General features: G+C 38.7%; 3 protein-coding genes across 5 annotated transcripts; 2 read left to right on the plus strand and 1 right to left on the minus strand.

The window, feature by feature from the left end:
* The first annotated feature begins 36,258 nt into the window (after positions 1-36,258).
* On the plus strand, positions 36,259-51,287 carry RAP2C (RAP2C, member of RAS oncogene family). 2 transcript variants are annotated; one of them, XM_081041849.1, is made up of 4 exons: positions 36,259-36,503; positions 36,643-37,452; positions 40,153-40,465; positions 48,678-51,287. In XM_081041849.1, exons 2-3 carry the CDS (start codon positions 37,180-37,182, stop codon positions 40,429-40,431), a joined length of 552 nt encoding a protein of 183 aa, XP_080897975.1. In that variant the 5' UTR covers positions 36,259-36,503; positions 36,643-37,179; the 3' UTR covers positions 40,432-40,465; positions 48,678-51,287. The 2 variants fall into 2 exon arrangements, with proteins under 2 accessions (XP_080897975.1, XP_080897976.1); XM_081041850.1 differs by having other exon boundaries at positions 36,304-36,404; positions 37,116-37,452.
* Positions 51,288-115,769: 64,482 nt separating this feature from the next.
* Positions 115,770-177,617, plus strand: FRMD7 (FERM domain containing 7; the record flags this gene model as incomplete). 2 transcript variants are annotated; one of them, XM_081042229.1, is made up of 12 exons in its annotated part: positions 115,770-115,922; positions 141,065-141,169; positions 141,984-142,026; positions 144,818-144,896; positions 149,112-149,209; positions 163,611-163,725; positions 163,916-164,063; positions 165,773-165,868; positions 173,737-173,900; positions 175,211-175,279; positions 175,396-175,471; positions 176,535-177,617. In XM_081042229.1, the coding sequence occupies 12 exons, from the start codon at positions 115,866-115,868 to the stop codon at positions 177,615-177,617; spliced, it is 2,133 nt and encodes a 710-aa protein (XP_080898355.1). The 2 variants fall into 2 exon arrangements, with proteins under 2 accessions (XP_080898355.1, XP_080898354.1); XM_081042228.1 differs by having other exon boundaries at positions 115,866-115,922; positions 144,863-144,896.
* Positions 177,618-179,554: 1,937 nt separating this feature from the next.
* On the minus strand, positions 179,555-243,161 carry STK26 (serine/threonine kinase 26). Its single transcript, XM_081042869.1, has 12 exons — positions 242,986-243,161; positions 242,737-242,885; positions 210,633-210,863; positions 202,597-202,653; positions 194,770-194,878; positions 194,501-194,658; positions 193,445-193,630; positions 185,058-185,206; positions 183,219-183,312; positions 182,683-182,745; positions 182,464-182,600; positions 179,555-181,306 (listed from the first exon to the last, which is right to left on the minus strand). The coding sequence occupies exons 2-12, from the start codon at positions 242,776-242,778 to the stop codon at positions 181,282-181,284; spliced, it is 1,251 nt and encodes a 416-aa protein (XP_080898995.1). The 5' UTR covers positions 242,779-242,885; positions 242,986-243,161; the 3' UTR covers positions 179,555-181,281.
* Between the last annotated feature and the right edge of the window lie 29,475 nt (positions 243,162-272,636).

A 272,636-nucleotide genomic window follows, 5' to 3' on the forward strand; every position in this document is an offset into this window, starting at 1 on the left:
ACCCTGCACGACAAATGGCGCAGCGAGCAGGGTACCCCGCGTGACAGGCAGTTTAATGAACTCAGAAACACAATCAAAGAACACCATGAGCATTTTACAAAAGAGATTGAAATCTTGAAAAAGAACCAAATAGAATTTCTGGAGATTAAGAACTCAATAGAAGAAATTAACAATAAAATATCCAGCTTAGGTAGTAGAGTTGACCAGATGGAGGAAAGAATCAGTGACATCGAAGATAGGAACCTGGAATTTACACAGAGGGAAGAAGAAAGAGACTTGAGACTTAAAAGAAATGAAAGAACTCTACAAGAACTTTCTGACTCCATCAGAAAGAGCAATATAAGAATAATGGGCATACCAGAAGGAGAAGAAAGAGGGAAGGGAACAGAGAATATATTCAAACAAATCGTTGATGAGAACTTCCCAAACTTGTGGACAGAACTGGATCCTCGAATCCAAGAAGCAAATAGAACACCTAATTACCTCAATCCCAACAGGCCTTCACCAAGGCACATTGTATTGAAGCTGTCTAAAATCAATGATAAAGAAAGAATCCTCAAGGCAGCCAGGGAAAAGAAGACGGTAACTTACAAAGGAAAGCCCATTAGATTATCATCAGATTTTTCAGCAGAAACTCTACAAGCTAGGAGGGAATGGAACCAAATATTCAAACTATTGAAAGAGAGAAATCATGAGCCAAGAATAATATATCCAGCAAAGATCTCCTTTAGATATGAAGGAGGAATAAAGATCTTTCCAGACATCCAGAAGCTGAGGGAATTTTCTAATACACGACCTGCACTACAAGAAATACTAAAGGAGGCTATTAGACCACCATCAACAGGGACAACTTGTGGCAACCGAAACATAAAAAGGGGGAGCGTAAAGGCCTGAACTGGAATATGGGAATAGAGAAAGTAAGCGTACTGAAGAAACTGGAATACTCTAAATATCAAACTTTCTTTTACATAAACTCAAGGGTAACCACTCAAAAAACATCCAAATCTGAAATATATCCTGTAATAAAAGAAGAAACAGAGGGAAACATCATAGAATACTACCACACAGAAATAACAGACAACAACAAAAAGGCAAAGAAACAATGGAGACACAGCCTTACCAGAAAACTAAAGACAGAATGACAGGAAATCCTCACATATCAATAATCACCCTGAATGTAAATGGACTGAACACACCAATAAAGAGACACAGAGTAGCAGATTGGATCAAAAAACTAAACCCAACCATATGCTGCCTACAAGAGACACATCTCAGCTACAAGGACAAGCATAGACTCAAAGTGAAAGGGTGGAAATTGACACTTCAAGCAAATGGTACCCAGAAAAAATCAGGTGTAGCCATAATGATTTCCGATGAAACAGACTTCAGGGTGAAAAAGATAACAAGAGACAAAGATGGACACTTCATAATGGTAAAGGGGACTATACAACAAGAAGACATAACAGTCATCAATATTTATGCCCCCAATCAGGGAGCACCGAAATATACCAAGCAACTACTAACAGAACTAAAGGGAGAAATTGACCAAAACACAATTATACTAGGGGACTTAAATACATCATTGACAGCTATGGATAGATCATCCAAACAGAAGATAAATAACGAAATCGCAGCCCTAAATGACACATTAGATGAATTGGACATAATTGACATATATAGAGCACTTCATCCTAAAACATCAGACTATACATTCTTTTCTAGTGTACATGGAACATTCTCAAGGATAGACCATATATTGGGACACAAAATCAGCCTCAGCAAATTTAAGAAGATTGAAATCATACCAAGCATATTCTCTGATCACAAAGCTTTGAAATTGGATATCAACTGCAAAAAGAAAGCAGGAAAAAACACAAATACATGGAGATTAAACAACATACTTTTAAAGAACGACTGGGTCAAAGAAGAAATTAGAGGAGAGCTCAAAAGATACATAGAAACAAATGACAATGAAAATACATCCTACCAAAATTTTTGGGATGCCGCGAAAGCAGTTTTAAGAGGGAAATTTATATCATTACAGGCCTATCTCAAGAAACAAGAAAAATCCCAAATAAATAACCTCATGTTACACCTTAAAAAACTAGAAAAAGAAGAACAAGCGAAACCCAAGGTCAGCAGAAGAAAGGAAATAACAAAAATCAGAGAAGAACTAAATGAAATAGAGAACAAAAAGACAATAGAAAAAATTAATGTGACAAAAAGCTGGTTCTTTGAAAAGATTAACAAAATCGACAAACCCTTGGCTAGACTGACTAAGATAAAAAGAGAGAAGACGCTAATTAACAAAATCAGAAATGAAAAAGGGGAAGTTATCACGGACACCACAGAAATACAAAGGATTATCCAAGAATACTATGAAGGACTATATGCCACCAAATTTAATAACTTAGAAGAAATGGACAAGTTCTTAGAAACATATAGCCTTCCAAGGCTGAATCATGAAGAACTGGAAAATCTTAACAGGCCGATCACCAGTAAGGAAATTGAATCAGTCATCAAAAACCTTCCCAAAATCAAAAGTCCTGGACCAGATGGCTTCACCAGTGAATTCTACCAAACCTTCAAAGAGGATCTAATACCAATCCTGCTCAAACTCTTCCAAAAAATTGAAGAAGAGTCAGTACTCCCTAACTCATTTTATGAGGCCAACATTACCCTGATACCAAAACCTGGTAAGGACAACACAAAAAAAGAAAACTACAGACCTATATCTCTGATGAATACAGATGCTAAAATCCTAAACAAAATTCTAGCAAATCGAATACAACAATGCATTAAAAAGATTATTCATCACGACCAAGTGGGGTTCATCCCCGGGGCACAAGGATGGTTCAACATTCGCAAATCCATCAATGTGATACATCACATAAACAAAATAAGGACAAAAATCATATGATTCTATCAATTGATGCAGAAAAAGCATTTGATAAGATACAACATCCATTTATGATTAAAACACTTACTAAAATTGGTATAGAAGGAAAATACCTCAACATAATAAAGGCCATATACAACAAGCCCTCAGCTAACCTCATAATTAATGGTGAAAAGCTGAAGCCCTTTGCTCTACGTTCAGGAACACGACAAGGTTGTCCCCTATCACCTCTGCTTTTCAACATAGTGTTGGAAGTCCTCGCCAGAGCTATCAGGCAAGAGAAAGAAATAAAAGGCATCCAAATTGGGAATGAAGAAGTTAAATTGTCACTCTTTGCAGATGACATGATGCTATACATAGAAAACCCTAAAGACTCCACCAAAAAGCTATTAGAAACAATCAATGAATATAGTAAAGTTGCTGGCTACAAAATCAACGTACAAAAGTCCATTGCTTTCCTATATACCAACAATGAAATCTCAGAAAAAGAGATAGAAAAAACAATTCCTTTTGCAATTGCAGCAAAAAGAATAAAATACCTAGGAATAAACTTAACCAAGGATGTGAAGGATTTATATGCTGAAAACTATAAGACATTTTTGAAAGAAATTGAAGAAGACACAAAGAAATGGAAAGACATTCCGTGCTCATGGATTGGAAGAATCAACATAGTTAAAATGGCCATATTACCCAAAGCCATATACAGATTTAATGCAATCCCCATTAAAATCCCAATGGCATTTTTTAAAGAAATAGAACAAAAAATCATCAGATTTGTTTGGAACCACAAAAGACCCCGAATAGCCAAAGCAATATTAAAAAAAAAAGAACAATACTGGAGGTATCACACTCCCTGATTTTTCCTTGTTCTACAGGGCTACAATAATCAAAACAGCATGGTATTGGCGGAAAAACAGACACATAGACCAATGGAATAGAATTGAGAACCCAGAAATAAAACCACATAAATATGGACAGATAATTTTTGACAAAGAAGCTAAAAACATACAATGGAGGAAAGACAGCCTCTTCAATAAATGGTGCTGGCAGAATTGGATAGCTACATGCAAAAGAATGAAACTGGACTGCTATCTGTCACCATGTACCAAAATTAATTCAAAATGGATCAAAGACTTAAGCATAAGACCTGACACAATAAACTGCATTGAAGAAAACATAGGTACTAAACTTATGGACCTTGGGTTCAAAGAGCATTTTATGAATTTGACTCCAAAGGCAATGGAAGTAAAAACTAAAATAAACAAATGGGATTATATGAAACTGAAAAGCTTCTGCACAGCAAAAGAAACTATTGACAAAATAATGAGGCAACCAACTGAATGGGAGAAGATTTTCGCAAACAGTTCCTCTGATAAGGGGCTAATATCCAAAATATACAAGGAACTCATGAAACTCAACAACAAAAAAACAAACAACCCAATTGAAAAATGGACAGAGGACCTGAAGAGACATTTCTCCAAAGAGGACATACAAATGGCAAATAGACATATGAAAAAATGCTCAACATCGCTAATCATCAGAGAAATGCAAATGAAAACCACAATGAGATATCACCTCACCCCAGTCAGAATGGCTTTCATCAACAAAACAAATAGTAACAAGTGTTGGAGAGGCTGTGGAGAAAAAGGAACTCTCATACACTGTTGGTGGGAATGCAGACTGGTGCAGCCGCTATGGAAGGCAGTGTGGAGGTTCCTCAAGAAATTACGAATAGAATTACCATATGACCCAGCAATCGCTCTCCTGGGTATCTACCCCAAAAATATAAAAGCATTTCTCTATAGAGACACGTGTACGCCAATGTTCATTGCAGCTTTGTTTACAGTGGCCAAGACATGGAAACAACCAAAATGTCCTTCGATAGATGAATGGATAAAGAAGTTGTGGTACATATACACAATGGAATACTATTCGGCGTTAAGGAAAGATAATATAGGAACATTTGTGACAACATGGATGGATCTCGAGAGAATAATGCTAAGTGAAACAAGTCAGACAGAAAAAGCAGAGAACCCTATGATTTCACTGATATGTGGTATATAAACCAAAAAGAACAAGACAAACAAATGAGAAACAAAAACTCATAGACACAGACAATAATTTAGTGGTTACCAGAGGGTAAGGGGGTGGGGGGTGGGTGATGAGGGTAAAGGGGATCAAATATATGGTGATGGAAGGAGAACTGACTCTGGGTGGTGAACACACAATGGGATTTATAGACGATGTAATACAGAATTGTACACCTGAAATCTATGTAAATTTACTAACAATTGTCACCCCAGTAAAATTAATTAAAAAAAAAAAAAAAAAGAATCAATGGTAAAAAAAAAAAAAAAAAAAAAAAAAGAAATACAAAAAACTATTCCTTTTGCAATTGCAGCAAAAAGAATAAAATACCTAGGAATAAACTTAACCAAGGATGTGAAGGATTTATATGCTGAAAACTATGACATTTTTGAAAGAAATTGAAGAAGACACAAAGAAATGGAAAGACATTCCATGCTCATGTATTGGAAGAATCAACATAGTTAAAATGTCCATATTACCCAAAGCCGTATACAGATTTAATGCAATCCCCATCAAAATCCCAATGGCATTTTTTTAAAGAAATAGAACAAAAAATCATTAGATTTGTTTGGAACCACAAAAGACCCTGAATAGCCGAAGCAATACTAAAAAAAAAGAACAATACTGGAGGTATCACACTCCCTGATTTTTCCTTGTACTACAGGGCTACAATAATCAAAACAGCTTGGTATTGGCGGAAAAACAGACACATAGACCAATAGAATAGAGTTGAGAACACAGAAATAAAACCACATAAATATGGACAGATGATTTTTGACAAAGAAGCTAAAAACATACAATGGAGGAAAGACAGCCTCATCAATAAATGGTGCTGGCAGAATTGGATAGCTACGTGCAAAAGAATGAAACTGGACTGCTATCTGTCACCATGTACCAAAATTAATTCAAAATGGATCAAAGACTTAAGCATAAGACCTGACACAATAAACTGCATTGAAGAAAACATAGGTACTAAACTTATGGACCTTGGGTTCAAAGAGCATTTTATGAATCTGACTCCAAAGGCAATGGAAGTAAAAACTAAAATAAACGAATGGATTTTTATGACACTGAAAAGCTTCTGCACAGCAAAAGAAACTATTGACAAAATAATGAGGCAACCAACTGAATGGGAGAAGATTTTCGCAAACAGTGCCTCTGATAAGGGGTTAATATCCAAAATATACAAGGAACTCATGAAACTCAACAACAAAAAAACAAACAACCCAATTGAAAAATGGACAGAGGACCTGAAGAGACATTTCTCCAAAGAGGATATACAAATGGCAAATAGACATATGTAAAAATGCTCAACATCAGCTAATCATCAGAGAAATGCAAATGAAAACCACAATGAGATATCACCTCACCCCAGTCAGAATGGCTGTCATCAACAAGACAAATAGGGACAAGTGTTGGAGAGGCTGTGGAGAAAAAGGAACTCTCATACACTGTTGGTGGGAACGCAGACTGGTGCAGCCGCTGTGGAAGGCAGTGTGGAGGTTCCTCAAGCAATTATGAATAGAATTACCATATGACCCAGCAATCGCTCTCCTGGGTATCTACCCCAAAAATATAAAAGCATTTCTCTATAGAGACACGTGTACTCCAATGTTCATTGCAGCTTTGTTTACGGTGGCCAAGACATGGAAACAACCAAAATGTGCTTCGATAGATGAATGGATAAAGAAGTTGTGGTACATATACACAATGGAATACTATTCGGCGTTAAGGAAAGATGATATAGGAGCATTTGTGACAACATGGATGGATCTTGAGAGTATAATGCTAAGTGAAGTAAGTCAGACAGAAAAAGCAGAGAACCCTGCTGATATGTGGTATATAACTGTGGTATATAAATTGATATGTGGTATATAAACCAAAAAGAACAAGACAAACAAATGAGAAACACAAACTCATAGACACAGACAATAATTTAGTGGTTACCAGAGGGTAAGGGGGTGGGGGGTGGGTGATGAGGGTAAAGGGGATCAAATATATGGTGATGGAAGGAGAACTGACTCTGAGTGGTGAACACACAATGGGATTTATAGACGATGTAATACAGAATTGTACACCTGAAATCTATGTAAATTTACTAACAATTGTCACCCCAATAAATTTAATTAAAAAAATAAAAAAAAAAGATTTGCTTTCTCAGGCTAAATTCTCTTTACTTGCACATATTTAATTTTTGTTTGCAAATTCACATAATAGACACAGAGAAAATAAAGGACTTATTTCCAATAAGATACCTGGCACACTGTAACCGATGACTACAAATTCCCTTCCTCTTTGCCATTAGGTCCATGGCTCTTGTAATTTTTTTTATACCACTTACTTTCTCTTGGGTGTCATCTTATGTTTCCAAAATATCACCTTCCTCCCCAACTCACGGTTTACAGAGCAATATGTGGCTGGAGTGGCAAGCATGAAAAAGAGATGAACCTCATTTTAATCCATTAAAAATTGTACTGAGTACTTCCTAGGTGCTGGGGATTCATGCTTGGCACAGAGCAATGTTAAACAAACATTTGTTGAGTTAGTGAACAAAGTTCTGCCATCAGGGACTTTGCACATTAGTGGAGGAGACAGACAAACATACAATTAAATACAGTGTGGAAGTACAGTATTCTTTGGGACCACAAATTTGGGGCACCTTACCTTTTCTGAAGAACCCAGGAAGTCGTCATAAAAGAGAAGACATCTAAGCTAAAACTAGGGGATAAGTTGGGGTTAAATGGGAGAGGTGGTGTGTATGGTGGAGGAGGAGTTGTAAAAATACAGAGGCACAAATTCTCATGGTACGTGTAACGAATGACTTAGATATATGGGGTGTTCTTGTTGATGATTCATAAATGAAAAATGTTTTAAAGTCACTTTGCAACCAAATTAAGGAGATCTTTGAATGCCCAATTCAAGAATGTATGCTTCATCTTGGAAGCAATGAGGCCGTTGTCACTTATTTTTGAGTAGGGCACTGACTTACATGTACAAAGTAGTTTTTCAGAACAATAGTCTAGGAATCTGGAGTTGACCTAGAAGGGACAATGTTACAGGTAGAAAGGAGAATAAGGAGGCTCTTGTAGTGTGAGGTGATAAGAAATTTAATTAAGACAGTGAGGCTGAGAATCAGAAGAGGTAGTGGCAAATGGATGCAGGAAATATTTAAGAGAAAGAATCATTAGGACTTGGTGGCTGATCAAGTGTAAGGAAGAAATAGAGATGATCCATAAAACAGATACCCATTAAGTACATGCACTTCATCAGTGGATTTGATTGGCCATGGTCCTCAAACTTGATCTTGCATCAGAATTGAAATACAGTTAGCTGGGCCAATCCCTGAGTTTCTGATTTGGTAGGTCTGTAATGGAACCTGAGACTGCATTTATAACAAGTAATGCTACTGCTATGGGGACCACACTTTGAGAACCATTGGATTATGAAATATATAATATCTTTTGTAGCAAACAGGCCATTAGGATTATGTTTTAGTCTTTTCAACAAATGGTGTTGGAACAACACACAACATTTTGCCACATGCAAAAGAATGAAATTGGACCTTTGAGTCATACCATATAAAAATTTACTCAAAATGGATCAAAGACCTAATTGGAAGAGCTAAAACTATAAAACTCTTTGAAGAAAAAATAAGATAAATCTTCATGACCTTGATTTGGCAAAGCATTCTTAGGTATGACACCAAAAGCACAAGCAACCAAACAAAAAATAGATAAATTGAACTTAATCAAAATAAAAAGCTTTTGTGATTCAAAAGAACCTATCAATAAAGTGGAAAGACAACCGACAACTCTTTTTTTTTTTAATTAATTTTATTTGGGTGACAATTGTTAGTAAATTTACATAGATTTCAGGTGTACAATTCTGTATTACATCGTCTATAAATCCCATTGCGTGTTCACCACCCAGAGTCAGTTCTCCTTCCATCACCATATATTTGATCCCCTTTACCCTCATCACCCACCCCCCACCCCCTTACCCTCTGGTAACCACTAAATTATTGTCAGGGTCGGGCCTGGTTAGTACTTGGATGGGAGACGACAACTCTTAATAATATGAGAGATCACATTTGCAAATCATGTCTGTTAAGAAACTTGTATTTAGAATTTATAAAGAACTCTTAACAACTGAATAATGAAAAGACCAATAATCTAATTTGAAAATAGAAAAAGGATTTCAATAGACATTTCTCCAAAGAAGATATACAAATAACTAATAAGCACATGGAAAGATGCTCAATGTCTTTAGTCATCAGGGAAATGCAAATCAAAATGACAACAAGATACCAAGTCACACCTGCTAAGATGGCTAGAATAAAAAAAGTCAAACAATGTCAAATGTTGGAGAGGATGAAGAGAAACTAGAACATTTATACACTACTGGTGGGAAGGTAAAATGGTAAAGCCAATTGGAAAACAGTCTAGCAGTTTCTTAAATAGTTAAACCTAGACTGATCATATGACAGCAATTCTACTCTTATGTATATATTCAAGAGAAATGAAAACACATGTCCACACAAAAACATGAACACAAATGTTTATAGCAGCATTATTCATAATACTGAAAAGGTAGAAACAATCAAAATGTCCATTAACTTATGAATGGATAAACAAATTGTGGTATATCAATATAATAGAATATTATTTGGCCACGAAGAGGAAAGAAGTACTGATACATGCTACTGCATTGAAAACATTATGCTAATTGAAAGAAGCCAATGACAAAATACCATGTATTATCTGATTCTATATATATGAAATGCCCAGAAGGCAAATCTATAGAGACATAAAGTAGACTAGTGGTTGCTTAGGCTGGGGAAAATGGGGGACAGCAGGACAGTAGCTAAAGGTTTCTTTTTTAGGTGATGAAAATGTTCTAAAATTGATGGTGGGAATAGTGGTACAACTCTGTGAATATAGTAAATACCATTGAATTGTGTGCTTTAATGGGTGAAATATATGGTATGTGAATTATATCCCGATAAATCTGTTTTTAAAAAAAGAGTTCTGACAAATCCATAGGGAAAATAAGGAAAACAAGAAAACGCCTTCTGGGCAAAGGTAATAATATAAAGAGAGGCACATGGGAAAAAATATCATATGTGCAGAATAGCATAAGTAGTTTAATCAATTCACTCTTTAACACTATGCTGCAGGCACTATTTTAGGCACTGGGATATGCAGTGAACAAAACTGACAAAAATACCTGTCCTCATGGAACTTACATTCTAATAAGGGAAATATATCAAATAAAATGCCTAGTTAAAGCATATAGTATATTAGAAGAGGATACATGCTATTGAGAACAATAACAACAAAAATGAAACAAGAGGGAGTAAAGGCATTGTATTGAGGGATTGCAATTTTATATAGAGTAACCTCACTGCAGAAGCAGCTTTTGAGTAAAAGACCTGAAAAAAAGGAAGGGAGCTGTGTGCATCTAGGGAAAGAAATTTCCAGACAGATGGCACAGCAAGTGCAAAGGCTGGTGCCAGAGTGTGCCTATCACCTTAGAGGAGCCAGCTCATGTAGGGCCTTCAAGAAAGTTTTAACGACTCTGACTTTACTTTGAGTGTGGGAAACCACTGGAGGATTTTGTGGCTATAAGAGGATTACTCTGGCTACTGTGCTGAAAAAGACACTAACAGGGAGTAAGTGTAGCAGCAGCAAGAAGCTAAGAGAATATAACAATAATCCAGGAAAGTGAAAATGGTTGTTTGGACGAGATTCACTGCAGTGGAGGTGATAAGAAGTGATCAAATTTTGGTCATACAGTTGATCCTTGAACAACGCGGGGGATAGGGAGTGCCTACCCCCCTAATCGAGTTGAAAATAAGGTATAAGTTTTGCCTCCCTCAAAACTTAAGTTGTCCCTCCATATCTGTAGGGGATTGGTTTCAGGACCACCCCTCGGATACCCAAATCTGTGCATGTTCAAGTCCCCTATATTAAAATAGTTGCTGGGAATGACGTTTGTACCTCAATTCTTGTCTTCTTAAAGAATTCAGTGAAGAGACAGAGTTTGTGCAACATAGTACAGAAAGAAGTTTCTTAGTAAAAGCGAGTACACTCTGAGACACGGAGCTGGCTGACCCAGGAAAGGAAAGCAGCCTCTCCTTATACTGTATGAGGGTTTTTATCTCTATGGGTAGAATTGCCTCCCCCCTCCCTCTCTATCACCTTCCTCTCTCTCTCTGCTGAGGTGTCCTGTCCTCCCCTCTAGTTTTCAAGGTTTTTCCTTGGGGTGTACGTGTGAACCTGTTAATTTCCCATGATTTATTTGAGAAGCTCATTAAAAATGGTCCTGAGATGATTTTTAGAAGATAGTAATGCATCAATATTAATTCCCTGCTCCTGATGGTTGTAATATGATAATTTATGAGAATGTCCTTATTTGCAAGAAAGTATTTCAGGCTGAGAGGGCTTTGGCTCTGCAATTTAGTCTCAAATTGTTTAAAGGGGAAACAAGTCCTATGTATGGCATGTGCAACATTTCTGTAAGTTTAAGATCATTTGTTTTAATTCCTACAATTTATGTGGGAAACCTACATTGCTAAGGTGATTTTACCTTTTTAATTATTTAAATAATTCAATGATTTCAAATTTGCCTTCTTTAAAAGGAATCAGAGTTTACACAGAAGATCCTTTCCAGAGCTATAATCAGGTCAAATCAGTCATTGTGTCGGAATCAGCTCCTTTGCAGGCATAAAGAGAAAAACGGGTATTTACTTTTTCATTGTACTTCTTATTCTTACTACTAAGGATGAATGTATTTTTAAAATATCATTTTGGAAAAAAAATGGTCCTGAGAAGCAGGATGTGTATTCTGATAAGCAGGATGGCTTCTCTTCCTCTCCAGAATTTTTCGTTTTTCTAATAACATATCTTGCTCTCAATATCTTGCTGAGCAAGCAAGGTATTTGTGTCCCAAGTGAGAGCAGCTGCAAGAGGCCTTGACCCAAGTAGGAACAGCTGCAAGGGGCCTCCTAATTGGAGCTAGTTTCTTCCTTCTCTTGCTCATTTCTACTTTTCTACCTATCCTAACAAAATGGCGTAGATCAATGCACATACAGTTAGCCCTCTGTATCCATAAACTCACAACCACAGATTGAAAACAATATAGGTATTTATTGAAGAAAAATACACGTATAATTGGACCCATGCAGTTCAAACCCAAGGGTCAACCAAATAATCACAGTTAAGACCTTCGGTTTCTCCAGATGGATTGGATACAGCATGAGAGAAACAGAAGGCTCAAGGATGAATGTAAGAGTTTGACCTGAAAAGCTAGAACGCTGGAATTGCCATTTACTGATTTACTGAGATTTTTAGGAGTGCAGCATGGATAGCCAGTTAGCTCAGTTGATTAGAGCGCAGTGCTCATAACACCAACATCACCGGTTCAATTCCCACATGGGCCAGTGAGCTGCGCCCTCCACAACTAGATTGAAAACGACTTGACTTGGAACTGATGGGTCCTGGAAAAACACTGTTCCTCAATATTCCCCAATAAAAATTAAAAAAAAAAGTGCAGGAGGAGCACGGGTTTCTTTTCTTTTCTTTTCTTTTTTGTAGAAGATGTGGATAGCAAGTGTCATGTGGGGTCTCTGGTCCCGCTCCCCACATAGGAACACAGGACATGGTGAGGCCAAAAAGGAACATCCACAGAGCCATAGATAGGGGAGTCATACCACTATAGTCTCACTTGCGGCTGGGTTGGAGACACCGGAGGCAGGAGCCACACGATCCACTTGTCTCTGTCAAGCAACCTCACTTGCTAGCTGCAATCCGCCTCTCTGCAATCTGTAATCCACACTCCGCCACGCCACACCAGACCAGGCTGGGACGCCACACCACCATGCTACACCACTACACCACCAGCTTTCTAGCTTAGCCACAGCAGTTATATCAGTGGCTAATGGCTAACCAGTAACAGCCGATGGCCATCAAGTCACAGCTGATAACCATCTACTATCTGAGCCAGCACCTTTCTATGTGAGGCGGAGAGCCTGGAAACTGCTCTCTGGGGCTCTGTCCCCACACTCCACCCCTATAGGGTCTTGCCTCACAATCTACGTGACAAGCATCTTCCGTGAGGGTCTCTGTGCCATATTAGTCTACAGACACCTATGGACTGAAAGAAATAGTAGTCTTAGGAACCAACAATGGCAAATCCCTTCCATCTGGGAGGATACATGCTAGCTTTTTGTCCTGGGAAAGGAGGGTCGCTGCCACTGGCACTTTTCCGGTTTATGGTACCAGACCTTTATGGCAGTGCTTGGGGTCCCTTGCGTAGTTTCAATATGTAACAGAACAAGGGACCCCATAATAAGCCATAGTGAGAGCACATAAGTTCCCCACAAAATCATCCCGATATCGGGACCTCAGTATACCACTGTCACTTGCGGTGGCCACTCAGCCACCACCCCTGGCGTCACTTGCAAATCATGAGTCCAACCAGCCCCCCATGGGGCTATCAGGCCCAACCACTGACTAGGGGGGCTTTTGACCTGCCAGGGCCAAGTCCATTGCTGCTGTTCCCCTGCTTTCAAGCATGTGGGTGCTGGCAGCAAAATGTTTCCATTTCTGCCATAGCCTGGCTTTTACAGAGTCTCACTGGTGCGGGCCCTCCCTTCCGTGGTCTCTCATTTAGGATTCTCGACATCTCATAGACGCGAGGCCCAGTCGCGCATAGTGGGAGGGTGTTTTGACACCCGGAGACCTTGCTTCAAAAGACCGTTGTAGCGTTCAATTATGTCAGCTGTCAGCTGTCAGCTGCTTGTGGGCTATACAGGGTATGAAATAACCATTGCACGTCCATCCTGGCAGCCCAGTGCTGCACCTCTTGCCCTGTAAAATGGGGCAAGTCACTTTCAATGACTTGGGGGCACCCATAAAGGGGTCACGGCCGTGTAAGAGCAACCACTTTATGCCGCTGATCCGCAGCCGGACATGGCCAAGTAAACATCAACCCCGTAGCAGTGTCCACTGCTGTGAATGCGTATATCGCATTGCGGGCCTTAGGCAGGGGTCCAATGTAATCCACTTGCCAGCGAGTGAGGGGCACCCTCCCTCGCGTAATCTGCTGTGTCTCCCACCGGAGCCTCCACCTTTGGGGGCTGTCCTGGGCACAAACGGCACAGTCATAGCAGGCATCTGCTATCTCCTGCCATTTCAAAGGCAGACCCCAGCGTCTGCTCACCTGCCACATGGTTCAGCTTCCAGCGTGCTGCAATTTCCTATGCAACCAATGGGCCACATCAGTGGTAGGGGCCTGTTCCAACCATCGGACCTGTGCTAGGGCATCTGCTTCATCATTATCTGGGGACGCTAAGGGGGAGTGACCTGTGACATGCATTAGGATCACCTCCTTTCTCTGCTCTGGGTCCCAGAGGTCCTGCCACATGGCTTGACCCCACAGTGGACGGTGTCCTACCAACCAGTTTTGGTGTTTCCATGTAGGGAGCCACAACGTTAGGCCCTGGAACACCGCCCAGCTGTCAGTACAAATAACTAGAGGCCGGGGCTCATAGTTGATTATCATCCACACAGCCTGTAATTCAGCCCACTGGCTACTCTGGCCTGTCCCAGTTTAGCTTCACACCAATAGCCATCCAAACAGCTGCAGTTCCTCGGCTACAACCATTGGTAAATCAGGTACTTGGGGCTGTCCTTCTCTGTAGGGCGAGGGCTCCAAGTCCTCCCCCCAGGCAGAGCGCTTCGCTCAGCCTGAGCTAAAAGCTCCACAGGCCCCAGGACCTGTTGTAGCTCTGTGCTCAAAGGGCTTGAGCTAAGGGTGCTACGTTGCTCCAAGTAGGCACCCCACTTGGCGAGGGTGGTGGTGTGTGCCACCCCTGTTTTGGGTCCCTGGGTCCACATATGGACCCACCCCTGGACAGGATAGGGTGTTCGAACCAACACCCGTGCCTTTCCTGTGATGGCTTCTGTGGCCACTAGGGCTGCGTACACAGCGGCCAGCTGTTTCTCTATTAGAGAGTAGCGGACTTCTGCTCCTTTCCACAATTGGGACCAAAATCCCACTGGCAACTGGAGATGCTCCTGTCATTGCCAGAGGCCCCAACCGTACCCCTCTTGGGTAACGTGAACATCAAGTTTGAACGGGGGACCAGGGTCTACTACTTGCAGAGCCTGTGCCTGCTGCACTGCCCGTTTTGTGGCAATGAAGACCTGCTCTATAGCCTCTGTCCAATCCCATGATGCCCCCTTTTTTATCATGTTATACAAGGGCCTTGCCATTTGTGCTAAACAGGGTACAAACGCCCGCCTATATCCTAGGAGACCCAAATACGTCTGCAGTTGGGAGACCTTGGTCGGCCGGGGAAAGGCTTGTATTTTGTCAATAATCACCTCAGGTATGACCTTTGTCTTACCCGACCACACAACACCCAAAAACTTAACAGATAAGCCAGGGCCTTGGACCTTTTCCTCATTTACCTCCCAGCCACGTGACTTCAGGTGGCAGAGAAGAGAAGGAGCTGCTTGCTCTAAATCTGAAAGAGAATCAGATGTTAGCAAAATACCATTGACATAATGAAACAAGGCCACAGAGGACGGGTGATCCCACTGTGCCAAATCCTGGGCTACGAGCCCATGGCAGATAGTGGGTCTGTGCAAGTATACTTGTGGGAGGACTTGAAAAGTCCACTGCTGCCCGTCCCAAGTAAAAGCAAACTGCTCTTGACACTCGGGTGCAATGTCAATGGAGAGAAAAGCATTGGCCAAGTCCACTACATAGTGGTACGTTCCCAGGCGGACAGTCAGACGATCCATCAAATTGTGAATTGAAGGCACTGCAGCGTGCAGAGTGGTGTCACCTTATTTAACTCCCTATAGTCCACAGTCATTCGCCAGGTCCCATCTGGCTTCTTGACAGGCCATACCGGGGAGTTAAAGGGACTGTGTGTCGGCCTCACAGTATGTGCCTTCTCCAACTCCAATATTGTACGACCAATCTCCTCTTGCCCTCCTGGCAGGCGGTACTGTCGCACTGTAACCACACGCCAGGGCTGCGGCAACACTTGAGGAGGGTGGTGAGCATGCCCGCGTGTCACCGCATTCACCACCTGGATCCGGAGATGGAACTCTCCCATCTAGTTCTGTAAACTGACACCATGTAGCACGTCCACCCCTAGAATACACTCCGGAACAGGGGAGACATAAACCTTGTAGGTACGAGGGGGAAGCCTTCCTATGCCCAGTGGTAAGGAAACAGCTTTTACAGTCACAGTCTTTCCCCCGTAGCCACCAGTGCAGATTGCTGGTCCAGGGAACAGTTCTGGGTTCCCATAAACAAGACTGCAGTCTGCGCCAGTGTTAACTAGGGCACAAACCCTCTGCACATTAGAAGGGGACCAATGTATGGACAGTTCCACATGGGGCCTCCGGTCCCTGCTTGTCCCCTCTTACCGGGTACCTTGGTTCCACCTCTAATCAAGCTGAAAGTAATCGGCCTCAAGCGACCGCATGAAGTCCTGGAGGGACATGAGTCATGCTTTCCCAGACTTCTCCTTTAGGCTTCGCCAGAGTTGCTGTTCCGAATGCAACTGTTTCCAAAGTTCCAACAAGAGTGCATTGGGTCATCGGTCTATTTTTTTCCTGATCAATCCCTGCTGCCACAAGATCACGCCACATCTGTGCATGTGTTACTTTCTGAGGTCCACGACCTCGCCCCCTTACTTCTGATTTGGGCTTCCAGGTCTCGACTTCTCGGACCTCCTGTCTTAACTTCCTTTGCAGCTGGCTTTCAACATCCCCTAGGGTGACCATGGCAGTTGTAACTTCATGGATCCGCCGCCCTATATAGGGCGTAAGAATGGCAACCAAGGATCCAAAAGCACTCGCAGGTGCAGTATCCAAAACCAGATCTCTCATGCTGGCTACAAAAAGCTCGTCATCCGGCCCCCGCATATTAGGGTTGAACACAGCATGTCTCATACCTATTTCACGGATTATTTGAGTATGTTCTGTATATGACTGCCATTGACTCACAGTGTCTGGCAGCTCGCCAGCCTGTCCCCACACTGTGCGTACCGCAGCAGTGAGCCACTCCATTAGAGAGTGGTTGCCCTGGTTTTGGGCCAACCTATGGCAGTTCTGTAACCTTTGTCGCAGGGACGGATGCACTGTCACAAAGGCTAGCTTTTCCATTTCGCCTGGGGAGCAGAGACTACTGTCTGACCCCTCATTCCATAAACATAGTAGCCTAGCCAAGATTGGCTCTCCAGGGTGCTGTCGGCACCGCCTCCCCAGCTCCTGCAACTCAGTGGGAGTGTAAGGGGTGTGGGTAGTGAACTCAGTCACAGCTGGGTTTCCAGCAGCAACACCCCGAGGGCCCAAAAGTTGCTCACGTTTTACCTTTTGCTTAAAGATTGGCCCGGCTTGGGGATTGGGAGCTACATTGTCTTCACTCACTACCTCTGCCTCTGCCTCAGACTCCACTGTGGTACCCCTCTTCTAACAGGTGGACCCGAACTTCCAGTGCCTCCAACTGGGACACCTGGTCCAGCATCTGAGCTATTTTATTAAGCTCATCTTCCGTGTTGAGAGTTAAGGCGATGAGGAACATCCAGCCCATGTGGCTGGCTGTACCCTTCGCCTCCTCTGGCAACCGCTCAGCTAGAACCTGCAGGGCCCTCTCTATGCTGGCCGGAGAGCCATCCATGTCCTCCCACCCTTCCTTGGGGGTCCAACTCCTGAGAACAGTGGCCACTGGGCACCACACACTGTGCAGGGGCCACACGTCCTCCTGCCCAGAGTCATATGCCATTTCTACCTCGCCAGAATCTTGCTCACCTCTCCAGGTGTCCGAGAGGGTGGTGGCCTCGGTGTAAGATGTCCATAATCCTCGGAGCCTACAGCAGCAGGAGATCACCAAAAGGAAGGCAACGCCGTCCATGGCCAAGAGGGTGGTGTGCCATCGGGAGGCGTGAGTCTTCCAGGCAGACGGCGCCTCCTGTTCCCAGTGCCGCTCTTCACGGGCTTCCCGAAGCTGAGCTTTCACACACACAAACTGCTCCACCATCCTTTGGAAAGTTTCGGCTGGCACCATACCCTGCTTGCTGAGCCACATGTCATGCAGGGTGTCATGCGGAGTCTCTGGCCCCGCTCTCCACATAGGAACATGGAATATAGTGAGACCAAAAAGGAACACCCACACAGCCATAGATAGGGGAGTCATAACACTATAGTCTCACTTGCAGCTGGGTTGGAAACACAGGAGGCAGGAGCCACATAATCCACAAGGCACCGTCCACTTGTCTCTGCCAATCAACCTCATTTGCTAGCTGCAATCCACCTCTCTGCAATCCATAATCCACACTCCACCACACCACACCAGGCCAGGGTGCCACACCACCATGCCATACCACTAAACCACCACCTTGCTAGCTTAGCCACGGCAGTTATATCAATGGCTAATGGCTAACGGGTAACAGCTGATGGCCAACTAGTCACAGCTGATAACCATCTACTACCTGAGCCAGCACCTTTCTATGTGAGGCGGAGAGCCTGGAAACTGCTCTCTTGGGCTCTGTCCCCACACAAGGTTCAGTGTTGGCATGTTAAATCTGAGATGTATGAATATATACAAGTAGAACTATAAAGTAAGTATTAATCTAGAGCTGAGGGAAGTGGTTTGGACTGTACATGTACATTTGAGAGTCTGCAGTATATAAGGTAGTGTTTAAATCCATGAGAATGGGTGCAAATTTACTAAAACTATGATGAGTTTAGCTATACTTGAACATAAAGTGTGTGAAGGTGGGAGATGTACTTGGAAGGAAAGCAATGATAAGATTATAGAAAACCTTATATTCTATGCATATGAGTCTGAACTTTATCTTGATAAGGAATCACTGAAGTCAGCAGAAAGATGTAGTCAAACTTGCTTCAAATAGACTTGCTGAATGACACTGGCGGAAATTTGAAGGACGGTTTGGAGACCTATAAACCATTTAGGAGGCTATTACAAAGTTTAGGACAGATGCCACACAAAAGTTTCTCAAATCTCTCTACACACTAGAGCAGACATAGGATCAGATAGATGTAAGAAACACTAAGGAGGTTGCATTGGCAGGACCTCGTAGTTGTTCAGTTATGGGAAGCTAGGATTAAGGAAGAGTTAAGGGTGATACCTAAAGTTCTATTTTCCATAACTGGTGGATGGTGGTTGTGGGCACAGAGTCCCAGAGAGCAGTTTCCAGGCTCTCGGCCTCACATAGAAAGGTGCTGGCTCAGGTTGTAAATGGCCATCAACTGTGATTGGTGGTCATCAGCTATAACTAGTTGGCCATCAGGTGTAACCAGTTAGCCATTAGCCACTGATATAATTGCTGTGGCTGAGCTAGCAAGCGCGGATTGCAGTTAGCAGGGTGGATTGCAGTTAACAAGTGAGCTTGGTTGGCAGAGAAGTGGACAGCATGTTGCTAATCGTGTGGCACCTGCTTCCTGTGTCTCCAACCCAGCCACCAGCGAGACTATAGTGTTATGACTCCCCTACTATGGCTCTGTGGGTGATCCTTTTTAGCCTCACCATGTCCTGCGTTCTTGTGCCGGGAGCAGGAGCTGAGACCCCGCATGATACCCGGCACGACACATGGTGTAACGAGCATGGTACAGTGTCGGCCAGAATCCCCTAAGGGGTAATGGAGTAGTTTATACGTATGAAAGCTCTGTTTCGGGAGACCTGTGAGGAGCTGCGCCGGGAGCAGGAAACACAATCTGCCTGGGAGAAACACGACCTCTCAGTGAATTGGTGGGCTTCTCTAGCCTCCAGATGGCACACCACCCTGCTGGCCGTGACGGGCGTCACCTGCTTTCTGTTAGCCTGCTGCTGTTGTAGGCTCTGAGGGTTGTGGACATCTTGTACCGGAGCCATCACCCATTCAGACACCTGGCACGGTGAGCAAGTTTCTGGCCATGTAGGAATGGTGTCTGACTCTGGGCAGGAAGACAGGTGGCCCCCACACAGTGTGTGGAACCCAGTAGCCACTGTTCTCAGGAGTTGGACCCCCGAGGAGGGGTGGCAGGACATGGATGGCTCTCCGGCCAGCGTGGAGAGTGCCCTGAAGTTTCTAACTGAGCAATTGCCCGAGGAGGTGAAGGGGACAGCCGGTCTTGTGGGCTGGATGTTCCTCACCGCCTTGCATCATAACATGGAGGACGCGCTTAATGAAACAGCCCAGGTGCCAGACCAGCAGCCCTGGGGGGAGGCGCTGGAAGCTCAGGACCGCCAGTTGGAGGAGGTCGTCACCATGGTGCATCATAAGTTGGAGGAAGCGCTTGCTGGAATAGCCCAGGTGCAGGACCAGGTGTCCTGGTGGGAGGCGCTGGAAGCTCGGTTCCACCTGTTAGAGGAGGAGCCCCATAGTGGAGACTCTGAGGCAGAGGCAAACAACGCAGTGGAGACAATGTAGCTCCCAACCCCCACACCGGGGCCATCATGAAGCAAAAGGTAAAACGTGAGCAACCGTTGGGCCCCTGGGGCATTGCTGCTGGCAACCCAGCAGTGACTGAGTTCACAACCTACACCCTTTATACTCCCAATGAGTTGCAGAAGCTGGAGAGATGGTGCCAACAGTGCCCTGGAGAGCCAGTCTCGGCTTGGCTACTACGTTTATGGGATGAAGGGTGTCATGCAGGGTGTCACGTGGGGGTCTCAGCTTCTGCTTCCCACATAAGAACGCAGGACTTGGGGAGGCCAAAAAGGAACACCCACAGAGCCATAGGTAGGAGAATCATACCACTATATTCTCTCTGGCGGCTGGGTTGGAGACATGGGAAGCAGGAGCCACACAATTCGCAATCTGCCGTCCGCTTCTCTGCCAACGAACCTCACTTGCTAACTGCAATCTGCCTCTCTGCAATCCGCAGTCCACACTCCGCCCTTGCTAGCTCCCCCATTTTCTGCTAGCGTAGCCATGGCAGTTATATTAGTGGCCAGTGGATCACTGGTTACAGCCGACGGCCAACTAGCCACAGCTGATGGCCATCCAATCATAGTTGATGGCCATTTACTACCCAAGTGAGCACCTTTCCACGTGAGGGCGAGAACCTGGAAACTGCACTTCCTACTCTGTCCCCACAAGGGGGAAGACAACATTCTCTGTCCCCAGGCGAAATGGAAAAGCTGGCCTTCATGACATGGCCTTCATGACAAAGGTTACAGAATTGCCATAGGTTGGCCCAAGACCAGGGCAACCACACTCTAATGGAGTGGCTCACTGCTGAGGTACGCACAGTATGGGGAGAGGCTGGTAAGCTGCCAGACACTGTGAGTAAATGGCAATCATACAGTGAACTTACTCAAATCATCCGTGAAATGGGTATGAGACATGCTGTGTTCAACCCTAATATGTGGGGTCCGGATGACGAAAGTTTTACAACCAGCATGAGAGATCTGGTTTTGGATACTGCACCTGCGAGTGCTTTTGGATTCTTGGTTGCCATTCTTATGCCTTATGTGGGGTGGCGGATCCATGAAGTTACAATTGCCATGGCCACCCTAGGGGATGTTGAAAGCCGTCGGCAAAGGAAGTTAAGACAGGAGGTCCGAGAAGTTAAGACCTGGAAGCCCAAATCAAAAGTAAAGGGGCTAGGTTGCGGGCCTCAGAGAGTGTCATGCAGGGCGGCCTGCGGAGTCTCATCTCCCACTCCCCACATAAGGACGCAGAACACGGTGAGGCCAAATCGGAACACCCACGGAGCCATAGGTAGGGGAGTCATACCATATTCTCACTTGCAGCCGGGTTGGAGACATAGGAAACAGGAACCACACAATTCTCAACCCTCACTGCTCCGCTTGCAGGCTCAGCCACCATCTTCTTGCTAGCCCCCATTTTTCAGCTAGTGTAGCCACAGCAGTTATATTTGTGGCCGATGGCTCACTGGTTACAGCTGACGGCCAACTAGCCACAGCTGATGGCCATCCAATCACAGTTGATGGCCATTTGCTACCTGAGCCAGCACCTTTCTATGTGAGGCGGAGAGCCTGGAAACTGCTCTCTGGGGCTCTGTCCCCACAGAGAGTAACACGCGCACAGATGTGGCGTGATCTCGTGGCAGCAGGGGTTGATCGGGAAAAAAACAGACCGAAGAACGACCCAATGCACTCTTGTTGGAACTTTGGAAACAGTTGCGTCCAAAACAGCAATTCCAGAGAAGCCTAAAGGAGAAGTCTGGGAAAGCGCGACCCGTGCCCCTGCAGGACTTCATGCGGCCCCTTGAGGCCGACTCCTTTCAGCTTTATTAGGGGTGCAGCCAAGGTACCTGGTCAGAGGGGACAAGTGGGGACTGGAGGCCCCACGTGGAACTGTCCATACATTTGTCCCCTTCTAATGTGCAGACGGTTTTGGCCCTAGTGGACACTGGCACAGACTGCAGTCTTATTTATGAGAAACCCTGGCTGTGGCCAGGAAGTCTGGCTGTGCCCAGAAACACTGGTGGTGCCCTGAGAACCCTGGCTGTGCCCAGAGATCCTGGCTGTTCCCAGGATATTGCATTCACCTCCAGGTTCCTGACACAGGGCCCCTTGTGGAAGACGCTTCTGTAGATTGTGAGGCGAGACCCTGTAGGGGTGGAGTGTGGGGACAGAGTCCCAGAGAGCAGTTTCCAGGCTCTTGGCCTCATTTGGAAATGCTCAGGTAGTAGATGGCTATCAGCTGTTATCGGTTAACGATTAGCCACTGATAAAACTGCCGTGGTTAAGCTAGCAAGCACCAATTGCAGTTAGCAAGTGAGGTTGGTTGACAGAGAAGTGGGCAGCAGGTTGCAGACTGTGTGGTTCCTGCTTTCTGTGTCTGCAACCCAGCCGCCAGCGAGAATATAATGGTATGACTCCCCTATCTATGGCTCTGTGGGTGTTCCTTTTTGGCCAGTGTGGGGACAAAGCCCCAAAAAACAGTTTCCAGGCTCTCGGCCTCACAATAGAAAGGTGCTGGCTCGGGTAGTAAATGGCCATCAACTGTGATCAGATGGCCATCAGCTGTGGCTCGTTGGCCGTCAGCTGTAACCCGTAAGCCATTGGCCACTAATATAACTGCTGTGGCTACGCTAGCAAAAAGAAATGGGGGCTAGCAAGAAGATGGTGGCTGGCAAGCGCGGACTGCTGTTAGGCTGATTATGTAGATCCTGCTTCCTGTGTCTCCAGCCCAGCCGCCAGCGAGAATATATTGGTTTGACTCCCCTATCTATGGCTCCGTGGGTGTTCCTTTTTGGCCTTACCGTGTCCTGCGTTCTTACGTGGGGAGCGGGACCAGAGATGCCACCTGCCGCCCTGCACAACAGCCAGTATGGGGACAGAGTCCCAGAGAGCAGTTTCCAGGCTCTCGGCCTCGCATTGAAAGGTGCTGGCTCAGGTAGTAGATGGCAGTCAGCTGTGGATAATTGACCATCATCTGTTACCAGTTAGCCAATTAGCCCCTGATATAACTGCCGCAGGTGCGCTGGTGAGTCGGTAGTCGAGTGAGTTGGTCGGTTGGCAGGCAGAGAAGCGGACAGCAGGTTGCAGGTCATGTAGATCCAGCCTCCAGTGAGACTATAGTGTCACCAGTGAGACTATAGTGGTATGACTCCTCCATCTATGGCTCATTTTTGGCCTAGACATATCCTGCATTCTCATGAGGTGAGTGGTACTAGAGACCCCGCAGGCAGCCCCGTACGACACCTCACCATATTCTGTGTTCTTGTGCGGGGAGTGGGAGCTGAAACATCGCATGACACACTGCATGACAGTGGTACCATTTACTGTGATAGGAAACACAAAGAGGGAATAAAGTTCTAGAGATTAAAAGAAAAAACAATGATATGCAAAATATCGAAAATGTAAGTTTGAGATGCTGTTAGGATCAGCCAATTTTCTTGGCTCTCAGAATGATCTTTTAAGTTAATTTTGTTCATCTTATGCACGTGGGAAGAGTATTCACTGAGTTGGTTCATACAAATGCTATGGTCAGGTTGAAAATTTGATTTCTCTGTGTAAAATAATTTATTATTTAGACTGTTAGAAACTGGTTCACAGGAATGGACTAACCCCTCCACCCTCACCTCCAAACTTCTAACCCCTGAGCTTTCCAGGTGACAAAAAATTGATTTCCAGACCATTCAAAGCTGAAGGTCAAACTAAGGTTTGCAATTCCTTGAGCCATGGTGATCTCCTTAAGGTGCCCACTTTGAGCAGCAGCAAATCAGCCTCTCTCTCACTGACACTGTCATAGCAACAAGGAAGTATGTTGTGTCTTTTTTTAAATCCAGGAAATTAATTTTATTTTTTTATTTAATTGTATGTTTTTATATTAGTGTCGACTGTACAAAACAATATAATGATTAGACATTTACACCCCTCACAAAGTGATAACCCCCCCACCAAGTCTACCATCCCTCTGATATCGTACATAGCTATTACAATACCACTGACTATATTCTCTACACTGTACTTCACATTCCGTGACTATATATATTTAATTATAGTTCACATTCAGTATTATTCTACTTCAAGTGTACAGCACAGTGGCATTTACACAATCTATGAAGTGATCCTCCTGATAAGTCCTGTACCCATCTGACACCCTACATAATCTATGAAACATTAACGATTATATTTCCCATACTGTATTTCACATCCCTGTGACTATGTCGTGACTACCAATTTGTACTTTCTAATCCCTTCACCTTCCATCTCCCAACACCCCTCCCATCTAGCAACCATTACCGTGTTTCCTCGAAAATAAGACCTAACCAGAAAATAAGCCCTAGCCTGATTTTTCAGGATGACATCCCCTGAACATAAGCCCCAATGAGTCTTTTGGAGCAAAACTTAATATAAGACCCGGTCTTATTTTCGGGGAAACACTGTAGTTCTTTCTCTGTATTTCTGAGTCTATTTCTGTTTTGTTTGCTCGTTTATTCTGTTCTTTAGATTCCACATATAAGTGAGATAATATGGTATTTGTGTTTCTCTGTCTGGCTTATATCACTGAGCATATTTTTATTATTATAAACTGAAAATAAAGGAAAAAAGTGTGTGACTCTAATTTAATCTTTTGCTGACACCTAGTGCCAGAACTGTATATTCAGCTAGCTGCTCCAAATTTTATATATGTACACATTAACATGAATTTGAAACATAACGATTTATTTTAGCAAACAATAATATCAATCTTTACATTAAGTTTTCACATCATTTCACACATTTATATATCAACCTTTCAAAGCATTCAGACACCAGTCTTTTTAAATGATTAAGAATTCAATTTTAGGGCTGGCCCAGTGGCTCAGGCGGTTAGAGGTCCATGCTCCTAACTCCAAAGGCTGCCAGTTCGATTCCCACATGGGCCAGTGGGCTCTCAACCACAAGGCTGCCAGTTCAATTCCTCAACTCCCGCAAGGGATGGTGGGCTCCGCCCCCTGCAACTAAGATTAAACACTGGCACCTTGAGCTGAGCTGCCCCCCGGATGGCTCAGTTGGTTGGAGCACGTCCTCTCAACCACAAGGTTGCCGGTTGGTTTCGACTCCCGCAAGGAATGGTGGGCTGTGCCCCCTGCAACTAGCAACAGCAACTGGACCTGGATCTGAGCTGTGCCCTCCACAACTAAGACTGAAAGGACAACAACTTGAAACTGAATGACACCCTCCACAACTAAGACTGAAAGGACAACAACTTGACTTGGAAAAAAGTCCTGGAAGTACACACTGTTCCCCAATAAAGTCCTGTTCCCTTTCCCCAATAAAATCTTAAAAAACAAAACAAAACAAAACAAACTCAACATTTCTCCATCTAAAGAAATGTTAAAAAAAAAAAAGAATTCAATTTTAATGCAATTTTTTTCCAGTCTCAATTTTGGTTACCTGCTGGGGGAATTCCTGAGAGCATATGAAGGCCCCGGTAGGTCAGAATTTCACTTTCTCATGGATTAATAATATTCATATCTACATCTATATCTGTATCTCTATATATATCACATCTTCTTTATCCATTCATCTATGAACACTTAGGTTTTTTCCATGTCTTGGCTATTGTGAATAGTGTTGCAATTAAGATATGAGTGCAGATATCTCTTCAAGGTAATGATTTCATTTCTCATTTCCTTTGGATATATATACCCAGAAGTGGGATTCCTGTATCAGATGGTAGTCCTATGTTTATTTTCTTGAAGAACCTCCGTACTGTTTTCCACAGTGGCTGTGCCAATTTACATTCCCACCAACAGTGTAGGAGGGTTCCCTTTTCTCTGCATCTTCACTAACACTTATTTCTTGTCTTTTTGATAATAGCTAAAGAATGACTTCTTATGGTATGCAATAATTTTGAAGGAACAGGCATTATTTGCATACAAATCATTAAAAACAGGGTTTGAACTATTGTGTGGTAACTAAATCACATAGGCAGTAGAAGCATTCATGAGGATTACATTTGTGTTTGGGACTGTTATAACTACAGAGGAAAAGCAAAAACTTGAAAAGATAAGATTTGTAAAAATGAATGCACCAGTTCTCTGCTTGAATCTGCTTCTGCTAGCTGTGTGATCTTAGGTAAGTTACTTAACCTCACTGAGTCTGTTTCCTCATCTCTAAACTAGGGATGATGACAATAGTACTTGCTACAGGTGCTGTGAGGATTGACATGTTCCACAGAATTCCCAACACATAGCAAGTGCCCAATAAATGATAACTGCTATTTGAAAAGAGTATTAAAAATAATTAAGCTTACCCCCTGCCTCCTCCCATGGAATTCAATATGGTCTTAGTAGCAAGAGAAGGAGGTTCCTTTTGTAAATGCTCCAGGGCATTTTGGGAGGTAATTGTGACAACCTCGGTATCAGAGGCACACACCAAAGACCCAATTTTAATGGCTCCTGGTCAATGGTTCCTGGTGGGTCATGCAGGCATGTTCTCAGAGGGAATATGAAATGAGTAGGAACAAGCAGCCTTACTCAAGGTTAGAGAAACAGGAGAATAAAGCCCAAATTATTTAACACTGTCTTATCACCCATTCACTGTTCTATACTCCAAAGAAACAGAACTGCTTGTTGTGAAACAAGGTGGTTAATACAGTCTAGGCTCTGGGGCCTGACTGACCTAAGTTTGAATTCAAGCTCTGTCAGTGACAAGCTGTACAATTTTGCACAGGTTACTTAACTTCTTTGAGCCTTAATCTCATCATTGTAAAATTGGAAATAACAATAATAGCACTTAACTCTTAAGGTTATTGCAAGAATACAATGAAATGATGAGTATAAATCCCTTTGCACAATGCCTGTCATATATATATATATATATATATATATATATATATATATATATATATATATATATATATATATATATAGTCTGTAACTTGCCACCACATCAAATATGAAGTTCGTATTTGAACTAGCCTGCTAGTTTCCATCTGAAATAATCTGAGGAGCATTTCTTCCATGTCTTGAACTTTCTAAAATTCAAAGCTGATCATAGTTAAACACCTACCATATGGTAGGCATTTAGGTACTTTATCTTTTTTATTATTTATGAAATTTATTGGGGTGTTATTAGCTAGTAAAATCACTTCAAGTGCACATTTCTATAATACATCATCTATAAATCCCATTGTGTGTTCACCACCCAGAGTCAGTTCTCCTTCCATCACCATATATTTGACATTCTTTAGCCTCTTCTACCATCCCCCCTCAGCCCTTATCCTGTGGTAACCACTAAATTGTTGTCTGTGTCTGTGAGTTCTTGCTTCTTAGTTTGTTTGTCTTGTTACTTTGTTGCTTTCAGTTTTATATCCCTCATACGTGGGATGTAAAACTGAAAGGTACTTTGTTTTACTTAATCTTCACAACACCTAAATAAGTTAGATGTTATTTTTCCCTTTACACATGAAGAAAGGGAGGCTTAGAGAAATTTAAGTAACTTGCCCCAGGTCATACGTGTTGTCGTGTGGGGTATCAGGTGGGGTCTCAGCTCCAGCTCCCCATATAAGAACGCAGGACATAGTGAGGCCAAAAAGGAACACCCATGGAGCCATAGGTAGGGGAGTCATACTACTATAGTCTTGCTGGCGGCTGGGTTGGAGACACAGGAAGCAGGAGCCACACTGTCTGCAACCTGCTGTCCACTTCTCTGCAATCCACAACCCGCACTCCGCTGTGCTAACTGCAATCCTCGCTTGCCAGCCCAGCCACCATCTTCTTGCTAGCCCCCATTTTGCAGCTAGCGTAGCCACAGAAGTTATATTAGTGGCCAATGGCTCACTGGTTACAGCTGACGGCCAACTAGCCACAGCTGATGGCCATCCAATCACAGTTGATGGACATTTACTACCTGAGCCAGCACCTTTCTATGTAAGGCTGAGAGCCTGGAAATTGCTTTCTGGGGTTCTGTCCCCACACGTGTATAGGCAGCACAGCCAATATTTGAACTTGGGCTTGGGTGTAGAATTCCCTATTTTTGCTCAAGGCAGTACTGCCCAAACTTTGTATTAATAAAACCACCTTCCATGACTTCCTATGCCTTCAGGAGAAAGGTCAAGCCCCTCAGCTTACTACATAAGGCTTTTTCTCATCTGGCTCTACCCCTACTAAACCTTCTCATCTCCTTGCCTATGGCCCAATCACCTCTTCCAAAAAACTTTTTCTAATGCCTTTCCTGAGTCTCCAAGAGCACCCTGGCCATATCTTTATCATGGCACTTCCACACTGTAATGTAAATATTGATTTAATTATCTGTGTTGTTCAAAAGGCCATGAACTCCTTCAGGCACTATGTCTTATCCATCTTTCCATTTCCACTATCTAGCAAAGTGCTTGGCCTAGAGTAGAAATTAAATCAATGTGTGTTAAATGAATGAATGAGTTCATAAATTAATGAATATTGATCAGGAAAGATCCAAATAGAAAGTCCTACCACTTTTCATAACAGTAGTGCTTAAAAGGTGGTGCCTGGACCAGCAGCAGCAGCAGTGTCTTCTGGGAACTTAGAAATGTAAGTCATCTCCCCTACCCCAGAATCAGGAACTTTGGGGCCTAGCCATCTGTGGGGACAAAACCCCAAAAAACAGTTTCCAGGCTCTCGGCCTCACATAGAAAGGTGCTGGCTCGGGTAGTAAATGGCCATCAACTGTGATCAGATGCCAGCAGCTGTGGCTAGTTGGCCGTCAGCTGTAACCCGTAGGCCATTGGCCACTAATATAACGGCTGTGGCTACGCTAGCAGGAAAAAGGAATGGGGGCTAGCAAGAAGATGGTGGCTGGCAAGCGCGGACTGCTATTAGGCAGATTATGTAGATCCTGCTTCCTGTGTCTCCAGCCCAGACGCCAGCGAGAATATATTGGTTTGACTCCCCTACTTATGGCTCCATGGGTGTTCCTTTTTGGCCTTACCGTGTCCTGCGTTCTTGGGCGGGGAGTGGGAGCTGAGACCCTGCACGACACCATCTGTATTTTAACACCTCCAGGCACCTCAAAACCATGTAAATTAAGAGCATGGTTATACAACAGATTAAAATTGCCAATAAACATGCAAAAATGATGTCACGCGGGGGACCCTGCTCGCTGCGCCATTTGTCGTGCAGGGTCTCAGCTCCCACTCCCCGCCCAAGAACGCAGGACACGGTAAGGCCAAACAGGAACACCCATGGAGCCATAAGTAGGGGAGTAAAACCAATATATTCTCGCTGGCGGCTGGGCTGGAGACACAGGAAGCAGGATCTACATAATCAGCCTAACAGCAGTCCGCGCTTGCCAGCCACCATCTTCTTGCTAGCCCCCATTCTATTCCTGCTAGCATAGCCACAGCCGTTATATTAGTGGCCAATGGCCTACGGGTTACAGCTGACGGCCAACTAGCCACAGCTGATGGCCATCTGATCACAGTTGATGGCCATTTACTACCCGAGCCAGCACCTTTCTATGTGAGGCCGAGAGCCTGGAAACTGTTTTTGGGGGCTGTGTCCCCACAAATGAACAACAAAAAATATTATGGTTATTAATACTAAGTCCTTAAATTTATTTGGTACTTAATAGATTACAAAATGCTTTCCTAACTATCTTAGAAATTAAAGATGAAATGGAGAGTGTCATGCAGGGTGGCGTGAGGGGGCCCAGCCCCCGCCCCCGCACAAGAACGCAGGACATGGTGAGGCCAAAAAGAAACACCCACGGAGCCATAGATAGAGGAGTCATAACACTATATTCTTGCTGGTGGCGAGTTGGAGACACAGGAAGCAGGAGCCACACTATCTGCAAACTGCCGTCCACTTCTCTCTGGCATCCAACCTCACTTTCTAGCTGCAATCTGCCGTGCTAACTGCAATCCACGCTTGCTAGCTCAGCCACCATCTTCTTGCTAGGTCCCCATTTAGCGTAGGCCCCCATGCTAGCGTAGCCAGGGCAATTATGTTAGTGGTCAATGGCTCACTGGTTACAGCTGACAGCCAACTAGCCACAGCTGATGGCCATCCAATCACAGTTGATGGCCATTTTCTACTTGAGCCAGCACCTTTCCATGTGAGGCCGAGAGCCTGGAAAGTGCACTCCTGGCTCTGTCCCCACAGAGAGGGAAAACGATTAAGGAGTTCAAATCTGTTTTAGGTACACTCTATTTAATAACCCACTGAGCTCCGAGGAACTCAGCTGTCACATCTGGAAAATAAGAGTTTTGTGTCTCTGTAGGAATGTTTGCCTGGCCAGGCTTGGGTACTGGTAAGCAGACCTTGCCATGAAATTTCACTGATTGGATGAAGATTCCAGGAGGGCAAGGTTGAGTGTGCTTATATGCTAATTGGAGTTGTAGGAAAGCTAAAGGTATGGGGGAGAAGGCGTACTCAGGCAATGAGGGGTACATGACTACTTTTAATACTTTATGCGGGTATGAAGTGTCAGTCAGTGAAAGAGGTAGCTTACAGAACGATATGACCCCACTTTTAGTTTTAAAAACATTTTTTTACTTTCAGAGAAAAAAATGTGTGAAAGGCACTAAAATATAATGGTGACTTCCTTTAAAAAATATTTTTTTTGCAAGGAACTTTTTTTTATAATGAGGTAAAGATAGTAAAGGTATAAAATTGGTTCTGTGTACCTAGGGAGACTGATATGCAGAGCCAATAGCTGGTGTAGCTTGAAGCAGGATTTGGAGGTTAGAAGGAACTGGAAAGAACACAATCTGCTATCAAGGGGCCTCCCAAAGGCCTGAAATAAGAAGAGAAGATGCCCTGCTGAAGATTTCCGTAGGCAAAGACTGAGGACCCTACTGACTCAGCTTTCTACTAACTCGAAGCCAACTTCAAGCAAAAGAGAAGGAAAGTACTGGGGCATGGAAAGAACAGGGCTTGGTTTTTCTCCCCAGGACCTGGAAGGTGGGTGAGAGGGCTCTCTTGGAGGGTGGAAGTGAGGGAAAATTATCCAGAACAGTTTATGGCTCCAGGGCTCAAAACCGAAGGATGCCTGAACTGGAAGGCTGGGATAAGAGAAGTGAACAACTGGTGCCTGAAGCAAACTATTTAGCAATTTAAACTTGTGCCAAGTTAATTGCATAAAACAAGATTATGTACCTGTAACTTCTGTATTCTGCGTATAGTTTATACCCTAAGATTTCTTCACACTATGGTAAAATCGGCTGTTCTTGAGAATGATTGCCCGAGCAATAATTACTATGGAGTGGAGGTTGACACAAAATTAAAGCAGAAGTTCTGAATCTCAAGGTCATACTCACTAGAGAAGTTACCCTCCCCCCATCTTTGAACCTTGGGAGTGGAAAGTTATTATTTGAGCAGTTTACATTTATTTTTTATTTTTTTAAAATGTCTCTGCGTCATCTACTGCTTTAGTTGTATGTTGATGTTTTTCAGTTTTTTTAATTAAAGTTTATTGGGGTGACAATTGTTAGCAAAGTTACATAGATTTCAGGTGTACAGTTCTGTAATACATATCTACATATATCACGTCGTGTGTTCACCACCCAGAGTCAGTTCTCTTTCCATCACCATATATTGGCTCCCCTTTACCCTCATCCACAACCCCTCTCCCTCCTTACTCTCTGGTAACTGTTAAACTATTGTCTATGTCTATGAGTTTTTGTTTCTTCATTTGTTTGTCTTGTTCTTTTGTTGTTTTCAGTTTTATATACCACATATCAGTGAAATCATATGGTTCTCGACTTTTTCTGTCTGACTTATTTCACTCAGCATTATAATCTCAAGGTCCGTCCATGTTGTCTCAAATGGTACTATTTCATCTTTTCTTATGGCAGAATAGTATTCCATTGTGTGTATATATATATATATATATATATATATATATATATATATACCACAACTTCTTTATACAATCATCTATCGAAGGACACTTCGGTTGTTTCCATGTCTTGGCCACCGTAAATAAAGCTGCAATGAACATTGGAGCACTTATGTCTTTAAGGATAAATGTTTTTAGATTTTTGGGGTAGATACCCAGGAGAGGGATTGCTGGGTCATATGGTAATTAAGCAGTTACTGTTTGGGTGCCTAAGTGCTTTGAATGAAGTGCCTCTTTTATTCTTCAAAGGAGTCCTATAAGCCAGATCCACTAGTATGCCTAACTTTACAAATGAGGGAATGGAGACCTAGTTGGCAAAGGACAATATTAGGCTTGTCTGGCTCTGAAGCCCAAATTCCTTTCATAATACATTTGTTAGTCCTGAAAATATCCTAACGTGAGTAACAGTAGCTATGAAATACTAAAATTAGTAATACCTAGGATGAGGTGATAAACAGTTACCATCATACTGTGTTGGTAGGAATGTGAATCGGTGATATTCCTGAAGGATAACTTGGCAATATTTACCAGAATAATTTAAAATGCAAGTACCAGTTGTTTCAATTATTCAGCTACTGAAAATTCACCCAAAAATTTACTAGCAAAGATATACCAGGGGTGCCAAAAAATGTACACATTTTAAGAGATATTATCTATGTATTACTTTTCGAAGTTGAATGGAATTAGGGTAGCAATGTGTAGTATGATGTTCGCTCAAAAGATGGCGTTAATCAAATGAATGCTAGCGTCATTCATGGTATTACAATTTTAATACAATTTTTTCCTTTTTAAAAATGTGTACATTTTTTTGGCACCCTTTGTATGTATGTGGAAGATATTCAGTGTAAGTAACTAGAAGCAACCAGTGTCCTTCAGTAGGGAACTGGTTAACTAAATCATGGTTCAGCTGTTAAAAAAAACATGAAGTCCATCTATATGTTCTCAACTGGAAAAATCACCAAGATATAGTAAGTGAAAAAAGCAACGTGCAGAATGGTGTGTATTGTCAGATTACTTTTGAAGTAATTTAAAACAAATACATATAGAATACAGATTGATAGATATACTAACATATAAACAACATTTTTTTTCTCTGAAAGGAAATACAAGAAACTTTTAACAATAAATACCTTTAGAAAGAGTAGTTGTGTTATTATTTTTGTGCCATTTGGAGATATTTGGGCTTTTCAAGTTTTGTTTTCCTCTCTATGTGTGCTGATTTTTTTTTTTTTAAAATAACTATTAACTCTTTTAAATAGAAATCAAATAGCTAGCATTTATTAAAGGTTCATAAAGAGCAAGGGACTGTGCTTATATATTTTACATATAAAACTTCATTATATTCTCACATTAAATGATTAGCTCTATTTTACAGGTGAAGAATTAGAGGTTGAGATGGGTGAAATCATTTGCTTGAGGTTCCACAGCTAGGAACAGCTAGGAGGTGGAGGAGCTGCCATTTAAATGCCTGTCTGCCTCAGTTCAGAGCCTTTGGCTTTCAACTGCCAGGCAGTACTCTTCTAATTGGTCTTTACACTCTCGTTGCCTAATAAAAGTAAACTGGTGAACAACTGGAATCTAATAAGATAATGTATGTTAAAATACTTTTCTAAGTATAGATATATTTGGGGAGGAGAATAAAGAAGGGGGGAGGGAGTTTGTTTAAATTGGGCAGACCTGTGCACTGACCCCTAGACAGTCAGGATGTAGAGGAAGTTGTTTTTGAGTAAGTGATCAACAACTTCCTTTTGTTTCTCCTTTAAAAATATTATAAAATTATATTTATTCCCTTTTCCCAATAATACCTGATTGTTTAAAAATTTAAATGATATGAAGGATTAAAAGTCCTTTTATAATACCCCTCACAGATAATGACTGTTTCAGATTTTAATGGCTATATAATATATATTGCACACAGTTTACAAAAATGAGAGCAACTATGTATTTGTTCAGTATCTTGCTTTTTTTTCAGCCTTGCAATATATCATGGTTATCTTTTCACATCAGCACTTCCGAATCTAGTTATCTCTCTTTTAGTAGCTGCATAGTATCCCATTTTGTGAATGTACACACACACACACACACACAATTTTTAATCACCTATTAAAGGACATTTGAATTACTTCTGATTGTTTGCTTTCCTAAATGCTGCTGTAATGTATCGCCTTACCAAAAAAGTTTAGAAGGAGCTTCAGACCGAGTGTGACATTTATCAACACTGTAGTTGCTGAGAGTGACCAAATAGAAATCTGTACTGAGGGGAGGAGTATGTTTCACTGTGTGGAGAAACAAAGAATTCTCTCCCGAACACTTTGGCCAACACATTCAGGACTATTACAGTTGCCAACAGGTGCCACGACCTCAAAAGGAAGAGCTCCCTGTTTTGACAGCTTAGTAACAGAGCAGAGACTTGCTACTACTTTCCAACACTGATTGCTGGATCAGAAGAGGAATTTCCAAACTCAGTTACAAGCAGGGCTGGTGCAGGCTGTGGATTCCACCAGACAGTCTGGAGACAGCTAGACAGGGAGATGGGCAGCAGAGCTCCAAATCAGGCAACAGCACGTGTGGAAAGAGCAATGACCTATGGGGAGACTCATAACTCATAGACCAAACCTCTTCCAGCAGAGGGCAGTGCCTCAGATATCAGGCGGGACTCCGGCCAGCTGGAGCCAGACTGGGGACCTCTCTGAACAGATTGCTCCAGCCCTGGGCCGAGGAGAAATTGAACTAAACTGTACTTTGGATACTGTAAGTGACATTGGGGAATACTCAGGGAGAGACACAGTGGGACTTCACACTACTGTGAGTTAGATCTTTTCTAATATCTAACAATTTGGGTTTCGTAGTCTCTTTTAATACAGTCAGGCCATTAGGACTTGCAGGTAAGGAAATATGCAGTCAGTTTAACTTGACTGGCCACGGAATCTCTCAGATTTTTGGGTGCATGCTTGAATCAAAAAGGGAGTAACATACCTAAAAAATAAACTAGCTTTCTGGGCCTGTGGATCTGACACAAAGTTTACAAATAGAAAGTTAGCAGAGGGAAAGATATGTAAGAAGTAACAATTTTATCTGAAAATAGAAAGTTAATATTTAACACTAGAGTCCTGTGCTTTCGAATTTCAATGACTATGAAGGATGGCTGTTAAAACAAACTTTAACATGGAAGAGCTAGCCATACAAATAGCTGTGCATGCAGATAATGAAAGATTAAAAGAAGTTAGTCTGCAAGCCTGAACAATTTACAATCAACTCTTCCCTGGATGTTGGTTCCCTTTCCCTGCTGTGTAGCAGTTGGAATCAGGGGCAAAGCTGAGTTAGAGTACCTGGAAAGTCTATTGGTAATCCTTTTGTTTTCCAAGCCTGGTGACAAGAAGAAAAGGAGTGACTTTGGCATTTGCTAATGGAATCAAAGCAGATTTGCCAGTTGATAAAAGTACTGTGTTTAATTATGTCAGGCACAGCCAAATAAAACTCACCACCACATACGAAATCAGAGCAATAATGAAGTCTAACGGTAGTTTGCACGCGTTTTTTAGAAAAAGATCAAGTAGAAGAAATACCAGGAAAGAGAATAAACTTTCTTGGCTGTTTCATTTTCCCTGCCACTTCTAGTCCAGGGATGTTGGGCATTCTCCCGGTCTTTAGATCATTACTGGCTGTCCTGCACAGGCCAACAAGCGGATCAAGTCCTCCGGCCGAGCTGGGGGCGGCTGAGACGCTGAGGGGCTTCAATAGCTTTGGGGATGGGACTAGCAGCAGAAGCAACAGCTGCTGCGGGTGGGGAAAAGAACGACACTGAAGGTTCTCAGAGAGGCCCTTTGCCAAGGCCATAGCCCCGACCAAAAACTGTCCCCAGACGTCTCGCCTAGCAGGGCGCGGCCCCAGCGCCACTCCGCTCACTCCAAAGAGGTGGGACTTTCCCCACCGGAAGTGATCCGGTCCAGTCTCAGGGAACTGGGACACCTCAGCCAGTGTGTCAGGGAAACCCTTCCGGGTGTGTAGGGGGGGGGGAGTGAATGAGAAAAAAAAAGAGGTGGGTTCGTCTGGAGTCCCTGCGGCCGCCGCCGCCGCTGGACGGCCCCCGCCCCTCTCCCCTCTGCGAGCAGCAGCGCTGGGGCGGCGGTAAGACTGGAGCCGGCCCGTGGCCATGGCCTTGGTGTGACACAGCCTCCCGGGCGGCCGGGCGGGTGCGGACTGCAGGGTAAGCGGGTTGCTTCGGCTTTGGTGGAGGCTGCCGGGTGGGGGTGGGGGATGGAGCTGGGGGAGGCGGCAGCAGGGGCTGCTGGTTTGGGGCTGGTGGGGGTCAGGCGGGTAACGTGCGCCCCTTTCCCCTATAACAGGCCGGACGACGCCCGTGGGAGCCGCGGCCCACAGACCCGCCCGGCAGCAGTGACGGGAGTGGAGCCCACAGGCCTGGGCCGGCTCAGCGGCGCTAGCAGGAAGCGGGGTCCCTGGGCCCCTTTGTGTGAAGGGCGGGGGAGGGGTGAGGGCAGCCCCTAGCTGCGGGCTCCTCGGACGCCCGCCTGCCTGCCGGAGCCCCACGATCGGCAGCCTCCAGCCCTTACCTCCAAGGGGCGCATTTCATCTCCCTACCCTCGCTTGGCTTCTCCAGGCGCGCCCTCCTCCCCACGCCCCCTGCCTGGGGTTCAGTTCCTATAGGAAGGGCATTACCATCCCATCCCCACCCACCCCGACTCTTCGCTCTCTCCCCTCCCCCGCCCTTAACTTCCTCTTCGTCCCGCGTTGGGCCCTCTGCTTCTCTGCACTCTCCTCCCCAGTTCGCAGATTTCCGCCCACCTTCCGCCTCCCCGAGCGCGCGGCTGCTAGCGGGGCGTTATTTTCCCTCCCTCGGGTAGGAGTTGGTGAAGGTGAGACTCATGAGGGAATACAAGGTAGTGGTGTTAGGGAGCGGAGGGGTTGGCAAATCTGCCCTGACTGTGCAGTTTGTCACTGGGACTTTCATTGAGAAATATGACCCCACCATTGAAGATTTCTACCGCAAAGAGATCGAAGTGGACTCTTCTCCGTCGGTGCTGGAAATTCTGGACACCGCAGGAACTGAGCAGTTTGCCTCCATGAGAGATCTCTACATCAAAAACGGCCAAGGTTTCATCCTGGTTTATAGTCTGGTTAATCAACAGTCTTTTCAGGTAACCAAACCAAGTCTTGTAATTTGTAAGAAGGGGGTGTGGTAATCCTACTTTACTTCTGGTTTGCTTGAACCGTGCGTTAATGACTATGTTTTGCTTTTGAAAGTTAGACATGGCGCATTTTTGAGGTTACTCCTGGCACGGAAAAGTATTGGGTTGTTTCTATAGAGAATACTAAAGTAAAAAGTGTCAACAAATATTTTAAAGTTATTTTTAAGTCGAACAAAAGTGAAAAGAGTCACAAAAAAAGAAATAGTTCAGTTTGTGTATATTTAGCGTGGAATATAACCTTCTGAAGTTGCTTGTTCAGTTCAACAAGTATTGATTAATGTACTCAACAAAACAACATTAACAGATAAACTCGGTTAAATAGAGCACTTTGAAAGGAAAATTATTTGGAGTCCATCATCTGTGCAACTCTTCCCACCCCTGTGTCTGCTTTTCCCACCACCCACCCCCTCTCTGTTCTCACTCAAGTTTCTCAACCAGAATTTTAGTGCTGCAGGATGAAGAATTCAAGACCTGCCTTCTAGGTATTTTACTTACTTGAGGCATGTGAAGGAAGGAAAAGTTACTAATTGAAAAGTCTAGCACCTGGAATTAATAACCAACAAAAATGAAGAATGACTCCTTTTCTGCAGTTATCCAAATTGTTTCTGAAAACACTGACTATAGAAAACACATGGATCTGGGAACATAGAACAAGTGCAGATTTCTAACCCCAGCTGGATAGCCAAACTGGAGATGGTCCACTTTCCTCGGAAAATCTGTCTTGACCTTCATTGGGAGACAGACTGAAGGTTTAACATTTTAAGAGATACAATATATGTTGCTATTTATTCCTTGAAAATAACCTCATATTGACCCATTATATTGACTTCCATTGATTTAGGAAATGGATATTTTTCTGCATTTAAAACTGTGCACTTAACGTTTACCTAAGAGACATTAAGTGCTTTAGTCAAGCCAATGTGCTAATTCCACTTTTCTTCGTATTATAAATTAAAGTACTATAGTGAACTTTTTCAGTAACCAGATACAGCACTTCAGGACTTTTTTTTCTTTTAAACATAATACATTCTGGGTAAATGAATCAAAGTTATACTGATCAAACTCAAGTTTATTTTATGTAGGCTTAAATTCCAAAGCAATAGTATCAGAAAAGCATTGTTCCCCCCAAAGTACCAAAGTACTATAGGTGCTACTTGATGCATTTTCTTATTGAAGGATCCTTGGGAGATTTGTTATTCATTCTATTAGCTGACTCTCTTGAGGCTGGAAGTCTTTTATTTATTTATTTATTTATTTATTTATTTATTTATTAGTTTCAGGTGTACAAAACAAGGTAATACTTAGACGTTCATCATTTATATCCCTCATACTGTGAACCCCCCTCCCCCCATCCACTATCCCTCCGACCTCACACTGAACCATCACATTATATATATAAAATTATAGTTGGCATTCATTAATGTTTAGCTTCTGATGTACAATGAGGCTGGAAGTCTTTTGAATAAGATCTCCATATCTACTTCTGTTGTAGACATAAATCGGGAGTGAAAAAAAAACTATGATTTTAACAGAGACTTAAACTCTTTTAAACCCAAATGCCAGAAATTTGGAATCTCAGTTGAACTTGGGTTCCCATAAAGACACTGGGGAAGAAAAGCTAACCTAGAAGACTGAATTTATACATGATCAAACAAAATTGTTGCAAATATCAATTTTGTTTTTGTAAATTTTCACAATCCCCGCTTTTTCCTTCATTCTGCATGTGAATATTCTGTTTACTGTAACTATTCAACTTAAACACAAGTTTATATTCAAGTTAAGCCTTTTAAGTTGTGAAAAATAAAAAAATTGTAATGTTAGTATACAGTCAGTAATATTGTCTTTAATCAATACTCCCTTCCCCAAAGTTGATGCTACTGGAGAATTGCTAAAGCTCTCATGTTTTGTAATTAATTGTAATTACTTAGAAAAAGTAATACACTTGGGAGAAAATTCATGTTGTAAACCAGAATGTAGGCAAAGAAGAGAATGACTTCTTCCCACCCAGGCTCCCACCTGCTTGTTCCTCCCAGGAGCTGCTCACTGTTAAAGTAGTTTCTAGTGTGTTTAAGTATATTTTAAGGTGCTTGATTTTACTGAGATAAAAGCATACCATTAAATTTAAAATTAATAAATGTGTGAATCTGTTTTTAACTTTGGTCTTCTAGGCATGACGCGGTTTTTTGTTCCCACCTTAAACACTTTCTCTCAAGCACTTGCTGAATGGCTAGGAATGCATAGATGCAAAAATCCTGTGCTAGGATAACAGGTGTTAGAACGAGTGACGATAAGCCAGCAGGTTTGAGATGGTCAAACACCCTTATGTATAAATGGATTCATCATATTTGGGAACTTGCTTTTAAATCAGTATAGACCATGGGAAAGAAATGAGTAAATGAGTTCTAAGGTTAGGGTGCAAACCACATTTTATATTCATGACAGAAACCCAGCAAGTATGGCCTGTGGAAATAATCTAGTTCCTACTTCAATGGAGAAAATGATATTTTCCCTATTTGAGTGTGTGGTTTTATTTTGGATTTAGCTCTCTGTACTCAATTGACGGATGACTTCTTGTGAGATTGTAATACTTCTGTCATGCTTATGCAAATAGCATAATTTTTTTCTTTCTTTTTGTGATTGTTTGAATAGGATATCAAGCCAATGAGAGATCAGATTGTCAGAGTGAAGAGATATGAAAAAGTCCCACTAATCCTAGTAGGAAATAAAGTGGATCTGGAACCAGAAAGAGAGGTTATGTCTTCAGAAGGCAGAGCTCTGGCTCAAGAATGGGGCTGTCCTTTCATGGAGACATCGGCAAAAAGTAAATCAATGGTGGATGAACTTTTTGCTGAGATCGTCAGGCAAATGAACTATTCATCCCTGCCCGAGAAGCAAGATCAGTGTTGTACAACTTGTGTTGTCCAGTAAAAAAGATAACCTCAATCATGGCCATACCGAGCAGGTTAGTCATGGATGGAATTTTATGAGCAGAAAGTGTTTTGTTTTTGATCAAGTGTAACACAAAGCAGGTTAATATTAATATACATTGTGCTACCTTAAATTTATTTTTAAAATAGCATTTCCCTTATTCAATGAAGAAAATCTAAAAAATATGGATAAATGAAACAAAGGTAAGAAATTGCCTGTATTCCCATCACTAAGATTTATTTTTTAAATGTGAGTTACTGTTCTCTCTGCTTCATTTATAACATTCCTCTGTTTTGGGGTGAGTTAAAGGATAATACACCTTTTCACTGTTTTGGTGATTAAGCATCCAGAATGCACAGGAGAGTACCCAGTAATAATTTCAGAAGATGATTAGTTTTATGTTTTCTACACTTTTCTGTCCCAGGCTAGAGCTGCTATAATTGAAATCATCAATTTACTTATCACCCAAATGCTTGATTAAAAGGATGATTATTTAATCAAGTTCATCTGTACCTTGCACTTAAAGGACTTAAGTGACCTCTAATAATAGCAAATTATAGTGCCACAATGTATGTTGACTTTAAATATATGGTCCAAATGAGAATCGGGCAAAACTTCTGTGATGTGTTAGAAGGGATAGTCCCAAGGCCTGGAAACATTTTTATTCATTTTAATAAATAACGAAGTTAATAAACAATTACAAAACTTTCAAACTTTTCATTGAGTTAAATGATAACTTAATAAAACTTGCTTAAATGAATGAGTATTTTAAAAAGCTAAGTTATATAAAACTTGCTGAGCATTTAAAATGAGTTTATTTTATCCATATCATGATTTAAAAATCTAGATTGTAATTGGGCAAATAGACTCACTTAGACAGTGACACCTAAATAATGAGACAAACCAACCAATAGCCAGGATGACTGAGAAACCACAGCAAATGCCAGACTAGCCTGACAGTATCAGGAATGGAATTGATTGTTTTGAGCCAAGACTGACCTCAAGTCCAGGCAGCAGTGTTGGAAATGGCAACAGGCATTTCAGATCACAGTGATGATTTTTAATCAAAGGTCGGGTTTCATGTGTACTCCCTGGAGAAAAGACTAGCTAGCGGTCCCTAATTTATCTTTTCAGACAAGATTTCCTGTCAGGTAGTGTCATCTTTGTAAATGAAGTATGACAACAGTGCTTTATTCAAAATGATTTTACTCATCAGCTCTCCTGCATACTAGAATATGATGAAAACTCATGTATTTTCATATACCTAGCTACTTCTCTTCCCTTATAAAGTCGCTTGTCAGACTGTAGTCCAGCATATGTTTTGTTGATAGTGTTGCACTTACAGTAGTCTTTTGACGCAGGAACAGGCATATGTAGGTGATTGAGTCCCCTGTTCTTGTTTTCATAATCTCTCAAACTGGAAGCCATCTTCAAGTTTTAACAAGTTCTGTGGAGTGATTGCGTCTTCACCATTATGCTCTCTTTCTCTGAGACATTTAACTGGGCAAATGACAGAAGTGTACACATTTTAGTTTTTTTATCATCTTTATAAAAAATTAACCAGCTGAATTTCTGAAAAAGGGAATTCCCTGACCGAGGTCTTTTAGAACAAAGCTCATTATATGCAGTTTTTTTTCCTAACATCAAATAAGATTGAACTGATGTGTATGGAAATCTGTAATCTGAGGTCTGTAACATTTGTGGCTGTACTTGTTTACTGTTTATCTAAAAAAAAATAGGTGATGGATTCTGAATGCTGTAGCTTGAGTCATGGAACTCTGAAGTCTGTCCCCAATTTTGTGTCATTGTAGACAGCTATAGAAAGTAAACTGAATCAAATTGGTCTGGGTAGACAGCCAACTATCTTCAGTCAAATTGGCAAATGGGTAATTTCTAAAGCAGTTTTAAAGTCTTTCTTGTTCTGGGTTATTTCTGACTTTATTTTGCAACTGTTTTGTGACCTAAATTACTTTAAATTCATTTGGTTACCTACAGGAATGATCAATTTTTTTTATATATCTGAAGTCAACTCTTCACGTTTTTGTTAACTAATGTACTAAAAAATCAGAAAATATTAATACCAATAATTGCTCATTTTTATAATATAATTTTTGTTTGTTTTTCATATTTGTAAGCAGAATACACTATTGAAAGTGCGAGCCTTGAATAAAATAACCTAATCAGCTGAATTTCTGAAAATATTAAAGGGAATTCCCTGACCAAGGTCTTTTAGAGCCAAGCATATTATATGCAGTTGTTTTTTTTTCTTTCTGATATCAAATAAGATTGAACTGATGGATATGGAAATCTGTAACCTGAGGTCCTTAGTGTTCGTGGTTGCGCTTGTTCACTATTTATTTTAAAAAATAGGTGATGGATTCTGAATCCTGTAGCTTGAGTCATGGAACTCTGAAGTCTATCAGTCCCAGATCTAGACTGAAGATCAAATTTTGACAAGTAAAGGAGAAATGCTTGTCCTTAATATTTAGAAGAGTATCTTGCCCAAGTTAGAAATAATAAGACTAGAGTAAATCAGAAGGACTGTGATTGTTGTAAATTGGTTTCTTTTAATTGAAAGGGAAATTTTATTAATACTCTAAGAATTGCTTCTGATAATTCCTCACATTTATTTCTTACCACCCTTCAATTTGGGTCACCAGTTCCTTGCCCAACACCTGTTTATCTGCATGTCTCCCAGGATTGTTTCCTCACCTTTCACCCTCCCACTGGCAGTAACCTTAGTGTAAGTTTGGATTCAGGGCCAGATTCTTTATGTGCTGCTTTCGTGGCTGGTTTCCTTACTGACCTGAGGAGTCTCATATACCAACCATAGCAGCAGTATAGTAGAAACACAGGTCAGTGTTGCAGCCCTGTTTTGCTTTTATTAACTACATCATAGCTCCTCTGTATTGGTGTGAATAATTGACAGTTAGCTGCTTTGGTATATTGTTATTGAGAGTGATGGGTGTTTTGTTAATCTCATAATACTATAAAGGAAGTAAATCACAGTGCTGTGGGGGTTTCAAGAAAAGGAGAGACCACTTTCAATTAGAGCAGGTTTCTCAACATTCTGACTCTTTGTTGGGGGGCGGGCTGTAGGATGTTTAGCAGCAACCCTATACTGATGTCATTAGCATCCCCCTGCCCCCCAACTTGTGGCAAAACTATCTCCATACATTGCCAGGTGTCTGGGGGTTGGGGGTGGGGAACAAAATCTCCCTTGGTTAAAAACCACTGATTTAGAGGAATTTCACTGAGAGTAGAATTTGAGTCATACCTTGAAGAATAGGTAGGATATGAGGGGATGGGGAAGGGGTAGAGGTAATTCCAAAGAGAGGGAATGCCAAAAAGAGCAAAATAATATCCTAAAATATTCTGTTGATTTCCCTGAAAGGAAGGTAGGAAGTGCAGTAAAGTTTTCCCTTAAATGTGATAGTTTGGTAAATACACTTTTGGCAAACAGTTGTTTTTAAAGATTGCATTTTGGTGATTCCTGTACCTCAGTCCAGTATTGACAAAAGTTGTTTACAAAAAAAGAGAAAAAGAAAGAAAACAGAAATAAAAAAATGTGTTCTTCACCATGGTTTGAGGATCTGCAAGGTTTGATCCTATTTTTCTCCATGTATTATAGAACGGGTTCTCCCAACAAGAGTAAATGGTGCATAAGAGTACCAAACACCAGGAATGAAGCTGAAAGAACAAAGATCATTATTTATGTCAGCCTCAGTTCATTACATATGTCATCCCTAAGAAAAGGAGATTCTTGATTCAAGACTAGCACATCATTTCACGTGGCAGCAGAATGCCTGGGGTGTTAAAGGCTCCTGAAAAGCTGAACCATCTATGAATGTCATATTAGTCTAGCTGGCCTTACTATTTCTAAACAGTGGAATTGATTAGTATTTTCATTTTTAAAAAAATAAATGTGTGGAATCAGAATTGTTTCTAATCTTTTCTCCAGCTTTTAATTAGATATGATATGTTGAAGATTTAGCAAATATAAGGAGAAAATCATGAAAATTAAATCACAGTGTGTACTTTAAAATGTTGGCGTTTTCATATCCAAGTTAAATGTTAACCATATCAGTGTTGTAGAAGTTACAGTTTTAGATAGATACTTTTTCCCCCGCCCTATTTTGCATATCACATGGAGTGGGGAAAATAGCTGATTTTAAATAAATGCCCATTTTTCATCCAATTCAAATGGAGCCTGTGGCATGGCAGCCCTGAATGGATGAGGAAGCATGCTTTGGGGTAGTGGTGTGCTATAAAGACCTGAAAATGGCCTTAGGGTAAAAGGGGAGAACAGAGATACGTTGTCCTTTCTGCCCCACTAATCCTCCCAAACCTTTACTGACCCCCACAAGGTTCATGGTTTGGGACTGTTCAGAGTAGATAGGTACCTAGTCAGACCTGCTCTGGATGTGAAGGTGTCTGATGGTTAGAATGATTTTTTGTATGTCTGTTCCTTCTTTAACTGCTTCCTTTTAACCTAAAGACTAGGCTTTTATTGCAGAATGAAATGCATATGAGCCATTCAATTTTACTCCATTACCTCTCTGGCTTAAAATGAACCATCAGTAGAATTAACAAAAATTGCATCATGGAGTTGGAGAATTGCCACTGAGGAAGTATTCTAGCCATACTACAGTAAAGATTCTCCTCATGGGATTACTTCTCAGTGGAATACTAAAATCCAGAAGATAATATCATTAAGAAAAACTTAAGTCCTGTCAGCTATTGGGAATACTTAGCCTACCAAAAACATACTCCCAAATTCCTTTGATTAGCCACAGTCTTAGGAATGAATATCAGATTCAAAAAAAGCAATTTAGAGTCTAGGGGAGTAGTACCCTACCTAGTCTAATTCCAAGTCAGCAGCTAAGATCAGGTCCTTGGGCTCACATTCCTGCTTATCATCAATGGACATGGTCATACTATTTGAGATCTCAGAATTGCACTCATCATGTTAAATGTAAATTTACAGAGATTTTTCAGACTAGAACATAAGAAAAATTGCTTATCCCTCCCCTCCTACCCAGGGTTCACCATAAACTTCTAGGGTGCATGTTCTCCTTAAATCATTGTTCCACTGTCATTCAAGGTTTCTATTCCATAGATTTAGCTTTTGCTCTGTATGTTTAGTGGGTGACAGGTGAACACTTTTAATTACCTAGTCCTCCCACTCCACCCCCCCAATAAGCTTCATGAGTGCTATGCAAATTAGGATAAATAATATATTTAACAAAAACATAACTTCTATCAACAGAATTCTAGTCTAGTGTTTTGGTAATATAACTAATATTTAACTTGGATATGAAAATGCCAAGTAAAAAATGTGAAGGGAAATGTATTTTTTTATTTCTTTTTTGTTAAATGCCCAGAATATCATATGTCTTAAGCTGGGGGGAGAAATGGATTGTGATTGCACATTTATATTTCCTAAAAAGAACGCTAGTAAATACCACTGTATTTAGAAATGGTAAATGCAGCGAAAAAGACATTCATAAACTGCTAAGCCTTTCAGGAGCCTTTGTTAGTATTCCAGGCATTCTGCTGCCACGTGAAATGATGTGCTGGTCTTAAATCAAGAATCTCCCTTTTTCTTCATGCTGACATAAATAATGATCTTTGTTCTTTCAGTTCTGTGTTTGGTACTCTTGTGTACCAATTTACCCCACTTGGGAGACCCTATTTCATAATTTCCTGAACAAAAAGTTTGGACTATTGTTTGGGATTTTTTTCTTCTATTCTTCCATAACAAAATCTAATTAGAAAAAAGGGAAAAAGTGAAAACAGTTACGCAAGAGTTGGAGCACAAGCTTTCCGAGTTAAGATTTGTTGGGTTTGTTGCTGGAAACTTGAGTGAGGACAGGGATCACTTGTGTTCTATCTCAGAAGAAGCAAGTTATACTTTTGCAATGTGACTGTGATGTCCTGGGAATTAAAAACGTATGAGTTTGACCAGCTGCCTTTAAAGCTTCTAGAATGTTTTTTAAATGAATGAGAGTTGTTAGTACGTTGAAAATTTTGCTGTCACAGTGAGGAGCAATAACATACATTTTGCATTCTGTGAAATTCTAATCTGGGAGAGACGGTCCTTTTTGCTTAATGCAAGCTTTTGCTTCAGGATTTATTACCGCAGAAAATCAAAATTTATTACTCCCTTGAAAAATAGCTGGTATTAATACTTTACTGTTTGTTTAATGGTATGCCTCCTATTAAGGTTGTTGAGTCTGACCTGGAAATTATCTATCTCTTGATTTTATTGGAGTATTGCCATCCTATGGAATGTGGGTGGACCAAATATTAACCAGGTTTTCAGAGCGTGGGAAATAATGCATATATCACATTTTATTTAATATAGATTATGGTTAATAAGCTGGTTTGTAGTCTCAGTGTTTATTTTGGCTAGAAATAATCACTACTTCCTCAATTTGATTTCAGAGAATATCTGAACTATTAAATCATCACATACTACAAGTCTTCACTATTTAAGAGACATAATTATATTTGAAAATCCCAAATCTTTGTAGTTATTTTGAAAAATGTAAATTTAAATTTATAGCAATTTTGCATTACTGAAAAGTCTTCCAAAAAATTTTACATACATATAAGGAAATACTGTTATGTTCAAATAGGTAGAAATATTCAAATGAAGCTAAAAAAGTAAAACGGTCTTTAGTCTGGATATCAAGACATAATCCTGGTCTTCTAGAAATTTATAACATAGTTGAGAAATGAAAAAAAATTACCTGACATTTGACATATAAGGTACTTTCACATACTACTTTATGATATATCTGGGGAAATAATTTTTATCCTTATTTTAATAATGAGGAAACTGGACTTGCCCAAGCTTAAATTACCAGTGCCCTAATTAACAATTTCCCTTACTGCAAAAAAAGTTTTAATTTTAATTGGCAGAAGAATGTTTCTATAATAATTTCTAAAAAGGCAAAATTTTGTCTCTTTTTTTCTAATGTGTTTAGGTGGCAGAATTGCAATAAAAATGAACAGAGACGTTCTTCAAAAGTAATCATTTTTATGATATAGCTTCTAGTAAAGAGTTCTCAGGCTATTTTAACACTAATGAAAGTATAGCTGTCAAATGAAATCAAAATTATGCATGTGTAAACATTGGTAGAGCCCTTAGATCTTAAATTGTTTTCACTTGGCATTCTTTCATAGTTGCTACGTATTCTGCTCTTTGTTTCTGGCTTTACTTATTTATTTATTTTAGTTTTTACATTAAAACAAATGTAATTCTACTCCCCTGGAAGCTATTTGGTCATCCAGCATAGTTAAAGGACTTTGTGTCTGAATGATAGATTTTTTTCCCCCTGGTATTAATTAGATGGGCAGAAGTCTATCAACTGTAAGAGCAGAGACTGAGACATCCCAATCATAAAAGTTCCTATGGTTGGGAGGATGTCCCAAAATGGGCCAACCAGAGTGGGAACTAGGAACGACTGCTGTCACCTAGCATCTAACCCAAGTCGTGGCACCAACCTAGTAAGTGCTTAATAGCTAGACCCTGATGGAATTACATTTTCTTATTTTAAATTCTCAAAACAAAACCCTAAATTTTGGAAAAGTTTTGCATACTGTCAAGTTTGCTCATAATTAGTATGCATTTAATTCTAATATCATTTTCCATTAAAATAGAAACAGCAAATTCAAAGTAGAAGTAAGATTTACACTTTTATACTGTAAGATCTTTTAAATCAGTAAGAACGTTTTTGATATTGTATAAAGTACACAAATAAAAGTACAGTCCTATTTTATTTTCATTCAATATTATTTTATATTAGTTTAACGTCTACAGCGTAGTGGTTAGACATGTATATAATTTACAAAGTGAACTCCCCCAATTAGTCTAGTGCCACCTGGCACTATACATAGTTACTATGGTATTATTGATTATATTCCCTATGTAGTGCTTTACATACCTGTGACTATTTTGTAACTACGAATTTGTATAGTACTGTTTTAAAAAAAATAAACCAGAGTAGTTGCACACACGCAGTATATTATATCCAATGTGTCACTAGAGTGTTTCTAATTTTTAATGACTTTCTTGGACCACAGAAAATTACTTTTTTTACTTAAACTGATGGTAAACAGTGAAATTACACCTTAGGATACTTATTTTGGTACCACTTCCATGTGTGTACGGATCTGTTGTCAGTTCTTATTTTAAACTGCAATTTGACATTTTTATGACATTTTTATTTTAACTGCAGATAAAACTCAGAGGAAATTTGCACAGATGCTGCTTTGGAGAACATTACAACCTGGGTTGCAGAACTGAGCCTTGGTAAACCTGTCTCTATTACAGCATGTTGCCATACATCTAATTAAGTGCATAAGGTCTTTGGCTTTCAAGATCCATGGACCTTAAACAGGAATGCTTAGCACGTTTACCATATGTTTAAAATCTGTTCTTTATCAATCAGTCCTTTTGTAGCTTTCTAAGTTCTTATTGATGGCTAATATGCAAGAATTAATTTTTAATATTTTAATTGATTTCTTTAATCAGTTTCTCAATTGTATTTATTAAATACTCAAACTCAGTATTACCTACTCAATGCCTTTTAAAAGAAAGTTATAATGGAGAAAAAAAATGAGCCTTAAACAAATGGTTACTTCTGTATATTACCTCGCACCAGTGCTTCATTCAATTTGTAAAATCTTTCTCCTTTAAATAGTTGGTTAATACTTTGAGACTTTGTTTACGTGTGGCAGTGTTGTAAAAAGAAACTAAGGATCACATTTTTACCTGTATGGATGAAATATCCCTTTTCTTCAAGTGCAGTTTGTGATGTGTTTTTGTTAACATGTTCTGAAAGTTACAATTGATATTTGAAATTGTAGAACATTTAGCTGAAGAGTTAAGCATTTGATTCCACTAGGTTTTCACATGTGTTAATCTCATTTACAGCATCAAATTGCAGCAGTAACATTTTCCTTTCTGTGAAGTTCTAAATTTAGTTATGACCTACTTAGCAATGCCTTTGAAAAGGGATATTGTATCCATGGTAAATTAATTGTATACCTAAACAGAGATAGCTCAGCTTTGCCTGTCAGGCTTGTAATTGACATCTAATAGACTTCTGCACATGTAAAATTGAATTCAAGTAAAATCATATATACTTTCTAGTTCTTAATATTTGTCTTTCTGAATAATAGTTTTAAAGCAATATTTGTTAAAGTTTTCTTGCACTATCACAATTGCTTTTTAGTTATTTCTCAAGAAGCATGTTCGTAGTAGAGACAAAAGTCTGTGTAACAGGAGGAAGGATAGCGCCAAGTTTCTGGGCTTTTTTTTCTTTTCCTTGCAAATGTTCTTCTAATAGCCATTGCCTTTCATGTTGTTTACCTAATCAGCACATTTTGTCTGAATACTTGAACATTTTATCAGTAACACAGGTATAGAAATAGAAAGGAAACTTACAAAGAGTAATCTTTTGGTTAAGTTTTAACATGACAATGAGCGCTTTTTCTAGCAATTATTTTAAAATTTTGTAAGTTTGGCAGTATTTTGTTGGGTTTTTATTTGATTTTAGTTGTGTGCATTTAATTTGCAGAAGTTAGTACCTGCAGCTCACCTACTGCACCAAAGTTCTCGATTTTAGGAGCCCAGCTTTAGTCATTTGAACATGCTTCTAAATTAAATAAAACAAAACGAAAAAACCAAAACTATGCTTTTGATCTATAATAATAGCTCAATAACTTTGTCAAGGAAAGCTCTAATATATGCAGTGATGGTTTATGGAAGGGTGTGGCAATTTTAAATTTATATTGTGTGTGATGTTCAAATAAAGTGATATCTACATTCATGTGATTTATTGGTCAGCATGACCATTAATTATTGCATAGAAATTGATTAAACTTTGATTTCCTTTTTTTAAATCGTGTTGCATTTGATTCCTGATCAAATTCCGTCAAAGTGAACTCTTGATCTTAGATTTTGAATTTTATGGTGAGATTGTAAGGGTGGAGGCAATTGAAACATTGTTCCTTATTTATTAACTGCTTGAAATGAATACCTAATTTAAGTTTGCACTTTAATACCAAACTTAACCAAACCCTCAGTTAAAAGTAGGTTAAGTGATTGTGGTTCATCTTTATTAGCTGTGTGAAATTCTAAAGGAATCAAATAATTCATGATGATTTAAATTTTCTGCAGATGGATTTTTTTATACTGTTTCTTTCCTATGGATAGTTCTTGTTCTCATTCTCTCTCTCTCTCTCCCTCTCCCCCCTCCCTCTTCCCCCTTCCTCCTTCCCTCCCTCGCTCCCTCCCTCCTTCTCTTGCTCCCTCCTTCCTATCTTCCCTCCCTTTCTCCTTCCCTGCCCTCCCTCCCTCCCTATCTATCTCCCTATCTCTGTCACTAACCTCAGCAGCAAATTTAACTTTAATTCATTTAGGATCACAGGAATCAGGGGAAAGTGGTTTAAAGTGGTTTCTCCAGCACATTTTAAGAAAAGGGACCAAAAGTTATTTTAGCTTCCTCAATAGATTGCATGTCAAGTTGCTTATTAGGATAATAAATTAATATTAAATGCAATATATGTCTTGTCTTTACTATGGCATCTGTTTAGGAGTTGTTCAAATCACTGCAGTAGGGCTCTGCAAATAAAATCATGTAACCTATTATGGATCTAATGTACTGTAACTTTATCAATGAAAGGTTAAAAATCTCAAGTAACAAGTACAAACATTGAACAATGACCTATAAAGATTTGTAAAAGTAAAATTTTTCCAATAGATTTCATTCTTGTCATTTTGTAAGACGACCGACCCTACAGTCCACCTGTTTGTAACTTTTTTAATAAAATAGACACCTGTATTACTGAGGTTGGTTTCTTGAATTATTTGGTGTATTGCTACTTGTTCTAGATTTGCTGGCTTATAAATCTCTCATAACTGAAAGTCATTACTTTTTATCAAAATGATAATGTGTATTGCAGTACATGTTTAAACAAGTTAAACGTTCACTTGTGTCTTTAGTCACCATTCTGGCAAATGTGGGGAAAAACTGAGATATATCTTAAAATGTAATATTTAATCAATTGAATAACAAATAAATTAGAAATTATAAATAATGGGTAAAAAACAATTATGTATATGACTTGTCCCATATCAAGAAGGCAGCCCAATAAATCTGTTGGCTAGGAATTGTCCATGTATATGAAATTTCAGACAGTATTCATATAATTAAATTTTGAAACACTGAATGAAGAAAATTCAATATAATGAAGTTATTATTTTGTTTTATCCAGTGAAAGGTTTGCCAATTCACTGCATAACCTAATATTTTTAAATTGTTGAACTGAATAGACTCTTTAACCTCAAAGTTTTTTTTAAAACCTTGATTTTATTCTTTAAAGTTGGACACTTCTGTCGAAACATAAATGAACTGGATTAAAATTTTTTTGTAAAAATAGGCATGTTTATATATTTTTTGTAAAAATAGGCATATAATATATATATAAATATTTATTACTGTTGATTATTGGTCTATAGTTGGGCTCCAAACACCCCAAGTATACTGTATCGGATGCTGCCCTTGGTCCACAAACGCTTTTCTACAATACAGGCACTCATGACTTCAGGGCCCTCTTCCTTTTTTCCATTGAAGGAGTAGTATCCCTTCATTGAGCAAGGTCAACTTTTTCTTTTGGAGTAAGGAAAGGTTTATTGATCAAAAAGGTGCCAACTGAGAAGATGGGAAACCTAGTGGTGCCTCATATCCATCTTTTTCTATTTAGTTTCAGGTGTACAAAACAATGTAATAGACATTATACCACTTCACAAAGTGATAACCCCATCCCCCAATCTACATCACACACAGCCGTTACAATTCCGCTGTCTCTTCATATCCATTTTTAAAAAGTACAGAGTTCAGACTTCTTTTAAGGGAAGGGGAAATGGGAGGAGCAACAGGTGATTGATGACTGCAGACATCTGGGCCCTAACAGCAGTCTGAGGAAGATTTTGCAGGAGGTTCCTGCAAATCTTTGATAAACAATCATTTTTTTGTGCATACTTCCCTTATCTCCTAGGGAGAGGCACCTTCTGGTAAGGAGCCTTTTTGTGGAAGTCAAGCCCAAAGCAGAATTCCTCTAATGATGAGCATGTCTATGTGCAAGACAAAGCAGAAGCTATTAGCCTGAAGTCCATGGGAACAAAGCAGGCTTGAACAAGACAGAGTCAGAGAGGCCAGGCATTTCACTCAGTTACAATTCCCCCTTTTTGTTCAGTCTTCAGGGAAATAAGGAACTGGGTCCAGGTTCAATTAAGAGGGAGGATTAGCTTTAAATGGAGTCAGATTTGCCTGCCCATTGTGTCCCTCTTAGGACTCTTGAAATCTCACGTCCATCTCTTCTGTGATGGTCCCTGAGCAAGGTCAACATTTTTTAACCAAGTGAATAACAGAGAGAGACGATAAGAGGATGGAGTAATGTAACAGTTAAGGGATACTACTACCTTGATGAGCCAAGTCAGTGTTGGATATCAGTAGGGTACTCTCTCACTGCCAGATGTCCTTTGCCCTTTTCATGCTGTTCTTATCTGGGGAGAAGATTCATCTAGTCTTCACACTCTTCCAGGATATAGCACCTTCGGTTCCAGATCCAAGTTGAGATTTAAAGCAGGGACCATTTTTGTTGTGTGTGTGTGTTTTTTTTGTTGTTTTTTTTCAGATAGGCTCTTGCTGTCACATATATCTATCTCATTTAAACCTTGCTGCTATCTGGTGTTTGGACTTCATTGTCCCCATTTTGTTGATGAAACCAAGGCTTAGGAAAGTGACTTCAGATCATAAAGACAGGGTCAATGACTAAATGTTGTGAAAGGTTCTTTTGGACAAGTTTTCAAATAAATTCATCTTTGGGTAGAGTCAGATGGGTGCTATTAAAATTATAAAGCTCATGGAAACAAGATAAGCAAAAAGTAATTTTAAGTCAGTGTGATAGTCCATATGTAACAAAATGCGTCCTATTTAAAAGTAATGTATTTGTTATATTACTAAGAATTTGTATAAGACATAAGCTATTTTCATTATAACTATTTTTCTTTGGACAGGGGGTGCCTTAAATCAGGATTTGGCAGCCTGGCTGCCAGTCAGAATCCAACCCAGTTAGCAGTGCCAAAACAACTGTAGTTAGATTTAGCCGCCGTATCCTGCATCCATTGTAGAGCTCAGCTGCACCCTTTTTCTACCTAAACTTATGGTTTGGATGGAGGACCAGAAGTGCAGCTGATCCCAGACACATCCTTTTTTCAGCAGAGACCTACTCTTTTAGCTTACAGGCATTAATCCATGGACCAGGCTGCCCTGTTCCCAAGCTCAGTGGTCATGCTATTATAATTAATGAGTTTTCTCCTATAGATTGTGAGCTCCTAGAAGGTAGGGCTTTACCTAAGTTACTTCTTCATCCTCAGTGCTTACCTGACTTCTAGTGTATTATAGGTGCTCAATAAATATTGTATGAAATTGTAGTCAGAATCAATATGGCAGATGGGTATTCACTCTTTAGAAAATCCTAACCTTGCTATTACCTACTGATCTTTTTCATTTCTAGCAGTTAGGCTACATGGGAAATGCATTTTCTCCCCATCCCCCTTTCTTCATCCACTGTAGCAGTAAGTTTGTTGGTTGTTTTTTTTTTTTTTTTGCTTGCTTGTTTTGTTTTCTGTTTTTGTTTATAACAGAAGCAATGGTTTCTAAACTCACTTCCAAGAGAAATACCATAAATGGTCCATGTGGGCATAATACAAATCTGTACTGAAGGACCTTGCGTCTGAGATTAAATCCTCCAAGACTCTAGGGAGAAGAATACAACCAAGAAAGAGTATTTATTGCCCATTCCTGGATTTCCTCTCCAGTGAATTCCAAAGCTGACCTACACCTGTCCCAGCCTCATTCTTAGGCAAGTCAGAGAAATAGTCACATTGGATCCCAAAAGCCTCTCAAATATTTCCCCCTTTAATGAGGCAGCAATCCAGTTTTCCCTGCCATACCTCAAGTGATTCCCCACCTACACTGCTGAAGTCATCTCCTCCACCTTTCCTTTAATCCTTTCTTGTCCCCTTTCCCTCATTGTATCCACCAACTAACTTGTATCCCATGTAACCAAACCCGTACTCTGCCCCCTCCTTTTTTTCTGTATGAATCTCAAGATAGTTTTATGAGTAATGAAACTAATAGAAGTAAGATTTTTAACTCTGGTTCCCCCAACCCCAAGACTCAATCTCCAAATCCTTTGACACCAATAGTTGGAGACATTTTCAAATTGATCTTAAACTAATGTAAGGTTTGCCCCAAAATGTCAGCCTCATGTATGTGCTTCAATATCAGTGAACTCTGCAGTCTGCCAAGTAACTGGAGACTTCCAGATGCCTTAGAAAGCCCTCCAGGAATTGGCTCTTGAGGCTCTAGATACTTTTACTCATGCTGTAATCCCCAGTGAATGCCCTGGATTTAGTAGTTTGAAACTCCTTCCAGCTGCCATAAGCTTTAAAGTTTAGAGGAGAGGGGGTGGAGAGTGTGAGGGAGGGAGGATTTAAGCCCATGCTGAAGTTTTCTTGGAGCTTGAAAGTGGACAGGTGTTAAACCTACAGTTGAGCAATATAAAGATACCCGAGGGTTCTGACTTTTCAATCCCTGTTATGGTGGTTCATTATTCCTTTAAGAGAATATCCCAGGAAGTCCTGATACTAGTGGACACAATTTTCTCTGGTTTCCTATGGACCCTCTTTTGGACATTTCTGTGGCTATCCTTAGAAGAATCCCCAGTTGAAGTGTAGACAATATGTCATGCTTCAAGATATCTCTACAAGTGTTTTTGGTCCTTCGCTTGGGCTCCAAAATATACAGAAGTAAGTGGGAGGAGTGGACATTTAAATGGCAAATGCAAGGCTTTTATTACACTGATTGGTTGCAAGTGCTTGAGTCCATCTGACGGTCATGGCATTGAGATTGAAGCTTTGCTCTCTACCCAAGAGAAGTCTGAGCTGTTGTTTACTCTCCAGATGGCTTAAAAGAATAGTTGCAGTGACCTAGGAATGGAAATCTGGCACAGAAAAGAGTGGCTTCCCTTTGACAGTAAATAGTTGCTTGGTGAGGAAGATAACTATTCTAGACAAAAACGAGACAAGATCAGTGCCTTCATTTAATTTCCATTTACCTGAGCTTCTAAGTTTGTGAGAGGCACTGTGATATGGACTGAGTTTATAAGAGTAATGTGATATGGCCTTATCCTCTGGTGGAGCTTATATTTTAGCTGGGGAGACACCCTTGCAAGCAATAATTACAAGGCAATGTGATGTATGCTCTAATATCAGCATGTACTACATGCCAAGGAGCCCAGGGAATTGAAGGGATTTCTCCTCTCTGTAGGGGTCGAGAGAAGGTCAGAGGAACTCACCTTGTGAGTTGATTCTTGAAGGCTAAGGAGGAATTTGCAGTCAGTGTATTTCAGATAGATTTTTTGGGAGAAGAGTGCGAAGAGGTGGGGAGCCCTGAATGTGGACCGTTTGGGAGACCTTGAGTGAGCAAGGATAGCAAAAGAGGAAGGCTGGAAAAGGAGTGGGAAGGAGGGATGGAAGATGAGGATGGAGAGCAGCACAGGCTGGAATGTAAGGGTCTTGCATCACATACTGAGCGTTTGAGGGTTTTTCCTAGAAGTGAGGGGGAGCTAATGGCAGGCTGCAGCAGGAGAATGGCAGGAACAGATACATGCTTTAGAAAAATTCCAAAGTGGAGGATAAATTGGAGGGGATTTGTCTGAGCCAGGGAGACCTATTAGGAGACTACTGCAATGGTATAAATGAGAAAGAGCCAGAGCCTTAATAGAGCAAAATCAGGGAGAATGAAGTGATGGTGATAAAGTGGTCCAAAACACAGACTCAAGTCACAAATCTGATCATATCACATTATTCAGCTTAAAACTCTCTCTTGACTCTCCAAGGATTTACTACATAAAACAAGAGCTTTCAGATTCCAACTTCATATTTTTCTATGCCTCCTTTCATAACCTAAACTCTAGTCCCAATGACCCCAAACTTGTTGCTCATTTTCAAATAAGCCTTATTCGTTCACATTTCCATGCCTTTGCAGGAACTATTTCCATCACATGCAATACCCTCTCTCCAACCTCCTCCCTCTAGGGAATTCTTACTCATCCTTCAAGACATAACTCATACCTTGTTTCCGTGGATCCATGATCTCCCCCCCCCCCACTCCTCTTTTCTCCCTTTCCTCTCTCTCTCCCTACCTCCAGCTTGGATAGCACATAGTGAATATTTATCACACTATTTCAAAATTATCTACTTATATGGCTGTCTCCCCCACAAGATAATCAAGATAATCAGCTTCTCTTAGGAGAGAAATGGATTCTTTTGAACCAAGCACAGCATTAGATGCATAGAGGGGTTCAGTAAATGCTGAGTGATGAAGTGAATTTTGGCAGGTGAACTGACAAGACTACATGTGATTATAGGTTATGATGAAGAGGGAGGAAGAGAAACTAAGTTGTTTCTAGTTTGGGTAAATGGACAGTCCCAAATAATCTAGTGTGCATATAGATTCCCTTGCTTCCACTCCTCACCGACTCTAATCCTTCGCAAAGCAGACAGAGTGCTCTTTTACAAATGTAAATGTAATCTGATTCTTCCACACCTAAAGCTCCCCAATGGCTCCTTATCACTATCATATTTAGTCCAAACTTCTTAGCATGACCTGGCCCTTACCTACTTTTCCATCCTTGTTTCCCACCTCTCCTGTCTTCACACTTTTCCCTTTAATATTATATGGATTTGTAGTTTTTTACATATGCTCTCATGCCTTTGCTCAGTCTTTCTTACATCTGAAACTCCTTTTCTTTTCTTCTTTGCCTATTTTCTACTCATATATTAAAATTACTTGTTTGTCTCCCTTTCCTTAAAGGTAAGCTCTGAAAGGAAAATTATGTCTCATTTTCTAGTTACCTCAGTAACTATCAAAAAACAGATGTTTAATAAAAATTTGTTGAACTCAACTGGGTGGATAATAATACTATTGCTACAACTCTCATACAGCAGGAGGAGTGGTTGGGATAGTTAGGAATGTGGTGCGGGGTGTGATTTCAGCCTGGGGCACATGGAATTACACATACCTAAGAACATACAGATGAGGAGGTACAGTGGGCAATTTCCATGATTATTTCCGGGGACAAGACTCTACCAGTGCCCATTTATGAAGTAACATTCAAAGAAGATCCAATCACTATTTCTATTTAAGCAGGGTGATGTCAGCCTCCAACTTATATCAATACCAAATCCACACCCAATGCAGAAAAGTCAGCCAAGTCAAATTTCTAGTCCTCTCTGCCTCTGGCACTGTGCCTGAAGGTGGGGATTGGAATAGGAGGATAAAGACTTGTTTTCCTTCCATCAGCCTCAATTGAGGTTTTAGCCAAAGTCAAGCTAAACTAATCCCTGAAACCCTTGCACACTGTATGGGTAAATTCACACCTCTCTCCCCCAAATCAAGATGCTTCTTAATCTGTGCACATCAGTGCCTAAGTATCTTTCATTGATGTAAGCAGAGTTAAGGACTTCGGCTTCCTATTGAGATTTCCATGGAGGCGTTAGAAACAAATATGTCCATTGCCTTTGGCAAAGAATTTAGGTTCCAATATGTTTACTTGCTATTAGAAAATACTACATGGCGGTGTTACCAAATCAAATGTAGAGTCATTTTTTAGAACACATCTCTACTGTGTAGCCCAAGATTTCATCCTATTGTGTATTGGTCTCTAAATGTGTTTCATTAGGAGACCCAATAATTTACACGGTAGAACTATACCACAGACAAAACAAGGCAGCTACTACTAAAAGACTTTCTTTGACTTGCAGAACAGGACGTCCCTACACCTGCAGTTCTGTACTACCTCAGGACCTTCTTCTATACCTAAGCATCAAATCTGACCACCATCAGTTTATTAAGATCCTAAAAGTTAGTACATGGAAAAAAAGGTCATTTATCTTTCCCCCAAATCTTATGCTCTTCTGGGTATCCTAAAACAAGTAAATTGGTTATATGTTTTTATTCCTACTCTGTCATATTATAAAAGCATCTTAATCATTTTGTAACCCATCTCCTTGATGATCTATTAAAGTTAAATAGAATGGCCTGAAGGTCTAATCAGTCAATGTACTTCTGGAAAACAATTTGCTTTTCATTGTTATTTTCAAATAATTTGAAAAAAGAAGAGTAAGGGAAGCTCAAGCCTTAGCATTAACATTCATGAAAATATACTACAAAATTATAGTACTTAAATAAGTATGACACAACTGTAAGAATAAACAGACAGATTAGTGAAACACAAGGATCATTCCCAAAGATCTCTTGTTCATATAACTTAACATAAGAAGGTATTAAAAATATGTGAGGAAAAGTTATACAACAACCAGTGCTGGGTAATTGGTTAACTATTTTGGTGGTCACTCACTTAGAGCTTCATCTCACAACGTATATCAATGTAAAACCCAGAGGGATGTAAAAAAGAAATATGAAAAATGAAACCAAAAACAATAGAAAAAACAAGACTATTCATCAGCTCCCCTGAGAAAGAAAAACTTTTAAAGTTTAAAAGCAATGGAGGAGGGAGCAGATGGGTGGCTCAGTTGGTTAGAGTACAAGCTCTGAGCATCAGGGCTGCCAGCTCGATTTCTACATGGGCCAGCGAGCTGCGCGCTCCGCAACTAGAATGAAGTCAATGAGCTGCCACTCAGCTCCTGAGTGGACAGATGGCTCCGTTGGTTGGAGCACAGGCTCTCAACCACAAGGTTGCCAGTTTGACTCTTTGACTCCCGCAAGGGATGGTGGGCAGTGAAACCTGCAACTAACAAAGGCAACTGGACCTGGAACTGAACTGCGTCCTCTACAACTAAGATTGAAAGGACAACAACTTGATTTGGAAAAGTCCTGGAAGTACACACTGTTCCCCAATAAAGTCCTGTTCCCCTTCCCCAATAAAAATAAATAAATAACAGCAATGGAGGAAATAATGAAAGATGAGTTTTAGATTTAACTGGATTTTTGAAACTTGGAAAACAATTGTAACAAGTATGAGAGACAAGGAGTTAATAGCGTTAAAATGTTTTTTTTAAGGGCCTGCCCAATGGCTCAGGCGGTTGGAGTTCCATGCTCCTAACTCCGAAGACTGCCGGTTCAATTCCGACATGGGCCAGTGGGCTCTCAACCACGTTGCCAGTTCGATTCCTCGACTCCTGCAAGGGATAGTGGGCAGCGCCCCCTGCAACTAAGATTGAACACCGCACCTTGAGCTGAGCTGCCTCCCCAATGGTTCAGTTGATTGGAGCGCGGGCTCTCAACTACAAGGTTGCGGGTTCGACTCCCCCAAGGAATGGTGGGCTGTACCCCCTGCAACTAGAAAGTGGCAACTGGACCTGGAGCTGAGCTGCGCCCTCCACAACTGAGACTGAAAGGACAACAACTTGACTTGGGGAAAAAAAAAAACCTGGAAGTACACTGTTCCCTCAATAAAGTCCTGTTCCCCTTCCCCAATAAACAACAATGTTTTTTAAAAATTCACATACCGGGGAAAAACTTTAAACCTCAAGAGAAAATTAGACAAAGGAAAATTTTGTAGAAAAGATATATATGTGGCTGCATATAAAAATGTTCAAGTTTACTAGTAACAAAAAATATGCAAATAAAATAATACAGAAATGTCATTTTATTGTATATTGAAATTATCTTGTTTTTTAAACTCCTTGTGATGTTATTATCTTAATGATTAATGATTCTTTATCCCCACATAGTTATCATTTTCTTTGCTCATCAACCCTTCTTGGAATTCAGGCCTTTCTTCTCAAATCATATTCCTTATGCCTAGAATACATATCCTTTAACATTTCCTTTATTGGAAGTCTGCTGATGGCAAAGTTTCTGAATGTTTGGAAACTGTATTTTCTTCTCGGTATTCAAAGATATTTTTGTTGGGTATATAATTCTAAGTTGGTGGTCTTTTTCTCTTACCACATTGGTGATATCATTTCAGGGTCTTCTGGGTTCTCTTGTTGCAATTGAAAAGTCAGTCATCAATCTGTCTCTCCTACAAAGATAATATAATTTTAATCTGTTGTTAAACTCATATGTTGATTTTTATTTAAATTATTATCTTTCTTATTCTTTAAAAGTATTATTTGGTTCTTTTTCATATTTGCTAGCAATTTTTAAATAGTTTCTTGTTTCCTGAAGATATTTTAGAGTTTGTCTTTTATTTCTTCAAACATTTTAAGCAGAATTATTTTATAATCTGTATCTGATAATCCCAATATCTGAAATTTTTATGGATGTGTTCTTCTTGCCTGTTGTTTCTCACTCATGTTTCATTGAGTCTTGTTTCATTGTGTGTGTAGTTACTTTTGGCTCTTAGCTGCTCATAGTGCTTGGGAAATTATTTGTGGCCTTGGATAAAAATGTATTTTCCCAGGGAGGATGTGTGTTCACTTCTGGCAGATGCCTTGGGGGGCAATTCTTCCTAGGACCATATTGGGCTAAATTCATGTCTTGAATTTGTTTTGTTTTCTTGTTTTTTACTACACAGTCAATGTGAATTTGGGGCATTAAATCCACACAAGGGCTGGACTGTGGTTACAACTTCTCAGAGATAGTCACTTGTTCCCCTTTCCTTTCAACTAGCTGTGATAGGTGAGAAGTAAATTTTCATACATTTTCCTGAGAATGGGTATTTATTTATGGTTCACCTTTACACTGAGGATGTAGATTTTTGAGATTCTAGATTTATGACAGTTGGGACTCCTAATAAAACTCCCCATCTTGATAGGGCCCTGAGCCTTATATTCTGTCCTTGTGGAGAAATCACACATACACAAAAAAGAAAGCTCAAGTTGGACTTGTTTGGCAAATGTGTTTAGGGAAAAATTAGTGTCAGTGCTCGGCTCACCTCTTTCGGTTACTGCTTTCACTTAGATCTGAGCCTGATAGTTCCTTTATTATCTTATTAGCTTTCTGTTGCTTTTAAGAAGATATATATTTTTTACTTATCCAGTAATTTTGTTTTCTGCTTGCAGAATCTGTCCAAATACCTAGACAGCCGTGTTATCTGAAACTAAAACATATATTTTCTTATGAATGAAATTAACGAAGATTTTTATATAAAGATAATCCTCACTGTTAGCAAACATTTAGGGAAAAGGGTACACACACGATACTGGTAGTATTGTACATTGAGTGTAAATTAACACAACTTTAAATAAAGGGCAGTTTGGTAATATGTATCTAGAATCTTTTCAATGTTCATAAGATTGACAAAATAATTCCACTTCTAATAATATATAATAGTAAATAAGCAAAGAGGCACACAAAAATGTGTACTTGATGTGTATTGAAATGTTATTTGTAATAGAAAAAAACAAAAACAAACCCTTATGGTATATCCATAGAATGAAATATTATGCAATCATTTATTGACAACTACATTTAAATAGAATATGTAATGACATGGGGAAATGTTCTAGATATAAGATAAAGTGATAAAATCAGACCACTAAATTGTATATAACAGCATAATCCTAATATGCATGTATTTGTGTGTATTCATGGAAATACATCAAAATGTTAGTGGAAATATGTCTTATATACACATTAATTTATAGTAAATAATTTTTATTTCCTTCTTTAGATTTTGAATTTTGCATATTCTTTAAGCTAGCATATATTTCCTTTATAATCAGAAAAACGTTTTTTTAAAAAGCAACACATTAAGATTAACTGTGACTATTTGCAGTAATTCTTTAAATGGTTGATATTCTTAGTATACAAAAAAACTCACAGGGGCGTACGGGTGGCTCAGTTGGTTAGAGCGCGAGCTCTGGGCAACAGGGCTGCTGGTTCGATTCTCACATGGGCCAGCAAGCTGCTCCCTCTGCAACTAGAATGAAGTCAATGAGTTGCTGCTCAGCTCCTGGGTGGCCAGATGGCTCGGTTGGTTGGAGAACCGGTTCTCAACCACAAGGTTGCTGGTTCGACTTCTCGACTCCTGCAAGGGATGGTGGGCTGCATCCCCTGCAACTAACAACAGCAACTGGACCTGGAGCTGAGCTACGCCCTCCACGACTAAGATTGAAAGAACAACAATTTGACTTGGAAAAGTCCCAGAAGTACACACTGTTCCCCAATAAAGTCCTGTTCCCCTTCCTCAATAAAATCTTTAAAAGAAAAAAACTCACATAAATCTAAGAAAATCCCTAAGACTCTAAATATAAAGATATCTTTATGTTGCTGTCAATGGCACTTTGAGTTCTGTGAACCTAAATTGAATGGTACAACCAATAATGAAGAGAACTCTTTCTGCCTAGCTGAACAAATGAATTTTCTTTTACTCAAGGGAAAACCACCCCATCTCTTGGAGAGGCAGGAAAGCTATGGCTACACATCTTGAGCTCATATCTTTATATGGGATATTGAGAAGAGCCCCTAGTCTGTATATACACACATGCACTCAAGCACACACCCGCACACACATATCTAGCTCTTGCCTCTTCTTTCAGTCTCCTAAAGGGTTCCTACCATCATAATTTTGTTTTCTGCATGATTTCAGAGAGAATCTCATATGTACTCATGAATAAGTACTGTCAGTTTCCACATGGCTGTTGTGTTTTCTTTTTCCTGTTCTTCTACTCCAGTTTATATCCCATGGGTGCTCTTGTGTGATCTAATCATCACTATATTTTTTTGGCATAGCTTACACTTATGCTGTATAGTGCTACATTTGCAAATTACTGTACCACATCTACTGGTACCAGCTGCTTCCACTGGCTTCTACAATTCACACTGGGGACTGCTGCTACTGCTGTGGGTAATAGTTTTTCCTTGTAGTAGCTTTTCCTAGATATCACCAAAATTAGTGCTAGGCACCATTATCTTGTGTTCAGAGCAACTGTTGACACCTTGGAGCCTTGTAATAAGGCCAACATGGACAGTTGTGCAGGTTGCACACTGCACAAGAGAAGCCTAGCAGAAAGAACAAAGAGGAGTCTGAAATCCAACCTGTGTTTCCCTGCCATACAGTATGCCTGTGTTGTTGAATCTGTCCCAGGGAAGGGGGTGGATACCTATTTCAAATTGACCTGCTCAGAGAGGGCAATGACTCCTCACCCAGCTATAGAGCTGCCTAGAACAGGTGACATTTTCTAATTTGTACAAAGATACAGTATAGACTAGTTCTGACTGCCTATAAATGTAAAAGTATATGATGCTTGATATGATTTGGCAGAAAATGTCTCTCTCCTTCTTACGCTACACTTGAATATAAGTTCTGTCTGCTTTGTTCACTGCGATATCCCTAACACCTAGCAGTATCTGATACAGAGCAGGTATTAAATAAATATTTGTTGACTAAATACAAGAATGAATTACTGAAATCCCAAACTAATCATGCTTGTGCCCTAATGACAAAAATGTTTTTGTAAAATAATGCTTTTTATTTTTATTGACTACATGTTTTGCATTCCTATAAGGCTTTGACATTGAATCCTTGAGGATTGGCCTGGAGACAAATTCAAGTGACAGCCATTGTACTCTAATCAGAATTGTCCTTCCCCTCTCGTGACTAAAGCTTTCTTACTGGGCCAACATTGTATACTGACTCTTTATTTCCCTAGAATAAATTATCTCCCAAGAGGCTCCTTAGTCCTTCAATACAAGTACATTTTTGACGGGCCTGCCCCACCAGTTTCCCAGGCATGCCCAGGCATGTGAGAACGCTAGCAATTGATACAACTTAGGCTTAAGTTAAGACCCTACCTATCCCCCAATTATACACACATACATATAACCATATTTAATATATTCATAATCTTACCCAGGTGAATACATGTCTATTCATGCAGATCTACACATTCACATACTTGAACTCACACATCTGTATAATCACTCATACCTGTAGAAAATAAGCATCCATGCACACATTTACATACACAAATGCACATACTCAGCACACTTTTTTAACACAATTCTAGTTAGAGCTAGGCCTCTGCCAAGAATCTGGATCCTATTTTTCAACTCTGTAACTCCTCTTCTTTTCCCTTAACTCCCCTAATCTAAATTCACACGCAGGCCCACCTAGTACGGATAACTGTAATCCAACTCAGAAAGCCAAGGAGCTTCTATCTCTAAACTCACTACACCTTACATTTGTACAGCCATTCCTATCAAAGCACCTTCAGGGATTGCCCAGGTCCTCTACTTTCTTGTTTGAACCTCAGTTACGACCTGTGGTTAAATCTCTATAATCTTACTACTGAGGTAGAGAGATGCATCCTAGACATAATGATAAATTAAATAAGAAAGTGGTGGGATACAGACAGAAACAATATATAATGAGGATTCTAAAAAGCCAGAAAGCAATGGTCTTTGGGGGAGTTGGAGGAAAGGTTCTAAAAGAGGTATCATTAAACTGGGCCTAGAAGGCGCTAGGGTATTTGGACATACAACAACAGAGGCAGGAAATCCAGAAGGCAAGAATGTTCACAAAGGTCCAGGGGTATGAAAAAGTGATATATATGTAAAACTGTAGGAGTTCTTCAGTGAGGAAACATGACAGGGGAAAGTTAGCAGGAGAAAATCATGGAAGGTCTTGTAGCTCTGTTAAGAAGCTTGATTTTTATCTGTAGGAAAATTGGTAGGCATAAAAGGGTTATAAGCAACGGAGTCACACTGGGTGCTTTGTGAAAGGTGAATTGAAAGGGGATGGCTGAAGCCAAGATCTAATAACTGGCTAGAGTCCAGATTAAATATCATGGCAGATTGGACTCATTGAAGCTGAAGAGAAATGGACAATTGTAAAAGAGATTTAGGAAGGAGGGAGAAACTAGAGATAAGGCTGAAGGGTTAGACAGGGGTTGTACTTTAAGACTACAGGGAACTATTGAAAGGTTTTAAGCGATTGAAAGGTCTTTAAACAAGGGAGATTCCATCAGAATGGCATGTTACAAAGATCAGTCTGACTGCTGTGTTGAGAAAGAGTTGGAGGGGTAAAGGGTAGAGGTGGTTAAGGAGGATATTACAGTCATTAGATGAGAAGTGTTAGAGGCCTGGTCTAGGGCAGTGACAGTGAAAATGGATATAAGTGGATTTGAGATACATACTACAGTGCTAGATTTGACAGAATTTGATGATAAATACATTATGAAAGGCAAGAGAATACCAATAGATCCCACTGTGGGCCTGTGTTTGGTCTTCCTTAGGCTTTAAAGGCAAAACAGAAGCAATACATCTCCTTAGTGAACAATGACTCTGCAATCTTACTCATGGGAGGAATGTGGGCTTTGTGATGGGGCCAAAAAAATTATTACCAGTACACAGGACAACTACTGAGTCTACATTCAGATAATGTATTTGGCTTGGTCCTCTCTACTCTTCAGATCGCTTTTTTCCCAGCTTGTGCAATGAGAACTGATATTTCTAATGCTGGCCTTCCGGGCCTTCAGGCAGAAAAGAAAAACAACGATGGCAATAGCTTCCTTTAATAAAGTGCTGGCTTACTAAGTGTCAGACTCTACACATACTTTCATTTGTTTTCCACACTAAATCTTCCTTCCAAGCCCATGAGACAGAAATTATTATCCTCCTTCTCCAGATGAGGAAAATGAGGCTCAGAGAGCCACAGCTGGGTCACCTAATGACACAGTCGTTTTGTTCCAGTCTGTCTAACTTCAAGTGCATGCTCCTTCAACTACATCAGTGGTTCTTAACCTCAGCTGCACATTAAAAGCACGTGGGGAATATTTTTTCCTCTCTTTTAAACAGCTGTATTAAAATATAATTTACACCATAGAGTTCACCCATTTCAATGACTTTAATATATTCACAGATATGTGTAACCATCACCACAGTCAATTTTACATTGACTCACCTCCACATTTTCATCACCTCAAAAAGAAATCCCATATCCATTAGCTATTCCTCAGTCTTTCACCCCCAATCCTAAACAACTACTAATCTACCTGCTATCTTTATGGATTTCCTTATTCTGGACTTTAATATTATGGAATCATATAATATTTGGACTTCTCAGACTGGCTTCTTTCACTTAGCATAATGTTTTCTTGAAAACATTCATCCAAATTATGGCATCTATCAGTTTTCCATTCCTTTTTTATGAATAATATTCCACTATATGAATACACCACATTTCATTTATCTCTTCACCCACAAATAGACAATGTGGTTTTGTTCCATCTTTTGGCTATTGTGAATAAAGCTACTATAACCCATTCAAGTATAAGCATTTGTGTAAATAATATTTTTTCAATTCTCTTGGGTATATGCCCAACAGTTAGAATCGCTGGGTCAGATGGTAACTCTATATTTAATCGTTTAAAGAACTGCTAAGCTGTTTTACCTGGGGAGTTTTAGAATATACTAATGCCCTGCCTACCCCACCCATCCCTTATCCTCTGACCAAATGAATCATACTCTCTGGGGTTGGGTCCTAGTTGATTCCAATAATCCCCTCCCTCAGTAGATTCTAGTGTGCACCCTGCATTGAGCACCACTGCACTACATCATGATCTCAATGATATTTGACATATGGCACTACTTAGAATAATCTACTTTTGAAGAATCATTGACCACAAGGATTCAACAAAGAAGCCAGTGGTATTTCAATATTTTTTCATTAGCTAAGCCAACCACCCTGATGACTCATGATTCTGGGAAGAGAAGCTTTGACTAAAACTTTCAAGACTTGTAGCTCTGTTTTCTGTCACCAAGGCTGATCTTCAGAACAGGAAAACTGAGAAGCAAATTTTGGGCCAGATTTTCAATGTATTGAGAAAGTATGGATTCCACACACTGCTTGTCACAGTGACTAGAATGATACCATGAAAAATTCCTTCACTGGGGTCTGGAAAAATTATGGGTCTTCAAGAGTTCCTTAAAAAACTGCAAAGCTCCCTGGTAGAAAGGAAGTTGACAGGAAGGGAAAGAGCCAGGTGGAGACATGACTTCTTTTTGGCAAGAGGCAAAGGGAGGAGAATTGGCAGGAATGATTGCCTTCTCTCAGCCCCTTTCTGCCCTTAGGCTTTTCCATGTTCCCACATTTCTGCAGAGTGAGATACTTTCTGACTCTGCCAGCAGGAACACTGAGGGCATGGATGGAGAGTGGGGGTAAAGATGGAAGAAGGGGGCCAAAAAGACATCCTGAATTTCATCATTCCACCCAAGGAGAACCCCACCCTGTTTGGCTCAGCTCACTGCCTGAAGATTTACAGCTGAAGATTCTTAAAATATATCCAGGGGTATGTTTACAGCAAAGCATACTGAATCAATTGCTAATTATGAATTCTCTGCTTACTTCATATTGCTTCCAGGCCTTTGCCTTGGTGACCCTTCCTCTCAATTTGTTTCAAAAGAGGAAATGCCACGCTTTTGAAAGTTCAGCCATTTCTCATTTTCAACATGTGGTTTGTAGTTTAGATATGTACAAAATGCTTTCACATATGTTGGTTACAACTTTGACCTTTAAAAAACTTTGTGAGATATTATTATCTCTATTTACAGATGAGGAAACTGAGGCTTAGAGGTTGATAGGTGACTTACTCAAAGACACACTACTAATTTTAGGCAGTAAATGGAATGAGACCTCGGGCCTCCTGATCCCATGATCTTTCTGCTCTACTCTGCCTATATGAATATCCAATATGCCTTGAGAAGGGTCTGTAAGAAAAAGAATCAGCCCCAAATATAATTTTGTGAGTATTTTTACCCTTAAATTTCCCCAACTCCTGAACTTTTAACAGTACGTGACGATAAGAAACCAACTGAGCTCCCATAACATGAATTTACAATGGGACTAATTTTTGTTGTTAATTTTTTGTATTTGCCAATATCATTTAATGCAATAGTTCTCAAATTTTTTAAGACTCTGAATATTTTTGGAAATGTAAACACAATGGGTTGCTTATTTGAATAAATGCACATACATGGAAAATTTGTATACAAGTTAGAGGGTTCATGAACCCATCTTTAGATCCCAGGTTATGAACCCATAAAGGGAGTAGGAACAGAAAAAAGGAACATGACGGGTTTGTTCAGAATTGAGGATTGGCAAGACAGATATGATAGAAATTACAAAGTGGAACAAATTTCAACTGGAATGTTTGACAAACCACACCATTGAGCCTGGGCTAAAGAGAAAAATAGTGAAGCTATAAGGTGGTTGGAGAATGAAGATGGAGGATGGGAAATGAGATCTTGATGAAAATGAAAAACAAGATTGAGACAGGTAAAGGCATGGGAGATTGTGATTAGGAAGGGAGGGAAGTCTCAGAATGAGAAACTTCAGAGATGGAGCTATCTTCTTTGAGCTTCAAAGATGTATATCCAGTTGCCTATTTAACATCTCCCCTTCTGTCTCTCTTCTAATCTTTCCCATCTTGATTATTGACACCACCCAGTTGCTGAAGCCTAAAACCTGAGTCATTCTCGATCTTTCTCTTTCCCTCTCACATCCAGTCCATCAGCTAATCCTGTCAGTTTTACCACTGTTATGTATTCTATATTTATCAGCTTCTCTTTATCTCTCTTGCCACCAGTCTAGTCTGGGACGGGCTCATCTCTTGCCTAGACTACTGGAGTATCTTCCTAACTGGCCTCTCTGCATTCAAAATTGACCTCTGATCCATCTTCCACCTAATGCCTAGAGGAATACTTGTTTGTTTGTTTTTTCAGGAGAATTCTCATATATCTTTCTTTGTTGTTTTTTTTTTGTTTTTATTGTGGTAAAATTGATATATAAGATTTTATGTATTTCAGGTGTACATTATTATTTGATATTTGCGTACATTACATAGTGGTCACCACTGTAAGTCTGCTTTACCATGCATCACCATATAATTGATACCCTTCATCGATTCCACCCTTGCACAACCCCCTTCCCCTCTGGTAACCACCAATCTATTCTTTGTATCTATGAGTTGTTTTTTGTTTTGTTTTGTTTTTTAGATTCCATATATAAGTGAAATTATATTGTATTTGTCTTTCTTGGTCTGACTTATTTCATTTACTATAATACCTTCAAGATCCATCCACATTGTAAAGGGCAAAATTTCATTATATTTTGTGGCTGAGTAGTATTCCAGTGTGTGTGTGTGTGTGTGTGTGTGTGTGTGTACACTACATCTTCTTTATCCACTCATCCATTGATGACCACTTAAGTTGTCTCCATCTTGTCTATTGTTAATGATGCTACAATGAACATAGGGGTGAATATATCTTTTCGAATTAGTGTTCTTTGGATAAATACCCAGAAGTAGAATACTTGGGTCACATGGTAATTCTATTTTTAACTGTCTGAGGCCTCTCCATACTGTTTTCCACAGTGGCTTCCCAAGTCTACATTCCCACCAACAGTGTATGAAGGTTCCCTTCTCTCCACATCCTCTCCAACACTCATTATTTCTTGTGTTTTTTATAATGGCAATTCTAACTGGTGTGAAGTGCTATCTCATTGTGGATTTGATTTGCATTTCCCTGATAATTACTGATATTGAACATCATTTCATGTACCTTTTGGCCATCTGCATGTCTTTTTTTGAAAAATGTCTATTTATACCTTCGGCTCATTTTTAAATCAGGTTGTTTATTTTGTTTATCTTGAATTGTGTGAGTTCTTTATATATTTTATTTATTTTTTGGTATTTAATAATTGTTTTATTTTTTAATTAGAGTTGACATACAATATTATATTAGTTTCAGGTATACAACATGGTTATTAGACATTTATATAACTTGTGAGGTGATCACCTCAATAAATCCAGTACCCAACTGACACCATACATAGTTATTACAATATTATTGACTATATTCCTTATGCTATACTTTACATCCCCACGACTGTTTTGTAACTACCAAACTGTACTTCTTAATCCCTTCCTCTTTTTCACCCTCCCACCAACTCCCTTCTCTGCTGACAACCATCAAATTGTTCTTTGTATCTATGAGTTTGTTTCTGATTTTTTTGTTCATTTATTTGTTCTTTAGATTCCACATATTAGTGAAATCATATGGCATTTGCCTTTCATTGTCTGACTTACTCCACTCAGCACAATAACCCCTAGATCCACCCATGTTGTTGCACATGGCAAGAATTCATTCTTTTTTATGGCTGAGTAATATTCCATTGATATATGTACCACCTTTTCCTTATCAACTCATCCATTGATGGACATCCAGGTTGCCTACATAGATTGGCTATTGTAAATAATGCTGCAATGAACATATGGATACACATGTTCCTTTGAAGGAGTGTTTTGGCTTTTCTCAGATAAATACACAGAAGTGGGATTGCTGGATTCTTCTTTGTCTCTGTTATAGCCTTTGCTTTAAAGTCAATTTTGTCTGGTATAAGTATTGCTATCCCACTTTTTTTCTCATTTCTATTTTAATGAAATGTCTTTTTCCTTCCCTTTACTTTTTTTTCTGTATGTTTCTTTCGATTTGAAGTGAGTCTCTTATAGGCAACATATGAAAGAGTCTTGTTTTCTTATCCATTTGGCCATCCTATCTTTTGACTGGAGCATTTAATCCATTCACATTTAAAGTAACTATTGATAGATGTATAGTTATTGCAATTTTATTCTTCATATTTTTTATCTTTCTTCTTCTTTTTCTTCTTAAGGAAGTCCCTTTAACATTTCTTGTAATAATGGTTTGATGTTGATGAACTCCTTTAAGTATTTCTTTTCAGGGAAACTCTTTATCTGTCCTTCAATTCTAAATGATAGCTTTGCTGGGTAATCTTAGTTGTAGATTCTTGCTTTTCATCACTTTGAATATTTTCAGCCAATCCCTTCTGGCCTGTAAAATTTCTGTTGAGAAATCAGCTGACAGTCTTATAGGCGCTCCCCTGTAGGTAACTAACTGCTTTTCTCTTGCTTCTTTTAAGATTCTCTCTTGCTCTTTAATCTTTGGCATTTTAATTATAATATGTCTTGATGTGGGCCTCTTTGGGTTCATCTTGTTTGGGACTCTCTTTGCTTCCTGGGCTTGCATGTCTATTTTCTTCTCCAGGTTAGAAAATTTCCTATCATTATTTCTTCAAACAGGTTTTCAATTTCTTTCTCTTTCTCTACTCCTTCTGGTGCCCCAATGATGCAAATTTGTTATGCTTTATGTTGTCCTAGAGGTCCTTTAAACTATCCTCATTTTTTAAATTCTTTTTTTTTCTTTTTGCTGTTTTGATTGGGTGTTTTCTGCTACCTTATCTTCTAAATTGCTGATTCTATCCTCTGCTTCATCTAATCTACTGTTGATTCCATCTAATGTATTCTTTTTGTTTTAATTGGGAAATATTGAAGAACAATGTGTTTTTCCAGGATGTCAAGTCGTTGTTTTCAATCTAGTTGTGGAGGGAACCCATGTGGGACTTGAACCAGTGACCTTGGTTTTATGAGCACTGTGTTCCAACCACTGAGCAAACCGTCCACCCACTGGTGGCTCAGCTCCAAGCTCAAGCTGTTGTTTCTCACTGTTCCATGTGGGAATCACACTGGTGACCTTGGTATTATGAGCAGCACATTCTAACCACTGAGCCAACCAGTTGCCCCCTCTAATGTATTCTTTATTTCAGTTATTCTTCATTTCTGACTGGTCCTTTTTAATGTTTTCTATCTCCATTTTTATATTTTTTATCTCTTTGTTAAAGTTGTCACTGAGTTCATATACTCTTCCCCTAAGTTCATTGAGCATCCTTATACCATTGTTTTCAACTCTGTGTCTGGTAGATTGCTTGTCTCCACTTTGTTTAGTTCTTTTTTTAGAGCTTTGTTCTGTTCTTTCTTTCGGGATGTATTTTGTCTCTCCATTTTAACTGCCTCCCTATTTTTGTTTCTATGTATTGAGTAAAGCTGCTGTTTCTCCGAGTCTTAGTAGAGTGGCATTATATACTAGGTGTCTTGTGGTGCCCAGAGGCACAGTTTCCCTGGTTACCTGAGCTGGGTGCTTTAGGTGTGTCCCTTGTGTGGGTTGTATGTGCCCTCCTATTGTAGTTGAACCTTGGTTGCTGTTTCATGTCAGTGGGAGGGATTGACACTCATTGTGATTGGTTGTGAGGACTGGCCATGACTACAGCAAATAAGTTGTTTTGCAAGGGTTGACCCTATGGAGCAGGATTCACTTTAGCAGGGCACTGGTGCCTGCCCAGTCTGCCCTTTGGATGTGTCGCCTGTGAAAGCACCTGGGTGGTGCTCTGGCTGAGTCCAAAGCCATGCAACTTCCGGGGCATCCTGTGAGGGTCCTTGCCGCAGGCCAAGTTCCGGGGCAGCCTGTGCCCTGCTTGGGACCAGTTGGCATTAGCCATAAAGCAATCCTCAAATGGCAGCCTCTTGCACTGTGTTTGGAGATGCCTAGGAAAGGCCAAGGCACTAACTGAGGCTGGTTGCCACTAATGCTGGGTTTGGGGTGCTACTCAGCAAGAGGTAAGGGGATCACCAAGGCCAGATGCTACTTGTTTGGGGTTTTTGAACCTTTGAGAGATTTTAGGAGATTCTGCAGCATGAGCCAAGACAGGATGTTTGTATGAAAAAACCACTGGAAGTGACTTGGGTGGGTCTGCAAGATGGGGGGTGGTGTTTCATGGAATCAGCAAAGCAGGATGAACAGTGTTAGCCAGGTTAATGGAAACTCAGGTTTGGCGACTGCCTGTGTCTGCATGCCAGGAGTAGGGAAGGTTCAACAAAGAAACAATGGATTCTGCCAGCACTTCTGTATAAGGGAAAGCTAGCCCTCCAGCCCTTGCCCTTAATGCCAGACAACTCAGTTTCTTCCCATATGTCCCTGGTGCCTTTCAAGCTGCTGCCCCAGAGCTGGAGCTCAGAGAGAGTTTCTGTCAGTGAGTAAGTCCATGTGGTGGCCCTTTAAGAAGACAGCCTGGGAGGCAGCCGGATGGCTCAGTTGGTAAAGTGTGAGCTCTTAACAACAAGGTTGCCGGTTTGATTCCCATATGGGCCAGTGAACTGTGCCCTCCACAACTAGACTGAAAACAGAAGCTTGAGCTTGGAGCTGAACTGGCAGTGGGTGGCTGGTTTGCTCAATAGTTAGAGCACGGTGCTCATAACATCAAGGTCGCCAGTTCAAGTCCCACATGGGCCAGTGAGCTGCGTCCTCCACAACCAGATTGAAAACAAAGACCTTACTTGGAGCTGAGCTGAACCCTCTACAACTAGATTGAAAAACAACGACTTGACATGGAGCTGATGGGTCCTGGAAAAACACACTGTTCCCCAATATTCTCCAATAAAAAAAAGAAGAAGATAGCCTGGGACTCCAGCTGCCTTCTGTCTCAATCAACCACAATCTTCACTGGTTTTCACAGCCAGAGGTTGTGGGGACTTCTCTTCCCAGCACTGGAACCCTGATCTGGGGAGCCTGGTGAGGAGCTGGGACCCCTCGCTTCTTGGGGGGACCTCTGCAGCCAAGATATCTCTCCTGATTTTTAAGTGCTACATGGTGTGTGTTGGGCCTGCCAGATCCACGTCTATGCCCCTCCTACCAGTTTTGAGGTGGCTTCTTCTGTATATCCTTAGTGTAGGACTTCTGTTCAGCTAGACTTCAGGTGATTCTCAATGATGATTGTTCTATAGTTTACTTGTAATTTTGATGTGGTCGTGAGAGGAGGCCAGCACAGCATTTACCTATTCTGCCATTGTGACCGGAAATGTCAGTTCTTTATATATTTTAGCTATTAGCCTCTTATCGGACGGTTTCCTATGCTTTTTAGTTTGATGTAGTCCCATTTGTTTCTTATTGCTACTGTTATCTTTGTCTTTTGAGTTGTATCCACAAAAACACTGCTAAGGCAGATGTCAAAGAGCTTACTACATAAGTTTTCTTCTAAGAATTTTATAGTTTCAGGTCTTACGTTCAAGTCTTTAATCCGTTTGGAGTTAAATTTTTGTGTATGGTGTAAGATAGAGGTCTTGTTTCATTCTTTTTCACATGGCTGTTCAGTTTTGCCAGTGCCATTTATTGAAGAGACTGTGTTTTTTCCATTGTATGTCCTTGGCTCCTTTGTTGTAAATTAATTGTTCATATAGGCATGGGTTTATTTCTGGGATCTCTTTTCTGTTCCATTGATCTCTGTGTCTTTTTTTTTTTAGTTTCAATACCATACTGTTTTGATTAGTATAGCTTTGTAGTATAGTTAGAAATCAGGGAGAGTGATACCTCCAGCTTTGTTCTTCTTTCACAAGATTGCTTTGGTTATTTGGAATCTTTTGTGGTCCCATATAAATTTTAGAATTATTTGTTCTAGTTCTGTGAGAAATGCCTTTCGAATTTTGATAAGGATTGCATTGAATCTGTAGATTGCTTTGGGTAGTATGGACATTTTAACAATATTAATTCTTCCAATTAATGAACATGGAATATCTTTCCATTTATTTGTACCTTCTTCAATTTCTTTTATCAATGTCTTATAGTTTTTAGTGTACAGGTCTTTCACCCCTTGGTTAAATTTATTATTATTTTTTTCCTGCAATTATAAACGGGATTATTTTTCACTCTTTCTGATAGTTAATTATTATTGTATAGAAATGCCACAGTTTCTGTATATTGATTTTGTATCCTGCAACTTTACCGAATTCATTTATTCTAACTTTTTTTTTTTTGGTGGAGCCTTTAGTGTTTTCTTTGTATAGTATCATGTCATCTACAAATAGTAACAGTTTTACTTCTTCCTTTTCAATTTGGATACATTTTATTTCTTCTTCTTGCCTACCTACCATGACTAGGACTTCCAATACTATGTTGAATAAAAGCAGTGGGAGTGGGCATTCTTATCTTGCTCCTGATCTTAGAAGAAAAGCTTTCAGGTTTACCCCATTGAGTATGTTAGCTGTGGGTTTGTCATATATGGCCTTTATTATGTAGAAGTATGGTCCCTCTACATCCACTTTGTTGAGTGTTTTTATCATACATGGATATTGGATTTTTTCAAATGCTTTTTCTGCATCTATTGAGATGATCATGTGATTTTTATCTTTCATTTTGTTAATGTGGTTACTTAAAAAGCTCTACATACTCTGTTATCTCCAAAATCTAAAGCAACCATCACATCACCTATCACCAGGATTATCTGGATTACTTCAAAAAGTTCCACCATTTTAAAGGGTCTGTTTAAATGTCATCTTTTAATGAAGTATTTTCTTATCAATTTATCTAACTAAAAGTGATCTACCTGCTATTCAGAACGTTCTGAATTCCCACAACACCTTCATTCATTCAACAAGCATTTATTGAGTGCCAACTCTGATGCCAGGCAGTGTGCTAGATGTGGAAGATATTGTGGTGAGTGAGATCCCAGCCCTTATGGAGCTTTCAGTATACTCAGGAATGCAGGCAGATGAACAGGGAATAATAAATTGTGCTCTGTAGAGCATGAAGGGGGACTGGAGAAATAAGGATGAAGTGGTAGATGAGGTCAAATCATATAGGGCCTTTCCAACTATTTATTCAACATATACTAATGTAGAACTTACTCTGTGCCAACCATGGTTCTGGACACTGGGAATACAGTACAGAAAACAAATAAAACTTAGCCCTCATGTAGTTTATAGTCTGGTGGCAGGAGACACCTGATTAACAAACATCATAGCAATACAAAGAAAAAAAGAGTATATTCACAGTGGAAGACACTGGCAGGTACTACCTTAACCAATTGATCAAAGTGAACATGATCAGTGTTAGAATACATTGAAATCATGGGCCTCCTGACAGGATGCAATGAAAAGTCCAAAGCATCACTTCTGTGATAATTGTGCCAAAAATGCATAACCTGAACCAAATAATTAAACAAACTTAAGTGAGGGACACCTACATAACTGGCCTGTAATACTCAAATGTATCTAATATTTCTATTTAACAAGATTTTTTAAAATTAAATTTATTGGGGTGACAATTCTTAGTAAATTTACATAGATTTCAAGTGTACAATTCTGTATTACATCATCTATAAATCCCATTGTGTGTTCACCACCCAGAGTCAGTTCTCCTTCCATCACCATATATTTGATCCCCCTTACCTTCATCACCCATCCCCCACCCCCTTACCCTCTGGTAACCACTAAAAAAAAATTCCTTTTGCAATTGCAGCAGAAAGAATAAAATACCTAGGAATAAACTTAACCAAGGATGTGAAGGATTTATATGCTGAAAACTATAAGACATTTTTGAAAGAAATTGAAGAAGACACAAAGAAATGGAAAGACATTCCGTGCTCATGGATTGGAAGAATCAACATAGTTAAAATGGCCATATTACCCAAAGCCATGTACAGATTTAATGCAATCCCCATCAAAATCCCAATGGCATTTTTTAAAGAAATAGAACAAAAAATCATCAGATTTATTTGGAACCACAAAAGACCCTGAATAGCCAAAGCAATGTTTAAAAAAAAGAACAATACTGGAGGTATCACACTCCCTGATTTTTGCTTGTACTACAGGGCTACAATAATCAAAACAGCTTGGTATTGGCGGGAAAACAGACACATAGACCAATGGAATAGAATTGAGAACCCAGAAATAAAACCACATAAATATGGACAGATAATTTTTGACAAAGAAGCTAAAAACATACAATGGAGGAAAGACAGCCTCTTCAATAAATGGTGCTGGGAGTATTGGATAGCTACATGCAAAAGAATGAAACTGCACTGCTGTCTGTCACCATGTACCAAAATTAATTCAAAATGGATCAAAGACTTAAGCATAAGACCTGACACAATAAACTGCATAGAAGAAAACATAGGTACTAAACTTATGGACCTTGGGTTCAAAGAGCATTTTATGAATTTGACTACAAAGGCAATGGAAGTAAAAACTAAAATAAATGAATGGGGTTATATGACACTGAAAAGCTTCTGCACAGCAAAAGAAACTATTGACAAAATAATGAGGCAACCAACTGAATGAGAGAAGATTTTTGCAAACAGTGTCTCTGATAAGGGGCTATACAAAATATACAAGGAACTCATGAAACTCAACAACAAAAAAACAAACAACCCAATTGAAAAATGGACAGAGGACCTGAAGAGACATTTCTCCAAAGAGGATATACAAATGGCAAATAGACGTATGAAAAATGCTCAACATCGCTAATCATCAGAGAAATGCAAATGAAAACCACAATGAGATATCACCTCATCCCAGTCAGAATGGCTTTCATCAAGAAGACAAATAGTAACAAGTGTTGGAGAGGCTGTGGAGAAAAAGGAACCCTCATACACTGTTGGTGGGAATGCAGACTGGTGCAGCTGCTATGGAAAGCAGTGTGGAGGTTCCTCAAGAAATTACAAATAGAATTACCATATGACCCAGCAATCGCTCTCCTGGGTATCTACCCAAAAAATCTGAAAGCATTTCTCTATAGAGACACGTGTACTCCAATGTTCATTGCAGCTTTGTTTATGGTGGCCAAGACATGGAAACAACCAAAATGTCCTTCGATAGATGAATGGATAAAGAAGTTGTGGTATATATACACAATGGAATACTATTCGGTGTTAAGGAAAGATGATATAGGAGTATTTGTTACAACATGGATGGATCTTGAGAGTATAATGCTAAGTGAAATAAGTCAGACAGAAAAAGCAGAGAACCCTATGATTTCACTGATATGTGAAAATCATTTTGGTTTATATGTGGTATATAAACCAAAAACAACAAAAGAACCAGACAAACAAATGAGAAAGAAAAACTCATAGACACAGACAATATTTAACAAGATTTTTAAAACTTAGAAAATAATTATAACAAATAGACAAGTGGCTAGTAGCTACAATGTATAAAAACTCATACAAATAGAGATGATGAACTTAAAATTTGAAGAGAAAAGCATTTGCTTTTTACTCATTAGAGGAATTTTCTTTCTCCAACAAATCGGGCTAATAAAGCCCTGGTTCCTTCAGAGAACCCTTCACTTTTGCTTCATTGCTCTTTTCCTTTCACAACTTTGTTAAGGAAACATTTGTATGCCTTTGTATTTAATGTCTGTCTCTCACACAAGACTGTAAGTTTCAAAGGAGGCAGTGACTGTGTGTGTGTGAGTGTGTGTGTGAGTGTGTGCATGCACACCTGTTTTTTGTACATTGCTGTGTTCTCAGTGTTTCGTAGAGTGCCTGGTGTATAGTTCTCTGTCCATAAATATTGGTTGATTACATACATGCTGAAGGAAGGATATGAAAGAGAGAGAGAGAAAGAAAGAGAGAGAGAGACCATCCTATAAAGTATTTAGGAAAAGGTCCTTTGCAGTTTGGATACTGTGGTGGAAGCCACGATATAGTAATATATAGTAATATATAAGATATCGTAATTAGGAGGCTACTGAGCACCTTCTCTAGGGTTGCCCAGGATCAATGAGAATGAGAACAGTCCAGTCACCCATCTGCTTTTGAGTCAGGTCCTATGACAAGGGTAGGTCTAGCTGTTTGTGGAGCTGTGGAAAACTGGAAGCCCCTGGCAGAAACCTTCACAATGCTGGCACTTAGGACATGTAGAAACTGTCAGCCTGCCAACAGGAAATCCAGCCTGAGGAACTGGCAGCCTCAGAGCCTCACCCAGAACTGACACACATTTAGAAGAGTCCACCACAGAAATTGTCTGTGTCCTGAAGCTTCTGGCATGCATCCAGGGTCACTGTGCCATAGTGCTCTAGAGCCCAGATACAGAGGGGCAATTGCCCAAGAAAATGTGTGCTTGGACTTCCCACTGGAGAAGCTCCCACATAGGTCCTTCTTTCTTATCTGATCTTCAGACAGCAGGTCTGGCCCTGAGATTTTTCTAAGTAGTCGTGGGTAAAGAAGGAAGAGCCTTCCAGGCAGAGGAAAGTTTAAGTAAAGGCATAAAACAACAACACACATTGGGATCTTATGAGTAGTTTGACATGACAGAAGCTTTGAGGAATAGCAAACCAAAAGATGAGGTTCAAAGTACAAAAGGCCAGGCGGCCAGTTGGCTCAGTTATTAAAGCGCAGTGCTCATAACACCAAGGTCGCCGGTTCAATTCCCACATGGACCCATGAGCTGCGCCCTCCTCAACTAGATTGAAAAACAAACTAACAAACAAAACACGATGACTTGACTTGGAGCTGAGCTGCGCCCTCCACAACTAGACTGAAAACAATGACTTGACATGGAGCTGATGGGTCCTGGAAAAACACACTGTTGCCCAATGTTCCCCAATAAATTTTTTTTTAAAAAAAGTACAAAAGGCCACCTCTTGAATGCCTCACTATGTACGTATGTAGAACTTTATCCTGCAGGCAATGGAGGGCACCTGAAGAGTTTCATGCTGTAACATTTTCACGCTGAATGCCAGGTGGAGAATGGTTTGGAGTGAAAGACAAACCACACAAGAAGCTTTTTAAATAGTTCATACAAAATTTAATAAAGGCTCAACTTAGGGTAAAGGTAGGAAGTACAAAGAGAAAGGGTCAGTTAAGAGAGATAGAGCTTGTAGATTAGATGTGAGGGGTAGAAGGATGGAAAAATCTAGACTGATGGTACTTTCATTGAGGTAGGCAATTTAGGCAATAAATGAGATTTGTTTGGACATGTTAAATTTGAGGTGCCTGTAGATTATCCTAGTTGAGATGTTCAGTCGGTAACTGTATACACAAGTCTGGAGCTCAGAAAGGAAGCCGAGGCTGGAGATACAGATTTGGAAATCATTAACATATAACTGAAGCCATGATAGTAAGTGGGATCACCCACAGACGGCGTAACATGAAAACAAAAAGCCAAGGAAAGAACCTGGGAAATCACCAATGATTAAAGGATGGTTAGAGGAATAGGAGAGAGCAAAGACGACTGCAAAGGAATGATCACTGAAGTAACAGAAAGTAGCAGAGGTTATATCTCTTAAGTCAAGAGAGAGCAGATTTTTGAGGTATGGGGAGTGGTCAATACTGTCAAATGTAAAGTCAAGCAGGGTGAGGGCTGAAAAAAATGATTAAATATAATAATTAGAAGGCTATTGAGCACCTTCCCTAGGGTTGTTCCAGGGGAGGTGTGAGAGCAGAAGACTGCCACTGTTAAAATTCTGAAGATTTCTGTATCCTAAGACATTTGTTCATAACCGTAGTCTTCAGAATTTCATGGGCAAATAAGTGTTTATTTCAAAAGTACACTTTCAGTTTTGAAAATAAATGCAGAAAGTGGAAAAAGGATGGTTCTGTCTGCGTCAAAAGAAGGTCGAATTTTTCATGGCAACACAAGGGATGGCCTAGGAACTTAGAGGTCATGGCTTAGTGTTTGGTTCTAATTCATGAAGGTGGTGTGATCCAATGGGAAAACTATCTGTGAATGACTGTGCTAGTGTATACAGAGACATTGTAGAGTATTTGCCCACAAAGCGTAATTAGAATATGGTCTTTGGTAAGTTCAAATTGGGATCCAGAAAGAAAGATATTGGTTACAGCCAGAGAAATGGTGCTGAGCATCATGTCCAAAGGACAAGCTTAACCATAATCATAGGTGGGTGAGACCAGAAGCTGAAAGAATCAGAAATGAAGAAATCATAATGAACAACCAGTAGAACAGAACAACTAAAGAATACAGTAACCGAAATAAGGAATTACTTGAAAGAATTACCAGCAGGTTAGATAAGGCAGAGGATCAAATCAGCGACTTAGAAGACAAGTTAGCAGAGATCACCCAAACGGAACCACAAAATGAAAAAAGAATAAAAAACAATGAAAATGGTTTAAAAGCCCTCTGAGATAACATCAAGCACAACAACATGTGCATCATAGGAATACTAGAAGGTGAAGAGAAGGAGCAAGGGACCAAGAATATATTTGAAGTACTAATTACCGAAAACTTCCCTAACCTGGTGAAGGAAACCAACATACAAGCCCAGGGAGTGCAGAGAGTTCCAACCAGGATAAACCCAAACAGGTCCCCACCAAGACACATTACAGTTAAAATGGCAAAGGTTAAAGACAAAGAGAGAATTCTAAAAGCAGCAAGAGAAAGACAGTGGGTTACATACAAGGGAACTCCTATAAGACTATCAAATGACTTTTCTACAGAAATTTTGCAGGCCAGGAAGGAGTGGCAAGAGGTACTCAAAGTAATGAAAAACAATCCAGATTGCTTTATCCAGCAAGGCTAACATTTAAAATTGAAGGAGAGATAAAGAGCTTCCCAGAAAAGAATAAGCTAAAGGAATTTATTACCACCAAGCCAGCACTGCAGGAAATATTAAAAGAGCTTCTATAAACAGAAGAAAGATGAAAACAATCCAACTACAAATAAAAAAAATGGCAATAACTATGTACCTATCAATAATCACTTTAAATGTAAATGGATTAAATGCTCCAATCAAGAGACATAGGGTGGCTGAGTGGATAAGAAAGCAGGACCCTTGCATATGCTGTATACAAGAGACTCACCTCAGATCAAAGGACACACAGAGGCTGAAAGTGAAGGGTTGGAGTGAAATATTTCATGCAAATGGAAGCGAGAAAAAACCTGGAGTTGCAATACTTATATCTGACAAAGTAGACTTTAAAATGAAGACTCTATTAAAACAGAAAGAAGGGCAGTACATAATAATAAAGAGATCGATCTGACAGGAGGACAGAACCCTAGTAAACATCTATGCACCCAACATAGGAGCACCTAAATATATAGAACAGATATTGACTGACGTAAAGACAGAGATCAACAGTAACACTATCATAGTAGGGGAATTCAACACACCTCTGACAACAAGGGGCAGGTCTTCCGGACAGAAAATCAATATGGAAACAATGGCCTTAAATGACACATTGGACCAGTTGGATTTAATTAATATTTTCAGAGCATTTCACCCCAAAGCTGCAGAATACACGTTCTTCTGAAGCACACATGGAACATTTTCCAAGATACACCATATGTTAGGCCACAGAACAAGTCTTGATAAATTTAAGAAATTTGAAATTATACCAGTTGTCTTCTCTGAACACAGTGCTATGAAATTAGAAGTCAACTACAAAAAAAAAAAAACTGGAAGAGACACAAATACATGGAGGCTGAATAACATGTTATTACATAATGAATGGGTCAACAATGAGATCAAGGAAGAAATCAAAAGACACCTCGAGACAAATGAAAATAAAAACACAATGACCCCAAATTAATGGGATGCAGTGAAAGAAGTCCTACGAGGGAATTCATAGCAATGCAGGCCTACCTAAAGAAACAAAAAAATCAGTAATCAACAGTTTGTCTTCTCACTTAAGGGATCTGGAAAATAAACAGTAACATATGTCCAAAGAGAGTACAAGGAAGGCGATAATAAAGATCAGAGCAGAAATAAATGAAATAGAGACCAAAATGCAGTACGAAAGATCAATTAATCCAAGAGTTGGTTTTTTGAGAAGATGAACAAAATCGACAAACATTTAGCCAGACTTATCAAAAAAAAAAAATAGAGAGACGTCCCAAATTAATAAAATCAGAGATGAAAGAGAAGAAGTGACAACAGACAACACCAGGGAAATTGAATCAGTAATCTACAAGCTCCCAAGAAACAAAAGCCCGGGACCAGATGGCTTTACAGGTGAATTTTACAAAACATTCAAAAAAGAATTGTCACCTATTCTCCTCAAACTATTCCAAAAACTCCAGAAGGAAGGAAGGCTCCCAAACAGTTTTTACAAGGCCACTATCACCCTGATCCCAAAATCAGACAAAGACATTACAAAAAAAGAAAACTAAAGGCCAATATCCCTAATGAACATAGATGCAAAAATCCTCAACAAAATATTAGTGAACAGAATTCAGCAATACATTAAAAAGATCATACACCATGATCATTGGGATTCATTCCTGGTATGCAAGGGTGGTTCAACATGCACAAATCAAATAATATGATACGCCACATTAACAAAATGAAAAATAAAAAGCATATGATTATATCAATAGATTCAGAAAAAGCATTTGACAAAATCCAGCAGCTATTTATGATAAAAACTCTTAAGAAAGTGGGAATAGAGACACCATATCTCAACATACTAAAGGCCATACATGATAAACCCACAGCTATCATCATAGTCAATGGGGAAAAGCTAAAACCATTCCACTTAAAATCAGGAACAAGGCAAGATTGCCCACTTTCTTCACTTTTATTCAACATAGTGCTGGAAGTTCTAGCCACAGCAATCAGACAAGAAAAAGAAATAAAAGGCATCCAAACTGGTAAGGAGGAAATAAAATTGTCATTATATGCAGATGACATGATACTATATATAGAGAACCCTAAAGATGCCACCAAAAAATATTAGAACTGATGAATGAATTTAGCAAAGTAGCAGGATACAAAACTAATATTCAGAAATCAGTTGCATTTGTACATACCAATAATAAAATATCAGAAGGAAAAATTAAGAAAACAATACCATTTATAATTGCTTCAAAAACTGTAAAATACATTGAGAATAAATTTATTTGAGAATAAATTTAACCAAAGAAGTAAAAGATCTGTACTCAGAAAATTTTAAGACATTGAAGAGAGAAATTAAAGAAGATACAAATAGATGGAAACACACGCCATGCTCATGGATAGGAAAAAATAATGTCGTAAAATGTCCATACTGCCTAAGGCAATATACAGATTCAACGCAATTCCTATCAAACAATCAAGGACATTTTTCACAGAAATTGAACATATAATCCTAAAATTTATATGGAACCATGAAAGACCCTGTACAGCCTCAGCAATCTTGAGAAATAAGAACAAAGTGGGAGGTATCACGATACCTGACACTAAATTATACTACAAGCCTACCGTAATTAAAACAGCATGGTACTGACATAAAAACAGACTCATAGATCAAAGGAACAGAATAGAGAGCCCAGAAATAAATCCATGCCTATATGGTCATTTAATCTACGACAATGAAAGCAAGAATTTACGGTGGGGTAAAGACAGTCTATTCAATAAATGGTGCTGGGAAACCTGGACAGACACATGCAAAAAAAATGAAGCTGGACCACCTCCTTACACCATATACAAGAATAAATGCAAAATAGATTAAAGACTTAAATGTAAGATCTGAAACCATAAAACTCATAGAAGAAAATATAGGAAGAAAGTTTACAGACATTACCTGGAGTAAGATTTTTACTGATATATCCCCTCGGGCAAGGGAAGTAAGAGAAAAAATAAACATGTGGGATTACATCAAACTAAAAAGATTTTTCACAGCAAAGGAAACCATCAATAAAACAAAAAGGGATCCTACTGAATGGGAAAAGATATTTGCCAATGATATATCCGATAAGGGGTTAATATCCCAAATTTATACAAAACTCATTCAACTCAACTCCATAGAAAGAAACAACTCAATTGAAAAATGGGCAGAGGACATGAAGAGACATTTTTCTAAAGAGGACATACAGATGACAGACATACGAAAAAATGCTCAACCTCACTAACCATCAGAGAAATGCAAATAAAAACCACAATGAGATACCACCTCAGCCCAGTTAAAATGACTGTCATCAATAAATCAACAAACAACAAGTTCTGGCAAGTATGTGGAGAAAAGGGAACCCTTGTGCACTGTTGGTGGGATTGCAGATTTGTGCAGCTACTGTGGAAAACAGTATGGAGGTGTCTCAAAAATCTGAAAATGGAACTACCTTATGACCCAGCAATTCCACTCCTAGGTATCTATCCAGAGAAATCAAAAACTCTTAATTCAGAAAAATTTATGCACCCCTATGTTTATTGCAGCACTATAAACAATAGCCAAGACATGGAAACAACCGAAAAGCCCATTGGTAGATGACTAGATTAAGAAACTGTGGTACATTTATACAATGGAGTATTATGCAGTCATAAAAAAGAATGAAATCTTACCATTGGTAACAATATGGATGGACCTAGAGAACATTATGTGAAGTGAAATAAATCAAAGACAAATACCATATGATCTTAATTATATGTGGAATCTAAAGAAAAGAATAAATAAATGAACTAATCAGAAACAGTCTCAGAGACATAGAGGAAAAACTGAGGGTTTCAACAATTACTTTCAATATAGATGGATTAATTGCTTGATCAAAAACACCGGGTGGTTGAATGGGTAAAAAAACAAAACCCTTACATATGCTGTCTAAAAGAGACCTACTTCAGATTGAAAGACACACACAAACTGAAAGTAATGGGATGGAAAAAGTTATTTCATGAAAATGGAAATGGATAAAAAGGTGGTGTAGCAATACTTATAGGAGACAAAATAGACTTTAAAACAAAGGCTATCAGAAGAGACAAAGAAGGACCCAGTAATCCCACTTCTGGGTATTTATCCAAAGAAACCCAAAATGCTACTTCAATGAGATATGTGCATCCTTTTGTTCATTGCAGCATTATTTACAATAGCCAAGATATAGAGACAGCTTGGGTGTCCATTGAGGGATGAATGGATAAAGAGGAGATAGTACATATATACAATGGAATATTGCTTGGACATGGAAGGGAATGGGTTCTTGCCCATACATGTGGTGGCATGGATGGACCTGGAGAGTATTGTGCTGAGTGGAGAACATCAAACAGAGGAAGACAGATGCAATGTGATTTCAGTTATATGTGGAATCTAACGAACAAAATAAACAAACAAACAGAACAGAAGCATACTCATAGATACAAAATCATTTTGATGATTGCCAGATGGGACGGGGTTTGAAGGAGTGAATGGAAAATGGGAAGGGATTAAGAAGTAAAAAGTGGTTGTTTCAAAGTTGTCACAGGGATATAAGGTAAAGCACAAGGAATATAGTCAATAGTAATTTAATAACTGTGGTGTCAGATGGGCACTAGATTTATTGGGGTGATAGATGGAAGGGAGTTTGGGGGACAGGGTGAAAAAGGTGAAGGGATTAAAAAATACAAATTGGTAGTTACAAAATAGTCACGGAGATGTAAAGTAAAGCATAGGGAATATAGTCAATAATATGGCAATAGCTATGTATAGTGTCAGGTGAGTACTAGACTAGTCAGGGGATCATATCTTAAATTATACAAATGTCTAACCACTATGCTGTACACCTGAAATTAATATAAAATAATATTGCACGTTATCTGTAATTGAAAAATTAAAAAAGAGGGGGAAGTGAAGGGGAATAATAGGTTCAAATTTCCAGGCATAAAACAAATAAGTCATGAGGATGTACCATACAGCATAGGGAATATAATCAATAATATTGTGATAGCATAGTGCAGTGTCAGATGGTTGCTGGATTTATGGTGATCACTTCTTTAGGTATACAAATGTTGAACAACTATGGTGTACCCCTGAAACTAATATAATGTTGTATGTTAGCTATATTTTTAATAGAAATCTTTTAAATAAATAAATAAGTAAATAAGTAAATAAATAAAACTTACGTTGCTCATAACTGAACTTCATCCCAATAATACAGTACTATTCAGCTTTCTCTGCGTGGTCTTAATGATCAGGTCTTCCTAAATCCCTGTTTGACTTTTAAGAATGTGTTTTTGAATGTGTGATACAAAGTGATTTGAGCCCAAGGTATCCTCTTGCTAACGTGGCACAGGACAATTCTGCTTCAATGGACCCCTCTAAACTGAGAGTGCTAATAAATGTTTGCTTACTTCCACATGGCTGCTAGTTTCAAACACAAAAGGCCATTTCTGGGATCCAAAAAGAGCAATACTGGGCGGCCGGATGGCTCAGTTGGTTGGAGCGTGAGCTCTTAGCAACAAGGTTGTCGGTTCAATTCTCACATGGGGTGGTGGGCTGGGCCCCCTTCAACTAAGATTGAAAACGGCGACTGAACTTGGAGCTGAGCTGTGCCCTCCACAACTAGATTGAGGGACAATGACTTGGAGCTGATGGGCTCTGGAAAAACACACTGTTCCCCAATATTCCCCAATTTAAAAAAAGAGCAATACTTAAAATAATAACTGAGGAATATATTAGGAATGGATCATTTTGTTTCCCTCACTTCTATTCATATATTAGTTTCAGGGAGAGGCACTATAATGTAATGGTTATAAACATTGACTCTGAAGCTGTATTACTTGAGTTTAAATCCAAGTTTTATCACTTCTTAGCTATGTGACCTTAAGCAAGCTACCTAACTTATCCATGCTTCAGTTTCCTCACCTCTCAAACAGTGATAATAATAGTGCACACTTTATAGGATTGTTGTGAGAATTAAATGAATTAGTATAAACATAGTACACACATAAGCACATAGACAGTGTCTGGAACATATAAGTGTTTGTTATTAGTGAATATTATATGATTAACTTTATTACCAAGGATATAATGGTAAACAAAATAGATACTACTTTCTCTGTCCTCATGGATCTTACAATCTAGTACAGAGGATAGACATTAAACCATATTTTAATGACTTTTAATTTAGACTTGTAATTAGTCCTACAAAGAGGTTCATAATCATGCATAAGAGTAATATCTACTGTAGTCCAGGTAATCAGGGAATACATCTCAGCTGCAGCAGTGACATTTAAGCAGTGGTATGGAGAATGAGTATATTAGCCTGTGGAAGAGGGCTCAAGAGAAAGAGGAGGAGGGTGAGTGAACCCGGGATGCTTTGGTAGTCTCTGATAGGTCTAGGGTGGTCAGCCTGCTGGACAACATTCTCAACTGGGGAAGGACTGCATGTGCTCCACAATGAAGAGAGAAGGGCCTTGAGGGCTAGGGAAAAGAGAATATCAGTGGCTTGCCCTTTGGAAACAAATCCTCTAATCTCCTGGGAAATGCAAAGCGAAATGGCACTAGTTAGGGGAAAGATGACTGCTGAGGGCTACATTTTGTTTGTCAAGATAGATTAAAGCATCCAGGAAGATATTCTGCAAGGAAAATTCAAGAAAGGGAGTTACACAAAAGTGGCCAAATTGCCTTTGCAGCTGAATTTTAAGACAGTTTGTGAACACTTAAGAAATCATATTTGCTGTACATATGTGACGGGTTGAGTCAAGAGACCTCAAATGCTGAAATGTATTCTTGGCATGCACAACCTTAAATTAGAGAGACTAAATAAAGCTGTGGCCTGCCCTTTCTGAAAGTTTGCCAACCACTGATATAGATCATGTGGGACGTGGGGCCACATCTGGGCTGATTTTAGGACAGACATTGGAACTTACTTTCTTGCTGAAATGTCTGACATCAGCCCTACTTTTTAGTCATGTATCTCTTTCTCCAACACATAAAGTACTAGGGGACCTTGGCGAGGGTAGGCTTCATCCCCAGTAGGCTAAAGGGTTCATTGTCTACAGAATGAATGATTGATTCCTGGACCCAAACAGCTTGTCCCAAGTTGTTTTTTCCCCTCTGCATAGACCCATCATTTTTATGCCTTTTAGAGATGCCCTTTGACTTTTGAGAAATGCGATGCTTTCTTTTATTTTGGCATCAGTAAACACTTCAGACCAACTAGGCATCTCCAAGTCATGATCTACATCACCTTGTTTGGAAACATCACCATCTGGTGGATTTCACTGTATCTGCTCTCAAAGACCTGGCTGTATTCTGCCAATTGAGGGCATCCATGACTTACTGAATATTTCAGCTGCACACTGACTCTATTATTGGTATTTAAGGAAACAAGAATTGAAGGGCAAATAAGGAAGAATGTGCTATGCTTCATGCATCTAAGCTGAAATCTTAGTACACAGTCAGTTGAATACGTACTGCTTGGTTGGCTTTTCTCAGCAGCACAATGTCTTGGCTCATGCTTTGGACTTTCCTAAAATCTCTGAAAGGTTCACAAAACACACAAAAACAGCATCTGGCTTTGGCATATCCCATACCTCATGCTGAGCAGCCCTAAGCCTGGCAGTAGTGGTGGCTGGCCTCAGTTCACAGGTTGGCTTCTCGAGGCACCTCAAAGCCCAGCATGGGTGGTGGCCATATGGGGATTGCTTTGTGGCTCATGCCAGGTGGCCCTGGGCAGGGCACAGGCTACAGCTGAACTTGGCCCCCATGCCCACCCTCCATGGCCCTTCTCTTAAAGTAGTACCTTCATGAACCTGGATTGTCTTTGCAAGAATCACAAAAATTTTTCAAGGAATGGAAAGGAACTAATAAATTGTGTCCTTTCTTTATAGCTGAAAAAGAAAACTATAGGCCAATATCCCTGATGAACATTAATGTAAATATTCTCAACAAAGTATCAGCAAAATGAATTCAGTAGCACATTAAAAGTATCATATACCATGCCCAAGTTGGATTTATCCCTGGGATGCAAGGATTATTCAATGTATGAAAATCAATAAATTCTTTATACCACATCAATAAAATGAAAAATAAAAATCATCTGATCATCTCATTTATGCATAAAAAGCATTTGAAAAAATACATCATCCTTTCATGATAAAATCTCTCAATAAATTGGATATAGAAGGACTGTAACAACATATTAAAGTCCATATGTGACAAGCCCACAGTTCACCTCATATGCAATCGTGAAAGTTTGAAAGCTTTTCTTCTAAGATCAGGAACAAAACAGAGATATCAGCTTTCACCACTTGTATTCAAAATATTATTGGAAGTCCCAGCCAGAGCAATTAGGCAAGAAAAAGAAATAAGGCATCCAAATCAGAAAGGAAGAAGTAAAACTGCAACTATTTGCAGATGGTATGGTCTTATATACAGAAATCCCTGAAGACTCCACCAAAACACTATTAGAACTAATCAATGGATTCATTAAAGTTAAAGGATGCAAAATCAACACACAGAAAGCAGTTGTATTTATATACACTAACAATGAAATATCTGAAAAAGAAATAAAGAAAACAATCACATTCACAATACCATCAGAAACAATAAAATACTGATTTCTGGTCAAGACGGCAGAGCAGGTAAATTCTGTGCTTCCCTCCTCTCATGAGCACATCAGAATTACAACTAAACTACAGAACAATCATTATTGAGAATAGCCTGAAGGCTTCCTGAAATCCTACAACTGAGGACATACAGAAGAAACCATCTTGAGACTGGTAGGAGGGGCAGAGACACGGAGCAGGCTGGTCGCAATCCTACTTGTGACCGTTAAAAATCGAGAAGGGTATTTTGGCTGTGAAGGGCCACCCTAAGGAGTGATGGGGCCCAGCCCCAAACCAGACTCCCCAGCTCAGGTTTCCAGTGCGGGGAGGGAAGTTTCTACAACTTCTGGCTGTGAAAACCAGCAGAGATTGTGGCTGAGTGAGATGGAGGGTGGCTACAGTCCTAGGTGATCCTCTTAAAGAGCCCACACATGAACTTACTCACTGACAGACTCACTCAATCTGAGCTCCAGCTCTGGGGCAACAGCATAAAAGGCACCAGGGACAAATGAGGAGGAATTGAGCTGTCTGGCTACAAGATGAGGACTGGAGGGGCAGCTTTCTCTCAGACAGAAGTGATGGTAGAATCCATTGTTTCTTTGTTGAGACCTCCCTCATCCTCAGGTGCAGGTGCAAGTGGCCACCATATCTGAGTCTCCATTATCTTGATTAACACCGTTAGCTTGCCCTGTGCTGGTGATTCCCTAAGACCTCATCCCAATCAAATTTGGGAAGAACCACACCACTCCCAGTGGCTTTTATATACAAACGGCCTGTCTTGCCTCATGCTATGGACTTCCCTAAAATCTCTCAAAGGTTCACAAAACACATACAAAATAAAGCATCTGGCTTTGGTATGTCCCATACCTTTTGTTGAGCAGCCCCAAGCCTGGCACTAGTGGCAGCTGGCCTCATTTCACAGCTTGGCTTCTTGAGGCATCTCAAAGCCCCAGCATGTGTGGTGGTGGCTATCTGGTGATTGCTTTGTGGCTCAGGCCAACTGGCCCTGGATAGGGCACAGGCTACAGTTGAACTTGGTCTGGTGCAGGGCACCTCCCAGGAGGCCCCAGAGTTTGCACACCCAGTGGCCAGCTTCATACTGAGCTGTAGCATTTCCCAGCTGCCTCTGAGGATGACACTCCCAAAGGACAAACTGGGAAGGCACCAGAGCTCTGCTAAAGTGAATGCTCTACAGGGTCAGCCCTTCACAACAGCTCTTTCACTATAGTCACAGTCAGTCCGCACAAACAATCAGCTTGAGGGTTAATTCCCTCCCACTGATGAGAAAAGAGGAATCAAGGCTCAACTACAATAGGAGGGCATACATAACCCACACAAGGGACATACCTGGGGTACCTGGCTCAGGTGAACAGGGAGACTGCCACTGGGCCCCACAAGACACCTACTACATAAGGCCACTCTGCTAAGATTAGGAGACATGGCAGCTGTACCTAACACATAGAAACAAACATAGGGAGGCAGCCAAATGGGGAGAAAAAGAAATATGTCCCAAACAAAAGAACAGAACAAGGCTTTGGAAAAAGAACTACACAACATGGAGACAAGCAACCTACCAGACGCAGAGTTCAAAACACTGGCTATGAGGATGCTCAGTGATCTCAGAGAGAACTTCAACAAAGATATAGAAAACATAAAAATGGAGATAGAAAGCATAAAAAGGAACCAGTCAGATATAAAGAATACAATAACTGAAATGAAGAATAGAATAGAGGGAATCAACAGTAGATTAGATGAAGCAGAGGATAGAACTAGCAATTTGGAACATAAGGTAGCAGAAAACACCCAATCAGAACAACAAAAAGAAAAAATAATTTAAAAAAAATGAGGATAGTTTGAGGGAGCTCTGGGACAACATGAACTGTACCTACATTTGCTTCATAGGGGTATCAGAAGGAGAAGAGAGAGAGCAAGGAATTGAAAGTGCATTTGAAGAAATAATGACAGAAAACTTCCCTAACCTGGCAAAGGAAATAGACATCAAGCCCAGGAAGCACAGAGTCCCAAACAAGATGAACCCAAACAGGCCCACACCATGACGCATTGTAATTGAAACACCAAAGGTTAAAGACAAAGACAGAAACTTAAAACAAGCAAGAAAAAGCAGTTACTGACTAGGGAGCTCCCATAAGACAGTCAGCTGATTTCTCAAAAGAATCTTTGCAGGCCAGAAGGGATTGGCAGGAAACATTCAAAGTCATGGAAAGCAAGGACCTACAACCAAGATTACTCTAACCAAAAAGCTATCATTTAGAATTGGAAAACAGATAAAGAGCTTCCCAGACAAGAAACAGCTAAAGGAGTTCATCACTACCAAACCAGTATTACGAGGACTGTTATAGTGAGTACTTTAAGATGGGGGGGGGGTAGGGGGAAGAGATAAAAAAATGTGAATAATAAAATGACAATAACTACATATCCATCAAAAATTTCTTTAATTGTAAATGGATTAAATGCTCCAATCAAAAGATAGGGTGGCTGAATGGATAAGAAAACAAAATCCTTACATATGCTGCCTACAGGAGACTCACTTCAGATTGAAGGAAACACACAGACTGAACATAAAGGGATGGAAAAAGATAGTTCATGAAAATGGAAATGGAAATTTAAAAAGCTGAGGTAGCAATACTTATACCAGGCAAATTAGATTTTAAAACAAGGGCTATAACATGAGACAAAGATGGACCCAGTAATCTCACTTCTGGGTATTTATCCAAAGAAACTCCAAATGCTATTTCAACAGGATGTGTGCATCCATATGTTCATTGCATCATTATTTACAATAGCCAAGATGTGGAGGCAGCCTGGGTGCCCATTAATGAATGAATGGACAAAGAGGAGGTGGTACATATATACAATGGGGTATTGCTGGATCATGGAAGAGAATGGGTTTTTGCCATCTGCGGCAACATGGATGGACCTGGAGGGTGTTGTGCTGAATGGAGTATGTTAGTCAGAGAAAGACAGATGCAATGTAATTTCACTTATATATGGAATCTAAATAACAAAAATCAAATAAACAAACAATACAGAAACAAACTCATAGATACAGAAAACATTTTGATGGTTGCAAGATAGAAAGGGTGATTGGGGAGATGGGTGAAAAGAAGGAAAGGATTACAAGTACGAATTGGTTGTTACAAAGTCGTCATGAGGATGTAGGGTATAGCATAAGGAATATAGTCAATAAATAATATTGTGACAATATGGTACAGTGTCAGACGGTTGCTGGACTTATCATGGTAATCACTTTTTTAGGTATATAAATGTTGAATAACTATGATGTACACCTGAAACTAACATAATATTGTATGTTAGCTATATTTTAATAAAATTGTAAACAAAAACAATAAAACACTTCAGCAATAAATTTAACTAAGGAAGTAAATAACCTGTGCACTGAAAATTATAAGAAATTGAATAAAGAAATTGAAGAGGACACAAATAAATGGTAATATATCCCATGTTCATGGATTAGGAGAATTAATATGATTAAAATGTCCATATTACCAAAAACCATATACAGATTCAATGCAATCTTTATCAATATCCCAAAGGTATTTTTCACATATACAGAAAAGAAAATTCTAAAGTTTGTATGGAATTACAAAGGACACCAAATAACCAAAATAATCCTGAGAAAGAACAAAGCATGAGGTTAACAATTCTCAATTTCAAACTGAATTATAAAGGCACACTAATCAAAACAGTGTGGTACTGGCACAAAAATAGACAAATATATCAAGTGAATAGAATCAAGAGGCCAGAAATAACCCCTTGCTTACACAGTCAACTAGTGTTTGATAAGGGAGTCAACAATATTCAATGGGGAAAGGATACTCTCTTCAATAAATGGTGTTGTCACGGGACAACCAAGATGGTGCAGTAGGTAAATGCTGCGTTTACCTTCTCTCACAACCACATCAAAATTACAACTAATCTACAAAACAACCATTATTGAGAATCACCTAAAATTAAGCTGAACTGAAGCCTTTCAACTAAGGACTTGCAGAAGGAGCCACCTCCAGACTGGTAGGAAAGTCAGAGATGCGAAACGGGCTGGTTTCACACCGGCGTGTTACCATTAAAGATTGGGAGGGTTATTTCAGGTGTGGGGGTTCCCCACCCCCTAAAGGAGGGAGAGGTCCCAGCCTGATCCCAGCCCAGGGTTCCAGTGCTGGGGAGAGAAGTCCTCATAATTTTTGGTTGTGAAAACCAGCGAACATTGTGACTTTGTCTGACTTGGGATGGGGGCTGGAGAGGCAGCTTTCTCCTGGACAGGGGAGTTGGTGGAGGCCATTGTTTCTTTATTGACCCCGCCCACCTTCTGATGTGGGAACACAGGCTGCAGCCATTTCTGAGTCTCCGCTGTTAGCTCACCATGCCCTGGTGATTTGAGACCTGGCCCCGCTCAACTTTTGGGCATATCCAGGCTGCTTTCAGTGGCTGTTTTGTGCAGACCGCCCACCTTGGTTTAAGCTTCAGACTTCCCTAGGGTCTCTCAAAGGTTCATGGAATTCAGAGAAGAAGCATCTGGCTTGAGCATGTCCTGTACCTGTGGCTGATCAGCCCTAAGCCAGCACTAGCGGCAGCTGGCCTTCCTTCATGACTTGACCTCACAAGGTGCTTCCAAACACAGCATGGGCAGCAGCCATCGTGGATTTCTTTGTGGCTCCTGCTGGGTGGCCCTGGGTGGGGCACAGGCTGTGGCTGAACTTAACCTACAGTGGATCCCCTCGAAGGTGATCCTGAGGCTGGTACCCCAGTGGCCAGCTTCAAAACGAGCTGGAAGCATCACTTAGCCACCTCCAAGTACGACACACCCAAGAGGCAGATCAGGCAGGCACCAGAGTCCTGCTGAAGCAGATCCTGCTCCATCGGATCAGCCCCTACACAACTCTTCCACTGTAGTCAAAGGCAGTCCTCACAGACAGTGAGTCCAATGGTCAGTCCTTCACATTGATGTGCAATTATCAACCAATGCTCAACTACAAGAGGAGGGCACACTCAACCCACACAAGGGACACACTTGGAGTGCGTGGCTCAGGTGACCAGAAAGACTGTGCCACTGAACCCCACAGCACACCTACCATGTTTCCCCGAAAATAAGAACTAGCCAGACATTCAGGTCTAATGTGTCTTTTGGAGCAAAAATTAATATAAGACCGAGTCTTATATAATATATGCATTATATTATATATAATATATACGTTATATTATATATAACATATATATTATATATAACATATATAATATGTACATTATTTTATATGTAACATATATTATATATAACATATATATAATACAATGTATATATTATATAAGACTGGGTCTTACATTATAGTAAAATAAGACCGAGTCTTATATTAATTTTTGCTCCAAAAGATGCATTAGAGCTGATTGTCCAGCTAGGTCTTATTTTTGGGGAAACACAGTACTACATAAGGCCACTCTACTAAGACCAGAAGACATAGCAGCCCTATCTAATACATAGAAACAAACACAGGGAGGCTGCCAAAATGAGGAGACAAAGAAACATGTCCTAAATGAAAAAACAGAGCAAACCTCCAGAAAAAGAACTAAGTGAAACGGAGATAAGCAATCTATCAGACGCAGAGCTCCAAACACTGGTTATAAGAATACTCAATGATCTCAGGGAGAATTTCAACAGAGAGATAGGAAGCATAAAAATGGAGATGGAAACCATAAAAAAGAATAAGTCAGAAATAAAGGATACAATAATAGAAACAAAGAATATATTACAGGGAATCAACAGTAGATTAGATGAAGCAGAGGATCCAACCACCAATGTAGAAGTTAAGGTAGCAGAAAACACCCAACCAGAACAGCAAAAAGAAAAAAGAATCCAAAAAATTGAGGAGAGTTTAAGGGGCCTTTGGGACAATATCAAGTGTACCAACATTCACATTATAGGGGTACCAGAAGGAGAAGAGAGAGAACAAGGAATTGAAAAGCTATTTGAAGAAATGACAGAAAACTTCCCTAACCTGGTGAAGGAAATGGACATACAAGCCCAGGATGCACAGAGAGTCCCAAACAAGATGAACCCAAAGAGGCCCACACTAAGACGGATCATAATTAAAATGCCAAATGTTAAATACAAAGAGAGCATCTTAAAAGCAGCAAGAGAAAAGCAGTTAGTTATCTACAAGGAGCCCCCATAAGACTGTCAACTGATTTCTCAACAGAAACTTTGCAGGCAAGAAGGGAGTGGCAGGAAATATTCCAAGTGATGAAAAGCAACGATATACAACCAAGATTGCTCTACCCAGCAAGGCTGTCATTTAGAATTGAAGGACAGATAAAGAGCTTCCCAGACAAGAAAAAGCTGAAAGAATTCATCACCACCAAACCAGTTCTACAAGGAATCTTAGAGGGACTTCTTTAAGATGGGAGGTGGGTTAAGGATGGGTGAATGGGGAAGGGATTAAGAAGTACAAATTGGTTGTTACTCAGTAGTCATGGGGATGTAGGGTATAGCATAGGGAATATAGTCAATAATATTATAATAACTAGGTATGGTGCCAGATAAGTACTAGACCTATCAGGGTGATAGATGGGAATGGGGTTGGGGGCAGGGTGAAAAAGGTGAAGGCACGAAGAAATACAAATTGATAGTTCATGCAGTATGGGAAATATAGTCAATTATGTTGTAAAGATCAGGAAAGGTGCCAGATGGGCACTGGACTTATCAGGGGGATTAGGTCATAGACTGTGTAGATGGCTGACCAATGCGCTATACACCTGAAGAGCTGAAGTAGAATAATATTGAATGTCAACTGTAACTAAATATGTAGGTATATATAGTCACAGAATGTAGAGTACAACATAGGGAAGATTGTCGATGGTATTATAACAACTATAAAAGTGGGTTATCACTTTCTGAGGGGTTTAAATGTCTAACTATTACATTGCTTTGTACACCTGAAACTAAAAAAAAAAAAAAATAATGGTTTTGAGAAAATTGGATAATCACATGCAGAGAATGAAATTGACCTCTATCTTACACAATTCACAAAAATAAACTCAAAATGGATTAAAGAATTAAACATGAGACCTGATACCATAGTCTCCTAGAAGAAAACACAGGGAAGATCTCCTTGACATTGGTGTTTACAATGCTTTTTTACAATATAACATTGAAAGCACAAACAACAAAAGCAAAAACAAATAAGTGGGACTACATCAAACTAAAGTTATTGCACAGCAAAGGAAACAATCAACAAAACAAAAAGACAACCCAGTGAATAGGAGAAATTATTTGCCAGTGATACATCCTATGAGGGGTTAGTTAATATCCAAAATTTAAAAAGAACTCATACAACTCAACACCAAAAAACAAACCAAACAATCCAGAAATGTCTGAATAGACATTTCTCTGAAGAGGACATACAGATGGTCAATAAACATATGATAAGATTCTCAATGTCACTAATCATCAGAGATACACAAATTAAAACCACAATGAGATGTCACCTCAAACCTGTCAGAATGGCTATCAGCAATAAATCAACAAACAACAAGTGTTGGAGAGGATGTGGAGAAAAGGGAACCCTCCTGCAGTGTTGGTGGGATCGCAAATTGGTGCAGCCACTACGGAAATCAGTATGGAGTTTCTTCAACAAATTAAAAATAGAACTACCTTATGACCCAGTAATTGCACTTCTGGGTATTTATCTGAAGAAATCCAAAACACTAATTCGAAAAGATATATGCACCTGTATGTTCCTGACAGCGTCATTTACAATATCCAAGATATGGAAGCAACCAAAATGTCCATCAATAGACAATTAGATAAAAAATAGATGGTGCATATATATAATGGAATATAACTTGGCCATAAAACTAATGAAATCTTACCATTTGCCACAACATGGATGGACATAGAGGATATTGTGCTAATTGAAATAAGTCAGACAGAGAAAGACAAATACCATATGATCTCACTTATATGTGGAATTTAAAGAACAAACTAAATGAACAAACAAAACAGAAACAGACTCATAGATACAGAGAACAAAGTGATCGTTGCCAGATGGGAAGGGGGTTGGGAGACTGGCCAAAAATAGGGGAAAGGATTAGGAAGTATCAATTGGTACTCACAAAATGCTCATGGGGATGTAAGGTACAGCATAGAGAATATAGTCAATAATGTTGCAACAACTATGTATAGTGCCAGGTGGGTGTTAGACTAATTGGGGGGATCATTTTGTAATTTGATATTTGTCTAACCACTATTCTGTATACCTGAAACTAATATAAAATAATATTGAATGCCAACTCTAATTGAAAAATAAAATAACAAAATATTTTGAAAAGATTCTAAAGCAATTTCAAGGTTTAGCACAAAAATGAAATAAAATGTGTGCCAATAAGAATTAAAAAAAAAAGATGTAGCATATACACAAGGGGATATTAGTGAGCCATAAAAAAGAAGGAACTACTGTAATTTGTGACAACATGGATAGACTCTGAGGGAATTATTCTAAGTGAAATAGTCAAAAAGAGAAAGACAAGTACTATATGATATTACTATATGATATGTAGAATTTTAAAAAGCTAAACTCAAAGAAACAGAGTAGAATGGTGGTTGCAAGGGGCTGGTGGAGGGCAAAATGGGGAAATATTGGTCAAATAGTGCAAACTTCCAGTTATAAGATGAATAAGTTTTGGGGATTTAATGTACAGTATGGTGTTTATAGTTAATGATACTATATTAAATACTTGAAAGTTGCTAAGAGAGTAGCTTTTAAATTTTCTCAACAGAAAAAAAGAAATGATAATTATGTGAGGTAATGGAGTTGTTTAACTAACCCTACTGAGGTAATCATTTCACAATATATAAGTGTATCAAATTATCACGTTGCACAGCTTAAACTTAATAAAATCATACAATTATTTCTCAGTAAAGCTGGGGAAAAAAATAAGGGACCTCTGAAAGAACAGTCTTTAACCCTAAAGAAATAAGGCACTAATCATGAAATACCAGGAACTGGGGCCATAAATTTGGTCAGAATTCTTAACTTCTATCCTTCAAGTCATGCCACATGTCACTCTCTACATCTTAGGAAAAAACAGTTGCGTGGTGTTTTTATTCTTGGTTTAGGTTTATTTTATTTATTTTTAAACTATAATGGTAACAGCTATATGGTATATACTCTTCTATTCCCATCCTAGTTCACAAACCGTGGAATCCATTCCCCAATCTCCTCTTGCTCCTATTCTGGCCTCCTGCCCAGCTCTCCCTCTCCACTTCCCTGTGTGGAGGGACTAAGTGAAGACAGACCAGCCAGGCTAATTTTTCCAAGGGTAAGCTCAACTTTGGATTTTTTACTTTAAAGTAGAATGTGAAAATTTCCTTTAGGGCAGTTTCCTGTTTTGGATCATAATCTATCAGTAACATTTTGCCAGTAACAACTGAAGGAATAAAGTCTAGGCGGAAAAAGAGAGAGGAAAAAGAACTCATTCTTCATTTACCATTTTAAACTTCAGTAACAACTGATCTATTCATATTTATTCCCTTAATATTCACCTATTCAACAAACACTTATTGTGTGCCTGCTGTGTGCCAGGCACTGAAATATGTGATTTCATTCAAAACGCATATCTAGATCTTTTATTTCTCACAACTCTATGAATTAGAATTGTCACCCTACTTTATAGGTTAAGAAACTGAGGTACAGGGAGCTGAAGTGACCTCCCTAGGTCACACTGCTGGTAAGATTTAGATAGTCTTTTGGTCAACAGAGCTACTGCTTTTCCCACCATCTTCACAGCTGCCTCTCCGCTTGGAGTCGTTGTGGAAACTGTGCTGTGAACTGTCAAAATATTAGCACAGGCATGCACTCCTGTCCGTCAGATGACAGCATTGGTCTAACTTTACCAGCCTATTTATTTAGTGACATAGAATAAGTTGGTTCAATATAGACACAGGGTGGTGTTTTGGGCTTCTTGCCCAATCAGGTTTAAATGTACTTTTTAAAAGGTCTCCTTCAAAAGCCAGTGCTGTACTTAATGGAGAAACACTGGAAACATTCCCACTAAAGTCAGGAGAAAGAAAAGGATGCCCACTATTGCCACTACTTTTTAAAATTTCACTGGAGGTATTAGCCAACCCAATTAGACAGAAGAAAGAAATTAGCATTATAAGAATTGGAAAGGAAGAGATAAAACCATTTTTATTCACAAACAATATAATTGTCTTATGCCTGAAAACCCAAAAATCAAATGAGGAACTACTATAAATATTTAAGAAAGTTCAATGTGTTATCAAGATGCAGAATTAATACAGACAAGTAAATACCCTTCATAAATGCAAACAGCTTCCAGTTACAAGGTATAATAGAAGAGAAGATCCTTGTTTTAAAAAGCAATAAAATTTTAAATACCTACGAGTAAATATATAAGAAATGCACAAAGCCTATGTAATACTTTCAAACCCTTTGATGTTTAGTACCTAACCCCATTAATCAATTTTAGTATCACTAGAAACAAACAGGCATATGTCTCCTGATGTGATGCAATATGAAATACACGGCATCACCTATCAAGTAGCCTTACAAAAAAAATTGAATGTGAATCTTATCAAGCATTTATAGCTATTCTCCATTTATAAGAAATATGAGGGTTAGGATAAGAAATTAAATGAAAACAAAATAAAGCAATCAGACAAATCCAGAACATGGAACATTCCTTAGGACAATCTCCCACATTTCTTCAACAAATCAAAGGCATGAAAAGGGAGGAAGAGTACTGCTATAGATTAAAAGAGAATTAATAGGTGTAACAACCAAATGCAATGCGTGGAACTTGTTTGGATCCTGGTTTAAACAAACTAACCGTAAAAAAAAAAAAATTGGAAACCACTGGAAAAATTTGAATATGGACTGCATATTATATGACAAGAATGCATTTGATAATATTGTTAGTTGTGATAATGATCTTGGGGTTATACAAGAAGATGTCCATATTTTTAAAGAGATGAACACTAAACATGTTAAGGAAGTGAAATGACATGATGTCTGAGATTTATTTTAAAATAATTCATGAGAGGTAGCGAGAGAGACAAAAAAGAGGGGGAAAATGCCAAAATCTTAATACTATTGGTATTAGTTTTCTAGGGCTACCATAACAAAATACCTCCAACTAAGTGGCATAAATAACAGAAGTTTATTTCTCACAGTTCTGGAGGCGAGAAATCCAAGATTAAGGTGTCGGCAGGTATGATTTCTTCTGAGGTCTCTCCTTGGCTTGAAGATGGCTGCCCTCTTGCTGTGTCCTCACCTGGTCTTTCCTCGGTGTGTGCACATCCCTGGCTGGTATCTCTCTGTGTGTACAAATTTCCTTTTCTTATAAGGATATCAGTCATATTGGATTAGGGCCCACCCTAAAGGCTTCATTTTAACTTACCACTTTAAAGGCCCTATCTCCAAATACAGTCCCTTTCTGAGGTATTGGGGATTACGACGTCAACATACTAATTTTGGGAGAACACAATTCATAACACTATAAATAGTGATAAATAATACTATTTAATCTAGATAAGCATATGGGAAATTATTGTACTAAACTCTGGTTTTGTGTATGCTTCAAAATGTGTATTAAATATAACATTTTGGAAGAGAAGGACATAAAAGTAGACTTGAACAAATTGGCATACATGCCCCATGAATAAGAAGGTTCACCATTAGAATGATATCAATTCTCCATAAATAAATTTATGATTTTTAACACTCCCCAATAAATATACCTACACTCCTTTCCTGGAACTGAATGAACTTATGTAGAAAAATAAGTAAACAAGAATAGCTAGGAAAACTGTAAACGGAGAGCAATGTGGTGTGGCAAAACCTTACTAGATATTGAAGTATACTCTAGAGCCTCAAAAATTAAAGCAGTGTGGAATTGGTGCATGAACAGAGAATAAAAATCCAAAAACAGACCCAAGTGCACATAACAATTTATTATATGCTAAAGATAACTACTTAAATTAATAGGGGTAGAAATGAACTTTCTTATTAATGACATCAGAACTGTAGCCATTTGAAAAAAGTTTAAATTTGATCCATACTTCACATCATATATCAAGATAAAATCCAAGTAGAACAAAGACTTAAATTTTAAAAAATGAAGCCATAAAAGTATTAAAAGAAAACCTTGAAGTAAAGAAGGCCTTTCTAACTGTGACTCAAAATCCAGAGATCATTTAAAAAATGATTGACAAATTTTACTACACAAAAATTGAAAACTTATGGCATACAACAACAGATACAAACACCATAAGCAAAGTCAAAAGACAAAGGACAAATGGGGGGATATTTGTAACTCATATCACAGACAAAGGGCTAATTTCTCTAATGTTTAAAGAATTCCTAGATTGAGGAGAAAGGACAATAATCAATATTATAATTATTTTTATTATATGTTTCAGGTATACAACATTATAATTTGACATTTGTATACACTATAAAGTGATCACTCCCAAAAGTCTGCTTACTATTCATTATCATACAATTTATCCACTTTCCCCTTTCACCCACCCCCAATCTTCTTCCTCTTTAGTAACCACCAATCTGTTCTTTGTATCTCTGAGTTTGTTTCTGTTTTGTTTGTCCATTTTTTAAAGATTCTATGTTTAAGTCAAATCATATGTATGGCATTTGTCTTTCTTGGTCTGACTTATTTCCTTTATCATAATACCCTCAAGGTCCATCCATGTTATCGCAAATGACAAGGTTTCATTTTTTTTGTGGTTGAGTAGTATTCCAGTGTGTGTGTGTGTGTGTGTGTGTGTGTGTGTGTGTGTGTGTGTGTGTGTGTGTTCTTTGTCCATTCATCCATAGATGAACACTTAGGTTGTTTTCATATCTTGGCTATTGTAAATAACGCTTCAATGAACATAGAAATACATATATATTTTAGAATCGGTGTTTTCGTATTCTTTGGATAAATACCCAAAAGATAGCTGGATCATATGATAGCTCTATTCTTAATTTTTGAGGACTTTTCATACTGTTTTCCATAGTAGCTGCAACAATTTCTTTCCCACAAACAGTGTATGTGGGTTCACTTTTCTCCACATCTTCACCAACACTTGTTATTTCTTGTCTTTTACATAATAGCCATTCTAATAGGTGTGAGGTGATACCTCATTGTGGTATTTTTTTTCTGATTATTTCATTCATTTATTCTTTTCTTTAGATTCCACATATAAGTGAGATCATATGGTATTTGTCTTTCTCTGTCTGACTTATTTCACTTAACATAATGTTCTCTAAGTCCATCCATATTGTTGCAAATGGTAAGATTTCATTCTTGTTTATGGCTGCGTAATACTCCACTGTATAAATGTACCACAGTTTCTTAATCCAGTTGTCTACCGATGGGCATTTTTGTTGTTTTTATGTCTTGGCTATTGTGTATAGTGCTGCAATAAACATAGGGGTGCATAAATGTTTTTGAATTAGAGTTTTGGATTTCTCCAGATAGATACCTAGGAGTGGAATTGCTGGGTCATAAGGTAGTTACATTTTCAGATTTTTGAGACACGTCCATACTGTTTTCTATAGTGGCTGCACCAATCTACAATCCCACCAACAGTGCACAAGGGTTCCCTTTTCTCCACACCTGCACCAGCACTTGTTGTTTGTTGATTTATTGATGATAGCCATTTTGACTGGGGTGAGGTGGTATCTCATTGTGATTTTTATTTGCATTTCTCTAATGATTAGTGAGGTCGAGCATTTTTTCATATGTCTCTTGGCCATCTGTACGTCCTTTTTAGAAAAATGTTTCTTCATGATCTCTGCCCATTTTTTAATTAGGTTGTTTGTTTTTTTGGAGTTGAGTGAGTTTTTTATAAATTTAGGATATTAACCCCTTATCGGATATATCATTGACAAATACCTTCTCCCATTCAGTAGGATCCCTTTTTGTTTTATCGATGGTTTCCTTTGCTGTGAAAAAACTTTTTAGTTTGATGTAATCCCACATGTTTATTGTTTCTCTTAATTCCCTTGCCCGAGGGGATATATCAATAAAAATCTTACTCCAGATAATGTCTGTAAACTTTCTTCCTATATTTTCTTCTATGAGTTTTATGGTTTCAGATCTTACATTTAAGTCTTTAATCTATTTTGCATTTATTCTTGTATATGGTGTAAGGAGGTGGTCCAACTTCATTTTTTTGCAAGTATCTGTCTAGGTTTCCCAGCACCATTTATTGAATAGACTGTCTTTACCCCACCGTAAATTCTTGCTTCTATTGTCGTAGATTAAATGACCATATAAGCATGGATTCATTTCTGGGCTCTCTATTCTGTTCCTTTGATCTATGTGTCTGTTTTTATGTCAATACCATGCTGTTCTGATTACTGTCGGCTTGTAGTATAATTTGGTGTCAGGTATCGTGATACCTACCACTTTGTTCTTATTTCTCAAGATTGCTGAGGTTATCCAAGGTCTTTTATGGTTCCAGATAAATTTTAGGATTATATGTTCTATTTCTGTGAAAAGTGTCCTTGGTAGTTTGATAGGAATTGCGTTGAATCTGTATATTGCCTTACGCAGTATGGACATTATAACGATATTAATTCTTCTTATCCATGAGCATGGTATGTGTTTTCATCTATTTGTATCTTCTTTAATTTCTCTCTTCAGTGTCTTATAATTTTCTGAGTACAGATCTTTTACTTCTTTGGTTAAATTTATTCCAGGTATTTTATAGTCTTTGAAGCAATTGCAAACGGGATTGTTTCCTTAATTTCTCCTTCTGATATTTTATTATTGGTATATACAAATGCAACTGATTTCTGAATGTTAATTTTGTATCCTGCTACTTTGCTAAATTCATTTATCAGTTCTAATAGTTTTTTGGTGGAGTCTTTAGGGTTTTCTATATATAGTATCATGTCATCTGCATATAATGACAATTTTACTTCCTCCTTACCAATTTGGATGCCTTTTATTTCTTTTTCTTGTCTGATTGCTGTGGCTAGAACTTCCAGCCCTATGTTGAACAGAAGTGGAGAATGTCATTGTGGTTTTGATTTGCATTACCATACACAAAAATTAACTCTAAATAGGTTAAAAACTTAAATATAAGACCTGAAACCTTAAAATTCCTAGAAGAAAACATAGGCACTAAACTCCTTGACGTCAGTCCTAACAATGATTTTATGGATCTGACTCCAAAGGCAAAGGAAACAAAAGCCATAATAAACAAATGGGACTACATCTAACTAAAAATCTTCTTCACAGTGAAGGAAACCATCACCAAAATGAAATTGCACCCAACTGAATGGGAGAAGATATTTACAAATCATACATTTGATAAATGGTTAATATCCAAACATACAAAGAATGCAGACAACTTATCAATAATAACAACAAAATGGCCCAATTGAAAAATGGGCAGAACACAGTGATACATCTGATAAGGGGTTAATATCTAAAATTTATGAAAAACTTATACAATTCAATACCAAAAAACAAACAACCCAATTAAAAAATGGACAGAGGATATGAGGAGACATTTCTCTAAAGAGGACATACAGATGGCCAACAAACATGAAGAGATGCTCAATGTCATTAATCATTAGATAAATGCAAATGAAATCCACAGTGAGATACCACCTCACTCCTGTCAGAATTGCTATAATCAATAAATCAATAAATAAGTGTTGGTGAGGATGTGGAGAAAAGGGAACACTTGTGCACTGTATGTGGGATTGCGGATTGGTGCAGCCACTATAGAAAACAGTATGGAGGTATCTCAAAAAATTGAAAATGGAACTTATGACCCAGCAATTCCACTCTTGGGTATCTATCCAAAGAAATCAAAAACACTAATTAAAAATATATATATGCACCCCTATGTTTATTGCAGTTCTATTCACAGTAGCCAAGATATGGAAACAACCAAAATACTCATCGATAGATGATAGGATAAAGAAATTGTGGTACATTTATACAATGTAGTATCACTTGGCCACAAAGAAGAATGAAATCTTACCATTTACAACAATATGGATAGACCTAGAGAACATTATGCTAAGTGAAATAAGTCAGACAGAGAAAGACAAATACCATATGATCTTACTTATATGTGGAATGTAAAGAACAGAATAAATGAACAAACAATGGGATGTAAAGTACAGCATAGGGAATATAGTCAATAGAATTGTGACAGCTATATACAATGTTAGAGGGGTAGTATTAGGTTGTTGCAAAAGCAATTGCAATTTTTGTAATTATTTTTAACCTTTTAAACCACAATTACTTTTGCACCAACCTAATAAGATTGGGTGGGGTTTATCACTTTGTGAGGGGTGTAAATGTCTAACTATTACATTGTTGTGTACTCCTGAAACTAATTTAAAGAAATGGGCAGAAGATTTAAATAGACATTTTCCTAAGGAAGACATACAGATGGCCAACAGGTAGATGAAAAGGTATTCAATAACCAATATTTTATAAAGGGGTTATGGAACTACATGAACACATAAATCAGAAAAAAAATCCAAATGGCCTTTAAATATCTGAATAGGTGCTGTACTTCTCTAATAATACGTAAAATACAAATCTATGACTACACTGAGATTCTTTTTCTCACTTATCAATTTTGCAAAAATCCAAAAGTTTAAGACCACACTCTGTTGGTGAGCTTGGAGAAAATAGGCACTCTCATACATTGTTGGTGGGACTGCAAATTGGTACAACCCTTGTATTAATTTGGTAGGTCTGCCATAACAAAATACCACAGACTGGGTGGCTTAGACAATTGAAATTTATTTTCCCACAGTTCTGGAGGCTAGAAATCTGAGATCAAGATGCCAGCAGGGTTGGTTTCCTTTAGGCCTCTATCCTTGGCTTACAGGGGGCCATCTTCTCTTCACTGTGTCTTCATATGGTCTTCCCTCTGTGCATATCTGTATTCTAATCTCCTCTACTTATAAGGACATCAGTTATATTGGATTAGAGCCCACCCTAATGACTTCATTTCAACTTAATTATCACTTTATAGACCCTATCTCCAAATACAGTCACATTCTATGTAACTGGGCATTAGGACACATGAGTTTTTGGGGACACGATTCAACCCATAACAACCTTTATGGAAGGAAATTTAGAAATAGCTATCAAAATTAGCAATATATTACCCTTGACCAGGTTGTGCTTTTGGAAATCTGTCCTACAGATATACTTGTACACATGTAAAGTGACATACATACAACCTTGCTTATAATAGCAAAAGGTTGGAAACAACCCATTACCACCAATAGGGGAATATTTGAGTAAACTATGTATCACCTACATAGTGCAAAACTATGCATCTGTAAAAAGGAATGAGGAAGCTCTTCATGCATAGCTAAAGAGAGATCACAATAATATGTGAAGTAAAAAAGAGAAAGCGCAAAACAGTGTAATAGCACGATACCTACATATGAGAGACACATTCATATTTGCTTGTATAGTATCTGCATGAAGAAACACTGAAGGCTAAACAACAATGACAAACTAATAAAATTCATTACTGATAGGGGTACAATGGGGGTACAGAATACAGGTGGCAGAAGTGGAAGTAAGGCTCTTTCATGTATTCCTTTTTATACAGATTTCCCTTTTTCCTTAATTTATGGGGATGACATTTGTTAGTAAAATTACATAGATTCAGGTATACGATTCTGTATTACATCATCTATAAATCCCATTGTGGGTTCACCACCCAGAGTCAGTTCTCCTTCCATCAACATATATTTGATGCCCCTTACCCTCATCTTCCACCCCCCACCCCTCCCTTACCCTCTGGTAACCACTAAACTATTGTCTGTGTCTATGAGTTTTTGTTTCTCATTTGTTTGTCTTGTTCTTTTGTTGTTTATGGTTTATATACCACATATCAGTGAAATCATAGGGTTCTCTACTTTTTCTGTCTGACTTATTTCGCTTAGCATTATACTCTCAAGATCCATCCATGTTGTCACAAATGTTCTTATATCATCTTTTCTTACCGCCGAACAGTATTACATTGTGTATATATACCAAAACTTCTTTATCCATTCATCGATCGAAGGACATTTTCGTTGTTTCCATGTCTTGGCCACCGTAAACAAAGCTGCAATGAACATTGGAGCACACGTGTCTTTATGTATAGATGTTTTCAGATTTTTTGGGTAGATACCCAGGAGAGGGATTGCTGGGTCATATGGTAATTCTATTTGTAATTTTTTGAGGAACCTTCACACTGCCTTCCATAACGGCTGCATCAGTCTGGATTCCCACAAACAGTGTCTGAGGGTTCCTTTTTCTCCACAGCCTTTCCAACACTTGTCACTATTTGTCTTGTTGATGATAGCCATTCTGACTGGGGTGAAGTGATATCTCATTGTGGTTTTTATTTGCATTTCTCTGATGATTAGTGATGTTGAGCATTTTTCAATATGTTTACTTGCCATTTGTATGTCCTCTTTGGAGAAATGTCTCTTCAGGTCCTCTGCCCATTTTTCAATTGGTTTGCTTGTTTTTTTTGTTGTTGAGTTTCATGAGTTCCTTGTATATTTTGGATATTAGCCCCTTATCAGAGGCACTGTTTGCAAAAATCTTCCCCAATCAGTTGGTTGCCTCTTTATTTTGTCGATGGTTTCTTTTGCTGTGCAGAAGCTTTTAAGTTTCAAATAGTCCCATTTGTTTATTTTAGCTTTTACTTCCATTGCCTTTGGAGTCAAATTCATAAAATGCTCTTTGAACCCAAGGTCCATAAGTTTAGTACCTATGTTTTCTTCTATGCAGTTTATTGTGTCAGGTCTTATGCTTAAGTCTTTGATCCATTTTGAATTAATTTTGGTACATGGTGACAGATAGCAGTCCAGTTTCATTCTTTTGCACGTGGCTATCCAATTCTCCCAGCACCATTTATTGAAGAGGCTGTCTTTCCTCCATTGTATGTTTTTAGCTTCTTTGTCAAAACTTATCTGTCCATATTTATGTGGGTTTATTTCTGGGTTCTCAATTCTATTCCATTGGTCTATGTGTCTGTTTTTCTGCCAATACCATGCTGTTTTGATTATTGTAGCCCTGTAGTACAAGCTAAAGTCAGGAAATGTGACACCTCCAGTATTGTTCCTTTTTCTTAAGATTGCTTTGGCTATTCGGGGTCTTTTGTGGTTCAAAACAAATCTGATGATTTTTTGTTCTATTTCTTTAAAAAATGCTGTTGGGATTTTGATGGGGATTGCATTGAATCTGTATATGGTTTTGGGTAATATGGCCATTTTAAGTATTTTGATTCTTCCAATCTATGAACATGGAATGTCTTTTCATTTCTTGTGTCTTCTTCAATTTCTTTTAAAAAATGTCTTACACTTTTCAGCATATGAGTCCTTCACATCCTTGGTTAAGTTTATTCCTAGGTATTTTATTCTTTTTGCTGCAATTGCAAAAGGAAATGTTTTTTGTATTTCTTTTCCTGAGATTTCATTGTTAGTATATAGGAATGCAATGGACTTTTGTACGTTGATTTTGTAGTCAGCAACTTTACTGTGTTCGTTCATTGTTTCTAACAGCTTTTTGGTGGAGTATTTAGGGTTTGCTATATATAGCATCATGTCATCTGCAAAGAGTGATATTTTAACTTCTTCATTCCCAATTTTGGATGCCGTTTATTTCTTTCTCTTGCCTGATTGCCCTGGCAAGGACTTCCAACACTATGTTGAAAAACAGAAGTGATAGGGGACAGCCCTTTGTGTTCCTGAACATAGAGCAAAGGGCTTCAGTTTTCCTCCATTGATTATGAGATTAGCTGAGGGCTTGTCATAGATGGCCTTTAGTTTGTTAAGGTATTTTTCTTCTATACCTATTTTATTAAGTGTTTTAATCATAAATGGATGTTGTATCTTGCAAATGCTTTTTCTGCATCGATTGATATAATCTTATGAATTTTGTCCTTTATTATGTTTATGTGATGTGTCACATTGATGGATTTGCGGATTTTGAACCATCCTTGTGCCCCAGGGATGAACCCCACTTGGTCGTGGTGAATAATCTTTTTAATGCATTGTTGTGTTCGATTTGCTAGAATTTTGTTTAGGATTTTCGCATCTGTATTCATCAGAGATATTGATGTGTAGTTCTCTTTTTCTGTGTTGTCCTTACCAGGCTTTGGTATCAGGGTAATGTTGGCCTCATAAAATGAGTTAAGGAGTACTGTCTCTTCTTCCGTTTTTTGGAAGAGTTTGAGCAGGATTGGTATTAGATCCTCTTTGAAGGTTTGCTAGAATTCACTAGTGAAGCCATTTGGTCCCGGACTTTTGCTTTTCGGAAGGTTTTGGATGACTGATTCAATTTCTTTACTGGTGATCGGTCTATTTAGATTTTCCAGTTCTTCATGGTTCAGCCTTGGAAGGCTACATGTTTCTAAGAACTTGTCCATTTCTTCTAGGTTATTGAATTTGGTGCCATATAGTCCTTCATAGTATTCTTCGATGATCCTTTGTATTTCTGTGGTGTCCGTGATAACTTCCACTTTTGCATTTCTGATTTTGTTAATTAGTGTCTTCTTTTTCTTATCTTAGTGAGTCTAGCCAAGGGTTTGTCAATTTTGCTAATCTTTTCAAAGAACCACCTCTTTGTCACATTAATTTTTTTATTGTCTTTTTTTTCTCTATTTCATTTAGTTCTGCTCTGATTTTTGTTATTTCCTTCCTTCTTCTGACCTTGGGTTTCACTTGTTCTTCTTTTTATACTTCCTTAAGTTGTAACATGAGGTTATGTATTTGGGAATTTACCCGTTTCTTGAGATAGGCCTGTAATGGTATAAATTTCCCTCTTAAAACTGCTTTCGCTGCATCCCAAAAGTTTTGGTAGGATGTATTTTCATTGTCATTTGTTTCTATGTATCTTTTGATCTTGCCTCTAATTTCTTCTTTGACCCAGTCGTTCCTTAAAAATATGTTGTTTAATCTCCACGTATTTGTGTTTTTTCCTGCTTTCTTTTTGCAGTTGATATCCAATTTCAAAGCCTTGTGATCAGAGAATATGCTTGGTATGATTTCAATCTTCTTAAATTTGCTGAAGCTGATTTTATCTCCCAATATGTGGTCTATCCCTGAGAATGTTCCATGTACACTCGAAAAGAATGTATAGTCTGATGTTTTAGGATGAAGTGCTCTATATATGTCGATTATGTCCATTTCATCTAATGTGTCATTTAGGGCTGCTATTTCATTACTTATTTTCTGTTTGGATGATCTATCCATAGCTGTCAATAATGTATTTAAGTCCCCTAGTATAATTGTATTTTGGTCAGTTTCTCCCTAGTTCTGTTAGTAGTTGCTTGGTATATTTTGGTGCTCCCTGATTGGGGGCATAAATATTGATGACTGTTATGTCTTCTTGTTGTATAGTCCCCTTTACCATTATGAAATGTCCATCTTTGTCTCTTGTTATCTTTTTCACCCTGAAGTCTGTTTCATCTGATATCATTATGGCTACACCTGAATTTCTCTGGGTACCATTTGCTTGGAGTGTCAATTTCCACCCTTTCACTTTGAGCCTATGCTTGTCCTTGTAGCTGAGATGTTTCTCTTGGAGATAGCATACGGTTTGGTTTAGTTTTTTGATCCAATACGCTACGATGTGCCTTTTTATTTGTGAGTTCAATCCATTTACATTTAGGGTGATTATTGATACGTGAGGATTTCCTGTCATTCTATCTTTGGTTTTCTGGTAGGCTGTGTCTCCATTGTTTCTTTGCCTTTTTGTTGTTGTCTATTATTTCTGTGTGGTGGTATTCTATGATGTTTCCCTCCGTTTCTTCTTTTATTACAGTATAGATTTCAGTTCTGGATTTTTTTTTGAGTGGTTACCCTCAAGTTTATGTAAAAGAAAGTTTGATATTTAGAGTATTCCTTTTTCTTCAGCACGCTTATTTTCTCCATTCCTATATTCCAGTTCAGGTCTTTACTCTTTCCCCTTTTTATGTTGCCACAAATTGTCCCTGTTGATGGTGGTCGAATAGCCTCCTTTAGTATTTCTTGTAGTGCAGGTCGTGTATTAGAAAATTCCCTCAGCTTCTGTTTGTCTGGAAAGGTCTTTATTCCTCCTTCATATCTAAAGGATATCTTTGCTGGGTATATTATCAGTTGCTCATAATTTCTCTCTTTCAATAGTTTGAAAATTTGGTTCCATTTCCTCCTGGGTTTTAGAGTTCCTGCTGAAAAATTTGATGATAATCTAATGGGCTTTCCTTTGTAGGTTACCGTCTCCTTTTCCCTGGCTGCCTTGAGGATTCTTTCTTTGACGTTGATTTTAGACAGCTTCAATACAATGGGCCTTGGAGAATGCCTGTTGGGATTGAGGTAATTAGGTTTTCTATTTCCTTCTTGGATTCGAGGATCCAGTTCTGTCCACAAGTTTGGGAAGTTCTCATCAACAATTTGTTTGAATATATTCTCTGTTCCCTTCTCTCTTTCTTCTCCTTTTGGTATGCCCGTTATTCTTACGTTGCTCTTTCTGATAGAGTCAGAAAGTTCTTGTAGAGTTCTTTGATTTCTTTGAAGTCTCAAGTCTCTTTCTTCTTCCATCTGTGTTATTTCCAGGTTTCTATCTTCGATGCCACTGATTCTTTCCTCCATCTGGTCAACTCTACTACCTAAGCTGGTTATTTCATTCTTAATTTCTCCTATTGAGTTCTTAATCTCCAGAAATTCCATTTGGTTCTTTTTAAAAATTTCAATCTCTTTCATAAAATGCTCTTGTTGTTCTTTGATTGCGTTTCTGAGTTCATTAAATTGCCTTTCTGTGTTTTCCTGCATCTAGCTGAGTTTTTTCAGAACTGCAATCTTGAATTCTCTGTCATTTAAGTCACATATTTCCATATATTTAAGTTCCTTTTCTGGAGACTTTTCACTTTCTTTCTGAGCTGTCTTGTTGCCTTGGTTATTCATGGCAATTACTGATTTATTATTTCTCTTCCTATACATCTACAGGAGTGGCTTTTGCAACAGGTTGATAGGAAGAGGTCTTTCTTGTTTTCTAGTACTTGTTGGTAGAATGTTTTATTTTCTCCCAAACTGCAGCCTTTTCTTTCCTCTCGCACACAGTAGTGCTATGTTTTCTCTGCACTATTCCAGCTTCTCACACAATGGGGGGATTCCCTGGGAGACAGGCTTCTCCTTTGTTAACAGTTCTCCTGGGTCATAGGGCGCCACTTCCCTTTGGGGATGCGGAGAGCTTTTGAAGTTCCAAAGCTCTTTCTGCACCAGATTCAGAGCCCGAACATTTCAGCAGTTCTGTTTACTCCTGCAGGGATCTGCCCAGATAGGTGGGGCCTGGGGTGGTGTGAGTTGTGAGAGGTGGCCCAGAGCAATGGCGGCGACCACCACCATAGCTGGTCCCAGTTCCACAGCTCCCTCCCTTTTGCCGGTACTAGTTGGGCTGCGAATCTGTGTCTGCGGTCCACAGTTCTCAGAACAGCAAATATTCTGTTCTTTTGATCTGACACTGCTACTGTTCCGCTTCTAGCACCAGGCAGTTTGGGGCGAGGCGTGTGTGAGAGTGTAGGGAGGGGGTGGCTAGTCTCAGTGCCTAAGGCTTCCGTTCTCTGCTCGGCAGTTAGGGCTTAAACTACTGTTTTCAGCCTTCTTCCCTCAGTCTTTTCTCCGAGTTCTCTGCCGTGAGCTTGGGTTCAGCTGTGTTATATGGTGCCCCCTCAGCCCTGTGGGCCATAAGCAGAGCCATAGAAGTCCAAGTCCTTCCCTGTCCCGCAGCTTCGGTAGTTCCAGGATGCAGCGAGCTCAGAGCACTGAGCTAGGTCTGCGTCCTGCGCCCGCGCGTCTCCATCCCCACACTTCTCCCTTCCCTCCTCCCCCGCTCACGCTATTCTCCCACCTTTAGGTTAATTCAGCAGTGGTCCTCTTTGTCTTGCCTGTCTGCTGTGCAGGGAGTCCTTTGTGGAGTTATTGTTGTTCGATTAGTTGTAAAGTCCAGGGGAGCTTTACAGAGGCTCACTTCATGCTGCCATGTTGATGCCGTCTCTCTTTTATACAGTTTTCTTTTTTTTTTCTATTTTGAATGAAAAGGAAATTTTATTGTAGTAGGCATTTCACATACATTATTCTGTTTAAGTCTTTCAGCATGTCCATGGTATTATTTTTTTTTTTATTGGGGAATGTTTGGGGAACAGTGTGCTTTTCCAGGGCCCATCAGCTACAAGTCAAGTCGTTGTCCTTCAATCTAGTTGTGGAGGGCACAGCTCAGCTACAAGTCCCGTTGCCGTTTTTTGATCTTTAGTTGCAGGGGGCGCAGCCCACTATCCTATGCGGGAACTGAACCAGCAACCTTGTTGTTAAGAGTTTACACTTTAACAAAGTGAGCCATTCATCCCTCTGGCAGCTCAGCGGCAGCTTGTTGTCTTCAATCTAGTTGTGGAGGATGCAGCTCACTGACCCATGTGGGAATCGAACCGGCAACCCTGTTGTTCAGAGATTGCACTCTAACCAACCGAGCCATGGTGTGTCCATGGTATTATTAATTCTTAATTTTTAGCATGAGGAAGTTGGGAAAACTGATACTTAGAAACAGTAGTTAACTAGCCCTAATTCACCATCATAACTTTACAAGTTACACTTACTGTATGCTGGGTACTATATATATATATATATATATATATATATATATATATATATATATGTATATATATATATAAAATAATAACATAACATATATAATAAATAACATATATATATATGTTATTTAGCCTCAGTTTCCTCATCACACAATAATATACTATTTGTTTTAATCTTCACAACCCTATGAGATCATATTTTATTCCCATTTAGTGATGAGGAAATTGAGGCTAAATATCTCGCTCATAGCAGAACTTGTATTTGAACTTAAATCTAGCTGATATCCAAACCTACTTTTTTCTCTGTAACTGTAACTTATTACATTCTTAAATCATGTAAATTCAAAACAATTAAAATTATCATATATAAAGCTTCCTACCTTGGCCATGAAATTTCTAGTATAATATGGGACTAACTCTAATCCCTTTACTTTTGAGAATGGCTATTTTCTGTTTCTTGAAGCTTTGTCTAGCGTTTTCAAATTGTGCTCTTATGAAATAAAGAAAATCCCTAGGGGTTGCAAATGCTTTCTTTATTTTCTTTTCCTTTGAAGAAAGGAACAGAGTTTAAGAGGGCTAGAGAGAGTCCAGTTGGATTTGGCATTGACCAAATAGGAGATTGTCCAGCTATTATTGATCACCAGCACTCGGCAGGCAGCACAAATGCCCTTGGGTGTACATCACTTCAAGCAGACAGAAGTGTGCCCTGCTGAAGGTGGGGGTGACTCAGTGGGGGACGGGGAACCCAAGCGCAATGCATCCAGCTGAGAGTGAGATTCCTTGAGAAAGCCCCCTTCCTGTCACAGCACCCACAAGTACTCTGAGCCTCTGAGCCTGCTTGCAGCCCAACGGCCTCTCCGAGAATGCTGCGTTTAAAAGTGCAGTTTTTGGATGATTCCCAGAAGATTTTTATTGTTGATGTAAGTGGAAATCACATTGCTATTATTCCTTTATTATTCATTCAATAATGGTCATTTGTGGACAGCCCATTAGCCAGCAATGTTTTGTCTTCTTTAGGACTGAATGAAGGAGGACGGAGCTTTTTAGCTTTGGAAAAAGAAATCTGTATTTAATTTCACAATGTAGCTCATGTTTTCCCATTAACCTTTCTTCTAGAACAGGTTCTCTTTTCTCAAGGTACAGCAAAAGCAAGTTTTAAACATATGCTAAATAGTTGTAAGAAGACAAACAGCAATAACTTAGTTGTCCTACCCTAAAAGGTATTATTGCTTATTGAAATAATTTGTCTATGAGTCTCACCCCATGAACATTTATGGGGAGAAAACTGTGGTTCTGAGGGAAAGGAGAAGGGGAAAGCTACTCTCCTTTTCTGAAGAAAACCTATGGGGTTTGGAGTGGCGGTAGAATTATGCGGTTGTAATGAGAACTTGAGGAAGTAATGGCAAGTATGAAAGAGAAAAATAGGATAAGAGACTATTTAGTTTGATTTAGTACTTATAAATCAGGGTTCTTAATATAATTCCTAGCTACAAGATGATTGCATACAATTATACTCATCTCTTCAAGAAAGAACAAATGTATTGAACACATCATTTGGGGTTCATCTTCCAGTATCGTAAGATGCATACATTTTGATATCAGGATTTATGTATGAGCATTTTGAAATCTACAACTGGAACAGAAGATGGTATTTGCTCTGATATTTACATTAGCTACTAACAAGGAACAAATAGTTCATTTTCTTTGAAATTTATACAAAAATGCTGGTTGTTTTTTTTTTTATATACATAAACTAACAACTGCTATTGGGTGTGTGCATAACCCATTTTTCAAATGAATATTTCATTTTTATTTGAATCATGTGCTTTGTGGATGCTGACTTCATGACTTCAGCTTGTGTTTTGCTGTCTCTTCCTTTCACTTGTATTTGCAAAAGGCATTTCTAGGTCCATGAACCTGAATGATTTGTTTTTGTAGCAAATAGCTTCCATTAAACGTATGAGACATTTTCTATTATTTCTTGGAACTACATGTAAGGGGTGGAAAATGTCTTTTGAGTAGTTTATCCATTTGCAGGCTGGTGGTGTACACTCACAGTGCTCCAGTACCTGAATTAGTGAGCTGAGTATTCAAAAGATACTGCTTTAGGCTAATTTTTAAATAGATATTTCAAACAACTCAAAGAGAAGTCTTTGACAAAAAGTGACAGACGAGCTTTCTGAATCTGCAGTTCAAATTCAAACTCAATTAAATGGGGAGTGGGAGACACGGGGCCGTAGCTTCACAAAATTCACCTTCTGAGGAGCCAGTTCCAGCAACTTGAAACCAGAATGATTTGGCTTCTAGTCAGAATGTTTCTTTCCAGCTGCAACACATTGTGTTCCTTGGGAAGGTAATGGGAGAGATTTGATACCCAGCAATTCGGGTGTCACAGAATCTGATTCCTTTTGCTTTGTGGAAGGCTATTCTGTAAGTAGCAATCACGGTGATATTCAGAGTGGCAATAGAATTAACTGTAGTCCCATGAGCAGCTTTCTCTTGAGGGGAATGGAACCTTAAGTTAGCAGCCAGCCATCCAACAGTATCTTCTCTCCTTAATAATAGTAGACAGATGATGATGAGGAGGAGGAGGAGAAGGAGGAGGAGGAGGATGGTAGCAGTAGTAGTGAGTCACAGATGAATAACACTTTAACATTTACAAAGCAATTTCACATCCATTAGTTCATTTGATCCTCCATTCCACCCTGTGAGTGAAGGTAGCAAAAATATTAATCTTTTTCCATTTTGCAAATTAAGAGATAGGGTCTCAGGGAGCTGAAGTGACTTGTGCAGGATTACACAGCATATAAATGCAGAGCTGAGACTTCCAATCCATAACTCCCCACTACACCATGTACAAATGTATCCAAAAGACTCATCTGTTAATCTCCTGTAGCCCTGTAAAATTGCTCATGCACATTATTTGATTTCTGTTGCTGTCAAAGGGTATAGAATTTGGCATACAGTATGACTGGTGTATCCTTCTTTCCTTATCCATGGATAAAAAGCTATGTGAGAAAGTAGTTCCTAGAGGTCAGGAAGACCATGGCATGAATCTTTTCATTGATCCAAAAGCTTAAAAAGTAACTAAACGTGTTTTCTTTTATTAGTACTAATAACTTAAACAGGATGAAGACATGCTTAAAACCGTAATGGAGAAAACCATCAGCAGCTAAGGAAAGCCACATGGAGGAGCTTTTAAAAAAATATTATTTACTTATTTATTTTTATTTTCAAGTACAATTGACAGTCAATATTTTAAATATTACTTTCAGGTGTATAGTATAGTGGTTAGACATTTATGTAATTTACGAAGTGATCCTCCAATTAGTCTAGTACCCACTTGGTTCTATACACAGTTATTACAGTATTATTGACTATATTCCTTATGCTTGAAATCCCCTTGACTATTTCATAACAACCAACTTGTACTTCTTAATCCCTTCACCTTTTTTGGAGGGGCTTTTGATACCAAAATTGATTGAAATCTCAAGAGGCATGGATCAGTCCCAGGAAGAGCTATTTTTCAAGATAAGATTTAAGGAAATATTTGTCTGCATGGGGAGAAATAATGGAATCATGGCCATTGGTGTTGATTTTACAGAAAGTACAGTAGTAGATATATGAAAAGGACACATGATCAGGTAGAATAATGTCCCTTGCATAAGGCTATTTGGCATCCAGAACCCTTTACACCACTCACAGTAGCATTATCTTGGTGAATTTCCTGGTTTCCATGATCTGGCTCAGGGGTACAGACTCAGAAGCCTGATTTGTCAGCACTACCCAAGAACTGAAGTCAAAGACTGATATTTAAAACCAGGATGCCAGTGTCACCATTTACAATGGGACTGTGGACAGTAAATTCCTTTCATCAGTAACACCAAATGCCAAATGTCAGAAGAGTCAGATTTAAAGGAATGAGAACTATTATTCTTATATTTGATGGCCTGATAATACATCCATCTCCACAAAGGCCCTATCGTTGAGACCTTTTAGTCACTCATTCATTCATTTAGTTATTTTGTTAACAAATTATTATTGCGGTCCTAATATGTTCCAGGCCCTGTTCTGGGCACATTAGATTTGAAATGTAATAAGGTAATGATTTAAAAAATTGCAGATTTTAGTGTAAATTCAGTTTTGTCTCTTCAACATGGGGTCTGGAACTTTTCTTGATAGAAAAAAGGAAGAAGAGACCAAATCTATGGCTTGCTGAACTCTTAGAAAAAGTAGACGTCAGGTTCCTAGTTTGATTATGAATCCCCCTAATATTCGCACATACCAGTGGCAGTAATGAGTGTCCTTGGAGACTGACCTTTTTTTAAAGCCTGAACTGTTTGTTTATCTCAAGTTTAGAGGAAGAGTTTTCAAAAACAATAATCCCCTCATTATATTTGACATAGTTCTGTCTGCTATCAGATACCCTGCCTGCTGCAGTCCTGTTTTTTGTAGAAGCATGGTGGAGGGAAAGAACAGCAATTGTTTGTGAATTTTCAAAAGAACATTTCATTTTGATGGTTTCTGGAGCCGAAAGTCAAAATAAGAATTTTGAAACATCTCAAATCTTACAATTACCTGATTGCTAAGTGACTATCAATACAGTGGGTATCTAGTGGTTTACACAGCAAGAGAATATGGTGAGTCGTCTTACCTCATTTCCCTGAGAGCCCATCATAAAGGCCACCAAACCACATTTTCTGAAAGAGGCAGAGGGGAGGCAGTGCCAGGACTGAGCACTATTCAAGCTAAATAGCAAAGAACTGCTTAGTAATTTTTTTTTTATTGGTAGTAGCATTTACCCTTGTATGTTTGTCGAGGAGCTGGTTTTTAAATTTATAATGATGAAGGGTTTTTTGTATTTTTGTCAGTAGTGAAATAGATACCTCTCCTCCTCATAGGGAAAAGCTCTTCCAACTTCAATGAGATGGAATTGCTCTAGTGTTACTACACGAGAATGTAATTAGATGTGGGGCAACAAAAACTGCACCATTTTAGGTGTATAATCTTGGGCCAGTCACTTAATGCCTTAGCTCCCTGAGTTGTTGTGAGGAGTAATATAAATGATATAATGTATATTTAGAGTCTGATAAAGCAGGACAAATTTGACTCTGCCACTTACAAGCTGTGTGGCTTTGGGCAAGTCACTTAGCCTATCTGAAACTTAGTTATGTCAACTCTAAAAACTTGGAATTGGGGTGTCAGGGAAAACTTTCCAAAGAATAAACAATTTAAGTTCCTGAGTAGGAGCTAAGGAGGTGAAGAGTGGGAGCTGGGGTGTAGGGGGATGTATGGCGATCTATACAAAGGGAAGATTGAAGGTCAATATGCAAAAGAGAACATGGCCCTTTCGCTGGGATTAAAAGAAAAAGGTCAATCTGTAATGGAGTGTTGAAAGGAAAATGGAGAGTAGCTGGAAATCAAGTTGAAGCAGAAGTATTCAGAAGCTAGATAATTCCGGCCATATAGTCTCTATATAAAGTTTGGGCTTTATCCTGAAAGTGATAGAGAATCACTAGAATCTAAGAAGCTCAAGATGGAAACATATGCATCTGTTTATTCATTAATTTATGCACTCATTTGCTCAGCCAATATTTAATGAAATATGTGTTCTAAGTGTTGGAGATGCCAGGTAGAATCTGAATAATAGCTTCAAGTTCAGTGGCTCAACTTTTAGATAGTCAACCTATGTCCTAACCCATGCCCAAACATCAATATTCCAGCATGAAAGTGAATAGTGGAGACAGACAGGAAGGATTTATACAATAGATGTTGATGAGATAGAATTTCTAAAAGCATTTGATACTGGTCTATATACAGGAGATGTGTGTGAAGGAATCTAGATGACCTTCAAATTTTTGGCTTAGATGACTGGTTGGATGGTGGCCCCACTCATCAAGACAGAGAACAGAATAAAAGATGGGCAATAATAAGTGTTGTTTTGGAGTTATATATTATGGAAGAGAAATACATCTGGAGTTGGGCAGACCTGAGTTCTAGTGCCAGCTCTAACAATTTTAGGGTGAGTCTCTTAACCTCAGGTGAGTCACTTCCCCTCTGGGAGCTAGCGCCTTCAGCACTAAAATAGGGCTACTCATAGCAGCTACCTCACAAAGTCATTGTGAAGACAAAGGAAATTCCAGAGGAAAGGGTCCTGAAGCAAAGTAGGTGCTCAAAACATATTAATTCCCCTCTTCCTTGCTTACAGACCTCTTAATGTCTACAGTTTGCAAATCAGCATAGAATGGTCTTTCATCCTCAACTTGGAGTTTCCTTTAAGGTTTGATTTTGCAGCCCACCTCCAGGCAGTAGAGCTTTGTTTCCCCAGGTCTGCACTTCCTTTTGGACTTCCAGAGGTTAATTTATCCTACCTTTCTGAGCAGTTTGCCCTTTGCTTAGTCAGCAGCCCCAGGGGATTTGCTCTTCCTCCTGGAGTCACTAATCCTGGGAGTGTCCATAATAACTGTCTAGAGTTACCTAAAATAATGTTGGACTTCCATTAAGGAAGCAGATGAAAATAGCCAAACGCTTTGTGATTAACTACATTTTAAATTACTCTGTGGTTATTGTCTTAATACCCTTCACCTTTTTCACCCATCCCCCAACTATGATGTAGAGTACAGCACGGAAAACATAATCAATAATATTGTAATAATTATGCATGGTGTCAGATGGGTACTGACACCATAGACTTACTGGGGTGATTCCGTCATAAATTATATTTTAAAAGTCTAATCATTAAGTTGTACACCTGAAACTAGTATAATATTGTATATTAACTGAAATTGGAAAATAGAATAATTTAAAAAATAAATTAAAAGCTAAAGAAAATTACTCTGCAGTAATTATTCATAGTAATGCTAACAGTTAATAATAAAGGTAACAGCAATACTACTGACTGATAATCATAGTATTTATCAAAGCCTACGTTCTAGGTGCATTTTGCATGCACTATTTCATGTTATGTTCACACAAATTAAATAAGTGAGTGTCACTATTTAGGGTAGTTATATAACCTCTCTGTGCCTTGGGTTTTGTCATCTGTAAAACAGGGATAATATTTGTACCTACTCCACAGGATTATTACAAAGATTAAATGAATTAATATACCTGAAACACTTAGAACAATGCCAGTAAATGCTATAAATGTGCTTGCTACACGATGCCCTATGGAATTTGGCTCCACATTTAGATGGTAAACACACATTTTGATACTTATGTCCAAACAGCAATATTCCAAGCAGATGAGGCCATGAATATTATTTTGTTTTAGGCCAGGAATATTATTTTTATCTTTATCTTACAGGCATGTAAACTGGGGGTACAGAGAGGTTGACTTAACCAAAGTCACATTGCTATTTAAATTAATGGGTGAGCTGGGGTTCAAGCCCCAGTCTGTCTAGCTTCAAAATCCTGGCCGGTCATTAGTTAGTTGGTAGACTTATGACTCAAGGGGGATTGTTGTATGTATTGTAAAGCTTCCTGATTTTCCAGGATTTCATGGTGTATCCTCTAGTTCCAAGCAGCTGGCCCCACACTAGGTGCTCAATCAATGTTTGATGACAGAGTGACCAAGAGACTGACCATATCAACTCATCACCAACTCCCTGCCTGTACAAAGAACTTCAATTGATGGAGCTTCTAAACCATGTCAGAAAAAACATCCTGCAATCATAATGTCCCAGCCTAACCAATGTTGGCCAGTTCTTTGCCTGGGATTTATTTGTCATCACAGAGAGCCCCAGCTGCAGGATGAATGCCTTTGTTTAAACTACTGAGTTTGCTTTGCCCCTTATAGCCTAAGGTTTGTTGATTCAGGGAATAAATTGAACTGAAAAAGAAAGAAAATGCTTGTGCTTTGTCTGGCACAAAGCCAGGCTGGAGGCCAGGCTGAGCAGCTGGCCAAGTGTGGTTTAGATACTGCTTCTCCCACCCCACTCCTCTAGGGGCCACGTGTCTTCTGCTGTCACCTGGCTGCCAGGTTGCCAGGTTGCCCTCCTGACATTCGAACTCAGAGGAGAGACGTGGACTCAAGCTTTCCCACCTTTACCCCTCCCCTGCCCCTTCTTTTTCTATCCCCACAGCTGAAAGGAGGAGGGAACTTGAACCCTAGAACATTTCAGGCACTGAAGTGGGGATTGGGGAAATGTCTTTGGAGATGGGTGGGTGGTGTTTGCTCAAATATGCACTCATAGGAATCTCTATGAAGAGTTTTAGTTGGGGCCTTGACACCACTTCATTTTTCATCACAGTGCAGGGCCTCACCTGTTGCCTGGCTGCTGGGGAGGACTAGCTGAAACCAGAGCTCTCTGCAGAACTTCTGAGCGAAACTTGCTAAAGGGCAAAATTCCTCTGAGTTCTATATGAGTTTTTCTCTTTTAAATGCCGTTTACCCTGTGCCATTTACCATGTACTAGTATCATTGTTTGACCTGCTACAAATACAAAGATATTACACTAATAAGAGCTTAGCTTTCATTGTTGCTTTAAGACAATGAAGTTGTGAATTGCAACTGAGAGACTGAGAAATTCTTCAACCTGACTGAGCTGAGTCCAATATCTTGGGTTCAAAAGGGTATGGCCTGAGGGGCAGAACCACCTGGGAGGTGGCCAGATTGCCCCAGCAATTTCCTAAAAGGACCTGCAGCAGAGAGCAGTGCTGGCCTTTCTGATTTTAGGTGTCACTAAACAATTTTGTGCCAGACTGTCAAAATTGGAAAAACATTAGGTCAGATCAGTCCTACTGCTGAGAGCTCCACCCTTAACAAATCATTTGCACCACAGGAGGTATAGGGGAATTGGCCAATCTTGGTGCCAGGGCAAGGCACCACAGAGAAGATCTGCTGAAGGCTGCAAAGCTCAGGAAGAATGGAAGTTGACAGGGGAGCACTTCTCTGGGGGCTGTGGAACTCTTATGTATAGCTTGTCTGTTCTAAACACAGCTGCTATGCAAAAGCTCCAGTTATTAAGCCACCCCACAGAATCTTATTCCAACCCCCTTTCCTTTATTCCCTCTCTTACACTTTACCCACATCCTCCTTCTCTTCTGGGTCCAAGGTATAGGGCCAGAGAAGGAAGGTCTATCTGAGTGAGCTGACCCCAGGTCCTAGAAGTGCTTAGCATGGGGCCTCACCACTAATCACTGGTTTTAGCTGTCTTAAACAAAAGGTCCTTTGTCCTCTGAGATTTGAAATTCACCTTTCAACAGACTTAAAGACAAAGGTTCTCCAGAATTTCACACTCAGAATATTTTAAGTGATTGCAAGAGATCTGTCACAAAGTTACTATCAATTGCCTTTGATGCTGTGAGGTCTCACTTCCTGACCTAACTTTGTTCGAGGAATTTCTACTAATATTATTCCATATAATCATTAGTTAATAAGTTTGTTAAATAGGTATGATTATACTACTTCACTCATTCATCACTCATTCAACAAGGTCTTATGAGCCCTCACTGCTTTCATGCAGTGTTAGCTACTGAGGACGCAGAGAAAAATAAGAAATAGTATCTGATCTCAATAATCTCCTAGTCTAGTGGAAGAATTAGAAACGGAAACAGGTATGTACACTACAGTATGATGTATACAAATGACAGTGGCAAGGACAGTTTTTTAATGGCACAACAGAAGGGCACCTAACCCAGATTAAAGTATGTATGTTGAGGGGATGGTCACAGATTTTTTTGAGGGGGATATGCCTAACCTGAGCTCTAATTACCGGTATTAATTATTTTGACACGTGTTGGGGAGTTGGGGGAATAGGAAGAAGCGGAGTTGAAAGTTTGTCCAGACAAAGGTAGAAACATAGGGAAATGCTTATGGAGTAGCTCAACCTTATTGGATCTTAAAATTGAGGGGAGAGAGTGCTATGAGAGTGGTGAGATTGAGAGATGATAGGAGAGACAAACATGGGCCAAGTCATAAAAGGGATTTTTTTTTCATACAGGTATGAAGAAATCAAAGTTAAGCAAGGTTATATATGAACCCAAGGTTATACAACTGCAAGTAAGTACTTGCGCCAGGAATTCAAAGTAGATGCGTTGACTACAGAGCCCAAACTTTCCCCTACAACCTGCTGATAATCAGTAGGAAGTTTGGGTTCATAAAATCCTTTCACTGCTTTGCCAAGCAAGGGCAATCACTATCAAGTTTGTTTTCCACAATTTGTATTTGTATTTCAGTATTTAAATACAGTTTTACACAAAATGTAAATATTTTTGTATTTAATTGGAAGTCTCAAACAAAAATAAGACCAACAACCAACAATGCAACCTAAAAAAGCTGGGAAATTCAATTTCTGGAAAATATTGTCCTAAGGAAATGATTAAGGTTGTGTGCAAAGATAGATATATATCTTTGTGTGCTATCTTAGTGTTGTTTGTAATAACTAAAAGGAGACAATGATTTACATATACAACAAAGTGTTCTATACAGTAACTAATGATGATATTAATAATATAATACTAAATGTTTTAAAAGTTGGTCACCCAATAGGTTAGTGGTTACCAGAGGGTAACAGAGGAGGGGGGTGGTAGAAGAGGGTAAAGGGGGATCAAATATATGGTGATGGAAGGAGAACTGACTCTGGGTGGTAAACACACAATGAGGTTTATAGATGATGTAATACGGAATTGTACACCTGAAACCTATGTAACTTTACTAACAATTGTCACCCCAATAAACTTTAATTAAAAAAAATAGTTGGTCACCAAAAAGTGTTGTATCACATGCATTAAGAATTATCTGGAAAGCTTTATCCTAAGGTCCTAATGATATCGTGCTAAGGTCCAGCTGCCTGCTGCCTGCAAAAGTTAAAAGTTAAAAATCGAGAGACATGGCTGGTTGAAAGAAAAGCAGGTTTATTCAGAATGCCGACATCCTGGGAGGATGGAGGACTACTTCCAAAGGCTACCTCCCCGTTCCTAGACTGGTCAGAAGGTTTTATAGGCAGGTAAGTGGGAAAGAACAAAGGAAAACAGGCTGTGGGGACAGAGCTCCAGAGAGCAGTTTCCAGGCTCTTGGCCTCATGTGGAAAGGTGCTGGCTCAGGTAGTAGATGGCCAGCGGTTGTGGCTAGTTGGCCGTCAGCTGTAGCCGGTTAGCCAATTGGCCACTGATATAACTGGCGGCTGTGGTGGAGAGAGGGAGTCAGTCCATTGGCCGAAAAGCGGACAGCAAGTCGCACGTCGTGTGAATCCAGCCTCCAGTGAGACCATAGTGGTATGACTCCGCTACCTATGGCTCCGTGGGTGTTTCTTTTTTGGCCTCACCATATCCTGTGTTCTTATGTGGGGAGCGGGAGCTGAGACCCCACATGCTGTTGCACGACACAGGCCTCAGGACTAATAGTTGAGAACTTGTCTCCTGTGGTCTTCTAAGGCCTCAGGTCTACCTCAATGTTATCTTAAATCTTATTGTCCGTAACCATCTGTGAAAAACTGCTATGGAGTTGTGATCTTGGGTCCCGACATCCAGGCGCCTGAGGATTAAAGAAGCTGCTCTTTTCAAGTTAGGATGTTTGTTAATTAACAAGGTATGGGTAACCTTGAAAAAGGGAACAGAGTTCTGTTAATCAGTGGGAGGAGAAACAAAGAGGAAACAGCTGAATATTAGGATGGAACAAACTGCAAACTAGCTAAGTTTAATTACATTATTGATGTACAAAATTTCACCCTTATACTACTATTGCCTGTCTCTTGATGGATGAGATAGCAGGCACTTTCTTTTTGCTGGTTTTTCAGTTTCTTTTTTAACCCTGATTTTTTAATGAGCATATTTCGCTTTCTGAATGAGGAAAAAACCTCAAAAACAACAATGAAAGAAACTTCATTAAAAAATAATTGCTATATAAGTTCCATTTCCTGAATGAGCAATCAAAATAGGGGACTCCTCACAAAATGGTAGGGCCAGACATTTTAATCTGTTTACAGCCACGTCCTATGATAGAGGTTCTGGGCACCTACCCCAAAATGTCAACCCCATTGCCCACTAGCTCACAATTACTACTCAATTCCTTTCCAACATAAATAGCAATGATAATAGCTAATATATATCAAAAGAATGTTTATTATGTAAGAGGCACTAGTATAAGTATTTTACATGTATCAGCTCATTGAAATCCTCAGTGAAGTAGGTGCTACCAATATCCCCATTTGAGTGTTCAGCTAACTGGGAGGAGAGCTGAAGCAACTTGCCCAAAGTCTAAGTGGTAGAAACAGAATTTGAATGGGGCACTCTGGGTTAAGAGTCCATGCATTGGATCACTATATTTGCTCTCTAAGTCTTGTCTTTCAAGAGCTACTGTGTTGGAATTACCTCAGCATTTCACATCTTAAGCAGTTAGCTCTTGCGTGTGTTGGGAGTGGTGATGCAGAAAACAAGGTCAGCAGTTTCAGGGAAAAAGTGACTTGGGGTTAGCAGGACCTTCAAAAGCTGTTAGGCAGCTTTCATGGGACAAATGGACAATGGAAACAGTTCAGAGAAATGGATAGGATTAGAAAGATAAGGTATAGGGCGTCTGAGAATTGCAGGAGGCCGAAAAGGATAGGTCGTTCTTGGGGGCTCAGTGTGGGGGAGTGGTTATGTTTTCAATCCAAAGTCCATGAGCCTGATGCTTCAAAAAGCCAAAAGTCACAACCTCAGAATTTGGAGTAAGGAAAGTTTACTGATTGAGAAGGCTCCAACCAAGAAGCCCTAGCAGCACTTCAACTCCATCTCAAGAAAGTACAGTTCAGGCTTCTTTTCTGTCAAAGGGAGGGAAATGGGAGGGGCTGGGTTTTTCTCATTTATTTTTTAAAATTAGTTTCAGGTGTACAAAACAACATAGTGATTAGATATTTATACACCTCACAAAATGATAACCCCAATAAGTCTATTACCCATCTGACATGTACATAGTTATATTATTGACTATATTCCCTATGATGTACTATATATCCCATGACTATTTTAAAATTATAGTTGACATTCAATATTATTTTATATCAGTTTCAATGTACAATGTAGTGGTTAGACATTTATGTAATTTACAAAGTGATTCCCCCCGTAAGTCTAGTACCCATCTGACACTATACACAGTTTTTACAATATGGCTGTTTGAAAAAATAATAATAATAATTAAAAAAAACCCCTCAAGCCCCATGCTCTAATGATTAGCATGTCTAAAGCAGGAGCTAATAGCCTAAAGACCATGGGAACCACACAGACTTGAACAAGATGGAGTCAGAGAGAGTGCATTTCACTGTTACAGATGCTTCCAAAAGGACATAGTAGATTCTCTTAATTCAGTGAAGTCAGCAACTGTCTGTAGTACCGACAGCGCTGAACCTGAAACATAATTGATGCTCAGTAACTGTCCTTTGAAGCAATGAAAGAATGAATTTTCTTGTTCTTGGCTACCAAGCAGCTAATCCTTGCTCCAATGAGTTAGCTGATAAAATGTTAGTTAATAAACCATTATAAGAAGTCAAGTCTTAAGTCAGGGGGAATGTGGCACAAACATATCATGTATTACAGTAACAAAATTTCCCTGAGCAGCCCTGCACCCATGTAAAACCATGTGGTCACAGTAAGCCCTCACTGACTGTCTGAAATGGGGTAAAGGGATTAAGAAGTAGAAATTGGTAGTTACAAGATAGTCACGGGGATGTAAAGTACAGCATGGAAACTATAGTCAATAATATTGTAATAACTATGTATGGTGCCAGGTGGGTATTAGACCTATGGGGGGTCACTTTGTAAATTATATAAATGTCTAACCATTGTGCTGTACACCTGAAACTAATACAATATTGAATGTCAACTGTAATTGAAAAAAAGAAATGAGATTATCAGAGATGAGAAATGCTTTGACTCAGGCTCCCCCAAAGGTCAACAAAGGACAGGTCATCTATACTTCTACTAGCCTACAAAGGCTCCCCAAGTCTGTCTGTGGATGCCACCATGAACATGTTTGTTCATTTCTGCATTTGGAGGAATGTGGATTAGAGCCTCCTAAACTGGAACAAGCAAATGTCAAGTTCAGTTCAGAACAGAGGGATATCTCTGATTTTGATTTATAAATAGCAATGAGTCAGCTTAACCAGATCTTTCTGCACAAAGAATTCCACCTAAGCAATTAAGGAGAAAGGTATTGGTAAAGCTTGAATTGGGAGTTTGCAACTAATTTTAAGACACAAAGGTTAGTATCTCTTGGGACCCAGTTTCCCACTAAAGATTGCTAATAAGTAACAATTCCTGCTATTATCCTCTTCTCAGGTTTCCACAATTCTACATTTTGCAAGTCAAACCATGCTTTCTCTTTTTTTCTTGTACATTAGAATTTTAAATGTGCAGTATTTAAAATATGTATATGTGAAATAATTTTTTGTGGGCTTGGCCGTGCTTGTCCCTAGGTATAGTTAGAAAATCCCAGACAACTGTTTCAATTTATGTTGCACATCTTAACAACAGATCTGCCATGTTGAAATAGCCCTGAGGAGGAAGAATGGCAGAGGTCTGCAAACCTGGGATCAGTTTAGACTAAGCCAGACTGAGAAGACTATGTAATCCCTAGGCTTTGGTTTGTAGAGCCAAGGCCACCCAAGGATCACATGTATGAGTTAGCATTCAGGACTTGGATGGCTATATGCCCAGGTAGGCTAGAGGGAAAAGGGTAGAAAGCTGCAAGCAGGCCCAGGAGTTGTTATACTAAGCCACAGGTTCAGCAAATTTTAGTGAAGCAACTACTGTGTATACAGTGTGGGTGAAGATCAGTCAAGGGAGAGCAAAGCCTAGCTGGCTCCCATTTGTAGGGCCAAGCCATCACCAAACAGCAAGAACCCAAGTAAAGAGACTAGGTAAACAAGGGTCAGGAAGTCAGACAGCTGTGTATGTAGGGAAAGAGGAATGAAGTAACAGGTTCTAAGTGACTGCTGCAAAGGTGGAACTTGGCAAGAAGCCAAGTTAAGACTTAAGTCAGGAGCCCCTGTAGGCTTCTTGCTGCAGGGCAAAGCTGGTTTCTTCCTGTAGTCCACATGCAGTCCACAGATGTCGACAAACAAGCACACCCGGCTAACATGGGGGTGTTAAAAGGGTGGTGGAAGGAGACATTTTGCTAGTCAGTTGGATTCTTTTTTTTTTCAATTTTCAAATCCAGCTTCAATATATGATAGAACATAAATTCATTGAAGAAAGATTGGGAAATTCTGGTAAGCAAAAAGAAGAAATAAAATTCAAGGTTTCAACATTTTGGTGTATATTTTATACATTGAAATACTACTTTCTTATGGGTCCCTAAATTCCACATGTGCTTCCCCATTCCATTTAGTTTGGAATAGTTTCCTGAACATATTTTTAAAAGATTTTCTGTTCAGTCAACACAGATGCTCCACAGCAACCCGAATACATTGGGTTTCATGGCTTCTTATTAAGTAGATGTTTTAAAAGGCATTATTTAATGGCATCTTTATAGAGTTTCTGTGAAATTCACAATCTGTCAGAACAGAGTGGCTTCCAATCTGTTCCCAGCCCTGCTGGGTGGCATAGTTAGCACTCTTTGTAAATGGATTAAAACTGATTCTAGGAAAAAAAAGAGATAGGAATGGAGAGCAAGCAAGGAAAAGGAGGCAAAGGAGAGACATTGAAATAATAAGCAGAGAGAAAGGTGAGCCAACAGTACAGTCAAAAGTTGAGAATAGCTGATAAAGAAAAAAACAGTGAATATGGAAGGAAAGAGTGAATTAAAGGAACAAGTTTTAGCTATTTATCTTTTTCTTGTCCTTCATACACCTAGCTATTAGTTTTCCCTTTATATTTAAGGACAGTCTGCTGTAATAAAGTGAGCCCATTACGGGAGGCCAGAAGACCTGGGTTCCAGTCCCAGTTCTGATATTAACCTGCTGAAAGAACTTCGGCAAGTCTCTTCCCTGCTCTGGATTTAAATTTCCCCACTTGTAAAATGAAGGGCTTGGACTACGTGACATCTAATGGTCTCTGTTGTGTCCTGAATGTCTCATGTTGCTAGGTATATGCAGCATGTTTTATCAACCTGAAGTTGAAAAGAAAATTCCAACTACCATTTGGAATCCGGTTGTGCATCATGCGCACCATGAGTTTAGTGCTAACGCATTACATGGAAACAATTATAATTGTTTTAATTATCCAGAGTAGCTAGTAATTTCAACAAGACTTGAGAGCACTGTCTTGAGAATGCTATTATTACACTGTCACTTTTCAACAGCCTTTCCAATATAGCCATGGTAATTTCAATGTCCTAGGAGTGGGAGCAAGATTGCTATTAGGATGGTAATCTTTTTTTTTCTTCATTTTTCCCCCTTAATATGAAGGATAACTGAGCAAGCAATCAGAGTCTCTTAGACACCATCCAACAAAGAGTATGACTCAGATGCAAACCTGTCTAGGTCATTGCCAGGCCTACATGAGGCCTCAGGCAGTGTGACACATTCCCTTATAGCTTTAAAAGGATCATCTATCAGGAACTAGATTAGATCTCTGATTCCATAGTTCTGTTTTGAACTTAGTTTGAGTCAGTATCAACATGGCTGCAGATAAAGAGGGTGGTGGGCAGGCAGCTGCTCATTTTGATTCTCTAGGACCCCCTACGGGCTTTCTGAGCAGTTAATCCTAAGCAACTTTAAGCCTTCTATCTATCATACATGCAGTATTTTGAACTGCTTTGAGTTTTCAGAAATAAAATAAAAATCATTTGTAACTGGGTGTGAATTTCACACGTGAACAAGCAACTACAAGGGTGGGTCTCCCTGACTACTGCCACCATGAAATCTTTAGTACCCAGTTAAACTGTTCTTCCCTCCAGGGTTTATTGCTGAGTCCTATGGGCTCTGGGGAAAGTGCCTCGGTTGGCTTCCTACTTATTCTTTGTTCTTTGATGTGTTTAACTGCACCTTACTCTCCACCAGATGCTAAAAGACTTGACTGCCTGCAGAGAGGGCTCCACTTTAGAATGTACTGCTGCTACCTGGTAATTAGCCTCTCACCACTCTCAGCAGTTTACTTTTTACCAGGAGTTCAACCCCTCAGAAGGGTTACAGTTTGACTCATAGTTTCTTCTGCCCTGACCTGAAGGAGCTCAGCTGCCTAGTTCCCTGGATAAGTAGTACCCAGTGCAAACTTTGAAATTACATTCAACTTCTTTCTTAGAAAACTGGTTGCATCTGACTATGTTGGTAAATGTGTAGGATAAGTGCCCTGTTTTTTGTTTTTGTTTTTTTCTGCAAAGTCAGAATATTTGCATTTTTAATAAAATGTGAAACAGCTCTTTAATAGAGCAGTTCCAGGGTTTAATCCCTAAGGGATTCTGAGATTTCTGGAAGTAGCGTATACATGATAGGAAAGGAGAAAGACTTAACTTTGGAGGGGTCTAAAGTCTGTAAATGAGGTGCGTGCCCATTCCTGTTTATAAACAGAGCTGAATTGAGGTGAAGGAGTATATACCAAGATGCAGAACAAGATTTCCCTACGTGGAAGGAATTAAATAAGCGTCACCAAAGACATGCAGTGATGCTGGGTCTCCGGTCCTGCTCCCTACACAAGAATGCAGGATATGATGAGGCCAAAAAGGAACAACGGAGCATGGATGGGGTTTCGTACCACTATATTCTCGCTGGCAGCTGGCACAGGAAGGAGGCTCTACACGATGTGCAACCCGCCGTCCACTTCCCTGCCAACCAACCCATCCCCTAGTGTAGCCACAGCAGTTATATTAGTGGCTAACAGCTAACTGGTTACAGCTGCTGATGGCCCCCCAGCCACAGCAAATGGCCATTTGATTACAGTTGGTGGCCATCTAATAACCGAGCTAGCACCTTTTCATGTGAGGCTGAGAGTCTGGAAACTGCTCTCTGGGACTCTGTCCCCACACATGCTTAGTCTGGAGCTGCACCAAATGGTACCAAAAAAGGAGAAATCTCTCTAGACTCCCTATGTTACTCATCAAAAGTCAGATCCTCTCACTAGAGTGCTCTACTTGGTTCTGGGTTCTAAAATGCTATTCAGAATTCAGGATAGGAAGAGTAAAAGGAGAGATGAAAATTAGCCATCAGGGCAGCCAGAAGGGACTAGTTAATAACTGTCTCCATAAAGATGCTGAGTGGCAATGTGTTTATACTATCCTAGATGTAATTGATTCTGGACCCGTGTAGGAGTGGGTGACTGGGGTAAGTTGCAAACAGGATAATACACAGGGAAGTTCTCAGATGCACCATAAAAGACCAGAAAGAAAATTCCAGGTTGGTGACTTTAAAAGGAATCTGTGAACACATGAGTGGTGGGGTGTCAAAAAGGTATTTTATAAATTTATGTCAGCAGAAAGCTTTTGAAAAGATAAGCTGTGAATTTCCACACTGACACAAAGGGTAGGGAGTGTCAAAGGAGGAGCTCAAATATGTTCAGACATTGGTGAGGAATGTTCCAAGCATCCCCACTCTCAGATAGGTGGAGATAGGAAGAAAATGTCAGGGAGGCGCAAAGGGATGCATAAAGGTGGATAAAAGGCAGCAAAATGTAGCCTAAGTTCAGCCATAGTGTGTGCAAGCCCTGACCCTGGCCACAGGCAAAAGGGGAGTGAGCAAAGAGAATACCAGGATCTGTCTCCGGGCCTCTTGCTCTCCCTGACCTCCCCAAGTCCAATTGCACTTGCCACGGAGACATGCCTGACATCTCACTTCTTTGTATTCTCACTACCACAGTTGTAGTCCACGCGACTATCTTTTCTCACCTAAACTGCTGCAGCAGCCCCATCTGGTCTGCCCATCACCTGTTTTGCCCTATCCTCCATCCACCTCTTACAGCTTTGTTCTTCAGTATGGTCCACTAAGCAGCAGCATCAGTCTTACCTGGGAGATTGGGAGAACTGCAGATTCTTGGGCCCCACCCCAAACTATTGAATCTGAATCTGCATTTTAACAAGATACCCAGATGATTTATATGCAATTTACCGTTTGGGAGGCTTTACCCTAAATACTGCTAGGATGGGGTTTCTAGGACACAACTCTGACCATGTCAATTTTCTGTTAAAATCATTCAGCTACCCTCACCCCAAACCCTGCATTCAGGTATATGGCTTCACTTGGCACAAAAGGCCCATCTTGGTAAGGCTTCTGCCCACTTGCCAGTTACTGTATCTCACTTGCTCCTTTAGGAATGCCACACTGCTTGCAGTTTCATTGTTCACACCAGGTTTTCTAATCTCCTCTGCCTCTGACACTCCTCTCCTATCCTCCTCTTCACCTGGCTAACTTCAACTCTTGTTTCCTGTCTCAGATTAGGTGTCTCCTCTGTTAGGAATTCATTGTACTACGCCCTTTCCCATCTTTCTGGGGTAAGTGCCCTTTGGTTGAGATTTCATATTACCACCTGTATACATTCCACAAGGGCACTTAGCCCCAACTACTGTGATTATCTATTGATGTGCCTGCCTTGCCTGCCAGCCTATGTATTCCTTGGTGGTAGTGTCTGTGTCTTGTTCATCTCAGTACATCTGGTGCCCGGAAAAGTACCTGGCACAGAACAGGTGCTCAATAATGTGTTTTAAATTGAAGGGATTGTGGAAAGCGTCACAAAAGAGTAAAGGCATATACAAAAGGACAAAGGCAAACACATCAAAAGTAAGCCTGGAGGTTGGGCAGGGGGAAATTACAACAGGAAAACAAAAAGAACTGGAAAAAGAGAATAAAGAATGGAGAAACTATGCTGAACGAGAGGTGAGGGATTGGTTTTTTAAGTGTTTAAGGAGAAGGTTAAGACTGATGAAGCAGTTCACTGTCCTTGTCTTTTTGTGTGGCAGTTATGGTTGAGCCTTACCTATGAAAATGTGGAATCAGGGTTAACATGACTGAAAGGCAACTCATTCACTTGCCACTGGAGGAATGGTCAAAAGGCACTGGTTTCTATGAGGAAAACTAATAGGAATGTGTGTGATACCTAATATTCCAGATATTGACTATTCCAATAAATGCTGCCCTTGTCAAAACATACCCCTTAGGTGGTTCAAATGCTAATAGATAGGTGACCAAACATCAGAGATTGTCCAGGACAGTGGTTTACACCTGTTGTGACAATATAATAATTACTAGTGCCCTCATCAACCCTCAAAAGTGTCCCAATTTGAGTGATAAAATATGGTCACCCTACAAACAGCCCACACTTCTTGAACTTTTCCTATGAACAGGATACTGTATAAAGTACTTGACATAAATATTCTTATTAGGTGCTCCCTATGATTATTTTCTTAAATTGAGATACAATCCACATACTATAAGATCCATCCTTTTAAAGTGTACAATTTAGTGGGTTTTAGTATATTCACTGTGTTGTGCAACCACAACAACTATCTAATTTCAGAATAGTTTCATCCTCCCAGACAGAAATCCTGTACTAATTAGCAATCACTCCCCATTCCCCACTCCCTCAAGTCCCTGGCAACCATCAGTCTGCTTTCTGTCTCAAGGGATTTGCCAGTTCTGGACATTTCTTTTAAATGGAATTACATAAGATGTGGATATGTGGCCTTTTGTGTTTGGCTATTGACAATCCTATTTTACAGTTGAGGAAACTGAAGCTTAGAGAGATTAAATAGCCTGCTCAAGACCACCCTTCTAGTGGGTAAAGGTATCAGAATTAGACCCAGGTGTGTCTGGCTTCAGGGCCCACATTCTTAGCCACCATGATGTGCTATCTCCCCATACTTATTGCAGGTACTAAGCAAATTCTTGGAACTCTTTTTTGGCCTTCTGTAACTGGGCACATTCTTTCTAAAATGCCTCACAAATCTTCATTATTTGAGAGTGGATTTAATGTTTGGAAAGAGCCAAAAGTTATTAACAACAAGTATGGTAAATAAAGTGGGCTGTCAACTTGGATCATTGCTATGGATTGAATTGTGTCCTCTCCAAATTCATATGTTGAAACAGTAACCCTCAAATGTGACTAATGTAACAGTATTTGGAGATAGGGCTTTTAGGAATTAATTAAAGTTAAATTAAGTCACAAGAGTGGAACCTTAATTCAATAGGATTGGTGGCCTTATAAGAAGAGGGAGAGAAAAGTAGAGAGAGCTGTCTTTCTGTTTGCTTTATGAGGACACAGAGAGAAGGTGGCCGCCTGTCTGCAAGACATGAAGATACCTCTCACCAGAACCTGATCATTCTGGCACCCTGATCTCAAACTGTCAGCCTCCAGAAGCATGAGAAATAAATTTCTGTTGTTTCAGTGACCCAGTCTTTGGTATTTCGTTGTGGCAGGCAGAGCTAATATAGTCATATCTGGGGATAAAAAAAGAGGCATATCTATAAAGTCAGGAGAATGAGTGATTATCAAGAAGAATTTTCTGAAGAGAGCATGAGAAATACTTTGAATGTGGGAATCAGCATTGGAAAAAGAAGTACCTATAAGACTCTTTGTATGGCACTATGCTTTTAAATGTTATAATGTTTATAGTGCATTTATCTGGAAAGTATAACAAGTATAAGGAAAAAGTATAAATAACCTATCATGCTACTGTTGATAATATGCTTTATTTTGTCCCAGTTTACATTTTTCTGAAAACTAAATTGTATAGTCTTTGTTTTTTTAATTAGAAAACATTGGGGAACAGTGTGTTTTTCCAGGATGTCAAGTCGTTGTTTTTCAATCTAGTTGTGGGGGGCACAGCTCAGCCCTAAGTCAAGTTGTTTTCAATCTAGTTGTGGAGGGCGCAGTTCACTGGCCCATATGAGAATCGAACCTCAACCTTGTTATTAAGAGCTTGGGCTCTAACGAACTGAGCCATCTGGCCGCCCCATGTATTTTTTTATGTACTCTGTCAGTATGTAGATACATTAGAATCTCCTTTAATGTGGTTAAAGGTAGTTGTTTGTCAGTTAATTGATACAATTTGCTAAGTAGAAAATCATACTATATTCATATACACACAAACACCTTACGTTTTATTTTGACATAAACCATATACTTTTATATCCATATGCCAATCTTTTGATGCAGGGTCAAGGCTTTTTGGAGTAAAGACCTTGTCTTCCATCAAGCACACCAATAATGCATCACCTGTGATTTCTAACATTTGCTTATTAATATGGAACGAGGATATAGATGCTTGCAAAGCAATTTGAGTACAGGATCCTTCCAGAGTTTTCTCCCCCGATATTTTACTGCTATCATATCCAAAACTACTTTGGCAGTACATTTGGGGGGATTCCCCCCTTACTGAGTTTTTGCAAAGTGTACAATTTAGTTTTCATAGAAACAACTCTTGCTTTTAGTGTTCATCATTCTTTGGTATATATACAAGTTAATTAAATTGTGAAACTACAATAACAAGTAAAATTATAAAAATACATTAAAATAATTATTGTTAATCATGGAACTCAATCAATGGGCACAGAAGTGCACAATCATATCAGAGAAGCCTACTAACCATGAGCTTTTACCATGACATAGGCATCTGCCAATATTTTAAAGAGGGAATGGAAAGCATTCTCTGTGCATTGTTGAGTAGAAGTTGGTTAAAAGAGTGTCTATGGTTCTTGCATATTTAAAAAAAATCCAGATATTTACAGAGTAAAAAGTTAAAGTTCCCTTAATCGATCCCTTCTCCAGGGTAAATGCTGTTAATGTTTGGTGTGTACCCTTCCAGACTCTTCTGTGCATTTATTTATACATGTGCATGACTTAAGTTATATGATTTGCCAGGCACTGCACTAATGCCTTGATGTGAATTATCTTGCTTAATCCTCACAACAACTCTATGAGATAATATTACTATTATCATTTTGAGTAAACTGAGGCCCAGAAAGTTTCAGTAATTTGCCCTAGGCCACATAGCGCCTAATTTGTTCTTCCTCCTGAGAAGATAGATTGTCTTACTAATGTACACGAATCAAGTTAAATGTTTGGAACCATTCATCTATTTATTGAATGTCCACTCTTTACCAGGTACTGTACATAATGCCAAGTATTCAAACACATGGTTTTTGTCTTTAGGTACCTGAAAAAGTCAGGTCAATCTGTGAGCTAAAAGATTTGTCTCGATTCATCTAGTTACTAAGTGGACAGAGCAGGATTACAATTCAGGTTTGTTTTAATAATTTGTATATGACAGTTCTAGGTACATAGAATTTTTGGTAGATTGTTTTTTGAGTTAGCCAACTTGAATATTATTGTTTTCATGAGAAAATGAGTTTGCAGATGCCTGAAATCAGTGTCCAATAGTTAAGACCCAGCTTGTAAATTGGAGACCATAAATAGAAATTCTGAAAAGTTTTAAATTATATATATATATATATATATATATATATATATATATATATATATATATATGAAAACACTGCTTTACTGTAATCCAAGGGAAACAAGGATAAGACAGGATGTAGGCTTAAAGTTCTAATTCCTTGAGTGGGAGGACTAGTGGTGAAGAATTTAGATCCACTAAAGAACTTTATTAGAATGTTCAAAAGTGTCAGCTTAAACAAGAACAAGCAATTGAAAAGAGAATTAGAAGACCAGAAAAGAGATAACAAGAAAGTTGTATAAAAAAGACATATTATGAAAAAGAATAACATAAAAATTGAGGGATTGGATCATAACGGCTGAAAAAAAATAAAGGCTGCACGTTGAGACAGAACCAAGACTTTACCTATTATGCAACACATTCCACAGTGCTGGCCAATTTCAACCGTACACTAAGGAGGACTGAAGGGAAATGCCTCTCCCTGAGACAGGTGGGGGTGGGGTGGGGTGGGGTGGAGAGTTTGAACCACATGACCTCCTGACCTCCAAATGCATAAACGCCAAAGGCTCTTAGGGCCAGTTGGCAACATGTACAGAGATGGAAGAATCAGGGAATTATTCTTATAAACATATAAACACAGTATGGGATCTTACAGAAGGGAGCAAAAAGAAGACTTGATTGGAATCTTTACAAGAAAGGCCATATATCCTTTGTGACTACAGAAACATTTACATATACAAATACATGGAATGTTGTGGCATTGATGGGGAGGATTAAGCACCTGACAGAGAAAAACAAATGAGGAAGAAAAAGGAAAATCTTGAGTTTCTTAAATTGTTTGCAAAGGAACTGAAGTCTATGACGGAATTTGGTCCTCATGACTGAACTGTTTCTTTGGTGTTGGAAAAAGTATAGCTGTCATATCTCTCTCTCTCTTTAGAAATTCTTTTTTTTTTTCATAATAAAAATCCTGTGGCAGCTCCTTGTCTGGAGGACTTTAAAAATATGAGCGATTTCATCTGTCTGGAATGGTCTGTGTCAGCACTTGCCCCAGGCAAGGTTGCCACATAGGCAAAAACTCCTCCCTCCTCCCTACCAGACGACCCCTCCCCACGGGCCCCCCTGCCCTCCAAGCCTCGCTCCTCGCCTTGGGCTGACCCCCTTTTCCTGGACCACAGTTCCAATGTGGCCTTCCATATAAAATCAAACCCCCTTTCCCTTAGCTGTCTCCAGGTGCTAGGGACTCCAGTAGTTTTCACCCTTTGCAGCCTATTTGCATTTAAAAATAGGACCCTGGTTAACCCACACGGATCTCTAATTGGTGTGGAACAGTGTAACCAAGTGAAGAGAAGTCCAGGGGCAAGGAGAGTACTTTTGGTCCCTGGGGGAAGGGCGTGGGGTAGCCCGCCTTCCTGGAAGCTGTTAAATCCCAGATGTGGGTTTGGTTCAGTGTGGTATTGCCTTGAGGGAGCGGGCAGTGGGTGAGAGGAGGGTGGCTGGACTCTCTGACCTCTCAAGGTTGCTGTTGATTCTATGGGTCGGTGATTTCCAACTACATTTCTCCCCCGCACCTGGCTTCCTTTGCAGCACTCTACCACCGCGTGACTTGGCTTTAACTAGGGGTTTTCAGCAGCGTGTCTTTGTGCCTATCAGCCAGGACCCAATTTTCCCATCACAGTCCTCCCTGCAAACAGCAACCCTGGGGTTCAGCAATGGTGGGGGCTGAAGATTAGCCCCAGCCGTACTTAGCTCAAAGAGATTTTCACAGTTCTTGAAAGCTCCAGTTCTCAGAAAAGCATAATAAAGGGGCTGTTTTGTGCTCATAGTGTGTATGGGCTTTATGAAGAAAAAAAAATGTGCAGCTTTATGTGAACGAAGTATACCATATGCAAGTTTGGTGGGGAAAACTATGAAATAAAATCTACTCAAGGACCCTAAGAGCAATTTGGTCAATTTTATATTGGATCAACCAACATTTAAGGGCCCCTACTATGTGCCAGGCTCAGTTAGACCTGGTGAGTAACGAGAAAGATAAAACAAGGTCCCTGCTATGAAGGAATTCAGTCTAACGGGGAAGATAGACATCCTGTGTAAGAAATGCCATGCTTGAGGTAAGCCAGGGTGTTTGGGAGCATACAGATTGTCCTTGGCTAAACCTGCTGCTGATGGGAATCGGAGAAGGCTGTCCCAGGGAGATGACATCTGAGCTGAGTAGGAGTAAGCCAAACCAAAGAAAGGTGGGAAGAGTGGTCTGTGTAGAAGGAATGACATGGGTAGAGGTCTGGAGGCATGAAAGGACTTGGCAAGTGTGGGGAACAACTGAGCAGGCTGTCATTATTAGAAATTCTCAGGGAGGGGGAGGGGCAAAAGATAAGGCTGGAGGGGGCCCAGCTTCCCCTGTTAAGGAGTATAGACTTTATCCTGAGGGGAGCTACTGAAGGATTTTAAGCAGGTCAGATTTGCATCTTGATTGAGCTATCTGTCAATTGGAGAAAATCATTCAAATTGCCTGTGGGATGAATTGATTAAAGAATTTCATTGAAAGGGTAGATTTGCAGATCTAATCAAGTGCAAGGCTGTTTTTTTCCAAGAGGGTTTTCCATTAGTCTGAGGCTTTTTAAGGGGTACCCCTAAAACAATTTGCAGATAGATGCATGTATTTATCTGTAAAACTCAACATCATTTGGGGGGATGCAGCACCTCCAAGCAGTGGTTAAAGGAAACAGTATTTGAAGAGTCTTGTGGCTTCTACCATTCCACACTGCAGTTAATGGTATCAGGTTAGGAATGCAAACTGTGCTGTGATCTCTTTGTTTTGTTTAGCAAAAGTCATCCGGGAAGGCGCTGTTTAACCTGAGTTGCAGCCATCTAAATCTTACTGAAAAGGAATATTTTGGATTAGAATTCTGTAGCCATTCTGGAAATAATGTAAGTTGGTTTCATTATATGGTTCTTTGTGTCTAGAATTGCTTCTAAATGTAGTTTTCAGTTACGTATGTAGGGCTCAAACCCCTGATTGAAAAATAGTCAGGGTGGGGACATTTAAACCCTTGTAAAATTATTCAATGTAATAACTATTTTCCCTTCTTCCTACTTTTCTATTAAGTCACCTCAGTTTGCCAAACACAAACTCTTCCACCCCATGCTCCCCTTTTGTCACTCTGTGAACAGCTATCTATGCTTTATTTATTCTGACTTTTCAGTGGCTGGACCTCAACCTCCAGAGTTAAGACTCCTAATCTCACCGATGAGTATTCAGGGGACTTTTCTTTCTCCCTTCTCTTGAGTCTTAACATTCTTGATGTTCTTCCTGCTGCGTTCTGCCTTGGCATATATATTACCTGGCACCTTCCCCGAATGGCTCATTATATCTCTTAAGCTTGTATTTGGGGGCTGTAGGATTCAAAGGTGGAGCCAAATGCCTTTATTACTTTTCATAGCAACTAATGAGCATTATGCGTATGTGACATCTCTGTCATCCTACAGACAGGGGAGCAGTGATTCAAATCTCAACAATAAAGAGTTTATAGATCAACAATGTTCACTGTCACTGAGAAAATACAAGAGGGCAGATTGAGTGTAGTGGGAATATGTCATCTCTTAGACATTGATGTTTCTAACTATCTTTAGAAGTCTGAATAGTCTTGGTATTTGTTTATTTCATATTGACCTTTATCTGGTACTAAAGAAAAGCTGCACTCAATGCCATGCCCTATCATTTTTTAAATTAATATTATTGCAGGTCTGGTTGGAACTTCTGAAGCCCATTACAAAGCAAGTAAAAAGTAAGTATGGAAAATCATTTAAGGAATACAATTCCCAGTTAAAACTTGAAAATATTTCAATATTTCAGCAACACCACACTATCTCTCACCTTAATATAAGGGGCAAAAAGGGCTTTGATGTATTATTTTAATCCTTCATACATCCAGTGAATTTAGCAATTAAAAAAATCATTTTAACTTTCCCCAAGATAAAGAAAATCATGCCGCTGGATCTTTGAATCAATCTGAAAAACTGGTAATTACAGCACTCTGTGGATTGGCTTGGGGAATATATCTTAGGTCCTAGCATGCAACTCTTCAAGCATCCTTGATGTCAATATGCAATGCTATTCACCTTCTGCCTGAAAATGTTTTACTTTTATCCTGTCACAGACATTGTCCATTCTTTTCAGTTAATATTTGAGTGTCTACTGTGTGTGAAATATTCCCCCATCCCATATTTCACAGTCTAGTGTGGTGGCTCTCAAATTTCAGTGTGTATTAGGATTATTTGGGGTACTTCTTAACATACAGATTCCGGGGCCTCATTCCTGGGTTGGGAGCCAGCAACCTACATTTTTAACAAATTTCATCAAATGTTCCTGATGCCAGTGGAGTTCAGTCAACACTTTGAGAAATACTCTTTTACGGTGTCTATTCCCTCACCTGCCCTTTATCTGTTGGTGCTTCCCACAGCTCTCTTTCCCACTGCAAAATGATGTCATATTAATCCAACAGCTTCCGAACTGATTCCCCATAATCCATCTGTCATGCAGGGTGGCATGCGGGGTCTCTGGTCCCGCTCCCCGCATAAGAACGTAGGATATGGTGAGGCCGAAAAGGAACACCCACGGAGCCATGGATACGGGAGTCATATCACTATATTCTCGCTGGTGGCTGGGTTGGAGACACAGGAGGCAGGAGCCACACTATCTGCCACCCACCATCCACTTGTCTCTGCCAAACAATCTCACTTGCTAGCAATCCGCTTCTCTGCAATCTGCAATCCACACTCCACTGTTTGCTAGCTCGGCCACCATCTTCTTGCTAGCCCCCATTTTCTGCTAGCGTAGCAACGGCAGTTATATTAGTGTCCAATGGCTCACTGGTTATAGCTGATGGCCAACCAGCCACAGCTGATGGCCATCCAATCACAGTTGATGGCCATTTACTACCTGAGCCAGCACCTTTCCACATGAAGCCGAGAGCCTGGAAACTGCACTCTTGGCTGTGTCCCCACACCATCATTTACACTACTACCAAAGGGAACTATTGAAAATACAAACCTGACCACATCACTGTCCTGCTTATGGCCATGCTTCCATGGCTCCCTATTGCCCTTAGAATAAAGTTCAAACTCATTAGCATTATCCATAAAACACTGGACTCTGCCTGCCTTTCTAGCCTTACCTCTGCCATTGACCTCTTCGTACTCCTACCTCTCCTGACTTGGACTAAATTAACCTCAGCTGTAGGCTTCTCAGATAAAATAGAAGATGCCCAACTATTAGGTTGGTGCAAAAGTAATTGTGGTTTAAAAGATTAAAAATAATTGCAAAAACCACAATTACTTTTTTTTTAATTAATTAATTTATTTATTAGTTTCAGGTGTACAAAACAAGGTAATACTTAGACGTTCATCATTTATATCCCTCATACTGTGAACCCCCCTCCCCCCATCCACTATCCCTCCGACCTCACACTGAACCATCACATTATATATATAAAATTATAGTTGGCATTCATTAATGTTTAGCTTCTGATGTACAATGCCATGATCAGGTATCCACAGTATCCCTGAGGTGGTCTCCCAAATAGGATGCATGTCCATCGGATACCCAACAAAATCTTTACAACATTATAGAATACCTTCCCCAAATTAATTTTCAAAAGAAAAACCCTGAAAACCACAATTACTTTTGCACCAACCTAATAAATTGGAATTTCTGATAAACAAAAAATAATTTCCTTATGTAAGTATGTCCCATGCAATCATTTATCGAAATTCAAATTTAACTGGGAGTCCTATATTTTATTTGCTAAATCTGGCATCCCTACTCAGGTGTCAATTCCTATAGGAAGCCTTCCTTGACCTTCTTTAAACTCTTTTTTTTTCTCTTGTGCTTCCGCAGTACTCAGTGTTTATATTACTTTGTGGTGCTGTAATTGCCTGTCTAGATGTCTGTCTCTTCTACCAGAATATGAGTACTTAATTGTCTTTTTATTTCCAATACTAGGAACTCAACAAATATTTACTTAATGAATGATGCCAAATTCAGCATGTATGTGTTTACTTTTTATGTAAAAAGTTTCTTATTTTCAAATGCAAGTAGAAAGGAATGCAAGTAGCTGTGTTTTAATGTAGATTTTAAGATACATAGTGGCATCAGTCCATACTGCTTTTACTTCCCTTTATGAGCTCCTTCAGCCAGGTGATATTCACCTGCCTCTAAAACTAGGCCCTTCTCTGTACCAGGAATGCAGAATCCTAAGTAGCAAATTGTATATTTTTCTAAATGGGACACTTCTTAAGAAAGGACACAGTAGTCCCCAAAGAGGCACATCTTTATAAAATGAAACTCAAAGAGAGAGAGAGTAGGAAGAGGGTCAGGAGAACTTTCCCAATGGCTGTCCACATAGAGACACAATCCAGAAATAGCAGCATTTTACAAATGTGAAAAATTGAGATTTAAAAGTTTGTGGGAGGGAATGATGGGGAGAGGAGGGAAGAGAAGAGGGGAGCGTGTGTGTAAACACTTGTAACTGTTGTGATGGACATTTAAATAAAACTTATGGAGATATTGTGTTTCAGATCCTAAGGAGGTTATTTTCAAATTTATGGTGAAATTTTTCCCAGTGGACCCTGGACATCTGCGAGAAGAGCTTACAAGGTATAGTGCTTAACCTGTGTGTCTGCTGCATGATGTTACTTAAGAATCATTATTCTCCATTTATCAGTGAATGGGCTTCTCGCCTTCTTCGGAAGGCTGGGCTTTCCGTCACTCTGAAGATGGTGAGGAGCTGGAGAGAAGGAGGGCCTGGCTGGTCCCCAAAGGGTTAACCTTCCAAAGGATGGGGACTTCAGGGTGAAGGAAGGGCAGTGTTCTATAAGTGGTAGCCAGCCTGGGTGCCCACTTGGGTGCTATGCCATTAAGTGCTACAACAGTGTTTGGCTTCCTTGCATCTGTGTTCCAATCAGAGGGCAGCTTGACAGCACAAGTGTAATGCCAGCTAATTTCTATGGATATTGAAAATGGTGTATGTGGGCAAGGTGAATGAAGTGTGTGTGTGTGTGTGTGTGTGTGTGTATCCCATGGGTAGAAAATGATGGTGACATATACTTATACAAGATTTAAAAAGTAAAAGTATAAAGAATTATAAATTATTCATAATGTCTAATATAAAGTATTGACAATTTTACTATAATTAATTAATTCCAAATTATTAATAATTTAATAATAATTTATAATTATAAGTTATTAAATTTTTTCAGAGTAAAATATTTTATACTTATAGAAAGTTAAAAAGTATAAAACATTTTTAAAAGTATTTTATACTTATAAAAATACCCTTTAAAATTGTAATATAAATGTCATGCAGGGACTCTGGTACTGCTCCCCACACAAGAATGCAGGATATGATGAGGCCAAAAAGGAACAACAACAGAGCCATGGATAGGGGGTTCATACCACTATATTCTCGTTGACGGCTGGGTTGGAGACACAGGAAGCAGGAGCCACACGATCCGCAATCTGCCGTCCACTTCTCTGCCAACCAACTAACAACCTAGCATAGCCACAGCAGTTATATTAGTGGCTAATAGCTAACTGGTAACAGCTGATGGCCACCCAGCCACAGCAGATGGCCAGCTGATTACAGCTGATGGTCATCTAATAACTGAGCCAGCACCTTTCCATGTGAGGCTGAGAGCCTGAAAACTGCTCTCTGGGACTCTGTCCCCACACTCCACCCCTCCAGATGGAGTCTTCCGTGAGGGGCCCTGTGTGAGGAGCCTGGCAGTGAATGCAATATCCTGGACACAGCCAGGCTCTCTGGGCACAGCCAGGGTTTCTCAGGGTACCACCAGTGCTTCTGGGCACAGCCAGACTTCCTGGGCTTCTTAGGGTACCACCAGTCTCCCCGGGCACAGCCAGGACCTCTCAGGGCACTGCCACTCTCTCTGGGCACAGCCCGACTTCCTGGACACAGCCAGGGCTTCTCAGGGTACCACCAGTCTTTCTGGGCACAGCCAGACTTTCTGGGCACAGCCAGGTTTCTCACATATTCTCGACAGTGGCCGGTCGAGACACAAAAGCAAACTTCCTCCAGTTCCACTACATGGTGGTACGTTCCCAAGCAAACAGTCAAGCGGTCCATTAAATTAGGGATGGAGTCCAGTCCCCATAGTCTACAGTCATTTGCCAGGGCTGTGCATTAGCCTCACAATGTGTGCCCTCTCTACAGGGTGAGGGCTCCAAGTTCTTCCCAAGGAGGGGGGGACTGTGAGGGCCTCAGCAAGCACTTCCCACCGGCCCACAGGGCCACAACGACCTTTGCTTTCTCAGGCCTATGCTTCCCACCCCTCCACGGGGGTCCAGCTCTCCAGCAGCTGCTCCTCCTGGTCTTCCTGAAACTGAGTGTTCATACACACAAACTGCTCCACCGCCCTTCGGAGAACTTCGGCTGGCACCATACCCTACTCTCTGCACCATGTGTCATGCAGGGTGGCATGCGGGGTCCCAGTTCCTATCCTCCACACAAGAACACAGGATATGGTGAGACCAAAAAGGAACACCCATGGAGCCAGAGATAGAGAAGTCATACCAGTATAGTCTCGCTGGCGGCTGGGTTGCAGACATAGGAAGCAGGAGCCACACGATCTGCAACCCACCGACTGTTCCTCTGCTAACCAACCTCACTTGCTAGCTGCACTCCGCTGTGCTAGCTGCAATCCACTATTGCTAGCTCAGCCACCATCTTCTTGCTAGCCCCCCATTTGCTGCTAGTGTAGCCACGGCAGTTATATTAGTGGCCAATGGCTCACTGGTTACAGCTGACAGCCAACTAGCCACAGCTGATGGCCATCCAATCACAGTTGGTAGCCATTTACTACCTGAGCCAGCACCTTTCTATGTGAGGCCGAGAGCCTGGAAGGTGCATTCTTGGCTCTGTCCCCACACATGTAGAAGGGATATAAGAGATAACATAGTTTAACCCCCTGGGTTTACAGATGAGGAAACAGGTTCTGGGAGCTAGAGTGACTTGGCCAAGATCATAGGATGTTGGCAGTTATTCTCCCTGAAGGCTTCCCCCCAAAATGGTTCATGGCCAAATTCTTTACCACTCAGGGGTACTACTTTTCTGAGGGGTCTTTGCCAAAGTCACTGTTTACAATTCAGTCTCTGCCTTTCTATCCCAATTCTCTCCACATTTGTGAGTTGCAAGACACTTTCCCAGATAACTTGATGTCTTGGCATCTGTATCAGTTTGCATTTGCTAACCCATTTCAGTTGAGTCTCAAATTGGGACCAATTTTGATGGACATAAACTTTCTCCAAAAAAAAAAAAAAAAAAAAAACGAATGAGAAAAATCACTGTGATGATAAATGATTTATCAGCTGTTCAGAGCAAGGGTTTGATATTTGTAGCAGGAACGTGTCAGATGACAAGAAGTTTCCTTCCCTTCTTGCTAGGAACAAAAATGAAATTCACTTTCCCTTTAGCAATTGAGGCTGACGCTCTCATTTACATCTGTATTGGAAAGCAGGTAATGGCAAAGGCTAGACTTCCTTTATTTTATCCTCATTGGTTCATTTAAGAATACTTAACTATGGTTGATTTTACAAGGATGCCTTATTTAAGTCCAATACGAGTTTCTGAGATTCGTGTGCAAATGTAATTTTTCTAATTGAAGCATTTCTAACACATTAGGGGAGTTCATAGTTGGAAGGATTATGATGAATGCTTTTGTAAATTGAATAGTCACCTGCTAAATTACCTGTTTTTTTTTCTAATCTGGATTTTCATCTATCACCTGAAATTAATTTTGATTTTCCACAAAGACTTCAAAGTTTAATTGGTTATAAATAAAAGTCCAGATAGAGATTTATTTAGAAAGCCACATCTTATATACCGAAATGTCCACAATAGATACTTAATAAATGTTTTAATGTATAAAATAAAGTGTTGGAACCAATTTTCGACCATGAAAGAAAGCAGTCAGTGGCAAAATCTTAATTATACACATTTTTTCAAAAATTGATTCTCCTTTGATAATGGCTTAAAAGGGTGGGACAAATACTATCTGTTTAGCAAAGCTCTGGGTACCAACTGGCACTTTATGGGTCCCTGATGAGCCAGCTGTCAGTGGGGAAAAGGGCAGTTTGGCTTCATCCCACTCAGTACACAGTAATCCCATACTTGCTCTGTGCAAAGCACTGTGCTAGGCTGGACTGTGGTGACACAGAGAAGATTGTCCAGGTGAAGGGGCAGAAGCATGACCTCAAGTCCTTGGTTTCTGAAACATGATCTTTTTGGATAGGAGGGGGCCTAAATTCAGTGGCAACCCTGAGTTCTGGCCACAGTTTCACTATCTTTGAGTAAATGTGATCTTGTTCAAGTCACCTAACCTATGTCTTTCCATAATAGTGAAATAGGCTGGTTTTTCCTGCCCTGCCAACCTTCTAAGTTGTTTCGATAGTGCTTGACAGTGTTTTATAAACAGCAGCACTGGCCTCCTGAGCGGGCTGATTCTTGCTGAATTTTCCTTTCTCTCTGGCTGGGTATGTGGCTTTGCTACGTGGCAGAAACCACCAGAGGATGATTGGCCAACTCTTTCAAGTTGGCAGGAGGATTTGGCTGGGGTGATTCCTAATGGCTGTGAGTCCCACCAAAGTGCTGGATCAGCTGGATTGTGGTCTAGTGCTGGCTTGGGGCTGAAGCAAAGCCTATGCATTACTCACTACCCCAAAAAGGCATCTCACTGACTGGGGGTATTCCTTTCTTGAAACGTTTCCTTTCTTGAAACGTTTTGGATCTAGGAGAAGGGAATGCTTCTTTCTTGTTCCTGTTTCTTTCTCAAGAGATTTCCCCCAACTTCTTGGCAGGTATCTTTTTACTCTTCAAATAAAGAAGGATTTGGCTCTAGGAAGGCTTCCATGCAGTGACAACTGTACAGCGTTGATGGTATCTCACATCTTACAATGTAAGTAGCAAATGTTGGCTTTGGGGCCTATCAACCAGGCAGAGAACCAAGCAAAGGAGCTGAGCACCCCCAGCGTGTCCATCATTGTGTTAGGACTTATGGAGGAGAGAAAGCCTAGATAAGATGTACAGAAATACCATGGTCTAATAGAAAGAGGCTGTCATTGTAGTCAGGGAAATTTGGATTCAAATACTGTCTCTACTACATTCTAACTATTGTAGCCTTGGGTAAAGTCCTCTCCCCTGCATGTGCCTGAGTTTCCTAGTCTTTCAAATAGTGACAAAACTACTTTCTTATAGAGTGGTTGTATTTTTATAGATTAAAAGTAAATGCTGTTTTTCTTCTATCTGGGTCTAACCTTCCCCTCCCACTGCCTGGGGCTTACTGTCCAGGAACTGGTTTGGACTAATCCAGGCATGGACTTTGCCAGGCAGGCCCCCACGCCCTTTGTTTGCCTCAGGATACATTTCTGATACGTGCTTTCTGTGGCACATTGTCACGTTTGATGTGATTTTCATGTTGCTCTGTATCATGACTCCAGAGAACAAAGCACAGAGTACAGCAGGTGGAGAGAGGCTAAAAGGGGAAAAGGCCCCAAGCATCTATTAGACTGCCCTATATCCTAGAAGCCAAGTGGTTGGACTAGGCTGAATAATGAAAGCAGGGAGAAGGAACCTGGGAAACAGTAGGGCCCTGGCTGGGAGGGAGTGAAGCTGGGCCAACCAGGCTGTTCCTGTACCCCTAATGATTTGGTTGAGGCAGCTGGAGATAGTATCTCTTATTCTAGGACGGCTATACTGTCTCTTCTAGAGAGACCTTCCAAGAATAGGCTGCTCCTTACCATTCCTACAGGATCATAACTTCGTTTTTTGTTTGTTTCACAAATTCATTTGTTTACCTCTATCCTTTATCTTCCTGACAGTCCAGAATGTGTAGATTTCTGTTTTCACTGGGAAATTCAGAATAAAGTGCTTGAATAGGGACAGTGTCTGAGTCAGTGTTTACAAAGCAACTGCTGAATGGGACAGGTAATGACAGCCCCAGGATCTCAGGAAGGCAGAGGGCAGTGAAAGCAATAGTAATCAGGGAAGGCTTATGAAGGAGGTGGCTTTTGTGCTGGTTGTTAAAGGGACACATAGACATTTGATAGGTAGTAACAGGCAGAGAAAACAGCATGAAAAAAATAGTAGTGGGACAAGAAGTAGTATATACAGAGGATGCAGCACAAGTAAAGCTCAAGTATAGGGTCTGTTTAGGAAAGGTGGCAGAAAACTAAGCATTATTTTGCAGGGTCTTGAATGCCAAGGACACTAACCATATGTCCAGTATTGTGCTTGGCTTGATGGGGGAAGCATAGGGTAAGGCAGATAGAGAAAACAATCTTGGAAGACTTATCCTTCTCCATGAGCTGCCTATTAAGGCAGCAGTCAGGAGATTGGGGCTCCCCGACAGCCTCAGATTGGGGGAACCCAATTTCATTCTTAATGGTTCAGCATTATAGATTTGGGCATTCCCTAGTGGCCGTTTCAGGCATAGCACAGAACACTTAAGCTTTTCTAGAGGATATTTTGTCAATAGATGCTCTTTCCATAGAAAAAGGCTAAAGTTTCAATAAGTCAGTTCTTCACAATCCATCATGTCAAACTATTTTACTGGCTGTTACAGCAGTGTGTAGAATACAATCAGATTGCTCATTCATTGGCTCATTTATTCATTTATACAATATTTATGTTCTAGACATTCAAGAACCTCCACATTCTGACTTTCTGATCTAATTAATTCTCTCTTATATACCCCTCTGGATCTAGCCAGACACTCCCTCCCACACACAATTTGTACATTCCAAATGAAACTTCCCTTTTATGAACGCCTTTAGTAATTCTTCTTTGTTATTCATTCAACAAAATGTTGAGTACCTACTACATGCTAGGTCCTACTATTATAGGCACTGGGAACATAGAAGTGAACTAAGCGGACAAAAATTCTTGCCCTCATGGAGTTCTCATTTTGGGAGTGGAAGAGAAACACAATAACCAAAATAAGGAAATATATCATATACATTAGAAGGTGATAAGTGCATTGGAGAAAATAAAGTATGGAAAGGAGCTGGGGAATTCTGGAGGTGGTTACTGAATTTTTAAATAAGGAGGCCATGGTAGGCTTCACTGTGAAGGTGACAGGTGAACAAAGACTTGAAGTAGGTGAGAGAGCAAGCCATGTAGAAACCCGGTAGAGGGGAGTTCCAGGCAGAGAGAACATCCAGTGCAATGCGCCTGAGTGGGGGCATGCCTGGATGTTCAAGAAACATTAAGCAGACTTTGTGGCTGGCTGCAGCTGAATGAGAGACAGAGATTAATCATGGGGGGCCTTAAAAGCATATTAAAGACCTAAAACATTACTCTGAGATGGGAAGCCATTGAAGCATTTAAAATAGAGGAGTGAGATGATCTGAATTAGGCTTTGACAAGACCATGTTGGCTGTTATGGTGACAAGAGAAACTTTTAACGAGTGGTAAATAAGCCATAGACATCTAATGAACAATATAATTAATATAGACAGTAAATTGTGCTATAATTACCTAATGTGATAATATCACTACAATGGTAATCATATTACAATATATAAAAGTATCAAAGTAACACCATTTGTGCCTTACATTTACACGATATTACATATCAAATTTATTCAATTTTAAAAAAGGGAAGAAAATAGACCTTATGAGGGAAGTGTGTGAGAAGACCAGATAAGAGACTATTGCAGGAGAGAGAGATAATGGAGTTTAGATTAGTGTGATAACAGTGAAGGTGCTCATAACATTTGTTATCTTCTGTTACAGATGATATTTACTCATTTGCATATCTTAGGTCTTTTCCTAGATTGTCATAGTCTTACATGGAAAGAAGAACAAGCAGTCTTATATGTTCTTATGTTTTTCTTAGGGTCAATATAGGGTATACAGCTTTATTTAGTAAATTTACAAAGTTGTGCAACCTTTACCACAATCCAATTTTAGAACATTTCCATCATGCCCATTTGCAGTCACTCCCTGTTCTCACGCTTGGCCTCTGCAACCATGAATTTACTTTCTGTTTCTATAGATTTGCCTTTTCTGGACATTTCATGAAATCTGAATGATGAAACATGTGGTCTTTCTCATCTGGCTTTTTTCACTCAGCATAATGTTTTTAAAATTCATGCATGCTCTAGCATGAATCACAGCAGTTTGTTCTTTTCTATTGATCAGTACCATTCCATTTTATGGATATACCACAGTTTGTTTATCTATTTACCTGGTCATATACACTTGGATTGTTTCCAATTTAACTATTATGAATAATGTTTTGAACATTCATGTACAAGTCTTTGTGTGGATGCATTATTTTATTTCTCTTGGGTAGATTCCTAAGAGTGCAATTGATTGCTATATCTTATAGTTAATTTATGAGGTGTGATCAAACAATACAGTAAATGTTTAAATAAAAAAACTTATTACAGTAAAAGACATATTGCCATCAATCCCCCTCAAAATACTCCCCCTCACTTCAAACACACTTATCCCATCGTTCTTGCCACTTTCTGAAACAGTTCTGGAAGTCCTCTTTAGTGAGTGTCTGTAGTTGTGCTGTCATGGCTGCCTTGATGTCCTGAATCGATTCAAAACATTTACCTTTCATTGTCATTTTGACTTTGAGGAAGAGCCTGAACTCACATGGTGCCAGATTTGGAGAATAAGGTGGATGAGGACACACTGTAATGTTTTTATTTGACAGAAATTGCCATATACCAGAAGTGATATGTGATATGGAGCATTGTCATGATGGAGGATGATTTACAGCACGCTTTAAAACACATCTTCTCTCAGCTATAGCTCATACCCAACTGACTGCACTGGACAAGTTGAAACTTGTCACACACTGTTACTAAGATTTGATGCGCTGCTTCGCATATTAAAGATCCCTGCCTTTCCATTGGATGGCACTTGGCAGCAGCATTCACCATATGTTTTGATCACGACGGAAAGGCTCCGAATCACACATCACTTCTGGTACAGCAATTTCTGTCAAATAAAAACATTACCGAACCAGCGCGGGGGCTCAGGCGGTTGGAGCTCTGTGCTCCTAATGCCTAAGGCTGCCACTTTGATTCCCACATGGGCCAGTGGGCTCTCAACCACAGGTTGCCGGTTCAACTCCTTGACTCCAGCAAGGGATGGTGGGCTCTGCCACCAGCAACTAAGAGTGAACACGGCACCTTGAGCTGAGCTGCCGCTGAGCTCCAGGATGGCTCAGTTGGTTGGAGTGAGTCCTCTCCACCACAAGGTTGCGGGTTCGACTCCCACAAGAGATGGTGGGCTGCACCCCCTACACCAAACAACAGCAACTGGACCTGGAGTTGAACTGTGCCCTCCACAACTACGATTGAAAGGACAACAACTTGAGTTGGAAAAAATCCTGGAAGTATACACTGTTCCCCAATAAAGTCCTGTTACCCAACAAAATCTTAAAAACACCCCACAAAACATACAGTGGGTCCTCATCCATCTTATTCACCGGATCTGGCACCTTGCAACTTCTTGCTCTTCCCCAAAGTCAAAATGATTCAGGACATCAAGGCAGCCACGACAGCACAACTAAAGACACTCACGAAAGGGGACTTCCAGAACTGCTTCAAAAAGTGGCAAGAACAATGGGATAAGTATGTTTGAAGTGAGGGGGAGTATTTTCAGGGGAGGGGTTAATGGCAATTTGTCTTTCACTAAATACATTTTTTTAAAGATTTTTTTTTTCATTAAGGAAGGGGAACAGGACTTTATTGAGGAACAGTGTATACTTGCAGAACTTTTCCCAAGTCAAGTTGTTGTCCTTTCAATCTTAGTTGTGGAGGGCACAGTTCAGCTCCAGGTGCAGTTGCCGTTGTTTGTTGCAGGGGGCACAGCCCACCATCCCTTGCGAGAGTCGAACCCGCAACCTTGTGGTTAAGAGGACGCGCTCTAACCAACTGAGCCATCTGGGAGCTCAGCGGCAGGTCAGTTTAAGGTGCCGTGTTCACTCTTAGTTGCAAGGGGCAGAGCCCACCATCCCTTGCAGGAGTGGAGGAATCGAACCGGCAACCTTGTGGTTGAGAGCCCACTGGCCCATGTGGGAATCGAACCGGTAGCCTTAGGCATTAGGAGCACGGAGCTCCAACCGCCTGAGCCACTGGGCTGGCCCTACATAAATTTTTTTATTTAAACATTCACCGTATTGTTTGATCACACCTTGTATGTTTAACATTTTAAGAAACTGCCAAAATGTTTTCCAAATTATGACAGTAAAACCACAAATATATGTGGTTTCCAATTTCTCCACATCTTCTTCAACAGTTTGTGTTGCCTATCTTTTTGATTATGGCCATTCTAGTGAGTATGAAGAGGTATCTCATTTCAATTATAATTACAATTTTTATTGACTAATGATGTTGAACACCTTCTCATCTGCTTATTAACCATTCCTATCTTTTCTTTGGTAAAATGTCTATTCAAATCTTTTGTCCATTTTTAAATGGGCTGTCTTCTTGTTGACTTTTAAGAGACTTTTGTATATTCTTATTAAAAATTCTTATGAGATATGTAATTTGCAAGTTCCCCCAGTCTGTAGCTTGATTTTTCATTTTCTTAATGCTGTCTTTTTGAGTGTAACAGTTCTTGATTTTGATGGAATTCTACTTTCTCAATATGTCTTAGTGGATAATGCTTTTGGTGTTATATCTATGAACTCTTTGCCTAACCTAAGATCGCAAAGATTGTCTCCTAAGTTTTCTTCTAGAATTTTATACATTTATCTCTTAGATTTATGTATATGAACCATTTTGAATTAGTTTTTGTATGCTTATATGGTATATAATGTGAGGTAAGAATCTAACTTCATTTTTTTGCATGTGGCAATCCATTTGTCCCATTTATTAAAAAGACTATTATTATATCCCCATTGAATTGTCTTTGTACCTGTGTCAAAAATCAATTAACCATAAATGTAAGGACTTAATTCTGGATTTTCAACTATGTTCCATTAACTTGTATGCCCTTATGCCATTACCACATTGTCTTGTTTACTGTAGCTTTGTATTAAGCTTTGACATAGGGAAGTGTACATCTTTCAGCTTTGTTCTTCTTTTTCAAAAATGTTTTGGTTATTTTGCATCCAGTGCATTTTCATAAATTTTAAGATCATTTGTCAATTTCTACAAAATATTGGTGGGGATGGAATTGATGGAGTCTGCTAATCCGTGAATCTGAAATGTCTTTCAATTCATATAGATCTTTAGCAATTTCTCTTGGCAATGTTTTGTACTTTTCAGTATATAAGTCTTACATACACATACACATCTTTTCATATACTGATCTGTCTAGCTACCTTGATGAACTCATACATCAGTTCTAGTAATTTTTTTTTGGATTCCTTAGGATTTTCCACACACAGAACCATGTTGACTACAAGTTTACACAATTTTATCTCTTCCTTTCCAGCACGAATTTTTTATATTTCTTCTTGTTGCCTGATGAGAACCACCAGTAGTAGAATGTTGGCTAGAAGCAGCAACAGAAGACATCCTTATTTATAATCTTAAGGAAAACATTCAGTTTCACAACATTTAGGATAATTATAATGTGAGATGTAGGGGTAATAGTTGACCTTTATCAGATTGAAGAAGTTCTCTTCTATTCCTTCTTTGTTGAACATTTTTATCATGCATTGGTGTTGGATTTTGCTCAATACTTTTTCTGCATCTACTGAGATGGTAATGTATTTTTGTCCTTTATTCTGTTAACATACTTGTAGTATTTTACATTAATTAATGTTCACATGTTGAACTGATCTTGTAATCTAAGGATAAATCCCACTTGGTCATAATATACAATCATTTTTATATGATGCTGGATTTAGTTTACTAGTATTTTTTTAAATTAATGTTTATTGGGGGGATAATTGTTAATAAAGTTACATAGATTACAGGCGAACAATTCTGTATTACATCATATATAAATCCCATTGTGTGTTCAGCACCTAGAATCAGTTGTCCTTCCATCACCATATATTTTATCCCGCTTACCCACATTTACCACTTCCCTCCCCCCCTTACCCTCTAGTAACCACTAAACTATTGTCTGTGTCTATGAATTTTTGTTTCTCATTTGTTTGTCTTGTTCTTTTGTTGTTTTTGGTTTATATACCACATATTAGTGAAATCATATGGTTCTCTGCTTTTTCTGTCTGACTTATTTCGCTTAGCATTATAATCTCAAGATCCATCCATGTTGTCACAAAATGGTCCTATTTGGTCTTTTCTTACAGCCAAATAATATTCCATTGTGTATATATACTACAACTTCTTTATCCATTCATCTATTGAAGGACATTTTGGTTGTTTCTGCAATGAACATTGGAGCACACCTGTCTTTATGTATAAATGTTTTCAGATTTTTTGAGTAGATACCCAGGAGAGGGATTGCGGGGTCATATGGTAATTCTATTCGTAATTTTTTGAGGAACCTTCACACTGCCTTCCATAACGGCTGCACCAGTCTGCATTCCCACCAACAGTGTATGAGGGTTCCTTTTTCTCCACAGCCTCTCCAACACTTGTTACTATTTGTCTTGTTGATGATACCCAGTCTGACTGGGGTGAGGTGATATCTCATTGTGGTTTTTAATGCATTTCTCTGATAATTAGTGATGTTGAACATTTTTTCATATGTCTATTTCCCATTTGTATGTCCTCTTTGGAGAAATGTCTCTTCAGGTTGTCTGCCAATTTTTCAATTGGTTTGTTTATTTTTTTGTTGTTGAGTTTCATGAGTTCCTTGTATATTTTGGATATTTTAGCCCCTTATCGGAAGCACTGTTTGCAAAAATCTTCTCCCATTCACTTGGTTGCCTCTTTATTTTGTCGATGGTTTCTTTTGCTGTACACAAGCTTTTAAGTTTCATATAGTCCCATTCATTTATTTTGGCTTTTACTTCCCTTGCCTTTGGAGTAAAATTCATAAAATGCTCTTTGAACCCAAGGTCCATAAGTTTAGTACCTATGTTTTCTTCTATGCAGTTTAATTGTGTCAGGTCTTATGCTTAAGCCTTTGATCCATTTGGAATTAATTTTGGTCCCTGGTGACTTATAGCAGACCAGTTTCATTCTTTTGCACGTGGCTATCCAATTCTGCCAGCACCATTTATTGAAGAGGCTGTCTTTCCTCCATTGTATGTTTTTAGCTTCTTTGTCAAAAATTATCTGTCCATATTTATAGTTGACCAAGTTGTGGTTTTCTTTCTGGGTTCTCAATTCTATTCCATTGGTCTATGTGTCTGTTTTTCTGCCAGTACCATGGTGTTTTGATTATTGTAGCCTTGTAGTACAAGCTAAAGTCAAGGAGTGTGATATATCCAGTATTGTTCTTTTTTCTTAAGATTGCTTTGGCTATTCAGGGTCTTTTGTGGTTCCAAACAAATCTGATGCTTTTTTTGTTCTATTTCTTTAAAAAATGCCATTGGGATTTTGATGGGGATTGCACTAAATCTGTATATTGCTTTGGGTAATATGGCCATTTTAACTATATTGATTCTTCCACTCCATGAGCATGGAATGTCTTTCCATTTTTTTGTGTATTCTTCAATTTCTTTTAAAATGTCTTACAGTTTTCAGTATATAGGTATTTCACATCCTTGCTTAAGTTTAATCCTAGGTATTTTATTCTTTTTGCTACAATTGGAAAAGTAATTGTTTTTTGTATTTCTTTTTCTGAGATTTCATTGTTAGTATATAGGAATGCAAAGGACTTTTAGACATTGATTTTGTACTGGCAACTTGACTGTATTCGTTGATTGTTTCTAATAGCTTTTTGGTGGAGTCTTTAGGGTTATCTATATATAGCATCATGTCATCTGCAAAGAGTAACAGTTTAACTTCTTCATTCCCAGTTTGGATGCCTTTTATCTCTTTCTCTTGCCTGATTGCTCTGGCAAGGACTTCCAACACTATGTTGAAAAGCACAGGTGATAGGGGTCAGCCCTGTCTTGTTCCTGACCACAGAGCGAAAAGCTGCAGTTTTTCACCATTAATTATGAGATTAGCTGAGGGTTTGTCGAATATGGCCTTTATTATGTTAAGGTATTTTCCTTCTATACCTATTTTACTAAGCGTTTTAATCATAAATGGATGTTGTTTCTTGTCAAATGCTTTTTCTGCATCAATTGATACAATCATATGATTATTTTTCTTTTATTTTGTTTATGTGATGGACTGATGCATTTGCGGATGTTGAACCATCCTTGTGCCCCGGGGATGAACCCTACTTGGTCGTGATGAATAATTTTTTTAATGCATTGTTGTATTTGATTTGTTAGTATTTTGTTTAGGATTTTTGCATCTGTATTCATCAGAGATATTGGTCTGTAGTTTTCTTTTTTTTGTGTTGTCCTTACTAGGTTTTGGTATCAGTTTAATGTTGGCCTCATAAAATGAGTCGGGGAGTACTGTCTCTTCTTCAAGACTTTTGGAAGAGTTTGAGCAGGATTGGTATTAGATCCTCTTTGAAGGTTTGGTAGAATTCACTAGTGAAGCCATCTGGTCCTGGACTGTTGCTTTTGGGAAGGTTTTGGATGACTGATTCAATTTCGTTACTGGTGATCGGCCTGTTTAGATTTTCCAGTACTTCATGGTTCAGCCTTGGAAGGCTATATGTTTCTAAGAACTTGTCCATTTCTTCTAGGTTATTGAATTTGGTGGCATATAGTCCTTCATAGTATTCTTGCATGATCCTTTGTATTTCTGTGGTGTCTATGATAACTTCCCCTTTTTCATTTCTGATTTTGTTAGTTAGTGTCTTCTCTCTTTTTATGTTAGTTAGTCTAGCCAAGGGTTTGTCAATTTGTTAATCTTTTCAAAGAACCACGTCTTTGTCACATTAATTTTTTCTATTGTCTTTTTTTTCTCTATTTCATTTAGTTCTGCTCTGATTTTTGATATTTCCTTTCTTTTGTTGACCATAGGATTCACTTGTTCTTCTTTTTCTAGTTCTTTGAGGTGTAACATGAGGTTATTTATTTGGGATTTTTCTTGTTTCTTGAGATAGGCCTGTAATGGTATAAATTTCCTCATTAAAACTGCTTTCGCTGTATCCCAAAAATTTTGGTAGGATGTATTTTCAGAGCCATTTGGTCTATGTATCTTTGATCGCTCCTGTAATTTCTTGTTGGACCCAGTCGTTTTTTAAAAGTATGTTGTTTAATCTCCATGTGTTTGTGTTTTTTCTGCTTTCTTTTTGCAGTTGATAGCCTTGTGATCAGAGAATATGCTTGGTATGATTTCAGTCTAGTTAAATTGGCTGAGTCTTATTTTATGTTCCAATATATGGTCTATCCTTGAGAATGTTCCATATACACTAGAAAAGAATATATTATCTGATGTTTTAGGATGAAGTGCTCTATATGTCAATTATGTCCATTTCATCTAATGTGTCATTTAGGGCTGCTATTTAGTTTTTTATTTTTATTTGGGTGATCTATCCATAGCTGTCAATGATGTATTCAAGTCCCCTAGTAGAATTGTGTTTTGGTCAATTTCTCCCTTTAGTTTTGTTAGTAGGTTCTTGGTATATTTCGGTGCTCCCTGATTGAGGGCATAAATATTGATGACTGTTATGTCTTCTTGTTGTATAGTCCCTTTACCGTTATGAAATGTGCATCTTTGTCTCTTGTTATCTTTTTCACCCTGAAGTCTGTTTCATCTGATATCAGTATGCCTACACCTGATTTTCTCTGGGTACTATTTGCTTGGAGTGTCAATTTCCACCCTTTCACTTTGAATCTATGCTTGTCCTCGTAGCTGAGATGTGTCTCTTGGAGACAGCATATGGTTGGGTTTAGTTTTTTGATCCAATCTGCGACTCTGTGCCTTTTTATTGGTGAGTTCAGTCCATTTACATTTAGGGTGATTATTGATATGTGAGGATTTCTTGTCATTCTATCCTTAGTTTTCTGGTAAGGCCGTGTCTCCATTGCTTCTTTACCTTTTTGTTGTTGTCTATTATTTCTGTGTGGTGGTATTCTATGATGTTTCCCTCTGTTTCTCATTATTACAGTATGTATTTCAGTTCTGGATTTTTTTTGGAGTGGTTACACTTAAGTTTATATAAAAGAATGTTTGATATTTAGAGTATTCCATTTTCTTCAGCACGCTTACTGTCTTTATTCCCTTATTCCGGTTTAGGCCTTTACTCTCCCCCTTTTTCTGTTTTGGTTGCCAAAAATTGTCCCTGTGGATGGTGGTCAAATAGCCTCCTTTAGTATTTCCTGTAGTACAAGTCGTGAATTAGAAAATTCCCTCAGCTTCTGTATGTCTGGAAAGGTCTTTATTCCTCCTTCATATCTAAAGGATATCTTTGCTGAATATGTTATTCTTGGCTCATAATTTCTCTCTTTCAATAGTTTGAATATTTGGGTCCACTCCCTCCTGGCTTGTAGAGTTTCTGCTGAGAAATCAGTTGATAATCTAATGGGCTTTCCTTTGTAGGTTACCGTCTTCTTTTCCCTGGCTGCCTTGAGGAGTCTTTCTTTGGTGTTAATTTTAGACAGCTTCAATACAATGTGCCTTGGAGAAGGCCTGTTGGGGTTGAGGTAATTAGGTGTTCTGTTTACTTCTTGGTTTCGAGGATCCAGTTCTTTTCACAAGTTTGGAAAGTTCTCATCGACTATTTGTTTGAATATATTCTCTGTTCCATTCTCTCTGTCTTCTCCTTCTCGTATGCCCATTTTTCATTTTTTTTTCTGTTCTTTTTTTTAAAGATTTTATTGGGGGAGGGGAACAGGACTTTTATTGGGGAACAGTGTGTACTTCCAGGACCTTTTTCCAAGTCAAGTTGTTGTCCTTTCAATCTTAGTTGTGGAGGGTGTCGTTCAGCTTCAAGTTGTTGTCCTTTTAGTCTTAGTTGTGAAGGGTGCAGCTCAGCTCCAGGTCCAGTTGCCGTTGCTAGTTGCAGGTGGCACCGCCCACCATCCCTTGCGGGAGTCAAACTGGCAACCTTGTGGTTGATAGAATGCTCTCCAACCAACTGAGCCATCCGGGAGCTCAGCGGCAGCTCAGCTTAAGGTGCTGTGTTCAATCTTAGTTTCAGGGGGCTCTGCCCATTGAGGAATAGAACCGCCAACCTTATGGTTGAGAGCCCGCGCTCCAACCAACTGAGCGATCCGGGAAGCAGCTCAGCTCAAGGTACCGTGTTCAATCTTAGTTGCATGGGGCAGAGCCCACCATCCCTTGTGGGACTCGAAGAATTGAACCGCAATCTTGTGGATGAGAGCCCACTGGCCCATGTGGGAATTGAATCGGCAGCCTTCGGAGTTAGGAGCATGGAGCTCTAACCGCCTGAGCCACTGGGCCGGCCCTGCCCATTATTCTTATATTGCTCTTTCTGAAGGAGTCAGAAAGTTCTTGTAGAGTTCTTTTTTTTTTTTTTTTTTTTTTAAGTCTCAAGTCTCTTTCTTTTTTCTTTTGTGTCGTTTCCAGGTTTCTATCTTTGATGTCAGTGATTCTTTCCTCCATCTGGTCAACTCTACTTCCTATTCTGGCTATTTCTTTCTTAATTTCTTCTATTGAGTTCTTAATCTCCAGAAATTCTACTTGGTTCTTTTTTAAAATTTCAATCTCTTTGGTAGAATGTTCATGTTTTTCTTTGATTGTTTCTGCGTTCATTAAACTGCCTTTCTGTGTTTTCTTGTGTCTTGTTGAGTTTTTTTCAGAACTGCAATCTTGAATCCTCTGTCATTTAAGTCACATGTTTCCATGTCTTTAAGTTAATTTTCTGGAGACTTTTTTCACTTTCTTTCTGGGCTGTCTTGTTGCCTTGGTTATTGTTTCTCTTCCTAGACATCTACAGGAGTGTGCTCTGCAACAGGTTGTTAGGAAGAGGTCTTTCTTTTGTTTTCCAGTACATGTTGGTAGAATGTTTTATTTTCTGTCCAACTGCAGCCTTATTTCTCTGTCACACTGCAGTGTTATGTTTTCTCTGCACTATTTCAGCTTGTCACACAATGGGGAGATTCTCTATAAGGCGGGCTTCTCCTCTGTTAACAGTTCGCCTGTGTCATAGGGCGCCAAGTCCGTGTGGGAATATGGAGAGCTTTTGAAGTTGCAAAGCTTTTCCTGCACGAGATTCAGTGCCCATTTGTTTCAGCAGTTCTGTTTACTCCTTCAGGGATCCGTCCAGATAGGCGGAGATAGGGGCAGGGTGAGTTGTGAGAGGTGGCCCTGAGCAATGGCGGTGACCACAACCACAGCCACAGCCAGTCCTGTTTCCACAGCTCCCTCCCCTTTGCCAGAACTAGTTGGGCTGTGATTCTGTGTCTGTGGACCACAGTTCTCAGAACTGCAAATATTCTGTTTTTTTGATCTGACACTGCTACTGCTTTGCTACTAGCACCGGGCAGGTCGATGCGGGGCAAGCTATGACAGGGTAGGGAGGGGGTGTCTAGTCTCTGTGCGTAAGGCTTCCATTCCCTCCGGCAGTGAGGGCTTAACCACCGTTTTCACCCTTCTTCCCTCAGTCGTTTCTCGGAGGTCTCTGCCGTGAGCGTTGCGTTCAGTCGTGTTATATGGTGTCCTCTCAGCCCTGTGGGCCATAAATGAAGCCCTGGCAGTCTGAGTTTTTCCCTCTCCCCAGCTGCAGTAGTTCCAGAATGTAGCACGCTCAGAGCACTGAGCTAGGTCTGTGTCCTGTGCCAGCGGTGCTCCATCTCCGCATTTCTTCCATCCCTCCTCCCCTGCTCGTGTAATTTGCCCACCTTTAGGTGAATTCAGTAGTGAGAGTCTTCCTCTTGCCTGTCTGCTGTGCAGGGAGTCCTTTGTCGAGTTACACTTTTTCAATTTGTTGTAAATTCCAAGGGAGATTTCCAGAGGCTCACCTCACGCTGCCATTTTGATGACGTCTGTAATCACTCTTTTATAATTTCTATCTCCAATACAGTCACATTCTGAGGTGGGATTTTATAGGACTTCAACCATGAAATTGAGGGGGGAGGACACAATTCAAATCTATAATGGGGAGTGATCAGATGTAGAAGAGATCATAAACCGAATACAAGAGAAGAAAATAAAATATTCATCTGTGATCCTGGGGTGTTTAAGTCCTACATTGTGTGTGTGACTTAGTATGCATGGACTTCCTAGCAACCCACTGCTTCTGATTTCAAAAAGAACAAGTTAATCCCGTTGTATATCCCAAAACATAAATAGATATACAACATGGGGTGGGAGGCCTCAGGCTGCATCGGCTGCAAAGAAATGGCTGTTTGGGGAGGTCAGAGGGTCTACTGGGTGCTCCATTACCTAACTCCTCAATGGTAATGTGAAAAATGTCGCCTTTCTGCCATGCAGCAGAACTGGGAGACTTTCATGAAGAAACAGATAGGAAACATATGGCACAAACCCAATACTTACTGAACCAAGACCGTCTAGAGAGCAAAATCATGCACTTTCATCAGAAGCACATGTAAGTACCGTAACTGGCACCTGCTTCCACCAGCAGAGAACACTGCTGCTGGGGACAGAATCTTGAAAGCAAGCCCTTAAGTCAAAGAAGCTTTAGACCCAAGAAAACACTGAACTCCTCATGGAGCTCTAAGGGTGGAGCTGTCATTCTTGCTGTATTTATTAGACTCATAAATTGTTTCCCCTTGCAGTGGCAGGAACCCAGCTGAATCTGACATTCTGCTTTTGGACATAGTGAGGAAGCTGGATATGTACGGCATCAGGCCTCACCCTGCCAGTGATGGCGAAGGGATGCAGATACACCTAGCTGTTGCTCACATGGGAGTACTGGTGTTACGGGTAACAACTCTTTGTTTTAAAATCTCTCAGTTTTGCGGGTTATCTTGGCTCAAATTTGAGTGTCTGTTCCTATGGTAACCCAGCCCCTCAGTCTTACTACCAGCCAGAAAGGGAGGTGATGCTTGGAAGTGTTATGGGTAAGTCCTCTCCTCTCAATGTGCTTTGCTTCCATTTGCAGTCTATAACTGACTGTTTTGATTCTGAGGAGCTCACACATTAGATCAGGTCAGTATGATGGACAGAGGAAGTCAAGATGCTCTTTAGAAATTTTAGACCCTAAATAAGCACATGGATTTTGGTAGCCTAAGAGCTGAGTCTGTGACAAAGTGCATTCACCCTGTTCAAATCTGCCAGAAACAACCCCAAGGGTCCAAGGTATGGTGTTCTGTTCAGTTACTGGTTTCTTTGGAGGCACCCAGTGCCAGTAGGCAGGGAATTAGTGCCCAAACCTGTTAGCAATTGTTGCTGTTTACTGGCTCAAGCTTTTTACCCAGGATTTTGTTTTCCAGGTTAGAAACCAACTCAGGGCTCTCTGGTTCTCTATCATGATTAATCCTTACCTCCAGGGAACTTGGCCAGAAGCTATTTTTTTCAGTCTATTATGTCTCCTCACGTCTGTAAACATTGAGTGAATTTAGATCCAAGTTAAGGTTCAAAAACATGTGCTTTACCTACAAAATGAAAGGCACAATCCAGGCTGGTTTGGAAATGAATCACCTGCTTGAGAGGAAGGGGTGACCTTAGATCCACTGACCATCAGAACCGAATCAGAGCACTAAAGTAAGTCACTAAGCCAATCAGGTACAGACTTGGCTGAAAGAATCTTGGCCTTCTCAATTATTTGATATAAACTTTAGAGCATGAGAGTCACATTGATGGGCAAAAGACCAGTGGATCACAGGCACACCTATTCACCTAGGAGGGAATTTTCACCCATTCCACTTTAACCCCTGATTCTCGCTATTTCCTCCTGCATGGGAGCAGATGGGGATGGTAGCAGAGCAAGGCCATCATGTCAGTTGTGATATCTTTCAGTGTGAATTCTTCTGTGGACAGTCAGGAACAATATAGCTGGTCTATTTTGTCCTACCCAAATCCAGTCAAAGAATACTTAGTGTTGAGTACCTTCTGTGTGTTCTTCCTTGTATTATTTTTTCTTTGAAAAAACCCACCTTAACAAAAAAAGGTGGTCATTAAAAATAAAAACCAAACACTTTTATTGAGATATAATTTTTATCCTACAAAATTAATCTGTTTTAACTGTGCAAGTGAATGGATTTGAGTGTGTTTACAGAGTCGGGCAGCAATCTATTTATTCATCCTGCTATCAGTATATTTGTTGTGCATCCACTCTGTGTCAGGGACTAGAGCTACAGAGGCACATAGGAATGATCCTGACTTCATGGAACTTGCATTCTAATAGGGGGAAGACAGACAATTAACAAGTAATTATATACAAATGTGACGTACCTTGTACTAGAAGAAGTGTGGGGTGTTAAGGTGACACATGTGAAAGGGGCTTGTGTCCCTCCTGGAATGCCTTCTTTGGCCGTAGCTTCTACCTAGTTTGTATGACAGGATCAGTCTGTGCAAGAGATAGATCAAGGATATTCTTGTTCATGAAGTGCATTTTTTAAGAGGCTTGCATTGTCTTGCAAACCAGCTTGTGCTGACATTCATCCTGAAATCTGCCATGTGTTTCATTATAGGGAAATACAAAAATTAATACTTTCAATTGGGCTAAAATCCGCAAGTTGAGTTTTAAGAGAAAGCATTTTCTCATCAAACTTCATGCCAACATCTTGGTAAGTAGCTTTCTAATAAATCCTGTTGCTTTCTGTTCACTTGGGATTTCTTGGTTGTTTCTGCAAATGGTTTGAATGTGAGTGGTGAAAGCTAGCTGGCCTTGAGGGGTGATGTGCTCCCTCTTTTGTCTCTACATAAATAAACCAGAGATTTACATAGTCATATTTTTACTAAAGGCAAAACACTAAGAAATCCTATTGGCAGTTCAGAAGAATAAAGTAATAGGAAAATGGGGTGGCTAGGATGCAAGACAAGTCTTCTTAAAAACCATTTTTCAAGGATCTGATGAGTCAAATGGAAGTGACCAGATCTACGACTATGGACATATTTATTTGTTGTTGTATGCTCCATTTTATAAAGTATTTCCATCTTCTTTTCTTAAGCAAAAATAACTGAACACCTATGATGTGCCAGATAATCAAGAACCTACTACATGATAAATAATTGAGTACCTACTATTCGCCAAAGCAGGGTGTGGTGGTGGGTGTATATTAAGCAAAAGAAGCAATTATTAGACGTCATCAAAATGGCGGCGTGAGAAGAGCCTCTGTAAAGCTCCCCTGGAATTTACAACTAATCGGACAACAATAACTCCACAAAGGACTCCCTGCACAGCAGACAGGCAAGACGAAGAGGCCCACTACTGAATTCACCTCCAGGTGGGCGAATCGCGCCAACGGGGGAGGAGGGAAGGGAGAAGTGCGGGGACGGATATCCGCAGGCGCAGGACGCAGACATAGCTCAGTGCTCTGAGCTCGCTACATCCCGGAACTACCGCAGCTGCGGGAGAGGGAAGAACTTGGACTGCTAGGGCTCCACTTACGGTCCACAGGGCTGAGGGGGCAGCATATAACACGGCTGAACCCAAAGCTCACAGCAGAGACCACGGAGCAAAGACTGAGGGAAGAAGGCTGAAAACCGTGTTTTAAGCCCTCACTGCTGAGGGGAGAACAGAAGCCTTAGGCACTGAGACTAGCTGCCCCCTCCCTACCCTCCCAGAGCTCGCCCCACACCCAACTGCCTGGTGCTAGAAGCGATAACGTAGCAGTGTCAGATCAAAAGGACAGGATATTTGCTGTTCTGAGAACTGTGGACCGCAGACACAGATTTGCAGCCCAACTATTCTGGCAAAGGGGAGGGAACTGTGGAAGCAGGACAAGCTATGGTGGTGGTCGCCGCCATTGCTCTGGGCCACCTCTCACAACTCACCCCACCTCTGGCCCCACCTATCTGGGCGAATCCCTGCAGGAGTAAACAAAACTGCTGAAACATACGGGCTTTGAATCTGGTGCAGAAAGAGCTTTGGAACTTCAAAAGCTCTCCACACCCCCACAGGGACGTGGCGGCCTATGACCCAGGTGAACTGTTAACAGAGGAGAGGCGCATCTCCCAGGGAATCCCCCTATTGTGTGAGAAGCTGGAATAGTGCAGAGAAAACATAGCACTACTGTGTCAGAGAGAAAAAAAAAAGGCTGCAGTCAAAGAGAAAATAAAACATTCTACCACCAAGTATTGGAAAACAAAAGAAAGACCTCTTTCTATCAACCTGTTACAGAAGCCACTCCTGTAGATGTCTAGGAAGAGAAATAATAAATCAGTAATTGCCATAAATAACCAAGGCAACAAGATAGCTCAGAAAGAAAGTGAAAAGTCTCCAGAAAATGAACTTAAAGATATGGAAATATGTGACTTACATGACAGAGGATTCAAGATTGCAGTTCTGAAAAAACTCAACGAGATGCAAGAAAACACAGAAAGGCAATTTAATGAACTCAGAAAACCAATCAAAGAACAACATGAGCATTTTACGAAAGAGATTGAAATTTTGAAAAAGAACGAAATGGAATTTCTGGAGATTAAGAACTCAATAGAAGACAGTAAAAATGAAATAACCAGCTTAGGTAGTAGAGTTGACCAGATGGAGGAAAGAATCAGTGGCATCGAAGATAGAAACCTGGAAATTACACATGCAAGAAGAAAGAGACTTGAGACTTGAAAGAAATGAAAGTACTCTACAAGAACTTTCTGACTCCCTCAGAAAGAGCAATATAAGAATAATGGAAATACCAGAAAAAGAAGAAAGAGAGAAGGGAACAGAGAATATATTCAAACAAATTGTGGATGAGAACTTCCCAAATGTGTGGACAGAATTGGATCCTCGAATCCAAGAAGCAAATAGAACACCTAATTACCTCAATCCCAACAGGCCTTCTCCAAGGCACATTGTATTGAAGCTGTCTAAAATTAACACCAAAGAAAGAATCCTCAAGGCAGCCAGGGAAAAGAAGACGGTAACCACAAAGGAAAGCCCATTAGATTATCATCAAATTTTTCAGCAGAAACTCTACAAGCCAGGAGGGCCTGGAACCAAATTTTCAAACTATTGAAAGAGAGAAATCATGAGCCAAGAATAATATATCCAGCAAAGATATCCTTTAGATATGAAGGAGGAATAAAGACCTCTCCAGACATACAGAAGCTGAGGCAATTTTCTAATACACGACCTGCACTACAATAAATACTAAAGGAGGGTATTCGACCACCATCAACAGGGACAATTTGTGGCAACCGAAACATTAAAACGGGGAAAGTAAAGGCCTGAACCGGAATATGGGAATGGAGAAAGTAAGCGTGCTGAAAAAAATGGACTACTCTAAATATCAGATTTTCTTTTACATAATCTTAAGGGTAACCACTCAAAAAATAATCCAGAACTGAAATATGTACTGTAATAATGGAAGAAACAGAGGGAAACATCATAGAATACCACCACACAGAAATAATAGACAATAACAATTAGGCAAAGAAACAATGGAGACACAGCCTTACCAGAAAACTAAACATAGAATAAGAGGAAATCCTCACGTATCAATAATCACCCAAATTGTAAATGGACTGAACTCACCAATAAAAAGGCACAGAGTAGCAGATTGGATCAAAAAACTAAACCCAACCATATGCTGTCTCCAAGAGACACATCTCAGCTACGAGGACAAGCATAGACTCAAAGTGAAAGGGTGGAAATTGACACTCCAGCAAATGGTACCCAGGGAAAATCAGGTGTAGGCATAGTGATATCAGATGAAACAGACTTCAGGGTGAAAAAGATAACAAGAGACAAAGATGGACGTTTCATAATGGTAAAGGGGACTATACAACATGAAGACATAACGGTCATCAATATTTGTGCCCCCAATCAGGGAGCAGCAAAACATACCAAGCAACTACTAACAGAACTAAAGGGAGAAATTGACCAAAACACAATTCTACTAAGGGACTTAAGTACATCATTGACAGCTATGGATAGATCATCCAAACAGAAAATAAATAACGAAATAGCAGCCCTAAATGACACATTAGATGAAATGGACATAATTGACATATATAGAGCACTTCATTCTAAAACATCAGACTATACATTCTTTTCGAGTGTACATGGAACATTCTCAAGGATAGACCACATATTGGGAGACAAAAGCAGCCTCAGCAAATTTAAGAAGATTGAAATCATACCAAGCATATTCTCTGATCACAAGGCTTTGAAATTGGATATCAACTGCGAAAATAAAGCAGGAAATAAAAAAAACAAATACATGGAGATTCAACAACATACTTTTAAAGAACGACTGGGTCTAAGAAGAAATTAGAGGAGAGATCAAAAGATACATCGAAACAAATGACAACGAAAATACATCCTACCAAAATTTTTGGGATGCAGCGAAAGCAGTTTTAAGAGGGAAATTTATATTATTACAGTCCTATCTCAAGAAACAGGCAAATCCCAAATAAATAACCTCATGTTACACCTTAAAGAACTAGAAAAAGAAGAACAAGTGAAACCCAAGGTCAGCAGAAGAAAGGAAATAACAAAAATCAGAGCAGAACTAAATGAAATAGAGAAAAAAAAAGACAATGGAAAACATTAATGTGACAAAGAGCTGGTTCTTTGAAAAAAATTAATAAAATTGACAAACCCTTGGCTAGACTCACTAAGATAAAAAGAGAGAAGACACTAATTAACAAAATCAGAAATGGAAAAGGACAAGTTATCACGGACACCACAGAAATACAGAGGATCATTCAAGAATACTATGAAGGACTATATGCCACCAAATTCAATAACCTAGAAGAAATGGACAAGTTCTTAGAAACATATAGCCTTCCAAGGCTGAACCATGAAGAACTGGAAAAATCTAAACAGACCGATCACCAGTAACAAAATTGAATGAGTCATCCAAAACCTTCCCCAAAGCAAAAGTCCGGGAACAGATGGCTTCACTAGTGAATTCTACCAACCTTCAAACAGGATCTAATAGCAATCCTGCTCAAACTCTTCCAAAAAATTGAAGAAGATTCAGGACTCCCTAACTCATTTTATGAGGTCAACATTACCCTGATACCAAAACCTGGCGAGGACAACAGAAAAAAAAAACTACAGACCAATATCTCTGATGAATACAGATGCAAAAATCCTAAACAAAATTTTAGCAAATCGAATACAACAATGCATTACAAAGATTATTCATCACGACCAAGTGGGGTTCATTCCTGGGGCACAAGGATGGTTCAACATGCGCAAATCCATCAATGTGATACATCACATAAACAAAATAAAGGACAAAAATCATATGATTACATCAATTGATGCAGAAAAATCATTTGACAAGATACAACATCCATTCATGATTAAAACAATAAAATAGGTATAGAAGGAAAATTCCTTAACATAATAAAGGCCATGTATGACAAGCCCTCAGCTAATCTCATAATTAATGGTGAAAAACTGAAGCCCTTTTCTCTACGTTCAGGAACATGACAGGGCTGTCCCCTAACACCTCTGCTTTTCAACATAGTGTTGGAAGTCCTTGCCAGAGCCATCAGGCAAGAGAAAGAAATAAAAGACATCCAAATTGGGAATGAAGAAGTTAAATGGCCACTCTTTTCAGATGACATGATGCTATATGTAGAAAACCTTAAAGACTCCACCAAAAAGCTGTTAGAAATAATCAACGAATACAGTAAAGTTGCTGGCTACAAAATCAACTTACAAAAGTCCATTGCATTCCTATATACTAATAATTAAATCTCAGAAAAAAATGCAAAAAACAATTCCATTTGCAATTGCAGCAAAAAGAATAATATACCTAGGAATAAACTTAACCAAGGATGTGAAGGATTTATATACTGAAAACTATAAGACATTTTTGAAAGAAATTGAAGAAGATACAAAGAAATGGAAAGACATTCCATGCTCATGGATTGGAAGAATCAACATAGTTGAAATGGCCATATTATCCAAAGTAATATACAGATTTAATGCAATCCCCATCAAAATCCCAATAGCATTTTTTAAAGAAATAGAACAAGAAATCATCAGATTTGTTTGGAACCACAAAAGACCCCGAATAGCCAAAGCAATCTTAAGAAAAAAGAGCAATGCCGGAGGAATCACACTGTCTGACTTTAGCTTGTACTACAGTGCTACAGTAATCATAACAGCATGGTATTGTCAGAAAACAGACACATAGACCAATGGAATAGAATTGAGAACCCAGAAATAAAACCACATAAATATGGACAGATAATTTTTGACAAAGAAGCTAAAAACATACAATGGAGGAAAGACAGCCTCTTCAATAAATGGTGCTGGGAGAATTGGATAGCCACGTGCAAAAGAATGAAACTGGACTGCTATCTGTCACCATGTACCAAAATTAATTGAAAATGGATCAAAGACTTAAGCATAAGACCTGACACAATAAACTGCATAGAAGAAAACATAGGTACTAAACTTATGGACCTTGGGTTCAAAGAGCATTTTATGAATTTGACTCCAAAGGCAATGGAAGTAAAAGCTAAAATAAACAAATGGGACTATGTGAAACTTAAAAGTTTCTGTACAGCAAAAGAAATCATCGACAAAATAAAGAGGCAGCTGACTGAATGGGAGTAGATTTTTGCAAACAGTTCCTCCGATAAGTGTCTATATCCAAAGTATACAAGGAACTCATGAAACTCAACAACAAAAAAACAAACAACCCAGTGGAAAAATGGGCAGAGGACCTGAAGAGACATTTCTCCAAAGAGGACTTACCAATGGCAAATAGACATATGAAAAAATGCTCAACATCACTAATCATCAGAGAAATGCAAATAAAAACCACAATGAGATATCACCTCACCACAGTCAGAATGGCTATCACCAATAAGACAAATAGCAACAAGTGCTGGAGAGGCTGTGGAGAAAAAGGAACCCTCATACACTGTTGGTGGGAATGCAGACTGGTGCAGCTGCTATGGAAGGCAGTGTGGAGGTTCCTCAAAAAATTACAAATAGAATTACCATATGACCCAGCAATCCTCTCCTGGGTATCTACCCAAAGAATTTGAAATCATTTATACATAAAGACACGTGTGTTCCAATGTTCATTGCAGCTTTGTTTACGGTGGCCAAGACATGGAAACAACCAAAATTTCCTTCGATAGATGAATGGATAAAGAAGTTGTGGTATATATACACAATGGAATACTATTCGGCATTAAGGAAAGATGATATAGGTACATTTGTGACAACATGGATGGATCATGAGAGTATAATGCTAAGCGAAATAAGTGAGACAGAAAAAGCAGAGAACCCTATGATTTCACTGATATGTGGTATATAAACGAAAAACAACAAAAGAACAAGACAAACAAATGAGAAACAAAAACTCATAGATACAGGCAATAGTTTCGTGGTTACTAGAGGGTAAAGGGGGCGGGGGGGAGGGAGATGAGGGTAAGGGGGATCAAATATATGGTGATGGGAGGAGAACTGACTCTGGGTGGTGAACACACAGTGGGACATATAGATGATGTAATACAGAATTGTACACCTGAAATCTATGTAATTTCACTAACAATTGTCACCCCAATAAATTAAAAAAAGCAGAAAAAAAAAGGAAAAAAAAGAAGCAATTATTGGTCAAGGCTGAATTGTTCAGGGTAAGACAAAGGTGTTAGAAATGTTGTTATTTTATGACTATAAAGGAAATGAAAAATGTGCATCAATTAATTTTTTGACCTACAGAAGATCCAGTAGTTTGGGCTTCATCCTCTGGATTTTAGCCTTATATGAAAGCATTCCTTTGAGCAGTTCAGGAGACTGTATCCAGTATGAAGCTCATGGAGAGTCCCACGGATGCATATAGGAACTTGGATAGGAATAAGAGAAGGGGGGCCAACAGAATGGGCTGGTGGGGCTGCTGAAAACAGGGCTACAGGCATGCGTGGGCAAATGGGGGTGTATAGTGAGTCGGGGGAATGGGGAAAACTTGGATTTATGTCTGGAAGTTCCCACAGAACAGATTAAAATATACTAAATGTGCAATGCAGAGCATCATAGAATAAGGCAGCACAGAGAGGAAGAAGTGTTTCTAGCTGGTATGTTAAAAAGATTCATGTGTGTGTAATCATCTTATAAAGTCGGTGATCTGTAAGGAAATCTCCTCCCCTCTCCCCTTTCCTGTTGGTTATTTATAACTTGTCACCTTGACAGGTTGCCCATTGATGTTCATTTAAACCTAATATCCAACCTCACAAGAATGTTCTGGCAGAGGAGAGGGGTAAAAAAATGTGTTTGAGGTGAGGGAGGTGTGCAAGTTAAGATTTACTTCTTAGTGAACAGTCTGTTTTTGAGCAGTGGCCCTGTCTGTTCCCCGGAAGGTTGCCAATCATTTGGTTTCAGTAGGTGTGAAGCCTATAGGGAGCAAAGTGGAAAACCAGAAGCTGCATGGGCACCTGGACCAATAGTTTGGAAGGCATTGGGATTTGAAGTTCTTTGATATTCTTGAAGGATGTTTTGCTTGATGGAAATTGGTTTATACAGGTGTTGTGCAAGGACACTTTGGAGTTCACCATGGCCAGCCGAGATGCCTGCAAGGCTTTCTGGAAGACTTGTGTGGAGTTCCATGCTTTTTTCAGACTCTCTGAAGAGCCCAAATCAAAGCCCAAAACCCTACTCTGCAGCAAGGGTTCCAGTTTCCGCTATAGGTAATTAAATATTGCACATAGGCAAACTATACACACAACTTCTTTTCAATACCATGGAAGGCACTAGGAGGAGCTTAAATGCTAGACACAGTAAAGAATCTGTCTCAATCAATTAAAGCATGATACCCTTTACTGATCATTCTGTGTGACACATTAAGTCATTATTTTCTAAATGGGAGACAAGGGGAGGGGAACACCCTACTTAAGGGGTTTCATCAGAATCTCTGCAAAAATGAGGAGACATGTAGTTTGAAAACACATGTTCAATAAACTTATTGTTTTCCTTATATGCAACTTACATGCAAGCCATGGAAAAGAAAGCTCAACAACATCCTTTTGGTGGTGATTATGTGAAAGATAGTATGAGAAAGCACTAGAGGGGCCAAGGGACATAAAAAGGTTGAGCAATATTGCAGTAGACGCTCCTTACAACAGGTAATACCTTGGAGGAATGGAAGCAAGGTCTAAATAAGATCTTGTTTTTATTTGAAGAAACCAGCCTAGGAATTGTTTGGAAGAAGCTTTCAAAACTCTTTTCTAAGATGAAAATATTCTAATTGAATGCTTCCCATGAGGGATTTTTTTAAATAGTGGAAGCCTGCCCCAGTAAAAACTGAGATTTTTTTTTGAAACATACATATATTTGATGGAATCTTTCCAAAATATGTTCTATAAGTCCCTCCCTTCTTAAACAGATGACACAGAGCATATTTTGCCTTTTCCTTAATGGCTTAACTAATTATAAACATCATTTATTATCCTTTATAGGCAGCTGTAGTGCAGTGATGGCCTCACGGTGGGGGAGGCATGTCAGAGCCTGCATCTCAGTGATAAATGGCCCAGAGTTTTGGGGTTTTATTATTCTTGTGATTTCTTTTTTGGCTTTTGTGTTTCTCTGAGCAGTCAGCTGCCTATTTTTGCTAGTGTATATCTTGCTGAAACAACCCTCTTTTACTGTTTAGTTACCTGTTTTTCTTCTATCATAGGTTGGGAAACCAGATAAATAGCCTCATTAGAAATCATGTGTAAAGTTGGAGGTAGGGAAAATACCTGTAAAGTATATTCATTTTCAAGACCAGAATTTTTAATATTTCAAGGGGTTTTAAAAAAAATGTCTGGGTTCTAAGTAGTTAAAGTTGCTCCATGCCTGATGATTAGGTAAGTGGGTATTATCATCAGTGTGATGGTCAAAGATTCATGACATATGTCAGTCATGCAGACTCTTGATTTTAACAATAAATGAGGCTTTTGGGTTTTAGTAGACTACTGGCTTATGACTAGCATTAATGTTTATCTTGTCCTTTTGATAGTGGAAGAACCCAAAGGCAACTTTTGGATTATGGGGAAAAAGGGAGGTTGAAGAGCTTGCCATTTGAAAGGTAAATGGTTGTGTTTCTTTCTCGCTCATGTTGATTTTAAGTTGAATTTAGAGATTTATATGTATCCTGTATTCACTAAAGACCATTTCAATTTCTTCTCCATTTGGGAATTTCAGGAAACATTACCCATCTCAGTACCATGAACGACAGTGCAGGTCCTCACCAGACCTCCTCTCTGATGTGTCCAAACAAGTAAGGTTTCTGAAAATGCCTTTTTCTTTAGATAAGAGTAATGTGTCATTTCAAATGCTTACAAGAATTGATTCTACCAGAATCACCCAGTGTGTGAAAAGGTTACCAGGTTCAAGTAGGTTAGCTTCCCGGGGAAGTCTATCAGCTCAATCTTTCCAGCCAATAGAAGACCATTTAGTAGACTACCACTGGTACTGGAAGGATCTGGGACATCTTTAAATTGCAACCTGTAATGGTAACATCTTGCAAAACGCATAGCCAAATGAATTTCTATGGCTTTGTATTTCTAAAAATTTTTTTTTACCTATAAAAATCTTTTTTTTTACCTATAAAAATCTTATGGTTCAGAAGTTATAAGATGTTGGGTTAAGGTTTTAAAGTACTTTTGCTGTATAATTTTGTAACTTAATTTAATAACAAAGTGCTAGTCTCCTGGATTTGTAAAATGATGGCTTCATTTGAGTTTTATAGTATGAACCATGTTAGTTATTTTTTGCTCTCACCAAAAAAAATTATAGGGTTCATAAACTAGTGTATTCATTCAAGTCACAGGCAGTTTTTTTCTGAAAGACATCACAGAAGTATAATGATGCAAAGTACCATCTAATATATGTTCCTCTCATGCCATTTATAGCCTCCTCCCTACCATTTCACAGAAAATAGGGAAGAGGCTGGAGCGGGGAAATTAGGAGACTTGTCTTAGGTCATACAGCAAGTCAAAGGCAGAGCCAGGACCAGAAGTCAGAACTCCTGGCTTACTGATATAACTAGTAAACCATACTGCTTGAAGTACATTGCTGGCTGAAGTATAGAGAACTCAGAGGCTGGGAGTGAGATGGTATTGAGAAAGGATAGTGTCATGTGTATTTTTTGGACATCAATTGGGATATGGCGCAAGTTATTACCCTTTCTGTATATATTTATTAAGCATAGAATAGAACATGGATTGAAATAACTTTGTAAAAAACCACCTTCGCAAAACTCAAGACTAATTTAGATCCCTGACCCCACCTCAACCAAATGGCTTTTTTCCTTCTTTCACCAACATGTCCTTTTTCTCAAGGTGGAAGAATTGAGACTAGCATACGGCACTGGGTACTACCGAAATGTGAATGGAGTGCACACATCTGAACCTGTGCTAGACAGTAGCAGGAGAAACTCGGCAGTGGAGATGATGTTTGCAGCTGAGCTGGAGCATTCCAAACCAGAGGCAGATCCCACATCTCTACATCAGTCCCAAAGCAGTTCCTCCTTCCCTTTTATTTACACTGACCTTGTCTTTAACACTGACCCTGATCTTGACACTGATCCCAGAGACTACATTGAGGCAAGGAGTCCTCTAAGCTCCTTCCAGACAAGCTGTAAGTTTGCTGACAATCACATGAGCACATCTTCTGGCCTTACAAGAAAAGTAAGGCGGTTGGCATACACAGATGTGCCCTATATTCCCTGTACTGGTCAGCAGGTTGATATTATGCCTCCCCAAGTCTTTTTTTATGTGGACAGACCACCCCAGGTGCCCAGACCATCTTCAATCATGGCAGAGGAAAGGGAAAGGCCAGACAACTCTCTAGAGCCCACTGCCATGAAGCCAGCCAAAAGAAGCCCTAGGAATATCAGAATGAAGAGCTTTCAGCAAGACTTTCAAGAACTCCAACAAGCTATGGCCAGGACTAGTGATAGGAGCAACATCAATGAAGATCTAGAAGAAGACCCTAATTTAGGAGATGCATTTGCACATAACATTCAAGAACAAACCCCTAAACGGTCCCAGAGCCAATCAGACATGAAAACTATCCGTTTTCCTTTCGGGTCAGAATTTAGACCTTTAGGGCCTTGTCCTGCTCTGAGTCGTAAAGCTGACCTATTTACATATATGTTTGCAGAGCAGGAGATTCCAGCAGTTCTAATGGATCAGGGAGCAGCAGAAAAGCATGTAGCTAGTGAATCCAGCAATTCTGAATCAGAGATTCTTAAACCAAACTATTACTCTTTGTATGGCAAAGAAATGAGATCACCCATGGCCAGAATCCGCTTGTCTTCTGGTAGTCTACAGCTAGATGAACAAGATGAAAATGTTTCTTTCAATATACCAACTGCTGAAGACAGGACTTTGCTAAAACCATGTAATTACTTTTTAGCTTAAGAGTGAACATTTCTGGGCCAGTTCTGCTACCAACCTAGGTAAGAAGAAGGAACCTTCTGCATAAACCATTTTCTTAGTTCTGATTCATTGGTTAAGGGAATCTTCAAAGTTGAATCACCTAGCTTATTAAAGATCCAACTGTTGCCTTGTTCCTCAAGCTCCGCTCCTCTATTCCCTCTGAAGGGACTCTGGAACATGCCTTCTCCTCACCAGCACTGTGGCAGGGTGAGGTGGGTATTTCTCATCTTGATTATACATTTCCCCGTAGAGATGATATAAATGAAGGTTGGGTTCCTTAACACTGAAGATTGGTGACAGTATGGGTTGGCATATAGAATTGGCTTCTGATGTCATTTAGTAATTTAGTAGATCGTGACAGTGTTGGTCATTTTGTTCTTAAACAATACTATGACTAAAGGTTTCAGTCCTCATTATCTGTGGGGAGCCCAGTAAACACAGTCCTATTATATGTTAAGGACTTCAATTTTTATAACATATGTTGGGGGGAGCACAGCCCTCTTAAAAGTCAGAAACAAGATAGTGGCATAATTCTCTCAACAGAACACAAATTTATAATTTATCTAGGATTTGGCAGAATTCTAAACCACAGAAATTCATTAATTAATCAATTTCTAAAGTCAGATATATCCCTGCTGAGGATACTATAATGTCAGAGTTCTTCTCTATTCTCAACTATCTACTATATGTAGTGAAAGACAAAAGCTAACATGTTGGTTTGTTTATCTAACCTGCAAGTATTTTTTGTTGTTGCTATATCTTGCATGCATGTAGGCAAGGAAACGAGATGAATAGTATTTTAATAAAGGGTGATGGAAATCCGTTTATTTAAAAAATAAGTTGTAAGTATGATCTTCCTTTTGTTTTAATCAGTTTCAGAAATAATTGGTTCTAGCCTGTTACTAAGGGAAGGGACAGTTAGAGAACAAAGAAAAGGAGGGAGGCAGGGGAGAAGTGGTAGAATTGGGGTAGCTGAAAAGAAAAAGATAGTACTAAAACCAGAATGAGTTAATGAACCAAATTCTATTCTTGATCCATTCAGAATTTCTCTATTATTTCCCTGGAAGGTATAGCATTCTATTTAACAATGTCTTTTTATTGATTTTAACGTTAAGTATAACATATTTACAAGATAAAGTTAGGTACTAACTTCAAAGAAATGGCACAATGTATAAGCAAGCCACATACGTATATATGTGTGTGTATATATATATATATATATATATATATATATATATATATATACGCGCACGCGTGTGTGTGTATGACTTAATGGAGAAAAGATGGATGGAATAATTTCTTTACTCTCCTAGTCTTTACATTGGAAAAATCCCTTTTAATATACCTCCCTCTGTCCTTTTCCCACATTCTAGCACTTCCTTTCCTGCTCCTGGAATCATATCCAGTAACTCACAAGTCTAGAATAGTTATTTAATAATAAGAATATATTGAAGCCCTATCATCTATATATTAATCCTATAGATCCTCAAAGCTATATTAAGTTCATCTTTGACCTTTTTTTCTAGGAAAAACTCAAATTCATTTAGGCTTATATGCTGTTTCTCATCTCAATTTCTCGAAATCTTTGTAAAATCTGTTTTCCCCAGAGAACTACAGGATTCAAATCTTTATAAGATTTCCTAATAAAACTATAATAAGGGGGGATATATAATTTATTGTCAAATCTAGGACATTTTTGAGTGAACGAAGACTCAATAATTTTGTCAGGACAGGAGGCAGAAATCAGGACACATGTTTACTGTAGCTATAATCTATGCTTAATAAAATATGAAGAATATCTTTTAGTTTCCAAAGGAAGCATTGGTGTTAAAATTCCAACAATAAATTAAAGGGCAAAGGAGAAATCATTTGAAACAATTAAAATACCACACCATACGTGCCTCAAGAAAACAAACATTGAGGACCATAGAATTTAAATATTTATTTTTAACCTTTTGTACCCCCCAAACACTGGTGTATGCTTCACCTAGGAACAATTTACAGGACTAATTAACTATAATGAATAAGCACTACAATTTCTATGTATGATGCACTTGTGTTGTAAAGTTTCAAATAATCAATTTATAAATGTGTTGCTTTTAAAAAATATTCATTTAATTCATAATATGAGTTGCAAAATTATTTCCTGACCTCTACAGATTATAAACTGTAATTAGTTTCAGTTACATAGCAGGTGAAATTTTTAACTGAACCATTACTTCAAAATACAATGTGTTAAAAGTAATTGTTACAGTATAGGCACCAATGAAAAGAATTTTCTTGGCATATGACAGGACAACAACTTATTCAATTGTCTATATTATTACAAACAAAGAGGAGGTAATGGCCACTTTGGCTAAAAATTGCATTCTATACTTGAAGACTATCTTCCTTCTAATATTTGGCAATTATTCAGATTTTTAAAATATGACTTTTGTGCAAAAACCAAATTGTGCAGTTCCAAACAATAAAGCGCTGACTAGCAAAACTAATATCAATAATTCTACTGGGCTTAAAAGAAAAAGGTATTACCCACATAACAGTACCATAAATATAACTGAAAATTAACAGTACAGTCTAACTTACCTTTGTATGGACAGAAATCATCCTGTACTATGGTTATTTTCATTTGAACTAGAAAATACTTATTTAAATACCCTTTCAAAAATGAAAAACTGATGCTTATGTATCGGATAATTATGAAGAACAAAAATGTATAAATAGTTTATAGGACATTTTACTACCATGACAAAAATATCCTGGTGTAAGTTATATTCATACCCATTGATCAGGTATTTAATCACATGACGATTAGCTTTCTTTAACCTCCCCAAATCCAAGCATGTCATATGCTATTTGAGTTGAAGATTTTAAAAATGAAGCCTGTCTAATTCCTACAGTATTACCAAAAAAAAAAAGAAAAGAATCCTTGGCTAATTGGTATTGTTTTAAATTCTCAACAATATTAAATAAGGGTTAATTGCCTCTTCTAAAAGAGAAAGTAAATACTGTACACCAAGAGGTACCTCTATTGCTGCATACTGCCTATAAATACGTCAAACACAGGGCTCTCAAATGTGGTCATCATCGAGCTGCCTGGAATATCATACCAAGTTGGTGGAAGGATCAATACTTTTCCAGGTTTCATTTCCAAGAGCTTATTAAAAACTTCTGTTTTAAGAAAGCATGACTTGTTTCCACCTCTCCACCAATAGTCATTTTTAGAATATACTTTTGTTAAAAAAATGTTTTATGAGGCTTGATGATTTATAAAAGTTGAATATTTAGGATGACTTTGAAAGACCTGTATGTTTCATCAGTGTACAGTTAACTAAAGATCAAAACATGGAAAGTATTCATCCTAGTAACTTAAGTAATAATGATACCTAAAAGCAAAACTGTATCTTAACCTTTACTAGAATACAGATGAAACTATAGTATTAAAAGTTATCCCTTACAAAATAATCTCTTTAAAATATAAAATGATAAACACCATCACAAAATAGTTGAATAGCTTCTTCCAAATCTTCAATGTTGCAAAGATCCAAAAGGCACATGGAGCTCATGAGTTAAGCATTGTTAAGCTTGAAGTAACTTTGGTGGGTTTCTCTGGGTTCATATGAAATAGAAGCCAATAAGAAGTTTCTTAGGGGGATTCATCTGCTGAACACCTATAAAATTAAGAAAAACTTTAATTGATATACAAGTATGCATGTTTATATTTCTCAACTGTATGAACTCTGCAATGAAGGAACTGATTCAGCAAACTAAATCCTTTCTATTGAATCGAATCATGCAGACAGTAAACATACAAAGAGGTTTAAAAATCTCTTTCCAATTGATTTGTTTGCAAATTGGAAGAGAGGGGAGTTTTCCATTAAAATCTAAGGGATTTTAAGAGGGGCTTTACTTTATTAGTACAAGTAGGCTTTATCAGATAGAAAGATCTATGAGAGTTGTGTGGTTTCACAGGCTATATAGTTTGTTTCCACTTGATGCCAGTGGCATCACAAATACAAAGAAATGTACGGATGCACCAAGAAGCAATATGTGAGTAATGGGATTAAGGCTAAATTAGTATTGCTTTATAACTTGCTTGAGTTAAGGAATTTTATGTATGTTTGTGTAAGCATAACAAAGTCTTGTTTAAAAAAGATATTTTAAAAATTAAATGTAAGAATTTTATTGAATGTGAACAAAATTAAACCAACAATTAAAGAGACTATGGAAACTAAAACATAAGGACCTTTTATAGTCTTAACTGAGATCCTCTACATAACACCCTATCTTTAAATTTGTTTTTATGGGGGTTAAACTTATGAACTTTAGCACTGGAAACTATGTAAATAGTGGTGTGATGAGAGTAGTAGCAAAAATGAAAGCATTCCTAAACGGTGTTTACAAGGGCCCAAATAACAATATGCTCCATGACCTTTTGTCTATACTTCTAGCAGGGTAAAGAAAAAAAGTAGCAGGCCATTTCATTCAGTGGAAAATTACTTTGTAATGCCTGAATATAATAATTCCAAAAGTTAATGATGTTTACTATGGGCAACTGACAAAACAGTTTTCAAGCACACAACTACTGAGAAATGACTTTGTTAAGAATAACTGAAATGACTGAATCAAAGTAATTATATTGGGTCATAAATTAATATCCAACAGAAAATGTCAAAATAATTTTTTTCTTCAGGAGGGCGCAGCTCACAGTGGCCCATGTGGGGATCGAACCAGCAACCTTGGTGTTATTAGCACTATGCTCTAACCAACTGAGCTAACAGGCCACCCCCCTCAAAATAATTTTTAAAAAATGACATTTAAAGCTTACTTTTGAAATTTTTCAATTAATTTCTTCACCATTTTATCTGTGATGCCAGGACAGGCGGCTTCAGCCACAGCAATACTTTTCTCAAGTTCTTCAATTGCCTGATTCCTGCTAGCATTATTCTCATCCTGCTGTTTAAGCTGAGAAAGATCAATAGCTATAACATTTAAAATTACTATACTTCTTAAAATACATGTCCAGTGTTGTTGAATCTGTACTTACTTCAGCAAATGCAGGTGTGATTATCATAGACAAACAGCTCAGGGTTTGCACAAGGTCTTGCTCCTTTGAACAAATTATATAGATTATATACATGAAATTAAAATAATCATTCATATTTTTCTTACTTATTCTATAGTAAATGTGCATTAATTTGAATCCTCCCCCAAAAAGGTCCAATATAAGCAATATATATAAAAGGTCCAATATAACCAATATAATGCTTTGTTCTCATCAGTAATTTCTATCCAACATCCAGAAGGTTTCTAACTTCAGGATTACAATAAATATCCATGATTCCACTAGATTTATGTATCTCTAGGTAAAAATGCATTTAAAAATAATACCAATGGCCACACAAATGACTTCTGTGACCCTTTTCTTAATTAGCTCAAAACTAATGGCAAATGAAGCATACTATAGACACAGTGAGGTAGACAGGAATTTAGGGTTATTACATTCCAACAATTTTGCCCATCAAAATCTCACTAAGTTTGAAGAAATCTGTCAAGAGGAAGTGATCATCTTTATGTACATACAGCCCCATTTTGCAGTTTCTTTGGATCAGGCTTCTTTCGCACGGTGGTAAAGCTCCATTCAGGATGAGTATTATTTTCCCTGCTAGTGGATTCCCTAAAAAGATTGCCAAAGATATTTCTGTAAGTTCCTAAATTATTAATCTTGGTGAGAATACCAAATCAATGCTTCAAACCCTGAAGAGAAAGCTGTCCCAATGCACACACAAAAAAAATGAGTATAAAAAAGTATTTGATCTCAGTTTCAGGTAGATACTACATTTTACTGAAGAGTAGCAGTGGTTCTAAACTCTTAAGTATGCATCACGATCACATGTGGAGACCTCTTACCATATATGAAACCCTGTACTTAACCCTCCCCCACTGACTGGATCAGGATCACCTATAGTGGGGGCTGTGATGTTTTTCTTTTAAGGTTTCATGGGCAACTCTCATGGGCAGCTAAGGCCAACAACCATTAGAACAGGGTACAAAAACTATCCTGGTATTTTTTATGCCATTGAAAAATTGGGCAATTTCTCATAGATGCATGACTCTGAGAGTATTTCAACCAGTGGAGAAGTAAATTCTGGTATAGCCTACAGACTTTTCTAGTACATTTCCCCGAAAATAAGACCTAGTCTTATTTTACTATAAGATGGGGTCTTATATAAGACAGGGTCTTATATTATATTTTGCTCCAAAAGACGCATTAGAGCTGATTGTCTGGGTAGGTCTTATTTTCGGGGAAACGGTATAAATGAAGTGATGGACATAGAAGCTAAAATGTTAATGCAAATGCTGAAGTTAAAAAGCAGTGCAACTTTTTAGGGGGTACAAATCATATCTAAATAAACACAGCAGGTCCTCAAAAACAATGTCATTTCATTATAATGTTGATGAGGAAAACGAAAATCAATTCTTGGCTAGGGCAACTATCTGTGTGTAACTTGCACGTTCTCTGCATGTCTGTGTGGGTTTTCCCTGGGTTCTCTAGTGTCCTCCCACATCCCAAAGATGTGCGTGTGAGCTGACTTGGAGTGTCTGAATTGTGCCAGTCTGAGTGAGTGTGGGTGTGTGTGATGTTCCCTGCAATGGAAGGGCGTCCTTTCCAGGGAGGATCCTGCCTTGTACCCTGTGCTGCTGGGAAGAGCTCTGGTCACCCCAGACCCTGAACTGGAGTAATCCGATTGGAAAATCATTACCTGATTTGTTTGTATTCATCTTTTTTAAATGTATGTACAGCTCACATTTATTTCAATGCTTTATTTAGAAGTTTAGTGATGTTTTTGTGACCAGAAATATGTCTTAGGAACTTAACTCTTGTTTCCATTGATTAACATATGGTAAAATTGGTTTTGTTATAAGACATTTTCCTTAACATTACAGTTTCCAAAAACCTATTGACAACATTAAGTGAAGACTTACTGTATTTAAATGTACCAGTCTGATCATGGTTTGGTCCATGGCCAAGAGGTAGGAAAAGCCTGCCGTTCAGTTCTCCAGAGGGATTTTGCAGGTTGCCAACAAAGTATGAGAAAATATAGCCCCTTATCATTTTGAGCAAACTAATAGAACACCTTTAATCAAATCTTGTTCTAAAATTTTGTAATATACTCATGTATCCACTAGGGGATAGACTGAGACCATTTAAAACTACAGCAACTCACTTCTAAGAAAAACATGTTTTCAAATTCATTGTACTCCACAGACTGTGATTTTAAAAGATCTTCATAGTTTCTAAAGTGAAACTTTAGAATATAGATTATATTTTATGCTAAAGAAAGCATGCTGAATCATAGTTTAAGGATATACAATATTACAATGGGCTATCTAAATAAAAATTAAACAATTTCTACATACGAATCAGAGCCCTCAGAATCAGATTCATCATCACTGTGTCCTTCTGCCTTCCATCTCTTAAATCGATCTATCAGTTCAGTCAGATAAGAAGTCTTCTTTGAATTTTTTACAATGAATTTGTGTTTCAGAAGTTCTTTAGCTGTAGGACGCTAAGGAAAAAATGAAGTATGCATGAATGTTTCTAGACTATGAGTGCAACTGGTGGTAAGAAATTATTTCAGTTTTTAAATTGAAAAGTATAAAAGCATGTCTGTAGACATGAGGACAACTAAAATGCTATAGGAAAATAGCTAATTCTATTTTTAAGTGACTCAAGGCAATCAAATTAATTTCACTGCTTTGGTACCAGTTTGTTAAAGCCCGATAGGCAAAAGGTGGTCAACCTACCAGCAAACTGGCCTTCTCAAAAGCAGAGAAACACAAGGGAGGATTTTGAAAATAAAGTAAACATTGAAAAACATTTCAAAATAGTGCTTTAAAATACTTTTATTATATTTATTGTAAATTGAAAAAATGGTGAAAACTAGTAAGGCTGTAATTTTGTTATTAGCTGAACACATTGTATGATCCCACGATTAATTCATACTGCATCAAACTACAAATACCAGGTGCTGTAGGGGATATTTCCCTCCTATTATTTTATTAATATCAGAATATTCATTATTAATTTAAAAATAGCAACATCAAACTTAGACAATTCTTGTATATTTCTAGTTTCTAGAAGTCATCAGGCAGCTTTATTTTATGTTTCAATAACAGTTGATATTTAGCATTATTTTATATTAGTTTCAGGTGTACAGCATATTCGTTAGAAATTTATATAATTTAAGAGGTGATCCCCTGATAAATCCAGTATCCACTTGGCACTATACACCAGTATCCACTTGGCACTATACAGAGTTATTACTATATTATTGAATATATTCCCTATGTTGTACATTATATCACCATGACTATTCTGTAACTTCCAATGTGTACTTCTATTTTTAATTTATTGGGGTGACAATTGTTAGTAAAATTACATCGATTTCAGGTATACAACTCTGTATTACATCATCTATAAATTCCATTGTGTGTTCTCCACCCAGACTCAGTTCTCCTTCCATCACCATATATTTGATCCCCCTTACCATCATCTCCCACCTCCCACCCCGCTTACCCTCCAGTAACCACTAAACTATTGTCTGTGTCTATGAGTTTTTGTTTCTCATTTGTTTGTCTTCTTCTTTTGTTGTTTTTGGTTTATATACCACATATCAGTGATATCATATGGTTCTGTGCTTTATTTTTCTGACTTATTTCACTTAGCATTATATTCTCAAGATCCATCCATGTTGTCACAAATGTTCCTATATCATCTTTTCTTACCGCCAAAAAGTATTCAATTGTGTATATATACCACAACTTCTTTAACCATTCATCTATCGAAGGACATTTTGATGATTCCATGACTTGGCCACTGTAAACAAAGCTGCAATGAACACTGGAGCATACATCTCTTTATGTACAAATGATTTCAAATTTTTTGGGTAGATACCCAGGAGTGGGATTGCTGGGTCATATGGTAATTCTATTCTTAATTTTTTGAGGAACCTCCACACTGCCTTCAATAATGGCTGCACCAGTCTGCATTCCTATCAACAGTGTACGAGAGTTCCTTTTTCTCCACAGCCTTTCCAACACATGTTATTATTTGTCTTGTTGATGATAGCCATTCTGACTGGGGTGAGGTTATATCTCATTGTGGTTTTTATTTGCATTTCTCTCACTATTAGTGATGTTGAGCATTTTTTCATATGTCTATTTGCCATATGTAAGTCCTCTTTGGAGAAATGTCTCTTCAGGTCCTCTGCCCATTTTTCAATTGGGTTATTTGTTTTTTTAGTTGTTGAGTTTCATGAGTTCCTTGTATATTTTGGATATTAGCCCCTTATCGGAGGCAATGTTTGCAAAAATCTCCCATTTAGTTGGTTGCCTCTTTATTTTGCCGATGGTTTCTTTTGCTGTGCAGAAGCTTTTAAGTTTCATATAGTCCCATTTGTTTTACTTTTACTTCCCTTGCTTTTGGAGTAAAATTCATAAAATGCTCTTTGAACCCAAGGTCCATAAGTTTAGTACCTATGTTTTCTTCTATGTACTTTATTGTGTCAGGTCTTATGCTTAGGTCTTTGATCCATTTTGAATTAATTTTAGTACATGGTGACAGATAGCAGTCCAGTTTCATTCTTTTAAATGTGGCTATCCAATTCACCCAGCACCATTTATTGAAGAGGCTGTCTTTCTCCATTGTATGTTTTTAGCTTCTTTGCCAAAAATTATCTGTCCATATGTATGTGGTTTTATTTCTGGGTTCTCAATTCTATTCCATTGGTCTATGTGTCTGTTTGTCTGCCAGTACCATGCTGTTTTGATTATTGTAGTCCTGTAGTACAAGCTAAAGTCAGGAAACGAGACACCTCCAGTATTGTTCCTTTTTCTTAAGATTGCTTTGGCTATTTGGGGTCTTTTGTGGTTCCAAACAAATCTGATGACTTTTTGTTCTATTTCTTTAAAAAATGCCATTGGGATTTTGATGGGGATTGCATTAAATCTGTACATTGCTTTGGGTAATATGGCCATTTTAACTATGTTGATTCTTCCAATCCATGAGCATGGAATGTCTTTCCATTACTTTGTGTCTTCTTCAATGTCTTTCAAAAATGTCTTACATTTTCAACATATGTATTTCACATCCTTGGTTAAGTTTATTCCTAGGTATTTCATTCTTTTTGCTGCAATTGGAAAAGGAATTGCTTTTTGTATTTCTTTTTCTGAGATTTCATTGTTAGTATATAGGAATGCAATGGACTTTTGTACGTTGATTTTGTATTCATTGATTGTTTCTAACAGCTTTTGGTGGAGTCTTTAAGGTTTTCTATATATAGCATCATGTCTTCTGCAGAGAGTGACAATTTAAACTTTTCATTCCCAATTCGGACTCCTTTTATTTCTTTCTCTTGCCTGACTGCTCTGCCAAGGACTTCCAAAACTATGTTGAAAAGCAGAGGTGATAGGGAACAGACCTATCGTGTTCCTGAATGTAGAACAAAGGGCTTCAGTTTTTCACCATTAATTGTGAAATTAGCTAAGGGTTTCTCATATAAGGCCTTTATTATGTTAAGGTATTTTCCTTCTATACCTATTTTATTAAGTGTTTTAATCATAAATGGATGTTGTATCTTGTCAAATGCTTTTTCTGCATCAATTGATATAATCATATGATTTTTGTCCTTTATTTTATGTGATGTATCACATTGATGCATTTGCAGATGTTGAACCATCCTTGTGCCTCGGGGATGAACCCCACTTAGTCGTGATGAATAATGTTTGTAATGCATTGTTGTATTCGATTTGCTAAAATTTTGTTTAGGATTTTTGCATCAGTATTCATCAGAGATATTGGTCTGTAGTTTTCTTTTTTTGTGTTGTCCTTACCAGGGTTTGGTTTGAGGGTAATGTTGGCCTAATAAAATGAGTTAGGTAGTACAGTCTCTTCTTCAGTTTTTTGGAAGAGTTTGAGCAGGATTGGTATTAGATCCTCTGTGAAGGATTGGTAGAATTCACTAGTGAAGCCATCCAGTCCTGGAATTTTGCTTTCGGGAAGGTTTTGGATGACTGATTCAATTTCGTTACTGGTGATCGGTCTGTTTAGATTTTCCAGTTCTTCATGGTTCAGCCTAGGAAAAATATGTGTTTCCAAGAACTTGTCCATTTCTTCTAGGTTATTGAATTTGGTAGGCATATAGTCTTTCATAGTATTCTTGGATGATGCTTTGTATTTCTGTGGTATCCGTGACAACTTCCCCTTTTTCATTTCTTATGTCGTTAATTAGTGTCTTCTCTCTTTTTATCTTAGTTAATCTAGCCAAGGGTTTGTCAATTTTGTTAATCGTTTCAAAGAACGAGCTCTTTCTCACATTAATTTTTTCTATTGTCTTTTTGTACTCTATTTCATTTAGTTCTTCTCTGATTTTTGTTATTTCCTTTCTTCTGCTGACCTTGGGTTTCATTTGTTCTTTTTCTAGTTCTTTGAGGTTTATCATGAGGTTATTTATTTGTGGTGTTTCTTATTTCTTGAGACAGGTCTGTAATGATATAAACTTCCCTCTTAAAACTGCTTTCGCTGCAGCCCAAAAATTTTGGTAGGATGTATTTTCATTGTCATTTATTTCTATGTATCTTTTAATGTATCCTCTAGTTTCTTGTTTGACTGGGTCGTTCTTCAAAAGTATGTTGCTTAATCTCCATGTATTTGTGTTTTTTCCTGCTTTCTCTTTGGAGTTGATATCCAATTTGAAAGCTATGTGATCAGACAATGTACTTGGTATGATTTTAATCTTCTTAAATTTTCTGAGACTGATTTTGTGTCCCAATACATGGTCTATCCTTGAGAATGTTCCATGTACACTAGAAAAGATCGCATAGTGTGATTTTTCAGGACGAAGTGTCCGTTATGTCCATGTCATCTAATGTGTCATTAATGGCTGCTGTTTCGTTATTTATTTTGTTTGGATGATCTATCCATAGCTGTCAATGATGTATTTAAGTCGCCTAGTATAACTGTGTTTTGGTCAATTTCTCCCTTTAGTTGTGTTAGTAGTTGCTTGGTATATTTCGGTGTTCCCTGATTGAGGGCATAAATATTGATGACTGTTATGTCTTCTTGGTGTAGAGTCCCTTTTACCATTATGAAATGTCCATCTTTGTCTCTTGTTACCTTTTTTACCCTGAAGTCTTTTTCATCCGATATCAGTATGCCTACACCTAATATTCTCTTGATACCATTTTGGAGTGTCAATTTCCACCCTTTCACTTTGAGTCCATTCTTGTCCTTGTACCTGAGATATGTCTCTTGAAGACAGCATATGGTTGGGTTTAGTTTTTTGATCCAATCTGCTACTCTGTGCCTTTTTATTGGTGAGTTCAGTCCATTTACATTTAGGGTGATTATTGATATGTGAAGATTTCCTGTTATTCTATCTTTAGTTTTCTGGTAAGGCCGTGTCTCCATTGTTTCTTTGCCTTTTTGTTGTCTATTATTTCTGTGTGGTAGTATTCTATGATGTTTCCCTCTGTTTCTTCTTTTATTACGATATATATTTCAGTTCTGGATTTTTTTTTGAGTGTTTACCCTTAAGTTTATGTAAAAGAAAGTTTGATATTTAGAGTAGTCCATTTTCTTCAGTACGCTTAGTTTCTCCATTCCCACATTCTGGTTCAGGCCTCTACTCTCTCCCTTTTTATGTTTTGGTTGCCACAAATTGTCCCTGTTGATGGTGGTCGAATAGCCTCCTTTAGTATTTCTTGTAGTGCAGGTCATGTATTAGAAAATTCCCTCAGTTTCTGTATGTCTTGAAAGGTCTTAATTCCTCCTTCATATCTAAAAGATATCTTTGCTTTTAGAAATTATCACAATTTCTGTCTTTGAATAGTTTGAATATTTGGTTCCACTCCCTCCTGGCTTGTACAGTTTCTGCTGTAAAATCGGATGATAATCTAATGGGCTTTACTTTGTAGGTTACCGTCTTTTCCCTTGCTGCCTTGAGGATTTTTAATTTGTGGTTAATTTTAGACAGCTTCAATACAATGTGCCTTGCAGAAAGCCTGTTGGGATTGAGGTAATTAGGTGTTCTATTTGCTTCTTGTATTCGAGGATCCAGTTCTGTCCACAAGTTTGGAATGTACTCATCGTCAATTTGTTTGAGTATGTTTTCTGTTCCCTTCTCTCTTTCTTCTCCTTCTCGTATGCCCATTATTCTTATATTGCTCTTTGTGATGGAGTCAGAAAGTTCTTGTAGAGTTCTTTCATTTCGTTTAAGTCTTAAGTCTCTTTCTTCTTCCACAGTGTCATTTCTAGGTTTCTATCTTCGATGTCCATGATCCTTTCCTCCATCTGGTCAACTCTACTACATACGCTGGCTATTTCTTTATTTCTTCTATTGAGTTCTTAATCTCCAAAAATTCCATTTGGTTCTTTTGTAAAATTTCAATCTCCTTTGTAAAATGCTCATGTTGTACTTTGATTGTGTTTCTGAGTTCATTAAACTGCCTTTCTGTGTTTTTTTGCATCTCATTGAATTTTTTCAGAACTGCAATCTTGAATTCTCTGTCATTTAAGTCACATATTTCCATATCTTAAGTTCCTTTTCTGGAGACTTTGCACTTTCTTTCTGAGCTGTCTTGTTGCCTTGGTTATTCATGGTAATTACTGATTTATTATTTCTCTTCCTAGAGATCTACAGGAGTGGCTTCTGCAACAGGTTGATAGGAACAGGTCTTTCTTTTGTTTTCCAATACTTGTTGGTAGAATGTTTTATTTTCTCTCCGACTGCTGCCTTTTTTTTTCTCTCACACAGTAGTGCTATGTTTTCTCTGCACTATTTCAGCTTCTCACATAATGGGGGGATTCCCTGGGAGATGGGGTTCTCGTCTGTTAATAGTTTGCCTGGGTCGCATGGTGCAGTGTCCTTGTGGGTATGCAGAGAGCTTTTGGAGTTTCAAAGCTCTTCCTTCTCCAGATTCGGAGCCCATATGGTTCAGCAGTTCTGTTTATTCCTGCAGGGATCGCCCAGTTAAGTGGGGCTAGGGGTGGGTTGAGTTGTGAGAGGTGGCCCAGAGCCATTGCCACGACCACCACCACAGCAGGTCCTGCTTACACAGCTCCCTCCCCTTTGCCGGAACTAGTTGGGCTGCGAATCTGTGTCTGCGTTTCACAGTTCTCAGAATAGTAAATATTCTGTTCTTTTGATATGACCCTGCTACTGTTCTGCTTCTAGCACCGGGCTGGTGGGGGCAGGGTGAGCTCTGGGAGGGTAGGTAGGGGGCGGCTAGTCTCAGTGCCTAAGGCTTCCATTCTCTGCGGCAGTGAGGGCTTAAACCACCATTTTCAGCCTTCTTCCCTCAGTCTTTTCTCCAAGGTCTCTGCCGTGAGCCTTGGGTTCAACTGTGTTATATGTTGTCCCCTCAGCCCTGTGGGCCATAAGCGGAGCCCTAGTAGTCCGAGTTCTTGCCTCTCCCACAGCTGCGGTAGTTACGGGATGCAGCAAGCTCGGAGCACTGAGGTAGGTCTGTGTCTTGTGCCCATGTGGCTCCATGTCCGAACTTTTCCCTTTCGTCTCCCTTGCTCCCAGCTTGCCCACATTTAGGTGAATTCAGTAGTGGACCTCTTCGTCCTGCCTGTCTGCTATGCAAGGAGTCCTTTGTGGAGTTATTGTTGTCCAATTAGTTGTAAATTCCAGAGGAGATTCACAAAGGCTCACCTCACACCACCATTTTGATGAAGTCTCTCTAATCTGTACTTCTTAATCCCCCTTCATCTTTGTCACCCAGCTTCCCAAGTTCCCTTTCATTGAGCAACCGTCAATTTGTTCTCTGTCTCTGAGCCTGTTTCTGTTTTGTTTATTCTTTTATTTCATTCTTTAGATTCTACATATAAGTGAAATCACATTGTATCTGTCTTGCTCTGTCTGACTTATTTCACTTAGCATAATACCCGCTATGTCCACCCACGTTGTTACTAATGGTTATGATTTCATTTTCTTTTAGGTCCTAATAATATCGTGTTGTATATATGTACTACATGTTCTTTATCAAATACTCTATTGATAGGTATTTAGGTTGCTTCCATATCTTGGCTATTGTAAATAATGCTATGATGAACATGGGGGTGTATATATCTTTTTGAATTAGTGTTTTAGATTTCTTCAGATGAATACTGAGAAGTGGAACTGTTCAGTCCTAAAGTAGTTCTATTTTTAATCTTTTGAAGAAGTTCCATTCTGTTTTCCATAGTAGCTGAACCAATTTACAATCTCACCAAAAGTCAGGCAGCTTTATTTTAAAAGCAGTAAAACAATTGGAATCAAATTTGCCAGGCAAATGAGTGGAGCTCACTGTACTTCAGGAAATGTATACAACTTCATGTTGGAATTTCTAAACATCAATTTAAAAATAGTGAAATGCAAACATAACTTTTCATGAAAAGTAAAAACACAGTTGAGTAAAAATCACTGTGAATAGTTAGTTACACATATACTTTAATGATGATATCCTGTTAAATGAATTTTATTTCTCAAATTTCTTCCCCCTGAAATAGGAAATGATCAATAGAATAAGGAAGAAGCTAGGGGCCATGAAAAACAGAAAAAGGCAGAGGGGAAGGAGAAAAAGAACTAAGGATCTTGTTAAGAACTGAACAAAATTAGCAATATAGAGGGAAGAACAAGGTTCCTGGATGGATCTTAGACAATTTTCACATGCATTGTATTCACTGTAGGAAAAAAAACTCCAACATTTGTTCTATGTAGATGTAACAATAAATAACAGTAGTAATAGGAATATATACTCACAAATGATGGATCTTTGTTCAGGCAAGCATCAATAAACTCCTTGAAGGACTTAGTAAAGTCTCCAACAAGAGTTGGAGGATTGTTTTTTGGAATAAGAAACAGAACTCTCATTGGATGCATATCGGAGTTAGGTGGCTCTCCCTTGGCTAGTTCAATAGCAGTAATTCCCAATGACCAAATATCGGCCTAAAGTAAAAGAAAAAAAAAATTACTTTGAAATTCCATTCCAACATACTGCCACAAAATAGCCTGTGGAATCTAATGGTCATACAATATTAAAGTATCTCAAGAAACGTGAAGTTAATAATTTTTTTATTAATAAAATTCATTTAATTAAAAAATTATCAAATTCCCTACTTTGTGCCAAGTACTACATTCTAGGCACTAAGGATTCAGGTGGTGAATAAACCACACAAAAATCCCTGCTCACCAGGGGTTTGTGTTCTAGTAGAAGAGAAAGATAAATAAATAATATGATGTCTGACGTTGTTAAGTTCTGTGAAGAAAATAACTCAAGATAAGGAAATAATAAATGATGGGGTCAGGGGTTGCAAATTTATACAAGATGGCTAGGGAAGACTACTCTGAGTAGGTAATGTTTAAAGCAGAGACCTGATTGGGAGGAAGGTTATTCCAGATAGAGGGAAGGACAAGTGCAAAGGTCTTGAGGCCACAGTGTACTTGCTATGTCTGTGGAACTGCAATAAGGCCACTTTGACTGAAGCAGATAAAATGTAGAGGAGAGTGATAGGAGATAAAGCTGCCAAGGCAAATGGGACAATTCCTAGTGAGCCAGATATGTGATAGTAAGGACTTTGGATATTATTCCAAGTCGGATGGAAGGAAATTGAAGGGAATAGGGTCTGAATATTACCAGCATCAAGGGAACTTAATAATTTAGCAGCAACATTTGACATAACTCTAGCTTTAGAAATAATTTAAAAGGAAGGAAAATTAAGGCAGAATGGGATAGTATGTTACAGAAAACTTATTAAAAACAAAAGTTTTTTTCAAAACAAACAAACAAAGAAACAGTTAATGCAGGTAAGGCTTTACTTTTGAGTCATAAGCCGACTGTTGAATAACTTCAGGAGCCATCCAAAATGGTGTTCCCACAAAGGTATTTCTTTTAATTTGTGTATCTGTCAGCTGGCCAGCAACTCCAAAGTCAGCAAGTTTAACATCTCCTTGTTCTGACAGCAAGACATTGGCAGCTACGGAGGGAAAAACAAACAAACAAACAAACAAAAACAAAAAGTGAAAAGAACCTCCGTTTCCTCAGAATGCATCTATTTTTCTCAGCCCCATATTAGACTTTTGTATACCTTTTATGTCTCGGTGAATTTTCTTTTCTGAATGCAGATAGTCCAGACCTTTCAAAATTTCTTTTAGCATGGTAGCAATCTGGAACTCATCAAATGGACCAGCTCGCAGCTTGGAGAAAACACACATACACATACATGTATGAAAGTTTGGAACAATAAAGTTCAAACTTGATATTATCTTTGAAATAAAAGAATCACTTAGATGTATGAAGCAGTTCTGTTTATTAAACCAATATTTAAATCAAACCAATGAGAAAAAATTTAAAAGGTGAAGAAAGAGAGTAAAAAAGTTAAGTCAAAGGGCTGGAATGGATTTAAATGATTGGATTTAATCTTGAAAGATATTAATGCAGGCAGTGTTACCTGTATGCTAGCTCCAAATACTGAGGTTCTTAAATATTTACATTACAAATTTAAGATATGCTTAAATTACAAAACTAGCTTGATTTTTGTCAGATAGGAAAAGAGAAATCACCTACTTGAATTTTGGCATTTGTTTAAAATCAATTAAATATTTACACTGAACTGACTTTTAGCACAGAATAGTCCTTAAGATTTCTGCATCAACCCAATTTGATCATATAAGTCAGCTCTAGCACAGTTCCTAGCATTTATGTATTTCAATAACATTGTGAAAGCATACAGACTTTGGGGACTCAAATTTAAAACTTAGGAGAATAATAATTAAACTATTCAGACTTTAATTGTAAAAAAAAAAAATTATCAAATCATGGAGGGATATGGTTTCACAAATAAATGTAACACATTTTCCTTTATTTTCCCACCCCTGTACCAAAGCCAGTAATTCCAACTGGAATACAAGGAAAGCAATGATTAGGTTTCAGAGAACTTGTAATGGAATATCTGAAAATCACTCTTTAAAATAAATGGTTATTTTAAAATTCTGGTACCTCATAAAGCACAAACGGTAGACTGTACAATATTATTACAGGAAAGGGTGGGAAACTAAAGTCAGAGTTGAGGTAGAATTCTGTTTGCTGGAAGGAGGGAAGAGGTAGTGAAAATCAAACATTGACCAATCTGCCTCATACTGGGAGGGATTCACAATCCTTTGGCACCTTGTGTATTTCATCTTTCATGAATGCCATATTTATTCTGAATAAAGGGCGTTTTCATGTTGAACTTTAACAGCTTAAAATAGAACCCATATTTTGGTCTCGAAATTTAATATTAACTGTGGTCTGGATATATAGTGTACTCTAAGGACATCTGCAGTTCAATAGGTACCGTTCCCAGGTAACATTGTCTATTTACTTTAACATCTATAAAATTTCAGCCCAGAAATTTCTATTTAAATTGGAGTGATTAGATTCTGGTCAAGATGGTGGAGTAGGTCGCCTCCTCTCATGACCACCTTAACATTACAACTAAAGAACAGAAAAACCATCATTGAGAATTGCTTGAAATCTAGCTGAACAGAAGTCCTATAACCAAGGATATACAGAAGAAACCACCTCAAGACTGGTAGGAGGGGCAGAGATGTGAAACAGGACGGCCCCACACCCACATGTGGCAGTTAAAAATTGGGATGAATATTTCAGCTGTAGAGGTACTCCCTGAGGAGCAAGGGGTCCCAGCTCCACACCAGGCTACCCAGTGCAGGATTCCAGTGCCAGGAAGTGAAGTCCTCACAACCTCTGGCTGTGAAAACCAGTGGAAATTCTGGCTGAGTGAGACAGAGGTTGGCTGGAGTCCCAGAAATTCCTGTTAAAGGGCTTGTGCAGGGATTTACTCACTGACAGACTCATTTGCTCTGAGCTTCACCACTGGGGCAACAGCCCAAAAGGCACCAGGGATAAACAGGGAGGAACTGAATTGTCTGGCTTCAGAATGAGGGCTGGAGGGACAGCTTTCTCCCAGACAGAAGTGCCAGCAGTAGCCACTATTCTTTGTTGAGCCCACCTCCGACAGTGCCTGCATACTCAGGCGGTGCCAATTCTGAGTCTCCATCAAACTAGCTAACATAATTCCCTCCACCCTGGTGATTCCCTGAGATCCCACTCCACCCAATTTGCAGACACACCCAAGCCACTTCCAGCAGCTTTTCCATACAAACATCTGGTCTTGGCTTACGCTAAGGACTTTCCTAAAATCTCTCAAAGTTTTACAAACCCCTAACAAGCAGCATCTGGACTCAGTGTCTCCTGTACCTCTTGCTAAGCAGTCCTAAGGCCAGCACTAGTGGCAGCTTAGTCATTCCCAGGCACTTCCAACTCGAGCACAAACGGCAACCATGTGCCGATCACTTTGCAGCTCATACCAAGTGGCCTCAGGCAGGGCAGGCAGTGGCTAATCTTGGCCCACACCACAGCCCCACCAAGAGGCCCCCAAACCAACACACCCAGTGGCCAGCTTTAGAACACACCACAGCACCACCCAACCACCTCTATATATGACACATCTGAAGGGAAGACTTGGTAGGCAACAGAGCCCTGTTAAAGTAAGTTCTGCTCCGTGGAGTCAGCCCCTGTACAACAGCTCCTCCACTGTAGTCACGGCCAGTCCACACAATCAGTCAGCCTGTGAGTCAGTCCCTCTCATTGATGCAACCAAGGATCAACTACAACAGGAGGACACACACAACCTACACAAGGGACACACCTGGAGCACCCGGCTCAGGTTACCAGTGAGACTGTGCTACTGGCCCCCACAGAACACCTGCTACATAAGGCTACTCCATCAAGACTGGGAGATGTAGAGGTCTACCTAATATATAGAAACAAACACAATGAGGCAGCCAAATGAGGAGACAAAGAAACATGTTCCAAATGACAGAACAGAACAAAGCTCCAAGAAAAGAACTAAACAAAATGGAGACCAGCAATCTACCAGATGCAGAGTTCACAACACTGGTTATAAGGATGCTCAGTGATCTCAATGAGAACTTCAACATGGAGATAGGAAACATAAAAACGGATAGAAAACATAAAAAAAAACAGTCAGAAATAAAGAATACAATAACTGAAATGAAGAATGCATTAGAGGGAATCAACAGAGGATCAAATAAGGGTATCAGAAGGAGAAGAGAGAGAGCAAGGAATTGAAAGCCAATTTTAAGAAATAATTGATTGAAAACTTCCCTAACCTGGTGAAGGAAATAGATATACAAGTCCAGGAAGTGCAGAGAGTCCCAAACAGATGAACCCAAATAGGCCCACACCAAGACACATTATAATTAAAATGCCAAAGGTTCAAGACAAAGAGAGAATAGTAAAAGCAGCAAGAGAAAAGCAGTTAGTTACCTACAAGGGAGCTCCCATAAGACTGTCAGCTGAGGTCTCAACAGAAAATTTGCAGGCCAGAAAGGGATTGGCACTAAATATTCAAAGTGATGAAAAGCAAGCTCCTATAACCAAAATTACTCTACCCAGCAAAGCTATCATGTAGAATCAGAAAACAGAAAAAGAACTTCCCAGACAAGAAAAGTTAAAGGAGTTCATCACCACCAAAACAGTATTACAAGAGATGTTAAAGGGACTTCCTTAAGAAGAAGAAAAAAAATATGATTAATAAAATGGCAATAACTACATTATCTATCAACAATTACTTTAAATGTAAATGGATTAAATGCTCTAATCAAAACAGAGGGTGGCTGAATGGATAAGAAAATAAGACCCTTACATATGCTGCCTATAAGAGACTCATTTCACATCCAAAGACACTCACAGACTGAAAGTAAAAAGGTGGAAAAGCTAGTTCATGAAAATGGAAATGAAAAAAAAAAAAAAGCTGGGGTAGCAATATATATACCAGACAAAACAGACTTGAAAACAAACACTTATAACAGACAAAGAAGGACCTAGTGTCCCACTTCTAGGTATGTATCCAAGGAAACCCAACACACTAATTCAGAAAGACATATGCATCCATATGTTCATTGCAGCATTATTTACAATACCCAAGACATAGAAGCAATCTAAGTGTCCATTAATAGGTGAATGGACAAAGAAGAAGCGGTACATATATACAACGGCACATTACTCAGCCATAAAAAAGAATGAAAGCTTGCCACCTGCAACAAAATGGATGGACCTAGAGGGTATTATGCTGAGTGAAATAAGTCAGATAGAGAAAGATAAATGCCATATGACTTCACTTATATATTGAATCCAAAGAACAAAAAGATGAACAAACGGAAACAAACTCATAGATATAGAGAACATTTTGATGGTTCCCAGGTGGGAGGTGGGTTGGGGGGATGGGTGAATATGGGAAGGGATTAATAGATACAAATTGGTAGTTACAAAATTGTCATGGGATGTAAAGTATAGCTTAGGAAATACAGTTAATAATATAATAACTATGTATGGTGTCAGATAGGTACTAGATTTATCGGGGTGATCACTACATAAGTTATATAAATGTGTAATCAGTATGTTGTACACATCTGAAAATAATATAATATTGTATGTCAACTGTAATGGAAAGAAAACTGAAAATAGTAGTGATTAAAGTCATTTTAAAAGGTGAAAATGGCATATTATTTTATTGATTGCTGGCAAAGAAATTCTGAGATACTACCAAATAACTGAAAGGCAAACATCATACTACTCACGATTAGTACTTAGTATCACTGATCATAAAATGTTGACAGGAACAGAGGAGGTATATTCTTAGATACTTAAGAAATTGGGCAAGGTCCATATAAGGGGCACAAGCTATCATTCTGAAGAACTTCTAAAACTAGCCTGGATAAGCCAGTGTATTGCCTAAAGAATTTAAAAATATATATTTAAGTAAAAACAAACAAAAAAGGTGTCCTAAAGACCAATTAGCTTATCTGGTGTATTTGAGTCCAGTGTAAAATTCAGTAGATATAAAATTTCAACTAACTGGGCACTAGAGGACGATGGGAGAAGAGACTCTGTGGTGGGGAAATGGGAATGGAGTCCTGGTACAGTTGCGATTTTCTGGTTCATTATCATACAGAAAACTATCCCAAACCTTATGGTTAAAATGTTTTTTTAGCCATGTTGATAACGATTAGAAAAGGAGATAAAAGAGAGCTGGAAAGAGAAGGAAATTAAAGTAGATGGAACAGAGGTTGTTTTTCATTCCCAATACAACCCTAGGGGAGACAATGCCAAGATCTTGGTCTACTGTACTTGGAGTACATAACTGAACTTCTCTCCAATGACTGAAGACTGTGCCATGTCTCTAATAGCTAATACCTCTGTCTCCAGGGCAGTATACCTTCGCTGTCAACTGAGGATATGCAAGAGAGGGACATTTTCTCTTTCAAAGAATGTATACTTATGTGTTCTGAAATTTTCCTGACTTCTAGCCTGTTCCTAATGCAGCATGTTCCTAATGCAGCATGCCTTCACTTTTTCCCTTGGTGCCCATGTTTTATTTTCTTAGTCATATTATGTGTTTTGCTGTAACCTACTGCCAATTCTTACTGAAGAAAAGCGAGGTATAATAAATCCAATAAAACATCATACAGTATACTCAAAGTCTGTTGACATGCAACTCATTATTTGCAAGAGTGGGAGAGAATCTTGAAGTATACACTATACAATGTTGACATAAATTACAAGTCTTAGTCATATTCCATTAGGTACTAGTTTAAAGTGATAAACACTCTGCTCAGCATCCTTCTTGTTCTCTCTTATTCCTGATAGCCTAAGCCTCTAAGCCTAATCTTTTATTAGGTTCCCTAAATGATAGCATTCATTAGTATAGGACCATACATGGAGAAGAAATGTCTCATCACTTGCTCTCTCTACAAAATCCAGTTAAATGAGGTTTATAAATAAATTGTAATATTACTAAATTTTAAAGCAAGAAAACTAAAACTAGAGATATTACTAATCTAATTTCTTCATTTAACATTTGAGGAAATTAAGGCATACAGTTTAAATGGCTTGTTCAATATTAGGTAGCTAGTCCATGGCAGAACCAGGACTGGGACCTAGGTCTCTTGATTTTTAGCTATTACAAGGTAAAGAAAATTTTAAGTTCATTGAATTTATGCAAATTGTTACTTGTTCTATTAGACAGAGATCAAAATGGCAGGATGAGCTTAAGATCTCACAATCATTTCATTCAGAGATCTCATAAAACTGACCAAGCTATTACTGGGCGATTCACATTGTATTAGTTAGGATTGGGCCAGTATCCAATGCTTAACATTGCTATCAGTGATCCTGATGAAAGCAGTGGACCAGTTTGTCAATACCTACAAAACAAGGAGGCGACATGGTAAGTTCCTTGGGGGACCAGATAAGGTAACTGATAAATTTGGAAAGGGCTCTTACTGTTTAAAGGGTGGAAGGAGGATTGCAGAGTAATTGTGAGGCTTCTTGTGAAGCTAATGAAAAGACTACTGTGTAATAAAACTATGTAACAAGACAAACAGAAATGAGATCATTTAACTTCAACAGGAGAATGAGATATGACTCTATATGAATGAAGGATTATTATACAAAGAAATACCAGTTGTGTTTTCTCATTAGAGAGGAGAGAGAACGAAAAATTGAACTCCAGCTTTAGGATGTAAGAATTAGATTAAACACAAGGAAGGATTACTTAAGTTAGCAACTGATTAAACTAAATTGAATTCCTAGAAGATGAGACTCTTATTCAAGTGTAACTACCATTTCTTTAGAATGGTTTAAGTATGGCTCTGTCTAAAGGAAAGCAAAGCTCTTATGGTCATTTCCGCATAGGATTATATGAAACTTTGAGTTATTGGTAGTCAGGATTAAAGCCTTTTAAAAATACTTAATCACTTTCAGTTAGGAAAACTCATCTCCATTTTAAAAAATAAGAATGAAAATGTTACTTGATGATCTTAATCATCAAAACATTATTTTTAGAAACAGCATACTCTATAATTTGAAAGGCAGAAGCATACTAATAAAATATGTCATATAATATTAAAGATGGAAGATAACTTAAAAATAACTCAGTGCAACTTCTTTGTTTTATAGGATATCCAAATCCAAAGTATTTATGTGTTTGGTTCAGTCACAGATTTAGTTATCAATAGAGCCAGCCCTATAACCTCAAACTCCCAGTAGTCATTCCAGTATAAAAAGTTGCCTCTAGTAATTCATATTGAATTTTAAATACAATGTCATCTTAATAAAGATTGTACAGGGGGAAAAAAACAACATTGATAGAATCACACTAATTTGGGGAAAACCACCAGTGTTTCTCAAAGGCATTTTGGGTGTGAACACATCTTCATGGGGTGGAACGTTTCCTGAACACTGCAGGATTTTAATATCCTCATCCCTGCTTACTAAAATGGCTATAGCACTTCCAAATCATTGTAACAACTAAAAATGTTATGACATTTCCAAATGATCTATAAAGGAGCAGAGAGAACTCTGTAGAGAACTGAGTCTATAGCCAAGAGCCACTTTTAGTGAGTTACCTGAATTACATGTTTTAAAAAATCTAAGAACACTCAGTCTTTTCAGGGATAAGTTTGCAAAGCAAAACTCTAAACTGACAGCAACTGTCACATTCATTCCGAATTTGGGGGGGGGGCTTGATTTTATTAAGCTATTTGCATTTCTTATATACTCTAAGAATGTCAGCCACATGTTCAATCCTGCAATACAAGTGAATCTACCTAAGGGTAGTGGTCCTGAAGAACGAATTTAATTTGAATATATTAACTAAAGCAACTACTTACCTTGACCCAAAGCCATTGCTTACTCCATTTAAAAGAAAAAAAAAGTTCAAGTATGGATGTGTGTGTGTGTGTGTGTGTGTGTGTGTTTGTGTGTGAGAGAGAGAGAGAGAGAGAGAGAGAGAGAGAGAAAGAGAGAGATATTATTTAAAAATACTTACAAGATCCAAAGCTGAACCGCCACCCAGGTATTCCATTATTATCCATAACTTTGAACCCTGTAAAAGCCATGAAACATTTATAATTACAAACCTGAGCCAAATAACATACTAGCATAAATGTTAAACCTGATATACTAATGTACTGGTTTTAAAATATAGGTTTAAAATTAGGTGTTTAAAACCCTGACTATATTTTTCCATAGAACATTACAAATGAAAGTAAAGTTCTGAGTCTTGACATTTCCCCAAACGTATTTAACTGTTGATAGTTATATGAATAACAAGTTATTGTTTCCTATTGTAGAACTATTAGCAATTTTTATAAAACTCGGAAAAACCCCATAGCTTTAAATTATTATTTTGAACAACAATATTGAAGGGAAAAGAAAGATACATTAAAGAATGAGAAAGTAAACAGAGATTTGTAGAAATTTTGAATGGGGCTTTAGAGTGATGACAGTGGATATTTTGCCTTATTTTAGTTTTTGGCTTTTGTTTTAAATATACTTTAAGCCTTTTATCAGCCATGATTAATGGGCATTTTTGGTACATATGTGAAACCTAGGAAGAATATTGTGCCTTTGCACAGGTAAATGGATAAGAGAAAGGGAATAGTTTAAAAAGAATATGATTACTCCAGGTAGAGTTAACTCACCATAAGTTGTATAAGAGGAAATGGGGCTCATAGGGGGAGTACATATATGTGAATTCCAAAATAGTTGTGCATGTGTACGTGTGCACACACATACATACACATCATTCAGCACTATCAGATAAAAATTGGAATAAACCATTGTATCATTTTTCTTTCTTCTTTCAACTATAGCTTGAAATCCCAGGGATACCTCTCTCTCCATACCATTTCATGACTGGTATTCTATGAATTTTTATGGGACCACAGAGTTGACTGGAAGAGGAATGGTTGTTTTTACTATACTGTCAAGTAAGCAAGTTGTGAACGGATTGTGTTCCACAAGTCCATTTTTACATAAGATGTTTGGAATTTGGAAAACATTTTCCCATAAAAATATTGTCTAATTTCCTGGGTAGTCCCCCAAAAGACAATTTAACACAAAGGTATCCACAGTATAGCATGAAGAGTAGCAGAGAAACTATTTATACCGTAACAATGTTTCTAAGGGAAAAATATATTCAGAGTTGTGCTTCAACTTGGGATGCCAAGAACACCTTTCTCATCTTTATAGTCCCAGCTGTGGGATGAAGATTCTCAAGCTGCTGCTGGTAGCTCTCAAAGTCTAAAATCTGTGGGAAGTACACAGGAGCTCCATTAAAAATGTCCAAGCATCTCTCGTAAGCTGGGGCTTTATTATGGCAGACAATAGATTCCAGTAACATGATGATGAGTATTTAGTGAAATTGTAGTGTGGAATGGGTTGTGGCCTAGTGTTAGGGACTGGGGAGGGAGGGCTCAGTTAATTTAAGATGAAAGGATTCCTCCTTTCTTTCTTGATATCCACTATGTAGGATGTAAGAGAAAGAGAGGAACAGTGTGCCCTCCCCCCAATCTTGGAATCTACTGTCTCCTGTCACAGCAGGTCAGCTTGAACTGAGGAAAGAAAGAGCTGAGGGTCTTTGCTAATAGCAGTGTCTACAGTAGGAAAGAGAGGAAATAAATCCCCATTATGGTGGGCAGAGGAGAGGAGTTCCAGGATTGGTTTATGTTAACTCTTTTTTATGTATAGAAATTACACACTCCAAATCTGAGAATTATGAACCCGATGTGTCTTTATACTCTTTGAAAGAGAAGAAAAAAGTGTCTCCCACAATGCTGTATAGCCTGAGAATTTTTTTTCTTTTGCCACAATTTGTTTCTAGTATGTACTATTTTCTACCTTATGAATTCAGAGTGCACCCCATTCACCTGACATTTAAAAGCAAATGAAAGGATCTTATAAAACATGTTTATCTGTTTTGCAGTTCTGCATGAATAAAACCACCTGTTTTTCCAGTTTAAAAACAATGTGTGTGTGTGTGTGTATGTGTGTGTTACCAATTCAAAACAGAAACTTACCAACCATCTGTTCTTTACTAAAAAAATATTCATAGAAAGCTTAAACTGTGATTAAGGTTATAACTAAACAACTTCCAGATCTAAAAAGAAGGTTTCCTCCTAGCAAGCTAAGTTTTTCAGTGGAACTAGGACTCTTTTGAGACAGGCAGAGAACTAGAGCGGCCCGGTAGCTTTTCTGGCTGCTTCCTTCTGATCACCACTTCCAGAGACAAGCCTCACTGGAGGATGGTCATAGGTCTGGCCATTCAGAAGATTGCTAGGCAGGCATGGGAACTGAAGCAAGGCCTGAGTAGGCACAGGCATAAATGGCGAGCTGGTGAGGTTCCTCTCTGCTCAAGGAAGCTTAACCTACAGAGGTTCTTCTTACCAGTTCCTTGTTCACAGCAGGTCTCAATGAAAACTCCAATCACAAACAAAACAAGACCAAAAAGCCTAGATCCTATGTTTGTAATTTTTGGGGGGACTACAACTTCTACCTTTGATTTCTGGTAAAAGATGTTTGTGTTGGAGAATACAAGTAAGTATGTTTGGTTTGCTTTTGAATTATTTAAAAGGCTAAGATGATATCTACATACTGGTTTACAATTCCAGAAGAGCCAAGTGAATGGAAACCATAACAGTACATCTGGCACATTTAAGCATAGGAAGTCCCTGAAGGAAAAACTCCAGTTTCTCCATTTAGAAAATGATCCACACATTTTAACAGCGGGTTAAAGGGGTAAGTTTAAAGTGCTGCATCAACATGGGTGGTCAGTTGTGGGTTAGGAAATGGCTCTCTGTTCCAAAATTCAAAATGCCTAAAGAGTAAATATTCTACAGTTGTACTATTTACTGAGGAGAGGTTGGAGCCTAGTGTAAAGAAAGTACTGGTGTCTGAAGTACTAACTCTATCACCCTATGAGGCCTTCGAACCCAGCGGTTTCCTGCTAAGGCAGACACTTGGCTAAAGGGGAAAGAAATGCTGCTGTGGAATTTGGAATTCACTTGTTCATAGAAAAATATATTTAAAATAGCCATTATATGTATTTGAGAGATCATTATTGTATTACATATCAAGTATATGTTGAATTAAGTGGGCTGGTCTATAAATCCAACAGCCAATCATAACATTGACCACATAAACCAGCATGTATACATAAAATAAGCTAGTTACTAAAGGATAAATGTTGTATGATTCCACTTATATAAGGAGCCTAGGGCAGTGAAATTCATAGACACAGAAAGTGGAATGGTGGTTACCAGGGACTGTGGTGAGGCGAGAATGGCAGTTATAGTTTATTGTGTGCAGTTTCTGTTAAGAAAGGTTAAAAAGTTCTGGAGATGGATGGTGCTGATGGTTATACAACATCAATGTATGCAATGCCACAGAATTGTACACTTAAAATGGTTAAAATGGTAAATTTTGTCTATTTTATGTATATTTCACCACAATAAAAATAAATAGAATATAAAGTGTTATAGAACTGCAAGGGACAGTAGAGTTATCTTGCCAGATACCTCACCACCTCTGAACCGTTTTCTTCCAGTCTAGAATGTCTTGACTATACGCCACCCTCACATCCCAACCCCCATCAAAATCATTCTCAACATCTAGTTCAAATGCTACTCCCCAGTTTTAAGGTTATTGAACTTGATGTACCTACCCATAGGTAAGTGGGTAATATTTGGCAAGTTAGATATACCTATTTGGGGCTAAGGAGAGAGGCTAGAACCAGAGACATGAATTTAGAAGTTATCGGATTAAAATAAATGACAATGACCAGGCCAAATATGCAGAATGAGAGGAATATATGTAGTGGCCACTCAATAGATAAATAAACATCTGCTGAATTCAACCTAATATGGGGCTTCTTAGAGGTGTGTTATATTAAATTTAAAGCTATTATTATTTTGAGAAAAAAAACATTGTACGAAGGAAAATTTTTTTCCCTTTTCAACTTCCTTCAAGTTTTATAAGAAAACTCAAATTATTTTAAAATTAAAGACTATTCCAGAAACATTCACCAAACACTAGAAGTTAGCACAGACAAGTCTCAGGAAAAATAATGAAAAGGCCACAAAACTGTACAGATTCTATTCTGGAATATTTTATTTTAATCGTTCAGTTGTTTTTTTTTTAAATATAAATATCAGTGGAGGTAGTATGTGGAGGGGGGCATATTTCCTTAACATAAACAGAAATATAAAAGCATTTTTCAACAGAAAATAAAGGCACGATTCAAATTATATTCAATGCCTGAGTGAGCTTCATTTTAAGATTTATATTGAACTAGAAAAATATTTAAAAATTAGAAGAGATTCTCCCAATATTGTGAGATCAGAAAGGAAGGGTTTGCTTATTTTAGTACTCTTTATAAAGACTAGCTTTGTCTCTCATGAAAATCTGCAGTGAACTGAAATTAAAGGAAAATACTGTGGTCATACTGATGTGTTTGTCTGGTTTTTACTCTTGTTTTTAAAAATGAAGTTGAACAGTGATCTCAGTCAAAGTGAATACCTAGTACATTTTTGCATGTCTCAAGGAAATCACTACAACTGTATACAGTTCCAAAGAGTGTATAGTTTTCTCTCAAATGCAATAACTTTTCCTTCAGCTTACAGTGAGGTCTTGGTTATGTATGATATCCTGTGTAAGGACAACCTGAGAAACAACCATATCCTGCTTTACTCAATTAACTTGATTCACAAAATTCCCCATGTCAACTGAAATGGAAGGATGTGTCACAATAAGAACATAAGTTGATTGATAATGCAGTTCCCTGATGGTACAAAGATGTAGCCTTCAATTACATTGACTTCATTAAACAGAACCTTGTTATATTTGATATGATTTTACTTAAAAATATGTAAGCCCACATAGTCACACTGTTTTAATATTAATTATTTACAGTGGCCAACACATGGAAACATCAAAGTGTCCTTTCATAGATGATTGGACAAAGAAGATGTGGTATACGGTATATACACAATGGAATACTACTCTGCCATAAGAAAAGATGAAATAATGCCATTTGCGACAACATGGATGGATCTTGAGATTATTATGCTAAGCAAAATAAGTCAGACAGAAAAAGTCGAGAACCTTATGATTTCACTGATATGTGGGATATAAAACTGAAGACAACAAATTAACAAGACAAACAAATGCAGAAACAAAAACTCATAGACACAGACAATAGTTTAGTGCTTACCAGAGGGTAAGGGGGGTGGGGAGTGGTAGATGCGGGTAAAGGGGATCAAGTACGTGGTGATGGAAGGAAAACTGACTCTGGGTGGTGAACACACAATATGATATACAAATGATGCATTACAGAATTATACACCTGAAACCTATGTAACTACTTTATTAACCTTTGTCACCCAAATAAACTTGAATTAAAAAAAAAGAAAACAAGTTGGTCAATTTAAGAAAGTAATTTAAATAGTATTAAATGGTTATAAAATAATATTTTTTTCTTTGTGTGTATATATGTACATCTATATAGAGATAATACACATACATATTTATTTACTTTAATGTACATAGGTTCAGGATACAAATAATTATCAGCCAGCTGTGAATTTCTACAATTTTACCATGAAGTGACATGTTCTTCAAAGTAGTCTTTCATATCATGGAATTTAATGATGGGTAAAGGAAATAAAAATAATTCAGTTTAATCCTTAAAAAGACATCTTGGATAATGGTTTTGTATCACTGGCTGGTGTGACAACATTCTACAGTCAGATTTGGACAAAACAAACTATCAGTTTTATTTATTTAAGAATTAAGTATTTATTGGGTGACTGGTACATGTATACTACGAGGGGAATTTTTTAAAAGGGAAAATCTTAGGAATAAATAATACAAACAGAGCTACAATTCATTTTCCGTGAGAGTACTGAAAATGAATAAACAGAGGTGATAAGCAACCAATTAAACAGTCAATACCATTTCAGTACCCATTTTCAATATAATATAGAATAGCCTATTCTAAATAGGGCTTATTTAATATTTGAAGTTAGTTACTAAAAATAACTTATCTGTTACAGATGCCTCAAAATAACAACAGTTCAGGTTTGCTGTAGAGTGGGTCTGGAATTACCAGGATTAAATCCAGAAAGAGTAAACCAGAATAAACAAATCTCTCTCTCTCTCTCTCTCTCACACACACACACACACACACACACACACACACACACACACAAAGAAGCAAATTCATGCTATGGGAATTAGGAGGAGGACCGAAAACTACTGAGATTGAGTGACCACTCATAGGATTCCTAAGAAGGAATATGGTCTGCTAAATAAGCTTAGGAAAGAATATGAATGAACATGTCACAAATAATCAAATAATTATGCATATAGTAAAATGGAGTAATGGCTAACACTAAGAAGTAAATTGAACAGGAATTGCCAGTGGTATTGCCTTTTCTTGGAAGCCTTCACACCATCCCCCCAAAAAGATTAGAAGTGACTACTGGCTTATATATGTGCTCTATTTGTACCTTAGACATACTTAATCACAATATCTGCACCTTTTTAGCACAATATGGGAATGTGAGCTCCTTAATGGCAAGAGTGAGTTGTTCATTTTTATATCTAGAACTTAGTAAAGTTATATATCTAGTAAAGTTTATATCTAGAACTTAGTAAAGTTCTACAACACATAATAACTGTTTGGCTGTTTAATGGTTCATTATACTATGTATTCTTTCCACATTCATCTAATTCATGTAATATTAGAATAAATCAGCCTTTGTAAGAAGGTAGGGAAATTGATGATGAATTTCTATATCAGTATTAACTAATATAGATAAATTATCATAGGGTTTATTTGGTCAGAACATAAAAAGATAGCATTAATTTTTATGCAGGCCAACAGCTTGATAAGTTATAAACATATCCTTTTTGGTCTAGAGATAGATGAACAAAAAAAACCTAACCAAACAAGAAAAGCCTTCCCTCATTGTGAGCCCTGCAAAGCAAAGATCTAACTGCCTTCCTTTGAAAACTTTCGACACTGGGATAAAAAAAGTGTTTTTTTTTTTTTTAAAGTGTGTTTTTTTCCAGGACCCATCAGCTCCAAGTCAAGTAGTTGTTTCAATCTAGTTGTGGAGGGCGCAGCTCATAGTGGCCCATGCGGGGATTGAACTGTCAACCTTGTTAAGAGGACCACAATCTAACCAACTGAGCTAACTGGATGCCCTTGGAATAAAATTTTTTGATTGTAACGTAATTTAAACACTAATCTAAGCTCGATTTTTTCAAACTATTTATGCTTCACATTCAATAGGCACAAATCTAACTTCTAACTCTAGAACCCAGGAACTCTTGGATTTTACTAAAGAGTTTTCTGTTATGCACTAACATCTCCATCTGCTGGAACATTAGGTGTCTGCTAATTGCATGATCCTGGAAACTAAAAATCCAACTTTTTTTGGATGGGGGGAGGGAATAGATATTATTCCATTTAATTTAATTTCAACAAATATTTCTCATGTGCTTAAGATGTCTATGCCCTGTGCTAAGTGATGTAAAAACCAAGACTGGTTGAGCTAAACTCCCTGCCATTAAGGAGCTCACAACCTGAAGGGACAGGGAGATGTGTAAATAACCACCATACCTCAAAGGAATAAGTGACTTATTTACATATTCCATCAATTCTGAGGTTGAAACAGACTGGACCATTGAGAATAAATAATGTGTTAAAGCCCAGGGGGGAAAGCTCTTTCCTGACAAAGGATATGTCTCAAGGACCAGCTGCATTTCTATTCCTCCATCAACCCAAAAGTTCAGGTGTGGAAAAATGGTGCAACTGAGTACTGGAATGCATTCAGGATACAGCTGCTAAATCTGAAAACAGTCTATTTGGCGCTCTGAATGGAGCTAGATTCTGCCTGGAGGCCAAAGACCGCCAAATCCTAATTTAAGACACTGCCTTTCAAAAATAGAATTTAAAAAAGAAAGAAAAACTTATAATGCAAATACCTTATGACTTAAATAACAGAGCACACACATTACCTTTAAATATGATCCATAGTATTTTGTTACATATGAGCTGTCACACTGACTCAAAACAGTTATTTCTTGCTGAATGTCTTCAATTTCATCTTCGGCTTCCTCAAGGTCTATGATTTTAATAGCAACCACTTGCTGGGTACGGTTATCAATTCCTTTGAAAACTTCTCCAAAGGAGCCTTTCCCAATGCGTTCTAATTTTGTGAACAGTTCTTCTGGATCAGCTATATTATTCTAAGACGGGGAAGAGAAAGAAAACAAATGTTCTCCATCAATTTTTTTTAAATAAAGGAAAATAAATCACATAAGACAACACATTTTTAAAAAGCCTACAAAATTCCCTTGACTCTTCACATGTGCTTTGTTGGAACAATTGTAACCCATAGTCTACTGGATCACTCACACTAACTCAGTTTAGCTGTTCCTGCTACCACAAACAATCCTATACAGCAAATGTCCCTGATGCCTGCCAAAGGGCCAGGCACAGTTTAGAATAGAGCAGCTGGTTATGCACAGCTTGTACATTAATGCTGTGGTAGTGATAGTGAGAGAATACCTAACCTAAGCTACAGGTAGGTGAATCATTAATAGTTCTAACATCCCCCAGAAATACATTACCTTTTAACTTTCTTTTTCTCTCTCCAACTTGGACATCCCAATCAACCCACCTATTCTTTTAAACCACCATGTAAACAACACAGAACACAAAAGACTCAAGAATTTATGAGTCTTTTTTTTCCTTTTTACTTGGGATCTTATCTATTTGTTATGTTCTCATCAATGGCTGAAATAAGATTATATGCCTTTATCATAATTGCTAGTACTCATGAGGAAATGGTAATATGTTGAACTTTCACAATTTACTTCAGTGGGAATCCAGAATAAGTGACAATTTGCTACAACAAAATCTGTAGTCAAGCATAGGTTTTTAGGTTAACAAATGTGTATAGGCATGACTTAGATTTATAAATGCACTGTTTTTTCCTGATTCACAAATATCCTTTATCTTATCATATACAATTCATTTTCCCCCTCTCTCTTGTCCCCCTCCCCGCCCAACACTGAGTAAAGCTGTTGCTGTTCTCAATCTAGTTGTGGAGGATGCAGCTCACTGGCTCATGTTGGTATTATGAGCCTTGTGCTTCCCCTGGCTGAGGCAGTTGGTCACCAGTTGTCAGTTGGCCACCAGTCGTCAGTCGGCTACTCATAGCAGCTCAGGGCGCCCAGCTCCAGGTCGAGCCATTGTTCACAAATCTAGCTGTGGAGGGCACAGCTCACTGGCCCATGTGGGAATCGAACTGGCGACCTCGGTGTTAGGAGTACAGCGCTCCAACCACCTGAGCCACCTGGCCACCCCTACAATTCTTAATTAAAATTTTATTCCCACAAGACAATCTTTATATGCTTACTTAAACTCATATTGCTGAATATATTCTTCTAATCAAGTAGAAAGACAAGATTTCCAAACCTCACCAAAAGACAAGTTATTAGTTTGTATTTAAGTGCTTTATCAGTCTACACCTAAAACTTTACTTTGAGTTCCTTCAAAATATAAGAGGATGTTATCTAGTTCTGGTGAACTGTCTATGTTTAATTTGTCGATTGAACCTAGATTATCTGTTCATGTACTACCGTTTTATCTAGTCATCAATTTCAGGAGACAATTAGAGTTTGCATGTTCACTTATATCTTCTTGTATTAGACAAAGAGATCATTAAAGCTAAGGATAAAGCTAAAGATTAAGGATATTTTTCTCTCATCAAGTTCTTTGCACCATCATCACCAAAATGATCTACTATTACTCCAGTAAACACAGGGAGTATAGTCAATAATATGGTAATAACTATGTGTAGTGCCAGGTGGGTACTAGACTAGTCAGGGGGATCACTTTTTAAATTATATAAATGTGTAACCACTATGCTGTATACCTGAAACTAATAGAAAATAATATTGAATATCAACTGTAATTGAAAATTTTATAAAAGTGGGGGAAAGGGGAAGGGGAATAAAAGGTTCAAAATTACAGGTATGCAACAAATAAGTCATGGGGATGTAACGTATAGCATAGGGAATATAGTCAATAATATTTTGATAATGTGGTATGGTGTCCAGATGGTTGCTGGACTTATCACACTGATCACTTCTTTAGGTATATAAATGCTGAATAACTATGGTGTATACCTGAAACTCAAATAATATTGTATGTTAGCTATATTTTAATAAAAATCTTTTAAAACTTATAATTGCTTTTAAAATGTTTTCACTAATTTTTCTTTTTTCCACTTGCTTAAATACTGTTTGCACATGACCTACTTAATTTATAAGCTTCTCCATTCTCCTTGGTTGGATTTTTTCCCCATTTCTAATAGTTGTACTTTCTATGTAGTACTCTCTTTGATATTGCAAGCTACTTGTTATCCCAATCCACCTCCAGCACCCACATGAAACATATTTTGAGCTTCCCATATAGGCTTTTAAAAATAGTTTAGAGTTCTAGTAGGTTTCAAATGCATTTTTAATGCTCACATTTTGTTATAATATGTTCTCCAAAACTTGAGTACCATCATTATTGATTTCCTTGGTGTATTCTTTCTTTACCAAGACATTGTACTTCATTGTGATCACCATTACACAATAGCTAATCCACAAAATACCTCTCTTCCTTCTTTTGGTGATGGTTCTTGCATTTCTAGTATCTTGTGCCAAAAATACTCGTCAAATAGCTTGGTGATAGGTTCACTTCCCTATAACTTCCTAAATTCAGTGGATTTGGAAAAATAAAAAGAACAAATCTTTCAGTTCTTGTGATCTAACTACAAAACAAATCTAAAAGTTTTAAATATGCCATTGATTAAAAAATATATAGTATGTACTTTCTGATACAGTCTCAATTAGGAAGTATATTCATTAACTTTATAAGAAGAATTTTTGGTTGTAAGAAACAAAGGTTAAATCCTGATCTTCCTAATTCATGTTTTAAAAGGATTTGATTGAAACAATCAACCCCAGGGAGAACACAGCTGTTGTGGCTTTCTATAATCAATGGGTTCCTGAAAGTATGTAAATCAAAGATTTAAAAATCAAATCACATTTTGCATTTTAAAGAAGCTGTGAAGAATCCTAACTCATCAATACAGGTTAAGATTTTAAATCAAGGAATACAAAGCTGGAGAAAGAAAAAGAGACAGATGCGTCATTTACACAATGTTTGTATACCCCACTCTTTTATTTTGGGACTAAGACTTCTCATGCAAAACCCCAACTTCCAGAGTGGAAGGGATCATGAAAACAAGTTTTCACTGGTATATCCTCACTTCCCTTGCTATCTGAGGTCAGAGACCCCTGCTCTATTTGTCAATTTCTGAATTTTGTATAGATAACACCTAAATTCTAACTCCCCCTTCACCATCTCCCCAGATTCTTGCACCAAAGTATCCTGAGTCTTTTTTAAGACAGATTCCCTTTCTGTTTTTGATGCAAGGGCAAAAGTCAAATAAATAAATAGTAAACATCCTAAGTAACCCAATTTAACAACCTATGTAAAGCTGATTTGCCCAATCATTCACATCACTCTTCTTCAGAGCCTCTAAGAAAATCAAGTCAAGTCAGCTTCCTCTCCTAGATGAATTGGGGGTGTGGGGGGGAATCACTGTATAAACTATATAAATGTCTAACCATTATTCTGTACATCTGAAACTAACATAAAATAATGTTGAATGTCAACTGTAACTGAAAAAAATAATTTAAAAAGAATGTTAAAATTTCCAAAATTTTCTACTTCTACTGCAAAATTGCAGTTTACTACCATATCTGTATTTGGATTGCCTTCTCAAAGCCATAGCCTAGGAAGGATCTCTAAATTCTGCAGCAGCACATGGGAGGAACAGCTAAATTAACTTCATATTGACTTATGATGAATGGTAGACGACTTATACATGCCCCACAAAAACGGGTCTATGAAAATGAGAACCTCACAGATCCATCTCAGAACATTCACTTATTCCTTGACCATCTTTACCTGTCCTTTGCTTGAATTTGGACTCTTTAGGTCTAAGTACATTATTACGAACTTGTCTTAGACAGAAGATATCATTACTATTAAAACACCACCAAGGATAACAATAACCTTTTAGTACGGAAATACTCTTAGGAAGTCCAATAGGGAAAAATGTCAAATGATCATTTTGCTTGTCTCCTGTGTAAAGTCAGGGACAGACGGCAGAGACTTCTGGCATACTTCAATCACAGAATCAGGGCTGGCGGAACTTTTGAAGGTTCTCTCAGTGCTCTCCTGTTCTGGCTGCACATGAGAATCCCTACAACTTTTAAAATGCAGATACTTAGGCCTCATTCCAAAACTACTAATTCAGAATTTCTACAATTGGGGCACAGCAATCAGTATTTTTAAACAAGTACTCCGAACTATATTCTACGTTATTTTGGCACCAGTTTTAAGATCAGCATTTGGGAACCACCAGCAGACAGATCTTGAATTTGTACCCTTGATTATATGGAACTCATCACCATAATTTCCCCCAGGCAAGCCTATGGCTCTCTTCTAACTGTGCACACTAAGAGGACAACTTGGAGACTAAAACAAAACCAAGAGCACCTTGGTATTTATATACCTATATTTTAAAAATTAAGTCTTCAATACTTCTTCTAAGGACACATGTCTAAAATTAGTACCCATCCTCAAATAAGACTAGAAATAATATTTACGAAAACATACACAATGTGTTCCATACACTTTGTATATCTAGTCTTGACAGTTTTTTACCCAAGATAGCCTATGTAATAATAGGGTGTAAAATAGGTTAAGATTTAATTGATGATAGTTTTCAGGAAACAGTCAATGCTGACAAAGAGTACTAGTTTAGTTCTAGTTAGCTAGTAGAAAACGGGTACAAATTGTGGAGGGGGGTGTAGGGAAGAAAAAAGTTTTCCTTGACTCTCTTAGAGTCCCTAGCTGGGTCTGAAAAACTGACAAAGACAGAGAAACAGAAGAAAAACATAAATTTATTTAATATTTTTAACAAGACACCAGATCCTCCATAAGGAAATAAAGACTCAAAAAGTGCCATATTTTGAGGTAGCCTATCCTGAACCCCATCAGGGGGCATTAAAAATAGGTGTTTAGGAGAAACAAGGAAATTGTACACAATTAGAATTTGTTTTGGGGTTCTAGCAGAATGGAAACCTAGAGACCCAAAGGTTGGAAAGAACCAAAGGTAACAAATCTAGTTTCTTTGAGGTAGCTAAGTCAGACCTCTAGTCTGGAGCTGAGAGTGCAATCGATCTAGGGAAGAGAGGTAGATTTCTCAGAGGGTTTGAGCATGAAGGGTTGAGCTCACATGTTCTGAAAGAACCTTGAAAAACTAAGAACCAAGCTGTGCAAGGCTGACCTCAAACTAGGTTTTATACTTGCCTCCCTAACTTAATAAAACCCATTCTAGGAATGCTCTGGGCTATAACAGCATTTGTGTGGCCATGTGAAGCTGGGATATGGAGTGCGATCCGTATGCCATCTGCAGGGTCCAGATGATGGATGTCTGTCTTAGATGTCAAGCTGAAAACAAACAAAAGGATTGTGTTGTGGTCTTTAGAGAATGTAATTATTCCTTCCACAACTGCTGCATGTTCCTATGGGTGAACAGAACATTTGCTGCCCCCTCTGCCAGCAAGACTGGGTGGTCCAAACACCAGCAAGTGATGGTGGTGGAAGGCTTTTTCAGTGCAGTTGTCCAGAGCCTTAGTGGATCTCATTATCAAGTGTCCTACAGAGGCTAGGACATTCCAGGGGACTAATTCTTCAAATAGGAGGAGATGGATCTTTGGTCTTTGGGGACTCATCAAAGGCATGGTTTAGCGTTTTGTCAGTTTTAAGTTAAAAAATTCTCTGCAATTAAGAAGATAATTTATCAAAGATGGTCTTTCTTACCTCTGTGGTATGTGTCACACACACTGTTTAGAAGTGCTACAGAGGAGGAGAGAACTACAAATTGACCTTTACAATTTACTTTTTGATATCCAAGGGGCTGTGGAAGCAGTTGCATTCAGAAGAGAAGTTTTTGCATGCATACAGTTGATCAGTTGAAAAAAAGAAGACAATGTTATAGTAACAAGTAAAGTGCAGTTTAACCCCCCACGTAAAAAAAAGGGACACTGTTTGCATTTTTACAAAGCCTCATGTGTGTATAGGCCTATCAGTGACTCACTGAAGAGGAGAGGTATATAGGAAGTAATGAGCAAAAATGTGCTAATGATATCAAGCCACATAGAAAGGAAGACCTCTTACTCCCTTCAAATTCTCAAGTGGAACATGGGGAGTGGCCTGCAGTGAACTCAGGATGCCCTGACAATCACAGAGAGTAAAAATTTTAGTCTAACAATGCACTAAAAACTAGAGATATACCCAGTTAACTACCTAGTATTTAAATTCTTCAGATTAGTTCTCCCAAGCTAGAGCGGAAATGCTTTTTTGGATTACTTCCATGTCCGTACCATCACCTATCAGTTAACAAGTAGAATACATGTAAATAAAAATCATTCTCTGGTGATTCCATGAGTCTCAAATTCAATTAGCTCTATTATGATTGCCTATGTTAAGATTTTTCAATTGCCCTGTGAACATTGCCTTATAAGTTTGTTGAGTACTTCCTAATTAAAATACAGCCAGAAGAAAAATAAAGATTAAAATCAATAGTCATATACCTCCTAGCACTGCTTGCATTCAAGATCATGGGACACTACCTTTTTAAAGTGCTATATATGATCCAGGCACAACTGATTTCTCCCTGGATAGAACTATAACAGTACAGGCTTTTAGTGCTGGAAGGAAATGTATACGTCATTTGATCCAACTCCTTATCACCACCATCAGCAACAAGCATTTATTGAATGCGTGCTGTGTCCTAGGGTAATACCACCTAATGGAAGCTATGAAATTTAAGACTATTCATGTCAAAATAATGGTAGAGGTAGGGAGAGGTTATTAAGGGAAAAAGAAATTCTGGAATTAAAAGAATTATAGAATCTTTGAGATGAACAGGAATTTAGCAAACATCTGATCCAAAATCTAGTTTTATGGGGGAAAAAAAAACTGTAGCCTAGAGTGGTTATAAATTGTTCAAGAATATAAGGTAGTTCATTAGAGGCGAATCTCAAACGTGAACCCAGGACTCCCGAATTTTTAAGTCTAAGCTTCACTACAGCTTGGATTAATTTGTAACTTAAACTATATTCTTTTGCTATAAAACCAAAATTATTTCCATCATGAACACATCACACAACTGCCCAATGTCTACTTAGTAACAGCCTTACATTTAAAGAATTTGAAAAAACTAAAACTTAAAAGAATTTGAAAAACTTAACAGAGGACTTCCCTAGTCTTCAAATGATATGATTACTTACAATTATTGAACCACTCTGCAACTAATCCTTGCATATATGCACAATTACCAAATATTTCATACTACAATCTTACAGAGAAATGAGCCGTATGTAATCTTGACTTTTTGGCAAGGTTACTATACTCAGCCCATTTTTTCCATGTCAATAACTAGACTGGAATGTGGAGCCTTTAGAGTGTGGGAGGCAAGGTAGTGATGGTATTCCACACCATGATTCTCATAAGATGCAATGTCCGGACGCCAACAGCTCTAATTCCAGGTTTATCACTGATTTATTGTACTTCAGTCACCCTTAACACTAAGATTTTCAGTTCTGTTCATAAATATGGACTCTCAAATAGATGAAATTTTCCGAGAATAAAAATAGTATTTTTTTGTGGAAGGTTTTATGTTGGAATAGAATTGTTCAAATGACCATGTGAATACTCAGATTACTTTAATAATGAGAAGGACAAAACTCCTCATAAATTATTTTAAACTTTTGAAAAATTTGACTTTAGAAGGATATTTTTCAGCTTTGTACAACCTCAGGTTCATATTACAAGTATATGATAAAAAAATGGAATACTTAAGAGACCTCTGATTTATATCTCTGAAGTAAAATATGTAGCTTCACTATATTTTGCATATAACAGAATAAAACCTAAGATAAAAACTAAGTATGTCTGTATATGTTTCAAAATTAAATATGAATCAATTGGGCTTGTGGTCAAATTTCTTTAGGTGGTCAGTTTGAGTTTGCATTTTTGTATTTGCATCTTTATGAGCTAAACACATAAAGAAGATCTTCTTAGTTTACCTACTTTTATGGCATACTTACACTTTTACATCTCTCTCAAAAGTTACTATAACTTGCTTTCGCAACATCAAAAGTCAAATTGCCTGATTTTATGTATATGCAGTGAAATAAATGTCAAAACTGTGTCATAACAACTGTGGGTTTCCTTCTGGTCATCAGACAGCATTTTATCAAATCACAGTTGAGTCCCTGTCTTTACTCACTTGCTTAAAAGGCAGTTTTGAGATGCATGAAGAAGCAGCAAGGTAGTCCCAGTCTTACTGGCAAAGCATCAGTAAAAGGCACACACAGTCAAAGGCACACACAGTATTATTTTGAACTCTTAAGGGACCCATTTAAACTTTCAGTAATACTGTGCATAGCAACAAGAAAAATGTGTTTATAAGTCAGAAATAAAATTAAATTTATAAGTACTTTTGCATCTTCCCTTTATTTTATTATTCCTATTTTTAAATGCACTTCATTAGCAAAAATACTTAGAATGCAAATACAGATGGTGCCAAAAAATATATACACATTTTAAGAAAGTAAAAACTGTATTAAAATATTAATACTCAATATATACAAAAGATGAATACAAGTCATGTGTATACATTTTTTGGCACCCCCGGTATTTTAGTAAAGGATAAGTTCATTAAAATTATTACAAAAGGTTTTGACATAGCTGCATGAATAACATAACAGTTTGAGGAGTTTCTCCTAATTAATAACTTGGAGTCTACTCAATCTTTAAAAACCAAAGAATATCGGATACTATTCCTTCACTTAATTCCTCCTACTCAAGCCAGTATAAGAGAAGAGCTTCCTCTGCCTCCTAACTTGCATTCTTCTTTATTCCCAAACTCAGATCAAAAGAAAGAACAATGAAGTGAGTGGACACATTCTGGGATGTGATGCATGCACTTCTTTACATATGTTTGTAAGACAGTTCAATTTACAATCCAGTAAAGAAGAATGAAACATTTCTTTCTGTTTTCACTTAACCACATACCACATTTTTCTAAAGAAAAATGAAATACAGACAGGATAATAGGGAATTTATCCATAACGTCCCCCACCTTAGAACTCCTAAAGCAGGAAACCAAGTCATAACAGGCAGCACTTTTATTAGCTCCATTTCCCAAATAGATCGTTAAGTTCCTGTTATTTTAATTGAGAGTAAAAATGTCAGACTATTTTGTTGAGTCAGGTAAATCATCTTTGGATCTAAGATCTCTTAAAATAAAGGAAATAACTAATTTTGTCTTTTTGACTAACTTTTTGGGATCTGAAGTTCCCTTAAACCTTTAATTATATCCATGGGTAAGGGGAGGGAAATACCCTTCAAACAATCACATTCTTCTCTCAGTAAACCAAAAGTCAAGGCTATCATCACAATAAATACTGGATGCAAATTCCATTGCATCATTTAACTCGTTTCTCTCTGACCTTACAACCATTACAAAGGAAAAAGGAGGTCTGGTTTCTTATAAGTATTACAGAAATTAAAAGAGCAGAGAGGTCAGGCAAATAGGCTTAATTTTGCTTATCCCGGAAAGTACAAAAAATCAACAATTAAATGTCAGCTATACCATTTGTATAATGAGGGAGAAAGGTAGGCTCAATGATCTCTAAATCCCTTACAGTTCTCACACTGTGGATTTGTGAAGTATTAGAAGCCCAGTCCCTCTGTTCTGCTTGCATCACTAGCAGTTGCTAATTCTAGTTTTGAAGCGATCATTAAGGTAAGGGATGAATTGGCACTGATCACATGGCCAATTCTACAGTGGTATACAATGGCTCAAACGAAAAGTATGTACTACCCCATTTTTCAAGTAAGAGATTCAGAATCACTAATAGACTGCATTCAAGTCCCAACTTTTGGATACTATAATGAAGCAGGCTCAGAAGCCAAGGATGGATAAAGAGTAACAGAGTGAGTTACTGTTCAGACTGACCTCTTACCCCTCACACAGGCCATTATATGTGATTGACTGCTCTCAGGAAGTCAAGGGGAGCCAGAATTCAGCTCATACAGGTTCTATTAGTCTTCCTTTCTTACAATTTAAAGTAAATCCATTCAGAAAGGAGCTTAATTTATACTTGCCCACATACAGAACTAGAATATCCAAAAAAAACTAAGTGCCCAAACGGAAAATTTCACAGATGTCTTACCATATCTCAAACCCAATAGTTCAGTGAGTAGTAGCTTAGACATACAGCTTAAATGAAATGCTCCATTGGGGAACAATTCTTTCTTACTTTTGAGCCTTTGAGTCATACCATTTTCTCTGTTGACAATATCTTACCTCTCCTTCATCTCTGAAAATCCCTCATCTCTAATTAAAAACAAAAACAAAAAGAAAAACACCTTTCCAACTCCTCAGGGGAAATTGATCACCCAAAGAGAATCAATTGCTTCATCCTATGCCCTCCCACAACCCTTTGCTTGAGCTTCCATTATAGCACGTATTTTATTATCTTTGCACTCTTTTATTGCCATGGCCTTTCTATTTTCTAATGAGTAAGCTCATTAAAGATGGGGCTCTGTCTCACTAAGCACCACATACTCTTACAGCACCCAGTATAGTACTTTGCATACTGTGGGTTTTGGATGTTTGTACAGTGTTTACCTGGGGGCCCTCCCGAGATGAAATCTTTGACATGAGGTTGTCCTTTCATTTGCCATTTGATTTTTGACTTTTGGTACAGGGAAGATTACATTCAATAAACTGAAGGATATTAAAATAGGTATGAAGTTCTAAGCCAATCCCTTTTCTTACATGTGATTGACATAACAAAAATTTTCCAAAGTGACAACTTTGAGATTTTTCTTTCTACTGGAGAGCTCTGTAGTTTGAAAAACAGCATGTCTTGAAATAATATGGAGCTATACCCAAAGGAGAGTTGGTAGGAGCCACACACAGGGATGCATATCAGTGCTATATGCAAATCTGATTTTGGGAACACATCTGCAGTCACTATTCACCAGAACCACATGACTACTGCATGTCTTAGAGAGTCTAGGATGATTTCATATTCGAATGCAAAAATTAGAAGCCTTGAAGAGCCACAGTCTGTGTATCACTCTGCTGTACTTTTCAATTTAGTTGGGCTAAACACACAGAAATACACAATTCAATCAGGGATCACATTTAACCATAAGCATTAATGTTAAAATTAAAGGGATTATTACTGACTAGACAGGATGTTACATAAACATGGCCTGGGATTGATAACAAGCCCTAACAATAAAATATTTATTTGGAAAGGGGGACAAGGCACACTACGAAAGGAAGACAAAGGTTCTACTAATATATAAATGATAAAACAAGAATAAATCCTAATTTATTCAGGCCATTATTTAATCAAACCCACACAGGGCACTTCAACATTATGGACATTGAGAACCTCATTTTATGCTATCCATACTGGAGGTAAAATAAGAGGATGTCATCCTAGTACTTTCAGAAATAAATACCTTTGGAGAAAATCTAAAGCAGAGGCTCCTTATAGCAAATATCGAACTGTCATGGATAATGTTATGGTGAATCTTTAACATACTTATTAAAATGCATTGGATTAAAACAAAATTGATTTTCTCACTGCCTATCTTCCTTCTAGATGTGGAACTCCAATTAAAATCAATAGGCATGAAGCTTGTAAGCATAGCACTAAATTATTAACACCATGAGTTCTTTCAGAATTAACACTGATTGAAAAAGTGGAATTTTACATAGACTTACCTTTTCATTCTTAATGAGAAAGTGGCTGCAGTGTAATTTCCCTGTAACATTTTCCTCTTTAATCAAATATATACTTTGAACAAATTTAATGAAATAGTATTTGCAAGGAGTTACCCAATGGCATCTTAGGACAAAGGAAAATTTTCTCTTGGATCCTACTGGCTTTAACATTCTATGATCCCAAGAAAATGATACTGATGGCGCGATGGTGTCAATAGCAAACAATTTTAATCTCTGCAAACACTAAGAATGGAACAGAGGAGGTTATAGACTATTCTAAAAGAATGATCTCTAATATTTTCAACAATCATCAGAGTGAGTGTTTATGCATGTGTATGGGTGCAAGGCTAAAGTAATAATAATTATTGTTATTTTTTATGACTTACCTATTCTTTAAAAGATTTGGAATAGTGTATTAATAAATACTAAGAATACACTCAGAAATCAAGTAAAATGGGATGTGTACATGTGACAGTTGTACCTGAAAACCTAAGCTAAAAAGAGCATAAATGAGCATAAAAGTTAGCTCTCTACTCAGCAACATGATGCACCCAAATGTATGAGAAATTAGTTTACATTAACAAATTTGTTAAATTAACAAAACAGGGGCTAAATTTTGACATCCTCACTGATGATGGTTTTATTATTGTTATTCCCTTTTCCTTGCACAGGGAGTACCAATTCATTTGAAAAAAGAAGCCTTAAATATTTTCATATTTCCATTTTCCCAAAGAATTCCAGCTTAGAGAACTCTTCTTTTTGTTGTACATTAATCTCTTAAAGTTCACCAACTTTTCCTGAACTGAAATTTATCAAACCAGTCTCCATCCCACCCTGCAGACCATTGTCAATAGCACTTGTGAGTATCTTAATCCCTATCCCTAAAGGTACAGATTCACCAGTTTTTATCCCCATTGATCTGTGCTGATATTGCTGAAATCTGTTCTTGTTACCAAAACACATATGACAACTTAAATGTTCAAATAAGGGGAGAATGCTACTGAAATTATGAAATATCTATTAATATACATTCAATCTTTCAATTTTTAAGAAATACCATTATAAACATAAAGCTGTCTACACGTTCTCTACAATACTATGGCTAAGATAATATATTTTATTAGTTAAAATTTATAGTCCTTGTTCATTTAGCAATCAACAAAACTGTAATTCTCTAATAAAGATAATCAACATCTAGTATCAAATGTGAATATAGGCAAAAATCTGATTCCCTCTCAACCTATGTAATCTGTTTAAGAACTTTACAGAATTTTAGAACTGGAAATAACCCTTATAAAATACTTGGATTTTTTGATTTTACAATGAGTGATTTCTAGCTGGAGGTGCAATAACAAGTAACCTCAGGATGGAGACAAATGACAAAGTTCCTTAATTAGTTCTTGAATTTCCATAACCAAAATAAGCTTGATGAGCAATTCAAAGTAATTAAAATGTTTTGAACAGTGTGCTACCCGAAAAGATCTGTGATCTACAACTTGAACTGACCAGTACCCTATCATTTTACAGCCCTAACCAGAGAGAAAGTACCATTCACCAAACAAATCCTCACTGCCCACCCCAAAAGGACCCATAAACATTTTAAAAAACACAACCTTAGAATTCCCTCTGTCTTTTCTTGCTTTGGCTAATTTCATTCCCTTTCTTTCCCGTCTTCCCACCCAGTCTCAAAGCCAGCTCAGCTAGCCGGTGACACCTTTCCTGACCATCTCGGGAGCCTGACTTGACTCATCTTTCCTAGGAATTTCTGGTCAGGCTAGCAGGGAGCTCCTGAAAGCCTTCATCAGATGAATCTGAAAAAATAAAGTCTTATTTCAGGTAGCTCTATCATTTCTGTACATTGCCTTAAATCTACTTAGTGACAAAGGCCAGAATAGCATGATTTTTTTAAAAAGGGACAATGTCTAACATTTTCCAGGAAAAAAATAGTGATAGAACTTCACAATTAACTGAATACAAAGATGAAGGAAATCAGCAGCTAATTACAAGTAATGCCTGCTGCTCTTTTTCTCCTTTCATAATTTTGTGATATACCAATATACGTTTTATGTACGGGGAACCCCCCAACTAAGTCAAGTAGTTAAGTGGCATTTGGTAAAGTCTGATTATTTCATACGCTACGATCTAATTATTTTAATATATTATTTTCCATTTTTTAAATTAGTTTCAGGTGTACAAAGCACCGTAATACTTAGACGTTTAAACCCCTCATAAAGTCATAACCCACCCCCCAAGCTACTACTTCTCTGACATTTTATATACCTGTTACAATACCATAGACTATCTTCCCTATGTTGAACTCCACATCCTGTGACTGTATATACCTATACATTTAGTTAACAGTTGACATTTAATATTATTCTACTTCAGCTCTTCAGGTGTATAGCACATTGTCAGGCATCTACACAGTCTATGATGTGATCACCCTGATAAGTCCAGTGCCCATCTGGCACCTTACATGATCTTTATAACATTGTTGATTATATACCCCATACTGTATTAACTACCAATTTCTATTTCTTAATGCCTTCATCTTTCTCACCCTGCCCCCAGCCCCATTCCCATCTATCACTCTGATAGATCTAGTACCTATCTGGCACCATACCTAGTTATTACAATACTATTGACTATATTCCCTATGCTATAACCTACATTTCCATGACTACTGTATAACAACCAATTTGTACTTCTTAATCCCTTCCCCTTTCACCCATTCTTAACCCCCTTCCTATCTTAAACAAGTCCCTCTAAGATTCCTTGCAATACTGGTTTGTAATACAAGCTTCTTCTTGTCTGGGAAGCTCATCTCTCCTTCAATTCTAAATGATAGCCTTGCTGGGTAGAGCAATCTTGGTTGCATGTATGTCATTGCTTTTCATCACTTGGAATATTTTCTGCCACTCCTTTCTTGCCTGCAAAGCTTCTGTTGAGAAATCAGCTGACAGTCATATGGGGGCTCCCTTGTAGGTAACTAACTGCTTTTCTCTTGTTGCTTTTAAGAGTCTCTCTTTGTATTTGACCTTTGGCATTTTAATTATGATGTGTCTTGGTGTTGGCTTCTTTGGGTTCATCTTGTTTGAGACTCTATGCTTTCTGGGCTTGAATGTCTATTTCTTTCACCAGGCTAGGGAAGTTTTCGGTCATTATTTCTTCAAATAGGTTTTCAATTCCTTGCTTTCTCTTCTCCTTCTGGTACCCCTATAACGTGAATGTTGGTATGCTTGATATTGTTCTGGCAGCCCCTTAAACTCTCCTCAATTTTTTGAATTCTTTCTTCTTTTGCTGTTCTGGTTGGGTGTTTTCTACTATCTTATCTTCTACATTGCTGGTTGGATTCTCTGCTTCATCTAATCTGTTGATTCCCTGTAATATATTCTTCATTTCCATTATTATATCCTTTATTTCTGACTGGTTCTTTTTTATGGTTTCCATCTCTATTTTTATGCTTCCTATCCCTCTTTTGAAATTCTCCGAGATCATTGAGCATTCTTATAACCAGTGTTTAGTACTCTGTGTCTGATAGATTGCTTATCTCTGTTTCGCTTAGTTCTTTTTCTGGAGCTTTGTTCTGTTCTTTTATTTGGGACATGTTTCTTTGTCTTCCCATTTTGGCTGCCTCCCTGTGTTTGTTTCTATGTATTAGGTAGAGTTGCTATGTTTTCTGGTCTTAGTAGCATAGCCTTATGTAATAGGTGTGCTGTGGGATTCAGTGGCTCAGTCTTTCTGGTCACCTGAGCCATGCGCTCCAAGTGTGTTCCTTGTGTGGGTTGTGTGTGCCCTCCTCTTGCAGTTGAGCCTTAGCTGATAATTGCACATCAATGTGAGGGACTGACCCTTGGGCTCACTGGTTGTAAGGACTGGCCTTGACTACAGTGGAAGAGTTGTTGTGCAGGGGCTGACCCTACAGCTCCAGCTCATTTTGAAGCCAAGCACTGGGGATGCCAGCCCCAGGACCACCTTGGAAGGGATCCGCTTAGTTCTACTTCAGCCACAGCCCATGCCCCACTCGGGGCCACCCAGTGGGAGCCACAAAGAAATCCGCAGATGGCTGCGGTGCTTGGAAGTGTCTTGAGAGGCCAAGCTGCGAACCAAGGCCAGATCCTACTAGTGCCGGCTTAGGGCTGCTCAGCCAGAGGCACAGGACATGCTCAAACCAGATGATGCTTGTCTGGGTTCCACGAACCTTTGAGAGTCTAGGAAAGTCTGCAGCTTGAGCCAAGGCAGATGGCCTACATGAAAAAGTGGCTGGAAGCAGCCTGGGTGTGCCCGAAAGTTGGGCAGGGTGGGGTCTCAATAGCCAGGGCATGGTGCACGAACTTCAGAGGCTCAGATACGGCGGCTACCTGTGTTCGCACGCTGGGTATAGGGAGGGCTCAACAAAGAAACAGTGGTCTCCACTAGCTCCCCCATCCAGGAGAAAGCCTCCTCTCCAGCCCCCGTCCCAAGCCTGACAACTCAATTCCCCACCATTTGTCCCTGTCACCTTTTCAGCTGCTGCCCCAGCGCTGGAGCTCACAGCAAGTGATTTCATTGGTGGGTAAGTCTGTGCATCCCTTTAAGAGGAGCACTTGTGAGTGCAGCTGCCCTCCATCTTACTCAATCACAATCTCTGCTGTTTTTCACAACCAAAAATTATGGGGACTTCTTTCCCTGGTGTTGGAACCCTGGGCTGGGGTGGGGCTGCTGGTATCTATTGCTCCTTTAAGGGATGGGGGACCCCCACAGCCAAAATAGCCCTCCCGATCTTTAATGGTCACATGTGGGTGTGGGACCAGCCCGTGCCATGTCTCTGCCCTTCCTACCAGTCTGGAGGTGGCTTCTTCTGCAAATCCTTAGTCGAAAGGCTTCAGTTCAGTTTGATTCTAAGCGATTTTCAACAATAGTTGTTTTGTAGATTACTAGTTTTAATTTTGATGTAGTTGTGAGAGAAGGTAAACACAGTGTTCACCCACTGCACCATCTTTGTTCCTCCTCTATTTTAATATATTTTTGATTAAGTGCTGTTCTCCTTACTGCTGAAAAGTACTTGAGATATTAATTGTAAGGTGAAGACAGGAGGAAACAAATGTGATTATATCTGACACTTAACATTCTCTAGTCACTTTCCTTCTCTAATATGGTCCTTTATATTAAAATAGTCATCAAAGCAATCAATGGCTTCCTTTACATTTCCGAATAAAATTCATCCAGTTTTATTTTCTTGCTTTAGAAATTAAGAAAAATATTAAAAATGTATCTGTATACACAGACAATTTATTATTCATTATAGTTACCAATACAAGTTTCCATATAATTCATTAATTAAAATTTATGTCTAAAAAACAAAAATATGTCTACCTCTTTTCTGTAATCTGGACTCTTGCCTTGAATTAAGCATTACAATAATAGAACCAATATACAAGTCAGTAACCTTAATAAAAAGAAACTTTCCTATAACCTTACTGCATTCTCAACCTCAGAAAAAATACTATAAGAAGCTTCCTTTCTTTAGATCAGCAATTTTCAATGGGCTTCCATGCCCTAAGACAGGGGCTGCCAAACTTTTCTGCAAAAGGCCACATAGTAAGTGTCTTGGGCTTCGTAGGCCAGGTACAGTCTGCAGTCTCCATCAGATACTCTTTTTTTTAACAACTCTTTAAAAACATTAAAAAAAATATTTTAAGGAACAGGCTGCAGGCAGGATTTGGCCCTTGGCTATAGTTTGCTAATTGCAGCTCTAAGGAATCTACTGTATGTAATAAATAAACTCCTTTCCAATGAATCTAGAATGGTCTTAGTAGTTGTATCTTTCTTAGGAGAACTGAGAAAACATTAACTCAAATCATTTTCTTGGTTTTGTGGTTCAGATGACAACTCTGATTGAGAAAGGTTACATTAAATTAGCAAAGCTCCAAAAATACTATTAGAGGAAGGTGATCGTCCTTATTTAAAAAAATATAGGCATTCAAAAATATTTACTAGGGAGAGGTTAAAATCCAACATTTCAAGGAACTTTGATTTTGTCCAAAGCATAAGCCAAACATTATAGTCTCACTACTTCTTAGTAGAAAATTAATTACATGTAGTAGAAAAAGAAAAAAAGTAATTATATATTAATTGCCTCAGTAGAAAATTAATTACATCTAATTTAAAACTTGCTTGGAATGGGTACCTGATCACTTCTACATATAAATAGTCATGTGTGCCTTATGTTTTATAAATAGTAACCTAGTCTAGACTCCTGAACAGAATTCCCAAAGCTTAATTTTAGAGCTTAAGGGTTACCTATACAATCTCCTCACTTTATATTTGAGCAGGCATTATTTCACAGTATAGAGGAACAGAATACACTACATTCTTCATTCTAGTAGTTAGGAGGACACAATTTAGTGTCCTACCAGAAAAAAAAAAATTAATTCTCAAGCTCTGGAACCACTTAGCCATATTCTTTCACAATATACACATCATATTTTCACTTAAAGGAGTTTTTAAAAATCATCTGAAATTGTGCATGTTCTTTCAATTAGGACCAAACTTACACTATAACTGCATGACACTTTGTCATTAAAAATACACACAAGAGTAATCAAATTAAAATGCTTTGAGTTATACATATTGATTCTCGCAAAGAACCCAGGCATGTGAATGGACAACAGGAGAGAGCTATCTTTATCCCGGAATTTGGGGAGGGGGCTGCAATCCCTGGGCAGACAACAATGTTTGTTTTTAAAGTATGAAGACATTTATACCTTTTAAACTATTGGTAAGTTAAAAGCCAACAATAGAATAACACAGTATTTAGTATCCATAGGGGTTCTTAGAAAAAAGTAACTGAACTACATACTACTTAGAAATCTTCTCTCAGCCAAGACATAAATCAAGTGGTGCTAAAAAGTCATTAAGCAAACCTATTTTAAAGTAAATCTGAGATGCTACTCAGCCTTGAAATGTTCCAAAGAACTGCTTTAATCATTTCCTGAGGGAGAATTTCAAGGCCAGAACCTATTGGAAAATCAACAACAATAATAAGTCCAGTCATTTGATAGAATGATTCCTTCTCTTTAACCTACCCACCCCACAAATAACAGTCCAAATTAGCCAAATATAATGCAGTGATAATCTGGCACTTTTCCTTCTTAATGAAAAGTGTTCATTTTGCCTACAAAAGAAAAAAAGGCCACCCAAAACGACTCCGTGTATCTAGAAACTATTTATTGGCCCAGTGCACATGCCACCAAAATTGCACATCTTAAACAGAAAAGCAGCTAAAATCACCATTCCGATGTCAGCTCTTCCCCAACATCTTTCACAAGCTTTCTCCCAACCAAAATGACTCTTTATAGACATTTTCTTGCCATAGCAAATCAATTATGCAAATGTAACTTTTATCACAGAAGTCATAAGCAACACGAAAGAAACAAATTACTATTACCTCCCCAATTTCCTTTTCTGTTAGCTTTTTCTCTTCTCTGCAGAAAGTAGAAAAATTTCCCATTCTAAAAAATAGACAGAATTCTCAATCTTTAAAGCAAAAAAACTTCTTTACCCCTTCCTTGGAAATACTATCTCTCTTCTTCCAGGGTCCACCTACATTTTCCACCTCACCTACATTTTCTGTTTCCTTATGAGGCAGCAATAATCCTCTGGTATCATGAAATTCTACCTTCCCTGAGCAGGGTTTACACTGCAGCCTCCAAAGTGATGCCTGAACCTCAGCAGATAGAAGATCCATAGCAACAACGGTAATAGTTTTTTTCACTTGCTATTACCAGAAATCACAGTCCAAAAAGACAACCATGGAGGTGTCACCTATGCTAAAACCTTGAAATTGATTCATTATTTAACTAGTTAAATCCCATGTTTTCATTTATGTGCTCTTTGGGAAGCCTACGAAAGAGAGATTAAAAACTCTATAGGCAAATGTTGACACAGTAAAAAAGATTTTTCAGTGACAATCACTATTTTTTTCCATGAAGAGATAAATAGTTTTAAAAAAAGCAGCTCTCTGGATACAAGATTTTGTTTGTCACTGAAACAGAATGTAATGCCTCATCCCCTCCATTCCCTATCACCTTAAAATCCATAGTATAATGTACCTATAACAATTTTAGCTTCAAAATAAGAGCTTAGATAATGACTGCAAGTTTCTGTTAACTAGAAGTCATTTGTATAATACCCACATGCCTCTGATTTACTAACAGATAAACCAGTTTATATTTATCAAAAGCAGTCATACTCTGTAAGGCTATTCCATGGGAGAAATTAAGCAGAGAATTGAAAATCTTGATAAATATAATCTATGTAATGTTCAATTCAATTCTAATTCATTAAGATAGCTTAACAGTGGTATTGAATTTCATTAAAAGTCATTTCCCAGGATCTGTATCCTGTATAGAATATGACTGCTGTGAGGCCAATTCAGGAACAATAATAAATATTAAAGGCAGAAAGAATTAGCCATGATAAAAATGCAACATGTATAAAATCCTGATAACTCTATTACATATTTAGACATAGGTACATATATACATATATATTTACCTTAGAGTAAATATTTTTAAAAGTGGTAGAGAGTTCTATGTATTTTCTGTATAATAAAAATATTTAGCAAATCCATAGATACCACAATTTTTACTGAGTACATAATTTTTACATAAATTTTACTGAATTCTTGTTATACGCAGACCTTCTTAAATGACACTGCCGAGTCATAATTTTCTGCTTCTTCAACTTACTGACCATCTTATCTTTCATCCATTTTTGACAATTCACTTTTCTACTTTTTAAAAAGTGATGTCTAAAATTAGCAGAGTTGATTAAAAACTCTATAGGCAAATGTTGAGCCTTACTTTCTTGACTAGACTAAAAGTCTTATATTTTCAGACATAAAATATAGTTCATGCCCACTATAGTGTTCAAGTTGACCCTTGAACAACAACAGGTTTGAACTGTGTGGGTCCATTTATATGTATATTTTTTTCAATAAATGTGCACTCAGCCCTCTGTATCCACAGCTTCAACCAACCGCTGACAGAAAACAGTATTTTCCACAGTTGGGAATCTGCAGGTGCACAGGCCTGACTGTATGCATTGTTCTATGATTTTTTTATGTAAGGGACTTGAGCATCCAAGGATTTTGGTATCTGCTGTAAGGGGTGTCCTAAAATCAGTCCCCTGTGGATACCAAGGGACAACTGAAATTTTGGGGGGAGAGTCAACATTTATATGAAGATTTCCAACTGCACGGGTGGGGGAGGTGAATGTCCCTAACCACTGTGCTGTTCAAGGGTCAACTGTACATAGCATGTGCATATGAGTATATGCACACTGCCATAAATTTTATCCAAAGAAACCCCTTTAACCTACCACCCAGAATAATGAAAAATGGGCCACAAGTGTAATTAAGTATCCTGGAAAAGAGACAGTTGCCACATAAGAGGTGTGAGGTATAAGGTAAACACATCAGAATTTTTATACCCAAACAAACTGTATTCCCTAAATGGAGAGCAAGTCACCTAGGGACTGAAGAAATTTATTCTAATGATAATTAAACATCCCTTAAAATGTGTTTAGTGCACCACTCAAGGAAATCTAACAGACTTTGGTGACTAATTGAATATGGAAAAAAAAGAAACATGACCGGAGAGTGAAGACTCAAGGATATGGCTGAGTTTGAAAGAACATGGGTTCATTTTTAGAAATGTTGAATTTTAAGTGCTGAATTTCTGCACGTGTTTTTGAACATCCTCATTGGTGGCAAATCTTTGATTCTGAAGGATAATTTTGTTTTTCTTGGATGTGTGTTCATTATAGAAACTGAAAAGTGATTTAGGTCCAAGGCTCATGAATGAAGTAGGTAATCAAGTTTGCTCACATTGTTTGGGGTGGGCAAACTCATTAAGCAGGCCCTATATGCTTCTCTAATTTTCAGTTCTAATCCTTTGAACTAAGCTCTCCTATAGGGTATCTGTTAGCAAATGGTAATATATTAATCTGATAAGTATAAAGAATATTTTAGAGAGCATAAGCTGGAGTCAGAAAAGCCGTTTAGGAAATGGTTTGATATTTCCTTAAAGATTCACAAGTAACTTCCTCTCCCCTCCAGGAATTTATATATGTAAACACAAGTTGACTTCCCAAGTCATGACTGTGAATGTGTATGTTTGACATAATAGTAGCCCAGAATTATTAAGTTCAAGAGTTTTTGTGGGGCGGGTAATAACCCCCTGTGAGCGGAAGGGATTCTAACTAATAAAAATTGGTGAGATGTTATCAAAATTGGGAAAAACTTAAAAAATGTCTGTCTTTGGGGGAAAGAGTGCCACTTACTGGCATTTTATTCTACTTTAGCCAAAGTGCATTTTAACAACTATAATCACAAATAGATTTCATGTGCTCAATAAAAGTGTTTGCATTTGAAGATAAAAGCATTTAGTAAGCTGTCAAACTTACTTGGATCACAGAAAACAGAAGTGATGATGGGTGACTGAGATTTTGGAAGCTGTAGAATTTAACACAAAGTTGAGTTTGGCCTCTTGGAAGGATAATTGGAAATCATGTTATTTTAATTTCTCACAATTTCATCAACATATTTTCATACAGTACCTCCAATTTCCATCTTCACGTCTGTAGACACCTGTTACTAATTGCATCTGCTTGGATGTGTGGCCAGGACTTAAAGTTCAACATTTCTAAAAATGAACCCATTTTCTTTCAAACTCAGCCATACCTTTGAGTCTTCACTCTGCTGGTTATGTTTCTTTCCTTTCCATATCCAATTAGTCACCAAAGTCTGTTAGTCTTCCTTGAGTGGTACTCAGAGAGGTCCCTAGACCAGCAGAACAGTTGGAAACGCATTAGAAATGCAAATTCACAGACCTCACTGCAGACCTACTGAATCAGAAATTCTGGAGATTGGGCCTGTCTGTATTTTAACAAAGCTTCAGGTGGTTCTGATGCATGCTCAAATTTGACCATCACTACCCTAGATCAAATCTTTATCAACTAAAGCCTGAGTTATTACAATATTTGCTTATTACATCTAGCCTTCCCCTTCTCCAATCCAGCCTGTTGGGTTGGAAGCCTAATTCAATCATCTAAAATTAAACAAACAAGAAAAAAATCATTGCTTTCATCAGTTCACTTTCTTGCTGAAAAACTCCTTCTTGTAGAATGTGTTAAAAAGAACTGTCTCAGTCTGGCATTTAAGGCCTTTTATAATTTGAAGGAACCTTGTGTGTGCTCCTTTGTCCTTTTCTCTGGCCTGTCTCCCTTGCTCCTTTAAGGGTCCGGACCGTTGAAGGCTGCCCTGCCTACAAGCAATGCAGTGCAGTGGCAAAAGCACAAATGCCTAGCAGAAAGATACTCCATAAATGATAGCTCCTTTCCTTAGTCCAGTCTTCCTTGGAATGTTCTATAGCAGTTTCTCTCCCATTTGGGATTCATCAGTATTGCTCTATGATTTTAGATTTCTCAGTGTATTAGTGTGTAGTCTCTCCAGTTACAGTATTAACTTCTTGAGGTCAGGGACCCTTATACTTTTTGTATCTCAAAGAAAGGCATCAAGCACCATGTCCTACATAAAGTAGGCCTTTCAAAGTTTGCTGCAAAATAATTTTCTAGCTTAAATAACACCTAGTTGTTTCATGAAGATTAAGCATGTAAAAACACTAAACCTGGATTACCAGTATCCAACCTGGGAAAGTCCAATAAATTATCACTTACTGACAGGCATGTAGGAAGGCTCAGAGTTAAGTTCAAACAAAGAATTTGAACTCAAAAAAGAGAAGCAAACAGGATCCTAATTAATGAGTTTGCTAACTGTTTTTCCCATGGGGTCGTAGCACTTAAAAAGCGTACATCTGAAATATGCTTCTTTCCCTGAGGCTGCCAGACATACTGACTGTAACCTCCTTAACCACAAGAGGTCAAAGTTCTATTTTCTATCACCATACGTAGTAGCATATGTGCATGCTTTGCTGATTGGTTTCTTCTGTGCTTCTGCTTAAAGTTAAGGCAGGCCGCAGGAAATTGAGACCAGGAAATCTACAAACTCTCCCAGCTCTAGTGGGCAGCCATAATGATGAGGCAGACGCTTTGGGAAGAAATTATGACTATAGTTTCTATTGGCTCAGCTCCCCAGAATTTTTTTGCGTTAGTAACAACTTACGCCCCACCTGATTATCTGCGTTGCCCACCCCTTCCCCATCACCCACTGCTGTGTTATTTATACTATACTGCATCAAGCAGTTAAGGTCCAGCTTAATATAACATACTGTAAAGTGATATGTCCCAAAGCCAATGGTTTAATGGAAAGCGGGGGGAGGGGGATAAAAAAGGCACTAACAGAGCAACTCAAAAATGCATTTTCAAAGAAAAATCTGGATGTGTCTAGATGTCCTTGAAGTATTTCCTCCACCTGCCAAAAATTCACTCCTAGGATTGTGTTACCAGGCACTATTGAAACCTGGTAGAGTAATTCACTAGTGTGCTTAGAAATTCCCTAACACATCTAGTGTGGTATGGATTTCAAATCCAGTAAAACTTCATTAAGTTGATACTGGTAAGCTGTTCCTATAATTCAAAGCAACTGTTATTTTTCAGCTAGATACTCTATTGTTCAGTATAAACAAAGTGAAAAATCCAACGATGGTGGACTTGAATCCCTTTTTCAGTCATTTGCATTTTCAATTGATAGGATTTTACATATTTCTTTTCCCCACTTTTTTTTTTAAACAAAGTTGAAAAGGGGCTCAGAAGGAAAAAAAATAACACTCACAACACATAATCTCTGTTACAAGGATCACAAAGAAAGGGTTGAAAAGTTTTTCTGTAAACATTTTTTCATGAGAAAAAGACAAAAACTATGCCTTGGATTTTCTCAGCAGCATATTTTTGAAGTTACTTGACCAAAAAGGAGGAAAATGAACATTGAAAAAAAGATAATTAGAATATTTTCAACTCTTTCACTTAAATTGTGTACAATTTTACTTACTCTAGTCCCCATGAAATATGAACCACAATTTTTGTTCTAATTTTGCTAGAATATCCAGAGCTATGCTATACCAATGGTTAATCTCATATTTTAGGACATGAACCATTCAAATCCATGATCATATGATAAAAGAAGGAAATAAAATGCCAGAAGGCTACTCTCGGGGAGTGCTAGAATAAGTCCAGAAAAGGCTGAGGGAGGGGGAGGGTAGCTCTGTCTCCAATGAGGTAAATGCTGGTGAGAGGTGGTGGGGAGAGACATGCAGGAATAGAAAGATGGGATCTGCTCTGTACTAGGTTTCCTGGTTTCTTTGAATTTGCTAGTCAGGTGATCCACCTCAACTATATGAGATTTAGGGGAGGGACAACAAAGAGGATGATGGGTAGAGTTGGCCAGCAATGAGCTGTTTGGTTTTTAAATCCAAATCTGAAGGCACTTTCCTATTGGATAACTTTTCCTAGTTCATAGGATTGTTGAGAGGAATTAGTTAATATATTTTTTAAATGTTTGATTTCCCCAAGCGTTAGTTCAAAGATGTTGTCCCTACCACATAGCACCTAAAAGGGCAGATGGCCAAATGAGGGATGTACTTAAGAGTTAAAATTTTAGTTGTGCATATTTTACTGATTTTTGTTCTTTTAAAAATGAGTTACCTCATAGCATTCCTCCAGAGACATTGTTTTATATGTCCCTGTGGTGGAAATTCTTTGGGACTTAATGATGAGAAATGAAAAGGAGTTTGTTTCATCAAACTTAATAATAATGTTAAGCTTTGTTCTCCTAACTCCATTTTTAGCAACAAATAAAATTAGTAAAACCACCGCTCTTCCAAAAGATACAACTCAGTCAAAAACTATCAAGCTGTCTGAAATTCTACTATTAGATTTTCTTTTTTTAAAAGCATTATTCCCTGTAAAATATGAACATCCATGGAAGAGGTCATACACTAAGCCATTAATCAAAAATATCTTACTCTGAATGAAATTTATCAGACTCTTTCTAATGTGACAGCTGGGGCAGAGAAGTAGTTTCTTTTATTTATTTGTCTGTTTTGGGGGAGGTGGAAACAGAGGGAAGGGACAAGAGGTGATTTCTCACAAAGATACAAATTTGTCTAAAATCAGCTCTGGTCACTAGGAAAGCAATGAGGCTCTTTATTCTCTCAAAGGCCTTGGAAGGCAAGGGAATGAGCTTCATTGTGTAGACAGCTGATTATTTAGAAGTATATTTTGTTAGACATATTACATATAATACAATAAAATCATTTTAGCAAGTACAAAGAATCCACATTGCATACATATAAATTAGCCTTCATGATCTACAAGAATTCAAGCACTAACAATATGTTTAAAGAAACAGAATGGAAAAAAGTTAGAAAAGTCTAATCTATGCTGCATTCATTTGCCAACATTTTTACATATAATTCATACTCAATGGTATAAGGAAAAGTAAAATATGTGGTCCTTGCCTTCAAGAAATTTACCACCTCATTCGGAGACAAGTATAACATATATAATTTTAAAAAATCTAAGGTAGCACATAAATCAAGGACTAGGCTGTCTGCTACTGACAATATAATAGGTGCTTGGAAATGGGAGATTTCTGTAGCCTGGAACAATTCACAGAAAGTTCATGGAGACCTTGAAAATCAGGTAGGATTTGGTCAGTCAGTGATTCCTGAATTGTAACTGTCACAGTAGAACAAAAGGGATTTCTTTTTGGAAAGTAGTGATAACTAAGTTTAGATCTGTAGAGAGGAGCCAGCAAAAAGAAAGTCTGGAAAGCAGAGCAGAGAATTTTTGGTCTGGTGGTGGTAGTGGTGTGTGTGTGTGTGTGTGTGCGCGCGCGCGCGCGCGGTGAAGGGGACTGGGTTTCAATAGAAAACTGTGGGTTATCAAGCAAAAGAGGGATGAGATAGTGACAGTGTTTTCATGTGATTAGCCTAGCATTGTTTTGCAGGATGAACTGCCCATATATATCATAACACCTTTTATAAAGGAGCTCAAAATATATTCCACAGATGATAGTTAATGCATCTTAATAACATCTTATTGATGCAAAAGAAATGCAGCTTTCATTTTTCCCTGTTTTGTAGATGATTTGCTCCAGGCACTGAATAAATGAAAGGCAGAATTAAAAACAAACAAACAAAAAAACCCCCACAGTATCACAATATTCAATGGTTCCTAAGTACCAGCTAAATTATATTTTCTCATTTTCTATGACTCAAGCAACAAAAGTACATGATGGACCTTTGTCTTCAAGTGCCATTTCTGGACGCTCATTAGTGTTCAAGGCAATGTTTCACCATGCTCAATTACTGTTTACTCTTCCTATAGCCCCATACCATCCAACTACCTCCAACTCTCCCAGCTAACAACTGTCTTGGATTATTATGTTCTAGTAGGTCTTCTACCATCATCATTAGCATATTCAACATCTCTGTAGCAACCACTAACCAACAAGGACAATGGTTTGGTTCATCAATGCAATGCAATATTTTCCACTTCCTTCTATCTCAAATTGAAAAGCTGATTAGTCCTTCAGAAGATATAAGGGAGTTAAGAACTCCACATACTAGATTCTGGCACCCCAGTGAATTCCTTCTCTGATTTAGGTTTCAGGATGAGAATTAAAGAATTCCCCCCAGGGAACTCCCTCTGGATCCTGACAAGCTAAGACTTCACCTGTATTTCCTGTCTCATGAGGGCCTTCATTTCCAAATATTGTCTCTGGTATTACAACCTTCTCCCTCCTTGGTTGCTCCTATCCTTCAGTTTCAAGTAAACAGACTAGCATATAGGTAGTAAATGCTCAGTAAATGTCTGATGATTGATTGAAGCTCCAGATCTATATTTTCAAGTATTTGCTGGATTTTTTTTTAAAACAGCTTTATTGAGACATATTGATGTACAAAAAATGTATATATTTAATGTATACAATTTGATGAATTTGGGCATATACATACACCTATGAACTCATCACCACAATTAAGGTAACGGACATATTGTTCTACATTTTCACTTTGTCGTCCCATTGTTACCTCAAACCTCACAAGTCTAGAACAGAAATCATTAACTTCCTACTAGATCTGGCTCTTCTCTCTGACTTTCCAGTTCTTTCGGATGTACCATAATCCTCCCAGTTCCCCATATTCAACACCACAAAGGCATGGATTCCTCCGTCTGTAGTAATAACTAGCTAATTATTGTCTGGTAATTATATTTTTTATCTTCACAGCACTAGGTATATGGAAGGCAGTCAGTCAATGCAAGGCCCGTGGCATCTGCACATATTTGATTGTCCCACTGGAATAGCCTCAGTAGATCAAATTGCCTCAAATCTCTCCATCTTCCAGTTCATCTATTCATCCAATCTTAAGATTTACCTTCCTGTATTTAACTTTGTTCATCGAGTCTCCCTTACTCAGAAGTGTTTAGTCCAAAGGCCAAAATCCTTTTTAGCATTCAAGAAACACCATAATCCGAACCCAATTTAGTTTTTCAATCTCACCTCTTATTATTTCTCTAGAGGAATTCTGTATCATACATCGTCCAAGTGATTTTATCCCACTCTCAGATTGTGTGTGCACACACAACTTGCGAATGTACTCTTCCCTGTCTGCATGCCTTTGCTCAAGATATTTCCCTGCTTGGAAATGCTCTTCCGAAAATGATTCCTAAGAATCCTCTGGGGTCAGTTTACTTTCTGTAAGCCTTCATCTCTTCCAGTCAGAAATTCTATTATAGAGTAAGTATCACAGATTTTGCATATTTGATATTTCATGTGCTAGACTTAACCTCCCAACATTTTAAGTTCTTGAAGAGCAGAGGTCACATACTTCTGTGTGTATACTTCTGTATTTTTCCCAAAACCCAGTAACAAAATATACCAATGCAAGGCAATGTTTTCTACCTCTTAGATAAAAGTCTTCAATAAAGTGTTCACTAATCTTTAAATTTAATTTCTATCTCATGTCAAATAATAACCATTTAAAAATTGTACCAAGTTTATCATATTTAAAGATACATGAAAATTGATTTTTAAATTCTTTATCAGGAACTTTAAAAAATATTATATTTTTAGATTTTATTTTTAATATTATTATATACAATAGGCATAACATAATAACACTTAGTAGTCTAATTCAACATTTAACTGAACATTGATGTTTCTACCTACATTTTATGAAAGATTTAACAACCAATTTAGAATACTTGTCTTCATAAATACTAATGTGGTTCTAAGGGGAAATATCTTAAACAAGTGTGATTTATAACTGAAAACTTCAAAGGAAAAAACATGTTTTAAATCAATAAAGAGTAAATATTTGAGTGGAAAGGAACAAGTTTATTGGTTAATTTTTTTAAAGTTGTGCTTTAAAATTTTTTTGAGAGTTTAGCTCCTGGTATGGAAAATTCTTTCAGTTATACACTAAAGAAGTAAGCACAGATTAAGTAAAAAAAAATTCATATTCTCAACATTTGGTGTAATATGGCAAAAATGTTCATTACCATGATATTAAGAAATATCAACAATGAGTTTGAATAACTATTTCATAAGGAAGAGTTTGAACTGGACCAAATCCTGGGTTTTCTTTCATCACTCCAAGTTTCTTTTCTATTTTAAACTAGTGGCAACAGAAATTTCTTTGTTTGAAAGTCAGGAATGCTGGAAGTCTTAAGTGATAGAACAGGTAGCTCAGCTTTTACTTCATGTCTTTCCTGGGGGGGAGGGGAAGGGAGAAAAAGACTGTGGATAATTTTGTTTTTATTTCTGGAAAAATCATTTTTCCATCAATCTTGATAATTCTCTAAAATAAACTGTTAAAAAGTTACAGGCCAGTCAACCACTTCACCATGATTTGCAGAAATACTATACATTAATTTCAAGAACACATGGCTAACTCAAGTTTTCTTAGTACTCTAAAGGTCTAAAAGGTGCTCTTAATTCTTTAACAAAATTTTAGGAAAATTTCACAAGGTCATGATGTATTTCTGCATCTCGAATGCAATATTTTTGAACAAAAGAACAGTAACAGAAATCTAGGCTCAAGAGTCACACTGCAAGCCATCAAATTTATTTTTAGGGTACTGTACAATTTTAACTGTGGAAACATTTTGTATTGCACCGAATGCTTAAGAACCACATCTATAAAGAAAATGGAAATGAGAAGATAAGAATTTACCATTTTCATTAAGATGAAAAAAGTCTCTTCGCTAATATTGAGATGACTGCCTCCTCCAAATTAAGGTTGGACAAAATAATCACAACTTTGGGAAGGCATGAAGTGAAAGGCAGAGTTTGTCATTTAAAATACGTCATTCACATTCTAAACCACCTTAATTAACATTTAAAATTCAATAGATAGGAACTCAGATAATTCAACAAAGCTGGGAGCAATAAGAAATACTTAACAGCAAGCATTTCCTAAACCATATAAATCAAATAAGGACTAGAAACTATATAAATCAAATAAAGTCAAGACAAATGAAATAAAGACCAGAAACTATTTTCTCTTTAGCTCACAGTTTTTCAGAATGACAAACGTGAAGAGCAGGCACTCACTCTGCTGACGTACACAATGGAGAGAAAAGCCTGGAAACCCTCAGAGACAAACGTTACATCTGTACATCTCCACATAATGGGAAGGAGGGAGGGTGCAGTGTGAAATTTTTCGTACTTTCCTCCACATCAGACAGAGCAAAACCATAGTTAGTATTGCAAACTTCTAATTCCCATGATACAATCAAAGACAGAACCGAATGAATGGGGTGTGGGCCAGGGTGGATGGGGGGAAAAGGGAAGTAAGGGGGTGGCCTGAGAAGAAAGTTTGAGGCATTTTGTAAAGCTTGAGTCGATTAACCTTTTTAAAAGCCCTAATATTTCTCATTACCCTTTTTCTCCCTGTTTGTTTGTTTGTTTGTTTGTTTTTTATTAAATACACACCAACTTCCTGGGACACAGTCGATATTCAGTTAAAAGGCCTGGTGCTTAGGATACACAAGTCTTTGGTTAGGTATGTGTCAGACACAGATGGTCCTTTTTGGGGGAAGTATCTTAAAAATCACTCTTTTGTGATCATGCATAAAATGTGACCAATTGCTTTAAAAAAAATGAATTCCATGCATCAATTAGTAAATTGAGGCCCCCATCCACAGCTCTTTGATTGCTACTAAAACATAAGCTATTTACTAAACATTGTTGTCTGAACTTGAGAAAAGTTTGCTTTCACATTTTTAGAACATAATAAGGAAGTGAGGCTTTAGTGTTTCTAGTCTCTGAGTTATTCATAAATGGGTTGTTTAGGCTATCTTGCAAAGGAAAAAAATAAAATGTGAATGCTTAAAAGTTAGTAGACTTGGGTAACATTTAGTAGATAGCTTTAAATGCACCAATTTAAAACCATAACAGCATAAAAAGTATAAAAATAGCTTATTTCTTCTTTAATAAAATGAAAATATAACGGGGAGGGGGACTGGGTAGATCTTCAGCAAGAAGTTGGGTCCCATACAGCAGTCCCTCGTCCAGGACAAAAAGCTTCCCTTAACAACATGCAACAGTCATTTTGTGGGAAAGGCTGGGGAAGGGGCTGGAGAGTCATCTCCTAGGCGATTCTGATATGGGACCCAACATTTCTCACGCTTAACTAAGGGTTGGGCCAGGTGGGGTAGCGAGATACAACTTCGCCCTTAAGAAGCAGCACCAAAAGGGGAAAAGAAGTCACTTCGCTCTACGCACACAGGAAGAGACCGATTTAATGCTGCCGCCACCGACATCCCCTTGTCTTGCTCCGCTCCAACTTGTGTTTGGCAGGGGACACAACTTGCGTTTTACCCCACAAATTCCGAGACACCTCCATCTCTCCCAAGTCTTCCCGCCTCCAATCCTCAAGGGTACCACGCTCAGCAGGCGCAGGTGTCTCGCTCTGGCCTATTTTTATAACGCCCCCACCCCATCCTCACCTCGTTGCGCGCCCCAATCCCTCCCCGCATTCCCAACGTAGTGCATAGCCTCAACGCCAGGAAACACTTAGAGCCCAATTCCCAGGTCACCTGGCCAGAGAGCCCGGCCCTGCCTTCGGGGGTGCCCTGAGGCCGCGTCTCGGTGCCCAGTGAGGAGTGCGCACGGGGCTCTGGGGTAGTCACATGGGCGGCGGGGCAGGCCTGGGCTTCCTCACCTGCATCCCGGGAACTTGGACCGCCACCGGTGAGTGGGCCATGAAGGCGACTGCTGCTCCGCACTGCTTCTGCGGCGGTGGCGCCTTGGGCTGGGACTGGCTCCTTCTCCGGGTATTTCGGCGGCCCTCCCAGGCTTTTCGACCCGGGCCTGGAAGGACACACAGAAGTGGGGTTACTGGGCTAGTGGCGCGTAGCCCGAGGCTGCGAAGTCGGTAGTTCGCGGGGCTACTCCCTGGGACTCAGTCTACCTTTCTGGCGCCCGTCGGCCGCTGTTGCCGCCACCTACTCTGCTGCTCCTCCTCCTGAATGCGGGGCGCTGTATGTGGCAGTGGCTGGGACCTGGGCTCGAGTGATGCCGCTCGTCTGCGCCTAGCCGCTTTAGGAAGAGGAGGTGGAGGCGCCTCAGCAACCCGCCCGCTCGCCTGGCGGGGGAGGCGGTTGGGGGCGGTTCCTCTGTTGGCCCTGCCCCCGCCCCACAGTCGGGCGGTGTCAGGAGAGCTAAGGTTCCGAATGAAGAGGTTTGCCTGGGGTTGCTGGAGCCTGAGAAGGGAAGACTCTCCCCGCACACGGAGAGGAGAACCCGGGGACTGGGGGACCTGGAACACGGCTCGGCCTTCAGAGATAATGGAAAAGTTTGGGTGACCTGGGGTTATGAGGGCGTCCTAGACGCGGCCACGTTGCAGGCAGGCGTAGGAGGCTGGGGCACACGCAGCCTCGTAGACTTCTTGAGTTAAAACTTGGAGAGTGTTGGAAGTCCTTCTTGGCTTCCCAATCTGATCGAGGGTGGGGCACAGAGAGCCACCGAGTCTGTGGACTCCTGCCCATTCCTGCGGTGGGGGTCTCCCCCTCCTGGAGCCGTGCCACCAGGCAGATCCGTAGCCACTCTGATGCTTTCGGGATCTCTCGCCCCCAGACATGCTTCAGGTGACCTGAATCTGAGGCTACACCTACTTCTTGGGCTATCCTTTGGTGGGGGTGGTGGCCAGACTGGGGCTTCTGTTTATCACAAGTTCTGCACATTTAATAGAGAGGGAAGTTGGAAAACAGATGGTACATCCGCAGAAAAATTAATGAGGATGATCATCAGTATGGTAGCAGTGCATATTATTGAACTCAGCATACACAGCAGTGGTTCCAGCAACTCCTTGCCACCACCCCATTTCATGTTCCACTTCTGGAGGAAGACATGGTCTTTTGAGAGTACCCTAATAACATTAACAATGGTAGTAGCAATTTCAAGAATCTCTTTATGAAGGGACCTCTGGGAAACCACAAGGGGTTAATTACATTTTTAAAATGTAATATCCGAATGCCAATTTAAAATGAGGATGAAGTTCCCTACCTTGCAGGTTGTTACAGGTCTGTACACAACACAGTATTGGGGCCACTCAATAGACACTCAATGTATTTTTGTTGTTGTTCCTTTTGAATCTTTTAAAGATAGCATACTATTGTCAATATCATTATTGTTCACGGATGCCATTTTCTTTGTGCCAGGGACAAAGTGTTACCTAATTAAATCTTTACAAGGGAGGTCATATTGCTTTCTGCCCATTTTACAGATGAAGAAAAAGTCTCAGTGAGCTTAAATAATTTGACACATAATATCGCACAATTAAGAAGTAGAGCTGAAAATTCAAACCCAAGTATGTCTAACATTTAAGATCTACTCTGTTAGCAACTTTCAAGTACACAAAACAACATTGTTATCTATAGTTACCATGTTGTACATTAGGTCCCCAGAACATATTCATTTATAACGAAGTTTGTGCCCTTCGATCACCTTCACCAATTTCCCCCATCCCCTGCCCCTCGCAACTACCAATCTATTCTCTGTTTCCATAAGTTTGGTATTTTTTAGATTCCACATATAAGTGAGATCATATAGTATTTGTCTTTCTCGATCTGACTTATCTCAGTTAGCATAATGCCCTCAAGGTCCATCCATGTTGTTGCAAATGGCAGGATTCCCATCGTTTTTATGGCTGAATAATATTCCAGGTCATGTATATACACCACATTTCTTATCTATTCAGATGATGGAGGATATAATTGCATTTTCCTTACTCCTGGTTTTCCAATTCCAGGCCTTTATTACTTCTAACATGATGAGAGGCCCCAATCCAATCTCTAGCTCCCACTCACCCAGCTCACACAACAATGCCAGCCTGACCAAAAACCTGCAGTGCCACCTAAACTTTAATGTCCATAGAAATTCCCTGGGATTCTTTTGAAAGTGCTGATTTTGATTTAGCAACTCTAGAGTGAGCACAAGATTCTGCATTGCTAACAATTTCACAGGTGATGCCAATACTGCTGATTCTTAGAACACACTTTGAGTACTAAGGGTTTGAATCAAGCTCCATCATTTGAGGCTCATCTCAAATCTCAGCCCCATTGAGTCCTCCTCCTTGCTCTAAGCCCCCTTTCAAACTTCTTTTGCATGTCAATAGAAGCCACGGTCACATTGTGGTTTTGTTTTTATTTCATTTGTTTAGTCTGCCCAACAAGATTATTAGGTCCTAGAGGCCAGAGATCCATTTTCTCTTACATAAGAATTATCCAGGTAGGATGGCAACTGTCAGTGGGCAAAATTCTTGTCTGTTTTGTTCATTGCTGTATCCTTAGAGACTAGGAGAGTGTGTGGCACATAGTAAGCCCTCAATAGAGATTTGTTAAATGAATAGATGTATTTCCTTTGAATTCTTCACTGAGATTGGTATAGCGCTAAGTGGGTGCATTATGGGTATACTGTGTGTTTTATTGATGCCCGGTTAAACTCCTACTGCTCTTGCTGAACCTTTAAATCATTCACTTTATTATATGTGACACCATTCTTTTTTTTTTTTTTTTTTTGGTCTCCAAAATTCTTTCCAGTTACTTTAATTTCACAACTACATAAGAGCAAGTTGTGTAATTTTAATAGATAAGTAAATTAAGCATATCTGAGAAGTGACTTTCCCTGACATCATTCTGGGCCAGAGTTACGTAAGAATGTAGTAGTCTAAATGCTAACTTTTGAGACCTGAACAATTGAGACGTTTCTTTAGAAACACTGCTATTGAGATCTTAGTAAACTTTTTGACCTTTATTTAGGTCTACTTCTATTAAATAAACTATCTGTTATTATTTATAGAGATCACTTGAGTTTTTACGTGGAGTTCCTGTGGTTTGCTTATGCTTTTTCATATATATATATATATATATATATATATATATATATATATGTGTGTGTGTATATATATGTATCTTAATAGAAATAAAATAAGAAATTCAAGTGTGCTTTTTTCACTCTCCCCAGAAAAGGACACTGAAATATTTTACTTCAAAATGTCATCCCAGAGTCTAATACTATATTACAATGTATTCCCATAGCTTGATGGAAAAAGTTCCATGAGGAGAGACACCACATATTATGCTCTTTGGTAACCCCATGGAATGTAACATAGTGCCTCAAATCAGATTTTGTACCTGCTTAATTGATGTGACCTGAATGCTATGAATACTTAATAACCATATAAATAAAGTAAGATTGTATACAGATTAATTGAAGTCAGTGAACTCCAAGTTAGACAGTGTCCTTGAACCCAACAAAACTTAATTTAAATTTATAATCTGTGATTTCAATTCCCAACATTTGTCATACCGTCAATATTAAACATTTAACTTTACCCATGTTTGTAAATATTTACTGAATGGACTGGTTCAGAGCTAAAATGTAGGTAGACAGAAATGGCCAGACAAACCTCAACGTAGACAGTAATGCATTAGGGCCATGGTTCTCAACCAGGGGCAATTTTGCCTTCTGGAGACGTTATTGGTTGTCATAAATGGGGAGGAAAGGGTGTTACTGGTAGTGGGTAGAGGCCACGGGTGCTGAGCATCCTCCCATCCTCCTGTCCTAAACAGGACAGCTGTCACAACAAAGGATTACCCAGCCCAAATTGTCAATGGTGCCAAGGTTTGAAAAACCATACTCTACACTCTTTGCATTAGGGATTACTAACCAAGAAACCAACTTGGGAATCACTGTTCCCTGAAGATTTCAGTTCAATGTAGTGGCTTCCCCACCTCCCCCCCAAAATCCCCACAAGATATTGGGCCACATCGAGGGGGTACTGGAAGTGAAAGAGTATTTTTATATTGCTTTTGTACTAAGTAATAGATCATCTGCCCCAAAGAGTGAATACTACTTAATGAAAAATAATATTGAAGAGAAAATAACTTTAAGAAAATTTAATGGTTTGTTTAAAAAAAAAGTTTTATCATGGAGCATGTTCTAATGTACCAGGCATTACATAGGAGCCTTCAAATGTGATACCTCATGAGATAAATTTTACTTTTTATTCCACTTCACAAAATTTAAAGGTACGGTTTCACATTTTGTACTTTCATATTTTGAGGCTAAAAACCATATTGAAATGTATAAACTATATAAATATATGAAATGTAAGGGCAAATTGATACAATTATCTGAATTTATTTCAATTATCTGAATATTTAAAACTAAAGCAAATTATTTGTGTAGTTCTAGAAGCTGACCATCAATATTTTAATTCAAGCTACTGAACTCTCTACTGATATTTGGAAGTTTAACATTCAAGGGCCCTTTTTATCTTTTGTTTTATATAGAAGCATATGTGATACCTCAAATCTCTACTCTCTGTGAGTATCAAGTTGGAAACCGTGATATAATAGTTCTTGCAGATGTTGTATATTCTCTATTATTCCAGCAAAGCATCCTAAGAGAAAAACCTATTGAATCAATTCTTTGTCAAGGAGCATTAAACCTATGTAATTGCTTCCCTTTGGGAAGCCCTTTGGGGCTTGCACGATACTCTACCATAGTATCATTTATAACAAAACTAGTATCTAAGATTAAGCACAGCAAAATTTTCTTGCGAGCCGTACTTCCTGATGCTACTGACAGGAGTAGAGCAACAGAGGAGGTGGGCGGAAGCAGATGCTGCTTAGGTGGTTTCCTGCTTATAACATTTCTTTACACATATGCTTACTCACTTTGAAATATTTGCATTTAGCGACCAAAAGAATTGAGCTCGTAACTTCTTGAAAAAAGTAAATGTGGCCAGGACAATTTCATTCAGAGGTAGGAGTCAAAAGATGGAACGTTAAGAGATATCTTCCTTGGTTTCAGTTTTGCAGGCTGCCTAAACTCTCACAGAATTGCACTGTTGATTTTCAGATGCCTTGGGCCCAAGGTGAAAGCCCTCAGAAGCCTGCATGTGCTCACTCACAGTCACTTCAGTGGTCACAAAACCACTGCTTGCTACACGAATCATCCTACAATGGTTGTTTTCTGTTGCCATAGGAGGACTTGAAGAGACTGGGGAGTTTCTTAGGACAGATTTTTTGGGAGACTGGACTCTTTGTAATGAAGTCAGGTAACTTCTTTGTGCTCTCCAGTGTGCTGTTTTTAGTTACAGGAGAACCTTTCATGTGTTACCACGAAATGATGCTAAATAACCAATGTGGGTGATATTTTTCCCTCTGAATTAACTTTTTAACATTTCTTGAATTGACCACTTGTTCTTTAATTTGTAGGCTTCTCAAGAAAACAGTTCTAGTCAAAGGTGGCAGTTAAAAACAGGAAAAAAACTGGCAGTTGAGACCAAATAGGAAGTGACTATGCCATCAGCTCACACTAAGGAAAAGGAAGTTGTTGCCAGGATCTCTAAGAAAGGCAGTTGTGTAAAATTACCACTCTTCAACTTGCTTGCTGAGGTTCTGTCACCCTGTGGTAAAAAACTCATACTTTTGCTACTGCTGTACTCAAGAGAACATGAAAAGAGCAGGGGAATAAAAGGCACCCCTTGCAGTACTGTTATCAGAGACTACCAGACATTTTGGGGGCAGAAACTCAACATTGTAGACAAGCAAAGCTTCTATCCTACTCATTTTTCTTCCTGTGCCAAATCGATATTTTAAGATTAGTTAAAATTCAGTACCATGAGGCCCACTACAAGGGTCCAACTATAGAGTGTAATGGTATTTTTGCTGAGAAATAGAAGACAAAATGTCTTTTTATACATTCACATAGGCTCCAGAGCCAGCCTGAGCCACACCACCTTTACCTTTTTCCTTTCTTTTCTCCTCCCTTCTTTTCTTTCTAACATGTTTCTTTAATACAGTGCCAGGAACTCTGCTGAGGGCTTGGAATTCAAAGAAACATAAGGAGCTTGCTTTTTCACAGAAGAACACCATAAAATAAACAAGGAGCACTCAAAATGATACATGAATATAGCAGCAGTACATGAACAATGCTACAGCAACAAGCATCAGAGAGCAATTCATTTTACCTGCGCAGAACCTGGAAGGCCTCACAAAGTAGGTGACATTTGAGTTAAGCCTTGAAAAATGGGTAGGAGGTAGCCAGGTAGAGGACTAGGAAGAGGGAGTGGAAAAGAGAGGGTATTCCAGATAGCAGGAACAGCATTATATATACATATATATGTGTGTGTGTGTGTATGTATATATATATATATATATATATAATTTATATATTATACAAATATATGTAATTTACATGTGTATATATATATATATATATACACACACACACATATATATATATAAGCTCCCAGGTGATTATGATGTGTCCCCTTGCTCATAAACCACTAGCTTAGAAAAATGACAAGCTTTCCTTGAGAACTAGCTGGTAGTATGGTTTAACAGGGAAACTCACAGTACGTGAGGTATTCCAGCAATGAATTTGGAAGAAGAGGGGTTGGAAGGAAAAGACTATGAGTCCTAGAGACATCATCAAAATGGCGGCGTGAGGTGAGCCTCTGGAAATGTCCCCTGGAATTTACAACAAATTAAAAAGCTATAACTCCACAAAGGATTCCCTGCACAGCAGACAGGCAAGACGAAGAGGCTCTCTACTGAATCCACAGAAAGGTGGGCAAATTGCGCGAGCAGGGGAGGAGGGAAGGGAGAAGTGTGGGGACAGAGCGCATGGGCTCAGGACACAGACCTAGCTCAGTGCTCTGAGCTCGCTGCATCCCAGAACTACCGCAGCTGCGGGAGAGGGAAGACATCGGACTGCTAGGGTTCCGATTATGGCCCACAGGGCTGTGGGGGCAGCATATAACACGGCTGAACCCGATGCTCACGGCAGAGACCTCAGAGCAAAGACTGAGGGAAGAAGTCTGAAAAGGGTGGCTTAACCCCTCACTGCCAAGCAGAGATACAAAGCCTTAGGCACTGAGACTAGCCGCCCTCTCCCTACCCTCCCAGAGCTCGCCCGCCCGCACCTGCCCAGTGCTAGAAGCAGAACAGTAGCAGTGTCAGATCAAAAAAACAGAATATTTGCAGTTCTGAGAACTGTGGTCCTCAAACACAGATTCGCAGCCCAACTAATTCCGGCAAAGGAGAGGTAGATGTGGAAGCAGGACTGGCTGTGGTGGTGGTCACCGCCATTGCTCTGGGCCACCTCTCACAACTAAACCAGCCCCTGTCCCCATGTATCTGGGTGGATCCCTGCAAGAGTAAACAGAACTGCTAAAACATATGGACTCTGAATCTGGTGCAGGAAGAGCTTTGGAACTTCAAAACCTCTCCACATCTCCAGAGGACGTGGTGTCTGTGACCCAGGTGAACTGATAACAGAAGAGAAGCCCGCCTTCCAGGGAATCCCCCCATTGTGTGAGAAGCTGGAATAGTGCAGAGAAAACGTAACACTACAGTATGAGAGAGAAAAAAGAGCTGCAGTCAGAGAGAAAATAAAACATTCTACAAACACGTACTGTAAACAAAAGAAAGACCTCTTCCTATCAACCTGTTGCACAATGCACTCCTGTAGATGTCTAGGAAGAGATATAATAAATCATTAATTGCTATGAATAACCAAGGCAACAAGACAGCTCACAAAGAAAGTGAAAAGTCCTAAAAAAAGGAAACTTAAAGATATGGAAATATGTGACTTAAATGATAGAGAATTTATGATTGCAGTTCTGAAAACACTCAACAAGATGCAACAAAATACAGAAAGGCGGTTTAATGAACTCAGAAACACAATCAAAGAACAACATGAGCATTTCACCAAAGAGATTGAAATTTTAAAAGAGAACCAAATGGAATTTCTGGAGATTAAGAACTCAAAGAAGAAATTAAGAATGAAATAACCAGCTTAGGTAGTAGAGTTGACCAGATGGACGAAAGAGTCAGTGAAATCGAAGATAGAAATCTGGAAATGACACGCATGGAAGACAAAAGAGACTTCAGACTTAAAAGAAATGAAAGAACTCTACAAGAACTGTCTGACTCCATCAAAAGAGCAATATAAGAATAATGGGCATACAAAAGGGGAAGAAAAGGAGAAGGGAACAGAGAGTATATTCAAACAAATGGTTGAAGAGAACTTCTCAAACTTGTGGAAAGAACTGGATGCTTGAATACAAGAAGCAAATAGAATACGTAGTTACCTCAACCCCAACAGGCTTTCTCCAAAGTACATTGTATTGAAGCTGGCAAAAACCAATGACAAAGAAAGAATGACAAAGAAAGAATCCTCAAGGTAGCCAGGGAAAAGAAGATGGTAACCTACAAAGGAAAGCCCATTAGATAATCATCAGATTTTTCAGCAGAAACTCTACAAGCCAGGAGGGAATGGAACCAAATATTCAAATTATTGAAAGAGAGAAATTATGAGCCAGGAATAATACACCCAGCAAAGATATCCTTCAGATATGAAAGAAGAATAAAGACCTTTCCAGACATACAGAAGCTGAGGGACATTTCTAATACACAACCTGCACTACAAGAAATACTAAAAGAGGCTATTCGACCACCATCAACAGGGACAATTTGTGGCAATGAAAACATAAAAAGAGGGAGAGTAAAGGCCTGAAACAGAATATGGGAATGGAGAAAGTAAGCATGCTGAAAAAAATGGCATACTCTAAATATCAAACGTTCTTTTACATAAACTTAATGGTAGCCACCCCCCAAAAAAAATTGCAAATAGAAATACATACTGTAATAAAAGAAGAAACAGAGGGAAACGTCATGGAATACCACACAGAAATAATAGACACCAACAAAAAGACAAAGAAACCATGGAGACACAATCTTACCAGAAAACTCAATATAGAATGACAGGAAATCCTCACATATCAATAATCACCCTAAATGTAAATGGACTGAACTCACCAATAAAAAGGCACAGAGTAGCAGATTGGATGAAAAAACTAAACCCAACCATATGCTGTCTCCAAGAGACACATCTCAGCTACGAGGACAAGCATAGACTCAAAGTGAAAGGGTGGAAATTGACACTCCAAGCAAATGGTACCCAGAGAAAATCAGGTGTAGCCATAATGATATGAGATGAAACAGACTTCAGGGTGAAAAAGATAACAAGAGACAAAGAGGGACATCTGATAATGGTAAAGGGGACTATACAATAAGAAGACATAACAGTCATCTTTATTTATGCCCCCACTCAGGGAGTACCAAATATACCAAGCAACTACTAACAGAACTAAAAGGAGAATTGACCAAAACACAATTCTACTAGGGGACTTAAATACATCATTGACAGCTATGGATAAATCATACAAACAGAAAATAAATAATGAAATAGCAGCCCTAAATGACACATTAGATGAAATGGACATAATTCACATTCATATAGCACTTCATCCTAAAACATTAGACTATATATTTTTTTCTAGTGTACCTGGAACATTCTCAAGGATAGACCATATATTGGGACATAAAACTAACCTTAGCATGTTTAAGAAGATTGAAATCATACCAAACATATTCTCTGATCACAAGGCTTTGAAATTGGATATCAACTGCAAAAAGAAAGCAAGATAAAACACAAATACATGGAAATTAAACAACATACTTTGAAAGAACGACTGGGTCAAAGAAGAAATTAGAGGAGAGATCAAAAGATACATAGAAACAAACGACAATGAAAATACATTCAAAATACATACCAAAATTTTTGGGATGCAGTGAAAGCAGTTTTTAGAGGGAAATTTATATCATTACAGGCCTATCTCAAGAAACAAGAAAAATCCCTAATAAATAACCTCACGTTACACCTTAAAGAACTAGAAAAAGGAGAACAAATGAAACCTAAGGTCAGCAGAAGAAAGGAAATAGTAAAAATCAGAGCAGAACTAAATGAATAGAGAACAAACAGACAACAGAAAAAATTAATGTGACTAAGAGCTGGTTCTTTGAAAAGATTAACAAAATTGAGAAACCCTTGGCTAGACTCACTAAGGTAAAAAGAGAGAAGACACTAATAAACAAAATCAGACATGAAAAAGGGGAAATTATCACGGAGGCCACAGAAATACAAAGGATCATCCAGGAATACTACGAAGGACTATATGCTACAAAATTCAATAACCTAGAAGAAATGGACAAGTTCTTAGAAACATATAGCCTCTTAGGCTGATCCATGAAGAACTGGAAAATCTAAACAGACCGATCACCAGTAACGAAATTGAATCAGTCATCCAAAACCTTCCCAAAAGCAAAAGTCCGGGACCAGATGGCTTCACTAGTGAATTCTACCAAACCTTCACAGAGGATCTAATGTCAATCCTGCTCAAACTCTTCCAAAAAATTGAGAAGAGACAGTACTCCCTAACTCATTTTTTGAGGCCAACATTACCCTGATACCAAAACCTGGTGAGGACAACACAAAAAAAGACAACTACAGACCAATATCTCTGATGAATACAGATGCAAAAATCCTAAACAACGTTTTAGCAAATCGAATACAACAATCCATTAAAAAGATTATTCATCACGACCATGTGGGGTTTATCCCCAGGGCACAAGGATGGTTCAACATCCACAAATCCATCAATGTGATACATCACATAAACAAAATAAAGGACAAAAATCATATGATTATATCAATTGATGCCGAAAAAGCATTTGACATGATATAACATCCATTTATGATTAAAACACTTAATAAAATAGGTATAGAAGGAAAATACCTCAACATAATAAAGACCATATATTGCAATCTCTCAGCTAATCTCATAACTAGTGGTGAAAAACTGAACCCCTTTGCTCTATGTTCGGGGACATGACAGGGCTGTCCCCTGTCTCCTCTGCTTTTCAGCATAGTGTTGGAAGTCCTCGCCAGAGCAATCAAGCAAGAGAAAGAAATAAAAGGCATCGAAATTGGGAATGAAGAAGTTAAATTGTCACTCTTTGTAGATGACATGATGCGCTATATAGAAAACCCTAAAGACTCCACCAAAAAAGCTAGTAGGAAAAAAAAAGAGAAAAAAGAGCTATTAGTAATGTGGCCTGCTACAAAAATCAACGTACAAAAGTCCATTGCGTTCCTATATACTAACAATGAAATCTCAGAAAAAGAAATTTGAAAAACCCAATTACTTTTGCAATTGTAGAAAGGAAAAAAATACCGAGGAATAAACTTAATCAAGGATGTGAAAGATCTATATGCTGAAAACTATAATACTTTTTTTTAAAAGAAATTGAAGACACAAAGAAATTGTAAACATTCCATGCTCATGGATTGGAAGAATGAACATAGTCAAAATGGCCATATTCCCCAAAGCAATATACAGATTTAATGCAATCTCCATCAAAATACCAATGGCATTTTTTAAAGAAATAGAACAAAAAAATCATCAGATTTGTTTGGAACCACGAAATACCCCGAATAGACAAAGCAATATTAAGAAAAAAGAACAATGCTGGAGGTATCACACTCCCTGACTTTAGCTTATACTACAGGGCAACAATAAGCAAAACAGCATGGTATTGCCAGAAAAACAGACTCATAGACTAATGGAATAGAATTGAGAACCCAGAAATCAACCCCCATAAATATTGACAGATAATTTTTGACAAATAAGCAAAAAACATACAATGGAGAAAAGACAGCCTCTTCAATGAATGGTGCTGGGAGAATTGAATAGCCACATGCAAAAGAATGAAACTGGACTGCTATCTGTCACCATGTACCAAAATTAATTCAAAATGGATCAAAGACTTAAGCATAAAACCTGAAACAATACACTGCATAGAAGAAAACATAGGTACTAAACTTATGGACCTTGGGTTCAAAGAACGTTTTATGAATTTGACTCCAAAGACAAGGGAAGTAAAAGGTAAAATAAATGAATGGGACTATATGAAACTTAAAAGCTTCTGCACAGCAAAAGAAACCATTGGCAAAATAAAGAGGCAACCAACTGAATGGGAGAAGATTTTTGCAAACAGTGCCTCCGATAAGGGTCTAATATCCAAAATATACAAGGAACTCATGAAACTCAACGACAACAAAACAAACAACCAATTAAAAAATGGGCAGATGACCTGAAGAGACATTTCTACAAAAAGGACGTACAAATGGCAAATAGGCATATGAAAAAATGCTCAGCATCACTAATCATCAGAGAAATGCAAATAAAAACCAGAATGAGATATCATGTCACTCCAGTTAGAATGTCTATCATCAACAAGACAAATAATAACAAGTTTTGGAGAGGCTGTGGAGAAAAAGGAACACTGTTGGTGGGAATGCAGACTGGTGCGGCGCTATGGAAGGCAGTGTGGAAGTTCCTCAAAAAATTACAAATAGAATTACTGTATGACCCAGCAATCCCACTCCTAGGTATCTACCCAAAAAATCTGTAAACATTTATCCATAAAGACACAGCTTTATTTACGGTGGCCAAGACATGGAAACAATCAAAATGTGTTTCGATAGATGAATGGATAAAGTTGTGGTATATATATACAATGGAATACTATTCAGCGGTGTGAAAAGATGAAATAGGACCATTTGTGACAACGTGGATGGATCTTGATAGTATAATGCTAATCGAAATAAGTCAGACAGAAAAAGCAGAGTACCATATTATTTTACTGATATGTGGTATATAAAGCAGAAACAACAAAAGAACAAGACAAACAAATGAGAAACAAAAACTCATAGACACAGACAATAGTTTAGTGGTTACCGGAGGGGTGGGAAGGGGGTGGTAGATGAGGGTAAAGCAGATCAAATATATGGTGATGGAAGGAGAACTGACTCTGAGTGGTGAACACACAATTGGATTTATAGATGACATAATACAGAATTGTACACCTGAAATCTATGTAACTGTACTAACAATTGTCACCCCAATAAACTTTAATCTAAAAAAAAAAAAAGAGAGAGAAAAGACTGTGAGCCCTGTATGCCATTCTAAAGTCTTTGAACTTAATCCCATAGGCTCCTAGGAGTACTGAGTGGTTTTAAGGAAGTGAGAAATTTGTTCCAGATTTTTACTTTAAAAAAGAAACAAACAAATCAGCCAACCAACCAACCAAAAAATAGAACAACTCTATTTAGTATATAAAGGATAGAATGAATATGGAAGAGACTGGAAGCAGAGGGACCTATTAAGAGGCCTTTATTAGGTCATTGTAAAAATATAGGAGCAGGACTGAACTAAATTAATGGCTGTGAGAATGCAGAGGAGGGGATAGGTTCCAGAAACCGTTTGGAGTTGGAATCAACGTCATTTAATTGATTGGACGTGGACGGGATCATAGGGAGAGGTTTAAAATGCCAGAGACATCTAGCTTAGGGAAATGGGTAAATGTTGAGGCCTGGAACTGAGCCAGGAAATACAGAAAAAGGACCAGGTTTGGGGAAAAAATAAGGTAGAAGAGGGTAAAGGGGGTCAAATATATATTGATGGAAGGAGAACTGACTGGGTGGTGACCACACAATGTGCTATATAGATGATATATTACAGAATTGTACACTTGAAACCTATGTAAGTTTACTAACCAATGTCAACCCAATAAATTTAATGAAGGTTAATAAATTACAATAAAAAAGATAAATAGTTCAGTTTGGGTACACTGAGTTTGAGGTACCTGTATGACATATAATTGAAAATACACAGAAGGCAATTGAAAATAATAAGAGGTCAGGTTGCAAATATAGATTTGAGAATTGTGGATAGAAATCCTTTGTAATCTCATAGCAGGGTGTCAATAAAGGACATAAAAAATATAAACCAAATTGGAACTGGTCACTTTCTGTTTAGAAAATTACTTCTTGAATAATTGTCCTGTGTTTTTGTCCAGTCAAATGTTGCCTGGGTCCATTGACATTATATCTATCTGCAGAAGGCATACCATTGTTTCAAAGTAATGATTGTTGATCTCATGTTTATAAGATTGTATTACTAAATATTTCTGCTGTGTTTCTCCACACATAGATTGCCCTTTGCATGCATGATAATGACAGTAAAGGAAAGAATGAAGTAAAGGACAGAAATGGTATGAAGAAATCTGAATGCTATCTTGCCAGGTTTTCTGGGGTGGTTTTCTTGCATATAACTGTGAAACAGATTATTGTGCACCAGAACAGTTTGTAATATATTTCCCCTCCTACACTCTAAAGAAAATGAGGTGGGAGACGACATGTCTGCCTGGTTTCATGAAACCAAGCTAGTGTCTTCTACAATGGAAACAAAAACAGGAACATTTTATTGCAATCTAAAGCACAGATTACTGGCAAAGCCATGATATTTGCCTGCTGTGAAAGTGCACAGCAACTTTAGTTAATATCTCTCCAATTTTTCGGAATCATTCATACTGTTTTAGTTTGTCCATTCTTCTGTGCTATTGGCCTTTTATGAAACTTCACACATCCCTATAGTTTACCATATGTGGAGGTAAGCACTCAAATGGCTAAATGCCAACTTGAAATTAACATAGATAAATCATGGTTTTCATATATATTGTGAAAATAGTGGTAGACATTTACAATCTGAGATCATGAAAGCGATATAGACTATATTTTAAATGTTTTGTACAATGCATGTTTTTCTCAGGTGTTACAAGAAACTAAAATGTACCAGCTCTTAAATTTTAATGTAAGTTTTGCATCTGATGATATACAGATTCCTGGTATGCAAATATAAAGAAATGAGTGCTTATTATGTTGTGAAGCATGAATTTAGTTCATGAAATATACACCAAAAAAAAAAAGATGGTTTCTTATTTTTTCCAGACTTTCAAAGAATAAAAAGGTTATTGCTGTATGGAAAGGTCATTTATATGAACAATAACAGAAGGAACTGCTTCTGGGTTGTAAAGTGTTGGGTTATTGAACATGTTTCCTAGTAAAAAAGTAAGGTATTTGATGTTAGTATATATAACAATACACTTCAGTATCACTCTTCTGCTTTGGTTCTGCACATAGTAAATGAGGTATAAAATAATTCTTTAGTTGTCCTTTTTAAAGCAGAAGCCCAAGCCAAATTCATATTAATGTAAATAGGAGAATTAGTTAATTATGAGAGTTATTATTTAAATAGTGCTTATTCTGTGTCAGGCATGGTTACGATTTACATATATTCCCATGTAATCCTCACCACAACTCTATGAGCTAGATACTACTGTCATAATATCATTCCCGTTTTACAGTTGACTAAACTGAACCACAGAGAAATTAAGCTAGGATTGCCAGGGAAAATATAAGATGTTCAGTTAAACTTGAATTTTAGATAACTGATGAATAATTCTACATGAGACATAATTATACTTAAAATAATAATTATACTTAAAATATTATTTATCTGAAATTTAAATAACTGGCTCTCCTGTATTTTATTGCTAAATCTGACAACCTTACAAGTAAGATCATATGGTTATTATGGGGTGGAGCCAGAATTTATACCCAGGAAGAGTGACTTTAGAATATGTGCTTTTAACCACTATACGTCTACTGATTATAAAGAATGGAGAGTACAGAGCTGTATTATCTATATGTGGAATATTGAAAAAAAATCGAGACTAATGGATACCTCTCGGGCAGGATCATAAGTCTATAAGCTTTAATTTATTATGATTTACTCTAATTGTTAATTTTCATTTGATCACAGCAGTTTTAGTGAGAAATTTTTTTCTAAAAGTGATAAAATCTGTAACGTTTTAAAACTTATTTTATTGAATGATTAAAGAAAAAGTATGATTCATTGTAACTAGTGGAATTAACCCGATCAGTATTGTTCAAAACACCTTTTTCTTTCTTCACTAGCAGCTATGTATTGTTTATAAAGAGTAAGAGCTTTTCTTTTTAATAAGAGGTTTTTAAAAGAAAAATTTATGATCTGTTTACTCACACCATTATCTTCTTTCTTCCTTTGATATTTCTACTCTAAAACAGGCAAAGGGACATCTACTTTTTGAAAGGTACTACAATTTGATGGGGAAAAAATGCGTGAGGCTTGGAGCCAGACAGACCTTATTAGCCTTGTGAACTTGATGTCTGAGCCTCATTTTCATCATCTGAAAAATGGGGATTAGTACCTCCTTCAAATGGTGATGGTGAGGATTAAATGAGATAATGAACATAAACTGCTCTAATGCAGTATCTGGCACAGAATTAACACTTCACAAATAGTGGTAGTTCCTTCCCCTATCCATTTGCCTCTTCCTCTGAGCCTCCACTACTCTGAGCAATACTCACGAATCTTTGAAAATCTAACCTTTATTTACAAAAACATTTTGACTTGCCCAGAAGTTATATAGCAATCAGGGAAAGAGTCAGTTGGAATCCATGGTGCCTAAAATGTTTCCCTTCCTTCCATGATTTTTTGAATCCTTAAAATGATTAAGTTAGAACAAGAGACTACAGTGTGATTTCAGCTCTTAGAGATTAGTTGCAAGGATTTTTAGGGCACTTTTTTTTTTCCATTGAGAATATTCTTAGAGTTTCAGGTTGGGGTTTACATACTTTAGTTTCATAGGGAGATTCACCATAAACATCTCTGAAGGACACAGAGAGGCATAAAAAGAGATGTCAGGGGCAGGGAAATTATGTCATTAAAGCATTTTCTTGTGTGTATATGTGTGCACGTGGATTGAAGCAAGGGGTGGTGATATAGAATGAGGGGAAATACAAAAGTAAGTGCAGTTAAGGTTAAATGCAAAGTCATCAAAAGATTAGACAGCAAATATTCTTGCTATTGAACAAAATCAATTCTGAGAGGTGGTATGTAGTGTGCTAATTAAGAACATGGATGTGGAGTCAGACTACTTAAGTTCAAATCTCAGTCTTGTTTACATGCTAGCTCTGTGATCTTCAGTAAGGTACTTAGTTTCTCTGTACCTCAGTTTCCTCATCTGTCAAATTGGTTAATAAAAGTACCTACCTAATCAAGTTGATTTAAGGGCTTAACTGTCTTATTTTTTTCTTTACACTTTTATTGAAGTATGATGTACAAACATGCACAAATCATAGATGTCAACAGCTCAATGGATTTTTACAAAGTTAATACACTCACGTATCTGTCACCCAGATCAAGAAACGAACACTAACTACACCCCAGAAGTCATCCTGATGCCCTTATCCAGTCACTACCTCCACCAACCCAAATGTATCCATTTCCTTGTCTTCAAACATTGTGAATTCATATTGCCTACCTTTGAACTTTAAATGAAGATCTATGTCATATGCTCAGAACAGTGACTGGCACATAGTAAACACAATATAAGCTTGATAATGAGATTTTAACAATAACAAGAAAGCAGGTATGTTTTAGGGGTAGAATTGTTAATAGGAATAACAAAAGAAACTTGTGACGATAAAGTTAAGTGTAGCAAGCCTGTTTTTTTTTAAAGTTTCAGTTCTTGAAAACATTTTGCTTCCATAAATTATATCTGTTGTATATTCCATGGTAAGAAAAACACATTCTGTTTGAGACATCAGTGAAAATATGTGCACAAACATTTTAACACAATTCAGAATAAGAATTTTACTCAAATCGTTAAAAGACTGATAAATAAAAAATAAGTTTGGCAGAAGCATTTTTAGGCCTCAGTTTCCTCATTGTAAAGAGGATTAAACCACCTCTAAGGTTCTTTCCACTATTGACATTTAATGATTATATGAAAAATGTCTTAGAAAGAAAAATTTGGAAATCTCCGAACCATTGTTTTATAGCCAAATAAAAAATCTAGAGTCACAGTCAAACATGACCTTTCAGAAGAAAGGCAGCAGGGTTTCTGTGAGGGAAAAAATCATGTCTGACTAATTTATTAGTGCTCCTGAAGAGAGTAAATAACATGGACAGGTGGAACCAGGGAATAGAATTTACATAGACTTTTTAGAAAGCCTTTGACAAACTTTCATACCATTGACATATTTTTGTTGTTGTTAAATGAGTTCCTATGGGATTTGGGGAAATATTTTGTCATGGAGAGTGAGCTAACTTGCAGAATGAAATGGAAGATAAGAAAAAGTGGGTGCTTCTCTGGATGGAGAAGTGTCAACATTAAGATTCCCATTGTCCTAGGTTTATTTAAGTATTATAAGTGGTGTAAAATAGGTACACTCAGTGGTATTTCTGTGTTTGTATGTCTCTTCTCAATAGAGAAATGCTGAGCCGATGTAGGATAAATAGCAAGAAAAAGCCCTCAAAATTGAGGGAGTGGGGAAAAAAAGGAATGGTATGTTATCTCAGGAAGTAAAACATTTACAGTAAAAAATCTTAACTATGAAATACACATAACTAGATCTGATGTTACTTAGGGTTCTAGAAAGAGATCTAGGAATTATAGATATTTCTGGAAGAATTTCAACTCTCTGTGCTATTTTGGCTGGAAAGTTCCGTAAAATGCTGTGCATCAATAGAAAACACACTAGAAACAATAACACATTGTCCTACTTTTGAAAAAAATTAAAACCTGGTACAGCCATAACTGGAACATAATGTTTAATTCAGGTGGCCATAAATCAAGAAAAGCAAAATGGAGCTCAAGGTGGTTTAGAGATCGGCACCAAGAATGAAAGAACAAGAAGGAACTATACTCAGACAGATTCCAAATATTAGGATTCTTTAACTCAAAGACATGAAAATAGAGGCAGCAGCCAAAGTTCATGCTAATACTACCGCGTTTCTACGAAAATAAGATCTAGCCAGACAATCAGCTGTAATGCGTCTTTTGGAGCAAAAATTAATATAAGACCCAGTCTTATATTATTATATTATGTTACGTTATGTTATGTTACGTTACATCACGTTATGTTACGTTACGTTACATTACATTACATTATAGAAGACATGGTCTTATTTTACTATAAGTAAAATTATAGTAAAAGAAGACTGGGTCTTATATTACTTTTTGCTCCAAAAGACACATTAGAGCTGATTGTCCGGCTTGGTCTTATCTTGGGGGAAACGTGGTAGTACTATTTATAGTTACCACTTATTTACTGCTTTGTGTCTGGAGCAGGTCTAAGCACTTGACATGCATTGAATCATTCAATACTTATTAACCCTTATTCAGGTAGGTCCCACCATTGTCCTCATTATAAGAGTGTCATGAAGGTTATGTGCAGTGTAAAGAGTGGTCAAAGCTATTTGTTTACTAACTGGAGTTCAGCACAGAACTTCATACTCAAAAGAGTTAAATCCAAGATAAACAAAAGGAAGCGAGACTTTATACAGTGGGCAGTGAAACCTAGGGAACTCACCACCTCAAGCAACAGCACAAGTTGCTGAAGATACTCAAGAAGGTTTTAGAGCTATATTTGTAGACGACAAAACCAAGATAGCTTACTAAGAAAATCTTGTAAATTGTCTTTAACCTTTGTGGTTGTCATTAAGGAGGATAACCACACTGTCTCCACTCCTACTTGCCAACATGTCTCTGAGTCCCCCTATAAAAATTCTGGGTTGGATAGACCAGAAATTTGGCCAAATGTGGCTTTTCCTTTTAAATCATGACATAAGTAGTGGAATGGTATATGAATTCCTTGTGGATATTTCAAGATGGTTATAATTTATACTCTCTGGATCTGTTTTCATTGATAGCCTAAATTATACAGAATCCTATTTAAAGCAAAGTTTTGCTCTGTAGAAATTGAATTTTTTTTTTAAATTACTTGCAGAAGAATGAATTGCCACAAGGACAGCAGGTAGAGGCTTTTCTCTTTAACACCCACCCTCTAGTCAGCATTTATTGTGGGTTATTTCATGCCCATATTTTCTTAAGAAATTATATTTCAGAGAAAATATATCTCATGCAAGATAAAACAGGAAAGTAGCTTAAAACAGTATCTCTATGTAAAAACCCTCCCATGAAAACTTACATAGTGCCTTCTCTGACATACCAATCCTCACAAAACCCAAGGACAGATTCATCTAGTGTTGCTTGGGGCTTCTGTCTTGTTGGTATAGCACTGCTAGGTACCACAAAATGCACCAATGTCCTCCCTTGGCTTGGTGACCTCTACCTTATTGAAACACTGTATGTGCTCTGGGCACACCATAAAAAAAAAACAGAGAAGAAAGGCTAGGAGTAAACATCTAGTCCACAGAGAGCTAATCTTATTTGTGGGAAGGAAATATGAAAAGAAAAATGGGAAAAAAGATTGGAAACCTAAGAAACAGAAAAAGGAGGAAAGGAAAAGTGAAAGGATAGGGTTATTCTGATTATACTAGAGGATTATACTACAATTTTAAAATTGTTTAAAATGAGAGATAGGACTAAATGTGGATTTCGGTGGTAAAATGGATAATTGGGACATAAGCAAAATGATAAAGCTGCCCAATCCTTTACACTCTCCTATTTCTCACAGCAAAGTCCCTGCTCTCTCGCTCTCTCTTCAATCCCCTCACCTTGACCCTGTGTCCTCTGGCTGCCAAAAGCTCATTTCGATGACTATTGGCTAAGCCAGTACTCCACCAGGCAGTACCCTGGATCAAGGCCATTCTTAATTTTTTGTTCAAAGTGTATCTGTGTTCTGCCCATTTTAAACACTAGCTGAGAACAGTTTCAACTCAATAGAAAATACTTATTGAATATGGCCTCTACTTCTAGTTGCAAATAGAGATATTTTGGGAGTAGAGGCCTCCGTGTACCCTCAAATAACAGGTGGAAAGGCAACAGGTTTGTCTAAGTCAGGTAACCACACTGGCTTTATCTTTTCTAATCTGTAGAATGGAGAAAATACTTTTCATTTCTATTACAATTGACAGCATTTCCACATGCATTTACCTATGATCCACAGCCAACCTCTGAGATAAGAATTATCAGATTGTTGCAAAAGTAATTGTGGTTGTTTTTAACCTTTTAAACCGCAATTACTTTTGCACCAACCTAATATTTCTCCATTTTACAGACAAGGGAACAAGCTCAGTGAGGATAATATGTGAAAAGGTCAGTGCATAAAAAGAGTCAGCAAGCCAAGATAGGGATTTGACTTGTGATGAAAGAAGCTGCTTTGACAATGATGCCTGGCATGAGAGCCATGTAGCTGTGGAGACAGTATGAAACAAAACTTATGGGTATGGGCTTTGGAGTCAGACACCTAGGTTTGAATCCTGGCCGTGCCCTTATTCCCTGGCATCCCTTGTGCAAGTCACCTTCTCTGAGTCTACATTTCCTATTTGGAAGATATGGATAATAATGCCTACCTTACAGAGTTGTTGTGAGGATTAAGTGAAACACTAAGAACAATGTACTTAGTACAGTGCAGAGCACATGACAAACAAGCAAAAAAATAAAAGTAGAAGCTCCTGGAATGATCAGTCGTAGTAATACTTGGTGCATCTGCTAATCCAGAGCATGGAGTTCACTGGTCCAAAGGTAGAGTTAGCCACTAGTGACCAGGCCATAGGCAAACAAAACCAAACATGGTTGACAAGGAAAGAAAGAGGAGATTGTGTGCCCTGCAGGTGGGTCTGGTCAGTGCTTACCAGGACTAATTTGCAGAAACTTAGAGCCTGTATTAGAATCATCTGAAGGGCTTCCTAAATGACAGATGGCTGGGTTCACTCCCAGACTGTCTGATTCAGGTCTTGAATGAGGCTTGAGAAATTCCATTTCGAATGAGTTCCCTGGTGTTGCCTATACCACTAATCTTGGGAGCCCACTTTGAGAATCATTGTCTTAGTATAAAGAATTCCGTCCAGGTCTAGACAACAGTGTGCCCTTGCTTTGTTTCCTCTTTCCCTCTTAGTAAAAATTCACTTGAAAAAATGCCAACCCTGTTCCAGTAGAACAAAAGGATTGCCCATAACTGTTCCAGGAGAGGTAGGGCAATAAGAAGGCTGCTGGAAACGAGGGATGGTGCAATGACTGTCCCAGATAAAAGGCTGGGAGAAGACTTAGAGCAGAACAAAGGTCAAAACTCAGCTGGGAAAGCATCAGAAATAGCTGTGATTTTCCCAGCTGAGCTTTTCCCAGCTTGAATTTTCCCTCACAAACATTTTCTTGTTTAAGTTTCTGTCACGCAGGGGACCCTGCTCGCTGCGCCATTTGTCGTGCAGGGTCTCAGCTCCCGCTCCCCGCCCAAGAATGCAGGACACGGTAAGGCCAAAAAGGAACACCCATGGAGCCATAAGTAGGGGAGTCAAACCAATATATTCTCGCTGGCGGCTGGGCTGGAGACACAGGAAGCAGGATCTACATAATCTGCCTAACAGCAGGCCGCGCTTGCCAGCCACCATCTTCTTGCTAGCCCCCATTCCTTTCCTGCTAGCATAGCCACAGCAGTTATATTAGTGGCCAATGGCCTACGGGTTACAGCTGACGGCCAACTAGCCACAGCTGCTGGCATCTGATCACAGTTGATAGCCATTTACTACCCGAGCCAGCACCTTTCTATGTGAGGCCGAGAGCCTGGAAACTGCTTTTTGGGGCTTTGTCCCCACACTCCACCCCTACAGGGTCTCGCCTCACAATCTACGCGACAAGCGTCTTCTGCGAGGGGCCCTGTGCAAGGAGCCTGGAGGTGAATGCACTATCCTGAACACAGCCAGGCTCTCTGGGCACAGCCAGGGTTTCTCAGGGCACCACCAGTACTTCTGGGCACAGCCAGACATCCTGGGCTTCTTAGGGTACCACCTGTCTCCCCGGGCACAGCCAGGTTTTCTCAGGGGACCACCACAGTACTTCTGGTCACAGCCAGACTTCCTGGGCTTCTTAGGGTACCACCTGTCTCCCCGGGCACAGCCAGAGTTTCTCAGGGCACTGCCACTCTCTCTGGACACAGCCAGACTTCCTGGACACAGCCAGGGCCTATCAGGGCACTGCCACTCTCTCTGGACACAGCCAGACTTCCTGGACACAGCCAGGGCCTCAGGGCACTGCCACTCTCTCTGGACACAGCCAGACTTCCTGGACACAGCCAGGGCTCTCAGGGCACTGCCACTCTCTCTGGACACAGCCAGACTTCCTGGACACAGCCAGGGCTCTCAGGGCACTGCCACTCTCTCTGGACACAGCCAGACTTCCTGGGCTCAGCCAGGGCTCTCAGGGCACTGCCACTCTCTCTCTGGGCCTCTCGGGGTACTGTGCTGGAACAACAGTGGCTCACATCAAGGTGCTTACATATTATCAATGGCGGCCAGTCAAGACACAAAAGCAAACATCAAACCAGTCCCACTACATGGTGGTATGTTCCCAAACAGTCAAGCGTCCATTAAATTAGGGATGGAAGGCAATTCCCCATAGTCCATAGTCATTCGCCAGGGCTGTCCTGGGGGTGAGGGATGACCTTGACCTCACCCTCATCTCCCAAGGAGGACTCAACAAGCATTTCCTCCTGGGACTAAAAGTCCTGCATCCGGGCTGCCTCAGCAAGCAGTTCCCAGCCCACAGGGCGGCAACAACCTTCGCTTTCTCCGCTTTCTCCGGCCTCTGCTGGTTGGGGAACCATCCACGTCTTTCCACCCCTCCACGGGAATCGAGCTCTCCGGCAGCTGCTCTTCCTGGTCTTCCTCAGACTGAGCTTTCATACGCACAAACTGCTCCACTGCCCTTCGGAAAGCTTTGGCCAGCACTGTATCCTGCCGACTTCGCCATGTGTCACGCAGGGAACCCTGCTCACTGCGCCATTTGTCGTGCAGGGTCTCAGCTCCCGCTCCCCGCCCAAGAATGCAGGACACGGTAAGGCCAAAAAGGAACACCCATGGAGCCATAAGTAGGGGAGTCAAACCAATATATTCTCGCTGGCGGCTGGGCTGGAGACACAGGAAGCAGGATCTACATAATCTGCCTAACAGCAGGCCGCGCTTGCCAGCCACCATCTTCTTGCTAGCCCCCATTCCTTTCCTGCTAGCATAGCCACAGCAGTTATATTAGTGGCCAATGGCCTACGGGTTACAGCTGACGGCCAACTAGCCACAGCTGCTGGCATCTGATCACAGTTGATAGCCATTTACTACCCGAGCCAGCACCTTTCTATGTGAGGCCGAGAGCCTGGAAACTGCTTTTTGGGGCTTTGTCCCCACAGTTTCTTATCCCTTTTATAACTGCTACTATATTTGGGATTGGAGTATGGAAGGATTCACTGTATTTTCTCTTTGTGCTTTACCTAGTCCCTGGTTTTACACTTTGTCAACCACAAGACCAGTATGAACATATTGGAGAGCCTAGAGCAGCATGCACAGATTATGGCAACTTGAGCAAAAAGTTTAATGAAATTAGACATCTCTGCTGAAGTACAATATGTGCCCTGTGCCCTGTATCATATTACAGCAAACTTGAAAACCAGGACCGTGTTCCAAGTCACCGCCTGGCGGTCATCAGTAACTAAGCCTCCACTACCTGTTAAACATATTTAATGAAGCGTCTGTGTTTATAAATTAGAGGATTCGTCTTTGAAATTGTAACCCAATACAATGAGAAAGATAGATAGCCTTGGATTTAGACTTCTGGATTAGAATTCCAGAAGTCTTGTGAATTTCAAGAGGGTGAAAGAACTTGTAATCTTACTTATTGAAAATATATATTTCTACTGCAAATCTTAGGAAACTGAAACACAAATAGGAAACTTTACTATAATTATAAAAATGTAAGTTTTAGCTCTTGAAGCAGAGATACTTTGGATTAGGGATTCCATATAGGTTGTCTGAACCTGTTCAGTGCCTTTATACTATCAGGTATTTGCCTGTACCAACCTGCCCGTGCTACATGAAAACAAGCCTCCCTCATTCTTTCAGTATAAATGGCTTCTGGCCTGAATCATTCACCCCAGCTTATCTCATACGTTTTTCTAACTCGTCCTAAATCTGTTATAATTTCTGGCCTCATAATTCTTTTTTTTTCTTACCACCTTGCCTTACCCTAGGGCTTGACACTTGGTATTACTTCTCAAACTTGAACTGTTTGCAGTCCTCTTTGGCCAATAATCGAATTCCCTACCTGGCTAGACAGCTGTTGGCATCCATGGATGGGTGTGCCACTGAGAACAACCCATTCCCTGGAACTTTTACACAGGCTCTTTTGGAAGGTACCACTGCCCAATACATCAAGTCCTCGGAGTAGAACTCAGACTTGAGATTGGTGGCTCCTTGATACTGCTTTCAGAAGGAGCAGAAAACAAATAGAAAGGGGAAAAATGATTGTCCAATCACTATATGCAGAAGAACCAACTGAATTCTTCTCAGATGTTAAGAATTATCATTTATTTTTTTCTCTCCTTTATATTCATACCCCTAACAGCCCACCTATCGATTGGTTGCAAGTACTTATTAATTCTACCCTGCACAATGTCTCTTGAATTGATCATCTCTTGCCTGAGCTGTTTGCAATAGTATCCTAATAACTGGCCTGCCTTCGGTTCCACTCTTGCATACCCCTCATCCCTGGCCAATCCATTCTTTACACTTCTACCACATGACTTCTTAATACTTTCCATTCTCATTTATGTATCTGAATATATATATATATATATATGATTTATATATATATGATATATGTGTATATATATATATATATATATATATATACATATATATATATGATTCTGGTTTTCTAGAAGATAGACTCTTCTAATTATGCCATAATATTGATCTACTATACTATGTCTGTATTGTGCTTTTGAGTGCTTTCACAGCTATTATATAATTTTGACAATAATCTTATAACTTAGATATTTTATCTCTATATTTGAGGACAGAGTGTAACTTTTATGTATAGTGAATAGTACATAGTATAAGGTGGACATATTAAAAATTAAATATGTACTGGATCTATTTGGCTAAGTGAGTAGATTAGGTACTCTTAAAGAAAATTCAAACTTTTGGTTCCAGAGAATGAATTTGTTAAATCTTGTTCAGATGCTGGCAAATCTCAGTTGTCTAGAGCATGAAATTACCAAGATGAAAGTTGGTGTTTCAATTTCCATTTGTTTAAGTTAGCTTCATTCAATTTCATGGACATAGTCTGTGATCCTAATCTCAGCCAGCTATTTTACAATTGCAGACCCCAATGGAACATGGGTAACAGAATATGGCAGCCTAAGCAAAAAGTTTAATGAAATTATGCATCTCTCCGTAAGTAAAATACGACTCTGTCCCTGTTACTTGAAAATTTAAATATAATGATGACTCCTCAGTGTTTACAGATTTTTAAATATGTAGTTATACAAACAAGTTTTAGTAATAATCATCTAGACAAAGAGATAGTATGATTCTCCAAAATCGTACTCTGAAGGCCCTAAAGGATGCTCATAAAAATCTCATGGCAATAGTAATTTCCAAATTATACAATTCCTGTCTGATAATGCTAGTTTGATCTCTACTGATGACTTAGGTAACAATTATTAATATAGTTTCAGATAAATCCCATAATACTTCCACTTATTTACTTCTACATTCTTTCTTGAGTGAATAGCAAAATATTGTACAGATTATACTAGCTTTCTCATTCACAGAGATGTGATGAGCATTATGTACAGATGGCATTACAAATTGGCTGTGCGACATCACTGAGAAAACCCAGACTGGAAATTTTCAAATTTCCTGAAATTTACTTTGAGTTAAGGCAAGAATCCATTGTTAATATGCAAATATCTCTAAAAACAGTAATAAATCATTGTCCATCATTAGCACACAGGTATGAATTAATGTATCCACCTAACACTTAACTAACAGAGATGCCTTAAGGAAGACACCTGACTGGTATATTTTGATGGGAAGATGGTGGAGACGAAGGTTTATGTTCCCAAAGAACAGACTGAGGTCAGATCTTGAGGACACTATAAAGGCACAGATGGGGCACATGGGGGTGAAGTAGGAATATTCCTAAAAGAGAGCAGAACAGTACCAGAAGATAAACTTCTCGTATATCCCATTTAGCTTTAGGCCAGCTGCAATTGTTCTTAGTCTTGATTTGCGGAACATTAAAGGTAAAAGCAGTACCTGCCATACAGGGTTGTCTTGAGAATTAAATGGGATAGTTCATGTAAAGCACTAGTTGAATGTCTGAGATATAGTAAGTAATCAAGAAATGTTAGCTATTACTATATAAATAAAAATTTAAGTTTGCTTATTCTCAAGTATATATAATATATTATTAGTGAAAGATTACCTTGGTGGAGTCAGATTCATGCCACCTCAAAATAAAAACTCTAGCAAATTTCTTTGATGCTACAGAGAAATAAATCTGAATAAAATAACATAAGAAACAAGCCCAAGAAGTACATGAGGATGGAAGAGTCCCTGTTTTACAACAGAGTCCTGAAAGCCATACTTTGGAAAGATGATGACTAATCAAAGGTGTGTAGTTGATAACAGAATTAGTACCATGAGAACTCAGAACAGTGTAGAAAGTAAGCAGATGTAACAAAGCTGGAAGCCCAAGCAAAAGTTAGCTATTCACCTAGAAACTGTGTATGCTCTCTGATCAACTTGTTAAAACAAGATGTAGTTTCCTTCACAAAAACAATTTAGAGGAAGAGAATGAAGTTACAACTCCTTTTCAAGATAAGAGTTTGAGGGTAACACATCACAATTCAAAAGTCATGTTTATTATTGTTTATGTAGACTTTTAATTGACAGTTCAGAGAAAATAACATTTGTGTTTGTGTCCTCCTTGGGCCTGAGGACATTTTTCTTGTTCAGAGATCATTGATTAGCAGAGAAAAATCTCAAATCACCAAGTTATAACTGTTTCTTTTCTAGGATATAAACAATGATTCCTTACCTATGTGACTAAAAGCAGGCCAAAACACTAGGTTTGATGGAATGTTAAAAGTATGGCTGTTAACTGTCACCTGCACAATAATCCCTGACAGCCATTTCCTGCTTAGAAGCATAGGGGAGAAGTCTGGAGAGTGTGGGGTGACAGACTTGCCATCCGGACTCATCATTATGACTTGAATAATCCCTTCTGCCTACCTGTCCTGCACAAATAAAATTTTCTTAAATTATGACAGACACAGTGCCAGTAATTAGTTCCAAGGAAAAAGGTCATGGCTTGGTTCTGTTAGATTCAAGAAATGTGAATTTTCAAGTCATCAGAGTAACAATTAACATTTATATATAGCACCTTCCAGCATACAAAGCTTATTTTCATACATGACTTCATTTGACTCCTAGAACAGATCTGTGAGGTAAGTCATAGCTATTTTTGCTTCTACTGTGACGAAACTGAGTTTCCAGGGATGAAAATGATTGCCCCAAACCTCCCAGCTCACAAATGATGAACACTCCAGCTTTGACCTCACAAACCTCACAGCTGACAAATGATGAACATTCCAACTTTGACTCCAGATTCTAGGCTCTTGACATCATACCTGATCTTGATTAACATTATCACCATCTATCAGGGTTCCTGGTGTGTCTGACTCTCCTCCAAGCCCTTTCTTCTACCAGTCATGAGATGCTATCTATTTTACCTCCATAGAGTTTCTCAAATCTATACACTGTTGAACTTCCTATCCCCACTCCCATGGTCTTAGCCTAGGACACAATTGTTTCCAATCTTGATTATCGCACAGTCTTCTAATTACCGTGTTTCCCCGAAGATAAGACCGTGTCTTATATTAATTTTTGCTCCCAAAGATGCATTAGGGCTTATGTTCAGGGGATGTCATCCTGAAAAACCATGCTGGGGCTTATTTTCTGGTTAGGTCTTATTTTCGGGGAAACACGGTATTCTGCTCATGATCTTCTGTTCTGTACTACATGTTACTGCTAAAGTGGGCCATTTAAAAGTGTAAATCTGAACATGACACTCACTTGCTAAACACATCAATGGCTCCTAAACACATTCAGAATGAAATCCTAATTCATTAGAATGGCCCTGCCTTATCCTTTTCCTCCTCCCTTTATTATACACCCTGTGCTCTGGCTAAAACTAGCTCTCTTCTTTTCCTTGAACCTCCATGACCTTCCTTGTTTTTGTTTTTCATTCTATTGGAAAAATTTCTTCCTCCTGTTGTCTACCTTGTTATTTAGGAGCAGCCTATAACAGATGTCCTCAGTGAGATATTCTAACCCTTTTTTTTCTTTTTTTTATGAAGACTTATTCCCATAAGTCTTCATAAAAATTCCTGCTATGACATTTAACACATTTAGTTTTAATTATTGATTCATTTTTCATCTGACCCACTAGACTCTGAGATAAGAGCCAAAGACTTGTCTTATGAAACATATACTTAGCTTTTCTGCCTACCACAGTGTTTGGAACATAGTAGGGAGTAAAAAGTGTTTATTACATGAAAATAATGAGCAGTGATTAGTTATCTACCATACGCCCAAATCTATGACATGTAAGGAGGTACTAGGTCCAAGACTTATGGAAAAAAAAATAGCATCATGCAATTTATTTAACTAAGGAACAATATAAGACATTTTAATTTTAGGTTTTTTTTTTTTTTTGGAATTTTAAAGCCTAGGCATTGATTTCTTTTCTTTTTAAAAATTTATTATTTTCAATTACAGATGACATACAATATTATATTGGTTTCAAGTGTGGTTAGGTATTTATATAACTTACAAAGTGATTACCCTGATAAATCTAGTACCCATCTGACACCATAGTTATCACAATATTATTGACTATATTCCCTATGCTGTACTTTACATCCCCATGACTATTTTGTAACTACTAATTTGTACCT

The sequence above is a fragment of the Rhinolophus hipposideros genome (genome assembly GCF_964194185.1).
Source record: "Rhinolophus hipposideros genome assembly, chromosome: X".
NCBI classification, from domain to species: domain Eukaryota; kingdom Metazoa; phylum Chordata; class Mammalia; order Chiroptera; family Rhinolophidae; genus Rhinolophus; species Rhinolophus hipposideros.

What these genes read in the sequence shown, in the direction of transcription:
- RAP2C (XM_081041849.1), top strand. Translation starts at nt 37,180, where the DNA reads ATGAGGGAATACAAGGTAGTGGTGTTAGGGAGCGGAGGGGTTGGCAAA. An exon ending in TTAATCAACAGTCTTTTCAG is followed by an intron (nt 37,453 to 40,152) that starts GTAACCAAACCA and finishes TTGTTTGAATAG; the next exon opens with GATATCAAGCCAATGAGAGA.
- STK26 (XM_081042869.1), bottom strand. Translation starts at nt 242,778, where the DNA reads ATGGCCCACTCACCGGTGGCGGTCCAAGTTCCCGGGATGCAG. An exon ending in GCGGTTCAGCTTTGGATCTT is followed by an intron (nt 194,879 to 202,596) that starts GTAAGTATTTTT and finishes GTTTTCTCCAAG; the next exon opens with CTGCGAGCTGGTCCATTTGA. An exon ending in TGAACAAAGATCCATCATTT is followed by an intron (nt 185,207 to 193,444) that starts GTGAGTATATAT and finishes TTTTTTCCTTAG; the next exon opens with CGTCCTACAGCTAAAGAACT.